The sequence below is a fragment of the Elgaria multicarinata genome, chromosome 11, assembly GCF_023053635.1.
Source record: "Elgaria multicarinata webbii isolate HBS135686 ecotype San Diego chromosome 11, rElgMul1.1.pri, whole genome shotgun sequence".
In the NCBI taxonomy this organism is placed as follows: Eukaryota; Metazoa; Chordata; class Lepidosauria; order Squamata; family Anguidae; genus Elgaria; species Elgaria multicarinata.
The window spans coordinates 44496676-44776755 of record NC_086181.1 but is presented as its reverse complement, the minus strand read 5'-3'; the positions used below and the strand labels follow the sequence as shown (position 1 = coordinate 44776755).

At 46.4% G+C, this 280080-nt stretch overlaps 19 protein-coding genes and 15 non-coding genes across 41 annotated transcripts; 20 read left to right on the top strand and 14 right to left on the bottom strand.

The window, feature by feature from the left end:
- Positions 1–10503: 10503 nt before the first annotated feature.
- LOC134406119 (transcription factor HES-7.1-A-like) lies at positions 10504–16499 on the top strand. The gene is made up of 4 exons (XM_063137391.1): positions 10504–10585; positions 11690–11785; positions 11957–12035; positions 15625–16499. The coding sequence occupies exons 1-4, from the start codon at positions 10541–10543 to the stop codon at positions 16104–16106; spliced, it is 702 nt and encodes a 233-aa protein (XP_062993461.1). The 5' UTR covers positions 10504–10540; the 3' UTR covers positions 16107–16499.
- A 1462-nt stretch (positions 16500–17961) lies between these two features.
- TRNAG-GCC (transfer RNA glycine (anticodon GCC)) lies at positions 17962–18032 on the top strand. The gene has a single exon. It is a non-coding gene; the product is annotated as a tRNA-Gly (tRNA).
- A 616-nt stretch (positions 18033–18648) lies between these two features.
- TRNAT-AGU (transfer RNA threonine (anticodon AGU)) lies at positions 18649–18722 on the bottom strand. The gene has a single exon. It is a non-coding gene; the product is annotated as a tRNA-Thr (tRNA).
- Positions 18723–20057: 1335 nt separating this feature from the next.
- Positions 20058–20129, top strand: TRNAA-CGC (transfer RNA alanine (anticodon CGC)). Its single transcript has one exon. It is a non-coding gene; the product is annotated as a tRNA-Ala (tRNA).
- Positions 20130–20701: 572 nt separating this feature from the next.
- TRNAS-UGA (transfer RNA serine (anticodon UGA)) lies at positions 20702–20783 on the bottom strand. The gene has a single exon. It is a non-coding gene; the product is annotated as a tRNA-Ser (tRNA).
- A 491-nt stretch (positions 20784–21274) lies between these two features.
- TMEM107 (transmembrane protein 107) lies at positions 21275–28467 on the top strand. Of its 3 annotated transcripts, none has more exons than XM_063137305.1 (6): positions 21275–21326; positions 23518–23634; positions 25106–25173; positions 26514–26614; positions 27036–27132; positions 27776–28466. In XM_063137305.1, exons 2-6 carry the CDS (start codon positions 23548–23550, stop codon positions 27843–27845), a joined length of 423 nt encoding a protein of 140 aa, XP_062993375.1. In that variant the 5' UTR covers positions 21275–21326; positions 23518–23547; the 3' UTR covers positions 27846–28466. The 3 variants fall into 3 exon arrangements, with proteins under 3 accessions (XP_062993375.1, XP_062993374.1, XP_062993373.1); XM_063137304.1 differs by lacking the exon at positions 27036–27132 and adding an exon at positions 27522–27618 and having other exon boundaries at positions 21295–21359; positions 27776–28467; XM_063137303.1 differs by having other exon boundaries at positions 21295–21359.
- Positions 28468–30774: 2307 nt separating this feature from the next.
- LOC134407081 (U8 small nucleolar RNA) lies at positions 30775–30905 on the top strand. The gene has a single exon (XR_010026007.1). It is a non-coding gene; the product is annotated as a U8 small nucleolar RNA (small nucleolar RNA).
- An 8565-nt stretch (positions 30906–39470) lies between these two features.
- On the top strand, positions 39471–52059 carry AURKB (aurora kinase B). Its single transcript, XM_063138803.1, has 8 exons — positions 39471–39655; positions 42193–42346; positions 43259–43322; positions 43741–43938; positions 45699–45837; positions 48348–48496; positions 48627–48801; positions 51442–52059. The coding sequence occupies exons 1-8, from the start codon at positions 39608–39610 to the stop codon at positions 51616–51618; spliced, it is 1104 nt and encodes a 367-aa protein (XP_062994873.1). The 5' UTR covers positions 39471–39607; the 3' UTR covers positions 51619–52059.
- Positions 52060–56019: 3960 nt separating this feature from the next.
- Positions 56020–78029, top strand: VAMP2 (vesicle associated membrane protein 2). Its single transcript, XM_063137398.1, has 5 exons — positions 56020–56138; positions 69519–69639; positions 73022–73180; positions 73635–73686; positions 75362–78029. Coding segments are annotated over exons 1-5 (351 nt in total). The 5' UTR covers positions 56020–56136; the 3' UTR covers positions 75379–78029.
- Positions 78030–86226: 8197 nt separating this feature from the next.
- PER1 (period circadian regulator 1) lies at positions 86227–120862 on the top strand. 6 transcript variants are annotated; one of them, XM_063138393.1, is made up of 25 exons: positions 86280–86309; positions 98709–98889; positions 101655–101726; positions 104018–104464; positions 104847–104945; positions 105443–105597; positions 105726–105847; positions 106510–106711; positions 107159–107204; positions 107688–107830; positions 108450–108528; positions 108916–109022; positions 109288–109441; positions 109709–109817; positions 109929–110060; positions 110231–110339; positions 110468–110609; positions 110902–111029; positions 111487–111687; positions 114122–114370; positions 114498–115222; positions 116126–116300; positions 117386–117578; positions 118227–118377; positions 119010–120861. In XM_063138393.1, exons 4-25 carry the CDS (start codon positions 104211–104213, stop codon positions 119253–119255), a joined length of 3921 nt encoding a protein of 1306 aa, XP_062994463.1. In that variant the 5' UTR covers positions 86280–86309; positions 98709–98889; positions 101655–101726; positions 104018–104210; the 3' UTR covers positions 119256–120861. The 6 variants fall into 6 exon arrangements, with proteins under 6 accessions (XP_062994464.1, XP_062994462.1, XP_062994463.1 ...); XM_063138392.1 differs by lacking the exon at positions 98709–98889 and having other exon boundaries at positions 86259–86309; XM_063138390.1 differs by lacking the exon at positions 86280–86309 and having other exon boundaries at positions 98572–98889.
- A 7840-nt stretch (positions 120863–128702) lies between these two features.
- Positions 128703–129531, top strand: LOC134406064 (histone H1-like). The gene has a single exon (XM_063137313.1). It carries the CDS (start codon positions 128738–128740, stop codon positions 129407–129409), a length of 672 nt encoding a protein of 223 aa, XP_062993383.1. The 5' UTR covers positions 128703–128737; the 3' UTR covers positions 129410–129531.
- A 431-nt stretch (positions 129532–129962) lies between these two features.
- Positions 129963–130423, bottom strand: LOC134406807 (histone H3). Its single transcript, XM_063138399.1, has one exon. The coding sequence runs from the start codon at positions 130409–130411 to the stop codon at positions 130001–130003; it is 411 nt and encodes a 136-aa protein (XP_062994469.1). The 5' UTR covers positions 130412–130423; the 3' UTR covers positions 129963–130000.
- A 365-nt stretch (positions 130424–130788) lies between these two features.
- On the top strand, positions 130789–131278 carry LOC134406812 (histone H4). Its single transcript, XM_063138405.1, has one exon. The coding sequence runs from the start codon at positions 130789–130791 to the stop codon at positions 131098–131100; it is 312 nt and encodes a 103-aa protein (XP_062994475.1). The 3' UTR covers positions 131101–131278.
- Positions 131279–131486: 208 nt separating this feature from the next.
- LOC134406808 (histone H2A type 2-C-like) lies at positions 131487–132271 on the bottom strand. The gene has a single exon (XM_063138401.1). The coding sequence runs from the start codon at positions 132236–132238 to the stop codon at positions 131849–131851; it is 390 nt and encodes a 129-aa protein (XP_062994471.1). The 5' UTR covers positions 132239–132271; the 3' UTR covers positions 131487–131848.
- Positions 132272–138022: 5751 nt separating this feature from the next.
- Positions 138023–138367, top strand: LOC134406811 (histone H4). The gene has a single exon (XM_063138404.1). It carries the CDS (start codon positions 138041–138043, stop codon positions 138350–138352), a length of 312 nt encoding a protein of 103 aa, XP_062994474.1. The 5' UTR covers positions 138023–138040; the 3' UTR covers positions 138353–138367.
- A 1295-nt stretch (positions 138368–139662) lies between these two features.
- On the bottom strand, positions 139663–140067 carry LOC134406814 (histone H2A type 2-C-like). The gene has a single exon (XM_063138407.1). The coding sequence runs from the start codon at positions 140050–140052 to the stop codon at positions 139663–139665; it is 390 nt and encodes a 129-aa protein (XP_062994477.1). The 5' UTR covers positions 140053–140067.
- Positions 140068–158968: 18901 nt separating this feature from the next.
- Positions 158969–159039, bottom strand: TRNAG-GCC (transfer RNA glycine (anticodon GCC)). The gene has a single exon. It is a non-coding gene; the product is annotated as a tRNA-Gly (tRNA).
- A 123-nt stretch (positions 159040–159162) lies between these two features.
- TRNAG-GCC (transfer RNA glycine (anticodon GCC)) lies at positions 159163–159233 on the top strand. Its single transcript has one exon. It is a non-coding gene; the product is annotated as a tRNA-Gly (tRNA).
- Positions 159234–162247: 3014 nt separating this feature from the next.
- On the top strand, positions 162248–177644 carry LOC134406803 (transcription initiation factor TFIID subunit 9-like). Its single transcript, XM_063138396.1, has 7 exons — positions 162248–162321; positions 163639–163720; positions 165262–165398; positions 166601–166735; positions 169316–169397; positions 170363–170476; positions 176463–177644. Exons 1-7 carry the CDS (start codon positions 162262–162264, stop codon positions 176624–176626), a joined length of 774 nt encoding a protein of 257 aa, XP_062994466.1. The 5' UTR covers positions 162248–162261; the 3' UTR covers positions 176627–177644.
- Positions 177645–179316: 1672 nt separating this feature from the next.
- On the bottom strand, positions 179317–211173 carry KIF4A (kinesin family member 4A). The gene is made up of 30 exons (XM_063138409.1): positions 211051–211173; positions 210761–210875; positions 209547–209737; positions 208125–208217; positions 206906–207072; positions 206650–206744; positions 206177–206296; positions 205873–206048; positions 204524–204585; positions 203092–203224; positions 201301–201359; positions 200388–200493; positions 200037–200090; positions 198653–198838; positions 198289–198392; positions 198029–198173; positions 197062–197172; positions 195875–195958; positions 194727–194840; positions 193417–193572; positions 191761–191846; positions 190219–190348; positions 189472–189642; positions 188237–188344; positions 185934–186011; positions 185740–185841; positions 184201–184347; positions 183226–183345; positions 180610–180735; positions 179317–179662 (listed from the first exon to the last, which is right to left on the bottom strand). Exons 1-30 carry the CDS (start codon positions 211171–211173, stop codon positions 179471–179473), a joined length of 3654 nt encoding a protein of 1217 aa, XP_062994479.1. The 3' UTR covers positions 179317–179470.
- Positions 211174–217348: 6175 nt separating this feature from the next.
- PDZD11 (PDZ domain containing 11) lies at positions 217349–225241 on the top strand. The gene is made up of 7 exons (XM_063138398.1): positions 217349–217429; positions 219851–220010; positions 220457–220540; positions 221504–221560; positions 223497–223595; positions 223867–223927; positions 224439–225241. The coding sequence occupies exons 2-7, from the start codon at positions 219912–219914 to the stop codon at positions 224471–224473; spliced, it is 435 nt and encodes a 144-aa protein (XP_062994468.1). The 5' UTR covers positions 217349–217429; positions 219851–219911; the 3' UTR covers positions 224474–225241.
- A 2729-nt stretch (positions 225242–227970) lies between these two features.
- Positions 227971–228042, top strand: TRNAQ-UUG (transfer RNA glutamine (anticodon UUG)). The gene has a single exon. It is a non-coding gene; the product is annotated as a tRNA-Gln (tRNA).
- Positions 228043–228707: 665 nt separating this feature from the next.
- On the top strand, positions 228708–228778 carry TRNAG-GCC (transfer RNA glycine (anticodon GCC)). The gene has a single exon. It is a non-coding gene; the product is annotated as a tRNA-Gly (tRNA).
- A 191-nt stretch (positions 228779–228969) lies between these two features.
- On the top strand, positions 228970–229042 carry TRNAF-GAA (transfer RNA phenylalanine (anticodon GAA)). The gene has a single exon. It is a non-coding gene; the product is annotated as a tRNA-Phe (tRNA).
- Positions 229043–229764: 722 nt separating this feature from the next.
- TRNAS-GCU (transfer RNA serine (anticodon GCU)) lies at positions 229765–229846 on the top strand. The gene has a single exon. It is a non-coding gene; the product is annotated as a tRNA-Ser (tRNA).
- Positions 229847–230190: 344 nt separating this feature from the next.
- TRNAL-AAG (transfer RNA leucine (anticodon AAG)) lies at positions 230191–230272 on the bottom strand. The gene has a single exon. It is a non-coding gene; the product is annotated as a tRNA-Leu (tRNA).
- Positions 230273–230458: 186 nt separating this feature from the next.
- LOC134406805 (histone H1-like) lies at positions 230459–231096 on the bottom strand. The gene has a single exon (XM_063138397.1). It carries the CDS (start codon positions 231089–231091, stop codon positions 230459–230461), a length of 633 nt encoding a protein of 210 aa, XP_062994467.1. The 5' UTR covers positions 231092–231096.
- Positions 231097–234666: 3570 nt separating this feature from the next.
- TRNAD-GUC (transfer RNA aspartic acid (anticodon GUC)) lies at positions 234667–234738 on the top strand. Its single transcript has one exon. It is a non-coding gene; the product is annotated as a tRNA-Asp (tRNA).
- Positions 234739–235331: 593 nt separating this feature from the next.
- TRNAL-AAG (transfer RNA leucine (anticodon AAG)) lies at positions 235332–235413 on the bottom strand. Its single transcript has one exon. It is a non-coding gene; the product is annotated as a tRNA-Leu (tRNA).
- Positions 235414–236203: 790 nt separating this feature from the next.
- LOC134406813 (histone H3) lies at positions 236204–236617 on the top strand. The gene has a single exon (XM_063138406.1). The coding sequence runs from the start codon at positions 236207–236209 to the stop codon at positions 236615–236617; it is 411 nt and encodes a 136-aa protein (XP_062994476.1). The 5' UTR covers positions 236204–236206.
- A 922-nt stretch (positions 236618–237539) lies between these two features.
- On the bottom strand, positions 237540–237943 carry LOC134406809 (histone H2B 1/2/3/4/6-like). The gene has a single exon (XM_063138402.1). The coding sequence runs from the start codon at positions 237918–237920 to the stop codon at positions 237540–237542; it is 381 nt and encodes a 126-aa protein (XP_062994472.1). The 5' UTR covers positions 237921–237943.
- Positions 237944–239190: 1247 nt separating this feature from the next.
- Positions 239191–239262, bottom strand: TRNAA-UGC (transfer RNA alanine (anticodon UGC)). The gene has a single exon. It is a non-coding gene; the product is annotated as a tRNA-Ala (tRNA).
- A 310-nt stretch (positions 239263–239572) lies between these two features.
- Positions 239573–239909, bottom strand: LOC134406810 (histone H4). The gene has a single exon (XM_063138403.1). It carries the CDS (start codon positions 239891–239893, stop codon positions 239582–239584), a length of 312 nt encoding a protein of 103 aa, XP_062994473.1. The 5' UTR covers positions 239894–239909; the 3' UTR covers positions 239573–239581.
- Positions 239910–243302: 3393 nt separating this feature from the next.
- Positions 243303–243719, bottom strand: LOC134406978 (histone H2B 1/2/3/4/6-like). The gene has a single exon (XM_063138680.1). It carries the CDS (start codon positions 243707–243709, stop codon positions 243329–243331), a length of 381 nt encoding a protein of 126 aa, XP_062994750.1. The 5' UTR covers positions 243710–243719; the 3' UTR covers positions 243303–243328.
- Positions 243720–280080: the final 36361 nt, after the last annotated feature.

Here is a 280080-nt window from a genome sequence, read left to right as displayed (position 1 = left end):
AATATCACTTCTTTGAAATTAAAGTGTGGCCACAGCTAGACCTAAGGTTTATCCTGGGATCATCCAGGGTTCGCCCCTGCCTGAGCACTGGATCCCCTGTGTGTCACCTAGATGAACAGGTTTGATCCCTGGACGATCCAGGGATAAACCATAGGTATAGCTATGGCCTGTGTGTGTGTGCAGGGCCTGGGCAAAGCAGTGCACTGGGCCCTGCCTACACAACCACTCACAGGAATAAAAATGTAACTTGTCAATAAAATAAACTTATATTGATTGGTACGTCCAACAAAATCAGTGTTTTTGACATTAAAAAAAGCATGCTGTACAGCAATGATTAATCAATACAAACGTTTGGACAATGTAACATGAGCCTTGAACTTGAAAAACAAAAATTTCAACATAAAAATGGTACTTAGTTGGTAAATCATACTGACAGAGATGACACAGGCGCACAGTATGAAATTACTATGAATTATTTGTTATTGATCAAGTGTTCAACACAAACATTTGCAAAATTTCTTTGCAGAGAATTCCTTTATAATTGGCTTGAAATCCATGGTCTTCAGGAAATGTTAAAATTAGTGTTAAATTCTGGTCTGGGCATAGATTAGCATGGGGCCTCTATGCTCGTGGGGGGGGGGGCAACTGCCCAGCATGCCCATGCATTAAGATGGCACTGTGTGTGTGTGTGTGTGTGTGTGTAGGGCGGTGGGGGGTGGGGAGGAGGAGAAGGATGTAGGAAAAGGGGAGGCGGAGTGCGGCAAATTGGGCCACGAGCATCCCTTTCCTGGCTTATGGCTCTTTGCAGTCCAAGCTGTTCCCTGGAAAAGGCGAGGCAGGGGTCTCTGCTTTCCCTTGGGAAAAATGCCCCCTTTTCTCTTCCTCCCAGCCTGCTCTTTATGGTGGAATTGCAAAATAAGCCTTTGATCCAGGCTTTTAGCACCTGGCCGTGTGTTTACAAATTGAGACCCCCCCTCCCTTCTCACCTTCTGCTGTCCACGCGACCACAGGGGCACCTGGCAGGAGGACATGTGTGTGTGGGGGGTGGGAGTGCGTCTAGGGGAGGGGGGGCACCCATCTCTTCTTGGTGAATTTCAAAGCAACCCAAAGGCCTGAAAGGCAGGCCCTCCCGCTTTTGTGTTTTCAAAGCAACTGTTTGGTTGAAGCCCTACATGACCCCTTTTATCCCCTGCACAGCGGGCAGGCATTCAACAGATGCAGCCAGTTCCCCTTGGCACAGAGCTGTGGATGAATCCGCCGCCTGGATTTCTGCCTGGGTGCTGCTGGCTCAGGACTCCTCGGGGTGCCCCTCTTCCGCCACGCCCCCCCCCCCCACTGCTGCTGTGCAAAAACACACACAATGTGATTCCAATTATATTTGGAGGCCGGCCATTCCCTGGGAGACAGGGTTGGAAGATCATGGGTGGAGGCTTAAACCCACCACTGAATAGAAGGAGCCAGGGGCCTTTAAGAAATGGATTAGGAAAAGACACTTGGAGGGGCAATCGCTTTAGTGGGATTGTTCCGTTAGTGGCTCCTGCGGATGTCGGGCGTTTGAGGGAGGGGGATTATCCGATTAGTGCTAAATTAAATAGTTCATTCCACGGCCTCCTTTATCCTCAGCGTGTGCAACAAAGCGAAGCAAACAGCAGTTCAGATTTACTTCTTGGGGGCTGGGCGGCGAGGGGGGTGAGATGCCAGGATGCCGTGCTGCATCCCTTTGCACGTACAACGAAAGGTGCTGTTTGGAAATGTGTGGTTTCCAAAACCCCTTTCTCAACAACATGTAAGATTGCAATTTTAAAAAAAACAACCACAGCAACCATCTGGCCCCTCTCTTGTGCTTTTGAGTGCAGCCTCATTTGACCCTGGGCAGGGGACAAGGAAGCGTCTCCTGCTGGACCTCTAACCTGCCAGGCTGCTGTTCAAAAGCACAGGAGCAGGGCCAGGAAAAGAACGGGGAAACTCTGACCAACAGCCTGGTGCACCAACGTTTGAAGAAGAATCTGGTGCGGTTTGAAAGCTTGCACCTTGCCTTTCAAATTCTAGTTGCTCAAAAGAAGAAGAAAAGGTGTTGTCTTGCCTGCCCTTGACTGGGCAGGGTGGGGAGGGGGTGTACCAAGGCCATTTAGGGTGGTCAGATGCAAAACAGACCCAGGAGTTCTGTTCTCTTCTGCGTCTTGTCACCCCCAATACCTAGGGTGACCATATGAAAAGGAGGACAGGGCTCCTGTATCTTTAACAGTTGCATTGGAAAGGGAATTTCAGCAGGTGTCATTTGTACATATGAAGAATCTGGTGAAATTTCCTCTTCATTACAACAGTTAAAGCTGCAGCTGCCCTGCCCTCTTTTAAATCTGGTCACTCTAGTATAGCTCCTGCAGCTTTAACTCCTGTGATGAAGAAGGAATTTCACCAGGTTCCCCATATATACCAATGACACCTGCTGGAATTCCCTTTTCTATGCAACTGTTAAAGATACAGGAGCCCTGTCCTCCTTTTCATATGATCACCCTACCAATGCCATTACTCAGAGTTCAGGCTGCCATAGATTCCTATGTTTTCCATGCATTCAATGGGTGGTGGTGATGGGAAATAAATCTGGAGTTAATTTGAGCTAGACCTGAGCCCAAAAACCTGTTTTCAATAAGAACATCAGAAGAGCCCCGATGATGGATCAGACCAAGGGTCCATCTAGTCCAGCACTCTGTTCACACAGTCTCCAACCAGCTGTCAACTGGGAACTCACAAGCAGGACACGAGTGCAACAGCACCCTCCCACCCATGTTCCCCAGCAACTAGTATATATAGGCACACTGCCTCGGATACTGGAGGGAGCACATAGCCATTCAGACTAGTAGCCCTTGATAGCCTTCTCCTCCTCCAGGAGTTTATCCAACCCCCTTTTAAAGCCGTCCAAATTGGTGACCATCACTACATCCTGTGGTAGTGAGTTCTGGGCTAGATGGACCCTTGGTCTGGTCCAGCATCAGGGCTCTTCCTATGTCCTTAATGGCCTGGTTGTGTGGGAGCTACATGTCTGCAGGGTGTTTCCTTCCTCACTTTCCCTCTTTGGAAGGACCTGCGAGGTTTTGTTTTGTTTTTGCTTTTAAATGCCTTTCCACCCCGGTCCGTCTTTGATTTTACAACCTCTTCTGCTAGAGGCAAGATTGGAGTTGGATGGAGGAGCTGCCAAGACAGATGTTCAGGCCTTTAGACAAAAGGCCACCAAAAGGAGGAGGGCCCCCAACAGGTCACTTCTGCAAGGAGAGGTGCTAATGCCGGAACGCTCAAAGCACCCTGATGGATCAGGCCAAAGGCTCGTCTCCTCCACAATGTGGTTCCCACATTGACCAACCAGATGTAACAGCCCTCTCTTGCTGCCTGCTCTGCAACTGCTCTCCCCAACCTGGTACCCTCCTGATGTGTTGGACTTCACTTCCAATCATCCCCAGAGGGTGATAGGAGCTATAGTTAGACACATCGGGAAGACACCAGACTGGTGAAGGCTGCGCTACAATCATGATCCCGGGTGTCTGACCTAGAAGCCTTTAAGAAACCAAAACACAGGTTCTGTGCCTTTTAATGGCAGCATGACAGGCAGAAATTCAGCTGGTGAAGCTTTTGTCGGTACTGTTGCATCTGTATGGCCTGGCTCTCAAGTTGCTGCTCCCTTCAGGTGATGAAGGGGGGATTTCTGCAGTGAGCCGATTTTCATGGAAAAGGGGGAGTCAGGAATGGAACATAAACATCAGGAAAAACATTGTGGGGGGCGACCTGGGGTGCAAGAGATTACTGAGTAAGGTGACCCTATGAAAAGGAGGACAGGGCGCCTGTATCTTTAACAGTTGTACTGAAAAGGGAATTTCAGCAGGTGTCATTTGTATATATGGAGAACCTGGTGAAATGTCCTCTTCATCTCAACAGTTAAAGCTGCAGGTGCCCTGCCCTCTTTTAAAACTGGTCACTCTAGTATAGCTCCTGCATCTAGGGAAGTTGTGGGCTCTCCCACACTAGAGGCATTCAACCACCTGTCAGGGATGCTTTAGGGTGGATTCCTGCATTGAGCTTGGGGTTGGACTCGATGGCCTTATAGGCCCCTTCCAACTCTACTATTCTATGATTCTATGATTTGGTATTTGGATTGATTGTGGGCATGGGCAGGGGTAAAAGGAAAACCAGGTGAGAGGAGGATGGAATGGAATCTTGTAAACAGGAGGACTCCACAGTATAACGTTTTCTTACACAAGATAGGCATGTTGGGGCCTGTTAAAATGGGTTGCAGTACAAAAAGAGGTCGAGTGTGGTTTTAATCTGCTTGGAATCACAGGCACTTTCCACTGACAGTCGTCAGACGGGTGGGACAGTAGGAATTCTGTAGAACCTGCTAGCTCCCTTGATGCTGCTCGTAACCTACTCCCACCCCAAACCCCCGGTAAGAATTGGTTGGATCAGACCAGATCAGACAAAGGTCCATCTAGGCTAGTGATCCACTCCCAACAGTAGCCAAACCAGCTACCTCCAAGACACAAGGGTTAAAGAAAGCAGACCTGTGCCACTGGTCGTCCCCTGGTAACAGATTTTAACCACAGGTATACTGCCCCTGAATGTGGAGGCCTAGCCATAGCAAATAGCTGCTGGTTTATTTACCTAATTGTTTTAGTCTGCCACCCCGGCACAGCTGTCTAACTTAGCAGCCAGCACAATGTCTTGTGACAGCAACTTCCAAAATTGCTTTCTTTTTGTCTGTCCTGAACCTTTCTTTTTGTCTGTCCTGAATCAAGTTCATCAAAGGACCCTGAAGTCTGGTATTTAAGAAAGAGAGTGAAACATCTCTCTCTCTCTCTCTCTCTCTCTCTCTCTCTCTCTCTCTCTCTCTCTCTCTCTCTCTCTCTCTCTCTCTCTCTCTCTCTCTCTCTCTCTCTCTGTGTGTGTGTGTGTGTGTGTGTGTGTGTGTCCCATTCATCATTTTTGTAAAGCTCTGGCATGTCCCTCACCCCACCTCCAAATTCACGGCTTGGGGCGGACCCCATCTTCTTTGCTTGTGGGAAAATTCTCGTCTTTTGATTCCAGGGTGTGTTTTCAACTTCTGGTTCTTCCTCTGGATTATGGGGTGTTGGGGGTGGGGAACGGGACACCGGTCGCTTCTGACACCTCCACTTTTATGGCAGTGAGAATCATTGTTGGCTGCAGTTTCCCACAAGCTGCTCACCATCTTAGGGCCACAATAAAAGCTCATAAAATGCCTGATGTTCTGCAAGGCCCTTAACATCTCCCCTGGCTGCGTTCAATGGCCAGGCTGGCGCGCATACGCTGGAAACGAGAATGTGTGTGGGTGCGGGATCCTCAAAACAATAGTTCTCATCTGAAGAGCTTCACGAGAATGAAAATGTTCATTGTTGTTTTTACTGCCGTTCATATAATGCAGCCTTCTCCAACCTGGTGCTTTCCAGATGTGTCAGACTACAGAGCCCAGGATCCCCAGCCAGCTGACTGAGGATGCTGGGAGCTGTAGTGTGACACATCTGGAGAGCGCCAGGTTAGGGGAGGCTTATATAGTGCAATCAATGAGCACAATGCTTTTTATAGAGTAACAACAAGAGGGTAGGTCCCTGCTGCTGCATAGAGTTTATAAAATAAAATTCGACAAGGAGGAAACCAGAGGAAGCAGAGAGAAACAGAGGCAGGGGACGGCAGATGTATGAATTTTTGGGGGGGGGTTTGGGGGGACACACACGACTGTCCCAAGGTATAAAAGTGTCCATCTCAGCAAGACAGATTTAAGCACTGCCTTTAAAAAACTTCAACAAAGCTTGGAATGTGATTTCTTTAAGATGAATTTTCTTTTTCCAAAAGCAAATTTCGAATGCCGTCGAATGCAACTAATAAAATCAAATAAAAGGGCCTGTTCTGAATTCTGAACGAATGTCCGGGTTCACAGTTTCCAAAGTCTTGGGTTCAAATCTCATCTCTCTCTCCCTCTCGCTGACCAGATTTGGACATCACCGTGGTAATTCCTGGATTGTTTAACCCAGGAATTGCGGTGATGGATGGAGCACACCAGCTATGTGCTAGTCATTTCCACTTTGAATCCGGGCTTGTTTTGTGACGTGCGAACCAAGAAACGCTGAGTTGTTTATAAATTAACAGAGTTAACCCAACAAGCCCATGGTTTGGTGTTGGGTTAATTCTGGGTTGTTTAAACCACAAACAACCCACAGTTTGCAGATTTAATATCACGAAACAACCCAGGAACGGGGCATTTCAGGGTTGTTGAGCATGCAAGCTCATCCCCACAATTTTTGGAATTACCGCCATGAAATCTGAACTGGTTCACTCTCCCCAACTTTAGTTGTTTCTCCAGGACTATATCCATAGAACGGCATCGGTGGCCAACTTGCCAGGGTGGATGGCAAGTGGGGACTGGCATTCATGGCACATCTGGCTATATTCAGGCCAGCCTGTGCGTTCCTGTTTGCCTCTCCAGGGCTGCACTTGGTCTCCTTTCCCCCTGTTCAACAGACTAGAGGCAAATCTATCACCATTTGGGCACAATATCTCATTTTTGGGACTCGTCCCAGCCTTAAGTCCAGATGGGCCTGAGATTCCCATGATAAGAACTTAAGAGGAGCCCTGCTGAATCAGACCAAGGGTCTGTCTAATCCAACATCCTGCTGGCAATGAAAAACCCACAAGCAGGACATGACTGCAACAGCACCCATGTTCCCCAGCAACTGGAGGGAGCACAGAGCCATCAGGACTAGTAGCTGATGTTAGCCTTGCTGCCACCATATAAAACCATGCTGCTTGCTTAAGGCATCAGTTAATCCAGAATAATTCCTTTCCTATTTGTTCCCTCAACGTGGACTTCCTTCTCTTTTTCTTAAAATCCTGGCAAGGCCCTTGCACCTGGGTAAGTTGTGCCCCCCCCCAAATGTTTTGGCCTACAGCTGCCACCAGCCCTAGCCAGCATAGCCAATGGTGAGGCATGATAGGAGTTGTAGGCCAAAACGTCGGGAGGACCACAAGTTGCCCACCCCTGCTAGTGACCACGTGTCAGGCAGGATCCCATACAGCCGGGATAGGGAACATGTGGCAATCCAGATGTTGGACTGCAACTCCCATCATCCCTCACTATTGGTTATGCTGGCTTGATCTTATGGCAGTTGCAGTCCAACAACACTTGGAGGGACATAGATTCCTCATCTCTACCATACAGGAATAAATAAAAAAGTATCTGCTGTTTTGCCATTTTTAAAATTTTCTGTTAAAATAATCCTTTCGTCGTGGTTCCCCACCCTGAAATCCAAATAGGATGAAGGATGGTACATAAATGTTTGAATAAATAATAAATATATGACTCTGTCTGGGAAAGGTTTGCCCATCCGGCATCTCCATGCTGGGGAAAGCTGTACCTGTTGAATCACAGAATAGCAGAGTTGGAAGGGGCCTACAAGTAGGGTGACCATATGAAAAGGAGGACCGGGCTCCTTTATCTTTAACAGTTGCATAGAAAAGGGAATTGCAGCAGGTGTCATTTGTATATATGGAGAACCTGGTGAAATTCCCTCTTCATCACAACAGTTATGATGACAAGTTCCCCATGATGACAAGTTCCATATGGGCGAACTTCATCCTGAAGGTAGCAATCTGTACCTTTCCTCAACCTGGTACCCTCCCAATGGCTTGGATGACAACTTCCATCGTCCACAGCCAGCCCAGGGTGGCCCAGTTTGGGGAAGGCTGGTTGTTGACCAAGATCAGTAGGATTCAGAGCAAGAATCCAACTGATTCCCCCCACCTCCCAACTCATTCCTTTGATGCTGGGTTGGGGGAAAGAATAAAATATGCAAGAACGTGGTGGGTTTGATGGGCTCTTTGTTTCCCAAATGAGAGTAAGGAAGCCTCTAGAAATTAGATAGGAAAGCCTGCATAATCCCTTCAGTAATTGAGGCCTGGACATTAGTAAGTGAATGAACTTTCCCCTAGAGGTTAGCTAAATTAAAAAAGCAGAGGAGGGGGATTGTTTCATTGATCTAAACTGACTCATGCACTCTGGATGCCTGATGCATTGTTCCCAGTGGGCTTAAATTAACATTGCTGCAAAATAACTCTTTGGGCTCCAGGAAAGAGCATTGATGTCTTTGCTTCAATCCCAGTTTCGAAAATTCTTTGTTCTAATTGAGGATTGCCAACTGACTGAGAAGGACTGGACCCTAGCCTGCTCTTGTGCCTTTCGGTAGAAATCAGCAAGTGTTTATTTTCATTTTATTAAGGCACCAGAGCAGAAGCAGAGGGGGGGAAATTGGCAACCTTTTCTCAGCCCATTCTCTTTAAAGCAAGTCCTACTGATTTCAGCCCACCCTACTGAAAAAAGGTTAGAAGAACAAGAAGCTAGAAATAAAATTAGAAAGGAAATGTAAATATTAAAAACATCCCAGCGCGCGCATACACACACGTACACAAACACAGGCACAAGTCATTATAACTGAGTTAAGGAACCTTTTCAAATATTACAAATGCAAAAACACTAAACATCAAAACGTTGTTGGTGGAATTTTATTTTCAGGTCTGTTCATGCGCCCCTAAGAAAAATTCTGTGCCTTGGGAGCTGGTCTCTATCACCACCATTTGCTCAATATTGTCAATTGCTCCCTTCTGTTAAAGAGCCTATATAGATTTGTCCAATGTACCATGGGTTATGTAGTCTTGAAGTTGCATGAACACTCAGTCCTGATGCATTTCGGTCATCCTGTATCATGGATTGTTTAGTCTTAAAAGAGCTTTGGGATTGAGTGAGCTAGGTTGGCAAAATATAGGTAAAATAGAATTATAGAATAGTAGAGTTGGAAGGTGCCTAAAAGATCATCAAGTCCAACCCCCTGCTCAATGCAGGAATCCACCTTAAAGCATCCCTGACAGATGGTTGTCCAGCTGCCTCTTAAAGGCCCCTAGTGTGGGAGAGCCCACCACCTCCCTAGGTCACTGGTTCCATTGTCATATTGCTCTAACAGTCAGGAAGTTTTCCTGATGTCCTGACTGTTAGAGCACAACATAGTACAGCATAAGAACACCAGGTGATCCCTGCTGGATCAGACCAAAGGCTGAGTTTAGCATCCTGTCTAGTTTAGCATCCTGTTTTGCTCAGTGGCCAATCAGAGGCTCCTGAGAAACCCACAAGGTGGACCTGAGGGCAAGAGCTTTTTTCCACTGTTGTTCCCCAGCAATGCATATTAACAGATAGACTCCCCTTGGACATGGTGGCTCCATTTAGCCATCATGGCTATTGACCATCAATATTCCATAAACCCATCTAATTCCCCTTTAAAGTCATCTGACCTTGCAGCCACATCTTGTGGCAGTGAGTTCCATACATTTTAATATGTGTGACGAAGGACACTCTTTTGACTGTGCTGAAGAACCATAGGATGAGCCCGGGTTCTAGAATTATGAGAGAGAGAGAAAACATAATTGCTTTCTTCTTTTTCCCACCAGACAGCAGTTCAACAAAGGAATCAGACAATGACCTGGAGGGGTGGTGGGCTCTCCCTCGCTCAAGGTTTTCAAACAGAGCTACCTGCTGAGCATGCTCAGGCTCTGGGTTTCTTGTGTTGAGCAAAGGGGTGGGCTAGATGGCCTTGGAGGAACCCCGCCAGCTCTATGAGTCTGTGATTCTGTATTGCAGCTTTCCCTGACTTGGCGCACTCCAGATCTGTTAGAGTGCAACTCCCACTACCCCCAGCCAGCACATGCTTACTGGGGATGATGGGAGTTGCAATCTCACACATCCGGGGGGCACCAGGTTGAGGAAGCTGGTGAAATTTATATATTGTCCAAATACACAAAGCTTGTTGACATAAGCAGCACAAAAATGAAGACAGATGCAAGAGGAATGGAGAAAGATTGACTGATAGCCTGGTGATAAGAGTAGTGAGAAATGGTCCCAGTTCTGTCCCTGTCATAACCTCCTGGTGCAATAATGTAGCCCCCCTCCCCACCATGTGTGGGACTGCAACCCCCATCTTTCCCAGACAGCATGGCCAATAGCTGGGGATGATGGAACTTGCAGTCCCTCTCACGTGGAAGGCACCAGGCCTGGAGGAAGGCCGCATGAAGGTGATAACATTAAAATATAAACCGTCCCCCAGAAGCAGGATTTGAGAATCAAATCAGAGAAGCCCCGATCCAGTGCGGCGTTCGAGAGATAGCTAAAGGTGGTGAGGAGGCTGAGCCCGTAGAGGGGAACTCCACCTTCCCTTTGGTCTGAGCCGGCTGAGCTGCAAGTGTGTGTGACACACTCCATCTCCCAGGATGGAGAAGGAGGATCAAAGCCGGCAGGGAGGAGGTGTGAACTTTTCTTTAAGGAGGTTGAATTGGGGTGGGTGGGTTAGGGATGGCGGTGGAAGACAAGGCCTGGGCAGGGGAGAGGGGGTATAAAAGGGCCCCCCGTGCCTTTGAAGAAGAGCTTTGTCCCCAGACAAGAAGAGCCAGCCAGCCAGCTAGCCTCCTGTCATCCCTCCGTCTTCTTGGCTCTCCAGTTATGAAGATGACAAGCCAGAAATGGGACAGCAAAGAGGAGAAGAAGGTAACCGTCGCCCACTGGGCAAGGCCGAGGGGAAGCCGGCCTGGGAGGATTCTGCTCTCAGCTTCACCTGTGGAGGGAACAAACCCCAAGGGGTCCTCCAGATGTTGGAGCTCAGAGCAGAACCAGCCCCTGCCCGGCCAGGAAAGTCGCCTTGCTGTTGCAAAAGCTCTCCCTGCGCTCAGCCCTGGATTCACCTTTCAGCAATAGAAGCGTGCGCTCAGGGCACCAAGGGAAGTACTGGGTACCATAGCTGTAGCCATCTAGTTTTAAGGCATCCCAGATTCATGGCGGCATAGTCTAAGAGCGGCACATTTTTATTATTTGTGCTTTATTTTATTACACCCAACCAACCAGGCGTTGATTTCTTGTTGATCGTTTCAACCTGGCGTGGGGGTGGCCTTGAAGGAAACAGAGTTTTTAATGTCTTGTTTCGCCTTCAGCACTCATGTCTTGCCGGCTAAGCTAATTCAAAGTGCTGGTATTAACATTTAAAGCCCTAAACGGAACGCCTCCTCCTGTATGTACCTGCCCGGACCCTAAGGTCATCCTCAGGGGTCCTTCTCCGCGAGCCCCTGCCAAAGGAAGTGAGGCAGGTGGCTACCAGGAGGAGCAGGGCCTTCTCTGCTGTGGCACCCCGGCTGTGGAATGAGCTCCCTAAGGAGGTTCGCTTGGCACCTACATTATATGCTTTTAGATGCCAGGTGAAGACCTTTTTATTCTCCCAGCATTTTAACAGTCTATAAATAAATTTTAACTCGGTGTTTTAAATTTGTAATTTTGCATTGCTGCTGTTTTTACCTGGTTGAGCTTTTATATTGTATTTTATATTATGGTTTTATACTTTTGTTTTATACTTTGAATGTTTTTCATTTTTGTGAACCGCCCAGAGAGCTCCGGCTATTGGGCGGTATAGAAATGCTAATAAACACATACATAAATAAATAAGCGATGGAAGGGCCAAGGGGGCACCGTTAGGGGGCTGTGCTTCGGGCATCAGCTGGCCTTAATCCGGTCCTGCCTTCGCTTCCCTCTTGGCCGCTCCCATTTCCCCTCTTGCTCTCTGCCCACCCCTCTCCATCCCGGCCTTTCCATCTCTTCCTCCAGCTGCTGAAGCCCTTGATGGAGAAGCGGCGGAGGGACCGGATGAACCAGAGCCTGGACCGCCTCCGCGTCTTGCTCCTCGAAGCCACGCAGGACGAGGTAAGAGAACCGCCTTGCCCCGCGCTTCTCTTTCTCCCATATCTAGAGAGACCAAAACCTCCCCTCCCTCCCCGAAAGCAAATCATACAAAGAATATTTTATTTTCATTCCTCCTTCCCCCCTTTTTCTTCTCTCCCCCTCTTCTTTTGTCTTGTTTTTTTTTCTCCGCAGAGACTTAAAAACCCTAAAGTTGAAAAGGCAGAAATTTTACAAAAAACAGTTCAGTTTTTGAAGACGCAGCCTTTATCAGGTATACGTTTTTTGGTATCCTTTTATTTCTTTTTCTTTAAAAAACAACAACACACCTTTGAAACGCAAAGGGGAGGTGTGAGGACATAGGCCAGGGAGGAATAGTCACCCAAAGTTTTGAGACGGCTTCAGCATCCTAGAAATGAATTTGCCCTGGGCCAGTGGTGGCCAAACTCTCTAAATGGCTGGTTGGCCACTGTGTGAACAGGCTGCTGGACTAGATGGACCCTTGGTCTGAGCCAGCATCAGGGCGCTTCTGATGTTCTTAAACTCACTTCACTTCACTTCACTTCACTTCACTCCTGCATGTCTGGAATCGCATCTCTGTACATTGCAGAGGATTCTGGGAAGTGTTCTGGGGCGCGTGCCATTGATGTGGCTCACTGGCTAGGCCTGTTGCGTCCTGCTGTCCTCAGTCATTTCTGATATCACTGGGCAAAATCTCTTTCTATAATTGCAAGCAAATATTCTGAGCCTATACTGTTTGGGGATTTGTTCAATGAGAAGCGATGTATAAATTTTGCTGCTGGTTCGGCGGGAGGGGGGAGGAAAGGAAATTACTTCTCCATGCAGTGCTTCAATAACTTCTGAAATACATCGCCATAAAAAGTTGAGGCATTCATTAAGCTTTTAAAAAAACTGGAATAGGTTCCTTCACAGAGGATTGGTGGTGGTTAGTCCTGACACCTCAATGGAACCTCCATCTTCAAGCACAGTGTATCTCCGAGTCCTTGCCAGTAGATGGTGCTCTAAAACAATTATGTTCAGAATGGTTAAACGCTGATCTTAATCCACACCATGATTGATTATTATTATGTTGTGAGGGGACTAATCCCTAGACAGTGTGGTATAGTGGCTAAGGTGTTGGACTGAGAGTCAGTAGATCGGGGTTCTAGTCCACACCCCACCATGGAACTGCACTGGGTGACTTTGGGCCAGTCACATACTCTCAGCACAACCTACCTCACAGGGTTGTTGTTGTGAGGATAAAATGAAGAGGAGGAGGAGGAGGATTATGTATGCCGCCTTGGGTTCCTTGCAGGGAAAACAAGGCAGGATATAAATGTAATAAATAAATACATGAAGCTCTCTGTCATGTGCAATTACATCCCTTTGGTGTAGGCAAAGGCTAAAAGACAAATAGAAATCAGCAGGTGACGATGGGTAAACGCTTCACCTGTTGAATTCATCCCCCTGTTGTGCAGCTGTGAAGAGCAGGGATAATGCCATCTTCGTAGCAATGAATGGGGAAACCCTTAACAGGACAAAGGGCATCAGTTGCATCCAAACTGATAACTATAACACTCACCATCTCCCATCCAGCATGCTGATTGGGGGATGATGGGAGTTGTAATCCAACACATCTGGAGAGTGCCAGGTTGTGGGGAAGGCTGCTATATATATTGTTATCTGAGTGTAATCCCCATTCAATTCAATTCTCAACTTCTGAGCAGACACGTAGTAGTAGGATTGTGCTTAACATTAGTTGCGCTTAGGTCTCATTGAAGTTAACGGGATGCATTACTCATGACTAAAGTTCCATTGATTTCAATGGGATTTAAGTGCAACTAACTTAGCCTGGATCCAACCCTATATATATCCATCAGTGTGCAAATGGGATGTTGGACTGGTTGTGTACGTGTGTGTGTGTGTGTGTGTGTGTGTGTGTGTGCAAGAGAGAGAGAGAATGTGTGTGTGCAAACAACGCCCTCCCAACCTATCCATTGCTCCTTGTATTATCAATAGGCAGCTGGACAGCCATCTGTCAGGGATGCTGTAGGGTGGATTCCTGCACTGAGCGGGTGGGTGGGTTAGACTCGATGGCCTTATAGGCCCCTTCCAACTCTACTATTCTAGGATTCTAGGATTCCATTAAAAACAACAACAACTCCCATCTCCCTTTATCCTATTTAGGCTTATTCTTGCTTTCAATACGGAAGTGAAAAGTTACTTTCTTGCATGATTTATTTTGTTTATATGCCCTTTGCATGGATTTCAAGAAAATGCTTTCCTTTTTGTTTCTAGTTCTAGGCCCCCGTTTTCTTTAATAGCTGCACAACAGATAAGAATTCGCCAAGGAAATGGTTTTTTCCTCCCGGCTTGGAGATGTAATAACAGGAAACCAATACCTTCTGAACTCTTCCTTGTCACACAGCAATTAGTAACATGCACAGCAGCCCTACTAGAAAAGAAGACAACAGTCCTCGCCAATAAATATTTATCCCTCGCTCCAGCATAGCATTACATTCACCAGCAAATGCTCATCTATGTATTTTTTTCTCCTCTCCCGATGCCTTCCCCTCCCACAAACCAGGTTTTCTTAAATCTCACCTCAAATGTTTTGCATTGCAGGGTAAGTGAAATTAGAGCTGGGCTGTGTGTGTGTTTGGTGGCTGTTTTCATTCATTCATTCATTCATTCATTCATTCATTCATTTCTATACCGCCCAATAGCCGAAGCACTCTGGGCGGTTCACAATAATTAACACAAGAAAGTGCAACACAATAAAATACAATCTAAACGTTTAAAAATGTAAAACTACAATATAAAATAATTAAAAACAGAAATAAAACCTAGCAGCAGTGCAAAGATTTAATGTACAGTAACAGGTTGAAAACGCCTGGGAAAATAAGGTTTTTACCTGGAGCCTAAAGGAGCACAGTGTGGGTGCCAGGTGAGTCCCCCTGGGAAGGGAATTCCATAACCAGGATGCCACAATAGAGTGGCGGTGGTGTTCCCTTTCAATTCGTGTGACTGAAATTAAAAGGAAATTAAAAATGTATTAGATGTGTTAGTTTAATATGTTTTAATTAATTATATGTATTTTATGTTTTGCATTTGTGTTGTACCCCGCCTCGATCCAGAGGGAGAGGCGGGTAATAAATAGATTTATTATTATTATTATTATTATTATTATTATTATTATTATTATTATTATTAGGTCAGACTTCCCCAAACTGGTGGTCACCAGCTGTGTTGGAGTCCAACTCCCAGTATGCCCCAGCCAGCCATCAGAAGGATGGCAGATTGAGGAAGGCTGAAAAAATTCAGACGTACAGTTGGTTGCAAACAGGTTTTTGCCTCCCCTGCTGGCAGGTTCCTAGGCCTTTAACTACAGTGTGATGAGCAGCAGGAGAATGTTTTCCTAGTATAGCAATTGTACTGTGTCCTTGCGGCATTTCTGCTTCTTCCTATAGCTTCTGTTAAAGGCGCTTTCCTCCTGCCAGGAGGAAAAACATACAACACCCCCCCACACACAAACAACAGGAAAAAACCCATTGGAAATTTTTATTATTGTGTATTGATGGATTTCTGAACCTCCCTTTGACATCGGGTAGAATAGCGGACAATGCTTTGACAATGCTTTGACATTGAGCAGGGGGTTGGACTCGATGGCCTTGTAGGCCCCTTCCAACTCTGCTATTCTATGATTCTATGATTCTAACCAGTCTGGCCTGGTGGCCTTTGCTATTCCAGGATCCAGAGAGATGTATGTTTCCAAGTTGCCAACTGGAACGCTAAACTGCTGTTTTCTCTCTTGTGTTTTCCTGTGCTTTGATTTTGGGTCGTCCTTGTTGACTACACCACAGAGACTAAGCATAAAGAAGACGCCCTTCTGCAAAGGTACCACAGTGGCTACCGGGAGTGTCTCACCCAAGCGACCCACTTCCTCCGAGCAAGCCCGGGCATTTGCACGGGCAAAAAGGCCTACCTGATGGAGCACATCTGCCACTGCATGGAGAAGATAACGGCGAGCCCCCGGGGGCAGCTCCATCACCGCCCCCTTCCAGCGCCCTCCAACCCAAGCTACGACCTGCCACAGCGCTGCGGCCCAGATGTGTTTGCTGGGTGCAGCCCTCCACTCGGGGGTGCTGCGTATGTCCTGCACCCGCCTCCTCCCAGTTACCCCTCCAGGCCAGGACTGCCGGCCCGTGTCACCAGCCCAGCCCAGCCAGACGTCGGCTGCAGTAGCACCACCAGCAGCAGACCACAACAGAGCAAATTCTCGGAAACACGGAACTCCACGGCACAATCTCCACAGGCACTGAATGTCTGGAGACCATGGCCTTGAAGCATGGCCCATTCTCCCCCTGCAGCTCCCTTGTAAATGTATATTAAATTCTCTATATATTGTATATTATGGGGTTTATGTTGCCAAAGATTTGGGGTCTCTTTTCTGGGGTGGTGGTGGAATTCGTTTTGTTTTTCCTGTACTTCTTGGCAAAAAGACTGTTTTTCTTTACTTTTTTTTTCCTCCAAAAAAATAATCATCTCCCTTTGACATCTTGTAATTAGGCCTAATCGAGTGCACCTAGACTATAAATATGGAACCATTAATCATGAAGAAGCCTAATTCAACAATGGGATGTTATGGGGAAAATGGGCATGTGTGCATGTTTTGATTTCATTGTGATTTTCTCGCCCGCTGAGTATACACATATTTCCTAGGATGGAGGACTTTCTTTCTTTTTTTTTAACAAAAACATTGCTGAATGCTTCTAGATCCTGGTTTGATTTTAAATAAATGATTAATGGTTTAACAACAACAAAAAAGTGTGTGAAATAGAATCCTCATTTTGTGTGTTTACATTTCTTAAAACTGACATCTCAGTTCTATGGGCTGCAATCACACAGACTTGCAAATGGTCCGACCACAGATTATGGCACCATGAATCATCTCAACCTAGGGAAGTTGTGGGCTCTCCCACACTAGAGGCCTTCAAGAGGCAGCTGGACAACCATCTGTCAGGGATGCTTTAGGGTGGATTCCTGCATTGAGCAGGGGGTTGGACTCCATGGCCTTGTAGGCCCCTTCCAACTCTGCTTTTCTATGATTCAAGCAAAGTGCTTTTCGAAGGACTCAGCTCACATATCCAACTACTAGTCATTAAGGATGCAGAAATCAAGCCTTGAAGAGGCATGCGTTGACTAGTGGCAAAGAGCTTCATATTTTACACTCCTGTTTGGGGGGTTAATTATGCTCTTACGATGGGTTTAATTATACAGCTCTCTTGCCAGATTGTGTGCATGTGTGTGATGTCTGACCCATAGCGCAGTTTCCCCAAGCCTGGCACTTTCCAGATGTTTGGGACTTCAACTCCCATCACCCCCAGCCAGCATGGCCAGTGCTGGGAGTTGTAATGCAAAACATCTGGAGAGTACCACATTGGGGAAGCTGCTATATTGGATTGCGCTTAATTAATGTTGTGACTTCTCCTGCCCATCTCACCTCGCCACTCACTGTTAATCTGGGACGCGCATCGTTAAACTATGGCATTCACTTCCACAAGGTGTAGTGATGGCCACCGATTTGGATGGCTTTAAAAGTGGGGTGGTGGTGGATAAATCCCTGGAGTAGAAGGCCCTCAATGGCTACTAGTCCTGATGGCTATGTGCTACCTCCACCATCAGAGGCAGTAAGCCTATGTGGACCAGTTGCTGGGTAACATATCCAGCAGGGCTCTTCTTATATCCCAATTGCACCAACATCCAGGGGGTTGTTGTTATGCTGAACTAGGAGGACAAGGAATAACTAATGATGTTTCACCAGTGCAAAAGACACTTAAAATGTATTTTTAAATTATTAATTTTCCAAATACAAGTGCCTGGCTATAGACTGGGTGGCAACTCCAAGGGAGAGTGGGTGGGGGGAAACCAGATTAGTCTCTTGTTGCAAAAGATTCCCTGGGGTATTTTATTTTAAATATGATTATGATTATTATGGTCCATAAGAGAAAACACGCATCCAAAATGCACAATTGGGTGGGCAATACGTTTAATAGGACGAAGCACCCCCACACACACACAAATAGTGTGCAAGGTACTAGTAGAAAAAAAGAAGAAGGAAATATAGATTATTTTTGCAAAACCATTCCTTGTGGTGGAGTCATCTTATGGGTTCTTCGAGCAAAGCCTTCACCAAGAGCGCATTGGTGGTTCAGTGGTAGAATTCTCGCCTGCCACGCGGGAGGCCCGGGTTCGATTCCCGGCCAATGCAATCCCTGCTTTTTTCATCCCCTTATTTATATCGCGCTTGTTCGCTCCCCCGTCATCCCTTTTCCTAAAATATTTTCCAGCAACCCCAATCCCAGTGTTATATTCTTCCCCTCACTGAGAAACACTAGGCAAGGCATGCATTGCAAGCAATTCACTGCAGGCCCTTTTCTTCTCCTCCTCCTCCTCCTCCACCTCCCAGCCTTGAAATTAAATCCTGGATGTAATTCCATTCCTAGGCAACAGCTGCCTTGGCTGGATGGGTGCAGACTTACAGCAGGAGCCTTGCAGAAATATGACGCTGTGTGTGTGTGAGTCAGCTTGCAGGAAGCGTCTTGGTGACAGCTGGTGATGGATCTGTGCTACGGGGGGGGGGGGGGGATGGGCTTTTGCTTCCGGTCCTTAAATTCTCCTCTTGCCTCAATCGATGCTCAAAGGCTGCGGTAGGGCTGAGATACACACCACCCAAACGTCATATAGAAAGCAATGAGAAGGAAAGCCGCCCTTTGAAGAATAGTGGGATGTCGGTGTACAGTTGCAAAGATGCTTTTAAAAGTTTTGCGGGTTGAAAGCAAAATTACAGGCTAATTTGGGACCGTTTTGATGAGATGGGGGGAAAAAGGCACCGCTGGGATTCGAACCCAGGATCTCCTGTTTACTAGACAGGCGCTTTAACCAACTAAGCCACGGCGCCACTTGGCAAACGGATCTGCCGCACTGTAATCTCAGTATGTATACATGCAAAAAAACATACACCACCCAAATAAAACCACAAGTTATTGTTTTCTCCACCCCTCCTTCCATTGTTCCAGCTATGCATCCCTGGTGAATGGCCGGAAAACCCTCAAAAGCGGGGAGGGAGAAACAAATAAACAAACACTGAAAACTACAAGCATGCACGGAAGCAGCAGCAGCAGCGAAGGCGCAACGCACGTGTCTGTGCAAAGAAATGGTCGTGCCATTTTGCCAGCGCTCTTCCAGGGCTAGTGGGGCGGAGGGCAGGCCAGGGGGGAGGGAGAGGGTCGCCGCCCCATTTCCCCCAAATACAGAGCTGCCTCTGCATTTTGCCCAAGTTGTTGTATAGGTTATAATCCCATGGAGGCACTCTGTACTTCCTCAGAGGCTGCCTCTTTATTGCTACGCCGTGTGTACCCGGGGGGAGAACCGTGGACTTCAAAGCAGGCAGAGATTTCTAAACGTAAAGGGCTAAACTTGCTTGATTGTGGGAGGCACATGATGCACCTCGCATGCTTGCGACTAGGTAGTGGCAATGCTGCAACATGTGTTGCAGTTCTAGATCTCCCTCAATACTAGAACCCAAGGGTGCCCTCCCATGAAGCTGATTGGTGGGAGATTCAGGATAGATCAAAGGAAGGACTTCTTCACACAGGGCAGAGGTCAACTATGGAATTCGTTACCATAAGATATAGTGATGGGCTACGAAGCTGGATGGCTTTACTGATGGCTCTGTGCTACCTACCTCCAGTATCAGAGGCAGTGGGTCGGTTTTGCTGGGGAACATGGGTGGGAGGGTTCTGTTACACTCCTGCCCTGCTTGTGGATCCCTGGCTGACAGCTGGTTGTCCACTGTATGAACAGTGGAATAACGGGGTGAAGTGACAGGAAGCCAGATTCCAGCTGGATATCAGGAAAAAGTTCCTGACTGTTAGAGCAGTACGACAATGGAATCAGTTCCCTAGGGAGGTTGTGGGCTCTCCCACACTGGAGGCCTTGAAGAGGCAGCTGTACAACCATCTGTCAGGGCTGCTTTAGGGTGGATTCCTGCTTTGAGCAGGGGGTTGGACTCGATGGCCTTGTAGGCCCCTTCCAACTCTGCTATTCTATGATTCTATGACTTGACTAGATGGACCTTTGGTGTGATCCAACCTCAGGGCTCGTCTTATGCTCTTATTAAAGATCTAAAAGCACCCTGTCTCATTCATAGAAATCAGCAGGGACGAAAGCGGAAGTGCAATCCCGAGGTGTGTTGAAATAAATAGGCGCATACAAGCCTTCCTGTCCCAGGGAGGGGGATGTAGCTCAGTGGTAGAGCGCATGCTTCGCATGTATGAGGCCCCGGGTTCAATCCCCGGCATCTCCAGGTGTTTTTGGTTCCCGTCGTGGCATTTCCACTAGAACCGCTCCAGGTTGTACTTGCTAAACTAAAACTCTCTCCGCAAAACGTACTTTTTAAATTTCTTCCCCGTGGCAAAGCACCGTTTGGGAACCGCATTCCTCTCGCTGTGGCAGCGGTGGTCTTGCATAAACCAAAGTATTGCAATCATCTGGAATTGCTGGGTAGAAATTTAGCAACCAATGGCAGCTTTAGGGTTGTTTCTAAAACAAACCCTTTGTTCCTTTATTTTTTGCAATGTGCACAGGGCATTTTTTACAATGTGTGCATAGCTGCCAGGGCATTTTGCAGAATCTTAGGGCACTGTGGTCCTTATATTACAAAAACCAACAACGTGCAATGAAATGTAAGGGTGGGGGTGGCCGCCCTTTACGACCACCCGCGAAAGTAAGACCCAAAGCGTGGTTAGTGCATTTTTTTACAGGGGTAATTCGCATTGACTTGGCATGCGTAGTAAAGCACCAGATGTCATTCGCCTGCTAAAGCGAGGTAAATTGGCAGGGTAGGATTTACTGGGGAAAATACGCGCAAAACAGATACGCTGTGAGCAGGATTCGAACCTACGCAGGGAGTCCCCATTGGATTTCAAGTCCAACGCCTTAACCACTCGGCCATCACAGCTCCGCATCACTCGCTATGTTACCATTTGCAAAAGTAGATAGTCTGTTACCTGTCCAGGAAGTAACATCTCTCCCCTGCCTTCCTTGGGTCAAATATTCCAATGGAAAAATGAAGAGCCATAGCTTGTAAAATGCCTGAATAAAAATGATAATTATCATGTGTGTGGTGTTTTATTTTTAATCCAATGTTGCCATTTTGTTGTTGTTATCTCCTTGGGCCACTGAGACGGGAGGGGGTGGGGAGAAATCCTGCAGTACAACCATACCTCGTACTTAATCCCATTTTTGTCCCAGAGATAGATAACTGTGAGGGTTTTAAATATCCTGACGGAATCCCTCACATATATTTGTGGTGGTGGTGGCGGGGACAAAAGGCTGATAATAACAACGGAGCGGCAACTAAGAGGTTAAGGGGAATGGGCGGTTGCCCACAACTAAGATGGCCGACTCACTCTCATTCTTTCAAATTCTCGCGATGCTGCATGCATGAGAAGCGTTCTTAGATTAGCGGGCTCCCCTGCCGACGCGGTTGTTAGGGGCAACGGTGAGGCCTAGTGGAGAAGTCCTAAGCCTGAGGGTAAGGTAAAAGCGCGTATCAATACTCACGCCAAAAACGGAGTGGGGGCAGAGGGGTAATGGGGCAGGGAGTTAGGTCGCGCAATTGGTGGTGATTATTATTATTAATAATAATAGTTATTATTATAGTTGGGAGTACCTAAACATTGATGGGATTTGAGCGGGAGCTGTCTTTCCACCCGTCATTTAACCCCAATTAGTCTTGTGGGGGAACGTGAGGGGTTTTTGGGGATATCTCTGTGTAGATCACCCTCTTGAAGGGGAAATGTGAATTTGTGTGTGTGTTGGGAAAGTGCCCAGCTCTTTTGCTAAGCTGAGTTGCTAACGAAGTCTTGCAGAATTGAAATGTTTAAGAAGCCATTCCTAGATTTATTATTTATTTTATTTATTTATTAACATTTCTAGACCACCCAATAGCCGGAGCTCTCTGGGTGGTTCACAAAAATTAAAAACATTCGAAGTATAAAACAACAGTATAAAACCATAATATAAAATACAATATAAAAGCTCAACCAGATAAAAACAGCAGCAATGCAAAATTACAAATTTTTAAAACACCCAAGTTAAAATTTATTTATAGACTGTTAAAATGCTGGGAGGATAAAAAGGTCTTCACCTGGCGTCTAAAAGCATATAATGTAGGTGCCAAGCGAACCTCCTTAGGGAGCTCGTTCCACAGCCGGGGTGCCACAGCGGAGAAGGCCCTGCTCCTGGTAGCCACCTGCCTCACTTCCTTTGGCAGGGGCTCACAGAGAAGGACCCCTGAGGATGACCTTGGATACCTCAAAGACATCTGCAGTGGGTCATAGTGACTTATTGCTTTTATGGCGGACACCTTGATAATTATTAGAATCATAGAATCATAGAATAGCAGAGTTGGAAGGGGCCTACAAGGCCATCGAGTCCAACCACAAGGTCATGGAGTCCAACATTAAAACATGCCTTCTACTTTCTCAGTTCAATACTTTCTCCCTACCTTCATTGTTATTAAAGGTACAATGGTATACTATAGGATAACCAAAAGAACAGTGAGTACTTCTCTCTTTTAGTAAATGCTTGCCAAAAGAGCAGAGACCATGTACTTCCTTTCCACAGCTAGAAATTTCCTGTTAGACGGTGCCTACGTATGTAGCACCAGAGAAGATAATGTATAAAATACCTATCTACCTCTCCTGCGAGGTAGGCACATGCTTTGCAGCAATTTACTCCAGTGCCTTTTTATTCTGCAGAATAAACGTTGTTTGACCCATACTTCATCTCCTCTCTTCCTTGTGTGCTGAATTGGACTTGGTACACCAGGGAACGAGCTATTTTTGCAACTTGTATTGCGGGGGAAAGCGAATGTATGCCATCAACAAAGGAGTGCAAAATGTGTTATCTATATGGTCAATGTGACCAACATCTGGTACTTTCCCCCCATTCACTTTGGGAGACTTCAAATTGTGTGTAAAATGTGCAATTTTTATATTATAGCTTTATAATAAATCAATCATCCTTCCTTGCACTCACCTCTCTTATATTTTTAGACTAATGCCATTTTAGGCACTTTACAAAAGACATCTGGAACTTAGAAAAAGGGAGTCAGTGGAAGAACTACTTTTGTATCATACTGATGAGGGAAAAAAAATAGCTTTACACAGCACCATAACTGACCCATATTTTATTGGCCCCGTTCAGAAGACATATTAAACCATGGCTTTAACCACGGTGGTTAAAGCCAGAAAGCCGGGCTGTGTTCAGAAGACACCTTAAACCATGTCTTTAACCATGATGAATAAAGCAAAAAGCCTTATTCACCATGGTTAAAGCCATAGTTTAATATGTCTTCTGAACGCAGCCTGGCTTTCTGGCTTAACCACTGTTGTTAAAGCCATGGTTTAAAGTGTCTTCTGAACAGGCCCATTAAGTCCTTTGTTAAGAGTGAGCACCCTGCCTTCCCTTGGACGTATGTTTCCTGCAATTGGCATGTTTTATATTCTACTTTGTGCCATTGCAATTTGCAAATGTTAATATTGAATATTTGCTTGTGTTTCTTCATGAATTGGCATCCTGAATTACTAAACAGTGGAGGCCAAGCAACGAGAGATGTCTGTCTTCATCTTTCTACATGCACTAAATCTTTGGTGATTTGCTCTTGTGTCTCTTGGCCTGGCTGGCAGGATTTCATCACCTTTCGTTGCCTGGCGAGAATGCCTTTGGTCACTGGATTGGTTCCCTCGCGATTCCTGACCCTCACGGCCCATTTGGTCATTGTCATCACCATCTTCTGGTCTAGGGTGAGAGACCTATTTTCACCTTCAAAACGCCATCCACACTCCTAAGCTTTCCAGTTGTTCTTACTGTTTTTAAAGGGATGCTACTTAATGCCTTGCGCAGAAGAATTCGCACCACTCAGAAGCAAACGTCAACAAAAATAGCACTCTTATTTCGACGACAGGCAGATTGCCTAGCATTGTTGAATGCTGCCTTTTAGCTTGGTCCAAGGAGAACAAAATTGAAGGAAGGATTTTTATTTGAGACTTAGGGGATGGGATTGAGCAATGCATCATGGAGCATTGGCAGGAGAGGTGGGGTGCCTTAGTCATAGAATCATAGAATAGTAGAGACGGAAGGGGCCCACAAGGCCATCGAGTCCAACCCCCTGCTCAATGCAGGAATCCACCTCAAAGCATCCCTGACAGATGGCAGTCCAGCTGCCTCTTGAAGGCCTCTAGTGTGGGAGAGCCCACAACCTCCCTAGGTAACTGGTTCCGTTGTCATACTGCTCTAACAGTCAAGATTTTTTTTCTGATGTCCATCCGGAATCTGGCTTCCTGTAACTTGAGCCCCTTATTCCGTGTTTTGTGTTGGTCCAGTTGAGACACATACTGGGGCGGAAGGGGGCGGAGAAGAGTTTATTCTTCCCTTGGCAGCTCTGGACCCTTCCCATGTGAAGAACCATTACTCTAGATATGAGACAGTAAGAGTAAAGGATTCTGGGAAGCAAGAAACCTGGATCTCTTCCCAAGAACCGAGAGGGAATGGAGTTGTCAACTGCTGTCACATGTTCTGAACATTCACGCAGCACAAATAGTGTGTGACAAGCTGTACGGAACAGTCTAGCAATTGGAAGAAGGGTTTTCTCGCAGAGTGTTTCTGCCAAGCTATGACTTCCCTCTCTTATTTTGGTTTTTTCACACACCCTAATTGCTTGTGGTTCCACGGCCATTGCTTTATGTCTTTCAGGGGAATTTTGCTGAGAAAGAATGGGCTGAAACCAGAGCATAATGGAGTAGTGGCTACTATTACCTTGCCCCTTGTAACCAGTCAATACTGGGGACTCCAATGTTGTGCCCTTGGGCACCAATGTGACTGTAGCACCTCTCTCGGGACTCAACAGGTTCCTCGCCCTTCCTGATTTTTATTGTATTTCCTACATTTTTTAAAATCTCCAGCGCCATCTTTATTTGGATTCCAAAGCATGCTTCTGTGTTTTGGAGCTGAGACTTTACTCCTTCTTTCATTTAGATTCCTGGGCAAGCTTTCTTTTAGTCTCACTAGTTTGCCCTCTGGGAAATGAATATTTCATGACTGAACCATGCCTACTCTGGTAGCTATTTTCTGAATGAGCAAGCTCTCTCTCATGCAGCCATTTTGTGAGAGCACCCGCAGTACTCTCTCAAAACTCCAAATGTGTCCGCTGACCCAAAATATTTGGGGACTTCTGGGTTAATGCCTTGCCAACAGGCTGATCTCTCTTTCTTCCAGGAGAGCAATGTCCGGGCTTCCCTACCTCTCCAGTCCACCCAGGAAGAGTATGAAAACAAAGACACAGAGTAAGTTCTCTGCTTGAGACTGTCCCTGCTGCAGCTGACTCTGCAGCACTTCTGTAACTTCGTTAAAAGTAGATGTCTCCAGAATTGCCTCTTCCCCATTCTACTTCATTCCCAAGAACATTCTACTTCACTCCACCCAAAGTTAACCCAACAATCACCCATGGTTTGTTGGGTTAACTTTGGATTGTTTAACCCCTAAACAACCCAGAGTTCCAGGTTCAGATGTTACAAGTTCCTGGGATGCCTGTGGGAAGTCCGTAAGCATGGCATGAGGGCAATAGCCTTCCCCTCAGATGTTCCCAGCTACTGGCATTAAAAGGCATACTGCTTCTCATACTGGAAATAATGGAAAGTCACCATGACTAGAAGCTTTTCATAGTGTTATTCTCCATGAATTTATCCAACCCCCTTTTAAAGCCATCTTGGTGGTCATCCCCACATCTTGTGGCAATGAATTCCATAGTTTAATTATGGAATTCATTGTGACGAAGCCTTCCTTTTGTGAAGAAGCCATGTTAAGAAGACCTTCCTTTTGTGTCCCAAATCAGTTCTAGTGTAATGAGAGGGAGAAAAAACTTTACTTTCTCCAAACCATACATGATTTTATTCACCTCTATCATGCCCCCCCTTCCTCATCTTTTTGTTTTTCTAAATTGCTCCAAGTGAGGTAGTCTTTCCTTGTAGGGAAGTTAAGTCACCCCCCTGATAATTTTGATTGCCCTTTTCTTTACCTTGCTCCATTTCTACAATATTCTTTTTTGAGGTTTCAGAGTATTGTGGATGTGAGAGGCCTAAAGCAGACATTAATTTCTTGGGAGGTGGGGGACACACATAATTAGACACCATAAATGTTACATAGCACAGAGCCATGTGCAGATTAAACTTTTCTTTGTACAGAGACTTAGGGTGCATTCTATGCATGTTTAGACAGAAAAAACGTCCTACAACTCCCAGCATACCCCTGTCATCCATACACCCTTGGTGAACTAGTTTTGCTTGTGCTGTGCATGTGTATGCATGTGTGAATGCAATGGAGGATGGGAGCAACAGAGTGGGTCGGTTCAGATGACACACTAAGCCATGGTTAGGCTGCTAACCCTTTTGCAGCAAATGGTTAGCAAGCATGTTTAAACCATGGTTATGTAGCCACCATGGTTAGGAATGGTTCACATGACATGCTAAGCCATATTGTTTAGCTCCAAAATGCTTACCCACTGTGGCTTAGCGTGTTGTCTGAACAGGTTCCTAGAGACTGATAAGTATAACTGGGGTCAGGAAGGAATTTCAGGTTTGTCGAAGAGATACTAGACATCTTCCTTCGTGTGGCTCCCTCTTTCCAGGCTGGTGGTGGCGCTGTCGGTTACCCTTGGACTGTTTGCTGTGGAGTTGGCTGGCTTCCTCTCTGGGGTGTCCATGTTCAACAATGTGCAAAGCCTCCTCTGTATCCTTTACAAATGCAAGAGGGATAGGCCCAGATTGAATGTAGGTTATGAGGCGGGAGAACCCATCAATGGAGCAACTGAGGTGCGCTCATCAAATCACCTGCAGAGTGGGAGAGCTAAACCCAAGAGCAAAGGAGCGGCATTAAAGCCAGTTTTAGATGTATGTTTACTCGCATCCAGGTGCGCAGAAGGAGATCAAAGCCAAGCTGGTCATGGGATCTGCCACATGTGCAGGTGAACGTCATGAGGTGGTAGGGCTCTGTGGCTTCCTCACTTCGTTACGCCTGGCCGTACTCTTCTGGTAGCCTTGGCCAACCAGCTCTGCTGTGTAGGCTACCCACAGTGGCTCCATCAGGGCTTGGGTGGTTGCAGCCTTTCGACTGTTGTGGCTCCCTGACTGAGCATCCTTCTCTACTCCAGCCACTGGGGCTCACGCTTCTGCTGCTGTCGCATTGCTCTTCTTCCTCTTTGAACAGTGGGACGGCAGCCTGTACTGGTGGATCTTTGCCTTCTGCAGGTCAGTTGTGTGACGATGGCCAGGACCTCGGGAGGAATAGCCTTGCGAGGCACAGGACCCCTTCCTCGATCACCTGGTGTGGTGGGAGGGGGAGCAACTGTAGGAAATGTGGAGGTTGAGGCTCTGCTCCCTGGGAATTGTCTACATGTCTTAAGTTGTGGGAGGAAAGGACGTTGCTGGGGCAAAACGGAGAACGATATCTTGGAACACTGTCCTGCCTTTTGGGGCCAGGAAAGCTGGGGGCCTGTTCTCCCCACCCCCTCCCAGCTCAAAAGGCTGGAAACACAGCAGGTGGGTGGGGAGGTCTGAGTAGCTTGGGGTCCCTCAGAGCTGCTGATCGTGCCGGCATCGTTCCTAGAATGACCGTTTCCCTGACTGCTCGCCATTAGCTTTGACTGCTCACTGCAGTGCTTCCATCTGCCTCTCCTTTTTCGTCTTCGAGCGCTGGGAGACGGTCACTTACTGGTACATCATGGGCTTCTGCAGGTAGATTCTCAGCTCTGTGTGTTCGTGTGTGAGTGTACATGTGAGAGGCACCACTGCTGAGGCTTGTGTGCTTTTCTCCAAGGGAGGGGGAAGCCCATCTCCATGTTACTCATCCCGCTTTTCTCTGTCTGTGTCGCCCCCCCCCCCCCCAAACCAGTGCCTTGCCTGCTGCTGTCGAGGTCATACTTTTCATCTCCGTCTTTGGACTGAAGAAGAAGCCTCTGTGAAGGACGAAGCACCAGCACGAGGAGCACCCGCTGCCCCCCACCCCAGAAGAGACATTTCTTGGGATCACACCCCAGGAGGGAAGTTCCTGGTAAACCGTAAAAGGGTCGTCAAACTGTTCTTGAACAGATCATGACGGCTGACTGCAGTCCAAGAAAAGTCATACGAGGAGCATGCCTTCTTAGGGTGCAAAACAGTGACCTCTGACTGTCCTGATTTTCATCTTCTGCCTTGCTCTTTGTCTCCACCAGCGTTGTCTACAGCTCCAGCTGAGCAGGGGTGTCCTGCGGTGCGCTGTCTCCTTCCAGTGGGAGCCCTGTGGTATTGCATCCTGTCACATGCTAGCGCGCTTAACCCACACATTTTTCGGTCTCCAGTTGTACATTTGGAGTGCCAAAGTCTCCCCTGGGAAGAGACTGAAAGGTTGTGGCTTGTAGCCTGCAGGTCCTCTGTGAAAGAACAAAGATGTCCAGGTGAAAAAGCAGCACAAGCCTGTGTCTATATTTTATTCTGGACAGGGAATGGTAGATGGCGTTTGAGAATAAACTCACTTTTTTATATATAAACCTTAAATAAAACGGCACCCTTCTTATAAATGTGCAAGGACTGTTGCTGTTTGGATAGCCCCTGTTAAAGCAGAGATGATACATTATTTTGGTTTAGATAGATTAATAGTGTTCACCTCCTTGCATTCATTGCTGTTGCTGTATTAACTGTTACATGTTAAACAAGTATTTGAAACTAGAGCTCTTCTCTCGATGAGCTGGCTCAATCGTTTAAATTAATAATGCAAATTTCAGTGTTGGTGACTCCAGATAATCTAAAGGACTGCATTTCATCTGCCCCTTTTACAAAGCTTTTTCCATCATGAATTCAGTAGCAACAGGAGACTCCTGTGAAGTAGTGATCCACCTCCATTCTCTGCCAACCAGTTTAACTCATCCCACATGTCTTGTCTTAAATCAGATTAGAAAACCCAGTGGAAGAACTGTGAAGGGGCTCTGTTGGAGGCATTTACTGGCCATGCTGACATCCCATAATTACATGCTACAAAAAGGTGCTTGCCCAAGGTCATGAAATGCACCAGATGTGTTTGACTACATCTCCCATCATTCCGGGCCTACATGGGGATGGTGGGAGTTGTATTCCAATACATCTGGAAGGCATCTAGTTGGGGGAAAGCAGTGATACTGATTTTCTGAAGTCCTGCTATTAGAACTTGTTTCAGGCATTCCCCAATGAAATGCATATATATCTGCCACTAAACTACAAGAAAATGTACAAATCTTTGGAAGGAAAATCATTTCCCAAGCTGTGTAAAAGGCAGAGAAATTAGTCACCTTAATCCTTGTGTGTCTCAGCTGACCTCAGTCAAGGAGATATAATTCAGAAACATTTCCCCCCAGAGGCCAGAGTGGTCTTCATTGCCTAAGGTGACCCTATGAAAAGGAGGACCGGGCTCAGTTGTATTGAAAAGGGAATTTCAGCAGGTGTCATTTGTCTATATGGAGAACCTGGTGAAATTTCCTCTTCATCACAGCAGTTAAAGGTGCAGGAGCTATACTAGAGTGACCAGATTTAAAAGAGGGCAGGGCTCCTGCAGCTTTAACTGTTGTGATGAAGAGGGAATTTCACCAGGTTCTCCATATATACAAATGACACCTGCTGAAATTGCCTTTTCAATACAGGAGCCCTCTCCTCCTTTTCATATGGTCACCCTATCGTTGCCATACCTCCAATGCTTTTCTTACCAAGAGAGTAAGTAAAGCCAGACATGTGACTTCTCTACCTCCTTGTATTAATTAAGCACTGGACAAAGCCAGGCCCTAAACCATCTCCTATCCACAAAGCATCTAACCCAGGAATATTTGGCAAATATGTAACTAGGGAATTCCTTCAGCATTAAATTGGTTTTCCAAGCGTCTGTGAGAGAAAACGCTTGTAACTCTGTAAAAACAAGAGTCTTGTGGCATCATGAAGATGAACACATGTATTATGTGCAATCTGATGAAGTGGACAGTGTCTAGCAAAGCTGATGCCATAATATGATCGTTGGTCTTTAAGGTCACATAAGACCTGTTTTTGTTGCAACAGGCAGAGCAACACAGCAACCTTTCTGGAAATTTATTTATAATAATAATAATAATAATAATAATAATAATAATAATGATGTATTTATTTCTTACCCGCCTCTCCCTTTGGATCGAGGCGGGGAACAACATTAGAACAGGAATCAATACATATTAAAAAAATTCTTGATTTTACATTGATCTGGATAGGCCTGCCGGAAAAGCTGCCTTTAAAGCTGCCTTAAAATCACACAGAGAGTTAATTTTACGAATCTCCTCCGGCAGGCCATTCCACAATTTGGGGGCGACGGAAGAAAAGGTCCTCTGGGAAACTGATGTCAGCCTAGTTTTAGCTGACCTGAGTGTGTGGGGCGGACTATATGGGAGAAGGCGATCCCGCAGGTAACCTGGACCCAAACCATTTATGTTCCTCTGGAGTTCCCTCCCCCCACAAAAATGCCCCTATCTGGAACAATATGAGCTAGGATGGCACCATAAATGCTTGCAGATCTTCGATCTCCGCACTCTACATTCCATGTGGCCTTTTCGTCGCACAGCCCAGCTGCCAACCAAGCCTGCCCCCGTTTTATAGTAAATACGGTGTTGCTTTCCGAGCGAGACGTCAGCTTTATGCAAATGAGCGGCGCATAGTTCTCTGGGAATGCAGATAATCCGCTGCCGGGGACGTCGATGCGCCTCTCATACAAGAAGTCCGGGTGAGAGCTAGCCTTGGAAACGATGCGGCAGAAGAAAAGAAGCTGTAGAGGAGACAGGGAGGATGCTCTAAGGTTTCATTTTGCGTCGCCGTGACCTGGGTGTCTGTGTCCAAAATGGCGGCGCCGGCGCCTCGGCGTGTCCAGTATCGTCAGTGAGGTACATCCTTACCTGTTCCTCCTTATGGAGAACAGCACATGATGAATGGAGAGCGCATGAGACATGATTAGAGTCTCCGCTGGCCGGGGATTGCAACACCCCGGCTTGCTCCTTTCTGATTCTCCTGACGATCTCTTTTCAATTAAAAAAAAGACAGAATCAACCCAGGAAACTGTTCTTAGCCCAACCCAAGCAAGCGGGGTCTGGCTTTCTTATCTTCTTCTTCTATAGTCCTCATTGTCTCTAGCTACTATAATGGCTGTTTTACCTAGGGAAGATGGGAGTTGTAGTCGTTCTAGGGTGACCCTATGAAAAGGAGCACAGGGCTCCTGTATGTTTAACAGCTGCATAGAAAAGGGAGTTTCAGCAGGTGTCATTTGTATATATGGAGAACCTGGTGAAATTCCCTCTTCATCACACCAGTTAAAGCTGCAGGTGCCCTTCCCTCTTTTAAATCTGGTCACTCTAGTATAGCTCCTGCACCTTTAACTGCTGTGATGAAGAGGGAATTTCACCAGGTTCTCCATATAGACAAATGACACCTGCTGAAATTCCTTTTCAATACAACTATTAAAGATACAGGAGCCCTGTCCTCCTTTTCATAGGGTCACCCTAAGTAGTTCACCCATTGTAAATGCGGAAATCACTCTTGCGTTCTTCAAATTAACTGGCTCTCCTCCTCACAACAGCCCTGTGAGGTAGGTTAAAAAGCGGTGTGGCGGCTTGACCGATGCTGTGAGTGCACGCTGGCTCTTTCCTTTGTAATTGGTCAATCCTAACGTCCATCAGTTTTGCCATACCTATCGCCCACGTGTCTGGTTGGCCGCCTATCCCCTGGCAGGAGACGCCAGTTTGTTGCGATTAGCTGCCCTTTCTACGCCTTAATTGGCTTATTCCCTCCACACACCCGCCCCTTCCCGGCTCGTTGCTAAGGCTCTCTCTCTCTCTCTCCCCCACCAGCCTGGCTCGACGTTTGCGTGCCGGGCAGACACCCTCCTTTCCTTCCATCCAGGTTCTCCAATGCCTCACTTGGCATCTCACAAAATGGCCGGCGTACTCGCCTATATTGACCTTTTCTGCCTTCTGATTGGCTGATCTTAATGAGACTGACAAGGCACCGCTTTGAAAAAAACCAACATCAAATTTGCGCGCGGCCTTCTAACATTTAGCCAATCGGGATCTAGCTTCCATTCCGTCTTCCAGAATCAGCCAATCAATAAGCACCCTTTCTAAATCCAGCCCTTTCTCTTCTTTCCGCTTCTTCCCTCAGCATCCGTTGAGCCTCTTGATAGACGAAAACGGTTGGCCAATGGGAGAGCAGCACCGTCTCGCCAGGGGTGGGGTAGAAGCGGGGAGGTGGGCGGCTCGACCAACAGCCAACCAATGAGAAAACGAAAGACTGGCGCGCGGGGAAGGGGAGGGCGATTTCGGACACCAATCAGGAGGCGCGTTTACCGACGTTGCGGCAGCCAATAGGGCTTCGGGAGGGTAGATTTGAAAGGCGAAGGCGATGAGTCTGTGAGGTGATGCTGACGGGGCCGCCTGCAGGTAAAGCCGCCGCCGCCTGCAGGTAAAGCGCGGGGTGGCGGAGAGGCGGGAGGGGGAGTTCGAGCCCCCCACCCACGTTCGCGGGTCTTTGAGTTCCCCCAAGAGACCGGTGGGAACACCAGATGTGTGGGAGGGGAGGGGCTGGAACTCCAGATGTGTGGGAGGGGAGGGCTGGAACTCCAGACGTGTGGGACTGCAACACCCATCACTCCCAGCCACTGCAGCCTTCCCCAGCCCAGCGCCCTCCAGATCGTGAGACTGCAATTCCCATCTGGAATGATGGGAAGTGTAATACAACACATCTGGCAGGCCCCTTGTTGGGGAAAGGTGATGCATACCTTGCTTTGATCAGTTGATTGGGCTCATTTTCAGAACAGAATCAGGACACAAAAAAGGGGCCGTTGATTGAGGTCGAGGCCCTTTGCCCATCTCTCCTGGGGTTGCCTATTCTAGGGGTAAGCAAAGTGGTACGTTCCAGATGTTTTGGGATACAGTGCCTAAAAGCTTCAGCCAGCATGGCTGGTAGTTAGGGGTTGTTGTTATTATTATTAATATATTTATTTGTATCCCGCCTTTTGCCCAAGCCTTACAAAGTTTAAAACATACATTGGGGGGGGGGGAACAAAACCATAAACATTTAAAATACACAACAAAATTATAAGATATTAACATAGATGGAGGGCCAAATTATTCTCCAAAGGCCTGCTGGAACAAACAAGTTTTAGCCTGCTTCCAAAAGCCCATCAAGGAGGGAGCCAGCCTAGCTTCCCCGGGAAGAGAGTTCCAGAGCACTGGAGCAGCCACCGAGAAGGCCCTCTCCCATGTTCCCACCAAGCGTGCCTGTGAAGATGGTGGGACTGAAAGAAGGGCCTCTCCAGAAGACATCAAAGCACGGGCAGGCTCATAAGGGAGAATACGGTCTTTCAAATAACCTGGACTTGAGCCATATAGGGCTTTATGGGAGTCATGGTTCCATACACCTGGAGAGCACCTGGTTCCTTTCACCTGGCCTGCTGTTGACCGGCAGTGGTTCTCTCTGGTCCCTGGCAGACAGAGCTGCTGAGGCCTTTCACACCAACCTGGGCTATCTGAGATCCTATTTGTGACTGAGACCTTCTGCATGCAAATCAGATGCTCAGCTACTGCGCTATGTTCTCTCCAAGAAGGTTTCAAAAACACACAAAATGCTAGGGATAAATACAATGACCGACAATGCAACCCTCCTAAACGTAACACAAGCCTTGGGGCAAGCTAGTTAATGTAGGTGTTCCACGTGGTAGTGATCAAAAAATAAAGAATAATAGTTAATGCCTCTATAGCGCTTTCAGGTGTTCAACATGTTTCACGTGCATTCTCTAGATGTAATGTTTAATGCCCTGCAAGGTAAGTCAGTGTTATTATCTGAAGCACCCACACATTCCCTTGGACACTGTCTGGATCTTGTCCTCACCCGGAACTGCTCTGTCCTGGACTTTTCTACTGTTGACTTTCCTCTGTCAGATCATCATCTAGTCTCTTTCAATATTACTCACAATCCCCCTCCTTCACGTCCTGCTTCACGCCCTTGTCGTGACCTGCATTCTATCAACTATGAGGCTTTCTCTCAGTCTCTAGCCTCCTCTCTTCCTTCTGTCTTCACAGCCGTCTCCTTGGACTCAGCCGTCTCCTCCTTTAACTCCACATTGTCTTCAACTCTTGATAATCTTGCTCCATCTACAACTCGGATAATTCGCCCCTCTCAACCCCAACCGTGGCTCACCTCTTTCCTCCGCTACCTTCGCTCTTGCTCCCGGGCAGCCGAACGCCTGTGGCGTAAGACCAGGGACTTGGCGGACTTTGTCCACTACAAATTTGTTCTCTCCTCCTTCTCTTCTGCCATTTCACTGGCCAAACAGCAGCACTACTCAACGCTGATCCAGTCAAATGCTAGACACCCTCAGCGGCTCTTCAAGTCCTTCAATTCTCTCCTGAAACCTAATCCACCATCTCTCCCCGCCTCTCTGTCTGCCAATGACTTTGCCTCTTTCTTCAATGCTAAAATCCAAACTATTCGCTCCGATCTGGCCAGCTCTGCTCCGCTCCCAGCTCCTGTGCCTCACCTGTCAGTTCCTCCTGCAACTCTCTCGGCGTTCCCCTCAGTCTCAGCTGATGAACTGTCTAAAATACTGCGCTCGTCGAAGCCTTCCACTTGTTCCCGTGATCCAATTCCCTCTCGCGTCTTTATTAATCTTATCCCCGCTATCCTCCCGTCCTTGCTTCACATCATTAATTCTTCCCTGTCCTCTGGCTCATTTCCCTCTGCTTTTAAACATGCTACTGTCTCTCCCATTCTCAAAAAACCCACTCTTGATCGACTTTCTCTGTCTAACTACCGACCTGTCTCTCTGTTGCCCCTTGTCTCAAAGATTCTGGAACGTGTGGTCTACTCTCGCTGTCTTGACTTTCTCTCTAGTAACTCTGCTCTGGATCCCTTTCAATCTGGATTCCGTCCTCTGCATTCCACTGAAACAGCCCTTACCAAGATCACCAATGATCTTCTCACTGCCAAGTCTAAGGGCCATTATTCCGTCCTTATTCTCCTTGATCTAACTGCAGCCTTTGACACGGTTGATCACGATCTTCTCTTAGATTCCCTCCATGACCTTGGACTCTGTGGCTCTGTCTATAACTGGTTCGCCTCCTATCTAGAGGGTCGCTCTTTCAGCGTGTCGGCTAACGGCAGCTCGTCCTCCTCCTTTCCCCTTTCAGTAGGGGTTCCGCAAGGCTCGGTGCTTGGCCCGCTGCTGTTTTCTCTATACATGCTGCCCTTGGGTAAACTTATTCAATCTCATGGCCTCCAATATCACCTGTATGCCGATGACACACAACTATACCTCTCATCTCCGGAACTTTCTCCTGATGTTCACGATCGTATCTCGGCATGTCTTTCAGATATCTCAGCTTGGCTGCTTCATCGTCGCTTGAAGCTTAACATGGCAAAAACTGAACTGCTTGTTTTCCCTCCTAAACCTTCTCCTCACCTCTCATTCTCTCTTACTGTCAACGATGTCACGCTTACTCCGGTCAAGGAAACTCGTAGCCTTGGCTTTATATTTGATTCCTCGCTCTCCTTTATTCCTCATATCGAGGCAGTAGCTAAATCTTGTCGTTTCTTCCTGTATAATATTGCCAGGATTCGACCATTTTTGTCTGTCTCTTCTGCCAAGACTCTCGTTCACGCACTGGTTATCTCTCGGTTGGACTACTGCAACCTCCTCCTCTCTGGCCTCCCCTCGTCTCACATCAGTCCGCTGGTCTCTGTCCACCACTCTGCCGCTAAGATCATCTTCCTGGCCCGCCGCTCTGACCATGTCACTCCGCTTCTGAAATCTCTTCATTGGCTCCCAATTCATTCCAGAATCCAATATAAACTTCTCCTGTTGACCTTCAAAGCTCTTCACGGTCTAGCTCCTGCCTATCTCTCCTCTCTCATCTCACACTATTGCCCCGCTCGTGCTCTTCGCTCCTCTGATGCCATGCTTCTTGCCTGCCCAAGGGTCTCTACTTCCCTTGCTCGGCTTCGTCCATTTTCCTCTGCTGCCCCTCATGCCTGGAATGCTCTTCCAGAACACCTGAGAACTACCAACTCAATCACAGCTTTTAAAACACAGCTAAAAACTTTTCTTTTCCCTATAGCTTTTAAACTTTGAGTTTGTTCTGACTCTATACTGTTAGCTTCACCCTTCCCGGTGCCTGTTTACACTTCCCTGTGCCTGTTTGCATTCTCTTTCCCTTCTTATTGTTTACTACAACTTTACTAGATTGTAAGCCTATGCGGCAGGGTCTTGCTATTTACTGTGTTATCTGTACAGCACCATGTACATCGATGGTGCTATATAAATAAATAATAATAATAATAATAATAATAGAGTGGCTTGCTATGGGATGCCTAGCATGTTCATGACATAGGTGACATTCAAAGCGTGGATTTCCTGATTGGAAGGTCTGTTATTTAGCTACAGTGTTACATCGTTGTTTGTTGCTAGAAAGAAGAGAAACATGTCCTCAGGATGCAAAATAGTTTATCTGTACGAAGCCCGACACGTTGGAAACAAGCTGGGCTTCCTGCAAATAAACTATTTTGTATCCTGAGAACATGTTTCTCTTCTTTCTGACCTGCCTTAGATGCTTATCTCCTTCTGTGTTTTTGTTTTTCGTTCGTTGCTAACAACATCAATACCTCAATTACAAGGGGATGGCTCTTCCTCTCAGGGGGTCTTCAAGAAGAGAATGGACACTGTTGGGGAGGCCAGGATTCAAGTCCCCACTCTGCCATGAAGCTCACTGAGTGACTTTCAACCACTCAGTGACTCGGCCTAACCTCTACCTCACAGGGTTGTTGTGAGGATAAAATGGGGAGGAGGATCGTGTACTTCAGGGGTCCCCAACCCCCAGTGGAACCTGTTAGGAACCGGGCCGCACAAGTGAGCTGCTTTCACCCACCCACCCCAGCGTACCTGGGTGCAGGGCGCCATCTCGCCTGCCCAGCCGAAGTGAAGCCAGGATGCTGGGGTGGGGGTGGGCGGCTTCGGAATGGTGCGCCCGGCCGGAAGCTGCTCTGGGAGAGCGACTTCCGGGCGTGCCGTTCCAAAGCCACCTGCCCGCCCCAGCGTCCTGGCTTCACTTCGGCTGGGCGCCCACCCAGCTGAAGCGAAGCCAGGATGCTGGAGTGGGGGGGTGGGGTGGGGCTTCCCAAAACCATCCCCTCAACCCCCACCCCGCCCCCAGTTCGTGGAAGAATTGTCTTCCACGAAACCGGTCCCTGGTGCCAAAAAGGTTGGGGACCGCTGTACTTGGTTTCGGGCTCCTTGGAGGATAGACATGATATAAATGTAATAAATAAGTACTCTATCTCTGACTGCTTTGTTTGAGCCAAAGATCATGGCTTGTGTCCCTTACAAGCCAGGAATTGTAAGCTAAGGACAAATCCTGGCTTGTGATGCTGACTTGTGTGGGACACAGCGAGGTAGGATCCCCAGTTCAGATGACAAGCTAACGAAACCATTCCTGGTTTGTTTAGGACTCCTGGGATGGGCCAAGCTGGGCGCAGACAGACTGCGTGCATCTAATTCTCGATAAATCAAGATTCTGTCTAATTGTTCTGTGTGAATATGGCCAGTGGGTTAATTGGTAACAGTTATGCAGGGCTGGAAAAGTAATCTGAAATACCTAGAAGCCAGTAAAGAGAAAATGTTCTTACTTTTGGCAGGCCTATCAATGTTTGACCTTTTCGTCTTCATTGTTTTTTGTCCTGAACTCGGATAGAAGTGATTGTGATGGACAACCCAAGACACAGCAGGAGTACCTTTCTAGAAATCTCTACATCTGTGCAGAAGATTCTTTTCCATAGTAGCTAGGCTGCCAACCTATTTTCCTGAATGCATAAGAATAGGCCCTTTTACTTTGTCCATCACCAGTAGACAGGGCAATATTCCTCAGTTTTACATTTCTTCTCCCTCCCACCCCATCCGAGTTTTCTGCCTTAGAAAGTATAAATTCCCTGCCAGCTGAGCCCCAATCTTTGCTAACTCCTGATTGGTAGAATTCCATCAATAATTCCCTCAGTTGACTCATAAGTTAAAACCAGGGTGCCTTTCAGATGCTTTGTCTTTCTGTTGAGGAGAGACCCATGCTGTTGGGCATGGAATTTCCCTAGTTTTATAGTGAAGTGTTGTAATTTAGGTTTAGTTTGTTTTAGTCTTGTATTGTACTTATTTCTCTCTGTTCCCCTTTAATACAATTTCCTTTAACTGGCTTCTGGGGCTGGCTGCTTATTTTATACCCCCAAAGGTGCTTGGTTTTGTATTACTTGCATTGAATGGGACAGAAAGGAAGAGGGGCCGACCAAGGGCAAGATGGATGGATGATATTCTGGAGGTGACAGTCTTGACCTTGGGGGAGCTGGGGGTGGCGACAGCCGACAGAAAGCTCTGGCGTGGGCTGGTCCATGAAGTCACGAAGAGTCGGAAGCAACTGAACGAATAAACAACAAAAAGTGGGAAAAAGAGCTGAAACTCTCCCAGCGGATCACCTGACCAAATGAAACAATCCTTAGGTTGTGGGAGCTCCCTGCAGCCCACAAGAATGAAATAAAGTCTCTGTGGTGGTGATGACAAGGCCCTAAACAACTTGGGACCAGGATACCTGAGAGAGCGCCTTCTCCCTTACCAACCTGCCCAGTCACTGAGGTCATCCGAGGGCCTGCTCCTGGTGGTTCCACATAGATCCATCCTCCGATTGGAATCCACCAGGGGAAGAGCCTTCAGCGTGGTGGCCCCCCTCCTGTGGAACTCCCTGCCTCTGGAGGTCAGGCAGGCGCCAAACTTGTACTCCTTTCGGTGTCTCCTGAAAACATCTTTATTCCAAGAAGCCTTTCCTTAATATGCAGCCTTGAATCTCTGTTTTTGCTTCTTTTAAATTTTGTTTTAACTGTTTTATTCTGTTTTTTATTTTCATTTTATCTTGTACACTGCTCCGAAATTTTTCAATGGGGAGCGGTATATAAATATCCTAAATAAATAAATAATAAAATAATAAATAAAAGAGTTTTCAGGGTAGACTGCCACTTCATAGTGCTCTTGTATGCAAGGGCTCTTTACAGGGATTTACAAATGGCTAAATATTTGTAGGCACTAGTCTGCAGTGCTTATAATTTATATAGAATTTATGTGATCAAAGTGCTCCACATACCTGCATAGTCTCTTGGTACAGGAGACTCCTATAATCTCTAAAGGCTACCTTTAGGACTGCTTCTCCCATGAGTCTATGCAGACTTCTGGAGTATCCTTGGAGATCCTTCTGCATGTTCGTGCCCACAATCTGAAATATTTTGGGGTGGCGCTGGCAGATATGACCTGTTCTATAGCAGCACCAAGGTTAAAAAAAAAATCCAAGTGGGCCCCCTCCCTCCTGGTCTATCAGACATAAAGGGAAGATGGTGTTTTTTCAGAGAGCCTTCAGACTGAAATGCTGGGTTTTTTGCCTGTTGCTGGAATATCTGGTGGGAATAGATTTTTGTTGTTGTTCAATCCACAGATTTTGAGACGTTGCCTGGTGGTAGACTGACTTTCTAGGCCCTCATATAAGAACTGCAGTAATCCTGAGAACCGTCTTTCCAGCTTGGTGCTGGACACCAGGGCTGCTCTCTCTCTCTCCACCCCCGTGGGCTTTGTGGTCTGAAAGTTTCCCGAGTGTGTCAGAAAGAAAGAGACGCATCATTATCGTTGTTATCTGAGATGGCAAATAAGGAAAATATGAGCAGTACCTACAGCAGCCTTTCCAAAGTAAGTTGCTCTCTGCAGGGAACGGACTGTGGGGTGGGAATGGATCTACTCTGTGTGGGGCAGGGGGTGATGGGTGGTGATGATGGGCTCTTTATTTAGAGTGGGCTTTTAAATGGCTGGTGCTTTAAACTGAGCGTAGGCAACAGACAACTTTTCTGTGTTCTAACAAAGAATTCCCCATTTATTTGTCTTATTACAATATTTATATTCTGCTCAAATACCAAAGCATTTTACAAACGAATAAAAGCAAACAACACCAACACTCACCCCCACAAGTAGTATCGTGAGGTTGGTACAGAGATAACTCATGGCAGGGGGAAAGCCAAAGCAAAGAGATAACGTTTTCAGTAAATACCTAAAACACGCCAGCGTTGAGGCCCAGCCTACCTGAGAAGCAACAACCATCCACAGCATAGGTGCCACCACAGAGAAGGCCCATCTCTGTGTCGCTACCAAATGGAAATTAATTTCTGTGTGGAGTTCTGAATTGTGGCCTTTATGACCATCACATCTCTCAGCGAGGACTCCAATAAAGGCAGGTAATGTGTCGGTGTCTAGAAAAATAATGGCCCAGTTAAAAAATAAAGAACCTCATTTGTGTATTTAGAAGAGTGTGGGCTGCCCCAGGGCCAGTAGGGGGAAGGCCCATGTTTGCATGTGAATGGAGGCGCACATACTGTGGTTGTCACACAGAGGTTGTCACACAGAAGAGGGCCAGGATCTCTTCTCGATCCTCCCAGAGTGCAGGACACGGAATAACGGGCTCAAGTTAAAGGAAGCCAGATTCCAGCTGGACATCAGGAAAAACTTCCTGACTGTTAGAGCAGTATGACAATGGAATCAGTTGCCTGGTGAGGTTGTGGGCTCTCCCACACTAGAGGCCTTCAAGAGGCAGCTGGACAACCATCTGTCAGGGATGCTTTAGGGTGGATTCCTGCATTGAGCAGGGGGTTGGACTCGATGGCCTTGTAGGCCCCTTCCAACTCTGCTATTCTATGATTCTATGAGACTCCAGTGCGAAAGAACCGTTCAACTTTTGGTAAAGTGACAAGGCTATGATAAAGCTGAAGGTGAGATCTTCATTTCCTAGTAGTTGACGGCCTATTGCAAGTCTGGGTTGTTCATTGCTGATGGTGGTTGCCACATGCCCCCCAACCCCCAAGTATGACACGAACAAAATTACCTTACTGCACCGTTTTGAAGTGTAGAGAACTTGCGAGTATTATTATTATTATTTTTAAAAAGCTGGGTAGAATGTCAGGCTAGACTCTCTCGCCAAGCCACATTGGTTCAGTGAGAGGCAGTTCTCCCTGCTGGAGGTGAGCTCCTGGGGTCCAGTGAAAAAAGCCGCTGTTCCTTTGTGATAGAAGCATTCTCACCAAATGCCTTGCCAGGCTTGGAAGTCAAATTGGGAGTGGGGGGGTTGATGTTCTTCTGGGTGCTTTCTTCGCACTTTCCTTGCATTTTTCTAGCCAGCGCGTTAGAAAAGCACCAACTTGGTGCACTTTATTTTTTCTCCCTGTTCAAAATGGTCAGAGCTAGGATGGTGTGCATGCTATGCCAACGTTACCTGGAAGGAAGATTGTGTAACATGAACCTATTATGCACACATAGGAAGCTGCCTTATACTGAGTCAAACATGTGGTCCACCTAGTGCAGTGTTGTTGATGAGGATGGGCTGCAGTGGCTTTTCGGGATTTCAAGCAGGAGCTTTTCCTGCCCTACCGTAAAACTTTCCCATGCAAAACAGCCTGTAGCGTTGACATACAGCCTCTCCATGTAGCATTTGCTTAATTTGGTTTCTATTAGACTAGGTGTGTAGGTAAGACCTTTTGCAGAGACTGAAGCCGTGTTTTACGCCTATTGGAAATCATGCATCTCCCCCGTCCCAACTTATTTATTTATTTACTTATTTATTAACATTTCTAGACCGCCCAATAGCCGGAGCTCTCTGGGCGGTTCACAAAAATTAAAAACATTCAAAGTATAAAACAACAGTATAAAACCATAACATAAAATACAATATAAAAGCTCAACCAGATAAAAACAGCAGCAATGCAAAATTACAAATTTAAAACACCAAGTTAAAATTCATTTATAGACTGTTAAAATCCTGGGAGAATAAAAAGGCGTCTAAAAGCATATAATGTAGGTGCCAAAGCGAACCTCCTCAGGGAGCTCATTCCACAGCCGGGGTGCCACAACAGAGAAGACCCTGCTCCTGGTAGCCACCTGCCTCACTTCCTTTGGCAGGGGCTTGCGGAGAAGGACCCCTGAGGATGACCTTAGGGTCTGGGCAGGTAGATATGGGAGGAGGCGTTCCTTCAGATAACCTGGCCCCAAGCAGTTTAGGGCTTTAAATGTTAATACCAGCACTTTGAATCGGGCCCGGACCTGGACTGGCAGCCAATGAAGGCTTTACTCAGATATCCCTACTTCTCTCAACCTTCCTTGAAGCTATTAGGTTTAGATGCTTCATTTTAGAAGCAGAAACAGTCTCCTGTTTATTTTATTTATGTTATGTCCCTTTCCCGCAGTACCGCTTCAACAGCCAGGCAGGCCCTCACCGGGTTGTCTATAAGGATACCAGCACCCCTTCTAGCACCCCTTCCGGATCGCTTTTGGTGCAAAGAGCAATCACCAACAGTGCAAAGCATGGTCCGAAGGCTTCTTCTACAACCCAGAACCCGGGTAAGTCGAGCTTGTCCGCTTGACGGAGTTATGGGGCTTTTCAGAACGGCGCTCAATCGTGAGAATAAAACGGCCAGTATCCTACTGCCTTTATACAAGTCTATGGTGCCACCACAGTTAGAAGATCAGTTCTGGACACCGCACCTAAAAAAAATATATCACGGAGCTGGAAAAAGTTGCAGAGAGGAGGGGCAACTAAAATGATCAAGGGGCTGGAGCATCTGCCCTATGAGGGAAGGTTACAGCAGCTGGCATTGTTCAGCTTGGGGGAAAAAGGCGAAGGAGACCTGATAGAGGTGTACAAAATCATACATGGTGTGGAGAATGTGGATGGGGAGACATTTTTCTCCCTCTCTCATAATACTAGAACCCAAAAGGGTCATACCATGAAGCTGATTGGTGGAAGATTCAGGAGAGAGAAAAGGAAGTATTTCTTCACACAGTGCATAGTTAAACTATGATATTCACTACCACAAGATGTGATGGACACCAATTTGGATGGCTTTCAAAGGGGGTTAGATAAATTCCTGGAGGAGAAGGCTATCCATGGCTCCTAGTCCTGATGGCTATGTGCTACCTCTAGTATCAGAGGCAGTAAGCCTATATACACTAGTTGCTGGGGAAGATGGGTGAGGGGGTGCTGTTGCACCCATGTCCTGCTTGTGGGTCCCTGGTCGACAGCTGGTTGGCTACTGTGTGAACAGAGTGCTGGACTAGATGGACCCTTGGCCTGGTTCAGCGTGGCTCTTACGTTCTTATGATGGCGAAATGGCCTCAAACGCCCTCTCATCGCAACAGGTGCTGGTGGAGTACTCATGGCAAAGAATGCCAGGCCTTATGGGCCCCTATAGCCTCTCTTGGGTTTTGTGTCGTGTTATCGCTGTGCCCTGACTTTGTCTTCTGTCTCCACAGCTATCCCAGGCAGGGTCCCTGTGGAGTCCAGTTCCATTGCTTCGCCAGTGCCGGAAGGCCCTGAGTGAGTTTCTTTCTGGGGATTTCAGCAAGGATTGCATGGCAGTGGTGGGCGGTGGGCAGAGGGTGGGGGAGGGATTTGATGTTCAGGGGGCTTGGGTAGGGCTCTGCATGTCCTGGGTCCCAATGGGATATTCAGTGCACCCATCCTGTTTCGCAGTGTGTCGAATGTTTCTGTTTTAAATGGATATTGCTGTTTTTATTTTATTTATTTATTTATTTATTACATTTCTATACCGCCCAATAGCCGAAGCGCTCTGGGCGGTTCACAAAAATGTTTTAAAACATTATGTTTTTAAATGTTTTCTAGATTTGTTTTTAATGTTCGTTGTTTTTAACTTGTAAACCGCCCAGAGAGCTTCGGCTATGGGGTGGTATATAAATGTCACAAAATAAATAAATAAATAAATTCTGGATTGCAGGGCAACACGAGTCTTCACCATTGATGACTTTGAGATCGGCCGGCCTCTGGGCAAAGGGAAGTTTGGGAACGTCTACCTGGCCCGGTTGAAAGAGTCCAGATTCATCGTGGCTCTTAAGGTACTCTTCAAATCCCACATGGAGAAGGAGGGCGTGGAGCACCAGTTGCGGCGTGAGATTGAGATCCAGTGTCATCTCAGGTACTGTAGAGATCAAGGGCTGGGCCTCAAGCTGTAGAGTTGGATTGCAGGGGTGGTAAAGCTTTTTTTTTTTTTAAGTCATGGTTTAAAGTTTTTTCTCTCTCCCACCTGCTCTGGCAACAGATAAGGGCAAGCCAAGATTGCAGGAATCCTATTGGGGTCTATTGGAGCACAAGCTACACAGATGTACAGCACATCTGCACCTAATTTGGAAAAGATCTTGAAAGATAGCTTTGTATCCAAAGCCAGCAGATAACGGAGGTAGACTGTGACTTTTAACAGCTAGGATCACATTGGCCGTGCTCACTCAATCCCAACGTGAATGTTTCCAATCTAAATCTTCTACAATATGGATGGGACTTGAAATAGTTTCTTGAGCCATTTTTGTCAGTCGTGTGTGCATCCACGCACGCAATAAGATGTGGTCTTATTGTCCTGGAGCTTATGGAAAGGCACGCAATAAAGTTGTGTTTGGTTTTTGTTGAATATTCTGAGCCAGTTCACAGCTCAGAGAACTTGTACTCTACTGTTCAGGAATTTCAAAAAGGCAGCTTTTCTGATGTCCCTGAATACTGAAATGCCAAGGCTAAAGCTAGATAAGTCATCAGTTTGAAAATCTGGAATTATTTTGAGGACGCATTTAAGTTTGGAACCCTCTCAATGTGGTGTACAAAATAAAAACCCTACAAAATATAAAAAAATGTTTCAAAAAAACCAGTAAAAACAGACTGCCAATTAAAACCAATGACCCCGATTTAAGGGGAGGCCAGTGGAAATAAGTGTGTCTTCAGAGTTTTCCTGAAGGCCTGCACAGAAGGGGCTTGACAACCTCCCTGGTGGATGGCCCTGGTTGAAAACTGGGCAAAATTAAGAAAAGAATAATAAAAAAGGTCAATATCATACTGCCCTTATACAAATCTATGGTGTGGACAGGATGCACTCCTGTCCTGCTTATGGGTTTTCCATGGGCAGCTGGTTGGCCACTGTGAACAGAATGCTAGGCTAAATGGACCATGGTCTGATCCAGCAGGGCTCTTGTTACGTTCTTAAAAGATTGCTCGTGGTGTTCTAAACTTGGGGTATAGTCCTCAGTCTGCTTTTCACTTTCGTTACAAGCTTCTCTCACAAAAGCGGTCGAGAAAGAACGGATCTGGAAGGGAATCCGTTTGGGAGTGGAAGTTATTGTATCTTAAAATCTCGACGGTTTTGGAAAATTGTCTTTTCAAGCAGCCACACTAACTCTCAGAGATGGAATGATCATTTCCCACCCCCCAGCCCCAGCCCGTGTCAGTTTTGCACGTGTTCATAAGTCTGTTTGTCCTGTTTCCGCACTAATGTTAGATTCTTTTAAAAAAATAATCTGCGTGATATTTAAAAGCACATTTTTGAACATGTTTCCTCGCAATATCCTTTTCTGAATGCGTTTTATCCTAAAATACGCCGCCTTCTATGCGACCTGGTTTGTTTTTGAGCTGAGAACTGCGTCAGAAAATGTGGAGAAACGTGATCTTTGAAGGATAACTCTGCTCTGATCTTCACATTAGTGCAAGAGGTGCAGATCTGGTTAGTTTGCTTCGAAAGATGGGCCGTACGAAACCCTCAGACACATAGCAATTGCGTGACTCTGTGAATCTGTCGCCTTTGTGAAAAATCTTCCTACTTGTAGTTTTGCCCAATATTATGAACCTTCTTTCCCATAAAGGCCTGTCTTTCTGCTGCCCTCTGGTGGTGGATCCTAATGTGCCTCCCTTTTTCTCCAGTCACCCCAATATCCTGCGCCTCTACAACTACTTCCACGACCGGAAGCGTGTGTACCTCATCCTCGAGTACGCCCCTCGTGGGGAACTCTACAAAGAACTGCAGAAGTATCAGCGTTTTGATGAGCGGAGGACTGCCACGGTGAGCCACATCACACAGATGGAGACCTTGAACTCTTCCAATATCTCGTCCTTTGATGAGAAAGGCAGGAAGATGTGGTCTCCTCTTCCTCCTGCTGCTTTGTGAGGTTGTAGTTGAGTTGATGCCTGGGAGGCTCTTCCTTTTTGGTGCCTGATGTACTTGGCTTTCAAGTGTAGGATGTGGTTTGGGGACAGGTCTCTCCCATTCCTTGGTGCACCAAAAGAGCCATGTGGGTGGTTTAAGTCTCTCTTGGGTAGTGAGGTTTGTAACGGATGTCAGGGTCCACCTGACAACCCTGCAAGGTAGGCTCCTGGACCAAACGTCCTGAACTCCCAGCAACCCACCTCCCGAACCTTGTCTACAACCGGGACGAGTCAGAGATTCAGGGAATAACACACAAACTCACATTTAGGGACCAAAGCAATTTTATTGCAATCACGAAAACTCACACGTAAGGTCTTGATCAGTAAAACAGCCTCTTAAAGGAACAGGTTTGAAGGAACAGGTTCGTAGGTTGGGGGTTCTTTTAGATCCATCATTGTCACTTGAGGCTCAGGTGACCTCGTTGGCACAGAGTGCCTTTTACAAACTCCGGTTGGCGGCCCAGCTACGCCCCTATCTGGACAGGGATAACCTGGCTTCAGTTGTCCATGCTTTGGTAACCTCCAAGTTAGATTACTGCAATGCGCTCTACGTGGGGCTGCCTTTGAAGACGGTTCGGAGGCTGCAGCTCGTGCAAAATGCAGTGGCCAGATTGATTTTGGGAACCAGAAGGTTTGACCATATAACACCTGTTCTGGTCCGCTTGCACTGGCTGCCTGTATGTTTCCGAGCCCAATTCAAGGTGCTGGTTTTGACCTATAAAGCCTTACATGGCTTGGGACCACAATACCTGACGGAACGCCTCTCCCGACGTGAATATACCCAGTCACTACATTCAACATCTAAGGTCCTCCTCTGGGTGCCTACTCCGAGAGAGGCTCGGAGTGTGGCAACGAGGGACAGGGCCTTTTCGATGGTGGCCCCCAGACTCTGGAACGATCTTCCTGATGAGGCTCGCCTGGCGCCAACGCTGCTATCTTTCCGGGGCCAGGTTAAGACTGTCCTCTTTGCCCTGGCATATGGCAGCACATCTTAATCACCCACATGTTTAGTTTTTTAACAGTTTTTAATGCTTTATGTGTGTATGTTCTGTGTTTTAAAATTTTAAATTTTGTATACTTGTTTTTATCTCAATTTTAGAATTTCTGTAAACCGCCCAGAGAGCTCTGGCTACGGGGGTGGTATATAAGTGTAATAAATAAAATAAATTAAAAAAGAGAAAGGGAAGAAAGGGGGAGTGAGGAAAAGTGAGCAAAAGCTCTAGTCTCTAGCCATTACCCCAGGAAACAATCATACGTCCCCACACCCAGCCGAAACGGCGGCTGGCCTTCTCCAGAATACCCACGCACGTTTAAAACATTAAAAAAAAACACCTTTCTCACTCCGAGTAACCCTCTCCTGGTTACCTCGGACCTGATCTTCCCATTTGACATACGTGCACACCTCCAAGGAAGATGGAGGGCTTTCTTCATAGAGCTTTTCATCTCTTTTTGGGACCCTCGGTCCCATGACCCTAGCAAACCAACCCGTGCCCTTCCCGGACTTTTGCCCACCCCCTCCCATAGGGGCCAGGCCCCCTCTTTTTCCCACAACTGAGTCCCGTTAGCTTGTCCACCGCCCTGATCATCTCCAGGTGCTGGTGGGAGTTAGACTGGTTCGAGGCAGGGATGACCTTGGCTGGCAGCCACCAACTTTTCTTTCTTTCTTTCTTTATTACATTTCTATACCGCCCAATAGCCGAAGCTCTCTGGGCGGTTCACAAAAATTAAAACCATAATAAAACAACCAACAGGTTAAAAGCACAAATACAAAATACAGTATCAAAAGCACGACCAGGATAAAAAAACCACGCAGCAAAAATTGATATAACATTAAAATACAGAGTTAAAACAGTAAAATTTAAATTTAAGTTGAAATTAAGTGTTAAAATACTGAGAGAATAAAAAGGTCTTCAGCTGGCGATGAAAGGAATAGCGTAGGCGCCAGGCGGACCTCTCTGGGGCGCTTATTCCACAACCGGGATGCCACAGCGGAGAAGGCCCTCCTAGTAGCCACCTGCCTCACTTCCTTTGGCAGGGGCTCAAGGAGAAGGGCTCCTGTAGATGATCGTAAGGTCCGGGCAGGTACATATGGGAGGAGGCATTCCTTCAAATAACCTGGCTCCAAGCCATTTAGGGCTTTAAATGTCAATACCAGCACTTTGAATCGGGCCTGATTCAATCGGGAAAACTTTCGCCTTCCCCGGCCAAGCCTGGCACAGCCAATTTGAAGCAATAGGCCATAAATCACACATAGGGGCAGATTTTACCACCCCATAGCAACAACAGGTTTAGAGGCACTCCTGTCCGTCACAAGGTGTTGGTATCCCGAGCTCCTAAATCCAGCCCCTCCTTGCCTTGCCTCTGCAGTTCATGGAAGAGTTGGCGGATGCCCTCATGTACTGTCACAGCAAAAAGGTGATCCACCGTGACATCAAGCCAGAGAACTTGCTCATGGGGCTGAAAGGGGAGCTGAAGATTGCTGACTTCGGCTGGTCTGTGCACGCCCCCTCGCTCAGGTAAGCAGCACCCTTGGCGTGGAAGTGGGGTGGGTTTGGTGACGCGGAAGGCAGCAGTCCGGCCTTCTGGGATTGCGGTCTTCCGTCGATCCCTTCCAGCTTTCGCTCCCGTTCCTCTCCCCTGCCTCAGGAGAAAGACCATGTGTGGTACTCTGGACTACTTGCCCCCTGAGATGGTCGAAGGCAAAGCGCACAATGAGAAGGTTGACCTCTGGTGCATCGGGATCCTGTGCTATGAGTTCCTGGTGGGGCACCCGCCCTTTGAGAGTGCCTCCCACTCGGAGACGTACCGCCGCATTGTTTCGGTGAGCCTGCTTGTTCCCAACGTGTGCTTGGAGCGGGGGGCGCTCTCCTGCCTGCTTTGCCCGTGGCCCAGTGCATGCCTCCAGGGTAGGGTTGCTGGATTGCGGTGATCAGGGGTCTGGAAACAAAGCCCTATGAAGAGAGACTGAAAGAACTGGGCATGTTTAGCTTGGAGAAGAGAAGATTGAGGGGAGACATGAGAGCACTCCTCAAATACGTAAAAGGTTGTCACACAGAGGAGGGCCAGGATCTCTTCTCGATCCTCCCAGAGTGCAGGACACGGAATAACGGGCTCAAGTTAAAGGAAGCCAGATTCCAGCTGGACATCAGGAAAAACTTCCTGACTGTTAGAGCAGTACGACAACAGAACCAGTTACCTAGGGAGGTCATGGGCTCTCTCACATTGGAGGCCTTCAAGAGGCAGCTGGACAGCCATCTGTCAGGGATGCTTTAGGGTGGATTCCTGCTTTGAGCAGGGGGTTGGACGCGATGGCCTTAAGAGGACCCTTCCAACTCTGCTATTCTATGATTCTATGAAGCCAGGCTTTGCTTGCCTCAAGGAGATGGGACTGTGGGTCCTAGCCCCAAAGGGATCCCAACAAAAGGGACGGGGAAGCGAGAAGACCTGGGAATGATGGAGTTGTAGTCCGACACATCTAGAGGCCATCAGGTGGGGAATGTTGCATCACACAGTCAATCCGAATTCCCTCTTGCCTGGGAATAAATCCCGCTGGCCCTGTTCAGAGGACACCTTTCACCTTGGCTCTCCTCTGAACCCCCTCCAGCTTGTCTGTGGTTTAAGGTGTCTTCTGAACAGGGCCGCTGAGTTCTGGAAGGCTTTACTTCTGAGTAGGCTTGTTTAGCATTATACTATAAAACAGAACGACTCTTCAGAGAACTTCAAAACCCCTCTCTGAAGCCTGGCAGAACTGTTTCTTCCCAGCCTCTCCACTGTTGTTATTGTAGGGTCTACTGCTTTGTCCCTCAGCAACTCTCTTGACTCCTCTCCCTGAGGTCTCTGCCGTTCCCACTTACCCACCTGCAGTCTTGCTTTCTTTTTCTTTGTTTCTCACTTTTTTTAACCACCCCTTTTCTGGCGCAGTTTTTCAAAGTCCTGCGCCCCCCCCCCCAGTCTTTCTGAAGCTGCAATCCTATGCACAGTTACATTCGACTAAGCTCCATTAAGTACTCTGGAACTTGTTCCTGAATCAATAAGCGTAGGCTTGTGCTGTCAGTGGGACCTGTTTGTTCATATAGTGCTCAGGTTTGAACTGCCGGGCTGCAAACTTACATGCAAGTATAGCTTCCAAATCACATAAGGTCCTGGTTCTCTATTCAGCCCTGGTTAGGCCTCATCTTGAGTATTGCGTCCAGTTCTGGGCTCCACAATTCAAGAAGGACACAGACAAGCTGGAGCGTGTTCAGAGGAGGGCAACCAGGATGATCAGGGGTCTGGAAACAAAGACTTAAAGAACTGGGACTTAAAGAACTGGGCGTGTTTAGCCTGGAGAAGAGAAGATTGAGGGAAGGCAGGATAGCACTCTTCAAATACTTGAAAGGTTGTCACACAGAGGAGGGCCAGGATCTCTTCTCGATCCTCCCAGAGTGCAGGACACGGAATAACGGGCTCAAATGACAGGAAGCCTGGACATCAGGAAAAACTTCCTGACTGTTAGAGCAGTATGACAATAGAACAAATGACCTAGGGAGGCAGTGGGCTCTCCTACACTAGAGGCCTTCAAGAGGCAGCTGGATGGCCATCTGTCAGGGATGCTTTAGGGTGAATTCCTGCACTGAGAAGGGAGTTAGACTTAATGGCATCATAGGCCCCTTCCAACTCTACTATTCTATGATTCTCTTGAGATGGGGGAAAACAAGGGAGGTGTGTGTTGGGGGAGCAAGTTTACTTAAGAGGGGGAGAAGTTAGATAAGGATAGGGACTTGGGGCGAAGCCAGGTCCTAAGTTGGTGAGCAGATGAGAGCAGTGGCTGCAGCAATTGTGGAAAGAGTGGCTGATGGGTATGTGGAGGGGGCAGGGTTGCTTAAACCATATGGAAGGAACATCTAGGCCAGGGGTAGAGGGGCAAGATCAGTGTGGGATGCTGGGGCGACCGCTGCTTCACCTTGAGAAGGCCACTTCCTTCCTCTTAAGTGGTGGAGAAAGGAGAAGGGAAACTGGAAGGAAGTGCGTGCCGCTCTCTTAGCTGCCCCAGTGCGTGCCTTTTATCTCTGATGTGAAAGGGCGGGGAGGTGCAGCGGGGGATTGCTGCCTACCCTGCCGCTCCTCCTCCCTGGATGCAGGCAGCTTGGGCAGCAGCGGAGAATTGCTCAGTGGCAGTGAGCAAAACAGCAGCCATCTGCATTGTGTCTGTGTGTGAAGTGTGCCTAATGGGAGTGCTGGGCCTGCATAAACATGTACGTGTTACACGGAAACTATGTGGTTCCTGTCCAGAAATGTTAACAGTGCAGGATCCAGAGAAGTATTTGGGGGGGGGGGGAGAGGTACAGGGGGACATCTGCTTTCCGGTGGCAAGGCGGTCTTTGAACCTTGTTCAAACTACTAGATCCTTCTTTTCTGCCTGTCTCCTAAGTTATGGTGGCATCCTGACCTTGGCTCTGCTCTCCCCTTCTCCCCACAACAGGTAGACCTCAAGTTCCCCCCATTTGTGACGGAAGGTGCCCGGGACTTGATTACGAAGCTGCTGCGCCACAACCCATCTGACCGGCTACCGCTGCAGGCTGTGATGGAGCATCCTTGGGTGAAAGCCAACTCAAAGCGCGTGCTTCCCCCAGTCTTTAACCCTGTGCCCATGAACTAGCTCTTCGCAGAGATCCACGAGGAGAAACTGGGCACAGCTGAGCAAGGGCCCAACTGGAATTTTCAGCTTAGTTTCATGCGTTTTAAATGGGACGAAGCAGGCCGTTTGCCCTGCAGGATCTTAGTCGCTCCCAGAGGTCCTCGCTGGAAGAGCTGCTTCAGGCCTGTCGTTTAGATCTGCCTGCCAGGGATATGTTGTGCTCGTTCCTTGTAATAAGCCTCTGGAGGGGTTATCTTCCTCGAGTGCTTTGGCACCATTAATTCCTCTCACTGTACTTGATGACGTGCTTTTTAATGTCCATATTGAAAACAACAGGGGCGTCTTTTAGGTCTTGAGGCTGCACACCAAGAAAAGCCCTTTATTCCTTTAAGCAGGAGTTGCTGAAACCGTTTTAAGATTTTGGTCTTGGTATAATATTTGTGTACATACATATATTTCCTACTGTGATTTTTAATAAACTTTGTCTATTGATTTGTTTGGCTGTATTTCCTGCTTCTCTGTCCCGATATACTTCATCCTTGAATTCAAGGCACGCCAGAAACAGATGGGTGTCTTTGGCCCTTGGCACAAAGCGTGAATTCTTAATACAGGAATTCTGGGGGTAGCAACTGTCTCTTTGCCAGTCTGGCTGTATGTGTATGAGGTGCAGTGTAAATTCTGCACAGATGCTCACCTCACTGCCAGATCCTTTCTAAAGTTCATAGAATCGTAGAGTTGGAAGGGGCCTCTAAGGCCATCGAGTCCATCCCCCTGCTCCATGCAGGAATCCACCCTAAAGCATCCCTGACAGATGGCTCTTCAGCTGCCTCTTGAAGGCCTCTAGTGTAGTTCTTTCTACAACCGCTCTGGATAATTGGCTAGAAGGGGTGTGTGGGGGGGGTGGTGGGGTATTTTTGGCTTTTGTAGGAGATGCTACAGTGTCTGTCTTGGGCAGATAAGTCCAGATTAATTCTTATTGAGGACAGCACTACATATTGGTTGTAGTGCCCCATTGTCTTTTAAAAAATGACGTCAAGAAGTCTGTAATTTGAAGCAGAGGAACAGAAGGGCGGCTCTGTTCCCTTCAGGCCATTGTAATGTTGAAAATTGCACGCACATTGTGCCTAGGATGTGTGTGATTTGGAGGGCCCTTGGGCAAAACTGAATCTACATCCTCATTCCTTCTTTCTCATCACTGTTACCACTTGCTCGGCTGGCAGACAGAGAGCCGGGGATCAGGGAGGCAGTAGCACCTACTGCTCTTTCTCAACACCACCAATTTCTGGGCCAGAGCGAAAGGCAGCTGGACAAGCAGGTTGCAATGGTGAAGACGAGGAGCAACCTTTTGTTAGTGGGCCCTTGCTGGGGTGTGGTGCCAGCAAGGGCCCACTACCTACCCTTGGTGCCAGTCCTCCAGCCCCCTCTCAATTACGGGAGAAGAGGGGAAGGCCCCACCTCCTGCTTGGTGTGGGTGGGTATTCAGCACCGCCCCCCCCCAAAATGCATGAGAGCAGGTTATTCCCTCCATCAAATTAGCTTGAAAGCTATACTGTGTTTTAAAAGGTAGGTGGAGAAACTGTTTTGAACTGTCAAGAGTGCTGTGCCATTTCAGGATACAGATATGGGCTCACAGGGTTGAAGCTGTTTTACTAAATTATCCCACCTGTATACCATTGTTGGTATCCAAGCTAGTGAAAGGGAGAGACAAAGTCCCAGGGTAAAAAAAATAACATTTTATTCCTCAGAGTAGTTTTCAGTCTTAAAATTCACTCTCATTCCTTTCTTAGAAGTTTTTTTTTAAAAAAATTGACTAAGGGGTTCTTGTACCAAACCTGATGTCTTTTAGAGTGATTTCGATTTTGATTTTATTTTTTAAAAAAAAGTTACCAAGGGGGCGGGGGGACGACCCTGCTTTTTATTCCTAATTTACAAAGATTTTCTATATATATTTTCAGAGCCCTGAAAATTTTCCACATGTGGATTTTTTTTTACAGAGGCATTGGATGTCATAAGTCACATCATTGGTCTTGCAAATAGTAAATGGTCTTAAGAAAGCTTCTATGATAGCTAAATAGAACCTCCATCTCCAGAGGCACTATAGCTCCAAATACCAGTTGCTGGAGTCAGTTAATAGAGACACCATGCTCAAGAGCAGTATACTTATAATTTAGTTGGGTGGCAATTGCCTTGAAGCTGCCTGTGGGTTTCCCAGAACCAGCTGGCTGGCCCTTCTGTTCTGCAAGAAACAGGTTCTTGAATGAAAAAGACCCTCTTCCTAGAGAGCTTTCTTTGTTTTTAAGCCATTTTAAGGGCTCAATTCTATGCATGTTTAGATAGAAAAAAAGTCTGGGGAATGTTGGGAGTTGTAGGTCTTTTTCTGTCTTAACATGCATAGGATTGTGCCTGAAATATATCTTTAGACTATGGGGTTAGAGTCTCATGGATGGTTTTGTCCGGGTTGTGAGGAATGGAGGTTATGATGGGCTGTAGAACCAGTGGTGCATATTGCCCAGCCAGCATAGCTAAAGCAAGTGTTTCCTTAAGACCAAGGGTGGGCAACTTCTGGCCCTCCACATAGTTTGGTGTATAAGTCCCATCACCATTGGCTATGCTGGAGTTGTAAGTCAAAACATCTGGAGGGCCATAAATTAACATCCTTTTGAGAAATAAAGACTGCACTGGGAGAGAGGGAAGTTGACAGCTGTTCGGCCACTGTGTGAACAGAGTGCTGGACTAGATGGACCCTTGGTCTGATCCAGCATCAGGGCTCCTCTGATGTTCTTAAGTAGGGATGCGAAGAACACAACTGGAGAAAAATGATCTCGCAAGGCATTAACAGCTGTGTGTTGAGCAGTGGAAGCTCCGATTCCTCTTTGGGTAGAAAGAGGTAGAAACACAGAAAGGATTTTAGGTACCACACAAAAAAATTATAGGTAGCCGTTCAAATCTTTCAGGGACCTTACAGTAGGCTGAGGGACGCATGAGATCTTGTATGAAAGAGCCACTGTTAAATAGTGAAATCTCACTTCCAACCTTGCCAGCTATAAAAATACAAGCAGGAGAAAGCCGTGTGGCCCGTGTTGGTTAGTCATGACTGAAGTAGTAAACTTGGGCCTTGGTGTACTGCTTCAGACCACTTCTAGGGGTCAAGCTCCACAATTAATTGATAGAGGTATCAATTAAGGTATGCCTCTAGTTATACTCTAAGATATAGTGCCTCTGGAGATGGAGGTTTTATTCAGCTATCACAGAACATCATCCTTTTAAAGGAGAGCCACGTTAGCTCGGAGCAAGGACCCATCCAGTCCACCATCTTGTTTCCATCTTTGGCCTGCCAGATGTTTCTGGAAAGCCTCACAATAATGTGAAAGGGGCGGCAGCCATTAAAGCATAGCTAGATTTGAAGTGCTGCTCGTTTAGAAGCCTTTGGAAGGAGGGATTAGAGTCAGTCATGAAAGACATGGCTGTTACTCTGGATAGAAAACTATTTTACCTCAGGTTCGGAGGCTACCCAAGGTTAGGGTGACCCTATGGAAAGGTGGACTGGGCTCCTGTATCTTTGACAGTTGTATTGAAAAGGTAATTTCAGCAGGTGCCATTTGTACGCATGCAGCACCTGGTGAAATTCCTTCTTCACAACAGCTCAAGCTGCAGGAATAGAATCATAGAATCATAGAATAGCAGAGTTGGAAGGGGCCTACAAGGCCATCGAGTCCAACCCCCTGCTCAATGCAGGAATCCACCCTAAAGCATATATGTTGTGCTTTTTATACTGTATTTTGTATTTGTGCTTTTAACCTGTTGGTTGTTTGATTATGGTTTTAATTTTTGTGAACCGCCCAGAGAGCTTCAGCTATTGAGCGGTATAAAAATGTAATAAATAAATAAATAAATAAATACAGCTAGAGTGACTAGATAGATAAGAGGGCAGGGCTCCTGCAGCTTTAGTTTTTGTGAACCGCCCAGGGAGCTTTGGCTATTGGGTGGTATAAAAATGCAAATAATAATAATAATAATAATAATAATGAAAAGGGAATTTCACCTGGTGCTGCATGCATATAAAGGACACCAGCTGAAACTCCCTTTTCTATTCAACCGTTAAAGGTGTATGAGCCCTGTCCTCCTTTTCATATGGTCACCCTATATGTGTTTTTGTGTGGGGTCCCCCCCACTTGTATATTTCATTCCCCACCCTTTCTCTGAGGGGTTCTCTAGCTTTTCCCCCTCCCTCCCTTCTCTTCAATGAAGAAGAGGATGGGAGTCACTTGAGGAGAAAAACAACCATGAGGCTTGGAAAAAGGCAAGCCAACATGGCGGCCGCGAGAGCCTTTTTCTCCCCCCCCCTTCTCGCCCCGCCCCCTCTTTTCCCTCTGACATTCCCTCCTCCCGCTCCCTTCCCCAAGTGCCCGGATGTGAGCAGCCCGGCCGCCATCTTCCCGCCTCAGCCGAAGCGATCCGCACCATTCGGTGAGCGCGAGCCCAGCAGCAGCTGCAGCAGCGCCGACCGCCAGCCTCGAACAGCATCCCCACCTCCCCGAGATGTAAGTAGCGCTCGATGCAAAGCGCCGGGCGGCGTGCAATGGTCCTCCGGCTGCATTAAGGCGGATGCATGCCAGCGCTTCGGGCTGCCTTGCAGCGAGAAAGGGCTTAAGCCACCCACGCAAGGGGTCCAGCAAGCGATTTGGGGTCGGTGGGTGGGTTAGAAAAGAGGGGCTCATTGCAAATCGATCGATAGCGTGCAATGACCCTGGGGTTGCATTAGTGTTTGTGCATATGGGGTTGGGTTCTCCGCGCCTTCCTTGCGGGGGAGGCGAGGGGGTCACGGCCACCCGCTTTTGTGTGTGTGTGTGTGTGCGTGCGCCAAAACAGGTTTAGACTCGGCGAGGGGGGGACGAAATGGCCACAGTGTCTTGTCTTTCTCCCCATCACTCCGCCGCTTATCCTTTCCTTTTGTGTGTGTGTGTGTCTGTTCCCGTTCCCCCACCCACACATCAGCCTAAGGCGATCTCAGGGATCTCAGAGATCTAAGGAGATCAGGGCAAGGACGTGAGGCGGCTGGAGGAGACCTAGGGGAGGCGACGAGCCCCCGATTCCTTCCTCCAACCTGAAAAAAACAAGGCGAGGGTGCGGGGGGGGGATTCTTTTAAACTCCCCCCCCCCCAATCGCCATTTTCTTACCCAAACCACATAAATCTATGCAGGGAAATCAACATGCATCAAATATCACCAAAGATGTTGCATCTCTTCTCCAGCTGCCTCCCACCTCCCCATTAAAAAAAAAAAATCTAAATAATTGAGGAACAGGGCAGTTGTATCTTGAGGACTAGAAAATTGAGGTCTCGCAGGCAAAACAAATAGGGAGAGAAATAAATGGCTCCTAATGTTTTGCTTTCGTTAATGTTTGCCAGGAATAAATGAGGTCATCGTGTATGATCCTTCTCACCCCGTGTCTGTATATATGTGAGAATCGACCCCCCCCCCCCAATCATATTGAGGGAATCAAGGTCTAAAGAGGGCGATATTGTCTCTTTTTATTTTTATTTTTTTGTGGGGGAAACAATTTTCATCAGTAAAGCTAGTATTAAATATATTTTAAATCTGCAATCTAATAATAAGTATTTTTTTGTATGGGAGTGTCAGCTTCCCCCCCCCCCCATTATCTTCCACCTTTGTTGTTTTTGGCTCCCATCTGTAAAAATACCTGTGGGCGATTTACTGTTTCCGGTACTTCTGTAAGAAACGGGTACTGAAAAACAAAACAAAAATAGAAACATTTTCTTGGGGTCAGAATCTTCCCCATCCTACTGTGTGTACAGGTGGAAGGGGGTGTACAAAAAAGGAGGGGTGTTGTTGTTGTTTTTAAAAAAATGTCCTCCCCGCATCTGGCTATGAATGTCAAATGCTCTGACAGTTGAAATTGACTAAAGCCACAGAGTTTTTTTTCTTTTTTAGTAAGGCATTAGAAACAACCCTGCTGTGTCTGAAATGAGAAAGTTTGGAGGAATGTGGGTTGGGGGCATAGAATCATAGAGTTGGAAGGGGCCTCTAAGGCCATCAAGTCCAACCCCCTGCTCAATGCAGGAATCCAGCATACCTGACAGATGGTTGTCCAGCTGGGCCTCAGGGTGGGAGAGCCCACCACCTCCCTAGGTAACTGGTGCCATTTAAGGCAGATGCGCCCTTCCCCCGTTTACCCTTTTGAGTATTTTTAGATTTCGCAGGCAGGCAGATGGATGACGCTAAAAATACCTCCTTTTTTCCTTCAAGCAGTGACACTTGCCTTGATTTCCATTCAACCTTTTGTAGCTCCGATTTTTGTGGGGGGGGGGGATTGTGTTGGTGGAACGCACCCTGTTTTTTGTATTTTTTTCTGTACCTAAGCTACTACAATTGGTGCTTGTGTGATGACTCCCCTTGTGCTGCAATAAATAAATAAATAAAAATACAGTGGTTATAGAGATTGACCCCCCTCCTCCATTTTGTGGTATATTTTTTGGAGCTTCTGTAGGGGGAAAAAACATAAGGAGGTGGGAAAAAGGTGTGGTAGGATTTTGAAGTGGGGTTATGGACTGGGAGTTTATATGGGTAAATAGAGAAAAACAGATGGGCAGGTCAGTGGCAGAGAACAGAGTACAGAAGGATTGAAAAAACAGGATTTTGGAGCTGCCTATGTGAAGCAACATGGAATAGAGTGAGCATCGTTTGGGCTCTACTGTGGCTTGTATAGCTGAGAAACACAGGGTGTGGAAGAAGGTGGAACATCCTATAAGGACTGATAAACGATATGGTGCTCTCCAGATATTTTGGATTATAATTCCTCAAACTCCTGACTATTGGACATGCTGGATGGGGTTGATGGGAGTTATTGTCCAAAACATCTGGAGAACACCAGGTTGTCTACCTGTGTTTGAAGATGTGAATGGGGGAAAATAGCAGGCAGGAGGACGTGTACGTAGAGAGGCTAATAGTGTAAATGTTTTGCTGGCTGTGTGGTTGATGAGAAAGCAAAAGCAGGGGAGGTGAATTTGGATGCTTTTGACTCGCCAAGTGCAGAAATGCTGTGCTAGGCTTGATGACAAATGGCATGCATTCTGCGTGTGCTCAGTGGAGTTAGCTTTTCTAGAATTAGTTAAAGGGTGAAAGATGCTTAAGGCGACTGGTGGGCGAACTGGTATTTTGCTCCTGAAGTTTGGATTTTTCTTGTGAAGGTTGGCTAGTCTTGGGTCAGAACAATCTAAGAATACAGCTGTCTTTGGTGCCTTGTGGAAAAGTCACACATGTGTATGTAGAGAATATTGTGGAGAAAGTTGTGGAGCACATGTGAATGTAGAGAATCTCTCCCTATTGTAGAGAATATTGTGACCTTGGGCAGAGAAAGCAGAATAGATGCTAAATTATGATAATTTTATAATGAAGATGGGAGCGGGGTGGAATCAGCAGGTGTTAAAGTTATAAACTTGTATAATTCATATTACGGCCATGTTTGACTCTGCATAATTTTTCATATGAGTATGAATAAAGCTTATACTCCAAAGACATGTAGTGATATTTTATCCATTAAAATCCACAAAAATGCTATCGCTTAACCAGTAATAATCCAGAGGGTGTTTTTTTGGGGGGGGGGGGTTGGGTTAAATTTACGACTGCCCTGACTTGCATTCTTAACTAAATGATTGCTTAATAACTTTGTACATCTAGACCAGCCTTCTGACCTGCTGAACTACAACTCCTATCATTCCAAATCAGCCTGGCCCTTGGGCATGGTGTCTGGGGATGCTGGTAGTCCAACACACCTGGACGATGCCAGATTGGAGAAGGCTTGGCCTAGCGTGTGGATTTGGAGATTAAAAAATCACGTATAAATGAAATCAGTTGCCTGCGCCACCGTTTAAACTGTAAAGGCCAACAGCATTTGCTGAAAATCCATATAAGATTTTTGGGCATGCAAAGGTGATTATGCCCAGCAATATTTCCATACCTCACTGGTCCACGTCCTGCTCCCTTCCTTCCACGTAGAGGGAGAGAACACAATTAAATTGCGCGATCTGATATTCCTTTCTTCCAAAATGTGCATTCCGTTACTTTTTTAAAAATATGATCTTGCTCCCTATCCTTTTTCTGAAGTGTTGGTCTGCCCTGGATCTGGTATGCATCAATCGTTCTTTCTTCATCTGCCTCCCACTCAACCCTTCATAGCATAACCCTCTGTTATGATTGCAATTCTCCCTCTTAAAAGAGATTATTATTATTAATATTTAAAACACACACACAAAACCCTCTTTCCAAATCTTAGAAGGAGTAGCCTTGTGAATTACCCTGGGTCTCTCCTTGAGATATTAAATCAAAGAGGAGAATTCCTCCACCCATCCCAATTTGCTTGAATCAGTCTTTGGGCTATTCTAGCAATGAGCAGTTTGGGAGAAGGGCGTTGTGTTCCAGGAGGTGCAAAGTTAAGAGTGAAGATTGCAAGGTTGTTCTTACTTATTTATGCCACATAAACATTGCCCCCATCCCATAAATAAGCCTGACAAAGAGAGGATGCCACAAAAATGTTTGCTGTCTTTCCTGTGTTAGTCATTTGTTGTCTGTTTGGGAGGGGGGCAGGGGCAGAGATTTATGTAATTGTTCCCTGCTTGGTTACCTGGTGGCAATCATCAATGACCGCTCCCAAGGCCCCAAGAATGTGCATTAAATATGCAGCGTCCGCAGATTGCTTGGCTGAAAAGAAGAAAAGGGGGAAAGGCCCAGCAAAACGTGGAACAAACAAAACCCATTGTCCTGAGCAACTGGTAAACAATCAGAGCACCAGCTTCATTCTCTTTTCCTCCTCCAAATCGTTTTTATGTGACCTTGTTGCATTTTAAACAAAGGGGTAGTCGGAAGATGACACAAGTCACATTCTTAGTCGCGTAAAATCGTGTTTGGAAAGCTAATCGCTTCAGCCTTGCAGATAAACCTCCAGAAGAGTTAATACTAGCTCATAGATAAATTTGCTCGCCTAGAGGAATTAATTGCTTGCCCTAGGGGAGCCTTTATTTAACAGCTCTGGATTACTCTTAGCTTGCCATCCTTGATTCCCACCTTTACCAAATTTGCATACCCTTTTCCAACTTGTGCTCTCCAGATGTGCTGGACTACAACTCACCCTCCCCTGCCAACAGGCCCATCATCCCCAGACTTGACAGAATAAGCCTGTTATTTAGCCAGAGTTTACATCAGGTAGCTTTAATTCTGTCTGTATAAATTTCTCTGTTGGGGAATGAATTCCTTCCTCTTAAGCCATTTCAGTATTACTATTATTTTTGGCTCTTGACAATGCCATACCTGTTAGAACACATTTCTTGACAAAATAGCTGTCTTGTGCCGTCTTACCCGGTCAAATTATTTTTTCATCTAGCCCAGAAGGATGGGGTCCCCTCCCTGTAATCTGCCACCTGATCCTTTTTAAATGGAGGGGCTCTACCAGTGAGCCATGGCCCCTCTTCAAGTTCTCATAGAATCATAGAATAGTAGAGTTGGAAGGGGCCTATAAGGCCATCAAGTCCAACCCCCTGCTTCATGCAGGAATCCACCCTAAAGCATCCCTGACAGATGGTTGTCCAGCTGCCTCTTGAAGGCCTCTAGTGTGGGAGAGCCCACCACCTCCCTAGGTAACTGGTTCCATTGTCGTACTGCTCTAACAGTCAGGAAATTTTTCCTGATGTCTCTGCCCGAGCTGGGTAGTGGGGTGACTACTTTTGGTCTTTCTTTACCCCGTAAAATAATGACTGGCATGCAAAAGGAGAGAGACCAGTAGGAGAGGTACATTTGACTTGTAGCTTTTTAAGGTGTGATGTTTTGGGATTTTTTTAACATTTTAAATTTAAAGCTGCATGGAATGCTTCGTTGATACCCAAAATGTAGATGTAGGATTGTATCCAGTGTTAGTCCTACTTAGCTAGACCCATTGAAATGTTTGGGACTTGTCCCATTCACTTCAGTGGGTCTTCTCTAAGAAGGACTGAAACCCAATCCCCCGTTTGCACAAACACACAGTGCCCCTCTGATTTGCATAATTAACCTTGCCAGGCGCAGCTTCTTTTATCACCTGAACCCAATGAAGGTGGCTTGTTAGTTGGTTAACAAAGAACCCAGAACCCATGGCCTGTTGTGGGGTGATTTGTTAACTATTCTAACAGGCCACCTGCACCAGGTTCGGATGATGTGGGGACATGGATTGGTGTTTTGGAACCCATGGACACCACAACCCACCATATGGTTACTAAGCCATGATGGACTGTGGTGATCGCGTGAACCTGATCCCTGTCTTAAAGTTACCTGCTTTAAGTTACCTGTGAATTTTGAGCTAGCCAACACTTCTTCCTGTGTTTGTTTCTTGATTGTGAGGACTGGTAACTTCAGCCCAAGAAAGCAAGCCAAGATCGTGTGCTAATATGGAAGGGCACCTCCCAGTCCCTGGTCTCATTAGCAACCACCACTATCGTCCTTCCCAGTGTAAAAAATTGCACTGACAGGTCTGTTTCAGTGGCAACATCTCACATCCAGAATTAGTCATTCATAATATTGCAATTGGAATCAAGGGGACTTAAGTTAATCAGGTCTGACTTGTCCCATTGATTTCAGTGGGTCTACTCTAGGCGTGGTTAAGTCTGAATCCAACCACTTATTTTTTTGAGATACTTGTTCAAACAAGCTCCAAGCGACATATGGAATAGCCTGACTTTGTGATAGATATTTACGGCAGAATTTGAGACAGTTCTGCATTATCCATAGGAGGTGGCTGTAATGAATGATTCTTGGGGAACTCTCCCTAAATCCCATTGCTTTTTTCCCCTTTTCTTTTGTGTATTGGCCAGCGCTAGGCATTTTTCATAAAGTCGTCAGGGTCCTGCAATCCCATCATTAGTTTTTGTGCTTCCAGAAAGACACAGTGTTCCTTGGGCAGAAAGGTTACTCAGTTGCTACCTGGAAACTTGGTCAGGAAACTCGTTTTGCATCCGTTTGGGTTCATGGTACATTCCCTCATTCTTGTATCGTGAGGATGTTATTAAACCATATTCCTTGCAAATCCTGCCTTATTGTTGGGGGGTTAATATCAACCAGCTTTCCTCAACCTGGTGCCCTCCAGATGTGTTGGACTACAGCTCCCATCACCCCAGACAGCTGGCTGGGGATGATGGGAGGTCTAGTCTAACACATCTGGAGGGCACCATGTTGGGGAAAGCTGGTTGAAAACAAGAAAAGCTGAGTTTATGAAGAACATACCGAATGTTAGTTTTTCTGAGACGGAAGAGTCTAAAGAAGGTTTTGGATGGTGTTTATAAATTCAACTTTCGTTGTCAGCCAACAACTTGTTAGGGGTGAGTGTGTAAGTATATTAGCTTATTTTGCCTAATTTATTCTCTTACTATTCACTGCAGAGCACTGAACTTTCCATTCCCTCCATCCCTGTCCCCCCCACCCCAGCCAAATATCTACCTGTTCCATTGCACCCAACCACCCCTTCCTTTGCTGCAGAGATTTCACTAGCCCTTGGTCAGACACTTGGGCTTTTTCCCCATTCAGGCAGGTTGACGACATTGGGATTGTACTACTTCAGACTGCAGGTGTGGGTCTCATGTGGTTGAACGTTTTTGCAAAGGAAAAGTAAATTCCCTGCTCCTAGAGAGCTAGCAGGTCAGGGAGAAGGATTCTAGGGTGATCATCCTTATGTGCTAGATATCCGTGGGTAGGGTATTTCGGCTGGGTGGGAGGAACAGAGGAGAATTCCGCCATGTGAGCTCCACTTAAGTCCCAAGTGGTCCAGATGTGAATAAATCCCCTGAGTGAGTGTGAAGCCTGTCTGGGGTCCCAGCCCAGCTTTCTGGGGTTCCCAGGTGGGCCCACCCCATTTTCCTTGGTCACCAATCCCTGGGTGTTTTCCTGGTTTTTGTACTCTTTTTTTCCCTCCCTTCCCAGAGGTTTGAAATGCCTTTCCTAAGGCTGACTTACTGGCAAGAAGGGTCTTAAGCTACAAGAAAGGCAAATGCTATTTGGGCTACATTAATAGAAGTATAGCTTCCAGATCATGTGAGGTACTGGTTCCTCTCTATTCGGCCCTGGTTAGGCCTCATCTAGAGTATTGCATCCAGTTCTGGGCTCCACAATTCAAGAAGGACGCAGACAAGCTGGAGCATGTTCAGAGGAGGGCAACCAGGATGATCGGGGGTCTGGAAACAAAGCCCTATGAAGAGAGACTGAAAGAACTGGGCATGTTTAGCCTGGAGAAGAGAAGATGGAGGGGAGACATGATAGCACTCTTCAAATACTTAAAAGGTTGTCACACAGAGGAGGGCCAGGATCTCTTCTCGATCCTCCCAGAGTGCAGGACACGGAATAAGGGGCTCAAGTTAAAGGAAGCCAGATTCCGGCTGGACATCAGGAAAAACTTCTTGACTGTTAGAGCAGTACGACAATGGAACCAGTTACCTAGGGAGGTGGTGGGCTCTCCCACACTAGAGGCCTTCAAGAGGCAGCTGGACAACCATCTGTCAGGGATGCTTTAGGGTGGATTCCTGCATTGAGCAGGGGGTTGGACTTGATGGCCTTGTGGGCCCCTTCCAACTCTGCTATTCTATGATTTCTATTTTGCATTTTGGCCTTGCCCCTTTTTGGCCCGCCCGTGTGGCTCCCCAGAGCTGCTCTGAAATGAAATCCGGCCCTTGGGGGAACTGAAAGAGATTCTGCATTCCTCCTTTAAAAGCTTACCTTCACAGAATTAAGCTTTATTTTTTATTTTATTTTTTAAAAGTGTGTTTCCTCAGGATTTCTGTGGCATCCCTCCTCCTTTTTGCACAACAATGACAATATTATCTGAGCATAGCGTTAATTATGTTATTCTTCTATTCTGGACCTGGCAGGCGGATACGGTACGGCTTTTGATTGAGTCTCAAGATTTCCCTTAAAAGCAACATACGTGCTTCTTTCCCTCTGGAGAATACATCTGAAAATGTATGGCACGCCTCCGTTACTGACTGGAAGTGTTCTTTCCCAAGGGAAACAGACGTTCATCTCCACCTTTTTCTTATCCTCCCCTGCATAATTCATGGTCCCCATCAGCTGGGATTTTCCTCTTTATGAATAAAGATCTGTCCATTTGTTAATTCTCCACCATCTAAAGCTTTCCCTGTTTCTGTAGCAGTTTTTTCTTTCTGATCTCAGCACGTTGCTTGGTATCACTTGACCTCCCTCCCTGTAGAGCGTGACAATTCTGTCGGAGCGAGGGGTGACGTCACTGTCTGAAAATAGGAGGCTCTTGGCACTGTGGCCTTTGGGGGACAAGGGGAGTGATTTCGTGGTCTTGTTTCTGAACATTTAAGTCATCCATCTTCTGTTGCTTATTTCTTCTTCCGTGTGTGTGTGTGTGTTATTTTATATATTTTTTGTAGTAAAGAATTGTTTGGTGCAAACAAAGATTCCAGAGCCCAGCCCTGGAAAAATTCTGGACTCCTGGAAATTGGATGCTGCCATTTAGGAATTTGAAGTGTTTTGCTTAACCCTTGCCTGTGTAACCAGTCTGCCTAATCCTGGATTGGGGATGGGCATACCTCTGGAGTTCCCATCCTAAACCTGGCCATGCCTCACTCACTCACACATACAATATAAAGAAGCATTTGCTATCCCCAAAATGCATAACAGCATCAGTTCTACTTCGAAAATTCAGATCCTGTGGGTTGCAGGATCCTGGAATTCTGTCCATCCCAGCCGACTAGAGTCTTTTCATCGCACCTTGTAAAACCGTTTGAAATTTATTTATTTATTTATTTATTTATTACATTTTTATACCGCCCAATAGCCGAAGCTCTCTGGGCGGTTCACAAAAATTAAATGTGTAGTTTTGTATCTAATCTTGGTTTGTATGACACTGTCCAGGTCTCCCTTTCCATGGATTAAATATAGAGCCCTTGGCTCTTAATCCTCCCTCGAATTACACAGCCCCTTATCTTACACCACCAGGGTATTAATAGCATAGCCCCCCTACACCCAGCTGGGCCTGAACGAAGGCAGCTCCTCTCATGTTTGGCCTTTAAAACAACAAAAAGGAAGGGAATTGGAATTTGGCTCTTAAAAATAGCAGATGCAAGGGTTTTTTCGTTTGTTTTGGATGGGCGGTGCAGTTAACACCTAAGGGATGTTTCATTCTAAACACAACACTTGTTCAGGTTTTCTTACGTTTAAATAAAATTGGCAGCGACGGATAGGAACGTGACAGGCACTGTCTTAAGTGATGGGCCCTGGGAAGCTGTAGGTGGGATTGTAAACGCCCTGTGCTTAAAAGTATTCATTTATTCCAGCGGTCCCCAACCTTTTTGGCACCAGGGAGCAGTTTCATGGAAGACTATTTTTCCACGGCTGGGTGTGTGTGTGTTGAGGGGATGGTTTTGGGAAGCCACGCCTGCTGCCCCCACCCCAGCATCCAGGCTTTGCTTCGGCTGGGCAGGCGAGATGGCGCCCTGCGTCCAGGTACACTGGGATGGGGGGGGTGAAAGCAGCTCACCTGCGCGGCCCGGTTCCTAACAGGCTACAGACCAGGAGCGGTCCGTGGCCCAGGGGTTGGGGACCCCTGATTTATTCTATTTGCATCCTTCCTTCCATGGGGCTTTTGGGTGCGTTTCCCACTTGGGCACCGAATAGATCTAGTGTTATTTAGCAGAGTGGCTGCATCGGTGCAGACCCGGGGTCCGATTTTAACATTTCCGTAGCGGTGTAAACTAAATTCCATATCAAGAGAAGGTGAATCTGGTGTTCTTTGCATGCATATTAGGTATGATTCTACTTTTCTTAACGGCACTGGAAGCCCCGTACTCTGGCTTGCTTAGAAGGACCCTGCTAGGAACAATAGAATCAAAGAATCACAGAACAGCAGAGTTGGAAGGGGCCTACAAGGCCATCGAGTCCAACCCCCTGCTCAATGCAGGAATCCACCCTAAAGCATCCTTGACAGATGCTTGTCCAGCTGCCTCTTGAAGGCCTCTAGGGTGGGAGAGCCCACAACCTCCCTAGGTCACTGGTTCCATTGTCTTACTGCTCTAACAGTCAGGAAGTTTTTCCTGATGTCCAGCTGGGATCTGGCTTCCTTTAACTTGAGCCCGTTATTCCGTGTCCTGCACTCTGGGAGGATCGAGAAGAGATCCTGGCCCTCCTCTGTGTGACAACCTTTTAAGTATTTGAAGAGTGCTCTCATGTCTCCCCTGCCTTATACAGAGTCAGACCCTGGGTCCATCTAGCCTGGTGTCGTCGACACTGCCTGGTGTCTGTCTGCCTGGTGTCATCGACACTGCCTGGTGGCAGAGGCTGTCCAGGGTTTTGGACAGGAATTTTTCCAGCCTAGAGATGTCAGGGTCCAGGGATTGAACTTGAGACCTTCTGGATGCAAAGCAGACGCTCTGCCACTAAGCTACAGCCCCCACCCCCAACGCTTTACCAGAATACAGCCACTATGTTGGTTGGAAATGTAACCATGGAGCCCAGCAGAAGAAGTAGATGTAATCTGAATGAAGAAATAATGTACTTTGATCACTAAGGAGAAAACAACAGCAACACCGTGTATCAGTCAGGATGCTTTCTTAGTTGCCTGTGGCAATTATAAATGTCTGCATGACAAAAGCATTGACTTTTTTTTACGTTGTTGGTGTAATAAGTGACTGGACACACTTACATAGGAAGATGGCTTCTTTTGGGAACTTAAGTGCAAAGATAATAATAATAATAATAATAATAATAATAATAATAATAATAATAACAACAACAACAACAACAACAACAACAACAGCAGCAGCAACCCACTTTTCTGCTTATTGGACACTAAGAGTGGCTTACATTGGTTAGAGAATACAATGCAGTTCAAAAACCAGGAACTCATAGAATCATAGAATAGCAGAGTTGGAAGCGGCCTACAAGGCCATCGAGTCCAACCCCCTGCTCAATGCAGGAATCCACCCTAAAGCATCCCTGACTGATGGTTGTCCAGCTGCCTCTTGAATGACTCTAGGGTGGGAGAGCCCACGACCTCACCAGGCAACTGATTCCATTGTCGTACTGCTCTAACATTCAGGAAGTTTTTCCTGATGTCCAGCCGGAATCTGGCTTCCTTTAACTTGAGCCCGTTATTCCGTGTCCTGCACTCTGGGAGGATCATATCATGATAATACAGAATCTAACTACAGGAATCAAATTAAATCTTTTTCAACCAGCAGTATCCTATATTTTGAAAGCCTGTCAGAATAAGAATGCTTTGTAATGGAAAACAAAGAAGGGAGCCCCGAATGAATCTCCATGGAGAAGGAATTCGTATTCCAGAGCCATGGCACCACCACGGAGAAGGCCGTGCTTCAGAGCCAGGCCGCTGAGGCAGATTTAAAGCAGTCTCTCTTGAACCTTCCTTTGCCCTTTGCTGTCCTGTGATAGGCAGGCAGGCCTTTGGCACGGAAGCTGGTCTGCCGCTAAAGCGTTTTTTAATTGGTTGGGTGCTGTTAACTTCTTTTAATGTGTTTTTAATTTATTTTGTATATTGTATTTTAATTAAGATTAGGTTTTAAATCAGTATTTCATTACTGATAGCCGCTTTGAGTGCCATTTTTGGTGGAAAGGCAAGATATACGTTTAATAAATAAATACAATTTAAATCTAAATCATTTGGCTAATTGTTACAGCTTTGTTTGTTCCATTGTTATCCAACTCTTTATTCGAGGGGAATTACCCCATAGAGTTTTATGTTTCCGACCCCAATTCAAGGTGCTGGTTTTGACCTATAAAGCCTTACACGGCTTGGGACCACAATACCTGATGGAACGCCTCTCCTGACGTGAATATACCCGGTCACTACATTCAACATCTAAGGTCCTCCTCCGGGTGTCTACTTTGAGAGAGGCTCGGAGTGTGGCAACGAGGGACAGAGCATTTTTGGTGGTGATCCCCAGACTATGGAATGATCTCCATAGGCTCGCCTGGTGCCAACGCTGCTATCTTTCTGGCGCCAGGTTAAGACTTTCCTCTTTGCCCAGGCTTATGGCAGCACATCTTAATCACCCACATGTTTAGTTTTTTAACAGTTTTTAATGCTTTATGTGTGTATGTTCTGTGTTTTAAAATTTTAAATTTTGTATACTTGTTTTTATCTCAATTTTAGAATTTCTGTAAACCGCCCAGAGAGCTCTGGCTATGGGGCGGTATATAAGTGTAATAAATAAATAAATAAATTTTATCCCATTTTATCCTCCCCTGAGAGGTAGCTTAAAATGACTAGTCCAAGATTGCTTGTGGCTGACCAGGGATTTGAACTCAGGTTTTCCTGGACCAAATTCCATACTGTATTCTAACCTTCACTAGCCTAGTGCCCTCCAGATGTGTTGGACTGCAATTCCCATCGTTCCGAGCGAGCTTGTTGCAGCAGGCTGAGGAAGGCTGCTGTGTTCACAATAAAGAAATACTTTTGACATGCCTGCAGATTATGGGATAGATGGGGGTGGGTGGGTGGGTGGGCACTCCTGTCTGTTTTCCATCCCTTGAAACCCATTGCCAGTTTGGTGCTGTGCGTTGGCTGAGTTGTGAGAGAGTCTCAAACCTCTAGCAAGACATGAGCTTCCCACGATGGGGTAAACATGACTTTGCTGCTCTCTTCCCTTTGAGCACTGCTGTGATGACAAAATGAGGCATGGCTGTGTGCCATCCCACCTGGAGCCCGAGATGGCTTTCGCCATCTAGCAGTTGTGCTGGATTGGGCTGAAAGATGAAAGCTCAATGGTTGCTTTACTGCCGCGCAGCGGTCTTCTTTTGCATGCAGGTTGTCTTTAGAAAGCGCTAAAATATGCAGGGGAACTATTTTTAGAAGCAAAAAAAGAAGGCAGGCTGAATAATCCTCCTTTTCTCTCTCTTGCTTTCAGGTCGGCTTCTGCCCCAGCTGCTGCCCCTCCTGCTGGAGGAGAGGGGGTCGGACCTCCTCCCCCACCCCCCAACCTCACCAGTAACAGAAGGCTCCAGCAAACACAGGCTCAAGTCGATGAGGTGAGAAGTGGTGTCTGCATTTATACCCGTTTGCAGCTGGGGAATTTGGGAGAGAAAAATTCTCTCTCCTCCCCTTTATTGCGGGAGGAGTAACTTCCCTATGATTTAGGTTGTAAAAATACGGGATCACTATCCCACCTACATGCACTCTCCCTCCTTCCTTCCCTCCTTCTGTCTTGGGAATACACAGAAGCGTAGAGTTTTGGCATGGGAAAGGGCCTATGAAGTCATCTAGTCCCATCCCTCCTGGTCGATGCAGGATCTGCAAGGCAGAAATCGGCGGTTGCTGCATCCTCCACTGACGGCCGTTCCACTTCTGCTTAAATCCCTCCCTCCAGCAAAGAGAGCTCCCCACCTACCCAGTCAAGCAGTTTTTACCATTAGGAAGTTTTCCTAATGTATAGCTGGAATCCGCTTCCCTGTAATTTATTTATTTATTTATTACATTTATATACCGCCCCACAGCCAACGCTCTCTGGGCGGTTTGCAACAATTAATGGTAAACATTAAAAGTATACAAAATTTAAAAACCATCATAAAAACAGTATAAAAACAACAGTATCCATTTAAAAACAACAATTCTGGGGTCCATTAAAAACAAACTTAACGTTGTTAAATGCTGTTAAAATGCCTGGGAGAAGAGAAAAGACTTGACCTGGCGCCGACAAGATAACAATGTTGGCGCCAGGCGATCCTCATCGGGGAGATCATTCCACAGTCGGGGGGCCACCACTGAGAAGGCCCTCTCCCTTGTTGCCATCCTCCAAGCTTCCCTCGGAGGAGGACCTTAGATGTTGAGCACAGTGTACAGGGAGGTTCATGTCAGGAGAGGCGTTCCGTCAGGTATTGCGGTCCCAAGCCATGTAGGGCTTTATAGGTTAAAACCAGCACCTTGAATTGGGCTCAGAAACATATAGGCAGCCAATGCAAGCGGGCCAGAATTGGTGTTATATGCTCAGACCTAATCCTGCCCTCTGGAGGAACAGAGACCAAGGCTGCCCTGTCATCTGCCTGACCAGCCCTTCATGCAAAGTGAGGGCTAAGGGCTGATGCCCAAGAGGTGTGTTCTGGGAGTAGGGAGTTAAAGGAAGTGGGAGGGGGGCATTCTTGGAGGTCTTCTGAGAGGCAGTTCGAGGCATCAGGAGCAGCAAGGGAGAAAAGGCCATCTTTTGAAGGAAATGGGAGACCTTGGGGTGGTGGGACTGGAAGAGGAAAGGTCACAGGCAAGCATGTATCCAGCATAAAGAGCACAGAGGTGAGGCGAGGAAGGCTGTGGAGGATTTTGATGGTAAGGATGAGACGCGTGTGCTGGTTCTAGGAGTGGACAGGTAGCCGGCAGAGTGATTGAACAGAGGGGCAAGAGAGGTAGATAAGTTTGGCATTAAAGTGTTGAAAAAGAGAAGACTGAAATGAGGGGGGAAGCAACAAAATATTTGACGGGACAGAGTTACAGTAATCAAGGTGAGAGATGGGGAGGGAGTGAACCAACGTTTTTTTGCCCCCAGGGACGGAAAGCAAGGACTGTGTTTTTCTAGTGTTACAAAGGGAAATGTGATAAGACTTGGCTGTGGGATGAATACGGGCAAGAGAGAAGAGAGAAGGAGGCAAAGATAAAGGTGAGGCCTTGTGTCTTGGAGACAGTGACGTGTCTAAAGTTACCTAGTGAGCTTCAGGGCTGAGTGCGAGGGTTTCCCTGGGAATAATAATAAAAATTAATAATAAATGTATTTATTTCTTACCCGCCTCTCCCTCTGGATCAAGGCAGGGAACAACAACAAATATAAAAATGCTATAAAATATATAAAACTGATTAAAAACATATCCAACTACTACATTATTAAAATAACAGCCAAACATTTAAAAAATGATAATGGCCTACCTCGCAGGGCTTGTGTACAAGCAAACACGATAAAGACACTTTGTGGATTAAAAATACTGGGCAATTAATATGGGGTAGGTGGGTTCTGTGAGTATGTATTTTGCAGATAATTGATTATATTGTACAAATTGGGCTCTATGCATTATCCAGCCATTATTGGCAGACACTGCTGAATTTACACATCCCTGATTTTTCTGACAGCTTGGAGGAGGGTCAGGATAGGTCCCTCGCTTTGGCCAGATTTTGGAGACAATCAGAAATTACGCCAGTCTCTCTTCTTTAATAAAATCCCCACTCGCAATACACAATACACATTTTTCTAACATATGTGCTCAAAACGGCTTATAATATGAGAGTATTAAACAGTAAGAACATAAGAACCCCTAACCCTGTCCAAATTGTCATCTGGATACTAATGGTCAACAGCGCCCTGTCTTGGATTGTAGATCCCAATTTTTCTCCTTTGCCATAACTCCGAAATGTCAGGACACTTCATAGGGAGTGGGGTGTGTTGAGCACGTACCTTCCTGGTGCAGGGAACGCTTATCAAATTTGCAGATGACACAAAATTGGGTGGGATAGCGAATACCCTGGAAGACAGAAACAAACGTCAAAGTGATCTTGATAGGCTGGAGTGCTGGGCTGAAAACAACAGGATGAAATTTAATAGGGATAAATGCCAAGTTCTACATCTAGGAAATAGAAACCAAAGGCACAGTTACAAGATGGGGGATACTTGGCTCAGAAATACTACAAACGAGAAGGATCTTGGAATTGTTGTAGATCACGAGCTGAATATGAGCCAACAGTGCGATATGACTGCAAGAAAGGCAAATGCTATTTTGGGCTGCATTAATAGAAGTATAGCTTCCAAATTGCATGAGGTACTGGTTCCTCTCTATTCGGCCCTGGTTAAGCCTCATCTAGAGTATTGCGTCCAATTCTGGGCTCCACAATTCAAGGATGCAGACAAGCTGGAGCGTGTTCAGAGGAGGGCAACCAGGATGATCAGGGGTCTGGAAACAAAGCCCTATGAAGAGAGACTGAAACAACTGGGCATGTTTAGCCTGGAGAAGAGAAGATTGAGGGGAGACATGAGAGCACTCTTCAAATACGTAAAAGGTTGTCACACAGAGGAGGGCCAGGGTCTCTTCTCGATCCTCCCAGAGTGCAGGACACAGAATAATGGGCTCAAGTTAAAAGAAGCCAGATTCCAGCTGGACATCAGGAAAAACTTCCTGACTGTTAGAGCAGTATGACAATGGAATCAGTTCCTTAGGGAGGTTGTGGGCTCTCCCACACTAGAGGCCTTCAAGAGGCAGCTGGACAACCATCTGTCAGGGATGCTTTAGGGTGGATTCCTGCATTGAGCAGGGGGTTGGACTTGATGGCCTTGTAGGCCCCTTCCAACTCTGCTATTCTATGAAGTCGTCCTTGGCGCTGCACTTGAGGGGCCCATGTATAGAACTCTTTTCTCTGCTTCTCTTTCCCCTCCCTGCCCAGGTAGTGGATATCATGCGAGTGAACGTGGACAAAGTGCTGGAGAGGGACCAGAAACTCTCGGAGCTGGACGACCGCGCCGACGCCCTGCAGGCCGGCGCGTCCCAGTTTGAAACCAGTGCAGCCAAGCTCAAACGCAAGTACTGGTGGAAGAATCTAAAGGTAATGTCAAATAAGGGATATCCACCTCCCTGCCCGCACACACGCACTCTTACCCCTTACCGGGGAAACGGCGCCCTTTTAACGTGGCGTGAAAAGTCCTTGCCTCCCATTGCCTTGTCGAAATGGTCACCTGGGTCTTAATTGGAATGAGAGGTTGAGAAAGGCTCCACCCTGGAAGTCCGTGTTTAATCTCAATCTTGTCCTTGGGAAACGTGAGCCAAAGAGTGCAGATGCCTCATTACTGACTCAAATGCTGGGAACTGAGGTTTCGGGACCAGGCCATAGCTTTTAAGCAGGGCCTAAGCCCCTAGTGCCGCCCTCAAACATGTTTTATCTGGTATTTGGCTCTTTCTGCCCGTTCCTCGTTCATAGAGACTAGTGATATCTCACCGCTGTCTGCATCCATTCATGCTCTTGCTCTTTGCCCCCACCCTTTCTTTCCTTCCAATTGCAGATGATGATAATTCTGGGGGTGATATGCGCCATTGTCTTGATCGTTATCATTGGTGAGTTCCATCTGTTGTAGTGTGGCAAATGGGGGCATGGTGTGAGAGGAGGCTGCCTGCCCTGCCCTGGTTTAGCCTTACTCTGGGTTCAAGTCCCATTTCTGCAGTGAATTCGGCCACACGGCCGTGGCAAATTTCATTTATTTTAAAGCATTTATATTCCACTTTTCCATTTTAAAATGCTCAAATGGCTGCATTTTCTGTAGACCAGCCTTCCCCAACATGGCGCCCGCCCAATGCCCGCCCCATTTCCCATCATTCCCAGGCAGCGTGACCATTAGCAACTCCCGGGTACCAGGGTGCAGCTGCGAATGCTGAGATCAAGCAGTCAGGCTTTCAAGACAGGCTTAACTCTGGAAAGATTTCGGTAGGAGGGGCATACACATTTTGCCCAGCCCCTTCACAGTGCAGCCGACGTATTCCTTCATTGCAAGGACTTCTCGTGTGTCCTTGTGGGCGTGTCTCATAAATTTGGAAGAGGCGATGTTAAGACCTATAGAAGGGTTTGCGTTTGGGCTGTGAGTGTAGTAGTGAATTCTTGGGATCAGTCTACTTCTGGGGTTGTAGTAGCTGAGGAAGCCTGTTTCCTTCAAGCCCTGTTTGTGGGCTGCTCAGAGACATTCTCGATCCTCCCAGACTACAGGACACGGAATAACGGGCTCAAGTTAAAGGAAGCCAGATTCCGGCTGGACATCAGGAAAAACTTCCTGACTGTTAGAGCAGTATGACAATGGAACCAGTTACCTAGGGAGGTGGTGGGCTCTCCCACACTAGAGGCACTCAAGAGGCAGCTTGACAGCCATCTGTCAGGGATGCTGTAGCGTGGATTCCTGCATTGAGCAGGGGGTTGGACTTGATGGCCTTGTAGGTCCCTTCCAACTCTGCTAGTCTATGATTTCCTGGGTACCGTAGAAATCTGGATTGTGGACTGAAGGGGAGCCTTTGGTGTGATGCAGCAGGGCTCTTCAGGTCTGTTCAGGCTGGAATCCTGTACCATACATTAGGAGTGCTGACCGCCTTTTAGCCCAAGGGACAAATTCAATTTCAGAGCAGTTCTTGGGCCAGGCATGGGGTGGGCCAAAGGCAAAAGCGGGCAGGGCCAACATATCCCCCCTCCCTCCAGACATATTTCAGCTCAAAGCCTTAGTCTCAGTAACAGAGTCTTAGGTGAAGGCATTTCAGCCTTTTTGAATGGGCCTAGGGAAGGGGCCATGGCCTTATGTGGAACCAGGAGGAATGGATCTGGCCCTCAAGTATTAGGCCTGAGATCCAATACTCCCTTAATCCAGGAGTCCTATCGATCTCACAGTACTTTACGTCTGAGTGAGGGTTCGTAGGATTGCACTGTCAAAGGGTTCATGGTTCTGTGACCCACCGTAGCTGATGCCACTGATTCCAAGAGACATCAGCAGTCAGAATGCATCCTGGGAACTTGATAGGGAAGAATTTGCTGCCACTTAAGGAGAGTTAGGGAACAGACTGCGTTTCCCCTGCAGCCATGGCCCTCCTCCTCGGGGCAGGCCTGGCACACACATTTCGTACTTGGCGCTTTTGAATTGATGTTTCATCGCAAGAGAGGGGAAAACCCTCTGAGATGATTAATAATCCTTTTATCTCTCTCTCTCTCTCTCTCTCTCTCTCTCTCCCTCTCTCTCCCCCTGCGTCCTGATTGCAGTTTACTTCAGCACCTAGTAGAATTTACGGAGCCATTTCCCATCCAGGAGCAGCGGCCGGGAGAGGTGTGAGGGGGCGAAGTGTTCCCCCTCCCTCCTCTAATTCTCAGCCATATCTTCCAGCCCCGCCTCCCCCCTCCATACACCCCTTATCCCCTCTCCCCCCAATTCCCCCCCTGTGTGTGTGTGTGTGTGTGTGTGTGCATTGCGTGTGGGTGTCTTGTAAATAGCCTGATTTGTTATTTATACATATATATATATATATAATATAATATTATATTTTGTCTGTTTGTAGATTTATTACTAGACTTTCCATGTGTCATGGAATCTCCCTTATTCCTGCCAACCCCTAAATTTCTCTCTCTGACAGTGTTTTTTCAATGTCTTGATTTTTAACTAAACCTTTGAGGACCAATAATTCCCCACGATCGCCTTTCCTCTTCTCCCACTTAGGTTGGCTCTTAACCACCCCTAACCCTTTCCAAATTGTCCTCTGGATACTAATGGTCAACAGTGCCCTGTCTTGGATTGTAGATCCCTATTTTTCTTCTTTGCCATAACTCCGAAATGTCAGGACACTTCATAGGAAGTGGGGTGTGTTGAGCACGCACCTTCCTGGAATCGGGGCAAAATCCTTGCTGCCCGTAACTGACGTGACTTCTGACTAGACTATGGTGATGGGTGTTATGAATTCCTTTGCCCACTCTACCTTTTATCACTGCCCCTTCCTCCTGCGGGGGGAAGAATCTATACCCTTTGTGATCTTCTGTAACATTCCTGGAGTTGTGCTGTGTTGCTGTGTCTTGAAAGTAATCAACACTACACCTTATAACCCCTCAGATTTGGGAGGGGGCAGCGCTGTATGAAAACCCTGCAACAGCCCACTCCTTGCAGCTGACGTCCTGCCATAAATATCCTGTGTGGAAACTGCCTCTTGATTTTTTAAAATAAATAAATAAATGACAAGGTAATAATATCTACATTCCACACCTCTTCCATAAAGGAGGCAAGGTTATTTAAGGTTGGGAGGAGTTCCCTACACTTTCCAGAATAACTCCCAGTACCTTCTCTTCTTGCAATCACTGCCTATTTGTCAGGAATTGGGGTGTGTGTGAATGTGTGTCCGGCGTGACAGCAAAAAAAAGGGGGAATTGAGGCTTCAGTTCCTTTCAGAAGTGACAGGGTGGTTATGTTGCAATTATGGTTAACTTTAACAGATTTGATGTCAAGTAATATAGGAACTGGGTGAGGGAGGGATTTAAAATTGTGTGCTGAGGTGAGAATTGCTGTTCAATCCACAGGGCAAGGAAAGGTCTCCTGCTCTGGTCCTGGGAATTAAATTTAGGTAGGCACATTGTATCTTTGTGTCGTTGCCATATAGTGAAATAATGATGTTTGTGTGCCGTCTCCAACTTCTGAATGGAACTGCTGACAAGGGGAAAGGATGTTTGTGTCTGTGTGGATGGGGAGACAGGGTAGAGGGGGAGACCAGTATGGATACTGGCTGTTTGGGGGAGGGGGTGGATGGACCCTTTTCTCTGCCCCCACGTCTCCATCCTTGTCCCAGATCAACAAGTTCAGCTTTGCAAACTTTGTAATTGTGATATTGTGGTGAGTGACTCCTCTCCGGATCCCTGTTTAGCACAAACTGCCATCTTTCTTGGCCTGTTTATAATGTCCGTGTGACTTTTTTATTATTTTTTTGGTACATCTTCTCCCCACCCCACCCCACCCCATCTCTCCTCCCCCTCCCCCCACAACTTTCTCCCAAGGAGGGGAAAAGATTCTCCCTATCAACTCTCTGTGTACCGATCGCTCTCGGAGGCCAAGGAATTTCTAGAGGAACAAGAAGCAGCGTGACTTTTTGTTGGCATCTATGGCAAAGACGGTTGGGCGCCCTTGCCAGTTTAGAGGGAAAACTTGGCACAGGGGGTCTCACTGGCAGTGTTGGGGGACAATATTTGTTGTCTGTGTCTGGGGGTGGACAGGGCTGGAGTGGGGAGGAAGCCGGAAGCCCGTCGAAGTCCTGGCTCCCGATACGGAGGGACAAGGGAGCCAGGAGATTTGATGATGGAGGCTCTCCCAACCCCCGGCCAAGAATGTTGTGGATGCACTCTTTGGTGGGTACTTTTGATTGTGAACTGCTGGGGAAAAGGTTCAAGGTGGAGATGCTGTTGATTCTAGTGTGCACGGGGGAAGCTTGAGTAGCTTCTTGAGTGACAGGTAGCTATGGAGGTATTTGACACATCGTCTTCCATACCTAGTGGAGCAGGGTGTGTGTCTTGGGGTGGGGCAGAGAAGGGGCTGCATTTCTCTAGCTGGACTGCAGATGTCACTGCTGCTCTCCAGCTGTTGGACACAGTTCCTCTAGTTCACTGAAAGAGGGAAATTAAGATTTTTAAAAAGGGTAGAGTTTACACCAGAAGGATAGGCCTGTGTGCCCTGAAAGCAGGTCTGATAGATTAGGGGGTGAGGAAGGCTCTTCTGCTTTGCATCTCCTGTCTCCTTTTCCTTCTCCCTCTTCCTCAGCAGGCCTGGGTTATGCAGGAAGGGGTGGAACCCAGTAGGGACAGAATTCAGAGTGATTATGCTGTGAAAAAAATAATACTGAAATTTGGAAGAGGAAAAAAAAAGAAGAAGTTCAATAAATGTCCTGTGGAGAAAGCCCAACTTTTTTGTCTTGCTTCTGTCTCTTACAAGTTGACCTGGCTTCTACCAAAGTATTATTTGTTTAAAGAATTTATATCCCATTCTTCAGACAGGCTCCCAGAGAGTGGCCGACAGGTGGATGAAAAAAGGGGATTCTAAATAGAATACCGCCTTTGTTCTAAACGTTTCAGACGTGATATAGCTGCTCGGAGCCAAAAATGTGCATTTAGAAATGGGATGAAAAGATTAATTACTAACAGAACACTAGGCAGTGCCCAACATGTGGGAATAGATATCAAATTTGCAGGTTTCCCCCTTTCACCTCACCCCCGCCCCCCGGAGATATAAATTGAAATGGGGGGCGGATTTGAAATCTATGCAATCATTTTCTTTTCAGTTCTAAACTTACCACTTAAGGACATGATACATTAACACATATGATTGCACTGTTTCCTATATTTATTAAATGTTAAAGGATAAAGTACCCAGTGTTAGAGATGGATTATCATTCTTCCCCCGACTTCACGCCCTCCAGATGTCTTGGACAACAAATCCCAGAATCCCCTAGCCAGCAAGGTTAGGAAAGGCTGCTTCAGGGTCCCAAACACATCTTGGGTTTTGCCAGTTGGGAAAAGGAGAAGAGTTTGAAACAAACTATTCAGTATTGTGGTACACAAAAGGAAGTTTTTATTATTATTTAGAGTTTGGAAACAGTTGAGAAGGATGCCCCCCCCCCCTTGGGGGGCACAGGTCTTCACATCTCTGCATACAAGGATTTGTGGTTTGGGACATTACATTAAAATACAATGTATAAATGAAAAGATAACCTCAGCTAAAATTAAGAATAATATAGGGGAGGGTCCAGATTGCTTCTTTAGTTGTTTATGAGTTCAATAGCTCTATTCTAAATATGAATAAGTCAGGATCCAATCCATTATTATTATTATTATTTTAAAAAACCTATTTTCTAGCAATGCAAGCCTACAGCAATTATTTCAGAAACTTGACAGAGGGGTCCATCTGTCAGTACAAGAGAGGAACAAACATTTATCTTTAGGAACAAGCCCATTTGTTCATTGCTGTAATTTCCAAGACCTTTGTTAACCATTCCTCTTCTATTTTTTGTACACGGCGTGTAATTTACAATGGTTTACAAGTACAATTATGGCTGCAAGTAAAAATTGCTTCAGGCAACTTTTGCAAACTAATAAAATTCTTTGGGGATCTAAGTTAGGGCCTTCCCAGGTTGACCTGGTATGTCTTGCCCAGTAACTGGAACCAATATACTCTATAATAAGGTTGTAAAATACAAATGTACGTACATTCTTATTCTGGATGTCTTAACGTCTCACTCCAAGGTGGGCTTGTTAACGTTTCTGCTTTGATATAATTTACTTTTGCTCATGGACCTGCCAAACAACACCTTTGCATTTTCCAGGAAATGATGCAAAACATATTTATTCCTGTTGACTTCATGGTCAAGGATAGGTAGAATAATTAGGATATTGGGTTGGATCCAATGTTAGTCTAACTTAAGTCCCATTTATTTCAGTGGGTCTACTCTTAATGGGATTAACATTGATTACAACCCATCCTGAGTAGTTATTACTATTGTGCATTCTGTGCATGGGGCTTCACAATCTAAAATTTGACACCGAAGGGGAACAGAGGCAGGGGTAAACAAATAATTCAGCTACATGTGATGAAGGCAGTTCAGAGTATACTGGGCAATATATCCAAATAAAATGATCCAAACCAGGATGAGTTACCAACAGAGAATGGATGCAAAATGGGTCTTTTTACTCAGATCTGTGGACTGAATCAAGCCATAAAGGAGAAAATGTCCATTAGAATCATAGAATAGTAGAGTTGGAAGGGGCCTAAAAGGCCATCGAGTCCAACCCCCTGCTCAATGCAGGAATCCACGCTAAAGCATCCCTGACAGATGGTTGTCCAGGTCTTACCAGTTACGGAACATCAGTCTTGTAGCACCATAAATACGAACATACTTATTTTAGTGGACTTCTGTAGAGTCACAAGAACATTTCATTTTTTGCCAGATCTACTAGCTCCTGGCAATTCTTAATTGTATTCACTGGGCAAGCCTTGTCCAACCCCAAGCTAAACATTTTTAGATGCTGTTCCACACATGCCTGTCCATCTCTTGCTGATGGTAACATTGAGCTTCCATATAGCCCAATATTGCCTCAAACACTAATCCGAGAAAGGGAAAAGATGCACCAACACTCCATAGGTTGAGCGCACAAAATATAGGGAACCCAATGTGCTGAGCATATACAAAACCCTTAACACGATTTATCCTAGCCAGCAGTCATATAATGAATGTCAATGGACGTTTAGCAAACATTTAATAAACCGCGAAGTTGCTGTTGATTAACAAAGACAAAAACATGTCACAAACATGAAAGAATACAAACAAAGGAAAACTTATAAATACTCCGGATTGAATGCACCATTTCCACCTTTGTCAGTAATGCACATTTTCTATTTTCAAAAGTTAAGCATTCATCCTAATATAAACATATATGCTTGGCATGTTGGCTTTAGGTTCTAACCCCCATGGTAGACTGCTGAAATACAGACAAATAAATGGACATTGGTAAACATTGATCTCCACTATGAATCCCATGGGCTGTACCCTTTATAGTAATTGGTAAGCAAACCTTTGGAAAGGAATGGTAATGGTTACCTTCCTGAAGAGAGATGTTGGACCCTGTGTCCCAAATTGTAGTAAAGATTTCTAATCTGCAGGAATAAAAGTAAGTACAGAATTATTGTTCACATTTTATATCAGAGACTAACAAACCATACAATTCAGTAGGAATTGAATACCTGTAATTAACAACTCTTACGAGCAGTTAACTTAGGAGCGCTCAACTTCAGGAGCGTTGCTGGATCTTTTCCCTTTCTTTGCAGTCTCACAGTGAGGGTTCCTCTCTCTTTTTGCTTTCAAACACTAATCAAGCATAGAAAAAATTGAGTGCTTTTGCTGAACTCTCCCAGTGAAATCAATAAGATGTACACACTTGTAATAAAACCTGGAGTGTGGCACGGCGCTCAATATCAGCAACGTCAACTTGTGACTGCTTTAAAATGCTTAACCAACTTGTATTACCAGCGGTTGCAGAGAAACCGTAAAGTCTATATTCAAGAGCAAAACAACTAGTGTAAGAGATCTCTAGCGCACTGGCAATAGCGCTAGCTTGCGCAACAGGTTTTCTGGACATCTCACTGTGCAAGCCAGTACTATTGATGTACTAGAGTTCTCTTACGCTAGTGCAATGTAATTTGCATTGATGCAACGGGACCATTGGCTGCTGCCCCCCCACATGTCCACAGAAAACCATTGTGCGGCTTTCTGAGCACTGATGTGATCCCCCAGCAATCAAACTGCCCGTAGGCCCCCTGTGATGTGCTTGCAGGCTCTGAGAAGTGTTCAAGGACAGACCTGCTTATGGGGAGGGAACTGCCTGATTATTTTGAGGGGGGTGTTGCGCTTTTGTCTTCACCCAAAGCATGTGGCTTGGGGCTTTTTTAAAAAAATGAGTTTATAAATCATTGCTTTGGTACATCAAACCAAAAACATACACACTAGCAAACACCTCTGGCTTTGCCCAGCTTGGAAAGAGCCCGTAGTTTGATACGACAAAGTCTTTCACACCTGTCTGAGTTGAAGACATTGTGACTGGGCCATCTGAGTGAAGCTATGTCACTGGCACCCCCTACGCATGGCCTCTGCCATTGAGTTACCTGTGTGTTGTATTTATTTTGCTTTTCAGCCTATTTTATTCATTTACTAATTGCTATTTTATAGTACTTTTTGTATGATTAAAACTTGTTGCAGTGCTGAATCGTCATGCAAAGTTTGGTTGAAATCGATCAAATGGGATTGAAGCTACAAATGTATTGATAAATATGGGGCAGTTTACATTCGGTTATAGTATAAGCAGAAAAGAAAGAGGGGAAATGTGCAGAAAGCTCCAAATCTCGATCAAGAAAGAATCTGAGGGAAGAGGATGAAACGGGCTGTGGCAGGGGCAGAATGGAATAAAGGGTAAAGTTAGCATCAATTGGGCAAGCCTGTTAGTGAATAGGAGCTGAGGCAGATGTTTGGTTAGAAGAGAGGGAATTAGTTGAGTAGAGGTTGCAAGTGACCGGGATAGCAGTTAGTGAGATCACAAAAGTTAGGCTATTAGAAGAACCATCTCTCTATATAAGAACATAAGAAGAGCCCTGATGCTGGATCAGACCAAGGGTCCATCTTGTCCAGCACTTTGTTCACACGGGCCAACCAGCCGTCAACCATGGACCAACAAAGCAGGACATGGTGCAACAGCCCCCTCCAACCCATGTTCCCCAGCACCTGGTGCACCCAGGCTTACTGCCTCAAATACTGGAGATACTAGCACACAACCATCAGGCCTAGTAACCATTGATAGCCCTCGCCACCAGGAACTCTATAAAACACGAAGGTGGTGCATGACACGAAACTTTGAACTCTGGAGGTTCCGAGCTATAAGAAGAACTTTGTTTGCTGGAGGTTCTGAGCTATGAGAAGAACTTTGTATGCTGGAGGTTCCGAGCTATGAAAAGAACTTTGTGTTGCTAAGCAACAGGATATATAAACAGCTGATTCAGCTAGCATTGAAACATCATTGCAGAACCAGTGGAGGGGGAAGCAGCTGGGGGCGGTGGGGAAATGCCAATGTATTCCCAGTAGGCCTTGCAGCTTGCCAGCATGCGAGGAGGCCTCAGGTAAGTTCCGTAGGTTGGCAGGTAAGGGGGTTGAGCAGTAGCTGGGAGGGAGGGGGGAGGAGTGACTTGGATGGGAGGGAGCCCAGAGAATCGGCTACTGAGCAATAAAGTACTAGGTCTGCGTGAGTCAAGCAATTTTCTTATTCTTTACCTGATGACTTGTTTTGGGTGTAGTTTGATAAAGCAAAACCTTTAAGCATAGTTGCACAGATGAACACATTACCCCTGCCCTGCCCTCGGCAGATCCCCTGCTATGGTGACCCCCATAGCCCCTTGAGGGAGGGGTCTCCTTCATTCCTCTGGGGCAGTGGGGGGGGGGCACACAGCAGAAGAAGGGAGGGGACAGCCCCATAACTCTCCCTCACACTATTTCCTCCTGGCTTCAGACTGTCTGAACTGCAGAACTATGTCTCGGTTAGGAAATTCTGCCATGCACTGCCTGAATAATATGATACTGCAGAATCTGTCTGATGAATGAAGCGTTGCTCCCGCTTGGCATATATGCATGTAGAACAGGGAAGAGTCATTGTAGCTCCCTCCAATTGCAGGATCGGGAAAGCTGCTTTTCTAGTTGGTGTGGGTGGCAGAGAACAGCTAGGCCCTGAAGCTTGGCTATAAATAATGACAGTCAGACAGGAACAAAATGTACTCACCTCATGACCCATCTTTCTGTGTTGTGATTTCTCTGGCCCCACAAGCAGGGCGACGTTCCCTATGGCAGGCATAAGCCTGCCTCTAAACTGGAGATGGCATGTAGCAGTCTAAATGCCTCCTGTCATGGGGAATTGGGAGGGGTTCAACGTGCTTTATGATGAAGCTAAGGACCTGATCACAGCCAGGCTGGAGTGCTGTGCGGGAAAGGAAGCTGCAAAACCTGCAGGGAAATGGGGTGGAGGAAGGAACCAAAGTAAAAAGAACAGAAAAGGGGAATTCATGCGGCTTTTTCCATTTATCCTATCAACATCCCAGGCGTGCCTGATGGATATGCAGGACAGGGCCTTCTCGGTGGATGCTCCAAGGCTCTGGAACTCCCTTCCCAGGGAGGCTAGGCTGGCTCCCTTTGATCTACAGTTTTGGAGGCAAGCAAAAGCTTTTTTGTTTCAGCGGGCTTTTGGAACTATACTGGACCTGTGTTAATGTTTTGGATTCTCCTCCCCCCCCCCCCCATTTTAACCTGTTATAGTTTTTTTTAAAAAATTAATGTTTTTAATTTTACTGTAGGTTTAATTCTATTTTAACTTTTGTAATTTATATTTATATGTTTTAATTTGTACATGTTTTAATCTTGTAAACCGCCTTGAGTCCCAGTACTGGGGAAAAGGTGGGATATAAATAAATATAGTAATAATAAGTCTTGCTACCTCTTACAGATAGGACTGACCTCAATTATAAACAGTTATTTCTGGGTCTCTGGTAGTGCATAAATTCTAATTATTCAAATGCTGCTTCATAAGGACTAGGAACGTTTTTCTTCAATCGCAGCTTTTAAAGCTCAACTAAAAACTTTTCTTTTTCCTAAAGCTTTTAAAACTTGATGTTGTGCAGACTTTATACTATTAGTTTTACCCTACCCTGTGCCTGCTTACCCTACCCTGTGCCTGTTTGCATTCTCTTCCCCTCCTTATTGTTTTACTATGATTTTATTAGATTGTAAGCCTACGCGGCAGGGTCTTGCTATTTACTGTTTTACTCTGTACAGCACCATGTACATTGATGGTGCTATATAAATAAATAAATAAATCAATAATAATAATAATAATAATAATTAAACATAAAATGGTGAGATTCGCATGAAGGATTAAACATTTGAACGAACCCCACCGGGTATCAATATGCAGAACTATGAGCTCATGAATTACTGAAGAAAAGAAGGAAATTATGAAGTCTCCTTGGAACATTGCATATAGTAGGAAATATGGATTTCAGATAGTGCTTTGCATATTCGTATCATGTGAGGAACTTTGATCTGAGAACTGGTTTCAACTTTCATCTTTGAAGACCCCTATTTTTTCCATAAAGGAACAGAAAACTACAAAGATATGACAGATCTCTGGAGTCCAACACACACCTATCTCATATCATGTTAGACTAAGAGGCATTCTCTCCTTGCCATCTGCAGTTTTTATAAATACTGGTATTAAAAGTTAAATTCTGTTTTAAAACCTTTGCTACCTGTTTAAGCAGGGGTACTTTTTTTAGTTGATTAGAAGGGGTTTTAATTGATGGAGCCAACTGATTTATTGATAAAGCATTGTAGCCATAATGACAACATAGGTCCAAGTGTTAAGTGGAAATGTTTGATTTCTACCAAGAAAAATGGCACTCAGGGTGGCTTACGTTCATAAAAGAACTTAAGATAACTAAACGCATTAAACACAATTAAAAACTCAGGCAGTAACAGCATCCAGCCCAAAGGACTGAATACAAAGATCTTTGGTGGCAGAAGAACAGCAGAGAGGGCTTCCCTCAGCGGGGAGATCCGCAGCCACCAAGAAGCGCAAACCTGTACGTGCTTACTCAGGAGTAAAAAAAAACCCTTGAACTCAATGGGGCTTACTTCTGAATAGTTGTATAGAATGACGCTGTGCATCTGTCAGCATTTAAAGTGTCACACAAGTCTCTTCGTTGCTTATGGCTGCAACGGACTTACTGTAATATATGTGTGTGTATTGTCTGTATTTTATGCTTTGTATGGTTTTAAGTTTTGTATATTTGGTTTTAATGTTCAGGTTTTTTTGTAACCCGCCCAGAGAGCTTCGGCTATGGGGCAATATATAAATGTAATAAATAATAGTAATAATGGAGTAGTTGTATATAATTTTAAAACGAAAACAACAGGGGATCTCTACAGTATACTGAGGTAACCCCGTCAGGTTTTTATTTCCCATTTCTAAGTAAAGATATTTCCCTCATATCTAGAAAATATTCCTATCCCAGCATTTTTCCCTCAGCCGTTTCATCAACGGCAATCCACTCGAAGCCCCGCCCCCGTTCTCGCCCCGCCCCTCAGTCCCCACAAAGTGTAAACATCCACAGCAGCAGCGGCCGCGTGATCTTCTCCGCACGTGTACTCCCTTTGGCTGCAGGCTGGGTCCGGGCGAACCAATGGGGAGCGGGCCTGGCGGGCGCGGCCAATAAGAGCCCGGAGAGGGCGCGGCCAAGGCACGCGGACTCTTGCATGCTGCTGCGGAACAACCCAATCGGCGGCGAAGAGGGGCGGGGAAACACGGAACGCTCGCTCCAGCGGAGGTGCCCCGCCCGGTTCGGCCTCGGCCGGTTGTCACGCGGCCCCTTGCATGTTGCGGCGGTGGCCGACCAATGAACGGTCTGCCGGAGGAAGACGTCAAGGGAGGAGAGGCCAATGAGGGGCGGGCAGAGCGGCTGCCATTGGAAGGAGGCGGCGAGGGGGCGTGCCCCGGTGGCGGCAGGCTCACGCGGACGGGTGCATGGTGCTGAAGTCGGGCGCGCGCTGGGCAAGCTCAGTCGGTTGGAAGCCTTAGAAGAGGCGAAGGGAGCTCCGTGGAGGTGAGTGGAGGAAGTGGGTCGGGATGGGGGGCTCGAAGCCAAGGAGCAGGCGCTGGGGGTGGGTAGGGGGGTGGGGGAAGGATTGGGTGGGATTTCAGGGGAGGGGTCAGGCCTGGCATAAGTCACACGGGGTTGGGGCGGGCGAGGATGACGACCTGAGGAGCGGGGAGGGGGGACGGGGAGAGCCGGGGAGTCAAGGCGCTCAGAGCGGGGATGGAGATACAGGGACTGAGGAGGGGGAGGGGAGGATTGTGGAAAAGTGGGCTGGGGGAGGGGAGAGGCAGAGGGTATTGGGAGCCAGTCTGGCAAGGGGGAGAAATTTTGAGGGGGGGCAGAAAGGGAGAGTGTGTGTGGGGGGGGGGCTTCAAAGTGATTTGGGTGGGGGAGGAGGGCAGATCTGGGTTTTGGATAAGGGAGGGGGAGCAGGCAGCAGTGGGGGGGAGACTGCAGTGGGGGAGGAATAAAGGGAGGGGGCTGAGGAAGGGAAAAGGAAAGGAGAACGCAGAAATAGGGTGGGGGAGGATGACGTAGTAATTGGAGGAATCAGCCAGGGGAGAGGTGAACTGAGTGGGAGGGATTGGGGGGGGGTGTGGTTTCCAGGTGGGAAAGGGTTTGGGGAAAATGATGCGCGCAAAGGATTATTTATTTATTTATTATTTTAGGAGAGTGTTGGGGAGTGAAAATCCAGAGAGGTGGAGTTAAGATGGAGCAGAGGGGAGGAGAAAGGAGGACCCGGGGGAAGGAACAGGCAGTGTAATTTGGGCTTTGGAGAAAGAAAGAAGGGGGTAGGGACAAAGAAAGGGAGTCTGATCTGGGGTGGGGGGAGGGGTTGGTGTTTGGGGAGGGGAAGGGGTTGAGGGTCAGAACACAACACAGGTGGTTGGGGTGATCTATGGGCGGGAAAAGGAAGGAGAGTAGGGGAATGAAAGATTTGGGGTAAAGGAATTGGGATGGACATAAAGGATCCCCCCCCCCCCCCCGTTCAGCAGAGGTTGATGGGGTAGAGTTGGAAAAGAAGCAACTATGTAGAGAACTGAGCCTCTGTGTGGAGGGTTGGTGAAGACATCTCCTCCTTCCGTTTCAAAGGTATATAAAATTAATCTGGTGACTAATTGAAGCGACATTCCAGGGCTTGCTGCATGCATGCATATCCGTAATGTCTCTATCATTTCAGCCCAAACAGTTTAGTTTTATGGAACGTTTAATTTGTTTTAAATAAAAATATAAATTAAACAACCCTATTTAATTTGTCTTACACTTCTAGGGCGACAGTTTATGAAGTGAAGAACCGGAATGGAGTGGGTGGGGTTTGCATTGAGGAAACCAGCAGGATAAAAAATTACCGGGCAGAATTTGGGGGGGGGGGGTTTAGAGGAGACAGAAGAAAGAGAATATAGCATACATTTGGGGCTGCCATTGAAAGGCTGTGGATATGTGGGTGTACGGGAAGAGAAAGCCAACTATTGTAGGAGTTGGAAACCCCTTGGGAAACTTGCCCATGGGAAACAAGGAGAGGTCCTCTAGTAAGTATTGTGTTCATGGAGGTATGGGACTGAAGTGGGGAGGGGGAGACTTGTTCAGGAAATGTGTGAGGTTTAATGAAAGACAAATTCTTCAAAGGTAGATAGGAATGGCTTGCCATAAGGCAGGGGTTGGGAACTTGTGGCCCCCATATGTTGTTGGATTCCAACTCCCATCAGCCCCAGCCAGTGATTAGAGATGGCAGGAGTTGTGGTCCAATAACATATGGAGGGTCATAAGTTGCACCAGCCCTGCCATAAGGGATGGAAGGAAATATAAAGGGAGGAGGAACAGGAAACTGCTGAGTAATACAGGGAAACGGAAATAAAATGAGAACATGGTTAAATCAGGACACTTACTCACATCACAGTCTGGTACCTGTGAGAACACACTGCTTAGGTTTAGTGCATTTCCTTGAGTCATCTGTAAAAACTGAAGCAGCATTTGGGATGATTTTCCTGTTTCTTTAGGAGATCTCTAGGGTTGGGGGAACATCCACCACTTGAACTGTGCCTTCATGGTTCCAAAGTTTGCATCAGTAGTTTTTCTGACTTGGCCACTGTTTTATTCAACAGAAAAAAAATCTCTCTAGAAGTCTCCTGTTACTCCGAAATGTTGAAGCTGCTCTAAGTGATTCGCACGGCATCAATTGTAATCCTAAATGTTTTTCCTTTGAGCTGATTGTCTGCTGTGGCTAATTTTCCCCTGAATACCGGGAACTCTGGGAAATAGCTTTATCTTGAGCTGGGCAGGCAGATGTGCCTACGTGCGTCTTTCGTAAGAACTCTGTGATTAGATAACGCTAGCGAATATCCAGTGCTATACAATTCCTCAGCGCCAATTATGTAATAAGCGCTCAGAGGAAAAGAGCGCCTTGCAGAGAGACCTGCTGGGCTGCTTGGGGTTTTGTGTTCATGTAATATTCCTTGGGAGATGACTCTTTATATCATCAAGCTTCACCTGTTTTGCTGCACAGTGTTAATGTTTGTCCAGGACCATGGATTGGAGAGAAGAGATCCATAACGTTCAAGGTGATGGTGGTTGAATATGTCTTGACAAACTTGTCACATGTACACTCAAACAAGCTATCAGTTTATTTATTTTTTCTGTTTATTTTGAAGACATCACATGTGTGCATAAAATTTAAATATAAAATGGTATTTTTATAGGTAAAATCCAAGACAGTGGTATCCAAAGGGAAATACATCTCAGCCTAATAACAGAGGAGGAAAGATACAAGACAGATCCAATTGTTGGGTAACCAAAAGTCTGTCAAAGAAATATAGCCATATATTAAGAAAGTTAAAATTTGCAATAGTTGAGGTCAGATCAATTTTATTAGTGTTTAGTAATATCGTATCTGACTCATTACCCTAAGTTATTCATATTGTGTTCTATTTGTCCCAATGTTTCCATGGACGTCTTAGTGATAACTACCCTCCAAGGGACAAATCAAGTCCATACCTCCTTAGCTGCAGCAATGTTGTTGCTCGGATTCCCCCAAACAATTAAGTGAGCCCAAACTCATGCTTGTTCTTGCTCTGCAGTCACTTGGCACGGTATATGGACCCTATATGGCTCGGGTCCAGGTTATTTGAAAGACCGTATTCTCCCTTATGAGCCTGCCCGTGCTTTAAGATCTTCTGGAGAAGCCCTTCTTTCAGTCCCACCATCTTCACAGGCGTGCTTGGTGGGAACATGGGAGTGGGCCTTCTCGGTGGCTGCTCTGGAACTCTCTTCCCGGGGAAGCTAGGCTGGCTCCCTCCTTGATGGGCTTTCGGAAGCAGGCTAAAACTTGTTTGTTCCAGCAGGCCTTTGGAGAATAATCTGGCCCTCCATCTATGTTAATGTCTTATAATTTTGTTGTGTATTTTAAATGTTTATGGTTTTGTTCCCCCCTCCCCCAATGTATGTTTTAAACTTTGTAAGGCTGCCTTGAGGCCCAGCATTGGGCAAAAGGTGCGATACAAATAAATATAATAATAATAATAATCCCTTTCTCTTGGACCGAAGTATATCCAAGTAGAGCCATGAGTAGTTAGTAAAGAAGAGCTTCCTGGGAATTTGCACGCATCCTCTTGGAATGAGAGTTGCGCAAGGACTCATCGATGGCTCTTGCTTGAGAAAATTTCAAAACTATTTGAGGTGGGGAAAAGTCAGAATCTCCAACTTTCTTTCAAACCTCCTTCAGTGTGGATTTCTCCTCTCTTGTATTACCGCATTTCTTTGATTCTAAGATGCCATCGATTGTAGCACCAACAGAAAAAAAGTGTTGATTCTAAGAAATAATAAACGCACCCGCGATTCTAAGACGCACCCCATTTTTAGAGATGTTTATATGGGGGAAAAAGTGTGTCTTAGAATCGAAGAAATACGGTAATATGTTTCTCTCCCTATTGAAATAGTTGAGGCATTTGCATTCAGTATAGCATAGAACTGAAATAGTTCCTTCTTTGCGTTGAGCCTCCTTGGTTGATCTTAAAAGCCCAAACTAGCAAACCAGCCCACGACAACAAAAAGCAAATGGGGAAAGTCCCTCCCCAGTCACCCTCCCCCAATCCCTCAGAAGGCTCTCCTGTAACGCAGGCGCCTCCCAGCCCATTTTTCGTTCCCTAAGGCTCCTGGTAAAGGCATTGAGTGTTGATCTGTGGTTTCTTTCTCATCTCAAGTACTTTACTGGAAGGAGTTAAACCTCTTTTCCTTCCCCAAAGAGCAGCCTGGCGACGCTTTCTGGAGGAGCAGGAGGGAACCGCATTGTGTGTCTGAATGCTATTTCTCCTGATGTTCCCCCTGCTCCCACCTTTTATTTAAAAGCATGACTGTGAGGTTGCTGGGTGTCCGCCCCCCCTTTGCTGTCATACCCTTTTGCAGTGTTTTTTTCTCCTTTCCTCTTGTTCATTTTCCTGTCGGTTTTTTGGGTCCCACATTCGGGCTTCCATTTCTGGTATCTAGAGATCAACTGTAGTTCCTCATGGTGAAATTCCAGCCAGATTGTGGAGCTTGGGTGCACCCTGAGAAGAACGCCTTTTAAGAAGAAGAAAATTAAGAAAGGAAACGTGTGTGTGTATGTATAGGTATATCTCAGCTTTGTTTTGAATTTGGCCTGAAGTTCTAGCTGCTGATAGGCAGTTGGGGCTCTTCCAAAGCAGAAGCCAAATATGGCTAAATTAATATTTAATTTATATGTGTGTGTATATTCTTCAAAAATCTGCCCCCAAATATATATACATCTGAAGGGACTGGATGACCCAGAAAACATGTCGGATGGTTTGGAGAGACCTGACAAGCGTTGCAATACGTGGTGTGCTACCGGGCCAGGCAGACGGTGGGACAAATTGTGCCACTGTAAAAGAACAGCCGAAGCGAGGCTTAACTTTTGACAGAGATGAGCAGGCTCCAGAGAGCAAAACGACTTCAGGATTATTGCCGAGAACATCCGAGTCCTAGGCATTCCAGCAGGTCAAGGCCCCTTTCGCAGGATCATTTATAATTAACAGCCGCCAGTGCTGGGATTAAACATCAACAGCTCTGCTGCTAATGACTTAACATCCCGGCATGGAAATAGATTTGCTACGTTCACGGGTTCCTGCAGGCGATTGGTTCTTCGAGGCGTGATCCAGATGAAGGTACTTGATTCTCTCTTACCTTTTATCCAGGAACTGAAGTTGTGAGGGTGGAGGGGTAATTGAAGAGACTTCATCTAGGACAAGACGAGACAGTGCTGGAAATTCCAGAGGCATCCTCACAATCAAAAGCAAGAACTGGATGTGAAGGGCAGCATAGCAAAAGCAAATTGCACTATTTGTTCCTGCAGACTTTGTTTAGCAATGTTAACACTAAGGAATCCTGTCTGACGGGGGGGGGGGGGGGGGGGGGAGAAAGCTGTCCTGGACTATATTGTGCATCTGAAAAAGAGGCGGTGTTTTGGGTGGGTGGGATTACTTAAATTACTAGAATTGGGAGCCCTGCAGTTGGATGCATTTCCGCACAGTCCACCTGGCAGAACCATGGAGACTTCGGGCCTTGCCCCTCCGCTTAAACAGCTTTACAGTAGTGCCACAAATACTACTGTGTACAGTAGGGGAAAGGTTATTGGGCATAGTGGGTGGGGCAGCAGTGACTCTGCTCTTGGGTGCTAATGGCTGGGTACTGGCACGGTCCCAGGGCGTGTGTGTTTAGGATGTTGAGCCACGTGCAGAGCCTGATTTCCCAGCGCCTTTGCTACGGGCTGCTTCCTCCCTCCTCCAAGGCGCTGCCCCAGTTACGCTTCGGCCTTCTAGAACACAATGTCCCATACAAATGCGTATGTGGGCGAGGCGCTCTTGCAGAAACACGCTGCCAGGCATACCAGCTTGGGCCAGGCTGGGTGCTTCCAGCAGGGGGCAGCACCTTCTCAGAATGAGAGAAGCCAGAAGAGCAATGCTGAAAGAACGGGGTGGATAGTTTTGGTTTGGAAGCATAAACACACAATAACATCCGAAGCCGGGTGGTATAAAAGGGAGCGGAGGAGGGCTGTGTGCCTTCAGTAACTCAGTCTATGTATAACATCTTACCCCAACTTGGAGGTTTCTCAGGCATTGGCTTATCTGTTCATAAATATTTCTTAACCCCTTCTCTTCCTGCCCCAGCAATGAGTCCTTCAAGGCAGATAGCAATCAAATTTTGGTTAAAAATGCTATTAACAAAAATAAAAGGAATGCTTTTAAGCTTTGAGCATTTCATATGTCGTATGTCATGCCAAGCAGGGATTGATGTTCTGTCCATCCAGATATCCAGCTGTGATCCGTTTAGAAATGGAGGGTGGGGGACACTCCCATCCACTGAGATGGGATGCAAATATTTTGGAACGCGTACCTCGGCAAGCAAGGCCTTCACCAGCCTCCTTGGCTTCCCTGACTAACAGGAAATACTTTGCTCCATTTTGCTCTGCCGTTGCTTCATTATCTTGTCCCTCTTTGTCTGAAGAACAACTTAGCATATTGCTGTGGGAGTGAGTCTGCTGGCAGCCTCCTGAACCAGCAGAGGAAGCCAAAAGAACACAATGTTCTAGTCGGCCTTTCATGGCCACTCCTCTGTTCCTCCAATTTGCTGTGTGGCAATAACTCATGGCTATGCGGCATCGGGAGGCGCTTCTGTAGCTGCTCCTACCCTCTGGCGGCTGCCGTGTGGGAGCGCACAGCCTGTGTCTGTCTGTGCGAGCTTGGCTGGGAAATGTTACATAAGACGCATGGATGAGAGAGGAGCGATAGGGCGACCAGCCTGATCAGATGACCTGGTTATGGAAAGAATTTGGCCCACAGTTACTGGAAGGGAACGCTTGCTCTGATTATGGCTGACAGCATGCCAGGCTGAGGCTGTGAAGGGTGGAGACAGAGTTAGTGTGAAGAGGGAGCGCAAAGCAGAGGGGACAGAGCTCCCAAGTTTCCGGGCTGCCGTTACTACTTCTCATACTGCTTTCTCGCGGGGACGTTGGATTTTAATACTCAGGCTGGGAATCAAAGTTTCTGAAAGTAGGTGTCCTTCCACCTGATGGGAGTCGGAAGATGGGTCCAGGACTTTTGGCCCACTGGCAATATAGTCCTAACCAGAGCTGGTGGAGAAGGAATGGGATCAGCATAGCGGGAGAACTAGAAATTAGTGCAATCTGTTTTTTAACTAGTCTTTCCGGAGTAGTAACTGGAGCAGGGGAGGGACTCAGGAGTGCAGACAGGGTTGGAACAGCACATTTTAAGCTTCCTTTTACATGACTTCTGTTTTAATTCTCACTGAGTAAAGAGATTTTCAAGGAGCCCCTTTTTCTTTCCTCCTGGCTGACTGAAAGCCTTCTTCTAAATCCCCCTTATGCAGAGAATGTTTGGCCACATCAGCAGACTCTGGGAACCTGTGGATTGCCTGGACAGTAATCCCTCCAGTATAAGATGATGTATAAATTAGGCAAAGGAAATGACTTTTTATCAGACAAATTTGTAGTAGGAATGGGATTATGTAGGCTGTTAAATGACACAGAATCTTTCCTGATTAAGAATGCCATGTCATATGGAAGTTTGCATATTATTGTATCAAGTAAATACTGGCCTTTTAAAAAAGAGAGCAAGCAAGCACCTTATATTTATCTCTGGATAGCTAGAAAGGTTTGCCAACTTGGCTGTGGGATCTGATCTGGAGCACGGTGTTTAGAGGATATTTTGTGATAGGAAAGTACATTTTTTTTCTTCTGTCCCCTTCATTTTGTGAATATGTTCTTTCATTGATGTGGCAAAAGTTTTGCTGCTTATTATCTATCTTTTCAGAGGGGGAAAGTAAGCTTCCCTTTTTATCCCAGTATGGAGTGAGGATGATGATGGTAAAAAAAAAAAATACATGGGAGATCAACTGTAGTGGACTTGACTTCGATTAGCTGTTTTGTGCCTCTTAGCAGCAGTTCCTTCCACTAGGTAGGCAACTCTTAAAAGCCATCCATTCCATTCTGCTCATCTGTCATCGTTTTAAGCAGCACAGTTAAACAATAGCTCCGTCTGCTGACAGTGTTGCTTAGTTAATACCAATGACTTTTTAGATGTATCACTGGCACTGTAGAACAGAGTGGAATCTAAAGAAATCTATTTAACCTAGCAAGAATACATTATGTTACTAGTCAACAAAAAATACTAGTCCACCTACTCAAACATATGTGAGTCATTTTGTGGCCTAAAATGGGGGGAGAAGGAGTTAAATTCCCTAATTGATCTCGACCAATTCATACTCCCTGCAGAAGAGTGGCTATTTACAATCCCCGGCTCTCTTATACATGTCTTCAGTGGGGTGAGAGGTCCATTGTCTTTACATCAACCTTAATCTGGCTCCGACCTTTTGACTCATCCCAGAACTAGGCCATTCCATTCTATGCTGCTTTTTTTCAGCTTGGACTTTTGTGGGTGGCTTCGTTTCAAGTAGCTTCCTGTGGTGACATCATTTGTTGATACCCGTTTCCTTTCTGATCAGTACAAAGGTTTTCGGAATCCGTTTCACAAGTGCCTTGTGCAGGCAACTGGATCAGAGGGCGTTGCATTTCTTACTCCGGGTTTCTCTTGCAGAACTATAGTTGTCCCATTTTGGGGACATTTCGCCTAAAATTGCTGTAGGACTTGGTGGGTTTTTTTGTGGGTCAGAAAGGCAGATCTGCCATGACCATATTTATGCTGGCTACAGAGCCTAGGGGTGAAGAATTAACCCCACCTATGCAATTTGTTCATATTATGCTTCTGTTGGATGACAATATGATGAGGTCAGGCTTGTTGCTCTTATGTGGTTCCCTCTGCTTCGCCTGCCTCTCCTGCAATTGATGCACCTGCTTTTGAATTAGTGGCTACGCAGGAAGGCTCTCTGTCCTGCCAGTGAGAAAGGGGTCAGAGAAGGGCTGTCAGCGCTCGTGGGTGCACATTAGAGGACCAATGGAGAACACAATTATTGCTGGCGCTTGACAGCTTGGGCGTAAGGAATGAGAGAATAAAGGCATCGGTGCCCCACTGTTCAGGATGATAAAGGTGTCTACAATGAAAGGCAGAGAGCTTTTGTTAAGAGAGCATAAAGGTGCTTGTGTGCGTGTGTGTCTCTTTATCGTGTGTGTCTCTTTATCGAGGGAAAACTGGAACCATTGGAGGCAGCTTTGCTTCCTTCCTGACCATGTGTCGACGCAAACCTAGATAATTTTGGCTAGACAAAGCCATGTGGAATGCTACTTCCACCGAACCTTTATCTCTCTACTTACAGCTGGACATCTACATTGGTTTCTCAAGCATTTTTTTAAAAAATGTCCATGGCCAGGGCTTCTGGTTTAAATGCCCCCAAGTGACTTGTTCAGAGCTCTAGTAGAAATAGGTAGAATAAATTGTGTAAACTAAGCAACTGGTCACAATAATGTATTATAATGCTTAGGCATGTGTATGGAATTCTAGGCGCCTGTGTCCGTGCACCTGGGGCATGATTCTTGTCTTGAAGAGTTTGTTATCAAAGCGTACTTCCAAAGGGTTATTTTATATATATATTGGTGAATGCAAAGAGATATTGAGGCATGGCAAGGGTGAAGAAGCTTTCCATAGGTTCATGGAATGTAAAATGATTATTAGGGAGGGCTCCGAGTATGAAGTGATGCTTGGAAACAGCCCTCCCATTGTTTGCATGTGCTGAACATGAATTTGCTCCGGGTAATAATCCAAGCACAGGAGTTTTACACATGTTGATTCTTTTTTTTTGTTTCAGTTGCAGATAACTCGGCTTTCTTATGGGTAGCTGGGCTGGTATTTTTATTGACCCACTTTGCATGACTGCACCTCTTGAATTGTCTCTCTCTCATGGAGCTCTGGAAGGTAGAAGCCATGGTAGATCATTGCAAGGCCCAGGGAGTGTGGGTGAATTTGAACCTGGGCTACAGGACATTGCTTGACAATCAGAACAAAAGGCATTGTGGTGATGGGAAGGTTGCCTCTTTGCTTTGGATGACCAAATATTTTAACCGAATATTGATCCCCTCTGACACATTGCATGGAACAGAGAAGGCAGAGTTGCTTTACCACTAAATAATGTGTGATACCCAGATAATGTGTGCGATGTGAGTCAATATTTTGTACCTTTCCTCTTTCCCCCATCTCCCATTGTGATTATATTTACTTGCCTGCCTGTCCGCCCGCCCCCCCATGAATCAGAAAACCCTGGCAGGCTTCTGGTGTTGTGCCCAGCACCACATGTCATCCTGTGTTATTCTTCCTGTGTTGAAGGGCTGTAATATTTGTCATGATCAAAGTCTGCTTGGATGAGCTCTCTGGCCCACGTTTTATTTTCGTTGCTGTTTGTGTGTATTCTTCCCTTTTCCTCATGTTTTTTGAAGTGTGCAGGGGTGGGAAAGTAGAGCCGCCTTTGCCCACTCACTTTTCAGCCCCTTCCCTGCCTGCTTGAAGCACAAACACCTCCAAAGTGAAGTACTTGCATGAAAAGATGTGCTATTGAAGTTTTGCTTTACACCCCACAAGTCAGTTCCCAAATGTATGTCTGCAGTTTGTAAGTCTGTGGGTTTTAGAATGTGGGCCTGAGTGGGCGGAGTGAGAATGTCTGGGGAGGGGGAGAAGGGATATATAAGGGGAGGACTGAGGGGATTGTGGGGGATTTGTTAGGTACTCTTAGAGCAGCCTTTCTCAACCTGGGGCGCTCCAGATGTGTTGGACTGCATCTCCCAGAATGCCCCAGCTGGCTGGGGCATTCTGGGAGATGCAGTCCAACACATCTGGAGTGCCCCAGGTTGAGGAAGGCTGTCTTAGAGTCTTTAGTGCTCTCTGTGTTTAGAGTACTTAAGTTCTGGGAAATTTGAGGGTCAGCGTAGAGAGTGGTGTCTTTGGAGTGTGCTGTGCACATAGTTGATGTATATTAATCAATACTACTAATAAAGAAAGTTCAAGAGTGATTGTGTGAGGGAAAGGAAAGCGTGTATGTGAATGAGGGAAGGGATTGGATGAAAGGTTTCAAAAAGGTTTTTAAATGTTTTATTTGAAACAAAGCTTGTGAACTTTTAAAAATAAATTTTAATTATTTTGTTTTTAACTACCGCAAAAATCCCACATGTCCGTTTGGCATTTATCATCTGAAGTTTACACATTTAACACCCACTCTGACAATCATTCACCTCAGCACATATAACTCACAGTGTTTTATTTTATATATTGAAATCCTTCTCCATTTAAACCCCTTTCTCCACATAGTTTGGAGGAAGGTGGTTTTTGTCCCTTGCCTCAGGTGTATCAAGCGGTGGTGCTTGGCTTGAGCAGGGAGTAGCCGCGGCCGGGCCTGGTGTTCAGAGCCTGTGTCGTGGCAGGGAGGCACGTACTTTAACGCACTCTGTCCTTCTGTGGTTACTGTTTATTGCTGTTTTAATGTCATTCATTGCAGTTTTGTATTTTATTCCATTTTATTTTGTATGTTAGCCTTTTGTTTACCCTACCCCATCTTACCGTAACCGTCAATATTCTATGTGTTTCATGATAGAGTTGTGATACTAATGGGGCTAGACCCAGTTGAACCTCGGCATGAACTAAACCTCTCCATTGCAGGGAATCAGTTGTGAGAACAGAACAAGATAAAAATGGTAGCACCCTTTGAATGTTGGAAGTCCAGTTCAAATGGTTGGCTCATGTTAATGTTCTTTACAATGCTTTTAATTTATTTTTAACGTTTACTCACACTGAACATGTGCTAGGCACTTACGGAAACATTGACGCTGCCCAATGGCCATGCTGGCTGGGAATGATGGGAATTGCTGTCCAATACAGCTGTTCGGTACCAAGTTGGGGGAACTCTGCACTAGACGGGCAGGGTGGGAGGGAAGAGCGAAGGGTCTGGCAATAGGGAAAGGAATGGGCTGGGGCTGGGGAGATGCACACAGTTAAGGCAAGGTGTTTTGGGAAATGCTATTGTGTGGTTTTAAATAGTGCAACAACCAAGCCCATGTGAGCCTGCTCCTGTAACTAGGCTTTCAGTTTCCCAGCTGGCGTTGGGCATCCAGCATCTCACAGTTGCTGTTGGCAGGCGCTGCTGGGTGCTGCCTCCCCGCCTCCCCCCCCCCCTCGGTGCTTTGATGAATGACAAGACTTTGCTGGCTATTATGCATTCAGAATGTCGGCGCCTCATTGGCTCAGCCAGCCAGCCAATGAGGGCCTCCCAGGCCCCGCTGGTGGCAGCACCACGGTACACGTGCGGGTGAGGGGGGTGGAGGGGGAGTGTTGCTGACTTCACTCAGCTCCTGGGCACGGCTGCTCCGCCCTCGGGGTTATACAATGGACTGCTTCTCCGCCTGCTTGGCAAGAGCCAGATGCTGCTGAGAAGGGAAGGCTAACCAGGCTCCGCTGTCCACAGTGCGTGTCACCACCGTGCACCCCGCTCCGCGCTCTCTGGGCGGACCAGCAAGAGGATGTATTTGGTCAGCAAGGGAATCACCACGGGCTGGTCAAGGGGAACCGGAGCGCAGTTCTCCCCGTCCCAGGCGTGTGTCGGCTAATAGCTCCAGAGAGGCAGGACCTTCCCGCTTGCTCCACTGGTGAGTAACTAGGCAGAGGCTTCTCCTTCCACTTGGGATGGGTGGGTGGGTGCGAGAGAAAGCCCCTTAGCCTCTCTGCATTCTTTTCCCCAGGGGTGGGGGTTCCACACTTTCCTTGCACAAGCTGGCAAGTTCCGGCACTGACTGAAGGCTCCGTTGCGGTGGTGCTGGTTCTGCGCTGGTGCCGCCCGCCGCTTCACGTGCATCAGGCTGGGAACGGAATGTTCTCTCTTGAAAGAGGCTTCGTAATCGCCCTTCCCTGGCTGTGGAGGCGGGGAAGGAAAGAGGAAGCTCAGCAGCACCAGTGTGGGGCATGTGCTGCGGGCGCTTGGGGGGGGCGTGTCTCTCTCTCTCTCTGCGAGCAAGGGAAGCGCTGGGCAACGTTTCGGGACGGGGAGGAAGATGGTGCTGCTGGGCGGTGGTGGGGGCCAGCCTGGGTGCCTGCCGTGCTGCTGCGTGTGGTAACTCTGCTGCAGAAAGAGTGACTTGGGGCGGGGATGCCTTTGGACAGCTTTCTAGCTTGCAGCTAAGAAGTGTGTGTGTGTGTGTGTGTGTGTGTGTGTGTGAAAGGAGCCCTTCTGGTGTGCTGGTGGTTCTATCTGCTGCTTTGGCAGCTGATGGAAACTTGTTAGAAATGAGCCATTCCGGTGGTGTGTGCGTATGTGTGTCAAAACGTCAGCCAGCAGCTTGAGTTTCTCTTCTTGCACAGGAGGTAAGGGAGCAGGTGAGAAGGTTTGGGCGTGCTGTGAAGGGGAGCCGGCGAGTGGGTCCTTCTTTGCTAGGCGCAGGATGTTGTGGGGGTGTGTGGGGGACTCTGATTTAATATCTGCATGCTGGAGTAGTCTCCCCCTAATTCTTACCCTCCAGAGGGGTCAGATTGCAAGTCCTATAATCTCCAGACAGCATAGCCAGGGTGGCTGGGGTTGATGGAAGTTGTAGTCCAACACTTCTGGAGGGGGCGTCTACCTATTTCTTTGTATTGGCTGATGAATATTGCTCAAGCCACAGTCTTGGGTCCTTTTGCCTAGTGGTCCTTGAGACTTCGCCAGTATAGGCAGGGTGTGTGGTTTGTTGACATTCTCTACGTAACACGCCCACACAGGCGCACGCGCCCTTGCTTCTAACAAGTTCGTAGCTTTATTTCAGCATGCAAGATCTCTTGCTTTTTAAAATCGTCAATTTGAACAGCATTCACTTTATGTATGAATCCTCTTAAATCAATCTAGCTCTGTATACAGTAAGTTTCATTTTCATTGAATTTGAATGTAATGGCAGTCCACGTGATTCGGGGACTTTGGTGCAAACAAGCCTCGTTTCTCAAAACAGCCTCAAAACAATGGTTTCTGATTTGGGCTTGCCAGACAATTGCAAGCTGCAGGTTGTCAAGTTGGACATCCTGAAAAAAACAGGATGGCTTGATGCGACACCTCAACTGAGCCAGCAATGACCACATGGCCAACATGCTTGCTGACATTACTCTCTTTACCCTTGCTGACATTTCTTTCATTGCTCTCTTTTCGTGTTCAGCCTCGCAAACATCATACATTTGTAGTTGTTGGTGAAGCTGATACTGAAAAGAACAGGCAACTTAGGCCATAGCTAGACCTAAGGTTTATCCCAGGGGTCAAACCTGTTCATCTAGGTGACACACAGGGGATCCAGTGCTCAGGCAGGGGCGATCCCAGGATAAACCTTAGGTCTAGCTGTGGCCTTAGTGCCCTCCAGATGTTTTGGACTACAACAAGTTGTGGTCAAGGGGCAGTATCCACTACTGGTAACCCCCACCCACTCTAAACAAGTTGTGCTAGAGGGAATGACCCCCAACACAGCGGGGGAAACAGCGAAAACTACCACTTCCAGAATGGGACAGGTCAGCATTGCTCCCTTCCTTGAGTTTCTCTGACTTGTCCCATTCTGGTAGTTTCAGTTAGTTTCTGGCTGTGCTAGCTTTTCATTCTTCTAGTGGTTGTTCCTGCATGTAGTCCTTAAGGTGCCACAAGATTCTTGTTACTTTGGTTCAACAGACTTCACTGGGCTCCTTATCTAGAATTGCAAAGCCGTGGTCCAGCCACTTCCACCTCAGTTTAGTAAATTCAAATGCCTTGTCTGTCCAAGGAAATGTGTTCAGCGCTGAAAGAAAACCCAAGTAAACGTTCACATTCCTTTCTAATAAGTATGCTTAAGTTCAAAGTCTGACACACACACACACCTTGTCCCAGGAGGCAAGTATTTGGGGCATGTTCTGGTTGGTGTAGCTGTATGCAAGCTTGTAGATTTCTTATTCGGCAGAAGCAAAGAGCTCTGTGGCTCTCAAAAATTGCATGATTCTAACCTAAGTTGGTCATTTAAAAAAGTCATTTTACCTATGTAATTACGTCTTCTTTGGGAGGGTTGTGGAGACCCAACATAGTTCTTACTTAGTCACCGGGAGTTCTCTTTGTTCTGAAATAGCCTTCCTCAACCTGGGGCGCTCCAGATGTGTTGGACTACAACTCCCAGAATGCCCCAGCCAGCTGGCTGGGGCATTCTGGGAGATGCAGTCCAACACATCTGGAGCGCCCCAGGTTGAGGAAGGCTGTTCTGAAATGTGTAGAATGTACCACTGTGGCTTTAAGCACTGCCACTTAGAACTTAAGAATGCATTTGCTTACCGCAGACTTCATGGATTCCTTTAAAAAAAGTGCCAATGTCTTCAAAAGAGAGAGGTAGCAAGAGCAAACTCCTGATGGGCCTGTTTTGTAACGTTTGCTTTATTCACCCGCTAGGGCCTTGAATCTTGGTTCCTGCGTTTCTCCATGGGGAGCAAAAGCGTTACTCTGGCATGTGGGGTCCTTGTGGTAAGGCAACACAGCATCCCGGTCTCAAGTGCAGAACAGCCCCCTTTTAAGAATGTGGCTTCTTTCTTTCTAAAAGATGCTGACTAAAATGTTGATGCACATGTTATGGGAGATGTTGGACAATGCTGAGTAGAGCCGGCCTTTCAAATAGGATCCCAAGCACAGACCTAAAACACCACCTAACTTGGTGTTTTAAATTTGTAATTGTGCATTGCTGCTGTTTTTATCTGGTTGAGCTTTTATATTGTATTTTATATTACGGTTTTTTATACTGTTGTTTTATACTTTGAATGTTTTTAATTTTTGTGAACCGCCCAGAGAGCTCCGGCTATTGGGCGGTATAGAAATGTAATAAATAAATAAATAAATAAGGTGGTGGGGGCAGAGGAAGGAGAGCGGGGCCCTTTTTTAGCAGCCCAGCTACAGGACGGACGCAGCAGCTTTGCCATAAATGCTTTGTAAACAAGAATCTGTTTGGTTTTTAAGATTAAAAATAGTGTCCACAATTAGAAGAGCTAAATATAGTAAGGCTAAGGTGTATTATCTGGTCTGACAAATGGGCCTTTCTGAGGAATAGAAATCTTGTGTGCGGCCGGGGGGGGGGGGGGAGGGGGGGGAGGAGAAGATGAAGAAATGCACCAGGAATAGACTTCCCTCTTAAATACATTCTCTCTCTCTCTCTCACACACACACACAGGGGATTTAGATGCAATTGAATAACTGCTGCTTACTTGACAGAAAAACCTCTCGCTGCATGGAGAGGAGGGGGGAAAGCAGAGGGAACTGGGCCATGGTTGCTATGCCAACCCATCTTAAATGTTTCCAGGGTAGCAGGATTGTAACTGGATATTCTTCTACCTTAGTAAACTAGCTAAACATTTTTAAAAACCAAAAACCAAAACCAAACCAGTGCTTTTAAATTACTACTTTTTTTTTTAAAAAAAAAAATTGCAACCAATTCCTTCGGATATCAGTGTTTTGGGTTTGGCATATTTTAATTTTATTTTTTGGCAGGGATCCTGTGCCTTGACCTTGGTGGCTGTGAATTCAACAGATGCAGCTTTCTCCCCAGTGTGGAGATGCATTGATGGGGGAAACCTCTTACTGTTGAATTTCAGCCAGCCCTGCACAGTTGATAAGATGCAATATCCTTGTATGTATGTGTATCTATATAATACATCCAAAGACAGCCTGGGTTACTATCTTAACTACAGTGTGTTAGATGGGTGTCTATAACGCTCTTTTATTTCTCCAGTTTCTCTGTGTGTGTGTGTGTGTGTGTGTGTGTGTGTGTGTGAGAGAGAGAGAGAGAGAGAGAGAGAGAAAGATTTGCCTCCCACCACTTTCTAGAAGCAGATATTAATAAAGTAAGTTAAATACAATAAACCTCATTTCCAGACTCTTTTTTATAAAGCTTGGCACTGCTGGAAAAGTTTTGCAAAACAGAGTTAACGTTTGTTTGTTTTCCTTATCTCCTAAGGTAAAATAAAGGATCAGTGTACCCAAAATTCATGAAGGTTGATTAACCCTTCACACGTTTGGTCCACCATTGTTAATCTGGCTGCTATAAAAGGCCACAGTAGAAACCCCAAGTTGTGGCTAGCTTGGGGTTTTCCTTGAAGTTTGCTTTGATCTGCCTTTGTGATTGACGTGTGCTGCAGTGGCGGGTGGGAGAGAAGGAAGAGGGAGAGGAAAGACGCACTTGGTGTCCGAAAGAACAAGGCAAAATCAAACACAGTTGTGGGATTTTCAGAACTTGGATGTGTAACCGTGAGAGAGCCTGGGGTGGATGAATGGAAAGGCTCTTAGGATCTCCTTGCCATCTCTTTATAAACCAGGAATGCCGGCCAGGATGAGAGCCTGTTACATTTTAGATCATCTTCATTCCTTCTGCCCCTGCTCTCGAAGGCATTAGGAGTGCTTCCAGCCACGAAATGCTCACGTATCTAAACCCAAGAGCAAAGCTTCTGATGCTGGGTCAGATAATTGGCCATAAACCCCATTACTTAGTAATGTGCTTTGGTTTCAGGCTGCAACAGCTGACATCTGATGCTTCCTCAGTAACTTGGTGAAGAGATCTTGCTACGGGTTCCGTGTGGAGGACCTGTTACCATGGTTGATCAGTGCAGCTTTTCCATATCAGCCTCCATGCCTAGAAGTGGGCTCCGGCCTCTCCCGCTTTCTATAATGCCGGCCAGCATACTTGACACCCAGCATTTAATCCAGAGTCAGACTTATCTGAATCAGACTTTTCCACGCTATATTTTGTCCCCATCTCTCTCCCCTTGTAGGTATTACCTAAGACGCGCTTGATTCTGTTCAAGTCCTTTCTGCACGACGCCGGCTAAAGAGGGCTCCTCTTCGGCCAACGCGTTTCCCTTTTAAAAAATACTTGTCACTGCTTTAGCAGCTGTGGAAGTCCCCACTTTTTCCGCACCCTTCCTCCCGGTTCCTCAAGGAGGCATCCATGTCCTGGAACCAATCATGAGCACCGGTTGTGAGCCCGGGCAGAACCATTTTGAGAGCGGAGGTGGTGTTGGAAGTGGCAATTCTGGAGCCCCCAGGAGAAGCAGAGTCCAGCGAGGGGCTGAATCCCAGGGCCAAGCCAATGACGACATGGACGTCAACAGTAACGGGTCCAGCGGCAACGAATCGCACGGCGATTCCCATAGCAGTTCCCGCAGCAGCGGCAACGGCAAAGACTCCGCTCTCCTGGAAACCACCGAAAGCAACAAGAGGTATGAATTAGGGTTGCAGGCGTGTGGGGCTGGCCTTCAGGAACTTGGAACTCACCTCTCCCTTGTTGCTGATGACCTGTTAAGCATAGGTCTCAGGACTTCTCTCTTTGTGAGCTGGGTTTTAAAAAAACACCATGTCATTGTAGGGCTGGTTTTTGTACTTAAGCCATGACAGCACAGCTCCTGCTTCCCTTCTGGTGTGAATGACTGTAACTCAGTGGTTGCCACGCTGGTCTCAAAGGACGGGAGCTGTCAGTGCAGGTCAAGTGGGCTCTCGTGGGGCAAACACAGGTGCATTACTACGCAAGCGATCGTGTTCCACCAAGCCGTACTTTGAGCTGCCACGCAGGTGGGCTAAGCAACGTTCTGCATCTCTCCACAGCTCAAACTCCCAAAGTCCTTCTCCTCCCAGCAGCTCCATCGCCTACAGCCTTCTCAGCGCTAGCTCTGAACAAGACAACCCGTCCACCAGTGGCTGCAGGTAAGCAGAGGCTTGGCTAGGGCGGGGCAGGAGAGGGGGCCCCTCCATCATGGGGCCTGGCTTTAGAAGTGGGGGAACAAATTCCAGTAAGTCCTTGAATATAACTGAAACGCTGGGGGTGTGTTGGTGAGGAGGTGGAACTAGGGGGGAAAAAGTCTTTTCAGTGTATATCCATGTCTGAATGCTCCATTCCTTCAGTTTAAGCATACTGAGAGTATACATAAGATGGCTGTTTAGCCCAAACTGGCATTTTTTTTACTTCTTAAAAATAAATAAATCTAGCCAACATACTTTGAGTTGGTTTGATTTCTTTCTGCATCAGGCTCTTGGAAAAGGTGTGTGTGCGTGTGTGTGTGTGTGTAGATGCAAATGAACGGAGGAGCTGGAGAATAGTGGAGGTCGGTTCAGCCAGACTGAGTGGATCCTTCTTAGGGGTCGTAGTCTGCTGTGCAGCTGATGTGACCGGAGGTGTGTGTTTTTTATTTGTGCCACGGTAGCAGTGAGCAGTCCGCACGTGTGAAGACCCAAAAGGAGCTGATGAAGGCGCTGAAGGAGATGAAGATCCGGCTGCCCTCGGAGAAGCGCAGCAAGGGGAAGCCGGGGACTCTGGCCACGCTGCAGTATGCGCTCTCCTGTGTCAGACAGGTCCAAGGTAGGCTCTGTGGCTTTTGGGTGCATCTAGCTTGGGTGTATCTAACCACAGCAGCCCGTGAAGCATCGACAAAAGTGTGGGTCCACACCTCTGGCTTCCCCGTTGATCTGTCCTTCCCCGCTTTTTAGCCAGCCAAGATTACTACCAGCAATGGACCATTGACGACCGCCAGCCCTACAATCTGGACATGTCTACTTACACCATTGAGGAGCTGGAAAACATCACGTCAGAATACACCCTCAAAAACCCTGTGAGTATTCAGTCTTGTCCTTTGTCTCTCCCTCTCCCTCTCCCGCCCCCCCCCCCCCCCCCGCCGGCCAGCCCCGTGTTGCTCTGAGTCTGTACCTGGGCAATCTTGCCTCTTGTTAAAGAGGTGCTCCTGGCTGTGTGCCAACGTGGGGTTCCTGTGCTATCATGCACGCAGGCCTCCTCGATGTTTTCAGCGTGGACATGGCAGGCCAGCTGAGTGCGGTTAACTTAACCGAGTCCCTGGCAAAGCAGTAGGAATGGCCTTGCTGGATCAGACTGTGGCTCACATGTCCCAGCATCCTTTTTAACAAGTGCTGTGCTTAGGCAGTGGCCTTTACCCAATTATTTCCTTCCAATGTCTGCTAATCTCAGAGATAGACTGTTTAGCTATCCTGGCTTGAGGACAAGCTCCAAGGTTTGCTCTTCATTGGTTTTTTGGCCTTAGATCAGGACGGGGAATTAGGGGCTCTTCAGGTTTGGGGGGATGATAGGAGTTGGAGTCCAACAACATCTTGAGGGCCACAGGCTCCCCCCTCCCTTTGCCCTAGGAGATACCAATTTCCACTTAACCTCTCTCAGTGGTCCATATTTCTGGGGTGGGAGGGCTCCCTCTGTAAAACAGCTTCCGTTTCCCAACCTTTCCTGCTCCTTTTACCCTCAAAGGATACATTCTCGGTGGCCGTCTCTTTCATCACCGGGAAAATCGCCTACATCTCAGATCAGGCGGCCTTCATCCTGCGCTGCAAGAAGGACGTCTTCAAGGGGGCCAAGTTTGCGGAATTCCTGGCACCGCAAGATGTCAGCATCTTCTACGGGTCCACAGCGCCGTACCACTTGCCCTCCTGGAGCGCCTGTGCCTCTGCCAGTACGTGTTTTCTCCGTAGATTTACTTTGGGAGGGCAGCAAAAGCCAGCTTGTAGCCAAAGCTGGGCCTCAAATCCCACTTTGGCTTCAACAAGAGTTATAGTCAAGGCTGCCAAGGACCCTTCCCTCCTCTAGCGGTGTCCAGATGTGTTGGACTGTAACACTAGGCTGGGGAAGGCTGCCGTAGAACAATAGTAACCAAAAGCAGCAAAGTTCCTCTGTTTGCTTTCCCCAAAGTGGTTCCTCCGGAAGGGCTGGAAAATTCTGCCTGGCCTCAGTTGTTGTTGTTTTTTTTAAAAAAGCTTGCTTGTCAGTTTCTAAAGCAGCTAAGAATTGGGGATCAAATGAGGAACTGAGGAAAGTGTCAGTTTCAAGTTTGCACCTGTTTGTTACTAACCCTCCAATTGCATTTCTCTCTCTCTCTCTCTCTCTCTCTTGTTTGCTGCAGCTGCCATGGATTACACCCAAGAGAAATCTGTCTTCTGTCGCATCAGGTGAATGTCGTCTTCATAAGGCCCTGTGCATCCATAGCATTTTGAAGATGGCAGGATATGAACTTTGCACACAGCAGAGAGAATCCGGTCTTTCCCATCAGCCATCCTACCAAACACTTAGTCTGGCCAGTCCCCGAACAGTCTGGCTAGCTGGCCAAGGGTTATACGGAATGCTTAAAAGTTTTACAGAAAGGACACCTAAAATCAGTGACATGTGCAGAGAGCAGAGCCCCAGAGCTCACTTTGGTAGAGAGAATCCCTCCCTGCTCATTAGCTGGTGAGAAGGTTGGACAGTGCTGTCTCTCTCTCTCTGTCCCCACCCCAAAATCAGAGAGTATAACTGAGCTGGAGAGGAGGGGTGGAAAGGGTGGGGTGGGGGCACGGCGCCTCCCTGGTCCCCCCTTCCAGTGCCACATCTGTTGCTGTTCTGGTCGTCCTGGTCTCCTCTGGCCTCTGGTCTTATTGCAGGCATTTGTTTCTCAGCGGAGGCCACGAGAGCGGGCGGGAGATGCGCTACCACCCCTTCCGGCTCACCCCTTACTTGACCAAAGTGCGTGACTCAGACAGCGCCGAGGGACAGCCTTGCTGCCTGCTCATCGCCGAGCGCATCCACTCAGGCTATGAAGGTAAGAGAGAGGCAGCGTGTATCTTGGGTGTGTGTTTGTGTGTTAGTGGGGAGGGTGTAAGAGGAGAGCAGTCCGTCATGTAGTCTCTAGCTCCCCATTTCAGCTTGCAAATTTGCAGCGGTGTTTGCGTTGTTGGGAATCCGTTCAGAAATTAAATTTGTACACCGTGCGTGACCAAATCTGACCACAAGATGGCGGGAGAGAGTCGCTTTCTCCAAACCGATGCCCTCCGGGCCTGTTGGAATGCCACTCCTGAGGGATGATGGGAGTTGTAGTCCAACGCCTCCAGAGGGCATCAGGTTGGGGGGGGCGGGTGCGAAGGAAGACCCTGTTAACTCGCAGGTCCAAAGCAGATGCGACGTGCAGTTGTTCGGATATTACTTGTCCTGACGAATACAAGTAGAGGAAAGATTTGAATGGAATGGAGGAACTCGCTGTTGAACACCTTCCTCTGTTGGTCCATTCAGCAGGCTCTTTGTGGATGCCTTAGCATGCAGAGTCAAAACCTAAACGCTTTACAGAAACAAAGGGGGCGATTTTACACATCTGTGGGGGGGGGGGAGTGTTGGTTGCTCTCAGAATGGTTTGCTTTACGTGGGTTGCGTTTTTTCTGCTCCAGCTCCCAGAATCCCTCCTGATAAGAGAATCTTCACCACCAGACATACCCCCAGTTGCTTATTTCAGGATGTGGATGAGAGGTAAGGAACTCTGGGATTCATGAGAGGAGGAGGGTGCGTGTGGGAAGGTGGCTTCAGCTTTCCCTCTTAGCTGTGGAGAAGCTTTGAGTTGACGTTTGTCCCCCCATGACTGTGTCCGGTTGTGGGGCTGCAGCCCTGAGCAAGGACACCCAAGAATCACATAAGGAAACAGAGCACTTGCCCATCCATCACCATGGTGGGCAGGTATTTTGGTGCTTTAGATTAGATCCTTCAGCTTCGCCTTCTATCTGTGTCCATGCCTGTGTTTCTCTTGGGTTACAAGGATAATGGTTCTGCTTCTTTGGAGTCAGATGATCGCTTTAAGGTCCGTAATGCCTGGCCTTCGCACTGCCCCGTCCTGATCACTGTCTGCTCTCTCATTTCCAGAGCTGCCCCTCTGCTAGGCTACCTTCCTCAGGACCTAGTCGGAACCCCCGTCCTCTTCTACTTGCACCCAGAAGACCGGCCTCTTATGCTGGCCATTCACAAGAAGAGTGAGTACAAAATGAAGGGGAGCAGAGGATGGGAGGGTTTTTTGGAATTCTGGTTGAACGTCTTAATTGTCAGATTCACTGACTAAATCTGTAGAAACCTTCAGAGGAGGAGGGTTGATAAAGGGTGCTTGAATTGCCCTTCACCCAAAGATATCCAGGCAAATCCAGTTATGGTCTGTGTGGAGCATCTTTTCAGCCCAAGGGAATTGTGCTTGCAGTGGCTGCTGTGCCCTCTCTCAACCGTCCCTTCCTTCCTCCTGCCTAGTTCTGCAATATGCCGGCCAGCCCTTCGACCACTCGCCCATCCGCTTCTGTGCCCGCAACGGCGAATACGTCACCATCGACACCAGCTGGTCCAGCTTCGTCAACCCCTGGAGCCGCAAAGTCTCTTTCATCATGGGCAGGCACAAAGTGCGGACGTAAGTAGCCAGCGATCACTTCTGGCCTTGGGTACCCGGTGTCTGTGGGAGGAGGGAGCGCCTTATTTCTTGCCCCCTTGAATCTGAATGTCATTTTTTGGAAAACGGAAGGTTTAAGCAGAGAAGGAGTGGAGGGGGCAGCGTCGAGATGTTGGGAACCTGGGAAAAGCCAAATAACTGTGAGGTAGCGCCAAGAGCTGACACCTTCCACCTCTGAGGAAAGCACACGTCACCCTAATCCCAGCCCCACCCCTCTGCTCTCTCCAGGGGCCCCCTCAATGAGGACGTCTTCACAGCCCCCAAAGCACCGAAGGTGAAGCCTGTGGGACTGGACATCCAGGCATTGTCAGAGCAGATCCACCGGCTCCTGCTACAGGTGAGGACTTCCCTTCCCGCCCCTGAGGTTTTTCCTCCCTCTGGCCTCTCCTTCCTCGCATCCCCAGCCCCTCTTCCGTGGCCTCATCCTGCTCTTCCCTCCTCCTGGCAGCCGGTGCACAGCAACGGCTCCATGGGCCTGTGCAGCATGGGGAGCAATGCTTCCCACGAGCAGTTTCTGAGCATCGCCTCGTCCAGTGACAGCAACGGCATCCCCAATGAAGAGGCACAAGCTGTTCGGCCGGTGAGTGCGGAAATGCCGGGGCGTCTGCGGTTCACATGGGAAGGGGCGCTGAGCCTGGGCTCTTGGAGGCTTGGCGCCCACTTTGCATCCACCAGGGCACACCTGGGGGCTTCCCCCTTGGAGTGTGGGGCTTGGGGGCTGCGCTGACTGTTCTTCCCTCTCGATCCCAGATGACTTTCCAGGAGATCTGCAAGGACGTGCACATGGTGAAGAACCAGGGCCAGCAAGTCTTCATCGAATCCCGGGTCAGGCCCCAGCCCACGAAGCATTCCCAGCCAGGTGAGAGAGCTGGCCGTGCCTGACACGGCAGCTGGCATCGGCGTGGCCCGCGAGTGAAGCCTTCCCCTCTCTTGCCTGTTCTGTGGAGCGCAGCGGCTCCGGTCGTAACCCTCCCTCTCTTTCTGTAGCTCTTGAAGCGCCAGTCGGACGCCACGTTCAGCCCACAGTCGCTCAGAGGGAGCTGGACAGGGAACCGGGAAAGGCAGCCGCGTCTGAGGAGCCCTCTAACTATTCCTACCAGCAGATCAACTGCCTGGATGGCATCATCAGGTGGGCACCTTGGAGGAATCAGCCATTAATTTAAAAACGTATCAGTTCCTTAGGGCAGTATCCGCTGTTAGTCCTGCCTAGAGTAGTAGGAGTATGAAAGTAAAGCTACCTCCTATTGTTTGAGGCCAACAGCACAATAGCTTTCTTATTTTGCTTGACTACCCACTGGGAGCAGGAGTGGAGTTCGGTGTAGGGTCCTTTCTGAGTCCTGTTCTCCCCCACCCCAAACCCACAAGTAATATGCCTTCTCTACTAATCTGCCTACTCTGCATTTTCCCCCTCTAAAAACCAGGTATCTAGAGAGCTGCAATATCCCAAGCCGCGTGAAACGAAAATGCGGCTCCTCCTCATATACCACGTCCTCAAATTCTGATGACGACAAACAGAAAGCGGGCGAAGAGGTGGCCTCTCCCAGCAAAGGTGATTTTCCTTCCCTGACCTGTACTTGATAGCGACCTCCAGTTTCCTGCTTGAGGTGTAGCTTTCCCGTCCCGTCCCCCCACACACCCCTTTCCTCTTTCCGCACAACCTCAGCTTTGCTCGCTCTCATTTTGTCTGGACCCTGTATATATTGTTCTGCTGCTGAGGCTGTGTAGACAGCCAGGGGGTGGAGGGGACACTGCAGCTTTTCGGGGGGCCTGTTTTAGGAAACGGGACTTCCCCCTCCTCGTTGGAAGGGCTCTTGATGCTGGCGGTCAGCCAGACGTGCTCCTCCAGGCTCCCTCCGAGCCGCGATCCCTTGTGGCGTTGCCACGCTGATGTCAGGCCGCGCTTCGGCCTCTTGACGCCCTTGCCGTGCCGGTCGGCGCTCTTGAGGGTCTCCGGGTGCCTTGAACCTCCTCCCCCCATGCTAATCCACCCTTGTCTCTTTGAACAGATGCACTGGAGGAAATGCTGCCGACCCCGGAGAGCCAGCCCAAGAGGGAAGAGCCTGGGACGGCAGCAGCTGCCGTGGTGGGAGGCCCACTCACTCCGCTGGCCTTGCCTAGCAAAGCCGAGAGCGTGGTCTCCGTGACCAGTCAGTGTAGCTTCAGCAGTACCATCGTCCACGTGGGAGACAAGAAGCCCCCCGAGTCGGGTATGGGAGGTGGATGCCGTGTTTTTCTGGGGAATCGGGGGAGGGGGCTGGGGGGTTCTGGGAGGAGGAGGGAGGAGCATAGTGTTTGGGGAGGGTGGGAGGGAGGGGAAGGTGGGCACTGGAGAGTCCTTTCACTGCTTCAACTTGGGGTGGGGCTGGTAGGCCAAGAGGCGGGTCCCCTCCATGCACGGCATAGTTGGCTCCTGGAATTCATGGCTAAATGGCCATTGGTGCACCCGGTAGCATCCGCAAGCTTTAAAGCAAGACTCGGAAGACGATCTTCCAAGGCTGGGCAGCGAATACAGGAGTGTTTGTGGACGTGACCCATGGAGGTGGCCCCTTCCATTCAGCTGTGGGAAAAGGTCCTCCTCCCATAGACCCGATTGTGGAGGCAGTTCGCTTGGGCACTTGGGGCGTGGCGAGCTTCTGGCACCTGCCTTCTGCAGCCAGGAGAGGACTTGCTCCATCTTTTTCTTCCCTCCTTTGCCAGTAGCCAGTGGCTCTTTTCACGCCAACCCTTTATTCTCAGTATCAGGTCAGTTGTTGCGGGAGCGTGCAGCATTTCCAGGAGAATTGTAGAAAGCCTTTCTTCGGGGACGCAAAAGCCCCATAAGTTTTCCGCTGCTGCAAGCAACGTCTGGAGCAGTTTGGCGACACGACCGTAGGTGGAACGCCAGGGACCCTTCACATCCAGAATTAGATGCCTTGTTAAGACTCCTGCACCTCCCAGTGCGCGTCCACCTCTGCCAGCATCGTTTTGACTGCCTGTGAATCTTGCTTGCCGTTGCACTTCAGCCTTAGCTGAAGGGATCAGAGAACCAGGCGTTGTCATTTCATCTTGACTTCCCACAAGCAGAGGGAATTCCCCCCCCCCCCCCGCTTCTAATTTTCTATCTCCCCCCTGCCTGCTAGGATACAGGCAGATTCCCAGTGGAACTGGCTCCATTGTTCCCAACTTCCGTTCCTGTTCCACCCCACCCCACCCCACCCCACCCCACTTCATCCCAGCCCTGCTGGCTTTTCTGCACCTTTTGCAGTACATGCATATACAGGTTTGGACTTGGCTTGTCGCTACCTTCATCCTCTTTGCCCACGTCCGACCTCCGGTTGGAATACTGCAGGTTGTGCTAATCCTGGTGATTGTTCCTGTCTTGCTACCTTACTCTGCATGACGGGGAAGCTGGAGAATTGAGCTGGAAGAGGCAGCTCCGATTATTCACCCTGTAGTTTCTTCCCACCATGGAAGACGTTAGCACGATCCACATCCTCCCACGCTCTTTCTTTTGGGATCGATGTTGCTTCTTCTCACCTTTGTGCTCAGAGCAACCTTTGTCTCCCTGGATGACTCAGCCGGCCTTTCCAGACTGACTTAACATCCAGCCCATCTGATATTACGCTAATCTCTAGGTTGGAACCATTCTGCGGATTTGATCTCTTACAGTTAGCTGCTAGAAACAGCCTCTGGATGAGTATTTGGGCATACAGATCTACCATTTGAAGAATTTCAGCCCTAAATATTACGGTGGCCATTCCACTAATTCGCCACAGACTCCTTTCTGAGACTCTGAACAAGAAGCGTAGCTCACATCAGGCAGACCTGTTTATAAGACCAGGCGATGTTCAGCATGTTGCGTGCAAGGTTCCAGGTTGCACAGGGCTCTCCTTCAGGCACTGGTGTTCAAACTGAGATCTTTTTTTTCCCCTTAATAGTAGTATGCATAATTATAGATATATAGATATATATGTCATGTCTGCATAGATAGATAAAGTTGTTACCTGCCTCAGCTGGCTGGTAAAGCTATGAGGCGTTTAAACTTGAGGTTTAAACAAGAACTGTGACCTAACCAGCCTTTCCCCTCCCATAACGCAATTTTCTCCTCAATTTTTTTTTTTTTTTTTTGGAAACGTCAGTTCCTGAGAACGACATTTGTGGCTGCTTTTTTTACTTTCTCCCATGCTGTTGTTTGGATGCTTCAGGGAATGGCTGGCAGCTAGGTTCTGGGCTCTATGAGATCTCCAGGATCTGCTAGAGCTGGATTTAACCTCGAAGAAGATTCTAACCCCCCCTCCCCTATTTGTTTCCTTAACTAGCAACAAGTTCATATGCGTGAGATCTTATTAATACGGCAATGACTGTGACCAGGAGGCATTGGTTGGCTGCTGCAGCGTGCTTAGAACCCAGGCTGGGGCTGACTAAAAGAAGCAGAGGGGCAAACCTATCCCTGGCATGCAGTGGGGCTGGCAGTAAAAGAGTGTGTGTGTGTGTGTGTGTGTGTGTGTGTGTGTGTGTGTGTGTGTTACAAAGAAGCGTGGGTTATAAATGCTGAAAATGAAATGCCATGAGTTGCTAGGGGGGAATACAACGACCCTGCATTCAGGAGAAGGCCATTGCTTTGGTTAACCTTTCCCCTCTTGTTTGTCTCTTCCCTTACAGATATTGTAATGATGGAGGAGGCGGCGCCCAGCGCAACCCCTCCAGCCCCTCTGCCCAGCGTGACCCCAGACCGGGAGCAGCAGTATCGCAAGGTGGGGCTGACGAAGGAAGTGCTCTCCGTCCACACCCAGAAGGAGGAGCACGCCTTCCTCACGCGCTTCAAGGACCTCAGCCAGCTGCACGTCTTCAACTCCCCCTCGGGGCGGAGCTGGCAGGAGCGGCACCACGCCAGGCCCCATGCCGAGCGAGGTAAGCCTGGTCTGGCGACAGGCAGGAGGGAGGGGGGGATTGAGGTGGAACTGGGCCGAACCGGGGGCGGGGGGCTTCCCTCATACTCATTCTGCCTCCTTTTTCTTCTTCCCTTTGGGTTCCTCAGGACACAAAGGCCTGCGCCAGGGCGCCCGAGGAGGCCCAGGTTGTCGCGGGCGGAGCAGGAAGTCTAAAGCCAAACGCATCAAGCAGCAGAACAAGTTGTCGGACAGCACCAGCTCCCCCGCCCCCTCTGCCTCCCCGCCCCAGCTCCTGTGTGCCCCGGGCTCTTCCTCTTGGCCTCCTTCGGGCAACTCCCAGGCCAGCCTGCCCAACCTGCCTTACCCGACCGTCATGCCCACTTACCCTATCCCAGTCTTCCCCCCACGAGCCGCCGCCCCCTCTCAGAACCCACTGCCTGCCCCACAGTTCCCCACTTCGCTAGTCACCCCCATGGTGGCGCTCGTCCTGCCCAACTACGTTTTCCCCCAGCTGAACAGCCCTCTCCCCCCGTCCTACTTCCCCGGCGCGCCCGTCTTCCCCTTCGGCCCTCAGCCAGGGAGCGCGCCAGCTCCTGGGCCCGCGGCGGCCACGCAGGTGCTTTCCCGGCCCTCCACCCCGCACTCGATGAGCCAGCCCGAGCGGGCCGAGTCGCCGCTCTTTGAGTCGCGTTGCAGCTCCCCCCTCCAGCTCAACCTGCTGCAGATGGAGGAGATGCCCAAGCCTTGCGACCGCCAAGAAGCCGTCGCCAGCAGCCAGGCCAGGCCAACGGGGCCCGCCGCGGACTGGGCGGCCGTTAATGGCGGGCAGGGCCTGGCGAACGAGCTCAGCGCTCAGAAAGAGACGTGCATGGTAAGACCCGTCAGCCCCCCGCCGTGTGCTCTCCCCCTGCCTTGGCGCGCAGTAAACGGGGGGCACTCCTTGTTTGGAAAGAGGGTCGGGGGCAGCTTGGGATTCATCCTGCCTTTAGCAAAGAACTGGGTGCTTGTCAGCTCTGTCCTGAAGAGGTTGGAAAACTAGTTTGCTCTTGTTCCACTCTCAGTTTAACTCGGATCTTTAACCGACGTTAAACTTTTGAGGTTCAGGTGGTGGTTTCTTTTAACCAAATCTGGAAGTTTTGTTTCCTAAAGGAGGAAGATGGGAGAGTAGCGCACAAAGGACACGGGGATTGGGACCCCAGGGCAGGAATAGGAGCTATGTAAGAATGGGGAGACTCAGCAGCAGGGAAGAGGCGCTCTGGGAGGGCTTCAGCTGCCCTTTCGCTCAGAAGGCAGGGCCCAAGACGGGCTCCCCGCCTCTGCTCTGGTCTTCTGGGAGAAAAGTAAACTTTTGCCCCTCCCAAATAGGATGGGGCTGGGGAAGGAAGCGTGAGGCCCTAGATCTCTGCAGCACTCTCCCAGATGGCAGGCCCACTCCTCTCCTCTCGCCAGGGGGCTGCCCCCACCCCTCAGTTGGTAGATCAGAGGGGAGGCTTGATTCACCCAGGCAGGCTGTGGGTCGCTTCAAACTCCCCGGTTGCTCCGAGTTCAGTGGCCAGCCAGACGCTCCCAAATGTGGGCACGATGGTGATAGCCGCTCGTTTGGTTTGGTTCTGGTGCCCAGCGCTGTGTGTGTTCAGAGATGCGGGCTCCCTCTGTTGTTGTAGCTAAGAGGGCTGTGAGCTTGAACGGGCCGCGAGGACCCTCCTTGCGAAGGGCGGCCGCTGAGTTGGGCCGGCTCTCACCCACTTCCCCCCACCCTTCTGCCCCCTCGCAGGCGGAAGCCCACGACTCCTCCAACAACGACGCTCTGTCCAGTTCCAGCGACCTCCTGGATCTGCTCCTGCAGGAGGACTCGCGCTCCGGCACAGGTTCAGCCGCCTCCGGCTCAGCCGCCTCGGGCTTCATGGGCTCTGGCTCCAACGGGGACAGCACTTCCGCCAGCGGCACCAGTAAGTCCACCTCCCTCAACGGGTGCGGCGTGAGCTTCCAGCGGCCGCGTTTCTGAAGAGCGTGAACAAAAGAGGGGCGGGCTGATGGGAGTTGCAGTCCAAACACATTCAGACGGTGCCAAGTTAGGCGGAACTCCAGGGGTGCGAAGGCGGCTGGTTCTCCTTGTTTGAGTTCCTGAGGTTTCTGCCACCGAGTGCCTGTTGCAGCCCTGTTGCCAGGCGGTTATGAGCTCTGGGGGTGGGGCTGCCTGCGCAGAGGCCGGAAATAACTAGGAGGTTCTTCTTATTGCCAATGCCTCAGGGCGATTGAGAGCCCAGGCAGCACAAGCTCTAACATTTCCTGCCGTTCCATGGGTTTGACCCTGACCTGAGTCTTTTTGCAGGCTCTCCCTGGCCCGTCTGCTTATTATGGTGGGGATGATTGCCTTTGTTTTGTTTTAAACCGACACTTCAATTTAAACACATTCTTAAGGTTGCCCTACAACCGATCTGTGAAGTGAATTTTAAATATAAAGTAAAAAGTACAGTTGAGCACAGATCTCTGTGATACAGTATGGCATGAAAGGCAATGATACAACCAAAACGCCAGGACAAATAAAGCATTATTCCACTGGTGCTGGGCAGACAGAACGCTCAGCACCAGGGCAGAAGGCAGGGGTGCTTTGTGGAGGAGGAGGAGGAAGGCAGTGCTTTAGCCTGCCCAGGGCCCAAGCCGCCCGGGGCTTTAAAACTTTGAATTGCCCTTGGACGTGGACCAGTAAAACAGTTGAATGTCTGTGGTGATGTTAACAGTTAGCACAGCCTTCCCTGAAGGCTGGTGCCCTCCAGAAGCGTCGGACTGCAATTCTCATCATTCCCAGCCAGCTTGGCCAAATCAAATCTTCGAAAGCAGCCCTACGTACAGTGTAACTGCATTGGGTTGCAGAGGCCTTGTGTGGATGTCCACAGTGCATGGATGGTGGGTGGGGGGATGCAGAGAGGGCAGACCTAGAGAAAGCCCCTTTCTTATAACCCCAGTCTGCCCGGAGACTCCCTTTTGGTGTCCTCATGAGTGTCTTCGTTTGCTTGCTTTCCCATCCGTCCAGCGAGCAGCAAGAGCAGCAATACCAGCAAATACTTTGGCAGCATCGACTCCTCGGAGAACGACCTGCGAGGCAAGAAGCGCTCCGAGGTGGAGGACAACGCGCACTTCATCAAGTACGTCCTGCAGGACCCCATCTGGCTGCTGATGGCCAACACCGACGACAAGGTCATGATGACCTACCAGCTCCCTGCCAGGTGAGGGGGCCAAAACGGGGCTGCGATTCCTGCGTGATCCACCTTGCGTGGAGGGCGGTGGGTGGCCTTCGCTTCTCCCAGGCAGACCCCTTCCAGCCCCCCGGGGCCCTTCTCCCACTGCTCATTGTCTCTTGACTTGGAATCCCTTAATCCCAGCTGTGAGGTGACTCAGTCGGGAGGGTTACTACCTGCATCAGGTAGTCCCAGGTTTGATTTGCCGTGAAGGTTGCTCACAGGGCCGCTCTCACAGGCAGGCTAACCAGAACTGGGTTGAGTTAATTTACAAACCGTCTGAGCTGCATTGCAAAGTGCATGTCGGGAGAAACTGGATTTAAAATGTGCAAACAGAGAGAACAAGAGCTGAAACAAAGGCACCTGCTGCTTTTGCTGTTACCATAACTTAGGAATACGGTCTGAACAAATGCCAATAAAAGTGCTAGCTTTTGGCTTTGTTGCCATGGTGGATTGAATAGCTGGCAAGGAGGGGCAACTTGAGAGAGGCAGAATTTTTATTGTTTTCCAAAACTGTCAGTGGGGTCATTTCTTTTGGTTCTGGCATCACACCATGGCAGGTTCTCATTCTTTTGACACGGACATCTCTTTCTGTGTCAGTTTCCTGACCCATTTGCCCACCTATATTCCCCGCAGGGACATGGAGAAGGTGCTTCAGGAAGATCGGGAAAAGCTGAAGCAGATGCAGAAACGGCAGCCACGATTCACAGACGAGCAGAAGAAGGAGTTGGCCGAAGTGCACTCCTGGGTCCCTAAGGGGATCTTGCCCAAAGCGATCAATATCACGGTAAGGAGTAGAATGGTGCGTTCTGGGTGAGGAGGCAGCAGGACGCTGTAGGAGCTGGAACAGTCTGTCTGCCGCTCAGGGAGTGTGGATGTTCTTCAAGGGCTTGTTACGTCCGTCTTTGCTCGTGTGAATATTTGCTTAAATGAAAGCAAGGGGGTCATATTTCTGCATTGCTCTATATTTCGTGTAATAATTGTGTCCGTGGGCTCATCTACACCAAGCAGGATATTCCACTATGAAAGCGGTCTATAAAAGGCAGGAGCCACAGCAAGCAGCATATAGCAGTATGAGAGCAGTATATAGTATGTCTCAATGGGCCCAAACCGTCGTTAGTGCACTATAAAGCAGCAGTGTGGCTCCTGCCTTTTATATATCGCTTTCATAGTGGAATATCCTTCTTGGTGTCGATGAGCCCCATGTTGGTCTAAGCAGAACATCCTGTCTGAGAGCTCTGAAATCCGCAGGGGAAACCTTGGCTTTTCAGACTGGACAGAGAGAACAGGGTGTCTCGGCTTGGTGTGCAGGACAGAGAGAGCTGAATCATCACTTGTCAGCCGTTGAACCCGGAGGCAATAACCAACCCCACTCACCATGTCTCCCCCTTCTCTTGTTTTGTTTCCCCCGTGCCGCAGGCCTGTGTGGACTGCGGAAGCAACCCATCCTCTAAAGTAGCCCCTCTGTACGATGTGGAGATCCAGGACATGGACCTGAACGGCATGTTGGAGCCAATGGAGGAGGGCAACGGGGCGCAGGCCTCCCTGCCGTCCTTGCCCCCCGAAATGGCCATGGAGGAGGAGGAGGCTGGCGTGGAGGCGGGAGAGCAGACACCTCCAGCGCAGGCGGCGGTGAAGGACTCGACCTCAGCACCCAGGCACTGAACTGCGTAGATCCCTTTCCCAAAGCCGGGATGGCTTCGATTTGCTCTGAGCCCGGGACGCTGCTGAGCAGTGGGGCCCAGGCGCAGAAACGTGCCCCAGCTCCTTCGAGCGGCCGCTGCCCCGCCACCTCCTGTGGCCATCATATGACTGCAGGGAAGAGGCAGGCGACGCACGTTGTGGGTGTTTGGGGGCCTGCGTGGCCCCCATGTCTACAGGAGAGAACCGCATAGGAGCACCAGCTTGGTTCTAACGTGGAACCCCAGGCTGGCCTGGCTCCAATGGTACAGAACGCCCCTCCTGACCTTTCTCTACTTCAGCTGGACCAGCCGCCCCAAACCTTACTTGCCTTACTGAGGATTTGGACCCAGACAGCCCATGACATTGGGGCAGGGGGACCCGGGTTTTTATGTATTTATTTTTTGCAGAATTGTCATATGTTGTTGTTACTTTTTTTTACCGATCTGCAGCTGTGCTCTTTGAAGGGGCCGGTTTGCAACACTGATGATGATGATAATAATAAAAAAAAGAGTAAAGTGAGGCTGGCCTACGGACAATGATCTTGACACACCCTTTCTGTGTCCCCCCCCCTTTTTGGTACTACCCCTTTACCTTGAGATATCACCAGAGAAGGAAGCTTTTTGTCTCACTAGTTGTGAACATCCTTCAGTAGCTAACTTAAGCTCGCTCTCGGCCTGGAACCAGATTTGGAGACAGTGGAGTGAGATGGGCAGAAATCGTTAGAGGGCCCTAAAACGTTATCACCTCTCCATTGAGACTGGCGCCTCTCCAAGGGACAACACCGCTACGTACACCCCACTTTTATAGCTCATATTGTCAGCGCTCCCTGTAACCTTGCCTGGAAAAACAAACAAACCTTGCAGCTACACCCCCCCTTTTAAAGAAATGTTTTACCGAGAAGACCAAAGAGCTTTTTTCTTCCTGTGACTGCAAAAAGGAACAGCCCTGAATCCACCTGTTCAGAGTAGCTGACCTCCCACTACTTTTCTCTTCTACCTACTATTTATTTGAACCATTTATATTTTCCTTTTTTTAAGAATAAAAAAACAGAATGTCTGTCGGGCAGGTTGCTAGTCAGGAATTTAGGCTCAACGGGATGCGGTTTTTGGTTAGGTCTCTGAATATTGAGGTGTGAAGAACCATCAACTTCCCCTGCTTTTCGGGGACATGTCACCCACCCACCCTGTTCCTGTGTTGCTCCTTGTCTTGCACCATAAGTTGAAGCTCTGTTCACACCGTCCCGTGATGTGGGGGTGTTTGGCTTTCAATTCCTAACGTTCAACCATCCTTTGAAATTTTCAGTTTACATCAATGCCTGACATTCCACCTGTGGTCGACTCCTTTTCCCTCGTCTTCCTTGAAGAAACAGGTTGCAGCAATGCACGGACTCCTTTTTCTGTGCAGAGCTTGACAGCACATTAAGGAATTGACATTCAGTGGGTCTGCCTTTTTAATCTATCGATGAATTAAATTAATCCTACCTACGGCAAAGGCTTGATGAAGTTGCCCCTTGCAAGGGGCCCAAAACAGCTGCGTTTCTAAGCACGGTAATGTAGTGTTTGCTCACCTCTAGTTGATGACACCATGAGGAATTTTAAAGCCTTTTACCTCAGCCTTCATCAACCTGGGGCGCTCCAGATGTGTTGGACTGCATCTCCCAGAATGCCCCAGCTGGCTGGGGCATTCTGGGAGTTGTAGTCCAACACATCTGGAGTGCCCCAGGTTGAGGAAGGCTGCTTTAAACCTGATTGCAGAATTCCTCAACTCCATCCCCTCCCCAAGCCAAAGTATCTTTTATGCCGCAGTTTACCCTTCTCTGGTCTGGTGCCCTCCAGAGGAGTTAGATTACAAGTCCTATCATACCCATATCATGGTTGCAACACATCTGGAGAGAGCACCATTGGCGAAAGCGGATTTTTAGGATTGCACTGAAGGCTATTTATGCTTATTACCTGTGACTTTTACACCAGCAGTTCTTTCAAAAGTACTTTTAAAAGACATTCAATCAACCTTTCTCTTCTGCCTCCTCACCCATCTGCGCACTGTTAACAAGGACAATGTTCAACGATTCAGAAGAACATACACGGGTCAATCATTTTTCCTCCACAAACAGTCTGACAATATTCCTTCTGCGTTGGGATGGGCTGCACTGCGTAACATGCTCTGAAGCCCAGCCCTAAATTATCATGGGCTGAGCGGCGTATTTGCTGTGGGCCCCTGAAGTGTGGTGACCAAAAAACCTGTCGGCGACCCAGAGTTTGAGAACTGTTTGTCTGAATCCACCCCTGGACATCCTTCATGCTATCTTTGCAATGTCCCTTTAAACCTATTTTCTCTCTCACCACTAAATCATCTTCCAGATCTGAGCACCCAAAAGTGGTTTGTGTGTATTTTGTGATGGCTGAAAAAAATTAGCAACTGGCAGCTCATGTGAACCATTTTTCCCCCTTTTCTGTAATAAGCAGTGTCTGCTTTTTCCTGGAGTAAGAATTGCACTACTAAAGTCAATGTTAGTTGGACAGGGAAATACACAATCACACAGCCTCTCTAGCATATCTTAGAGCAACAAGCGAGTGCTCTGGAACAAATGGCCACCTGCCCCTGGATTGGCTCTCGGAGGGTGGAGGGGGGCTTCGACTTACCAAATATATTGCTCCTTTTTATGTAACTTCAAATACAAATCCAGGCAGAAGCGCATGTACTTGTTTTAATCAGAGCCTGTCTGTTAAGGATTGCATGCATTCATTTGAGCAAGGACCACTTCTTTACAGTAAAGGGTGTGATTATTTGCAAAGTATATTGTTTCCTTCACCTCTTCCTCCAAGAGAAATTTCTGCCGATGGACCCTCAAAACCAGTTCTCATTGCTAGAATTGTCCCACAACACTTGACAGAGACAGGAACCTTATCCAAACCTGGCTGATCTTACATTTCTTGGTTTAGAGCTTTAATTCCCCCTTGTCTTTTTTTTCTAAATTTGGTGGGGGGCACTTGGTGGATGTATATTGGTACATGTGCCTTACAGCAAGTTGCTAGAGGAGCATTGAATTTAAAACATCCTTACTTTCTGGATTTGGTCTGTCACCTTTTCCTGCTTCTGAAACAGTGGGAGACTGACTACCCTTAATGGGATTTTAGCTTATCACTTGAAAGACATTAATTGTAAATAACATGGTTTCCCTGTCCTCACTTTTGCCCCACTGAAGAAAGTGTACATAATCTACATCAGGGGTGTTTTGCACAGAGCTTTCGCATAATTTGCCACCTCTTCTTTTCCCTGGAATGATTCAACCCACCCACCCTCAAAATACCCATTATTGTTGGCACTGTTCGGTGCTGACAACAGTGGAGCAGGAAGGCCAAAAGAAATGTGTTTACAATGTGTATTTTTTCTTTGTCGATAGATTTTATTTTTGTATAAACCCACAGAGTTCCCTCTCCCCCTCACTTTCGAGGTGTGTGTGTGCACGCATGCACGCATATGTGGAAATCTCTGTACCCTCATTTGTGGTGCAATTTCTGTGAACCTGATCTGTACCCGAATAAAGGCGCTTTTGTCTTTTCATTCACTGCGTCCAGGGCATGCTTTGGAGAAGGGGAAATAGGCACGGAAGAGCACGGTGAAAGGGCGTGGATCAGTGATAATATCCCAGTGCTTTCAGATGCTCTACTCAAGAGGAGCCCCTCTTTTGACACTTGGGGAATTATCTCCCCTAGCATGAATACTAACATGCTAGTATTTGTGAACCGCCCAGAGAGCTTCGGCTATTGGGCGGTATAGAAATGTAATAAATAAATAATAAATACCATTTATACCACACTTTTTGGGGGATGTTGATTATAATAGTTGCAATGACAGAAAAGCAATGAATTTCCCAGGAAACGGCCTTAGTCCATCTACGCCAGTGTTGTCAACACTGACTAGCAGTAGTTGTCTCACCAGGGCTTCAAGCAGGAATTTTTCCAGCCCTACCTGAAGATACTGGGAATTGAACTTTTACATCCAAAGAAGGCTCCACCACTCAGCTATAGCTCTTCCTGCAGTAGTGCAGGACTATGCAGCAGCTGTTTATTTATTACATTTCTATACCGCCCAATACCCGGAGCTCTCTGGGCGGTTCCTCTGCTCCTTCCCCTGTGCCGTTGTACATGTAGATTGCATCCAGAAAGCGGATCTTCATGGACTAGGGGGCGGGATACCTTCTACAGCATTCCCCAACCTGGTGCCCTCTTATTATCAATCCATCTATGAATTTATGATTTGATTTGTACCCCACATTCTAAGAAAACTGGTATTCAAGGCAGCTTACAATAATAAATAAACTTGATTAAAATAAATCCATTAAAGCAACTAAAAACACAACCCTAACCCTAATAAAAACAGCATCCAACCCAAGGCCTGCCACATCAATAGGTCTTTGCCTGCTGCCAAAAGGACAGCAGAGGGGGGTAAAAAAAGTAACCTCTCTCGGAAGGGATTTCCAACAGCCTGGCAGCTGTGGATGTACTGACTACAATTCCCATCATTCCCAGCCAGCAGGTGGATAGAAAAGTAGACCGGGATCTATGGATAGATATCACAGTAGAGTAGCCAGGGATATTGCTTAGCAATACCAGAGAAAGCTGGGCGTCTGTGTCGTTCTCACACCATTGCCCAATTAAGCTGCAGGGAGGGAATCAGGGTTGACTTTGTGTGAGAAGGAACTCCAAGCCCAGGTCTGGTACTAAAGCCCAATTCTTGCCCTGAATGTGCATTCAGAAGCAGCCAGATCCTTAGAATCAATTTATAAGTGTATGCTCTACTCACGTTCCATTAACGATTGGTGTGTGCGTTGGGTGGGTAGTCAGAAAGCTGACAGCTTCTAGATCTGTTCCAAGGGAGGGAATTTGGTAGCATCTACTATTTATCCTTATTTATTTAGTATGTTTTATCCCATCGTTTGTCCACTCCATATTATTTATTTTATTTATTAAAACATTTATATCCCGCCCTATATAACTAAGGATAGTGTGTCTCCTCTGAATGAAGGCTTGGAGGCGGCAATGGGCTGGATGAGGAAACACAAACTGAAGCTGAATCCAGACAAGACGGAGGTGCTTGCTGTCAAGGGCTCTGACCTAGGTTTGGAGGTGTGTCAGCCAGTTCTGGATGGGGCTACACTCCCCCTGAAAGACTGTGTTCGCAGTTTGGGGGGGCTCCTGGATCCGTCGCTCCAAATGACAGCCCAGATGGATGCGACGGCCAGGAGTGCCTACTATCAGCTTCGGCTGATACGCCAGCTGCGCCCCTTCTTAGAGTCAGAAGACCTAAAGACAGTAGTGCACGGCTTGACTTCTGCAATGCGCTCTACATAGGGCTACCATTATACCTAGTTCGGAAACTTCAACTAGTTCAAAATATGGCAGCCAGGTTGGTCACCGGTACATCTAGGGGTGAGCATATTACCCCAACATTAAAATCACTCCACTGGCTGCCGATTAGTTTCCGGGCAAAGTACAAAGTGTTGGTCATTACCTTTAAAGCCCTAAATGGTTTGGGTCCAGGTTACCTGTGGGATCGCCTTCTCCCATACAGTCCGCCCCACACACTCAGGTTCTCTGGGGTGAACTGACTTCAGTCAGCTAAAACTAGGCTGACATCAGTTTCCCAGAGGACCTTTTCTTCTGTCGCCCCCAGATTGTGGAACGGCCTGCCGGAGGAGATTCGTAAAATTAACTCTCTGTGTGATTTTAAGGCAGCTTTAAAGACTAGCCTTTTCCGGCAGGCCTATCCAGATCAATGTGAAATCAAGAATTTTTAAGATGTATTGATTCCTGTTCCAATGTTGTTCCCCGCCTCGATCCAAAGGGAGAGGCGGGTAAGAAATAAATATATTATTATATCTCAAGGATCTCAGGGTGGTGTACAGGTAAAATCATACACATAAAATAGAACACTAAGTATACAATTCCAAAAACAAATTAAACCATTAATATGTTAAATCCAATATGAAATTGTAAAACAGTAACATCCAATTAACCTCACAACAACCCTGTAAGGTGGGCTAGAGAAGCCTTTCTTAACCTGGAGCTCTCCAGATGTGTTTCAATATAACACCCATGATTTCCAGCCAGCCTGGCATTGCACTCAAACACATCTGGAACGAGGGCATTAAGGTTAGGGAAAGGTGGGTTACAGAGTCATTATTGAGCTTCATGGTGCAGTGGAGGTTTGAACCTGGGTCTTTCTTCTCTAACTATTTCACCACAGTGTCAGAATTAAGGTGACCATATGAATAGGAGGACAGGGCTCCTGTATCTTTAACAGTTGTATAGAAAAGCTGCAGGAATATAGCTAGAATGACCAGATACAAAAGAGGACAGGGCTCTTGCAGCTTTAACAGTTGTGATGAAGAGGGAATTTCAACAGGTGCTGCATACAAATGACACCTGCTGAAATTCCCTTTTCTATACAACTGTTAAAGATACAGGAGCCCTGTCCGCCTTTCCATATGGTCATCCTAGTCAAAATACTGTACATCTCTAAAGTCTAGATTAGGGGTGGGCAACTCACGACCTTCCATCATCCCTCATCATCAGCTATATGCTGGCTGGGGTTGATGGGAGTTGCTGTCCAAGAACATCTGGCTGGCCACATATTGCCCACTCTTGATCTGGTGTGAAGTTCTAAACGCCCTAGGAAATAATTCAGTCTAAGTTTCTCCAGTCCCTTTTAGTCTATAAGTCTCCCGCTAACTGTGTTACAGGCCAAAGAAAGGCTACCGTCACTTAGCATTTGGATATATAACTTGCTGATTTATTGAGTGAAACTCTAAAAGATTTCACTCAACAGCTGTTTAAAGTAGAACAAACCCTTAAACACAGTTACTTAATGGATTTTTCCTTAGAAACATAAAAGCAAGACTGGAGCAGACCAAAAACCACTCTAGTCCAACGTTCTGTTTCTACAGCTGCCAACTAGATACTCCAACAGGACGCCGACAAGCAGGACAGCCGTGCAATTGTCTTCTCCTGTTCATGTCCATCATGACAAGTAGCCACTCATCTCCCTTTAAAGCCATCTGAACTGGTGGCCAGTTCCATAGTTTAACTATACACTCTGTGAAGTAATATATTTCCTGTTATCTGTCTCCTACCACTGAGCTTCATGGGAGAACTCCAGCTTCTAATATTTATTTTTGCATTTATATCCAGCCTGTCTTCCTCCAAGGCGGCATACATAATCCTCTTCCTCCTCTCCATTTTATCCTCACAACAACAACCCTGTGAGGTAGGTTGGGCTGAGAGTCTGTGACTGGCCCAAAGTCACCCAGTGGGTTTCCATGGCCAAGTGGGGACTAGAACCCGGATCTCCCAATTCCCAGTCTGACACTTTTGCCACTACACCACACTGGTTATTAATATTATGAGAAAAGGAGAAAAACTGTCTCTTTATCCATTTTCTTCACACCATGCATCATTTTATACTCGTCTCTCATGTCTTCCCTCACTCATCTGTTTTTTCTAAGCTAAACAGACCCCTCCTTGATCAATATCCTTTTTGAGGTGCAATGATCAGAACTACACAGTGTCTCAAGTGTATACAAAGCCAACACTGTAGGTTTGTATAAGGATAGTATTATTATTATTTATTTATATAGCACCATCAGTGTACACGGTGTTGTACAGAGTAAAACAATAAAATAGCAAAACCCTGCCGCATAGGCTTACATTCTAATATGATATAAACTGTTTTGTTATCAATTCTTTCCTAATGGCAGCTTCATGCATATTAATCACCACTTGGGCTTGTAGGTCAGTGAGTGATAGGTCACCCAAAGCACATATTAACCCAGCCTGGGCTTGCCCAGTGATTCCATAGGTGAGATGGGATTTGGAATGGGGTTTCTCCCACTTTTAAACACACCAGCCTGTCCACTGAAGACCATCCTGGCACCAGATACAAACACCGCATGGACTCAACACTTTCAAAGAGACAGTTTTGCATCTCTAGAGCACTAAACTAGAGTAGTTGAAATGTTTAGAACAGGCAAACAACAAAAGGAGATCATGAGCAAATGACCTTTGTCCAAAGTGAAAACGTCTTTTGTCCTTGTTTAACAGTCTGCAAGGTTACATTCTTCTGTCCATTTAAAGGTGTGGCAGATGGAATTAACCATCCTTAGCACAACTCACTCCAGAGGGGTAGGCCTGTTAATCCTATACACACTTTCAGGTAAGTCCCATTGAACTTAATGGGACTCTTGTCCGTGTAGGCATGAATTGTACTGATTTATTCTTCAGAACCTTACATACAAGAGTCACAGTCCATTACTTTGCTTTTCATGGACTTTTTGGTCCAATTGATTACATTTTTTTTTAAAAAATGTATCTAAATTTGCTGAGGATAGCACTAATGCCACAACATCACTGTTAGTTTTAAAGCTGCTATTAAATTCTTCGTTGCATACACATAATACAACATATTGTATTGTATACACATAATAAAAAGCTACATTATATGTAAACATGCAGATGGGACTTGATTGCTACTAACTTGCAATGGTTTGCACAAATTAATGCTAGATTAAGCAAAACCATACTCTTCCTTCAACTGGAAAAACGACTTATATTGAAGTTTTATAAATTAATTTTAAACTAATTTTAAAAGACGAATGAATAATCATCTAACTATATTTAATCAGTTATCAGCCCTAGAAGACTTTGCCTGGTTGTATAAGCTGTTCCTAGGGACAAAAGCAGACCTTTCCATAGGCTCCAGGACTTTGCAAACAAGCCCGATTTTTAACATCTGTATGATTTTTTCATCGATCAGCTGAAACCGGGCTACTTAAAATAATAAAAATCCCCCTACATTACTGTGTCGATCATTTTGTGGGGCCAACATAGCAATAATGCCTTCAATCAACTTAGTCCGAAGCTCCTTCTCAGATGTGTTACTTGACTCAGTTACAGAAGCGATTGCCTTAAAATTAACAGCCGAAAAATCTCCCTTTCTTCACCGCCGAGGTACAAACCCTCCAGGGTTTTGTATTCGGGACCTTCCATACGAATTTATTAAAAGGAGCATTTGCTATTTTCAGAGAAAAGCAAAAGTTTACAAATTTGCAGGCTGTTGGAGCAGGCAGAGGCTGAGTTCTCCCTTCTTTTGCACACCCGTCTCGCTTCCCCTGTGCTTGAAAACCAGGTCCCCGAAAGCCCACATTCTCCCCATCGATCCCGCTTGGAACGGGAGCGATCCGTGGAAGGGATTTTGATTAATTGGCTGTTTTGTGCCGATTAAGAAACACAAAGTTGCAAGGACCAGGAGCCGGCTCTGGCCGCCCGAGAGCCTTGCCTGAAACGCACCAATCAGAGCGCGGCTCCTCCCCTATAAATAGGAGGCAGCGCCTCGGCCGCGTCTATTCGGCTCCTGCTTTAGTGACTTGACTCGAAGGGGAACATTGGTTAGCTGAGCGCGACGACATGACTGAAGAGGTCCCGGCTGCGCCCGTCGCCGCCTTGCCGGCGGTGAAGGCCCCCGCCAAGAAAGCCAAGAAGGCGGCCCCCAAGCCCCGCAAGGCCTCCGGGCCCAGCGTGACGGAGCTGCTGACCCAGGCGGTGTCGGCCTCCAAGGAGCGCAGCGGGGTCTCCTTGGCCGCCCTCAAGAAGTCTCTGGCCGCTTCTGGCTACGACGTGGAGAAGAACAACAGCCGCATCAAGCTGGGCCTCAAGAGCCTGGTGACCAAAGGGACGCTGCTGCAGACCAAAGGCACGGGCGCCTCGGGATCCTTCAAGATCAACAAGAAGCAGGCCGACACCAAGGACAAGGCGGCGGCGGCCACGGGGGCCAAGAAGAGGCAGCCCGCCGCGGCGAAGGCCAAGAAGCCCGTCGCCAAGAGGCCCGCCGCCAAGAAAGTGAAGAAGGCGGTGGGGGCCAAGAGAAGCGTGAAGAAGGTGGCCAAGAAGCCCGCCGCGGCTGCCGGAGGGGCCAAGAAGGCGGCCAAGAGCCCCAAGAAGCCTAAAGCAGCTGCCGCGAAAGCCAAGAAAGCGGCCAAGAGCCCCGCCAAGGCGAAAGCGGCCAAGCCCAAACCGAAGCCCAAGACTCCCAAGGCCAAAGTAGCCAAGGCCAAGAAGGCGGCGCCCAAGAAGAAGTGAAGAAAAAGCTCTTAGGCGGGACACGTTCCTTTAAACCCCAAAGGCTCTTTTAAGAGCCACCCACAAGTTCCGGAAAAGTGCTGAACTCCCACAAATTTAGGGAAATGTTATGAAGGAAGGAGGCGTGTGTTCAATGTGTGAACCGCCCAGAGAGCTACGGTTATTGGGCGGCATAAAAATGAAATAAATGATGAGGTGTCTCCCCCTGCATGTCGCTTTGGCATTGGTTCAGTTCAGGAGAACTTCCGGTTTACTACGCAGAATAATTGTGCAAAAACATCTCCTGCTATGCCTTCACGTACATTCACATACCAGTTTCATTTCACCCGTATCGTTGCAAGCCTAAGCTTCAGCACTGCGACAGCACCCTTCCACCTACGTTCCCCAGCAGCTGGTGCACACATGGTTACTGTCTTTCATTTAACTAGCTTCAACCCGGGGGGGGGGGGGGAAGACAGCATACGGATATAACACCTAGACTTTAGCCCCCATCTCTCAAATTGTAACATCAGCGCTCTTAGGGAGATGTTGTGGCTCTTAAAAGAGCCTTTGGGTTTCTAAAGTAGGAGCGCCCTACTGCGGTAATGACTTTTAAGCCCTCTCTCCGCGGATGCGGCGAGCCAACTGGATGTCCTTGGGCATGATGGTGACCCGCTTGGCGTGAATGGCGCACAGGTTGGTGTCCTCGAAAAGGCCAACCAAGTAGGCCTCGCTCGCCTCTTGCAAGGCCATCACAGCCGAGCTCTGGAAACGCAGGTCGGTCTTGAAATCCTGCGCGATCTCTCGCACCAAGCGCTGGAAAGGCAGCTTGCGGATGAGCAGCTCCGTGGACTTCTGGTAGCGGCGGATCTCCCGGAGGGCGACCGTCCCAGGGCGGTAGCGGTGAGGCTTCTTGACGCCCCCGGTGGCCGGCGCGCTCTTCCGAGCGGCCTTGGTAGCCAGCTGCTTGCGAGGCGCCTTCCCGCCGGTGGACTTGCGAGCTGTCTGCTTGGTACGAGCCATCCTTCCACTCAGCAGAAATTCTCGATAAATGAGGAAGAGAAGCAGTTTGCTGGGTATTTATAGACGGCTCTCACAGTCCTGATTGGCTGAAGGCTATGAGGTGTCCGTTAAAAAAGTTTGAATTTCCTGGGCTGAACAACTATTGGCTAGATAAGACCGCGCTTTGTCGAACGAAGAGGGGCGGGACGAAGAGTTCTTATTGGGTAGCTGTAAATACGTTCTATTTGATTGGCGCAATCTAGCTTTAGCACCTCAATGCAGAAGGCGTGCTTCAGTTTTCCGTCTGGTCGGACCTTTGTCTATATAAACGCTGGCAAGGTAGGCCGAATAATTTCGTGTTGTTTTGCTTGAGCAGTGGAAAAACAGGTTTGTGAAAAATGTCTGGTCGTGGTAAGGGCGGCAAAGGGTTGGGCAAGGGAGGCGCCAAGAGACACCGGAAGGTGCTTCGTGATAATATTCAAGGCATCACTAAACCGGCCATCCGCCGTTTGGCTCGCCGTGGTGGCGTGAAGCGTATTTCGGGGCTGATTTACGAAGAGACCCGCGGCGTGTTGAAGGTTTTTCTGGAGAACGTTATCCGCGATGCTGTAACTTACACCGAACACGCGAAGAGGAAGACTGTGACTGCCATGGACGTGGTCTATGCCCTGAAGCGCCAAGGGCGCACTTTGTACGGCTTTGGGGGTTAGTCTTACCAACAACGGTAGTAGAATAGCCTCAAAAAGGCCCTTTTAAGGGCCACCCACTTTTTCATGAAAGGAGTTGTGTTTACATAGTAAAAGTTAAGGAAGTCACTGGGTGACTTTGGGTCAGTCATTGACTGTCAGCCTAGCCCAACTCACAGGGTTGTTGTAGGGATAAAATCAAGAGGACTGTTTCTTGCAAGAGGGAATAGGTGGGTTATAATTGTAATATCAATATTTATTCATTGCATTTTTAAACTGATAACAAGTGTAGAATACATTAAAAACACAGGTGGTGTTAATGGGTGGTACATTAAGAACATATGAGTACAAACATTAGAAAATTAGAGTTTTAGCGGTGAAATTCTGTTTTGAGGGTGTTGCAATAAAACTTGTAGAAACACATTTATTCTGGTCCGGTTTTGTGGCATATACATGATGTATAAATGAATTTATAGCAGGAAGTGACAACGATCAGAAAACATACAATCTTGAGGAAGTGGGCTAAGTTTTAACTTTTGTATATATATTTTAATGTTGATGTTTTAGATTTTGTAATGTCGCCTTGTCTTTCCTGGATCTCAAATGTAGAAAAGCCCACCCAATTCTATACACTTAAACTGCATTTAATTAGCGCCTAAGATAGGAGAAATGTTTACAATAGATACAGAAAATCAGCACTTTTGTAGATAGTGTGGGCGGCTCTGAAAAGAGCCTTTGGGTTGTGGCGAAGCCTCGTGGCGCGTCCTCGGCTTTACTTGGCCTTGGCTTTGTGGCTCTCGGTCTTCTTGGGCAGCAGGACGGCCTGGATGTTGGGCAGGACGCCGCCCTGGGCGATGGTGACTTTGCCCAGCAGCTTGTTGAGCTCCTCGTCGTTGCGGATGGCGAGTTGCAAATGCCGCGGGATGATGCGCGTCTTCTTGTTGTCGCGCGCCGCGTTGCCGGCCAGCTCCAGGATCTCGGCGGTCAGGTACTCCAGCACGGCCGCCATGTAGACGGGCGCCCCGGCCCCGACGCGCTCGGCGTAGTTGCCTTTGCGCAGCAGGCGGTGCACGCGGCCCACGGGGAACTGCAGGCCTGCCCGGGACGAGCGAGTCTTTGCCTTGGCTCTGGCTTTGCCGCCCTGCTTTCCACGACCAGACATTGTAGAAGATGCTTCTCCTGTAACCACGAGTCCAAAGAAGAAAACAGGAGACTATTCAACACAAGCGTCAGTGCTGCGTATTTATTTACTCCTGGAGATTCTAATTTGCAATTCTCATTGGCTGATTGATAGGCTGTGTACTCATTATCCAATGAGCGTGTAGCTTCTTCAAGCCAATCAGAAGAATCAGAAGGTTAATTTTAGATGAACCAATGGCGTCGTTTATTTTTTGCATCATCCAATAGAAATGCTCCATTTGGAGGCTTCAAGGTTGCATTTCCCGCTTTCAGAAACTGCTTTGTGTTGTTGCAATTGTGACACAGAAAGATAGTAGTGAGCGTGTTAGAGGAAATTCCATTTACACCAACAACAGACTGGATTCCTTTAAAGTGGAAGGGCTGATATTTTTCTGGTGGGTTTTATTACTCAATTACAGTGCGATTTTAAAACTTTTCATTAAAGGTAAAAACAAAACAAAGAACACTTTCTTTCCATACAGAAAAGCAAGGTTTTTGGGGTGCGTGAGTGGGATATATTCCTAGCTTTGTTTCTACATTGCAGGGTAGGAATCTTTTTATTCTCTTGTTATTTTCTCTGGCCATCTTTCACTTTACCCCAAGAGAGAAAGAAAGTAGAGATTTATGGCAGCCCTTTAATGAGAAGTAGTAGCCTATGAAAAACCCTACAATGCACTCCACCGTTAATGGTGCATGTTACATTGAAGAGTGTTTTGCAACACCCTTGCAATGTAGTCTTGAACTAATCCCCTATGTTGGCTGGGAGGAATACTTTTATGACAACCCTTCAATGCGGTCCACTTTTAAAAAATAAAAATCTAACGTTATATCTTCTGGTTTACAACTGGTTGGCCACTGAACAGAGTGCTGGACTAGTTGAACCCTTAGTCCGATCCAGCAGGGGTCTTCCTATGTTCTTTGGAGTTGCTAGTCTATTGTAGCAAAACCAGCAAAGAATTTTATATCACAAATCTATTCTGGCATATGTTTCGTGGGCACTGTATTACAGATGACTAGAGCCGTGTGCTAGTCATCTTTTTGGACAGCATTTGGGGTTGTGAGTTAACAAGTCATTACTTCCCCCCCTCTTACTTCCTGTCTGTGGCAGAACTGGGCTCTTTTCCAACACCTACGTTTTTAATGTATTCTACACTTCAGTTATCAGTTTAAAAGTACAGTGAATAAATACTGATATTACAATTATAACCCACCTATTCCCTCTTGCAAGGAACACAGTCCTCTTGATTTTATCCCTACAACAACCCTGTGAGACAGGTTAGGTGGACAGTCAGTGACTGGCCCAAAGTCACCCAGTGAGCTTCATGGCCAAATGGGGACTAGAACCCAGATTGCCAGAGTCCAACACTAATTACTACACTGGTTCTCTCATGTTCATCAATCTCAGGCAGACATGTGAATTTTCTTTCACCATATAAAATAGCGATTCCCAAGCAAACTGGAAGATGGTTGGTGCAACTCAAGTCTTTCAGTCCACTCAGGGTTCCCAAGAGGGAATCCAAGAAGGCAACACACAGGGCATATCTACACCAGCCCTAAATCCCGGGATCATTCCTGTGCATCCAGATGCCACATGGGATCCCGGGAGCAGGCAGGGACGATCCCTCCATTTTCCTGGGATAACCCAGGAAAGGGCCACAGACAAAGGGAGACATGAAGAACAGGAAGGAGAGCTACTCCATCTGTGTCTACAAGGTGCTGAAGCAGGTCCACCTGGACACCGGCATCTCCTCCAAGGCCATGAGCACCATGAACTCCTTTGTGAACAACACTTTTGAACACATCACTGTTGAGGCTTCCTGCCTGGCCCATAACAACAAATGCTCAACCATCACCTCTGGGTAGATCCAGGGTGCTGTGCATCTTCTCTTGCTACCAGGGGACTTAGCCAAGCAAGTTGTGTCTAAAGTCACCAAGGTTGTGACCAAGGACACCTCAAAGTGATGTCTCCAAAACACACCAATGGCACAAATGTCCTTTTGAGAGCCATCTGCTTATTTTTAGACAATGTGCAAAATCACTTCTTGATATAAGATTTTATAATATTAATTTAGCATCCCTATTCATATTAATTTAACACATCTCTAAGAATGATGGGATGCATGTTGCAAGGAACGGTGTTATCCCACAAAAGTTAAATGATTTGAGTCACTGGGAGAATGAATGCTTCACCCATGAGTACTCAGAAGTACCTCTGAATCTTTGCGGTTTGCTGCCAAGTAATCATATATATTGTAAATCCCTTCCACTAAAATAAGCAGAGCTTTTTTGGAGTGTTCATCTTTTCCTCCTGCCTTTGGTATTTTTCACATTTAAACTGCTGTCCTCCATTTTATATTGCGAGCGGCCTTAAGTTAATGTAGAGCCCCAAATTACTGGAGCTCGCTTAAATATCATACTGCCACCAAAGCTGAAAACTCTACAGGCTTGCTAAAAAGCCAACCACATTTCTATAGAAATGCACACGATGTTAGACTTTAATGCTATGTGCCGTTGTTGTAACATCAGTGGAGGCTGGTGGTTCTGATGAATCTGCTCCGGTTTTTTATTGCATTCCTATACCGCCCAATAGCCGGAGCTCTCTGGGCGGTTCACAAAAATTAAAACCATTCAAAGTATAAAACAACAGTATAAAACCATAATATAAAATACAGTATAAAAGCTCAACCAGATAAAAACAGCAGCAATGCAAAATTAAAAATTTAAAACCATGTTATTTAAAATTTATAGATTGTTAAAATGTTGGGAGAATAAAAAGGTCTTCACTTGGCGTCTAAAAGCATATAATGTAGGTGCCAAGAGAACCTCCTTAGGGAGCTCATTCCACAGCCGGGGTGCCACAGCAGAGAAGGCCCTCCTCCTGGTAGCCACCTGCCTCACTTCCTTTGGCAGGGGCTCACGGAGAAGGACCCCTGAAGATGACCTTAGGGTCCGGGCAGGTACATATGGGAGGAGGCGTTCCTTCAGATAGCCTGGCCCCAAGCTGTTTAGGGCTTTAAATGTTAATACCAGCACTTTGAATTGGGCCCGGACCTGGACTGGCAGCCAATGAAGCTGGAAAAGGACTGGCGTAATGTGGTCTCGTCGGCCAGTCCCTGTTAGTAAGCGTGATGCCCTGTTTTGCACCAGTTGAAGTTTCTGGACCGTTTTCAAAGGCAGCCCCACGTATAACGCATTGCAGTAATCCAAACGAGAGGTTATCAGAGCATGGATAACTGTAGCTAAGCAATCTCTGTCCAGATAAGGGCGCAGCTGGTATATCAACCTGAGCTGATAAAAGGTGCTCTTTGCCACTGAGTTCACCTGTGCCTCAAGTGACAGTTCTGGATCCAAGAGCACCCCCAAACTACGGACCCGATCCTTTAGGGGTAGTGCAACCCCGTCCAGGACAGGGCAAACATCACCTCGCCGGACAGAAGAACCACACGCTAACAGTACCTCCGTCTTGTCTGGATTGAGTTTCAGTTTATTAGCCCTCATCCAGTCCATTACCGTGCCCAGGCACTGGTTCAGAACAGCCACTGCCTCACCTGGGTTTGATGAAAAGGAAATGTAGAGCTGGGTATCATCCGCATATTGATGACACCTCAGTCCACATCTCCGGATAACCTCCAGCGGCTTCATGTATATGTTAAACAACATAGGGGATAAAATAGAGCCCTGTGGAACCCCATGGCTTAGGTGCCACGGCACAGAGCAATAATCCCCCAGCACCACCTTCTGGAATCGGCCATCCAAGTAGGAGCGGAACCACTGCAACGCAGTACCTCCAACTCCCAGCTCAGACAACCTATCCAGAAGGATACCATGGTCGATGGTATCGAAGGCCGCTGAGAGGTCTAGGAGAACCAACAGGGTCGCACTCCCCGTCTCTCTCCCGACAGAGGTCATCCCACAGGGCGACCAAGGCAGTTTCCGTTCCAAAACCAGGCCTGAAACCCGATTGAAATGGATCTAGATAATCCGTTTCATTCAAGAGTGCCTGGAGTTGTCCTGCAACCACCCGCTCAAGCACCTTGCCCAGAAAAGGGATATTAGCCACCGGCCTGTAGTTGTTAACATCCTCCGGGTCCAGGTTAGGCTTCTTCAGGAGTGGTCTAATTGCCGCCTCTTTTAAAGAGGCCGGCACCACTCCCTCTCTCAAGGAGGCATTTACAACCTCCTGGACCCAGCCGGCGATCCCCTCCTTATTTGATGTAATGAGCCAAGAGGGGCAAGGGTCAAGCACACAGGTGGTCGACCGGACTTGGCCAAGCACCTTGTCCACATCCTCGGGCCTCAATAACTGAAACTCATCCAATCTGCTCCAGGTTTCAGTCAGAACTCTAAAAAAAGTTGTGCAAGGTATTTTGCTTGAGTAGCTGTTTTAGAGTTCTGACTGCAACCTGGAGCAGATTCAGTGACCCACTGATATCGGAGCCATCAGTCACCACTGGGTAGAATTATAAGCTTTCATGGGCTGGAGTCTACCTTGTCAGATGCAAAGAAGGAAAAGCAAACCATTCTCTTTCATGCTGAGGACTCAAACACAATTACTCATTTAGGTGAACATTTCATGCACCTGAAGCAATGAATCTGTTAAGTCTTTGACACCCCAAGATTTTTTATTGCATTTACTACAACAAACTAACACTCCTCCTCTGAAATGCCTATGATATAAATATGTTTTCTCCTCTTCAGTTTTCTATTGTGTAAGGAGAATTTTAAAAGGTCTGCTGGTTTTACGATAACAAATCCTGCCGCCCTTCAGAACTAGTATCATTCTCATTTTGGCTCTTATCAAGGTATCTTGTGACCACTGCCTTCATTCCCGTTCTGAGTTTACATCCTATTACCATGCAGAATTACAGCTTTATAAAATACGGAATATGTCTAAAAACTATAGTTGTTTATATCATCCCACAACCACCAGGAGGCAAGATTCAAAATAATTCGGTTTCTTTCTTTGTATTATTTGGCCGATTACTGCAGACGCTGACTGCAGCCAGGAAATCAGAAGACGTTTACTTCTTGGGAGGAGAGCAATGACAAATCTTGATAAAATAGTTAAGAGCAGAGACACCACACTGACAACAAAGGTCCGCATAGTTAAAGCAATGCTATTCCCCGTAGTAACCTATGGCTGCGAGAGCTGGACCATAAGGAAAGCTGAGCGAAAGAAGATAGATGCTTTTGAACTGTGGTGTTGGAGGAAAATTCTGAGAGTGCCTTGGACTGCAAGAAGATCAAACCAGTCCAGACTCCAGGAAATAAAGCCAGACTGCTCACTTGAGGGAATGGTATTAAAGGCAAAACTGAAGTACTTTGGCCACATAATGAGAAGACAGGATACCCTGGAGAAGAGGCTGATGCTAGGGAAAGTGGAAGGCAAAAGGAAGAGGGGCCGACCAAGGGCAAGATGGAGGGATGATATTCTGGAGGTGACAGACTTGACCTTGGGGGAGCTGGGGGTGGCAACGGCCGACAGAAAGCTCTGGCGTGGGCTGGTCCATGAAGTCACGAAGTGTCGGAAACGACTGAAGGAATAAACAACAACAAAGGATGGGGTTCCGGTTTCAGAAATTTAAACAACTTCAAAGTCTGATTGGTGAAAAGCACGGCCTATGGGGTTATAGCTTTTGGAAAGTGGGCGGTACTCAGCAAGAAAGGTGAATTTCCCCTACAGTTTTCCCTGTGGTCGGACTCATCTCTATAAAAAGCGTCGCTGCCGCTCTCTGTTGTTTTTCTCTCTGGTGCTTGGCATAGGCAGAGCAGTGGTTTAGAAGTCATGTCTGGCCGTGGCAAGGGCGGTAAAGGCTTGGGTAAAGGAGGCGCTAAGAGACACCGGAAGGTGCTTCGTGATAACATTCAAGGCATCACTAAGCCTGCGATTCGCCGTCTGGCTCGCCGTGGTGGCGTGAAGCGTATTTCGGGGCTAATCTATGAAGAAACCCGAGGCGTGTTGAAGGTTTTTCTGGAGAACGTTATCCGCGATGCTGTAACTTACACCGAACACGCGAAGAGGAAGACCGTGACTGCCATGGACGTGGTCTATGCCCTGAAACGCCAAGGGCGCACTTTGTACGGCTTCGGCGGTTAATATCCTAAAAGACTTGGAACAACCTCAAAAAGGCCCTTTTAAGGGCCACCCACTTTTTCATGAAAAGCGCTGTTTTTCATCCCTAGAACAAACATTAAATGAGCTATTTAAGATGTCACATACCAGCGTGGTGATTGAGCTGATGTGCATGACGGGTGACTTGTTAACTCATTCTGCTTTGACTTACTTTACAGCCGAATCATTAGGTATTACTGGTACCTAAATTCCATGTGCTTTTTAGCATACTGACCCGTTTTCACATTACAGGGGCCAGGCAGGCTTTCAGGTTTTGCTGGATGACGCAGAAGTTTCTCCCTCCCGCTCCACTTCTACATTTCCTGTTTATTATGCGGACCCTAGTGCCACTTTCTACACCAAATAAGGACTGGAGAAAGTTTCGGTCACAATTGACCAGATACTATATATAACTGGCGCAGCGCAACCCCCACCCCACTCTTCGTTCTCCCACATTGCATTTTACTTAAACCAAGCTTTGTTGTGTAACCCTAAAAGGGTGCAGTTCTGTGCACTTTTAGAGAAAGTCCTACGACTCCCACTGTTAGAAAAATGCCTGTCCTATAAGCCTTCCAAGATCTTGTGTGCATATTCCTATCATATAAGGAATGTGTAATGTTAAGATTTGATTCACATACAGCCTACGTTTTGTATTTGTTAAGCCCCTACGCGCTGCGACCTTTAAGATTGTACTGATCAAGTGAACGATTGATGCGCTTCTGCCTTGAAAATGTAAGATGTATTGCTAAATGTATGCACCTGTTGATTGACTAATCATGAGCCAAGTAATTGGAAAAGTGACTAACTTAGTGTGCCGGTAAACAACCTCCTGAAGGAACTGGGTGGAAGCAGCAAATTGCTACAGCTGCCGGAACAAAGAACGGAGAAAAGTATAAAAGAACGGACTAAATGTTAGCTGGTTGTCCAGCACCGTTTGGCATGAGCCTCGGTTCTGTACCACTCTGCAGAATATTCCTTTCCGGAACTCACTCTCTCTGCTTCCCTTTCTAACGTCTGATAGGTTGAAACCTAACAGGCAATTTTTGCATCACCACCGTTGGAACTTGTAGGACTTTTGCGCGCTAAGTCACCTTGCTCCTTCCCCAGATCTGATCCCAAGCCATAGTAACTATTATAATATGAACTCCTTACGAGTTAGCGGACAGGTGTCAAAGGAGCGAGGCCCTATCCGCTACAGACGGCCTTGCAAGCGTAGTGAACTCTTTTAGGAACTGGTGAGTGGCTCTGAAAAGAGCCTTTGGGTTGTGGCGAAGCCTCGTGGCGCGTCCTCGGCTTTACTTGGCCTTGGCTTTGTGGCTCTCGGTCTTCTTGGGCAGCAGAACGGCCTGGATGTTGGGCAGGACGCCGCCCTGGGCGATGGTGACTTTGCCCAGCAGCTTGTTGAGCTCCTCGTCGTTGCGGATGGCGAGTTGCAAATGCCGCGGGATGATGCGCGTCTTCTTGTTGTCGCGCGCCGCGTTGCCGGCCAGCTCCAGGATCTCGGCGGTCAGGTACTCCAGCACGGCCGCCATGTAGACGGGCGCCCCGGCCCCGACGCGCTCGGCGTAGTTGCCTTTGCGCAGCAGGCGGTGCACGCGGCCCACGGGGAACTGCAGGCCTGCCCGGGACGAGCGAGTCTTCGCCTTGGCTCTGGCTTTGCCGCCCTGCTTTCCACGACCAGACATGACGACGGCTTCGATGGAGCTCCGCGGCGCTGCAGCCTCTCCACGCAGAACAAAAAAATGAATGAAGCACTGCAGCCGCCGCCGCCTTTTTTATTTTCACCTCCGGATTCTGAGCGACGACTCGGATTGGATGAGAGTGAAACGACCGTCCAATGAAAACGCGGGCTCGTAGCACGAGCCTATCAGAACATGGATTGTGAAAGTCACCAATAAGGATACGGTCCGAATAGCTTTTATAAGCGTCTAATTAGGGGAAATCCCTGATGGCTTTTGGGCGCCTTTTTCTGGGGAGGTGGGGGGGGGAGCTTCCTCTCTCCCGGTGGCGGAAGTGACAGCTGCCCATAGGTGGCAATGGAGAAATTTTAGATTTTAGGCTCGATGTGATTGGACAAAATTTGTCCTCCTTCCAAAAAAGGTAGCCGGCAAGGGAGGCGTTAATGCACTTTATAACTCAGGTCTGATTTGACGTGTGTTAAAAGGAAAACAGGCCCGTTTTAAAGCAGTGTATAGTTGTTATTCTAATTAATAATAAATTAAAAGCATGTTTTTAAATAAAACATTTACAGCACTGTCCTACTTTCAGAAGTAAATTCCATTGCTTTCTGTTTGTGGGTTTCTCCTTGCGTTGTTCTGCATTTCCTGCTTGTGGGTTTCCCATGGGCATGTGGTTGGCCACTGTGTGAACCAGAGTGCTGGACTAGATGGACCCTTGGTGTGATCCAGTGTCAAGGCTCTTCTGATGTTCTCATGTACCCTTAGTCCCAGGTAAGTCTGCATAGAAGTGCAGCCAGTGGAGGCTGGTGGTTCTTATTTTGCTGGGGCCGTGTATCCATTTATTATTATTATTATTATTAATTTATATAGCACCATCAATGTACATGGTGCTGTACAGAGTAAAACAGTAAATAGCAAGACCCTGCCGCTTAGGCTTACATTCTAATTAAATCATGGTAAAACAATAAGGAGGGGAAGAGAATGCAAACAGGCACAGGGTAGGGTAAACAGGCCAGCTAGAATTCTAGAGGAGCTATCCAAGGTTCTGAAACCAATTTGGGGTTAAGTTTCAGTACCTTTAATAGCTCCTTTAACGTTCTAGCTGGTTTTGAATGAAACCTAGAATGGGTTGCCCCACCGAAATCGGAGCCATCAGCCTCCACTGATTGCAGCCTTAAACGCACGAGGGTTTCCACCTGCAATGAAACATAATCTTGTATCTGATGAGGTGGACATTCCAGAATACATTTCTTAGTCTTTAATGTTTGGTTTTGCTGCAACATTCTGGAACTCGGGAGATCCGGGTTCTGGTCCCTACTTGGCTATGAAGCCCACTGGGTGACTTTGGGCCAGTCACTGACTCCCATCCTAGCCCACCTCACAGGATTGGTGGGGGCAGTGGAGGCTGGTGGCTCCGATGTCAGTGAGGTGAAGAATATGCTCCAGGATTCCATCAGCACTCTAAAGGATTGGGCAAAAGGCGGGATACAAATGATGATGATGATGATGATTCTGACTGGTCCTGATGTTATACAAGTTCTTCACCCCAGGGACGGGATCCAATCAGCTCCTAAGCACGACTCCACACTTCAGCGACAGAGGGTTCAAAAGCGCTTTTATTGATTAATCAAGGTCTGGTCTCTTGAAAGCGAGCAGTCAGACAAAAGAAGAAGGGAATTCGGTAAAGCATTTGTAGCCTGCAAAGGGCAGAGCCTACTAACAGCATGAACCAATCAGAACGTAACACTGGTGCATAATGGTCTTCCTAATCTTTGCTAAACAACCCCGCTGTTCAACTGTAAACTAACCTTCGTGCTGGAGCCAGAGGCTCTTGTTTTTGGTAGATAAGACAGACACAAGGAGACACCCCTGGGTACGTGGCGCCTCGCTTGCTGCATAATGGCTGCTTCACAGTTTCCTTTTTAAAATGGAGTCACTTATGCTAACACTGAGGGAAACCTGAAGTGGATTCACTGTCCCACTGACGTCAGAGCCACCATCCTCCACTGATTGTGGGGATTAAAATGCAGAGGAGTTCCTTGGAAGGGGGAAAAAGGTGGGACAGCAAATAACATTTTAAAATAAGCGGCTACTGTAAGCCACACCCACTAAACCGCGGACTCCTCCCTCCGTCTTCAGATAATAGGATAATGAATAATTTTAAAAACATCTTTTAATTTTTTTTAATTTGGCTTTTAAAACAATTGCTTTGGTTTTACTCATGACTTTGTTTATGGTTATTGTTTCTGGTTTTCGGGTTTTTGTTTAAACCGCCTTGGTTGGTTCCAGGAAGGCGGTGTACAAATAGGAGCAGGGCCTTCTCTGCTGTGGCACCCGGGTTGTGGAACGAGCTCCCCAGAGAGGTTCGCTTGGCACCTACATTGTTTTCTTTCCGTCGCCAGCTGAAGACCTTTTTATTTTCTCAGTATATTTTAACACCTAATTTAACTTAATTTAAACTTTGCTGTTTTAATGTCATATTTTAACTTGTATTAATTTTTGCTGTTTGGTTTTAGTCTGGTTGTGCTTTTTATATTGTATTTTGTATGTGTGTTTTAAATCTGTTGGTTGTTTTTACGCTCTTCATGGTTTTAATTTTTGTGAACCGCCCAGAGAGCTTCGGCTATTGGGCGGTATAAAAATGTAATAAATAAATAAATATAAATAAAATAAAATGATGCTTTAGGGTGGCTTCCTGCATTGAATAAAATAAAATAAAAAAAAATAAAAATATATAAATAAAATAAAATGATGCTTTAGGGTGGCTTCCTGCATTGAGCAGGGGGTTGGACTCGATGGCCTTGTAGGTCCCTTCCAACTCTGCTATTCTCTGATTCTCTGAATGAGTTAATGAAGTTTTGCGCTCTGGACAATGGAATGGTATTTCCAATCACGGCGATACGGAAGATCCCCTACTTGGGAAGACCACCTCGGCTCTTTTTCAGTTCTCCTATTCGCCCATCCTACACGTCATGTCCTTCTGATCTTCTCTGCCTCCTGGCCAATGAACCAAAGAGCAGTTTTCGTTCTGCAGCTGGCCCCTTCTTCTGGGCGCCCACGCGCACAAGGCACTGCCGCTTTCGGTTTCGCCGGACGCGACTTTTCTTTTATTCTGGGGCGGTGCTGGGACGAGCTTCGGCGCTGGGACCGCCTTCCGATCGTCCCCCCGGAGAGGCTTTTCGGAAAAAGTAGGAAAGCGGGTCTTTAACGAACCAGGGGATGGACAGCGGCGGCGCGTCCCCTTCGACCGGCGCGCCATCCTTTCCGCAGACGAACTGGGCGGGGGATTTCTAACTGGAAGTAGTTTGGCGGTACCATCGCTCCTCCTCCACAGGCGCCGAGAGGGAGAGGGAGACGCGGCGGTGAGTGCAAAGCAACTGCCTTTCTGACTGTTTCTCCTACGGGATCCCTTCCACCCCTCTGGCACCCTCCAAGGAGACCTCCTGGGGCGAAGCGCTGCCTGACCGAGAAGGGACGTCTGCAACCTAGATTCCTTCCCTTGAAAAGACCCCCGCCCCGGTGGCAAGCCATGTGGAGGACTAAAATAGACGGGGCCACCTCCTTCGAAGAGTTTGAGCAGGTCATCCAAGACTTCACCCGAGGGTGCCTCTCGAAACCCTGGGCTTGGCGCCACTGGGCTGCTCCAGGAGCCCCCTGTAATCCCAAGGAAGCCCAGCGGCGCATCCGAAGCTTGTACCACAACGACAAAGCCAAAGCGTTGCAAGAAATCATCGTGGACCGCAGCCCCTCCCCAGTTTGCGAGATCCCGGCTGAAGTACTCAAGGCTTACTTCAAAGGAATGTTTGATCTCCGGGACCCACCGACTGCCCCGCGTCCGGCCGACCTGCCTTCGCTTCCCAGGATTGAGTCACAGTTTGACCTGAAGGAAGACTTCACCCTTCAAGAAGTCAGGGAGATGCTCCAAAGCATCAGAAACAAGAAAAAGAAGAAGGACCGTGTCCTCCAGAGACTGCAGGAGGAAGGCGACCACGGGTGTCAGCTGCTCGCTGCCATCTTCAACCGGTGCCTGCACTCAGGGCGCATCCCCTCCGCCTGGAAGGAAGCAACCACCGCCCTAATTTTCAAGAATGGGCCCTGCAAAGACCCAAGCAACTGGAGGCCCATCTTCCTCTGCGACAGCCTCTACAAGATGTTCGCCAGGTGCATCGGCCGCCGCATCAAGGATTGGGCCAGGACAGGCAAGGCCATTAGCCCTCAGCAAAAGGGTTTCTCTTCCTTCCAGGGCCAGCATGAACACAGTTTCCTCCTGCAGTCGGTGCTTGACAACGCCTGGCACGCTCGGCGCGAGTGCGCGGTGGCCAAGCTCGACCTGGCCAACGCCTTTGGCTCAGTCTGGCACCGCCACGTCTTTGGCGCGCTCTCAGAGCTGGGCATGCCTGAACAATCCTGCAACCTGCTCCGTGAACTGTATGACAGATGCACCACGGCTGTGCGCACCAAGGGCGGGAAAACCGCAGCAATCAGGCTCCGGGTAGGCGTGAAGCAAGGGTGTCCACTTAGCAGCATCATTTTCCTCCTGACCATGGAGCCGTTCCTCAGATACATCATCAATGGCCCGGGAGGCTTCGATCTGTATGGCCAGAAGGTCAGCGTTTTGGCTTATGTCGATGACCTGGTGCTGATTGCCGAGAACAAAGAAGGACTCCAAGGCATGCTGGATCGGGCCTCCGAGGCCGCCGCCTGGATGGGGTTGCGTTTCAAAGAGAAGAAGTGCACTTCGCTCCACGTCAGCAGAGAGCGCCGCGTCCTGCCCTCGAAGTTCACCATCCAAGAAGCGGAACTGAGGCGCCTTATAGAAAGCCCAACTTTTGAGTTCCTAGGAACACCCATGTGCTTCCCCCCTCATGCCCACCAGTCCTTCAAGAACTCGTTTAGCGAGAAGATGGAAGAAGCAAAAAGGATCGATGAATCCCTGCTGACCCCGCTGCAGAAGATGGACGCGCTCAAATCGTCCCTGTTGCCCAAAATCTCAAACATCTTGAGAGAGATGCATGTTCAAAAGCAGGTCCTTGAAGAAGCTGACTGCACCATCAGAAGAATGGTGACGGGGTGGTTGGTCCACCCCACTGACATCTGCCGTATGTCCAAAAAGGATGGCGCCTGTGAGGTACTGCCGATGGGAGACCTGTCTGACACCGCAGTGGTGGCCCATGCTTTCTGTATGTTGACCTGCCTGGACAACACAGTGGCAGAGAGAAGTCGGCGGAGGAAAGGGGCAACCTGGCTGGGGTCCGGCACATTGTCCTGGTGCTGTCGGGGAAAGGAGGCGTAGGGAAGAGCACCATTTCGACAGAGCTGGCGTTGGCGTTGCGTCACGCTGGTAAAAAGGTAGGCGCCCTTTCATCCCGGTGCGGTAGAGCGGTTAGACTTAGGCCAGCTTCACCTCCCTGCTCAATCAGTAAATAAAACACAGCAGTGATACCTGTCTGTTTCTCCCCCACATTTATAATTCTGTGGCTGGAGTTTTCCATCTATCTATCGCATTTATATCCCACCTTTTTTCCGCCAAGGAAGCCAAGGCGGCGTACGTAATCTCCCTCCTCCTCTCCATTTCTATCCTCACAACAACAACCCTGTGAGGTAGGTTGGGCTAAGAGTCTGTGACTGCCACCCAGTGAGCTTCTGTGTCTGAGCAGGACCTCGAACCTGGATCTCCCAACTCCTAGTCCAACACTCTAACCGCTACACCACGCTGGCTTGATGTTTTTTCTTTCTTTCTTTCTTTCTTTGAGATACTTTTCATCCTGTTCTGCAGCCCAAATGGTTCTCAAAGTGGCTTACATGTAATCAGTAGAACAAGGCAGTCCATGGGCAGCATGCCTGTATATACCAGTTGCTGGGGAACATGGGTGGGAGGGTGCTGTTGTACCATGTCCTGCTAGTAGGTCCCTGGCCAACAGCTGATTAGCCAGAGTGCTGGACTAGATGGACCCTCGGTCTGATCCAGGAGGGCTCTTCTTGCATTCTCCGATAGGGTAGTATCCGGCCAGATTGATAGCTGGAACAGGGAGGTTTAAGCATATAACACCGATTCTGGCCCGCTTGCATTGGCTGCCTATATGTTTCCAAACCCAATTCAAGGTGCTGGTTTTAACCGATAAAGCCCTACGTGGCTTGGGACCACAATACCTGACGGAACGCCTCTCCCGACATGAACCTACCCGTACACTGCGGTCAACATCTAAGGTCCTCCTCCGAGTGCCTACTCCGAGGGAAGCTCGGAGGGTGGCAACAAGAGAGAGGGCCTTTTCGGTGGTGGCCCCCAATTGTGGAATGATCTTCCCGATGAGGCTCGCCTGGCACCAACACTGTTATCTTTCAGGCGCCAGGTCAAGACTTTTCTCTTCTCCCAGGCATTTAACAGCATTTAACAATGCTGTTTGTTTTCTAACGGACCCCAGAACTGTTGTTTTAAATGGATACTGTTGTTTTTATATTGTTGTTTTATGTTTCTGATGATTCTTAAATTTTGTATACTTTTTAAATGTTTACTGTTTTAACTTTTGTAAACCGCCCAGAGAGCTTCGGTTATGGGGCGGTATATAAATGTAATAAATAAAAAAAAAAAAAAAAAAAAAAAAAAAAATAGGTTGCGCATGGAGCCCTTCAAGACACTGTCCAGAAGAAACTGAAGAAGACCACAACGCCCACCTGGAAAGAGCTGGTCGACTACCTGAATGGCAAATTTGGCTGCGATAGAGACTTTTCCACTCTCTGGAGCCGTGCCAGAAATGCCACTTGTTGCCTCACCAAACGCATCACCTGCATGTGGCTCTATGATGAACAACGTGGGTTTGGCATGAGAATTGGCCAACACGCCTTCCGTCCCAGAGAAGTGTGGCAGTCCCAAGGACAGAGAAAGGAAACACCAGAGGGTATTCTTAAGGAAACGCTCCGTAAGATGTATGCGTGCCACCGTGAATGAAAGCTGCATCAGGGCAAAGTGACCGAGGCCTCCTCCTCGCGCAACTCCTGAGGTTACACAGGTTGGTGATTTGTACACTGTGCTTGGGGGAGAAATGGTGATGATCCTGAATTTGGAAACCAGCTCAAGAAAACCAGCTGTTGCTGCAGCCATCCCAACGAAACCCTCCCACATCTGCTCTGCTGCCTGCCTGCCAGCCCTTGTTTGAAGTGCCAGAATGCCAAGATGTGTTTTGCCAAGGCAATCGTGGCTTCGAAAGGCGCTGTCTCCTTGAACCTTCCTTGTGCCTGGATCAAGAAACCAGCTCAGACCAGACTAAAGAGTGGAAGAAGATCGCCACCGTTGATGACACCACAATCCCGTTTAGCAACCTGCTGGAGCCCAGGGAGGACCAATGTTGTGTGAATGCCCCACTAGCAGAGGGCCAGAGAAAGGTGGGTGGAGGGTGGATACAAAATTGCAACTTCATTTATTACATTTGTATAACGCCCCATAGCCAAGGCTCTTTGGGTGGTTTATATAGGATAAAAACCTTGCTCACGAGGGCCTGAATGTCTAGGAGGCTTTCTCCAACCTAGGGTCCTCCAGATGTGTTGGATGGTAAGTTCCACCCTTGGGAATTGGAAAGACTAAAACATCTGGCCTTTTTATTTTAACCAGTGCCCATGCTGGCTGTGGCATGCTGGGAGTTGCAGTCCAACAATCTGGAGGACACCAGGGTTGGAAAAGCTGAGTTAGGACTAATGCAGGGCGGGTGGGTGGAGGGCATCATAGAAGCTTATGGTGCAATCCTATGTGTGCTAAGCTAGATAAATGTCCTACAACTCCCAGCATGCTGGGAACTATAGGACTTTTTTTTCTGGCTAAACACACACAGGATTCCCACTCTTATACAATTATGTAAGATCTGGAGAAACTGGATAGAGGGAAGTCAGACATTCCTCTCCTTGTCCCATAACATTAAAAAGTGAAGACTCACCCAATGAAATTTATTCCCAATTGGGTGGTGGTGGTGGGAAACCCTCAAAAGAAGGAACTTTTTCATGCAATGCTCCTTTCAACGGTGGTTCGGTGGTTCTGGAATTATTCCCCGGGGAAGTTTGCCTGGTTCTGAGTCTGATATCTTTTCAGCAACACTTAAAAAATATCCTAGACTTTACTTTGCAGATCTCTTGATTTTAACTCTGCTCTTTGCCGGTATGCTGTTTTGTTGTCTTTTTAATTTCCTATTGCTGTATTCCTCTTACTGCTGTGGATTTAAACTTTTGCTGTAAGCCTCTCCAAATATCCTTTTGAATTGAACAAAGGGCTATAATAAAGACCACAAATAAATAAATTGTGGCATTCATTGCTACAAGATGTGGTCAAGACTGTTAGTGTTACCTGCTACTAATAATGTAGATAACACTTACAACTCATACAGGAAAACACATACATATTTTACACTTCATATTTTAGACTCTGCAATTCTGTCTACCATCATTTTTACTTTTAGGTAACTGTTTTTGTGTGGGTGTGGGTGACTGCTGTTTGCATTACTAAACTATAATCTGAAGTATTCTTTAATAAAAGTATGTTGGAAAATCTGTTTAGAATGGCTGAGTCAGCGAAATTCACTTGGATGAGAAAAGGGGCTGAAAGAAGGAGAGTTTCTCTTGTCTTTTGTCTACGAGAGGCTGAAGCAATTTCATTCTCCAAAAGTATTTCGGATCTGCCTTTTTGAAAGACGCCCTTCGAGACTGATTCAATGCAAAAGACATAAGCAGCACTTCTCAAAATATCCTTCCTGCAGTGTGCTCGTTGCCGTCAAACATCCTGTGTCTGAGAGCACCAACTGCATGCCAGTTTCATGAGAAACCAAAACCTCTCCCTACCTAGAACTGTTAAACCATGTTTAGAGCCACCCATTTTGTTGGTGAAGGGGCGAGGCTGTCTTCCATTCAAAGTGCAGCACCCTTAACACACCCTTCCCTAACCTGGGGCCTTCCAGATGTGTTGGCTTGCAATTTCTGTTATCCCTAACTAGCACGGCCGCGAGATTTGCAGCCCCACACATCTGGAGGGCCCCAGGTTGGGGAAGGGTGTGTTAAGCTATTTGAAGGTAATGTCTGAGAGAGAGATTTGGTCTGCAGTATTCTCATCAAAGTAACAACACAATTCTGTTTATCCACATCTACTCAGAAATAAGGATTATACCCACTTGGGAATAAGCTCCACTGAACTCAAATCAGACTTGTTTCTGAGTAGATGTGGGTAGGACTGCGTTTTGAGTTACTCAGTTATGGAAGCTGGATGACTAAATCTTAATTTGTTATACAGATGGGCTCACATTTTGGAGAGGATGAATGCAGTGGACTCTTGAAAACCAAATACATAAATAGATAATGTTAGCCCTAGATTTAAGATATAATGTAAGGTGGACAGTCTTTCCTTTCTATATTTTTTTTTGTTGTTGTTGTCTTTCAGCTTACTTTGAACGCACATACTTTTTTTTTATAGTGCTTGAAGCCCTGAACATGAGTTTTTCTGCTAGGTCCTGAGAAGCCGCTGCAACATTTTGTTGCAGAATATCCCACCTGTTAAGTTATAATTTCAAAAGAGATCTTGGCTTGCTGTGACTCAGTAGCCATGTTGATTAAAATGCTCAAGCAGGCAACTTGGTACGAGAGAAGGGCAGCTCAATGCTGGCTGAAATAAGCAGTTGAAATACTTAATTCTTCATAGCTGATTTTTCTCAGAAGTAGCCGTTGTCTAGGTTCCGTGGAGTAATGCAAGGGCCACATGATATGATGCGGCTTGGAGTCCAATTGCCTGCATGCCTGTAGAGAGGCTAGTGGCTCTTATTTTGGTGGGGCTGTGAAGCCATTCTGGGTTTTAGTCAGAACTAGCCAGAACTCTAAAGGACCTATCCAAGAGGTGGAACCTATTTTGGGGATAGGATTTGGCCCCTTATATAAGTCCTTTAGAGTTCTGGATGAATGGTTCTGCATGCACATATGCAAACATGCACCCTTCAGGGATCCTGATAAAGACCACTCTTCGCTTGCTGCTGCTACAAGTGAGGAAAGAGTATTCTGTATCAGGATTGCTGGTGAAGGGAATTTGGTTGTAGCTGGGGATTGGGGCCACAAGTCAGGGCTGTGGGTGGGTGGGTGGGTGCACGCAGCCTCTAGACCATGAGATATCATCCCCCTAAGCCATGGGTTGGCCTAATTATTAGCACTCTGGACTTTTAGTCCAGTGATCTGAGTTCAAATCTCAGTGGAACCTGTGGCTTTTTGGTGGTGAACTTGTTTCTCTTTTTCTTTATTTACTGCTGTTGACCGAGCCCGCAACATTTGAGTTGAGGTATTCCTGCTCTTTCAACCAGGCCTACACAGCAAATAAATAATAAATAAATAAAAATCCTGTAGGCTGATGGTGGCCTTTTTTCTCTCTGTCTGCACCTTCCCTGCCTAAGGGAATTCCAAAGACACAAGAGTTTGTAGCCCTGTGACTGTAGGAAGTAAAAAGGGGAACTGAAAGGGAGTTTAGAAACAGACAGGCAGAGAGAGACCCTAATGAGTTCACAGTGGCCTTTGGTGTTGCAGATAGATCTGTGGTATGGAAAAAGTGACCTAGAAATTATTATTATTCATTCAATTTATATCCTGCCAATATACAAAATACCCTAGGTGGCATACAAAGTTAATATTGACTTTATCACTAAAGCCTGAATCTTAATTAATTCCCCCAAGTTCCTTTCTTCTTCCAAATTCCCCAACTATTCCACATGCCAGGTAACATGGACAGGAGGGTGCTGTCGCACTTGTGCCTTGGTTGTGGGTCCCTGGTGAACAGCTGGTTGTCCACTGTGTGAACATAGTGCTGGACTAGATGGACCCTTGGTCTGATCTAGCATCAAGGCCCTTCTGATGTTCTTAAGAACCAGGAATATTTCAATGATATTTAAAATAGTTTACTAAAACAGACCAGGAGCACAATCTTATGTATGCTTAGACAGAAAAGAGTCCTACAACTCCCAGCATAGTTGTTAAGACACTTTCTCTCTCTAAACCTGCATTAGAATCATAGAATAGTAGAGTTGGAAGGGGCCTACAAGGCCATCAAGTCCAACTCTCCACCCAATGCAGGAATCCATCTTAAAGCATCCCTGACAGGTGGTTGTCCAGCTGCCTCTTGAATGCCTCTAGTGTGGGAGAGCCTACAACCTCCCTAGGTAACTGGTTCCAGTGTCGTACTGCTCTAACAGTCAGGAAGTTTTTCCTGATGTCCAGGAAAAACTTAATTAACTAAATCAGCTATATAGTAACAGAATTTAGAGTGATTTTTGTGTTTGTGAGAGACTGAGAAAAGTGTGTTGAAGAAACTGGAATAACGTTAGCTTAAGAGGCATTAACTACAATCACAGAATTACATCTCCTTTCCTAAGAATGACAAAGACAATATTAAAACAAATCATTTTCATTTTCACTGGCCAGTTCAAGATCCTTGAATTACTGTGCGGGTGTTGATGCTGAAGGCCTTGAAGAGGCTGATAAGAAAAACTAACTACCATGACACAAATGAAGCCATTGCTCTGAGACTGGGTGAAATAGAATCATAAAATCATAGAACCTTTTAAGTATTTGAAGAGTGCTATCATGTCTCCCCTCCATCTTCTCTTCTCCAGGCTAAACATGCCCAGTTCTTTCAGTCTTTCTTCACAGGGCTTTGTTTCCAGACCCCTGATCATCCTGGTTGCCCTCCTCTGAACACGCTCCAGCTTGTCTGCGTCCTTCTTGAATTGTGGAGCCCAGAACGACGCAATACTCTAGATGAGGCCTAACCAGGCCTCATCTAACCATCCATTTTAATGAGAAATGGGGGTGGACCAGATGTTGCACAAAGAAAGGAGGAGTATAAAATATTTATAGAGTGTTGTATTAGGACCAGGAAGACCTGGGTTCTAGTCCTCACTTGGCGAGCCAGTGTGGTGTAGTAGTTAGAGTGCTGGATTGGGATTCAGGAGATCCGGGTTCTACCGTATTTCTTCGATTGTAAGACGCCATCGATTGTAAGGCACACACTAATTTCAGTACCACCAGCAGAAAAAAAAAAACTAAGACACACCCGCCATTCTAAGACGCACCCCATTTTTAGAGATGTTTATATGGGGAAAAAAGTATGTCTTAGAGTCGAAGAAATAGGGTAGTCCCCACTTGGCTATGGAAGCTCACTGGGTGACTTTGGGCAGTCACAGCCTCTCAGCCCAACCTACCTCACATGGTTGTTGTGAGGATAAAATGGAAGGAAGTGAGGCAGGTGGCTACCACGAGCAGGGCCTTCTCTGCTGTGGCACCCCAGCTGTGGAATGAGCTCCCTAAGGAGGTTCACTTGGCACCTACATTATATGCTTTTAGACGCCAAATGAAGACCTTTTATTCTCCCAGCATTTTAACAGTCTACAAATAAATTTTGTAATTTTCCATTGCTGCTGTTTTTATCTGGTTGAGCTTTTATATTGTATTTTATATTATGGTTTTAAACTGTTGTTTTATACTTTGAAAGTTTTTAATTTTTGTGAACCGCCCAGAGAGCTTTGGATATTGGGCGGTATAGAAATGTAATAAATAAATAAATAAATAATGGAGAGGGGGGGTGATTATGTATGCCGCCTTGGGTTCCTTGGAGGAAAAAAGGCAAGAAATAACAATAATAATAATAATAATAATAATAATAATAATAATAATAAAAAATTCAGTAGGAGACTTTGGACCAGTCACTGACTCTCAGCCTAATCTGTCACAGAGGGTGTTGTTGTAGTAGTAGTAGTAGTAGTAGTTGCTGTGAGGATAAAATGCAGAGGACTCTGTATTAGGCACCTTGGAGGAAAAAAAGGTGGGATATAAATGTAACAAACAAATAAATAACTATATAGATGTGTTTGACTGCAGCTGCAGTGTGGCCAGCATGGCCAGGCTGGTGAGGATTATGGGAGGAATGATATTAAAGGCAAAACTGAAGTACTTTGGCCACATAATGAGAAGACAGGATACCCTGGAGAAGAGGCTGATGCTAGGGAAAGTGGAAGGCAAAAGGAAGAGGGGCCGACCAAGGGCAAGATGGATGGATGGAGGGATGATATTCTGGAGGTGACAGACTTGACCTTGGGGGAGCTAGGGGTGGCAACGGCCGACAGAAAGCTCTGGCGTGGGCTGGTCCATGAAGTCACGAAGAGTCGGAAGCAACTGAACGAATAAACAAGTCCAGGTTGGGTATGGCTGGCCCAGGATGTGGCATAAACTGTGACAAGTTGCTGGTTTTCTTTCGATATGAGTCCCCCATTCTCACCCCTGTACTAAGAAACTGAAACTCCCTCACCTCCCTCCAGCCCTGCCACATAACCCACGTTGCTCCCAGAAACCACGTGGCCTGCGACAGCTGCTGTGGTGGCTGCATCACCAAGAGATATTTGCTTGCAAAAGATCATGAGGGAATCCGCAAAAGTGGGACAGCAGAGATGGTGTATGTAGAAAGGAGGAGATGTGGGGAGCGAGAAATGAAGCAAAGACAAAGCAGAGATGGTGAGGCTAGAGCGTCGGTTGAGGAAAAAGATGGGTTGCAAATGTACTAAAAAAATATTAAGTGGGTCGGTGTCACATTTGTCATATAAAGACCCTGTAGGGCAGCCTTTCTCAACCTGGGGCGCTCCTGGGGCATTCTGGGAGTTGTAGTCCAACACATCTGGAGCACCCGAGGTTGAGGAAGGCTGCTGTAGGTTTTTTGAGGGAAAGTTGCAAAGGAAGAAACTTCTCCGGACGGATTCCGATTCAAAGGCTTTATTCATAGAATCATAGAATCATAGAATAGCAGAGTTGGAAGGGGCCTACAAGGCCATCGAGTCCAACCCCCTGCTCCATGCAGGAATCCACCCTAAAGCATCCCTGACAGATGGTTGTCCAGCTGCCTCTTGAAGGCCTCTAGGGTGTGAGAGCCCACAACCTCCCTAGGTAACTGATTCCACCGTCCCACTGCTCTAACAGTCAGGAAGTTTTTCCTGATGTCCAGCTGGAATCTGGCTTCCTTTAACTTGAGCCCGTTATTCCGTGTCCTGCACTCTGGGAGGATCGAGAAGAGATCCTGGCCCTCCTCTGTGTGACAACCTTTCAAGTATTTGAAGAGTGCTCTCATGTCTCCCCTCCATCTTCTCTTCTCCAGGCTAAACATGCCCAGTTCTTTCAGTCTCTCTTCATAGGGCTTTGTTTCCAGACCCCTGATCATCCGGGTTGCCCTCCTCTGAACACTCTCCAGCTTGTCTGCATCCTTCTTGAATTGTGGAGGCCAGAACTGGACGCAATACTCTAGATGAGGCCTAACCAGGGCCGAATAGAGAGGAACCAGGACCTCACGTGATTTTGATAATTCCAATTACTACATGTGTAGGAGGGAGGCACAGCTCCCTGGTTGCCTGGAGACTGGGCTCTCTGACTTGCTTCAACATTAGGTAAACCTTTGTACAGTTTCAAACACAATTCATGACCCTTCCTCCTTTGCACTCCCTTTCCTAGATTACATTCTATGAAAGCTGCGAGCCAAACTATACAACATTCTCTTTCCTAAGGTCACAGAAATAACTCGAGTGCCAATATCCTTTTGTCCTGAGACAACAGCAATCCAGGATAGTTGTACATATCAAACAGTAATCTAGGGTGACCCTATGAAAAGGAGGACAGGGCTCCTGTATGTTTAACAGTTGCATAGAAAAGGGAATGTTCAGCAGGTGTCATTTGTATATATGGGGAACCTGGTGAAATCCACTCTTCATCACCACAGTTAAAGCTGCAGGAGCTATACTAGAGTGACCAGGTACAAAAGAGCGCAGGGCTCCTGCAGCTTTAACTGTGGTGATGAAGAGGAAATTTCACCAGGTTCCTCATATATACAAATGACACCTGCTGACATTCCCTTTTCTATGCAACTGTTAAAGATACAGGAGCCCTGTCCTCCTTTTCATAGGGTCACCCTACTGTATGGCCTAGGTATATTCCAGTGTTTAACGTTGCTTCTTTGTGCTTTGTCTCTTATTTTCTTTATCTGGGTGAATGGTTCAGAGAGAGGAGTTACCAGAAGAAAGGCTGAAGGACGAAGAAGATCCCACAAGTGTGTGTCTGTGGGATGCTGACTAGGGAACAGAGATAAAGTGAGCAGGGAATGTGGATACAGTGTTAGTAGAGAATGCCAGACACCTAGCAAGATAGAGCCAATTAATGTGAGTAATGACTTCTACTGTTACTTTATACTGTTAGTTTTACCCTACCCTGTGCCTGCTTACCCTACCCTGTACCTGTTTGCATTCTCTTCCCCTCCTTATTGTTTTACTATGATTTTATTAGAATGTAAGCCTATGCGGCAGGGTCTTGCTATTTACTGTTTTACTCTGTACAGCACCATGTACACTGATGGTGCTATATAAATAAATAAATAAATAATAATAATAATAATAATAATAATGATTGAACACTCCAGGCACGATGCCCAAATTTGAGATCTCTTACGCATCCAACAAAAGACTAAAAAAAAGGTAAATCTGGTTCCATGAGCTTCCAAGTTTTTATTTTATTAGGATTTTAATTTATTATTATTATTATTATTATTATTATTATTGTTGTTGTTGTTGTTGTTGTTGTTATTCAGACACTGGTATGCTACAATGGGAAGGGCTGCCCTCCAGTATCAATGTCATGGACAGAATTCTCCTGTTACTTTCTTTTGAGGTTTTATTGCTCTCTCTCTCTCTCTCTCTCTCTCTCTCTCTCTCTCTCTCGTAACTTTCTGCTCCTCATCATTTGGACAAAGGCAATATCTGTTTTGGAACACTGTATTCACTATGTTTTATTTCTCTTTTGGAGCAAGACCTTGAGGGGAGACGGAAAGAACTGGGCACATTTAGCCTGGAGAAGAGAAGATTGAGGGGAGACGTGATAGCACTCTTCAAATACTTGAAAGGTTGTCAAACAGAGGAGGGCCAGGATCTCTTCTCGATCCTCCCAGAGTGCAGGACATGGGATAATGGGCTCAAGTGACAGGAAGCCAGATTCTGGCTGGACATCAGGAAAAACTTCCTGACTGTTAGATCAGTACGACAATGGAATCAGTTACCGAGGGAGGTTGTGGGCTCTCCCACACTAGAGGCCTTCAAGAGACAGCTGGACAGTCATCTGTCAGGGATGCTTTAAGGTGGATTCCTTCACTGAGCAGGGGGTTGGACTTGATCGCCTTAGGGGCCCCTTCTAACTCTACTATTCTATGAATACACCTGCATAAACATGATTTGTAGCATTAAAAGATAGATAATTAAAGACAACTTTTAGTATAGTTGGATGTAATACCCAGAATCTTTTGCATGCAACCTTGGAAATGTAGCGGAATATGGAATCGGGTGCTTATGTGCCAAGTGCCCTCTTGAACTTTCTTCTCCCTTGTTTGTTGTTTATTCGTTCAGTCACTTCTGTCGGCTGTCGCCACCCCTAGCTCCCCCAAGGTCAAGTCTGTCACCTCCAGAATATCATCCATCCATCTTGCCCTTGGTCGGCTCCTCTTCCTTTTGCCTTCCACAAAGACATTATCTTATTGCTTTTGAAATGTTAAGCTGTGCTGGTCACATGGGGTAATGGCCTCCTGTAAACAGAACCTTGATCGCCAAGTGTGAAATCCTCCTGTAAACACAATCACTTGTTTTCTTTGTGTATTGGAAACGTAGAAGGAAATGAGTCCTTGCTGCTATCTATCCATCTATTTATTTACACGCATTCCTCTAGAGATATATGGTCTTCAGGGTGATCAGAGCTGTGCACATTTGTGAGTCATACACTCACACTCAAGTGGAAACTGAAACCATGGCCATTTCTACACCTTCCTTCCCCCACCTACCCCCGATCATCCCGGGAGCAGGCAGGGATGATTTTGCAATTTTCCTGGGATAACCCTTATTATTATTATTATTATTATTATTTATTTATTTATTTATTTATTTATTTATTTATTTATATAGCACCATCAATGTACATGGTGCTGTACAGAGTAAAATAGTAAATAGCAAGACCCTGCCACATAGGCTTACATTCTAATAAAATCATAATAAAAATAAGGAGGGGAAGAGAATGCAAACAGGCACAGGGTAGGGTAAACAGGCACTGGGTAGGGTAAAACTAACAGTATAAAGTCAGAACAAAATCAAGTTTTAAAAGCTAAAAGTTTTAAAGGCTAAACCCCTTTCCCCACCATAAGAGGAGCTGATCCCAGTAAGGAGAAGCTAAACCTCCTTCCCCCAACTGAAGCTATCCTGGGGGGAAGGAGACGGAGGCCCCCCAGCAGCACAAACCAAGGTAAGGAAAAGGACCCTGGGAGACCCAAGCTACTGATCACCTCTTAGAAGCACAGGCCCTTCTAGGGAGATTTTTCTTTTAGAGGAAGGCAGGCAATGCCATCACCAGCGTCAGCCAAATTTTTTTCCAAGGATTTACCTTGTCTGTGGGTTCTATGTCGATCTCAATCTCTTTCCCAGTTAGCGTCTGAAACTTAGGTGTAGAAAGGGCCCATGCCTTTTCCAGGGAATACCACCATGCCAAAACTTGAAGGCAGCCATATGGGGAATGTTGTTGTGGTTGATTATCCTCCACTTCCTCTTCCTCTTCTTCCTCCTCCTCCTAATTTAAGCATTTGATGTCCTATGCCATGGATTTTCCATGGAAGACAGGATGGGTTATTTGCTGAAGCCTGCAGTGATCACCTGGTCTGGGATCAAGAGATACACAAGAGCAAGGCTGGCACGATGGGAGTGACACGGGCTGATTTTCCATCTTCTACATAGATATTAAAGGTGTAGGAACCGCTGCCCACTTTTCACATCTGGCCACTGTAAGAACACTGATGAATGCAAGCATACCGCATGGCTATTCTGAGCTAAAATTATTTTGATGCTAAGGAACCAGAGACTCCAATGCCTGTTCTTGGAATCTGTTTATTAGACAAAATTCTAAGCCTGTACAGTGGAGAGAGATAAGGGGCTGGGAGAGCTCAGGGGCTGGGCGTGAAGAAATCGGTGCACGTTATCTCTCAAGTCTGGTTGTTTCTTTCAAAGGAGTTTCAAGCCTTTGCTTTGAATTAGCGTTTGTGTGTGTGTCCCACAATCCAAGTGTTAAGGAGCAGACTAGAAATACTTCTGTGTTGTTGTAAAACAAGAAAGGAGGAGGAGGGGAGGGAGGGAGGTGCAACAGGGAATGGTTAAAAATAACACTGGGTTGGATGCAGACTGAGGCCATAGCTAGACCTAAGGTTTATCCCTGGATCGTCCAGGGGTCAAACCTGTTCATCTAGGTGACACACAGGGGATCCAGTGCTCAGGCAGGGGCGAACCCTGGATGATCCCAGGATAAACCTTAGGTCTAGCTGTGGTCTTAGTCCTGGTTGGAATGGACCAGCCTGTTTCAATATGTTCCTCTCCAGATCACAGCATCCATAACCAGCATGGCCAATGGTCAGAGGGATGATGGGAGTTGGTCATGCTGGCTGGTGGCAATGAGAGTTGTAGTCTCAACAGATCTGGAGGGGACCAGGTTGGGGAATGCTGGAATCAATGGGGCTTAAGTTGGTGGCTAAGTCCCATTGATTTCCATGGGTCTGCAGTAAGCACGACTAAAGCTGGAGTTGAAATTGTAACAAAAGCATATTCATGTGACCTCTTGAGTGAGCAGAACTATAGAAGTGACCCTTGGGGGTAATTTTAGTTGAGCACTTCGGAGCTTAAACACACTCCTACACAACTGCAAAGCCGGATCATGTTTTGGGGAGAGGAAAATACCATGCCTGAGAGTGAACAAAGCCAAAAAAAAAAAAACAGCTATGCTAAGTCATAAAGCAAAGCATGAGCTATATAGATGGAATTGTAATCTCTTCCCCTCCCTGCTTAATTAATATTAGACAAAAAAGAAAGTTTGCATTGGCCGGGAATCGAACCCGGGCCTCCCGCGTGGCAGGCGAGAATTCTACCACTGAACCACCAATGCAAGAACTGAAGGGTGCTCCACAGCAGTTTCTTTAATCACTGTAATTAAAAACATTTAGATTTAATCTAATTTTAGTAGTACAAGGAGTACAAAGGGACGTCTACAGGCCTTGCTTCTATATGAGCATTGGTGGTTCAGTGGTAGAATTCTCGCCTGCCACGCGGGAGGCCCGGGTTCGATTCCCGGCCAATGCAAAGTTCCTTTTCCCCCACTTTTGCACCCTTTGATTTCACTTGAACCCTGCATTCCCAGGAGCTGCTAGCAAGTGGACTGTCGGAGAACCTCTCCTTATACTCCCCCCCCACATCAGTTTCCAGCTCCTGGTATAACCATCCTTTGCATTGGCGCAGCGCCATCCCATGCGTGTTTACTCAGAAGTAAAGTGCCATAGTGCTCAATGGGGCTTCCTGCCACGTAAGTGCGCCTTGCACAGGGCTGCAGCCGCCTATCGTGCATCTGTTTCTTCTCTCCCAGCCCACTTCATTCACTGGCTGCAGTGCCTCCTTTTTGCAACGCTTCGCTAATCTTTGCGCAAAAGGATCCGACTTCTCTTATCGGGTCCCGAATAGACTGGACTGATTAAAAAGCAATCCTATCAGTGTCGGCTGGTGGCTCCGGTTTCGGTGGGGCTGTGAATCCATTCTGGGTTGCAAACAGAACCAGCTAGAACTCTAAAGAAACTATCCAAGGTGCTGAACTATTTGGGGGATAGAGTTTGGCACCTTGAATAGCTCCTTTGGAGTTCCGACTGCTTCTGACTGTAATCCAGAATGGAGTCACAGCCCCACCGAAATCTGAGTCACCAGACTCCATTGGTACAACCCTATGCATGTTTTGACAGGAAAAAAGTCCTGCAATTCCCAGCATTGCTGGGAGTTGTAGGACTTTTTTTTTAATTCTCTCTGAACATGGTTGGATTTCCCCTTTATTCTGGCATAAGCTTTCTTTACTGTCCGTTAGATTCATGAAATCTTAACCTCATAGAATCATAGAATAGTAGAGTTGGAAGGGGCCAAAAAGGCCATCGAGTCCAACCCCTGCTCAAGTTGGTAGGCAGGAAAGAAGTAAATTGAATTGTCAGAGGGCGCTGAAATGCAGGAAATGCAGACAGCAAAGATTATCAGTTTGCCATTCACACACAAAAATGTTGGGTGATTAGTACACACACCTGATTGCAAAGGGGAGCCAATTAAGATAAGCAATGATAACACACACACACACACACACACATCAAAAACAAATAAAACATCGCTGTCCTTATTCAAACCACAGGAAACAAGAGCTGATCCTCAACAAAACCCAGAAGTCAATTAACAACTAATAAGAACCAATGGTAAGGCTAAAACAACCAGACAAATGCAAATATAAAAATCAATAGCAAATCTAAAGCTATTTCCATTCCACAGCCCAGTAAAAAACCCTGGGAAGAAGGTCAAGGATAGAGGTCTGTAGATCATCTAAAGGACTGCAAAGATGGGGCCATAGATAGAGTGCAGTCCTATACTTACTCTCCTGGGAGAAAATACCATTGAATACAGTGGGGCTTACTTCTGAGTAGACACATTACAGATTGCCCTGTTAATTTGCGTTGTCCAAAAAAAGTGGTTGTGGGACAGTGTTCCTTAGGGTGACCATATGAAAAGTAGGACAGGGCTCCTGTATCTTTAACAGTTGCATAGAAACAGTTAAAGCTGCCGGTGCCCTGCCCTCTTTTAAATCTGGTCACTCTAGTATAGCTCCTGCACTTTAACTGTGGTGACAAAGAGGGGATTTCACCAGGTTCTCCATATATACAAATGACACCTGCTGAAATCCCCTTTTCTATACAACTGTTAAAGATACAGAAGCCCTGTCCTCCTTTTCATATGGTCACCCTGGTGTTCTTGAGTACATGACACTGGATAAAAGGCATTATCACAGAGGTAGTTAGCTGTGTTAGCATGTTGCAGCAAAACAAACAAACAACGAAGAGTCTTGTGGTACTTTAAAGCCCAATATATTTATTATAACACAAGCTTTCAGTACAATACACTGCAGGGCTATTGTAATTTTAATGGTAGACTACGTTAAAAGTTTGTCATAAACCACTGCCTTAGCCCTCTCTACTCCATAGTTACACGTTTGGTATAGCAAGGATGGACTACATTGCAGGGCTGTTGTGGTGTAACATTCTTTTACAGCTGTTGTCAGCCACTATCTTTCAGCACTCACAAACTGCATTATGGGAATCATAATTATGGGCTATATTTGCATGGACTTTTTTTTTTTAAAAAAAATATGTTTAAAAATAAGCCCCCAAACAATTTCCATACTAAAGGAAACCTGAGTCAGAAAAACGTGAACTCCTGTTTTCACTTCTGCAGCTGAACTTATTTATTTATTTATTTAAGGATTTTTATGCCGCCATTCAGCCAAAAAAGGCTCTCAGGGCGGCTTACAAAAGTATTTCTTGACAGTCCCTGCCCACAGGCTTACAATCTAAAAGACATGACACAAAAGGAAAGGGGATTGGGAGGGAGGAGGAGGGGGGGGGAAAGGAAAGCAAATTCAGGCACTACAATCTTAGTTGGAAAGTTCAGCAGTGACAGTTGACAGCAGGAGGGAGGGGGCTCTCAGCTGGAGCTGGACCCAGGCATGGTGGAGAGGTGCCTGGCTGCTGCTTCCTCCCTCACTGGTGGCCTCTGCAGAGACAGTTGGTAGCAGGAGGGAGGGGGCTCTCAGCTGGAGAACTTGTTTTGCATTTGGGGAAAACGTGCTATTTCCCAAATCACAACTATATGGCTTCAACATCACCCCCTTCTCTTTTTGTTTTGTTTACCATCTGCCTGACGAGGAGTTCTGGAGAACTCAAAAGCTTGCACATTATTTCGTTTCTTTTGAATTGGCCTAATAAAGGGCATTACTCTAATATAGAAACTACAATCTTAGATTTCTCTACTGTCTCCTAAAGGCAATCGTCCCAGTTATCCTGCAGGCGAGACTGGGAAGCCGTCAATGGGAACGAGAAATCTCAGCCTCCAGGCAAAAGAACTGTCCTTTTAAAACAGATTTCAATGAATGAACCACGTGGGAGCAGTCAAAGGAAGGGAAAGGGCAATGGCGGCTACTTCTGCTTCGATTTCTCTACTGCACATGCGTCAAGGCATTTCCGCCTGGGCAAGGCGGGCGCGCATGCGCTGTGGGCTGTAGTTGCTTTTTCTCTCCTGACTTCACTCGAAAGCGATGGCAGCGATGGAAGCAGGCAAAATGGCGTCTCCCAAGAGCGCCCCTAAAGATGCTCAGGTGGGCTTGGATTAGAGGGGAGGGGAGTAATGTGAGAGGGGGGAGAGAGGAAGAGGGCTGGGGGTACCTCCCATAGAGGCTGCGCTAGCAGAGCCCCACAGAACAGCCTGGTGCAGAGTTCTGTGCCACTCTGAAGCTAGCACAGTTTGTCTTGCAGTCCCAGATGCAAGGGCTGTTGACTGCTTCTTCCTAGACTCAGGAGAGAGGCTATAGATCAGCCTTCCCCAACCTGGTGCGCTCCAGAGGTGTTGGACTACAGCTCCCAGCATCCCGCCCCAGCCAGCATGCTGTGAGTTGTAGTCCCAACACCTCTGGAGGGCACCAAGTTGGAGAAGAATGGTTTGTAGATTTTGACTCTTTAAAAACTTTCCCCAGAATTTTAAGGTTTTCGTGTGTTTTTCATTGCTGCAAAACATAAGGCGTTCAGCAATTAAAACTCTCTCCACCCCATCTATGCATTTTCCCCGTTGGGAAGGCTGCTCCTGTTGAATTTCTGCCTGTTTTGCAGCATATTAAAGGTATTGGGGCAACTTTTGTGTGTGTGCGTGGAGGGGCACGCTAGCAACTCTAATTCTTTCCCTCCCACTGCTTTGTGTCTCTGATGATGGTGACAGTGGTAATTTAGTTGTGGTTCATTTCACCTTAAATGGTGTTCTTAAATGTTTTATTTCTTCCTGGAATGGGTCTATTGCCAGTTGCAGAAAGATGAGCTTGCTTGGGTGAATGAATCTATGTTGCATTGCTTTTTTAATTTTATTTTAACAATTGCATCAGAGAGCATCTTTGTACATTGCTTAGACTCTAAGCCTTAAAGTATTTGTGTTTACCAGAAAAACGAGTCGCAGAAAATTTCATATGAAAGTGAATAAGCAATGGTGCAAGGGGAGTTGTGCATCTGTCCAACATCTAGAAATGTTGGACTGCAATTCCCAGTATCCCCAGCCAGCTATGGTGGCTGGGGGATAATAGGAGTTGTAGTCCAACACATCTGAACTGCACCACGCCAGAGATGGCTGATTTAAAGCCTTTCAAATACATCACCCTGTAAGAATTCAACCTTTCTTTGTATTATAGGAGGAGTCTAGACTAGAAAATACAGGCAGAAAAGAATGAATAAAGTCTTAAGTCTATTGGAGTGAGGAGGAGGGGGGGGCTTCAGAATTAAAGGAACTGCTCTAGATTTACCTAGTTTTAAATTTTCAAGAGCTGTGAAGTACGTAGATGCTTAGTAAAAGATCTTGGTCTGCTGGTGACACCCTAATGAACCTCATGCATGCTAGATGCAAATGTTTATTTTTCTTTCGTTGGATTGGACAGGTTATGGCCCAGATCCTGAAAGATATGGGGATAACTGAGTACGAGCCACGGGTTATAAACCAAATGCTGGAGTTTGCATATAGTAAGTTTCTCTTTCCTTTTTTGTGTTTGGATGTCCAGCTTGCCTTCACACTAAGTGTTTGGATGCATGGTTTTTTGACGTGGGCCTCTTCAGCAGACAATAATTGTCTGAAATGCGGAGTTAAAAAATGCAGTTAAATAAATAATAACAAATGCCCCTTTAAAAGGATATTGGAGATGCTAAACTCTTTTCCTTGATTGGTTTAATCCTGGCCACTAAATGCAAAACTGTCAGACTTGGTGAGGGGGAGAGGTATGCTAGAGGTACATTAGTCTTGGTTGTTGTTGAGCTCAGATTAAAGTTGCAGCCATCATGGAGCTGAAGGTGTGGCAGCTTCAAGTAATCTACTCATCTGTGAGGCTCACTGGGTGATCTTGGCCCGATAACTTTCTCTTGCCAGCTTGTTGTGAAGTTAAAAGTAAGGCTAAATCAACACAACTGGAGTTAAGGACTCCCTTCTCCAATACTGACCCATTTTGGGATTTAAGATCAGCCAGGGAACCTTTGCTTGTGGTGCCCTTTGAGAAATGGGGCTTGTGGGGCTATCATAGAATAGTAGAGTTTGAAGGGGCCTCTAAGGCCATCAAGTCCAACCCCCTGCTCAATGCAGTAATCCACCTTAAAGCATCCCTGACAGATGGTTGTCCAGCTGCCTCTTGAATGCCCCTAGTGTGGGAGAGCCCACAACCTCCCTAGGGAACTGGTTCTATTGTCGCACTGCTCTAACGGTCAGGAAGTTTTTCCTGATGTTCAGCCGGAATCTGGCTTCCTGTAACTTGAGCCCCTTATTCCGTGTCCTGCACTCTGGGAGGATCGAGAAGAGATCCTGGCCCTCCTCTGTGTGACAACCTTTCAAGTATTTGAAGAGTGCTCTCATGTCTCCCCTCAGCCTTCTCTTCTCCAGGCTAAACATGCCCAGTTCTTTCAGTCTCTCTTCATAGTTCTTTGTTTCCAGACCCCTGATCATCCTACTTCCTCATGGACTAGTCCAGGCTTCCCCAACCTGGTGTCCTCCAGATGTGTTGGACTACAACTCCCAGCATCCCTGACTATTGGCCGTACTGGCAGGGCCTGATGGAAGTTGGAGTCTAAAACATCTGGAGCACACCCAATGGAGGGGAAGGTTGGACTAAGGGTATTTGGGGGCCCTGCTGATGTCATCGGTGGTTTCGGTTACATCTGTTTGTCTTATCGCATCAGCAGATGTTCCTCCGCTGATAAAGGCTGTGTGCGCAAAAGGCACTTGCTAGAGAGGAAGCCCCTTCCTCCTCTGTCTTCCATGGAGGTCTCGGCCTTCCAACAGACAGCACAGCAGTGGAGGCTGGTGGCTCCGATGTCCGTGGGTCAGTGAATCCACTCCGGGTTTCAGTCAGAACCAGTCAGAATTCCAACGGAGCTCTCTCCAAGGTGCTTCCGCTCCTTGAGAGTTCTGACTGGTTCTGACTGAAACCCGGAGTGGATTCACTGCCCCCCTGACATCGGAGCTTCCACTGCAACAGCAGGTCCCCCTCCTGACCTCTTTGGCTTTTGTTCCCTGCCAGGATACGTGACCACTATCTTGGAAGATGCTAAAATTTATTCCAGCCACGCGAAGAAGTCGAGCGTCGATGCAGACGACGTGAGGTTGGCTATCCAGTGCCGGACGGACCAGGCGTTCACCTCTCCTCCTCCCAGAGATGTAGGTTTTTAGATCTTTCTAAGCCTTATATTATGGGAAGGCAAGAATTCTTATTATTTATGCAAGGCTATTCATGAACGTAGTTCTGTAAAGACTAACAGGAGCTGAATAGGCTGTTCTCTGCCCTGATGAGCTTGAAGTCTGAATTGCAACAGTGAGGAGAAGGACGGTGCTTTTGCTCCGTATCCTGCTGTGTGGGTCCCTGGGTGACAGCTTTTTGGCCAGTGTGTGAACAGCGTGCTGGACTGGATGGACCCTTGGTCTGATCCAGAATCAGGGCTCTTCTTATGCGCAGGGAAAGAGAGAGCTGGGAGAAAGATGGGTGGAAGCTTCTGCACAGATAAAAGGAAGGACTTCTTCACACAGCGCATAAACTGTGGAACTCACTGCCACAGGATGTAGTGATGGCCACCAAATTGGATGGCTTTAAAAGGGGGTCAGATAAATTCCTGGAGGAGAAGGCAATCAATGGCTACTAGCCCTGATGGCTATGTGCTACTTCCAGTAGTAGAACCAGTAAGCCTGTATACATTAGTTGCTGGGGAGGATGCTGTTGCACCTGTGTCCTGCTTGTGGGTTCCTGGTTGATAACTGGTTGGCCACTGTGTGAACAGAACGCTGGACTAGATGGACCCTTGGTCTGATCCAGCATGAATCTTTAGAGGTAGGAGAGGCTGAGGTGCATAGGACTTTGGCTTTGTTTAAGTTTGGATTGTGCCCAGGACTGATAATGTGGGCATTGAGGAACGATTTGAAAGGGGGAGAGAGAGAGATGTTCATGACATCTCTGGTTGTCCTCCTCTAATGAGGTGAGGCAGCTGGGTGCTAAGCAGAGTCGTGGCCTTTTCAGTCGTGGCCACCTGGTTGTAGAAGGGCCCTCCTCAGAGTGGCACCCTCATTCTGTTCTTTTTGATGCCAAGTGGAAGACGTTTATATGTTCCTGGACTTTTTAGTCCTTCATTTTTATTTTTAAATGTTTTTAGATCATTACACTGCTGCTGTCTTTTACTCTGGTTTTATTCTGTTGTAAACGTTTAAACGCTTTCTAATTTGTCATGTTGTATTTTGAGGGTTCAGCATTTTGTGAACCACACGGAGGGCTTTGGCTGTTGGGCGGTATAGAACTTTAGTGAATGAATAAAAAGTAAATAAGCTGAGTCAAATGTCTCTCACCCCCCCCTCCCCTTTTTCTTCTTAAAAAGTTTTTGCTAGATATCGCAAGACAAAAGAACCAGACGCCGTTGCCGCTGATTAAACCCTACTCTGGGCCAAGGCTGCCACCAGATAGATACTGCCTCACAGCGCCAAATTACAGGCTGAAGTCTTTGCAGAAAAAGGTAGGCTGTCTACCAAAATCGATACTCTGTGTGTGTGTGTTTGTGCGCCTCTCCTCAATCAAAGGAGTTCTGTGAAAGGTAGCTTTTCTTGGCAGGAGTAGAAAGTACCAGCTGAAACCGTGACTTGCTTCTTTGTTCTCAACCTGCTGATGTGATTGAGGTGCTTGGGCTGCTCAGCTCTGCTCTGATTTCAGGTTTTTGAGGATCCTAGGGCAAATGCCCTCCATGGGCCTCCTCCCTAGAGATGTAAAATTTCCGGAAATTTTGGAGCTATGGAAAAACCTGTTTTCCCCGTTTTTGTGTGGGTGGGAAATGGAAATTTTTGGAAATAGTGAAATAATGCAATATTAGCATTTTTTACACAGTGAAAGTGACTTCGTTACTTTAGGAACATAAAATGTAATTACGTCCAAGTTGGTTTGGCATAAAATTATTACATTTGGTATATTAAACGTAGCGTATTCAAGCTATTATTACAAATTTAATTTACTTTTTTTACATTTTTTTTGTAACAAATGGAGCTATAAGCTCCTGAACTGTAAGGAACCTCTTTGGTTTTGCCAGTTTATGAGGAGCAGGCAAAAAAAAAAATTAAATGAAACAACAATTGAAGAAACCACCAATATTAGTAACAAAGAAAATTATTTATGTCTCCACTAGTCCTCCAGTGTCAAGACATAAAGCCCCCATTCCCATAAAAAGAACTGAGAAAAATGGGGCGGGGGGACGGACCAAGATTCGATGAATTGCGCATGAAATTTAATCAGACTCATTTAATCAGCCTATCGCTACTCGTTTCAGTCCCTGCTTCCATGGCAGTGCTGCCCCCTAGAGGCAGAAATGCATCTTCCTCTTGCATTTGAGAGTTGTAGTCTCCGTTTGCAACCTAGGACTTGCTTGTCCTTGGTGCACAGACATTGTAATAATCTGATCCTGTACAGTTTTTTAAAATCATTTGGAGAAGTAAATATCTGAACACCTTGTCTTAAACATTTTATTCATCATGCTAAAATAAAACATCCCGTAATCCGTTTTTTCATCATTTTTTTCAATTTTTCCAATTTTTCGGGGAAAAACGGGAGAAAAACCGGTTTCTCCCCCGAATTTTCCCGAGTTTTTTCCAGGCCTTCACATCTCTACTCCTCCCCCAGGGAGTCTACCTTCTCACCACTATGGTCCCTAGCTGCCCTTGCTTCTCATCCACTTGCTTAACAGGTACAGAGCCAGGGAGCAAGTATCTGCTCCGCCTTGTTCCTCACCACCTTCATTCTCTGGGCCAGAGTCAGAGGCAGCTGAATAAGCAGATTGCAATGGTGAACAGGAGGAGCAACCCCAGGACACCCTGGCGTGGTTGAGGGCCCTTGCTGTGTGTCTGACATGTCTACCCTACATACCAGCCCTGATAATAGTGATATTCTTAGCACAACATTCCAGAAAACTGGCAACAGCATCTAAAGGCCAACATTCTTGGGGGAGGAAAAAATAAATTAATTCCTGCCCTGTTGGAATTACTTGTGCGATGCCTGCTTAGGGGGCTATACAACCGGGGCTATCTAATTTCCAGACATCTACACCTGCATGGTACAAGCACAGAACTTGGCAATCTGCCTTCCGGGTTTTGCATAACTCCCTGCCTTGGTTCAGGACTATCAGAAGAAAAAGGAGTTATGCAAAATGGGCTAGTAGATAACACGTAGAACCTTCAAGAGGCAGCTGGGCAGCCATCTGTCAGGGATGCTTTAAGGTGGATTCCCGCATTGAGCAGGGGGTTGGACTTGATGGCCTTATAGGCCCCTTCCAACTCTACTAGGATTCTATGAAAGGGGAGAAATGCGTCGTCTTAGTATGGAATGTAGTTTATCTCGCACAGAATTTTATTTATTTATTTATAAATAATACTTACATGCCACTGAATATAGTAAAGCCCCTGAGTGGTTTACATACAAATGACTGAAAAACACACACAGTCATAACACATATAGAATTCAGCATAACAATAAACAGTTTAAACTTTCAACAGCAGCAGCAACAACAAAAATAGGACCTGTAAAACAAGACCAGTGTCATGATCAAGCCAGGAAAAGGTATTAGCATTCAAAGCCCTAAACAGTTTGGGCCCAGGTTCTCTGAAGGATCACCTCCTCCCCTATGTACCTGCCCGGACCCTAAGACCATCCTAGTCTTTTAGCTCTGCTGTTTTAAATCTGTAATTTTAAACCTCTGCATTGCTGCCAGGTTTTGTTCAGGTTGTACTTTTATATTGTGCTTTTAAGCTTTCTGCATTTTGTATTTTATGCTGTGCCTTGTGGTTTTAATTTCTGTGAACCGCCCACAGAGCTCCAGCTTTTGGGTGGCGTAGAAATGAAATGAAAGAAAGCGTGTAATGGTCAAAACTACTACAACTTGATTGCTTAGTTTGAGGAATAGTCATGGTCCTATGCAACACAACACACACACACCCGGCAAGAGTCCAGCTCTGCCCTGCCCCAGTGTTGTTGAACGTCCGGCTCTCCTTTTATTAAAATAGTCTTGTCTTCTGAATCAGTGCGCCAACCAATTTGCTTCTTTGCGTCTTTCCAGGTATCCTCCTCGGGTGGAAGGATCACCGTGCCGCGACTGAGCGTCGGCGCCGTCACCAGCAGGCCGAGCACGCCCACCCTAGGCAAGCAGCACCTCCGGTTTCATTGGGTTGCGTTTCGGGCTGCTCCTATCGCCCCTTCTCATAGGGCTACCATTGTACCTAGTTCGGAAACTTCAACTAGTTCAAAATATGGCAGCCAGGTTGGTCACCGGTACATCTAGGGGTGAGCATATTACCCCAACATTAAAATCGCTCCACTGGCTGCCGATTAGTTTCCGGGCAAAGTACAAAGTGTTGGTCATTACCTTTAAAGCCCTACATGGTTTGGGTCCAGGTTACCTGTGGGATCGCCTTCTCCCATACAGTGCGCCCCGCACACTCAGGTCCTCTGGGGTGAACTGACTTCAGTCAGCTAAAACTAGGCTGACATCAGTTTCCCAGAGGAGCTTTTCTTCCGTCGCCCCCAGATTGTGGAATGGCCTGCCGGAGGAGATTCATAAAATTAATGCTCTGTGTGATTTTAAGGCAGCTTTAAAGACTAGCCTTTTCCGGCAGGCCTATCCAGATCAATGTAAAATCAAGAATTTTTAAGATGTATTGATTCCTGTTCTAATGTTGTTCTCCGCCTCGATCCAAAGGGAGAGGCGGGTAAGAAATATATTATTATTATTATTATTATTATTATTATTATTATTATTATTATTATTACATTAGAACCCCCATTAGCAGACGCCCCTGAGATGAGAGATGCTTTTTGGTAGAGGCAGACGCCTCTTTGCAACACGATGCTTCCTTGAAGAAGTCCATCGCTACTGGGCTTTGACGCAGCCTGCTCCAGATGTGATGGACTACTGGGAGTGGTAGTCCAACACATCTGGAACGACAGCAGGTTCGGGAAGGTTGCGATGGTATATGTTGTGGTTCTGGGTGTACACATCTGCAACTTTTTGCATTGTATCCTTCTCACCATCTCACACCCGTGTTGCCTGCAGTTCTACTATATCCAGGGCTCCTGTTCAACTTAAATCTGGTGATCTGAATTTCAGGAACTCCTTCGGCACAAGGGATGTCTGTTTCGGCTAAAGTTGGGACTCCCGTGTCGCTGGCGGGCCAAAGGTTCACCGTGCAAATCCCCACATCTCAGACGTCGGTAAAATCAGGTGAGAGCAAGCAATGCCCCCCCGCCCCGTCCTGCCCCCTCCCCAGGTTTAAATGGGTAAAGTTTTCCCAAACTGCAGGACCGCAGCCGTTTTTCCGGAACAAAGTCTAAACAGGGTGAGCAAACTAGGCGGTGGCTTCCATCCCTTACCTTTCCTTGTGCGTTCCATCCCTTAACTTTTGTAAACCATCCCTCTGCCTGCTTTCTTCTCTTAAATCCTACGGCAGAGGAGTTACTCTGATCAGGGCTTTCTGGTTCTGGTTGTGAACAAGGGTCAGGCTTGCATCCCTTTCTTGGCTGGAGAAAGAAAGGGACACATCTGTGCAGCCTGCACAGAACCCAGAGGCTGCCTAAAGAAGTCACTCATCCTCTCTTTCTTCTGGTTTACATCAGAAGAGCCCTGATGCTGGATCAGACCAAGGGTCCATCTAGTCCAGCGTTCTGTTCACACAGTGGCCCACCAGCTGTTGACCAGGGACCCACAAGCAGGACATGAGTGCAACAGCACTCTCCCACCCATGTTCCCCAGCAACTGGGGCACACAGGCTTACTGCTTCTGATACTGGAAGTAGCATATAGCCATCAAACCTAATTGCCATGGATAGCCTTCTCCTCCAGGAATTTACCTAACCCCCTTTTAAAGCCACCCAAATTGGTGACCACCACTACAGCTTGTGGTAGTGAGTTCCGTAGTTTAGCTCTGTGCTGTGTGAAGAAGTCCTACTTTTTATCTGCCATGAATCTCCCACCCATCAGCATCATGGGATGACTCCCACTGGGTTCTAGTATTATGCGAGAGAATTTTATTTTATTTACTAATTACATTTCTATACCGCCCAATAGCTGGAGCTCTATGAACAGTTCACAGCAATTAAAACCGTAAAATACAACATGATAATATACAATACAAAAGCTTAAAACTACAGTACAAAATAAATATAAAAACAAAAATAAAACCTAGCAGCGGTGCAAAGATTCATAATACCGTAACAGATTTAAAACAACAGGAACCGAAAGACTAAAATTTATGGGAAAATGTAGCGTGTAATGTAGTTTGTGACATGTTTCTATAATTCAGTAATTTAACGTTGGAAGAGAGGAGACTGGAGGCCTGTCTACACTTGGGCAATATCCCAGGGATTGTCCCTGTGCATCCACATGACGCACAGGGGATCCCGGGAGCAGGGTGCGATGATACTTAGATTTTCCTGGGATCATAGAATCATAGAATAGCAGAATTGGAAGGGGCCTACAAAGCCATTGAGTCCAACCCCTGCTCAATGCAGGAATCCACCCTAAAGCATTCCCGACAGATGCTTGTCCAGCTGCCTCTTGAAGGCCTCTAGTGTGGGAGAGCCCACAACCTCCCTAGGTAACTGATTCCATTGTCGCACTGCTCTAACAGTCAGGAAGTTTTTCCTGATGTTCAGCTGGAATCTGGCTTCCTTTAACTTGAGCCTGTTATTCCGTGTCCTGCACTCTGGGAGGATCGAGAAGAGATCCTGGCCCTTCTCTGTGGGACAACCTTTCAAGTATTTGAAGAGTGCTATCCTGTCTCCCCTCAACCTTCTCTTCTCCAGGCTAAACATGCCCAGTTCTTTCAGTTTCTCTTCATAGGGCTTTGTTTCTACCTCTGATCATCCTGGTTGCCCTCCTCTGAACACGGATATCGCTATACCCCTTTTTCTCGGGTCCCCCCCCTCCCCGGGATGATCCCAAGGGCCATGGGTGTTGTGGCTGGCTGTCCCAGCTTCTTCCCTCTTCCCCGTGAGTAGCAGGGGTCGTACGAGGGAAAGAGCCGGGATGGGAAGAGTCCAGGGCCATCGGGGGCCACTGTCGCCATATGTTGAAATAACAATCTTTTTTCTTTAAATTGATCATCCCTGAGTCCAAGCAAAAACAAGTCTGGTTTCATTTCTGTTTATCTTTAATTTTTTTTTTGCATTAATACATGTATTTTAACCCAATATGCTTTTGCTCTTTTACAAGACCACCACATATGATAAAAGGTTCCTTCTTGTTTTTCACATTTCCAACAGTCCCCCCCCAAACAACCACTATACATTTTCGCTAATTTTGATGGAGACATATACAGCTCCTGTATTCTTATTTAAAAAATGGCAGGCATGACGTCCTCGTCCTCCTTCCTCCCTGGATGTTCCTCCCTGTTGATGTTCCCCCATAGAAGTAGGCTGTGCATGGGGGCTGTGTTTGGCAGAAGTAAGCTGTGCATGATGGTGGGTGGAGACCAGGCTGCTGGAATGCCCAAGGAGAGGAGCAGAGGGTCTCAGATCCTTATTGCACTCTCATAAGCTCTTGCCAGCAGACCCAATGACTAGGAATGCTGGGAGTTGAAGTCCAAAACATCTGGAGATCTACCTTTCGCCCGTAGCTGGCCTAGTGTGTCGCTACACTGAACAGTAGCAGTCTCTGCAACATAGGAAGCCAGATTCCAGCTGGACATCAGGAAAAACTTCCTGACTGTTAGAGCAGTACGACAATGGAACCAGTGACCTAGGGAGGTGGTGGGCTCTCCCACACTAGAGGCCTTCAAGAGGCAGCTGGACAAGCATCTGTCGGGGATGCTTTAGGGTGGATTCCTGCATTGAGCAGGGGGTTGGACTCGATGGCCTTGTAGGCCCCTTCCAACTCTGCTATTCTATGATTCTATGATAACACACACACCATGCTGAGAGGACAGGATCACTCTGCAAACCAAGGGGTTTTTCTTTTTTTAAAAAAAATAGTTCAATTTCTTATTTAGTGTAAATACGTTTTTAAAAATAGTTTCCCCTGTTCAACAACAACAAAAATGAAGCTACATGTCATATGGAACTGTTTACTACAAATTTTGGGTTTTGTGTGTGTGTGTTTTTTAAAAAGAATAACATCCAAATCTCAAGCTGATTCCATATAGGCCGCTGTGGAATGCCTGTTGCACTGATCCAAGCCCATCAGAGGGTCCATAATTTATGAACCGAACCCTTCCAGGACATACCCTAAGGAACATAAAGGACATGAGCTATTCTTCACTTAGCTTCATTTTCTTAAGCTTATTTATTATCCTCGTCCATCACTCTGCTACACTTCTTCTCATGTTCATTTGCTTAACGTTTTACTGTTTCCTTAGTGTCTGTAAAACAATCCAACAGGGGGAAAAAAACTTTGTGTGAATGCAGGGGGAGGATCTCACAATCAGCATATCGTGAGATCCTCCCCCACCTCCCTCCCGGATCACCGGGAGGTGTAGACATCCCCTGGGACAAGGTAGGGAGGAATTAATCCAACAACATCCAGAGAGCCACTGATTTCACAGCCCCGGATTAGGGTTAGACCTAGGTTCAGAGCACCACTCAGCCTGAAAGACCAGGCTCTCTCTTTTCTTTCTCCGTGCCTAATCTACATCGTTAGCTTGTTATGTGGATACCCCAAAAGGACAGAGAGAGAGAGAGAGAGAGAGAGAGCCCTTAGGAGGCACAGACTTTATTAGTAGAAAGCCCAGCACATTATGGCCTCTTTAATTCTCAGGCCTTCTTCAGAGGATTATAAAAACACCTGCAGACATTCTTATAACTAAATATTAATTACAGTTGCGAGTGAATTACAGCAGATTTTTGCCTATAAGAATTTCTGCAAATGATTTTATAACCCTCTGAAAAAGGCCTGAAAATAAATACCGTATTTCTTCGATTGTAAGACGCTCACTAATTTCAGTACCACCAACAGAAAAAACAACCCTCAGACACACCCGCGATTCTAAGACGCACCCCATTTTTAGAGATGTTTATATGGGGGGAAAAGTGTGTGTTAGAATCGAAGAAATAGGGTAAGAGCCCAAAATGTTTTGGGCTTCCTGCTTATAAACTCTTTGCATTCTGAGATGTTTCCCTCCTTTTGGGGGTCCACTTGGATGCTTACCTGCGTTTGCATCGTTATTGTGAGGATAAACATGAGATCATGCTGCCTTGCTTCTTTGCAGGAATGGTAGGATGGTAATAATAATGATACTAATCAGATCTACACATTTTTTTGAATCTTTTGAACAGCCATCATAAAGGGTGCTCGTGCGACAGGTATTATGAAATTAAATAGGAGTCTCAGGTGATCCGTCTGAAGCTCCCAGGCCATAATAGAGGTGGAATTGAAAGAACACAGCAGTTTTACATTTAACGCTTTAGTTATCAAGACAGTCGATGGGATGGGAATGAAACCTAACCCCCAAAAGGAAATGTAGTAGCAACGCTTAACCTTCATATTCACACAGCAGTCCTGGGTTCTGCTGTATTCTTCGACTTGCTTCTTTTGTTCTGGGGTTCTTATACCCCTTTTGGGTCTGCATGGGGCAAATCCTTTGAGCCTCTCATTCGGTTCCTCAAGAGTGCCCGGACTGCAGCTGGCCAGAACTGCTTCGTGGGAGTTGTTGTCTTTTGCATTTTATAGCCTCCAGAGCCTCTGCGTTATCTAGGTCAGTTTGGGCTGGAGAGATGCATCCTGTTATTTTTACAGTACACTTCTTGCCCTTTGAGTGGCTCTCTTCATCTTAAGTTCCTCTCTTCCTGTCTTAGGACTTGATTGATGTCTTCACGCACCTCGCTCTAGGCACTGGGCCTCATGGACCTATTCTCACGTTACAGTTGATCAAAGGCAATAGCATCTTCAAAGGTTAAGCACAATTAGCTAGGCAACGGCAACGTAATACAAAAGAAAAGTCACGTGTTGCCCATTCTGCTTTTAAAAATAAGAATGATAAAATTGAAATTCTTTATCAAGGTTAATCCAAGTATTGTGAAATACATACAGGGTTGAATCCATATTTATTCACATTTCCAGTAGACCCTTTAAAATCAGTGGGACTTCAGTTCATCTTGTTGTAAGTCCTGTGGATTTTCAAGGGGTCTACTCTTATGAATAAATCTGGATCAAGCTCATTGCTATGTATTAGCTCTTTTCCAATATAATTTATTCTTCTAGCCACAAGGAGTCCTATGTAGAGCCCTGAGTCCTGCCTGCCCTCTCTGGTTTTAGGAAGTTGTTGATCACATACTTTCAAGTGTATCTTTTACAGCCAGTATATTTTATTAAATAAATAAAAATCTTATCCTGCTTTAATAATGCTTAAGGCAGCATTTAGATGGATTTCCAGTCCTGCTGCTGAATAGCTCTAGACAGCCTTAATTTCAGCAAGGTTGTTTTGTCGTGAGCCTTCAGATCATAGCCGTGGTTTAACATGAGGGCTAGAAACATTGCCTTCGTTATTTAAATAAATAAATAAAATATGAAATGAGCTTGCTGGAATCTGTGGCAGATACCAAATCCGGTGGGTGTAGATCGGGGTGGGCAACCTGTGGCCCTCCAGATGTTTTGGACTAGAAACCCCATCACCCCCCGCCAGCATGGCCAATGGCATGGAATTATGGGAGTTGTAATCCAAAGCATCTAGAGGGCAGCAAGCTGCCTGCCCCTGGTGTAAATGCATGGAAACGCAATGAAAAGCAGTAATGCAGCGAACCTGAGTTTATTTATGTTTTACCCTTCTCCTCAGGGCAAATCCTGTGCTTCATTGTAGGCAAAGTAGAAATGAAATCTTTTTAAACTTTGCCTTTTATTTCATCATACATACAGTGGTTCTCAAATAGTCAGTTTGAGAACCACTGAATCAGTTACGTCAGATTCCACATTTCCTTAAAAATAATGATCAAAGAATGGCATCGTATAAGCTTATAGAGGCAAGTTATTTATTGCGAACGATAATGAGCACAACCCACCAAACGATTCTTCTCTGCTGGACGTGTCCTGAGTGTTTACGCAGAACTAAACGGGGGAACACACCAATTAGTGTTTTGCATTTACTTTTACTGGCATTTGAAAGGTTTATCAAGGCGATCTAAGTGGCTCGTTAATTAATCTGTTAGAAAAATATTCAGTTAAGCTAAAGGGTAGTTAATTGAAATCTTTTCCCTCCCTTTCCCCCCCCCCCCCCCAAACAGCTCCAACCACCCCGACAGTTCAGAACGTCCTGATCAATCCCTCCCTCATTGGGTCCAAAAATATCCTCATCACCACCAATATGGTGTCCTCGCAGAGCGCCTCGGGCGAGTCGAACCCCTTGAAAAGGAAACACGAGGAAGATGATGACTACGACAACTTGTGAGCGGTGGTTGCTGGCCGGGCTCCGTGGCCCGGACACCTTTTTACCTTCGGACTGAAATGGGCGTGTGCCTTTGAAGACGCATTTGTGCAAGGAGGCCACTGCATTAAAGCCACGTTAATGGTGGGATGTACAGGCTGTGTCGTCTCACTCTTTGCCACCACTTCTTCCCGTTTCTCCCCAAAGCACGGAGGGAATTTCAGCTCTTGGAAGGCCTATTAGCCATTTTGCCTCTGGGTAGGAGTAGCTAGCTGTCTGTCCCCTCCTTGAGTGGGCTATTCCTCTGTGATGTCCCCTAGAACTAAAGTAGAGGAGTCCCAAACCCTGCAGTGCACCTGTGCCGTCCCATTTGAAACTGCTGAGGGGGAATGTTTTGAATTAACCTACAGGGGAGAGAGTACAGCTTTTTGGGTCATATACTGTGGGTTAATTCCAGATTTAGTCAGAGTAAGCCCACTGAAATCAATAGGACAAGTTAGTCGTGGCTAAGTTCGCCTGCTGATGTGTGTGTTCATTGGGGTAAAGAATTAGTCGGGAGGGGAAGACTCATGAAATGCATTGAACATGACCACAATCTATGACCAGGAAGGGTGTTGCATTCATGCCTTTCTTTCCATGAATTCATGCATTCACTGTGGGTACTCAGAAGCTGCACTCAGCTGTACATCCTACCCAAAGAAAGGCATGAAGACAGTTTGGTTACGTGTGTGTAACGTCGGGGAAGCACCTGATGACCAAGCTGTGCTAAAGCTTAAAAGACGACCCTGGCCTTCAACCTTTTGCAAAATATTGTGGAAGAATAACTATTCTTGGTTTTCAACTTCTTAGGTTTTTGTAATCCAATTGTGAAATGGTAGCTGCATGGAGTTTTGTTTTGGTATGCCTCATGCTAGGATATATTTGGAAGGGGAAAAAAATCCCCTCGTTTTGTGGATTACATCTTGTTACTTTCTGAACTGTTATATATGGAAGTATCCCTTGAGAACTATGTTCTAATTAAAAAAAAGTTTCTTAAAACTGCTTTACTTGTCCTGTTTTCATGGGTGATGGGGTAAAAAAAATCCAAAGTGGACCGTTCCATACCAGTGAATAAAAACCAGCTGCTGCTTCATCCGGCAACGAGTAATTCCTAAAGAATGACAGTAGAACATTGCAATTGTAGTTTCTTCTGAATATATATAGGATTGTGCTCTAGCTTCCTTTTCTACAGTGGATGGAACATAGGGCTATAATTGTAATAGTCCCTGCCTTCAGGCTTACAATTTACTATCTTGTTTAATCGATTATGTGTTAAGACACCTCGAGTCTTTTTGGGTGAGAAGCAACATGCAAATGCTTCAGAAAACAAATAAATTGGGAGAGAGCTTCCTCCATAAGGGATGGGGTATACATAATATAACGTTATATAATATACGTAATATAACCTGGCTTGGGGCCAGGTTATCTGAAGGAACGCCTCCCATATGTACCTGCCCGGACCCTAAGGTCATCCTCAGAGGTCCTTCTCCATGAGCCCCTGCCAAAGGAAGTGAGGCAGGTGGCTACCAGGAGGAGCAGGGCCTTCTCTGCTGTGGCATCCCGGCTGTGGAATGAGCTCCCTAAGGAGGTTCACTTGGCACCTACATTATATGCTTTTAGATGCCAGGTGAAGACCTTTTTATTCTCCCAGCATTTTAACAGTCTATAAATAAATTTTAACTTGGTGTTTTAAATTTGTAATTTTGCATTGCTGCTGTTTTTATTTGGTTGAGCTTTTATATTGTATTTTATATTATGGTTTTATACTGTTGTTTTATACTTTGAATGTTTTTAATTCTTGTGAACCGCCCTGAGAGCTCCGGCTATTGGGCAGTATAGAAATGTAATAAATAAATAAATAAATAGTTTTGACCCCTGCCTTTTGGAGTGAGTAGGAGCAACCCAGGCAAAGATACCTTCCTGTTGTAGGAAACAGGGTTTAAATTAGCTGCAAGTGACAACCCAAGGTCAGTGCTATTCTCTTATGGAATCAGTCAAAAATTTCAAAGACACCCATGAAAAAGTATTAAGGTATACTTACTACACAAAAATGCAGAAACACCTCTAAAATTCATCATTTCCTTTTATTAATCAAATAAGTACTATTAACAATAACCAGCAGGTAACGATAGGTCTCGCACTGCTGGCTACACGAAAACTGTTCATTGCACTATGACAGATTCCATCCAGTGTATATGGAAGTCAATTTTCCACATAGCAAGATTGTGTAAGGGGAGTTAAGATTTTGATGCAAGAACAAAAAGAGAAGAAAAAAGCAACAGACACAGAAGGGAAGTTGTGTAAACATTACTAACGTCGAGGTCATACGACTTTTGCGCGTTGAAGAAAGAATGTGGGTCCGCAAGGGTGGAATAAAGAGGATCAGGCTGTACGTTTGCAACATTGGCTAAAAACACAGGATCTAACATAGCCATTAATTTAATGACAGATTAACACTGGTTATCCTTGAGGTTTTAGATCAGCCTTCCTCAACCTGGGGTGCTCCAGATGTGTTGGACCAGAATTCTGGGAGATGCAGTCCAACACATCTGGAGCACCCCAGGTTGAGGAAGGCTGTTTTAGACAGATTCCCTCCTACAACGTGAAAGATACAGCGGCCCTTGGTAGAATAAATGTGCCATTCCCCACTCTTTGATTCTTCTCTTTCGTAAGATCTGTGAATCATGTAGAGCCATCAGGTCAGCACATTGCTAGCCTTCAAGTTTATTTATTAAAAAAAATATCTATGCACTAAAACTAACAGAATGCTTGTCTACAGCACCAAGTCAGGTCTAGCGTAGGCTACGTTTGTTGACGTTCCCAGCCTTGCTAACCATCCACAAAGTCCTCTTTAATAGGAGTGCAGCCAGAGAAGAAGCCGCTGGTGCTGTTCAAGATTCGCTTCCTCCTCTTCTTCACGGCTGGCTGTGGGTTCTCGCCAGCCCCCAAGTTATCCAGGGCAAAGAACGAGGTTGCGTTGTTCTTGGGAGGCACATTCTCTTGCTCAGTTTCCTCCAGGACCTAAGTTGTTGTGAAACGAGGCATTAGTCACATAGGCTGAGCGACAATGCGCACGCAGACACCTCTGCACAGCGACTTTATCAGAAGCGGGAGGGACAGTGGCGAGGGACATCTGTCAGGGAGGCTTTAGGGTGGATTTCTGCATTGAGCAGGGGGTTGGACTCGATGGCCTTGTAGGCCCCTTCCAACTCTCGATTCTATGATTCCCCACGAGCATCCGAAACCGAAATAAGCCTTGAGTCTAAAGGAGGGGCCATGAGTAAGGTTGCTTCCTAAATATCCAATTGTGCCTGTCTCAGGACTATGCATGGCAATTAGATCTTGCAGAATTTAAGATTGGAAGGAAATGCCAAATGGCCGCAAGGCAGGCAGAATCAAGGAATTCAGGAGCGCAAAAAATCAGCCCGTGGAGGGGGCATCGGTTGGTACATTTGCACATTGTTGCCATGACATCAGCTCAGAAGTATTTCTTTGCAGGTGTCAAGCTGGTGTTGAACGATGAACTGCGTAGGTGGCAGAGTACACCATTTTATTTCAGCCTTTTTCAGAAATTAGGGGACTGGAAGTGACCATTTACCAAATAGTGACACGTGTGTGTGTGTGTAAAACCATGTGGAATGAATGTATTGTATTTCTCCACAGGAAGTGCTACACATTCATCTCTTCTCCCCATGAATGTTATTTCAAAGACACGCGTTGTGGATAAAGTCAGAGCCACTTGGCTAGTTTACCAAGTTGCTATTCACACACCACCCTGCCTATTGTCAGCTACCATTGGGTAAACGGCTGACTCTACTCACCCATTTGTTACCCCCGTACCCAAGACAGGTGACTGTGATTCTCAACAACCGCCCCACACGAGCCCCGGCCCCAATCCCTCCCCTCCCTCAAAGCTAAACCAGAACCCGCTATTTCGGCTCCGCCTGCATTTCTGCGGTCCCTCATACCTTCCTGGTAGGAGTGATAGCTGGAGGCTCAAAGAAAGTGTCTCCTCCGGTCACCAGAGTGGGATCTTCAAGATTGAAAGCGCTCTCCTTGAGGCTTCCCATTTGCTCATCAAGGAGTGTCCCCTCCTAAGGGGGGAAAGGCAGGGTGTACGTTCAGCCTGGATTGTGCTTGCTTGACCCAATCCAATTCATGGCAGCTGCGCCAACATTTATTTTACTCGTTCCCACACACGTATTCCGCCCACTCAACCTAGTCCAGGGGGCAGTTGATAAAACTGTAAGTATGAACAGTAAAACTGTCTTTCGCTCCTGCCAACCTGCCCTGTTCACTGAGGTCATCAGAGGGCATGGTCCTAGGGCTTCCACGTGGACCTCTGGCCACACTGAAGTCCACCAAGAGAAGGGCCTTTCGTGTGGTGGCCCCTTCTCTTCAGTTTCCTGCCCTTGGAGGTCAGGCAGGTGCTAACACTATGTTGCTTCCGGCACCTCCTGAAAACAACTCTTTTCAAGGAAGCATTCCTCACCTGACCCACCTTATTGGTTCTTCCTTTTAAATTGATCAATTTTAATTTGCTGTTTTAATTTTTTTTAAAAAAACCCAAAATAAAACTTTTTACTGTTTTATTCCTTGGGTCACCGCTCCGGAATCTATTCCAGATATGGAGTGGTATATAAATATTGTAAATAATATAATAAATAAAACCCAGTCGTCAAATAGATTAAAAACCCCACCATCGCACAAACTAAACAAACAAATAAAACAAGTGAAGCCATACAAGATGGGGCACTAGAGTCCTGGCACACACAGCATTCTCAGTGGCTGTCCCGTGACACCCCAAATGCCCTTCCCCCAGAGTCTGGCCAAAGGCACCACAACTATGAAGAAGTGCTGAAGAAACTCTCTTTGGGCTGGACTTGCCCCAGGTGGGGGACTTAAGGCGTGCCATGATTTTACCTGATTTAATTTTCAAACTAAATCAGATTCAAAGAGGACATGCCTAAAGGCCCAAACTCCAATCAGGGCAAGTCTCGATTAATAGTCTCTGATAACCTCTTGTTTGGATTACTGCATTGCGTTATACGTGGGGCTGCCTTTGAAAACGGTCCGGAAACTTCAGCTAGTACAAAACAGGGCAGCCCATTTAATAACAGGGACTGACCGGCGAGACATCACGCCAGTCCTTTTACAACTTCATTGGCTGCCAGTCCAGGTCCAGGCCCAATTCAAAGTGCTGGTATTAACATTCAAAGCCCTAAACGGTTTGGGGACAGGTTATTTGAAGCACGCCTCCTCCCATATGTACCTGCCCGGACCTTAAGATCATCTACAGGGCCCCTCTCCGTGAGCCCCTGCCAAAGGAAGTGAGGCAGGTGGCTACTAGGAGCAGGGCCTTCTCCGCTGGGGCACCCCGGTTGTGGAATGAGCTCCCAGAGAGGTCCGCCTGGCGCCTACACTGTACTCCTTTTGTCGCCAGCTGAAGACCTTTTTATTCTCAGTATTTTAACACTTAATTTTAACTTAAATTTAATTTTTTCTGTTCTAACTCTGTATTTTAATCTTATATCAATTTCTGCTGCATGGTTTTATCCTGGTTGTGCTTTTTATACTGTATTTTGTATTTGTGTTTTTAGACTGTTGGTTGTTTTATTATGGTTTTAATTTCTGTGAACTGCCCAGAGAGCTTCGGCTATTGGGCGGTGTAAAAATGTGATAAAATAAATAGATAAATAAATAAACAGTCTATCTCAAAGAGAGTTCATCTACAACAGCCTTCCTCAACCTGGAGCGCTCCAGATGTGTTGGACTACAACTCCCAGAATGCCCCAGCCAGCAGAGCTGGCTGGGGCACTCTGGGAGGTGCAGTCCAACACATCTGGAGCGCCCCAGGTTGAGGAAGGCTGATCTACAACCTTCGGAGATATAGGATACTCCCAAACACAGAATTGGAAGGAGAAGAATTGGTAAAACTTGCAGAAGTCAGGTCACAGCAGGCAACTGCTATGCCCTGCTGAGAGGAGTGAGCAGAGCAAGAAAACCCAGGTGACAAATATGGATGAGGGAAAGAACGCTTGCAGAAACATGAGGGGTCCTGCCGCTTTCTCATCCACGTACACGGGCAACACGATTTAAAACATGTAACTGTTCTAAAAAGAACACAGACGGCAGAAAAGACGTTCCTTTATCATCCCCACGCCGCCTCCTGCAACACACACGTACCATCCTACAACACAGGTTTGCTCCCTCGGTTCAAGACTTTTGATTTAATCCTATGCAAATAGGCGGCGGCGTCCAATCAATCCATTGGACTAATCTGATTAATCAGCTAAGATTTCTTTAAAGCTCATTTCAACAACGGCGTCCCTCAGAAGGAGGCAGGGCGTCAATCTGGAGTTCTACCAGCTCAGAGCCTTTGGGTAGAACCTTCTGCCGGTTTTCTCTGGTACCTTTGTAACTCCTGCAAAGGACCTTACTTGGGGGTGGGGGTGGGGGGAGGGAGGCGCTCCCCTTAATTCAATTGATCGTGCCAACTGGAAGAGGGACAGGCAGGCTGTTCCAGGTCGCCTGCTACCCTGCAGAGGAGAAGAGGAAAAGGCGCACTGCCGGGAGCCACTCACCAAGATGTAGTTGTCCCGGTTTCGACACTTCTCAGACTCACAGCGACAGTCCTCCGAGCAGGCCAATTTTTGCTTCCGGCAGCCACACTGCTTGTTCCCACAGCGGCCTTTGCAGGTGCACTATGAAAGGAGAGCTCCATGAGAAGACCAAAGGGGGAGGGGAGAGAACCCTACAAAGAGGAGCAGGAGTGCTGTGCACCATCAGCATGGATTACCTGCACCGTCTGTTCGCTTCTAGGACTCAACCAATAAATACCACAGAATGAAGATCTGGAGCTATCTGGCACAGAACTGGGTTTACACACAAACCCAAGAGTCAGGAAAGCGATGGCGCTGGAGACAAATCCAAGACCATCTCTGAGGACCGAATTCTCCAAAGGGCAAGTGCAACTGGGCCTGGGTTCTTCCCAACTGCCGGAGCCGATTATCCTGCAGGGGCCCATCAAGGCCTTCAGGTTACGAACACACCTTGCTCAGTCTCCATTGAACCTTTCGTATTTTCCCACTTAATCCTGGCAATCCAGGGAGTCGCGCCAGAAGGGGAGGGGGATTTGCAGGAGAAGTCCATTCGAGATGCTCAGATGAATTTGGTCTGTATTTTATGTTGGAATTTCCCAACGTAAATTACAGTGATGATCAATGAGAGGCTTTTCAAATTAAGGAGATTAGGCAAACTCATGAAGCAGGAGATCAATGGCTATCTGCCTTGATAGATACCTAGAACCTCCATGTCCAGGAGCAGTCTAGCTCTGAACACCACTTGCTGGGGGAGGGGGCAAAGGCAGAAGAGGACTGCTGCCTTCATGCCCTACTTGGGAGCTCTCACAGGCATCTGACTAAGCCCTGATGGAAACGGGATACTGAAACCAGGCACACTTTGGCCTGGTCCAAAGCCATGCCTGCATGGCTCCTGCTGAGCAGATTTCAGGGAGGGAGCTTTATGGAATGCCAGTTGCTTCCCCACTGCAATCGTACCCCCAAAATGTTCTTCTTGATTCCTTTGGCGGTTCTGCCCGGCACCCATTCAGCGTCTTCCGTTTCTCCTCCCGACTCATCCGATTCAGACGACGGGTCGTCCATCTCAGAGGCAGGCCTCGCTGTTGTTTGCCTGCGGGGCTTTGGCTGAAGACGGAAAATAAATGTAGGAAGGGAAGCCACAGGAATTTACGGGGTTTGCACTTTTAGGGCAATTAGTCCAGCCTCACAAGGTGGGGAATGCAGACAGAGAGAAGGGCGCAGCTTACTCAAGGCCAAAAACATGAACAATCATAGAATCATAGAATAGTAGAGTTGGAAAGGGCCTCTTACGGCCATTGAGTCCAACCCCCTGCTCAATGCAGGAATCCACCCTAAAGCATCCCTGACAGAGGGTTGTCCAGCTGCCTCTTGAAGGCCTCTAGTGTGGGAGAGCCCACAACCTCCCTAGGGAACTGATTCCATTGTTGTACTGCTCTAACAGTCAGGAAGTTTTTCCTGATGTCCAGCTGGAATCTGGCTTCCTGTCACTTGAGCCCATTATTCCGTGTCCTGCACTCTGGGAGGATCGAGAAGAGATCCTGGCCCTCCTCTGTGTGACAACCTTTCAAGTATTTGAAGAGCGCTATCATGTCTCCCCTCCATCTTCTCTTCTCCAGGCTAAACATGCCCAGTTCTTTCAGTCTCTCTTCATAGGGCTTTGTTTCCAGACCCCTGATCATCCTGGTTGCCCTCCTCTGAACACGCTCCAGCTTGTCTATGTCCTTCTTGAATTGTGGAGCCCAGAACTGGACGCAATACTCTAGATGAGGCCTAACCAGGGCCGAATAGAGAGGAACCAGTACCTCACGCGATTTGGAAGCTATACTTCTATTAATGCAGCCCAAAATAGCATTGGCCTTTCTTGCAGCCATAGCGCAAGTTGGGAATTTTAATCCACATCTGCCAGGTCTGAATCTCCTTATATATGCCTGCCCGAGACCTTAGATCTGTTGGAGGAGCCCTTCTCTGCATCCCACCAATGCAACATATACGTTATGATGGGACAAGGGAGAGGGCTTTCTCTGTGGTGGCCCCCCAACTGTGGAATGCCCTCCCCTTGGAGGCCCGATTGGCGCCAACATTGATTGCATTTCGACGCCAAGTAACAACATGGCTTTTTAACAAAGCCTTTGATGGTTAAACTCACTGGCACATTGTTTTAACTGTATCTATTGCTTTTCAATTATATATTGTTTTAACTTGGATCATGGTTTAATTTGTTTTTAACTGTGTATATTTATTGTTTTATACTGTATGTTTTTATCTGTACAATATTTGTACAGCGGGACAGAAATATTTTAAATAAATAAATAAATAATCCAGCTCTCTAGCAACGTAAAACCTCCCCAGCTTAGGCGAGCATTTCGCGAACAGGGATCAGCATTCTTTACATGTCATAAGACCACTCATGATGTGAAGTGTTTTATTCGACTTTAGGTTTGGGTCAATGGGGTGGTCTAACCATGCAAGCCACGACCCGCCCCACAGAACACGCACCTTGGGTGGAACGTAATCGAAGGGAGAGTCCGGGGTATCTGTGGGTGCCGGCTGAACGTCGCGGATCTTCTGGCCACTGGCAGCTTGAAGAATCCTCAGTTTCTGGCAGGGAGGAAGACGGACCATGAGCTGCGCACCACGACAGGAGCCACGCGCCTGCTCCCCTGAGAAGGGCAGCCACCCTCGGGCCTTACCTGTTTGACGGCTTCAAGTTCTTCACAGAGCTCTTGGTTCTTCTCAAAGACCTCCTTCGTCTTTGCCAGCTCTTCATCCTGCTCGCAGAAGAGGAGTCGAGTGTCATTAAGTTTTGAGACAGAGGAATCCCAGGGGCCAGGTTGCCCATGCATCCAGGATTCCTGCAATACCTGGGCCCTAGGTATGCAATGTGAGTGTACGCTATCCCAGATCTGGACTCTTTTTTTTCTGGCCTCAAGTCCCAGTGCTTGGAGGTTACCAATTTGTTGTGGTTTTTTAACATAATTTTTATTTTCTAAACTTTCAAACAATACAAACAATACACTCCATAATACACAATAATGCATACTAAACAATTTAATAAACATATATTTTAACTTAATTTCATTTAATCTAATCATTGATTAATATTAACGTGCTCCCCCACCCCCAGGGTCTTATTCTAATTTCCAAAGTCTCATTACTTCCTCTGGAGGTGTTTTCCCTCTCCCCTTTAATAATACAAAATCTAAAAACTGTTTCCATATTTCTTCAAAATCATTCGTTTTTATCATTCCTCTTCTAACTCTCATATTGCATGTTAATTTATCATTAATAGCAATATCCCATATTTCTTTATACCACTCTTCTATATCAGCCTTCCTCAACCTGGGGCGCTCCAGATGTGTTGGACTGCATCTCCCAGAATTGTAGTATTGTAATTGTAATTCTGGGAGTTGTAGTCCAACATATCTGGAGCGCCCCAGGTTGAGGAAGGCTGTTCTATATGATAAAACCCTTGACCCTCCAGTGCCTGGATATCATTAATCTTGCAGCTGTTAACAAATTCGTTATCAATTCTTTTGTCTCTCGATTACAATTCAGTTCTCCACACACTGATAACAATGCCATAGTTGGCGTCTCTTCTATCTCCATTCCTATAATTTCTTTGATCTCATTAAACACCATTTCCCATAATTTTTGTACAAATTCACATTCCCACCACATATGTAGATACGATCCTTTCTCTTGACAACCTCTCCAGCATAATGCTGAGTTCGTCTTATTTATTATATTTAATTTCACTGGGGTTAGGTGGAGGTTACCAATTTGTGACCCATAGGCTGCACCTGTTGCTTCAAGGGAAATTATGCGGGAACACGACTCCGGGTCTGGTAATTTCCCAACAACCTGTTGTGGCGTTCACCCCACAAGTCAGTCCCCAAATGTATGTCTGCAGTTTGTAAGTCTGGGGTGAGTTTAGAATGTGGGCCTGAGGGGGCAGAGTGAGAATGCCTGGGGAGGGTGAGGAGGGATATATAAGGGGAGGACTGAGGGGATTGTGGGGGACTTTTTAGATCCTCTTAGAGCAGCCTTCCTCAACCTGGGGCGCTCCAGATGTGTTGGACTGCATCTCCCAGAATGCCAATTCTGGGAGTTGTAGTCCAACATGTCTGGAGCACCCCAGGTTGAGGAAGGCTGTCTTAGAGTCTTCAGTGCTCTCTGTGTTTAGAGTACTTAAGTTCTGGGAAATCTGAGGTTCAGGGTAGAGAGTGGTGACTTTGGAGTGTGGTGTGCACGTAGTTGATGTATATTAATCAATACTGATAATAAAGAAAGTTCAAGAGTGATTGTGTGAGAAAAAGGAAAGCGTGTATGTGAATGAGGGAAAGGATTGGATGAAAGGTTTCAAAAAGGTTTTAAAGGTTTTATTTGAAACAAAGCTTGTGAACGTTTTAAAATAAATTTCAATTATTTTGTTTTTAACTACCACAAAAATCCCACGTGTCTGTTTGGCATTTATCATCTGAAGTTTACACATTTAGCACCCGCTCTGACAATCATTCACCTCAGCACATATAACTCACAGTGTTTTATTTTATATATTGAAATCCTTCTCCATTTTAAACCCCTTTCTCCACATAGTTTGGAGGAAGGTGGTTTTTATCCCTCGCCTCAGGCGTATCAAGCGGTGGGGCTTGGCTTGAGCAGGGAGTAGCCGCGGCCGGGCCTGGTGTTCAGAGCCTGTGTCGTGGCACCTGTTCTCCCCCATTCCTCTCTATCCTACCCTAATTCCACCTTCCCTCTGAAAAATAGGGATCGAAGTCCAGCTTCCCAACTGGTTGACTTGTTACCTCCTCCCCCAGAAAGCCAAGCAGTCTTCTCCAAAGAGGAATCATTAGCATACAAAAGCCTGCCCTTTGCTCTTTTAGGACAGGCTCCCTCCCACTGGAATGGAGGGTGGGGTGGGGTGGGTGGGCAGGTTATGCTGAAATCCAGCGGCAGGACCCAGCACACTTTAAGATGCCCAGCTGCTTTTTACCTGGAACTTGAGGCGTTCGAAGAGTTGCTGCTCCCGTTCCGAAATGGAGGTCTCGAGCCTCTTCTCTGCTTCTTCTTTATGCTGAATCTGGCTGAGTAGATAGAGAACCTAAAAAGGGGGAAAGGAAGAGACAACACGGTAGAGCTGACGAAGTTTGGAGAGAGGAGATTGTACTGGGCGGGCATAGGAAATATTTACCCAATAAATGAACACAAGCAGTGCTCCTCCGTCTCCCCCACCCCGACAGCTCCATACAGCTGAACTTCATCAGCAAGTCAGCAAAAGAGACATCCAACAGCACTTCTTGAAGAGACTCTGGATTTAAGATAGGGGACTTCTTTACAGCACTATTGTCTTTACTAGGGACAGAGGCGGCAACTTCAATATATCTTCCGGCGGTTTTCGTTCACCTCTGTCTTCCTCCCCTTGCCAAGTTTTAGATTGTCACCTCCGTGGGACAGGAACCTCGTTGTTATGCATACTGATGACACTAGATAAACAATTCCTGGTCAGGCCAGTTTAGGACGCAGGATACTGGGCTCCGTTGGAATCAGACCCAGAACGAAAAACGGGAACAAGACTTTAGCATCAGCCTCCGATCGCTTATCTTCAAGGGCAGCCCTTAAGTAGCTTGCGTGGCAACGGACCAAACCTCAGGTTGGCTAAGCCACAAACAGGAGCCACAAAGCCTGAAGCAGGCACAGAGACTCACAGCGTCTTATTAAGAAGGCTGCAGTTGAGAGAAACCTCTTGGTTCCCACGCCCAGCTATTACTACGGAGATCTAAGCAACAACGGATCCAGAAACATCCCAAGTCTACAGACCTGCCAAAGGCAGCTGAACCAACTTTCGGGGCTGCAAACTTGCACAGCTATGGAGAACTGCATGCAAGTTGTCTAAAAGGGCAACGCCAATGAGTTCAGAGCTCCTTCTAACAGCAGGAGATTGCGCCAAGCTGTGGTTTGTGGGCACAGACAAAAGCTAGCCAGGGGAAGTTAAAAGTGCCACCAACCGGCTCCGAAGGGTAAGGGTTGTGGCCGTTGGTTCCACCAAGCGCAGCCTTCCTCAACCTGGGGCGCTCCAGATGTGTTGGACTACAACTCCCAGAATACCCCAGCCAGCTGGCTGGGGCATTCTGGGAGTTGTAGTCCAACACATCTGGAGCGCCCCAGGTTGAGGAAGGCTGACCAAGCGGCTTTTCAAGACACTGCAGCTTTCAACGGCAGGTAAATTACCTTCTCTTGATGTTCTTGCTCCAACTGGACCAGCCGGCTCTCGTGCTCCGCGCCCGTTTCAGCGGCCGCTTTCCGCTCTTCCAGGAGCATTTTATGCATGCCAGCACAGGTGGATTTGCTCTGCTGAAGGCGGTTCTCCAGTTTCCCACCCTCTACTTTGGAGGAGACCAGCTTCAAACAAACAAACAAACTCAATGAAGGGTGATATTTAAAAAAAAAAAGTTCCGCCAAAGAATTTGCATTTTGCCCACGGGCATTTTGCTCAGCGCACAAAACAGGAATGAACCCCGAACACTGACTTAAGATATATGCGGGGGGCGTCAATAAGTGCCAGAGACGAGGAGTGAAATCTCCAGCTTGCTAACCTCATCCTCTTAAGTCATGGGAACCAAAGAAGCCGCCATGTAGCCAGTGTTGTCGACACTGACTGGCAGCAATGGCTCTCCATTGAGGGGTCCCTCAATGAACCCTCTATGAACCAAGCAGGGTTTCCTTCCCGGTCTTACCTGGAGATGCCGCCGGGCATTGAACCCGGGACCTTCTGCATGGAAAGCAGGGGATCTTCCATTGAGCCACGGCCCCTCCCTGGGTACCAGGCCGCCACACATCTGGGGCAAGCCGTCCAAACGTAGCATTGCCCTCTCCTCCTCCGTCCCTTACTCTAAGAACTCAAGCCCCTGTTCCCACTTCAGAGCCGTCTTCCCACCTCCCTCACATCCCTCTTTTCCTGCTGCTGCTCAGGCTTACTTCGCCGATCAGGTACTTGATGGCGCACTTGGCTTCCGGAATGGTGGCGATGCTTTCCCAGCGCTGCTTGGTGCGGTCGCCGGTGTCTGCGTCCAGCAGCTTCTGCTGCAGGTCGGCAATCTGGGCGCTCCTTTGGGAGAAGCAATCACATCAGTCCACGGGATAGTTCTCAGCAGAACAGACAAGGCCATCGAGTCCAACCCCCTGCTCCGTGCAGGAATCCACCCTAAAGCATCCCTGACAGAGGGTTGTCCAGCTGCCTCTTGAAGGCCTCTAGTGTGGGAGAGCCCACAACCTCCCTAGGGAACTGGTTCCATTGTCGTACTGCTCTAACAGTCAGGAAGTTTTTCCTGATGTCCAGCTGGAATCTGGCTTCCTTTCTTTCTACTCTGCCGGAGAATTCCAGGTGTCAGATAGATTCCTGCTCTAATTTTCCCCTATATTTTTTGCCCCTCTAACCAGGGCTGAAAACTTCCTGACTGTTAGAGCAGTACAACAATGGAATCAGTTGCCTGGTGAGGTTGTGGCCTCTCCCACACTAGAGGCCTTCAAGAGGCAGCTGGACAACCATCTGTCAGGGATGCTTGAGGGTGGATTCCTGCATGGAGCAGGGGGTTGGACTCGATGGCCTTGTAGGCCCCTTCCAACTCTGCTATTCTATGAAAAAGACCGTTTGGGGAATAAGGTGGCTGCCTGCTCCCGGTTTGTTTGAGGAGATGAAGCATCAGCGTGCGCTAGGTTCTCCCTTTCCCTATTGACTAGGGAAGTTGCCTCTCCGAAATGTTCTCTTGTTATCACGGAGGACACATGGAACAGCTACTAATGGCTCAGCAAGGATGCTTGTTGTACGGGGGTGTTTTTACAGCCTTGAAGACCCGGAAATGGACCAACGACAAGAGGAAAGGAATCAACAACTTCTGTCAGGAACGCCAAGCTTCTTGTAAATACTTTTAAGCGCACAGAAGGCCCTTGTCACTGGTTTTCCAGGTTACAAATTGCTACTGTGGGGTCCTCACACTTTTTAAAGGTTCGAAGCACAACATTGACATGACTTCGCCTAAACAAGTCCCATTCAGATCAATGGCTTCGGCACCAGAGCATGGGATGGCTCAGTATTATTAGCCCCCCCACAAAAGGCCCATCACACGCCACATGTCGTCCCAAGACCACGTTGCTCCCTCTGCCTCTTCCCAGCATGAAGGTGAAACGGGACGTTGCTATCTCTCCCCGCCTCCCGCTGCCGCCGAAATAGCTACAGCCAGAGCTTCCATGTAAGTGTTTTAGAACAAGCAGGCGAATAGCGTCAAAGATAAAAATCCACAGAATTCCCTTACAACCAAAGTGGATTTTTATCTTTGACAATCGTATGCAGCAAGGATGGAATCTGCTACCAAAAGATGCCAGTGACTTAGAAGGCTATAAAAGGGGATTAGACAAAAATCATGAACTCGACGGGTCTTAAGAGGCCTGCTGGATCAGATGCTAGCGACGTTCTTAACCCTCTGGCTTTACTCTTCTGAAAGTCCAGCGAAACGGCCTTACCTGAGCTCCATCTCTGTTTCCAGGCTCTCGATTTGCTTGGTGATGGAATGGGTGGTTTCCACAGCTTTGTGTGAGAATGTGCGCCTCTGAGAGGAACGGGAGGAGGAGGGAAGAGAAGAAAAATCGGGAGTAAGAACAGACGCTCCCCCAAGAGGAAGGAGTCAGCCCCAATGCATCCATGATCGTCTCCAGGGAGAAAAATCCATGACTTCCCCCTCTTGGCAAACTGAAAGGGGATTATTTTAATTTTTCTTTAGTTCTGGTTACATAGGTCAAGTATTACATCATACATATACATTCAGTTTCGATACAGATTCCCACCTGGATTTAATATTATTTAACGTTAACTTATTTACGATACTTAGTTTCCTTACCACCGCCACCACCACCACCACCCACCTATATTTTTCATAACTATATATGCCGATGGAGGCATTCTCCCATCTTCTTCTTTATTCAAGAAATCAATAAATTTCCTCCACACTCCATCAAATTTGCCTTCGCTTAGTTGTCCTTGCACTGTCCTTAGTTTCTGAGTCAATTTTTCTAAGAGAGCCACCCGCCCTACCCTCTGGTACCAGTTGTCAATATGGAGCCCTTGGCCATCTTTCCAATGCTTGGCTATCAACCATCTAGCCACCAACAGTAAATAGCTGACTAATTTCTTATTTAACAAGTTACTATCTAGTCCTCTCTATAAATTTAACAATGCTAGATGAGAAGACGGGTGAACCCATTGCCCAGTTATTGAGCTAATCTCTTGGAAAACCAATTTCCAGGAAGATATTTGCCTTAGGGTAAGACCACCACATCTGTATATATGTTCCTGTGCCTGAGAGTCCCCTCCAAGGTTCTAGGGATGTTCCTGGGCTCATCATCTATCTATCTATATAAAACGCTTAGGTATATTTCCGTATAGGCTTCAGCTGATACAGGTTGCTAAGCAACAGTAACAGCACGTAACGTCAGCTGCTACAGATTGCTAAGACCCTCGCCTGACTCCTCTGGGCTTTCCAAGGTAATCCTACCCCCTTTCTGCCTCTTCGCTCCCCCCACCCCACAAAGGGGGCAACGCCACGGTCCGGAGCATGAGCGAGGCACAGCCGGGGCCCTTGGTGGCTGGCCGCTTGCCTGCTGCGAGCTGAGGCCCCGGCCTAATCTCATGAGAACTGGGCGGGCGGCCCAAGGCTAACAGGAACCCCGGGGAGAGGGTCCAGATCATGAGGCACGACCAGGGCCCTTGGCGGCTGGGTGGGAGGCCGCTCGCCTGCTGCGAGCTGAGGCCCCGGCCTAATCTCATGCAAGCTGGGCGGGCGGCCCAAGGCTGACAGGAACCCCGGGGAGAGGGGGACACCTGCTCCCCCTCCCCCCGACCTCCCTGCCCCCCAGGTCTGCCAGACGGCGGTGTATCGGCAGCCTCCAAGCAGCCCCTGCGATATTTAATTCACAAACTTTAAGATATGCTGCAACGCCGGGTACAGCTACTTGACATTAATCATGGCGGGGAGACCAGACGAGCCTCTGGAAATCCTGCCTTCAGAGACGGAGGGGAGAAGTCACCCATCCTTTTCTCCTCAAAGGAAGAAAAGCCCAGCCCTGGATGAGAACACAAGCCCTCCTCCTTCGCCTCAGGACTGCATCTGAGCAGGTGCTCACCTTATATTTCGAGGGAAGGTTCTCCCCAGCATCTCGCTTCTCTTTGAGTGACGAGATCTCCTGCGCCAAGGTTTTTCGGTCCTCCAGGAGGTCGTTGAGGTGGCGCCGAGCTTCCTCTATGCTAACGAGAACCTCGACTTCGTTCACCAGCCAGCTCTGGGCAAGGAGGGAAACCAGTTACAGCAAAGGGTCTTCAGGAGGCAGCCAGGTTCCTCCCCCACATGCCCTCCGAAGCCACCTGGGACTGGAGATGTAACATTTCCAGGAATTTTGAACCTAGGGGGGGAAACATTTCCCCCCCCCCGTTTTTTTCCAAGGGAAAATGGAAATTTTGGGGGGGAAATGAAAAAGCACACATGTAATATTAGCACTTTTTACAGATTGAAAGTCACTTTGCTACTTTAGGGACATAAAATGTAATTACGTCCAAATGGGTTTGGCATAAAATTATTACATTTGGTATATTAAAAGTACAGTGTGTATTCAAATAATTGTTACAAATTGAATTTACTTCTTTAAATTTTTTACTTTTGGGGGGTAACAAATGGAGCTACAAGCTCCTGAACTGTTGGGAACACCTGAACTGTGAGGAACCTCTTTGGTTTTGCCAGTTTATGAGGAGCAGGCAAAAAAAATCAATTTAAAAAAACAACAGAAGAACCAACCAACATTAGTAACAAAGAAAATTATGTTTCCACTACTCCTCCAGTGTCAAGACATAAAGTAGCCATGCCCATAAAAAGAACTGAGGAAAAAGGGGGAACCAAGATTCAATAAATATGCATGAAATTTAATCAGACTCATTTTTTGAGCTTATAGCTATCACTATCAGTTTCAATCTCCGCTTCCATGGCAGTGCTGCCCCCTAGAGGCAGAAATGCATCTTGCTCTTGCATTTGAGAGTTATAGTCTCAGTTTGCAACCTAGGACTCGCTTGTCCTCAGTGCACAGAAATTGTAATAATCTGATACTGAACATAGTTTTTAGAAATCATTTGGAGAAGTAAATATCTGAATACCTTGTCTTAAGCATTTTATTCATCAGGCTAAAATAAAACATCCCATAATCCAATTTTTTCTTCATTTTTTTTTCAATTTTTTCGGAAAAAAAATCAAAAAAAGGGCTCTGTGGAGTTTTGGGTTGCGTATTTTTCTGGGCCTTCACTTCTCTACCTGGGACACACCCAGAAAGATGCCATGTATTAACGCGGCCTGCTCCTGCCCCTCCCTCCGCTCCCAGGATAAGGCGGCGATACCGCTGTGAATCTCTTTGCTGCCTACACAGGAACAAGGTTAGAAATAAGCTCCCACCTTCACTCGAGCAGCAATTCCTTCGATGCCGCGGTTTTGGTTCTCTTTCCGTTTGTCAGCAACTTCTCGCTGTTTCTGTAGAGCGTCCTTCAAGCGCTTATTAGCAGCCGCCGCCTAAAAAAGTAGTGTCGAGGTTGGAGTCATAGAATCATAGAATAGCAGAGTTGGAAGGGGCCTACAAGGCCATCAAGTCCAGCCCCCTGCTCAATGCAGGAATCCACCCTAAAGCATCCCTGACAGGTGGTTGTCCAGCTGCCTCTTGAAGGCCTCTAGTGTGGGAGAGCCCACAACCTCCCTAGGTCACTGATTCCATTGTCGTGCTGCTCTAACAATCAGGAAGTTTTTCTTGATGTCCAGCTGGAATCTGGCTTCCTTTAACTTGAGCCCATTATTCCGTGTCCTGCACTCTGAGAGGATTGAGAAGAGATCCTGGCCCTCCTCTGTGTGACAACCTTTTAAGTATTTGAAGAATGCTCTCATGTCTCCCCTCAATCTTCTCTTCTCCAGGCTAAACATGCCCAGTTCGTTCAGTCTCTGAAAGACTGAACGAGAGCTCTCTTCCTCTACGGGCTCTCCCATTGATCTGCAAACTATACAAGACCTTCCTGCAAAGTTAATCATAGAATCATAGAACAGCAGAGTTGGAAGGGGCCTACAAGGCCATCGAGTCCAACCCCCTGCTCAATGCAGGAATCCACCCTACAGCATTCCCTTCCCTAAACCTTGGAAGCACAGGAAGCTGCCTTATACTGAGTCAGAACACTGGTCTATCTAGGACAGTATTGTCAGTACTGGTTGGCAGCAGCTCTCCAGAGTTTCAGACAGGATTTCCCCTCCAGTCCTACTTGGAGATGCCGGGGGTTGAACCTGGGACCTTCTACATGCAAAGCCAGGGCTCTACCACTGAGCTACGGCCCCTTCCCTCAAAATGAAGCCAAGCAAACTCTGTTCAACATAGGTGAATAGATGCACGGAGTTGGAATCTTTGACACAACCCAGCCCACCTTCCACACATCTCTGATTTTCACAACCGCCAGATTCTGATCTTGGAATCCATTCCCTATCTCCGCCCAAAGCATTCCAGGACTCTAATCCCTGGAGACCCCAGAAGGGGGAAGGGAAAGGAAGCCTTGCCCGTGACTCCTCACCTCCTCTGCTTTCCGCCGGAGGACCGTGGCTTGCTTCTGGAAGTCTTGCTCCAGCTTGACCAGTTCGTATTGCCGCTTGCGGTCCTGAAAACGAGACAAGAACAGTAGCGTCTCTCCTTCTCAACACCTTGCCTTCTTCAGCTTGCGTTCGACAAGCAAGATAAAGGTTTCTGTCTAACCATCGCAAGGAGCTGCTGCTGCCTGCACTCAAACCTGGCAAGGCCTGTGATGCACTTTGGTAAAGAGAGGGATAAAATACAAATTATCGGTATTCCAGAAACCTCACCTGGTCATTTGAAATGCTTCGAAAGCAGAATTCATACGATCCAAGTTCAAGGGATCGCTGGAGAATATTCAAGACCAGATGACAATCAAACTCAGTATTTGCCATTCATGGTCCTACTGTACTGTTATTTATTTATTGCATTTTTATACCGCCCAATAGCCAAAGCTCTCTGGGCAGTTCACAAAAATTAAGTAGAAAAGAACTCAGGGGTAGCAAGTGTCATTTCACACTTAATCCTCAAACTGCATTTTTTTTGGGGGGGGGGGAGGGGGTAGAATACCAAGAACACAGGGGGACTCAGGATGGGGGAGCTGTTCCTTCTGAAAAGGAAACCCTGAGATTGAGAAGTGAGTGCAAGGAGCTACCTTATTTCGATTCTAAGACGCACTTTTCCCCCCATATAAACATCTTTAAAAACGGGGTGCGTCTTAGAATCGCAGGTGTGTCTTAGGTGGGTTTTTTTTCTGTTGGTGGTACTGAAATTAGTGTGCGTCTTACAATCGAAGAAATACGGTAGTTTTTTGCATGGCGCAGGCCACAATACGGAGAACCTCTTGAGCTGTGGACACAACAGGCCATCTTGGTTCTCCTTTGACACCAGCTTCTCAATGACAACGCAAAGCCATTTTAGAAACTCCCTCTGGTTTCAAAACCCACCAGTCTTGAAGAATGGCAAAATAAAAAAAGGGGGAACAGCCCCCAAAAGTAGAGCAAACAAAGAAGAAGAAATCTTTCCTGAGCTCTGGAACAGTTTGATCAAAATTAACCTGGCGCATTCCTGGCACAAACCTCTTACTCAGGGGGCACTGTAAAGAATTCAACGTAAGTAATCAACATTTGCGTAAGGTGAGAGAACTTGGTTCCTTGGATCTCAAAGATGCTCTTCTGAAGCTAAACTCACCCGTTCCTTCAGCTGAATAACTTCCTTGTCCTTCTGCAGCTTCCACTGCCTGAATTTCTCAGCATCATCTTTCATCTGACGTATAAGCTGAACACGCTGGCTTTTCATTGCCTATAAGAGCAGTAAAAGAAAAAGAGGAACGGGGTAAGAATTTGCACAGCGTATGGTCTGAACAAACGCTGAGATAAAGACTCTAAGAAGCTCCGTTGTCCCTGTGAAAATATGAAGAATGCCGGGACACAAGTTCAAGTTTTGAGGACTTCAGGAAGTCATCTCTATTTCTAAAGGTTTTGGTGAGAACAGGGGAACTTGAAGGTTTACAGCCCTCCAAATTCTTCAAAAGACTTCTGGCACAGCTTTTGGGAGCCTATTATAGTCTCATTAAAATGCAGATGTTTTAATGAGGCCATTGGGGGCTAGAAATATTTCTAAGCTCTGACAACTGAAGGAGCAAATTTGCAGAATTCCCAATTGTTTTACACAGCAGTTAAGAAACATTAGCCCCATTCAGAAGGCACCTTAAACCAGCCTTCCTCAACCTGGGGTGCTCCAGATGTGCTGGCTGGGGCATTCTGGGAGATGCAGCCCAACACATCTGGAGCGCCCCAGGTTGAGGAAGGCTGCCTTAAACCATGGCTTTAACCATGGTGAAGAAGGCTTTCTGGCTTAACCACCATGGTTAAAGGCATGGTTTAAAGTGTCTTCTGAACACAGCCCAGCTTACTGGCTTAACTGCCGTGGTTAAAGCCGTGGTTTAAGGTGTCTTCTGAATGGGGCCATTATGGTGGACAGAAGCGGAATTCATTGCTTTCCTACTATGTCAAGATTCTTTTTAAAATGCACAGGTGAATGACACGGCTACCGTTAGCCACCAACGCAAGCCCAAACAACGCCAGTCCTGGAAAAGCTTTGACTCTTCCTCCCCTTCCTCCATGATCTCTTTCACTGAAACTCTGGCGTTCTATACCCGGATCTCATGGTTCAGTTTGCACACGGTCTGCGCGCTGGATTCTTTCATCTTCAGAAGCTTCGACTGCTCCTTCAGTTTCTTCTTCAGATCTGTCATTTCCCCCTCCAGCTCCTGGAGCCGCTTCCTACGGCGTTCGCTCAGCCTGGAAGGACACGGTAGCTCCGTCACCAGAAGCTCAAGAGGCCTTCCGGACCAACGGCCTCTTCTCTTTCCCGCAAGCCACTCTCCCGGGCTCCCCGCGAATATGTGCCTCTTACTTTGCTTGGCTGACGTCCTTCTTTGTCAAATGAAGCGCAAGGATCAGGTCTTCTTTCTCCTTCTGCAGTTGGGAAACCTCCCCTTCTAGATCCTTGATGCTGGTCTTGATTTGAAAAACAGAAACACTCACACACAGAGACATTTCTCAGCATCCTTTCATCTGTACTGAAGTTTCGAAACAGGCTGCTAAAAAGCTGTAGCCGGAGGAAATGCCGTTTCATTCCTCAAGGCTGCCTTTCTTCTAACAAAAAGCAGTATGTGGATCCACCCCACCCCACCCCACCCCCCGGATTGCAAAGCACTTGATGTGGCAGCCCACTGTGTGTAACCGTACACCCCTCCCTGGTCAGCAGCCCATTATACCTTGTATTGGCACTGTATGGGCTCCAGCTGGCTGTCGTTCTGGGACATTTTCTTAGCCAGGGCCTCCTTCAGAGCCAGGGCTTCGTTGAGCTCCAGCAACTCTTTCGACATCTGGGCCTGGTGGAGCGCGTGCTGCGTGGCGTATTCCTCAGAGGATCGCTGCGCATCCAGGTCCCCTTCTGAAGCCTGGAAGAGAGTGAACTGTTAACGCAGCCAAGAAACCACGGTCGGGACGGGAGAGGGCGCGCTGCAACTAAAACGAGACCCTGCAGCCGACACAGCAGAAGTCCGTGGTGGCTTTTTCGGCAGCTTCTTCGCTGGACCAAAGGTAGCCAGGTATTCACTGCTTGTCTACTGTTGCCTCCACAGAGCAGGGGTGCACAAGCTTTGGGGCCCCAAGGGCAACATGTGATGCAGGGCTTGGGGATCAAGCACATACACCACCACCGACCCCAGTGTTCCTGTTAAATGTATAAAGCTTAGGCAAGCATTTACAGCCCTCCGTTTTCAAACTATGCCTACAGCTGTGACGGGTGGCAGGTATCAGCGCACCCCTTTGACCCCAATTTGTGGGGCCCCAGAAATTGAGGAGCTGCCTCATTATTTGCTCTTCTGTTCTTTATACGCTGAACCAAGGACCAAATTTTTGGAATCTATTCTGTATCAACTACACTTCAATACCACTTCAGAAAAGATTTTCTATCTCCTGTCTGACACTGACTCTAGGGTAACGCACAAAGTTATCTCTTTTTGCCCTGGCAGCAATGAAAATTCAGGCAAGATTTATTACTGAGATTGCAGTTGACTGTGCTGGAGATGCTGTTATTTAACTACAAATTTTATATTCAAATTATGCTTTTAACTGTATTGAATTTTTTTCTTTTATTATGTATGATCTGTTTGTGATTATATGTAGTATTTTTATATTGTTGTTTCTTCATGGTGTTATCTATTCTGTATGCGAATGGCCTATGGCCTAAGCATTAATAAATGACTACTACTACTGTTAAATGTAATGGGGATGGGTTTAACAGATGTGGTGTATTTGGGTAACGCTGGAGGTGGAACCAGAATTGGACCTCTGCCTCCCTGCAGAACTTGCTATGCGGACCTCTGTACCTAATGCCTACCACAGTAGTTCCAGCAGAAAGACACTCCTCCCTGCAAATCTTATACATCCGTATCTGTTATCTGTAAAGTCCCTTGAAGTTAAAAAGCGGTCTACGCTCCAACAACCCTGTAAGATGTGCTGCTATATTAAGTCCTTGCTGCAAGCGGGGGGAAAGGGCCAAAAGAAAGCTGCTTATCCCAGGTTTGCCAAGGTAAACATAGAGGTAGGACTTGAACCCGGATCCAACCGTTCGCCAAGAGGCCTCTTACTTACAGCACTAGAATCCTGATCAGATGTGTCCATGTCAACACCAGCAGCGTTTTCATTCTGCAGAGGGAACAAGGTTTAGCCTGGCATCATAAAAAGTTCCGGCAACCAGGGGAATCGCTCTTCGCTATTAGAAACCTCACGTATTGCGAACAACCGGCAAGATTTGGCCCAGGATGAAATAGGCTGTTTTCGCCATTCTGAAGCTCTCCAGGAGCCGCTTCAAAGGCGATGACAAGGCACAATGTTTCCAGGAGCCCCCTTCCCCCCCACCCCACCCCAGAAAGTGGGAGAGCAGCAAAGGCAACGGAGCCTGTTAGAGACAGGAACACCCACACTCCCCAAGAAAGCTCTTACGGGCAAATGGGCGATGACTTGCTGCAGGTGGCAAAACAGTTCCACGTGCTCTTTCAACTCCTGGTCCTCCAGAGCATCAAGCAGCCTCTGAAGATCGAGTTTCAAGCTGAAATTCAGTCACACAAGAATGCATTTGTAAGTCTTTTTTTATGCCGTGCAAATCCTTGATTGAGAAAGGGCTCATCGACACCTAAGGGGTCCTTGGGGTTGTCCCGGGACTGCGGAAAAACCGGGAAATCCCGGGTTTCAGTTATCCCAGGAAAAGCCTCTGGTGGTGGCCGGTTGACCCCGGGATCCCCTGTGCGTCATATTTCGAAGCACAGGGACGACCCCGGGATATAGGCATGGTGTGCAAGCGCGTGAGTCATTGCTGACTCCTAGAGGGACGCCTGCTTTCGCTGACATTTTCTTGGCAGACTTTGTAGCGGGGTGGTTCGCCGTTCCCTTCCCCAGTCGCGGTTACCTTTCCCCCAGCAAGCTGGGTACTCATCATTTTACTGATCTGGGAAGGATGGAAGGCTGAGTCGACCTGAGAACCAGCTTCCGCTGGGATCGAACTCAGGCCGTGGGGAGAGTTTCGGCTGCAGTAACTGCCGCTTAACACTCTGCGCCACACGAGACTATAACATGTAGACACGCCCAAAGTCTCATCCTGCCTGACTCCCACTTACAATTACTTATTCCCTCCTCCCCTGCGGACTGTCTTCCTCTGACAGAGCAATGAGGAGCAGCAGAGGCAGCGAGCGATAGGTGGCTATCAGCCACATCATGCAACAAGGCTTGCTTTTTAGCTTATGCTGCCCATTCTCCTGCCCGAGAAAGAGTCCCAAGCAACTCCCGCTCCCGCTCCCCTGTTTTAGATGGATGGCTCCCGCATTTTCAATAGTGAAGCCCGCGCAGCGCAGGTACTCACGCAGCGTGTTGCCGAAGCTCCTCAAGCTTCACGTTGATCTTTTCGTGCTGCTGCTCTCTCTACAGAAAGTGGGTTTATGAAAGATGAGAGCATTTCAGTGGTGCGTTGACAGCAGCGCATGACAAAGCCGCTTTGAGTGCACCTCGAGGGCTGCCTTGCCTAGGAGGTGGCCAAGTGGTAGATTTGGATGCAGCGGGTTCTAGATCAGCCTTCAATACACTCTGCTAAACACCAAGGACTAGCAGCGCGCCTGGCGCCACAAAGCAGACAGAAGCATCTGCACCCGACAGTGTGTGTGGACTCGGAACAAAAAGCCGAAGGAAAAGGTCTCGATAAAGAAGCAGAAGAATCACAGAATCATAGAATAGCAGAGTTGGAAGGGGCCTACAAGGCCATCGAGTCCAACCCCCTGCTCAATGCAGGAATCCACCCTAAAGCATCCCTGACAGAGGGTTGTCCAGCTGCCTCTTGAAGGCCTCTAGTGTGGGAGAGCTCACAACCTCACCAGGCAACTGATTCCATGGTCGTACTGCTCTAACAGTCAGGAAGTTTTTCCTGATGTCCAGCCGGAATCTGGCTTCCTGTAACTTGAGCCCGTTATTCCGTGTCCTGCACTCTGGGAGGATTGAGAAGAGCTCCTGGCCCTCCTCTGGGTGACAACCTTTTAAGTATTTGAAGAGTGCTCTCATGTCTCCCCTCAATCTTCTCTTCTCCAGGCTAAACATGCCCAGTTCTTTCAGTCTCTCTTCATAGGGCTTTGTTTCCAGACCCCTGATCATCCTGGTTGCCCTCCTCTGAACACGCTCCAGCTTGTCTGCGTCCTTCTTGAATTGTGGAGCCCAGAACTGGACGCAATACTCTAGATGAGGCCTAACCAGGGCCGAATAGAGAGGAACCAGGACCTCCCGTGATTTGGAAGCTATACTTCCATGAATGCAGCCCAAAATAGCATTTGCCTTTCTTACAGCCAATTCCCTTTTTATGTGCTTGACATTACCAGGCTTCTATCTTCGCTGCTTCTTTATCGAGGCACTGGTAGGTGAAGGGAATTGGCACCAGTAAGGAGGTAGAAGAAAGAGAGGCAAGCTCTGGCGCGGTGTGTGAATAAACAATGGACGTTTTATTTTTGTAACGATATAAAAACACTCGACGTTTCGGATTCAGAGGAATCCTTCCTCAGGAGCTGTAATAAGAAAGAAGGCGGGCACGCTGCAATACTGCAAACACGGTTCGCTTGATGGAAAAGCCTCGCACAACCCAGAATTTTTTTTTAGTTCTGATAGCAGGAAATACAACAAACGCTGAGGCTTTTCCACCAAGCGAACTGTGTTTGCAGTATTGCAGCTTTTTTCTTATTACAGCTCCTGAGGAAGGATTCTTCTGATTCCGAAACGTCGAGCGTTTTTATATCATTACAAAAATAAAACGTCCTTTGTTTATTCACACACCGCGCCAGAGCTCGCCTCTCTTTCTTCTACCTCGTTGCTGGTGCCAATTCCCTTCACCTACCAGTGCCTCGATAAAGACGCAGCGACGACAGAAACCTGGCAATGTCCAGCACATAAAAAACAGCGAGGAAACTTAATATTTCCCCCCTGAATCCATGAACAAGGCTAACCCCTAAAAATACATATTCCTCTGTAAAAAGATGATTTAGAAAAGACAGAAGTTTGTGACGCTGGCTGCGTTTTTGGCAACAGAACAGCCCCCTCCTGCTTTAGCTGTCAACTGGCAGGAAGGAAGTCATGCCAAAGCCCGGATAGATGGCTTTTCCCCTATCTGTGGTCTTACCACAATGATCCTTTCCAGCATCTGGGCGATCTGACCCGCTGCTTCGCTCAGGCTGCGGCTTAGCTTCTCATTCTCCTCCTTGAGGGAGTAGTTTCTCTCCATCAGAGACTGCAAGTTATTCGAAGGCTCACCACTGAAATTAAGCAGAAAGCGTATTTGTTAGAAGTTGCCCTCATCCACACGAAAATTGATCAGTGACTCTAGAACAAAGAATGAAGCTGGATTCCTGAAAGAAGATCCTGGGAAGCGGGAAAGATGCTACTAGTTCTCTCCCTTATTCTCCTAACTATAGGGTACCCTACTAACTATAGAATATATGCAAGGCAGGACTCCTGTGGGATCTACAGTAACCAGCAAGCACAATCTTTTAGCCTGGGCAAGAGGCCCTGCTCTCCTCCCAACTTCAAAAGGAAGGAATGGGCTCTCCCTGAGCCTCAGACACACCAGGAAAGTGGCAAATCATCTTCCTGCTTTCTGAGTCTCTCCAAAGGGCAAGACGCTCGCTCCTGTACCCAGTCCAGAACTGGAAAGGAGGCTGCCACCTTTGTCCAGTGTGCACTGGGCCTTGGAAGCATTGGGATTGCCTCCAAAGGTCGGCGTAACATCAGAGAAAAGAGTCCCACCCCGTTCTTTCTGCATAGAGAAGGTCTTAAAACACTTGTGCAAATTCCAGCTGTCTACCAAGGCAGCTCTGGACTATTCCTTTCTGCTTAGCACTCTTTATGAAGAGAGAAAGCTCCTGCATGGAGTGTGGATAATCTGAACCACACTGATAGGACAGCAATGACGGCAGAAGACAGAATCAGATGCAGGCCACTGAAATGAGTGGGTCAGCTTACAAGGAGCTACAGAAGAAGGGAAGCCGCCACGGCTCAAGCAGAGAACAACAGGTGTGGGTCTTTGAAGCAGGTGTTGTTGTTTTAGTGAATGGGAACTTGGCAAAAGGCAAGACACAAACAAATACAAAGTAGCAGGCCAGAAGCAAGAGAAGCTTGAAAAAATGCAAGCCATGAGTAGCGTGGCATCATTGGGACTATTTCTACCCAGAGGTGGCTATCATTTAGATTTACGAGTTTGGGATCTACATCCCGCTGACAAAATTCAAACTCAAGCAGCATTTGGATGTTTATCTTGACCTTCGGGAATATTTAAAACAAGTTCCTGTCCTATTTAGGACTCTGTTTTCTAATAACACCCTCTCAGTACAAACCCTGAGGGCCAAACGAAGCCTTTTACATTCTAGTCTGCACTGGCTACAACCTTGTAGAGAATTTTGCTGCAAATCTGGCCAATGTAAGTATTGGTGCAATCAAGTTCACAGAAAGGAAAGAGAACAGGACTTCTTCTTTTTTAAAACACCACTGAAAAGGTAACATCACAGCCCAAAAAGCCACCCCCAAGCCAAGAGGTGTTGTTGACTGGCATCCCTCACCCAATAGACACTGGAAGCGTCCCTCCGTGAGCCTGCAGCAATAAGACCTGTAGCTCTTGGACCTGGGAGAGAGAGAAAGTGGTTACTTTTAATTTTGTGTCTTGCTGTTTCTAAAAAGTCTAAGGAAATTAAGTGTGTGATTCTGTGGCAGCTGTTTCAGTAAGCATCTAGGGCAGTGGTTCTCAACCTTTTTTGCTCCATTCCCCCCCTTTCACCATTGTTCAGAATATAATTCCCCCCTTCCCAAGATAGTCTAACTCAAAAGGTGCATTCCAAATAATATGCATATAATATTGAAAATCTTTTATTTTTCTATATTAGTCCCATTTAAAGGGGCGACGCAAAGCATGGCCCCTTTTACATTCTCAGCTCCCATGCTTTGCGTCGTCCCTTTAAATGGGAAGCTTGAAACTTCTAGGATTGCGAGGGAGGGAGGGAAAAGAGAGCAAAGGCCTGGCTTTTGCAGACGTCATGACACTTTTCTGGGACGTTTTTAATAACTTGTGTAGGAAGACATAATCTACAGGACATCATACTTTGCTGAATAGTCGTCCCAATTCCCCCCCCCCCCCGCCCGGAACCCTAAAATTTCCCCCTTGTTCAGAACCCATGGCCTAGGGCAGAGCTTTCCAAACTGTGTGTCGCGACGCGTTAATGTGTCAGCTGCCGTGTGTAGGTGTGTCACACGAACGTAACGAGAAACCTCTGAGCCTATGTGAAATAAGCAATACCAACTTGCATGCATTTTTACGCAGCAAAGGTGCCGATTAGTATGGTGCACTAGTATATTCCCCTTCCGCCGTATCCGTGCATGCACACCACGGTCGAGGGATCATACAGGTACTACGCATGCGCAGTATGCATAATCGGGTCGAAACAGCTGATTCCGCATCACTTCCAGTGACGCGGCTACACCTGAAGTGATGCATTTGAGAAATTCCATGGGTCCAGTTTTTTGATAGAACACCGTCTCAACCGCCGCTCGACAAAATTGGTTCAATGTGAAAAGTCTTGGAAATGTATGTTATTATCTTGCACATCATATATTTTTAAAAATATAAATGAAAGGTTTTCATGAGATATGTTGGGTCCCCATACATTTCGTTATTACAATTTATGTACCGGTATGTGTCCGCATCTCTCATAAGGGGTTAGTTTAACCTCCGGTTTGCTAGTAAAACTGAATTACTGTGTCGCGAAATGATGCATGTCTAAAAAGCATGTCACCCACATGGAACGTTTGGAAAGCTCTGGCCTAGGGTAATGATCAGATACTGAAGCCAGGCACATCCCTACAGCCTGGTCTTCTGCCCCACCCCCCGCCCAGGGACACGCTGAGCATTGAGTACCTGCAGCCTTAACCGGCTGATTTCTGCAGCCTGGGGGTCAATATTCACGATCGGTTTGTTCTTTATCTTCCTGGCCCTGTCGGCATAGCGAAGGGTGTTCAAAGTCTCTTCAAGGTTGGAATCTGCTGGGCTCACGCAGGCAATCATAAGGGTGTGGCTATTGCCCCCCAAAGAATCTGAAGAATGAAACAAAAGAAGGACACCCCTGTTCAGGCTAGGAAAAGAGAGAAACACTTCGTAACATTGGAGCGGGTTTTCAGAGGCACTAGATGGTCTCCAGTGGGCTTCGTGTTCCGCTCTTTACCTTGCAAGAGGCGCGTCAGCTTGGAGTCCCTATAAGGAACAAAGTTGCCCTTTTTGGTTTCGTCCCCAAGCGCGCTGATGACATTTCCCAGGCAGAGGAGTCCTTTGTTGATGTTGATCCCTACACACACAATCAAATAGATGGAAGGGGGAGAAATAGAAGATTTCAGGCAAAACGACTTCGCTTTTCATCATCAGAAAACAAAAGCCTGGAGAAAAACGCAGTGAAATATTCAACCCCCAAAAGAAGCAGCACTGGACATTCACAAAAGCACTTCCGCTAAATGCTAGGAGGGCCATGTAAACAGCCTTAGGCACACCACCTGAACAGCTGTTTTCGTGGCTATGAGTCAAAAACAAGGACTATTCCTCTGTAGAAGTTAGGCCTTCCAAAACTCAAGAGCTAACTGTCCCCAGAAGTTCCACTATCAAGACAACAAATCCATGTTGTTTTCTGAAATGAATTCCAGTTACCTTCCCGGAGACGATCACCTTCTGCTTTGGTCTTCTTTTGCCTTTCAGAACCAGCAAGGTCTACGAGATGCAATTTGGAATGAAAGCTGGTGTTCCTAAACCAGAAATAAGAGTTTCATTCACAATACTGTGAATATAAAAGGTTGAGGCTGTATAACAATAACCATTCTCTTCCCCCAAGCAGTTCGGTCTAAAGGTGCTTAAACACACACACACACACACACTCCAGATCAGGGAACTGAACTCTTTGGCTTACATGTCACTTTTGCTTTTCTGTTCAATGGACATGGTGAAGATTGCATGAGAGCGTGACGACTGGGTGTTCATCGCTGTAGCAGCCACCGTTCGGGAGTTGTTCCCCTGCTCCAGGCAGAAGACAGTTTCTTGGGCGCTAACCACCACATGTTCCGTTAGCCCCACAATCTGGATTAAGTGAAGAGGAGAGGAGAGAGGTTTACCTTCCCTTGAGACTCACTGTTCCTTTACTGAACCTCTTAAAATCCTCCCAGGCTTATAGTTTGTCCAAGTCCTTGGATAGCTGTTTCTCTGTACAAATGTAAGCAAGACCGCCTGGATGAATCCTACAGCCTTACTAGTCTGCTTTAAAGCTCCTGGTGTCGGTAGCCAGGTTTAGAGAAATGCTTCCCCACACTAGTCATCATATGGCGGGTTTCCTTTGAGATGGAGGCAGAAGAGGGAAACATTTTTCTTCCTCTCTCAGAATACTAGAACCCAGGGTCATCCCAAGAAGCTGATTGGTGGGAGATCCAGGACAAATAAAAGGAAGGTCTTCTTCACACAGCGCGCAGTTAAATTATGGAACTTGCTACCACAAGATGTAGTGATGGCCACCCATTTGGATGGCTTTAAAAGGGGTTGGATAAATTCCTGGAGGCGAAGGCTATCCATGGCTACTAGCCCTGATGGTTGTGTGCTATCTCCAGTATTCGAGGCAGTAAGCCTGTGTGCACCAGTGGCTGGGGAACATGGGTGGGAGGGTGCTGTTGCACCATGTCCTGCTTTGTTGGTCCCTGGCCGACGGCTGGTTGGCCCCTGTGTGAACAGAATGTTGGTCTAGATGGACCCTTGGTCTGTTTCAGCATCAGGGCTCTTTTGATGTTCTTAAGAGTGTCTAGGTTAATTTAGCTGTTCAATCTGCCCAGCAATGCAGGAAACCGAAGGAGAGACCCTTCTCTATAGGGAGAAGAGCAAGGTAGCTAAGATGAAATCTAGCCAGCTCAGCAGTCAACCTGGTCCCTCTATTCCCACTTCATGAGTTTCTTGGGCCAAAACAAAGGACATACATTTTTAAACAAGTATTTTAAACAGATTCCTTTCGTTATGAAACCTCCTACCCCCGCAAACCAGTTGGAGGATAGCATCACAGAATGAGGCAAATTCATTTAACACCGCCAGCCTTACTTCTATGACATGCTGCAACCTATTCCCCAAGAAGAGCAAACAGAGAAATCCACCTTTATGCCTTCCTTGGGGTCTTCGCGGATGCTGATCTGAGATGTCCGCTCTTTGGCTGGTGCCAAGAGGTCCAAGATGTCCTCATTGTAGATCTGACGATATCGGAAGAGAAACATAGATCACAAAAATCCAAACAACAAAAGAGGCAGCGTACAAAGAACAAGAGAAGGATAACGGTTAGGCTGAACTAAAATAACAACAACAACAACAACATAAAAAACCTGCCCAAAAGGAAGGCTGTAAACTTACACACACTCATATGATTACCTAGTTACCTAGGTAACTAGGTAATCATACTAGGTAATCTATCAGTTACCTAGGGAGGTTGTGGGCTCTCCCACACTAGAGGCCTTCAAGAGGCAGCTGGACAACCACCTGTCAGGGATGCTTTAGGGTGGATTCCTGCATTGAGCAGGGGGTTGGACTCGATGGCCTTGTAGGCCCCTTCCAACTCTACTATTCTTTGATTCTCTGAGAGCAAAGCCCCACTGAGGACAATGGGGTTTATTTCTAAGCTAACAGGCATAGGGCGAGTGCAGAAGCCTCTTTGACAGTCCTGCCCTAAAGCACCTAGAAGTTGTAGCTTTGCAATGGGGATCAGAACGCAGTGGGGCTCAGCATCCCAACCTATAGGGAGCTGGGAAAACTAACCACTCAGCACTGTCACTTTATGCGCCCCGAGGGGAAAACCCAGAAACATTCCTTCAGCAATGTATTACGCTGATATAGAGCGTACATTAAAGCTTTTAAGTGTAGCCCAAAAGTACGGTTGGCACACTGGCCATTTGCCTGCCTGCTTAACACAATCCCCTTTAAAAATTGACTTTAAATAATATAATGCTGTTACTTTGCTTCGATTTAATTAATTATTCACCATCTTTTTAAGTGTAAGCTCCCTTGGTGCTCCAGCATAAAAGCAAAAGAGAACCAGCTGCATTGATAGAAATCTTACCTAATAGTAAAATGTATGGGTTTTTTTTTTAAAAAAAATCCTTGTTTCAGAGTAACAGTTAACTAGTCTGCTTTGGTAATTAGGATAAGTGCCAAAGTACTTTTGTTCTGTTCTAATAAAGGCAATGCTTTAAAAATACTTGACTAGTCTATTGATCTAATCTTTTGGGATTGCTTCAAACGGCCAACACGACCCAGAGGCACCTGACCTCAGCCATAACCAAACTCCTACCAATTATGACCCTATAGCAGGGGTGGGGAACGTGAGGCCCTCCAAATGTTGTTGGACTACAACTCCCATCAGCCTTAACATAGCCAACAGTGAGGGATGATGGGAGTCTCAGTCCAAGAACATCCTCAGGGCCATGTGTTCCCCACCTCTGGATTTCAAAGTGCTGAATAACCAGATTCCTGACTCAATACAGCAACCGTTCTCTTACAGGATTATTGAGGGCATAAACAGGTCCTACCTCTAAATAGGAGACTGTCAAGGAAAACTGCCACTCCATCTTCTCCTTCATTTCTTCGAAGAGAAGATTTATCACCCGGGGGATGACGCCGACGGCGGGATCATTCTCTTGGTCAGCTGTGTAGGCCCCACCCATGGAATACGTCTTCCCGGACCCCGTCTGCCCATAGGCCAAAACGGTAGCATTGTACCCTAGGCAATTAAGACCAAGCAAGCGTCATCTGTATGAGTGTAACTGCTCCTGAAAACCACATACGTGAGCAAGGACAAGCAAGAGGAGAATGCCCGTTCTCACAGTGATCAATTTTAGATGCACCAGTCCCAATTGGTATATTGCCAGAACCACAGTATTGGCACCTTGCTAACATATTGCTAATTTTATATTTGGAGGGAAAGAAAGGCTATCTTTATTTTTTATTCCCTGCTACAACAAGCAGGAGGTCTTCATAATCCCAAGGCATGTGCTCCAAAGGCCCAAGAAACACCAACCCTCTGTGTGTGTGTGTGTGTGTGTGTGTGTGTGTGCGCGCGCATGTGAAGCAGGTTTGGGTTTAAATGCCTGGCTGGGAAACCGCCTGGGGGGCCACCACCCCCTCTATATACGCTTTGAGTTCCATGATGAAAGAAAAATGGGATGTTAAAGAACTAAGCAGGGCTGCAAAGTAAAAAGTACTAACAGTTAGATATAAAATAAATATCTAAAACGATGCCCTGAATTAATAGGGCAGTAATTACTATTATTTTATGATTAAGTTATGATTTAGAAACATAATTTTAAACTGCACCATCTAAAGGGGGCATTCTTCTTTTTCTCTCACAAATAAGGGCATGCCACTTCTTAAAAGATGCCTCAGAAAACAAATACCTGGAGCACCTAAAAATAGTTTGCTAAAGAACTGATTCTTTTTTAACCATAAAAGGCAAATTTACTCAACCAAGTAGCTGATTAAAAATCCCTTTAATTCACATTTGCATCCCAAGTGTGCACGAAAACTGACCCCTAGTAACTCAGTAGTTCTACAGTAGTCTTCCCCAAACGACTGTCCTCCAGGTGTGCTGGAAATAGCTTCAGCCCACAGCATCTGAAGGGCATCGGGCTGAGGAAGGCGGAGAGAGCTAATTTCAAGCAAGCAGGACCTCTTGAAATAGGGAAACTGAGCCATCCACCTACTGAAAATGCCCCCCGCCAAACGTTCCGCCTCTACAGACTCTCACCTTTGAAAACGCCCCTTACAAGGGGAGCAACGCAGGAATTGAACACCTCTTCTTGCTCTGCTGAGGGGTCGAAAACGTAATCGTACGTGAACGGTTTGTCCTTTCCTAGAACTACCTGTGAGACAGGAGGGAGGGAAGGAAGGAGGGCTACTGCTTTGCCTTTTGCATCAACAACTCTTCAGGCGTCTCATTTGTAGCCGTGTGAATCTCCCGTAACTACAAGGCTAGCCACCTTATTTCAGAGCGAGTTAAAGCACACAGAAGCTCCCCAGATGCAAAAGGAGGCTCACCTGCTGTTCCCCAGGGACAAAAGACAAGCACATCTGGCAGCCCTCGGCACGTTCTTTGGGAACAAGCGGGCGGCACCTCAGTGCCACCCTCACAGGGATTACCCTGGTGTCTTCTTTCGACATTATATATCACTGTCTTCCTAAAAGGAAAAAAAGGAAGTCACGGAACATTATTTCATGGGAAAACACCACCAGCCACATTCTGCAGCAAGCGTCAGCTTCTAAACCCAGCATAACCATCAGTCAGCCATACAACTGGGAAAACATCTCTGGCTTCAATCGTATGAGCTACCATGCCCAAGGAACTTTGGTGACTGCTAACAGGGTTTTTCATGATACAAACAACAGATTAAAATAACAAACTAGTGTTGTGTAACTGGGCCTTCTTATAAGCAATACTGAGCCACATTGGAACAAAAAAAGAGAGCAAAATACGGATTAGTAGCCAAGACTGCTATCACACGCATAGGTACTTGTTTAGGAATACGTCTTATTGAACTCAGTGGGTCTTAACATAAGAACAGACCAAGGGCCCATCGGCTCATGGGTTCTGTTCACAGTGGCCAACCAGCTGCCTCTGGGGGAAGCTCAGAAGTAGGATGTGAGTGCAATAGGACTCCTGCTCCCACAAACTGGTGTGCAGAGGCACAGTGCCTCTGACACTGGAGGTAGCATATAGCCATCAGGACTAGTAGCCATGGATATAGCCGTCTCCTCTAGAAATCTGTCTAATCTCCTTTTAAATCCATCCATTCCTTTTATCCTTCCTGAATCTCCCACCCACCCGCTTCATGGGATGACCCTGGGTTCTAGTATTATGAGAGAGAGAGAAAAATGTTTCCCTGTCCACTTTCTCCCACACCATGCATAATTGCATGTGAACCAACTCTGGGGCAGTCCCCCATTGAAGACGCAGTGGGAGAAGAGACACAATGGTCTAGAGAAAGATGAAGCCATCTTGGGCAGGTGAAGCCTGTGATGAAATGATAAATGGCGTTATTCTTTATAGGTGGATATTTAAGTGTTTGGTTCAGGTTTGGATTTGCTGTGGCCAATTCTTTTATTTTCAGGAAATGGTAAGTAAGTGGGAGGGGGGAGTTAGAATGGTGAGCAGTGTGAATGGTGTCGTCTGATTGGTTGGTTGATTTCAATGGAGAGAGAGGACAAGGAGAGGACAGTTTGTTAAAATCAGGGAGTTAAAGTGGGAGTTAGAGGAGTCAGGGTTAAGGAGTTAGTAAGCGTAGGAGTGAGTGAGGTTAAGTAGAAGCTTGTTTCAAGATAGTATTAAGAAAGTGGGATTATAGGATTTGGAGGTGGTTAGGATTCCCTGGGAGGCTGAGGGAGGTAAATGTATGTGGGGATAAAGTAGAATTTTAAAGTGTCATTTAAAATCTTTTCCTATATAAATAAACTTTGTTCTTATTTTGTTTAACAACCACGTCTGAACGGTCATTTGCCTTACTTCAGGTAGGCAATATGTATGCACACTCACATACAAAAGGTTTATTATTCCCTCATTCTTTTAGAAAATAAAGAATAGGGTGGTGGCAGCGAAAGATTGGTTTGATAATAGATGTCACTGAGGTTAGTGGCGACACAAAGCCGTCTTGCCCAATCCAGCCAAGACCTTTATGGGCTGAATGTCCCCTAACAGAACTTGGCTGGAGTAGGGAAGATGGCTTCACAGACTCAAGGATTGTGGTATTTGTGCCTCTTCCCCATGAACATGGAACATGTGGGGTTGACGGGTACTGCCTGCTCCCCCATCATCCCAACCTAATTTTGAAAGAAGAGCTGCTACTTCTTTCCTATGTATGGTTTTCATAAGGAGTCAGATGTATCCTGTTCCTTTCTTCCCAATGGCATTATTATTATTAATATATTATTAATATTAATTACATTTATATACCACCCTCCACCCCCATAGCCGAAGCTCTCTGGGCGGTTTACAAAAGTTGAAAACAGTGAACATTAAAAACAAATATACAAAATTTAAAACCATAAAAAGCATAAAATACAAACAAAAACAGACAATATCAGTTTAAACGGATACACTAGAGTCCCAATCTACAGATCCTTGAATGCAGCAACCAACCGGCAGTATGAACTCAACTATGCATAAGGATCTTTGCACAGTCACATGTGAATTGGGGGTGGGCAGAGAATAAAACCTCTTCACACTTCATTGGCTTCCAATTCACTCCAGAATCCAATATAAACTTCTCCTGCTGACCTTCAAAGCTCTTCACGGTCTAGCTCCTGCCTATCTCTCCTCTCTCATCTCACACTATCGCCCCGCTCGTGTTCTCCGCTCCTCTGATGCCATGCTTCTCGCCTGCCCAAGGACCTCCACTTCCCTTACTCGGCTTCGTCCTTTTTCTTCTGCTGCCCCTTACGCCTGGAACGCTCTTCCAGAACACTTGAGAACTACAAACTCAATCACTGCTTTTAAAACTCAGCTAAAAACTTTTCTTTTCCCTATAGCCTTCAAATATTGAGTTTGTTCTGACTCTATACTGTTAGCTTCACCCTACCCGGTGCCTGTTTACACTTCCCTGTGCCTGTTTGCATTCTCCTTCCCTCTTTATTGTTTACTACAACTTATTAGATTGTAAGCCTATGCGGCAGGGTCTTGCTATTTACTGTGTTATCTGTACAGCACCATGTACATTGATGGTGCTATATAAATAAATAATAATAATAGTGACACCTGACAGTTCCATACAATAGTCAGTTACAGCTCATGACAATACAACTGTTATTGACAAGCGCCTCTGTTACTGACATGCAATTTAGCCTTTGATGGCTGAATTCACCAAGCTTGCACATTGTTTGAACTGTTTTAATTGGTTTTTACTGCTTTTAAATTCTATACTGGTTAATGGTTTCATTTGTTTTTAGCTGTGTGTATTTATTTATTTATTATATTGTTTGTATAATGTTATCTGTACGCCGCCCTGAGATCCTAGAGATACAAATATTTTAATAAATAAATAATTTGAAAGCGCTAATAAAGACAATGGAAATGAACATGCAGCATTAAGAACTAGAGCGACATTCTGGAAAATGCTTAAAAATTCTTTGAATTAGATCTTAGTCAGACTTAGAGTAAACCCACTCATATAAATGGGACTTAAGCAACATAAAACATATATAAGCAACAATTTGTATTGAAACAATCAACAAACGAATTCAGTAGCAACAAGACTTAGAAAGAAATCATAAAACAGTAGTAGTTTTATTAGTGTTTATACAGGACTGGGTTCAGACACAGTTATGCTTGGAGTAGACCCACTGAAAGCCTCATTAAGTCTGGATCCAGCCCTATATAAATAAGGGTAGTATCCAGTGTCAGTCCTACTTAGAACAGACCTATTGAAATAAATGGGACTCGTTAGTTGTGACTAACATAAGCCTAATTTATTTCAGTGGGTCTACTCTATATAGGATTAATGTTGGATACTATCCTAATAACACTAATATTAAACATGCAACTTTTAACTGGGACGACAGTAACCACCTCCCAGCCTGAACCTACACCACAGGGTTGTTAGGATAAAACAACTCAAATCCCTACTCCAATCCTGAAGCAAATTGGATGGACCTCTTGAAGCTAGGCATCACTATGTCCTCAGACGAAGCCTACCTCACAAGGTTGTGGTCAGGATAAAATGGGGGAGAGGGAGAAGAAACTTGCCCCAGACTCTTTGTAGAAAGGGCAAGCTATAAAAGTAGTAGTAGTAGTACATTGGGCTGTATCCAATTTTAGTCAGCGTAGACTCATTTGAAATGAATGGGACAACAACAACAATATTTCATTTCTATACCACCCCATAGCTGAAGTCCTCTGGTCAATTTACAGTAATTCATGAAAATGCAGCAGCTGAGAAAGTAGAAGTTGTTGCTAAAAAAATTAACACAGGAAAATTAAAGCATTGTAAACAGCTAAACACACCTGTTAAAGAACAGCATAGATGCCCCATCATACACCATTAAATGCCTGGGAGTAGACAGTGGTCTTTACCTTATGTTAGACTCCCCTTAGATACAAGCCATTTATTATGACTATATCATTATTAATTATTGCTGTTATTAATAATAATACAATAACAACGGCTTGTGGGCAAAATAATACGAGCCATTATCATATTATATGATTATGTTATTAACAGCTTGCGTTATTTTGCCCACAAGCCGTTGTGATGAATCATTGAAACAACGTTGAGTTGGAAGGGGCCTATAAGGCTATATTCCTATTAATCATATTAACGGCAATTAATAATAACAACACAGTCAGAATAATGGCTTGTATGGAAGGGGAGTCCGACATTAATAACAATATGGTAACAACAACGGCTTGTATGCAAACCATTCATAATATAATTTAATATTTTAATAATAATATAATAATAATAATAATAATAATAATAATAATGACTTTCCGCTCCCACGGAAGGGGAGGTTTTTTAAAAATAAAACATTGAGGCGCTTTAAGTTTTGGGGAGGCCCAGAATAGAATAGGGGCGGAGGGGGGGGGGGAGAACCGAAAGTCAGCCCCTCCCCCTCCCCCTCCCTAATTCCAAAATATCCCCCCCCGGGGGGAAACCCCCCCCCCGCGCCCGTTGCTCCCTCACCGACCCATCGATCGAGCGCTCGGCCAGCTTCCCCTCCTCGGCCTTCCTGCCTGCCTGCCTGCCTGCCTGCCAAGCGCCTCGCGCCGCCGCCGCCGCCGCCGCTCTTGCCGCCGCCCCTTTCCCCAACTTACAACATTCAAACGCCGCGCGCCCAATCGCGGCAACGCGAGGTAAACGGCGAGAAGACAGACGCCGGGCCCACGTCGGAAGTGACGTCATGACGCCCCTTCCCTCACCATAGATATGTGTTAGGGTAGCGTCGCAGAGGTTTAGGAATGCCGGGAATTGGAGGAGTCAGGGATGGGATGGGATGGGATGGAGGAGGAGGGGGGAGGAGGAGGGAATGGAAGACGAGGGGATGGAGGAGGGGAGGGGATGGAAGAGGAGGAGGAGGGGAGAGGAGGAGGATGGAGGAGGAGGGGAGAGGTGGAGGAGGGGGGAGGGGATGGGGAGGAGGAGGGAATGGAAGAGGAGGGGATGGAGGAGGGGAGGGGATGGAAGAGGAGGAGGAGGGGAAAGGAGGGGATGGAGGAGGGGAGGGGATGGAAGAGGAGGAGGAGGAGGGGAAAGGAGGGGATGGAGGAGGAGGAGGGGGGAGAGGGGATGGGGAAGAGGAGGGAATGGAAGAGGAGGGGAGGGGATAGAGGAGGAGGAGGAGGAGGAGGGGATGGAAGAGGGGAGGGGGGAGGGAATGGCAGAGGAGGGGATGGAGGAGGAGGAGGGGAGGGGATAGAGGAGGAGGAGGAGGAGGTGAAAGCCCCGAGGTGGGAAGAAGGGAGGCTGGGAGGGAAGGTCATTTCTGTTCCAAGGTGCTTGATGAACCGCCGCCATAAATAATAATTTCTTACCCACCTCTCCATTTGATCAGGGCATGGAACAACAGTAAATATAAAATACATAAAACTGAATTAAGTACATAATATACATTGTTAAAACATCCTTTTGTAAACCGCCCAGAGAGCTTTGGCTATGGGGTGGTATATAAATGCAATAAGTACATAAATAAATAAATAATAAAAAGCATTCTAAATAAAATAAAATAAAGCCTCTTATGTATTTCATGTGTTAAGAACATAAGGACATCAGAAGAGCCCTGATGCTGGATCAGACCAAGGGTCCACCTAGTCCAGCACTCTGTTCACACAGGGGCCAACCAGCCATCGGCCAGGGACCAACAAGGCAGGACATGGTGCAACAGCACCCTCCCACCCATGTTCCCCAGCAACTAGTGTATATACACTTACTGCCTCGGATAGTAAGCTGCCATTCATTTTACCCAAACGAACAGGCTTAGAGTACTTTGTATACAGGCGGGTTATAAATTGAATAAATAACTACAAAAACTGAGCTACTACAATTGGTTCGGTCTCTTAGTGCTTTTTTAACAAAAAAATTTTTTTTAAAAAAAGCAGTGGTTAATAATAGGCGTTACATTCAGACGTGCCTATATACACACGTGTCATAAAGGCTGTTACATATGCGTGCGTTACGTGCTTCGTTGCGTGTGTCAGCCTCTCATTTCCCCGCCTTCTTATAATTTCATCCAATCCATGAGCGTCCTTCGCTAACTGGCAGCGAGATTCGCCTACCAGGAGTAGAGTACTGACGCCCTGGCTTTGGATTGGGTGCCGAGTGGGCAGGGCCTTCCTGGATTGGAGCAGGAAAAGGGAGGTGGGCGGTGCTTGAGTGGCTTTGCCCGCAGCCCAGCTGCTGAGCAGAAGGAGAAAGGCCGGTTTTCCCAGCAGGTAAGTAGCTGAGATCAAAAGCAAGGAGTTCTAGGGGTACAGCCCAAGCCTACTCTCAAGTAGACCCCACTGAGCTCAAGGGGGCTTCTTCCCTGGAAGTGGGACCAGGGCTGCATCCCTGCCCTGCCCATGTCTACTCAGAAGTAAGCCCCATTCAGTTCAATGGGCCTACTGCTGAGTAAACACGGGTAGGTTTGCACGATGCACGTCTACTGGGAAGTAAGTCCCATGCAGTTCAATGGGGCTTACTCCCAGGTAAGTGTGTACGCTCGCCTCCCCCCCCCCGCCAAAAAAAACCCTGGGGCTCTCCAGATGTGTTGGACTGTAACTCCCAGCATCCCCCCAGCCAGCCTTTGTGGGGTGTTGCAGTCCAACACATCTGGAGAGCACCAGGTTGTGAGAGGCGGGTGTGCAGGATTGTAGCATTCAGTCACCAAGATTGGGTGTGTAGGAGTGGCAGGGAAGTGGTGTTTCTCTGTGTTAGCAGGAAGTGGGTGGATGAGGTCTCCTGATTCTTGTGTTCATTGTGGGGGTCAACGGATGGATGAAGGAGCAGGATTATGCTTGCAGTGGACGCTGGTACAGGTGTTCGGAGGCCTTGGAACACCCATAAAACAATTCAAAATTGTACGGAGGGGGTAACGCTAGAATCAGAGATGTACAGTTTTGGGAGGCATTCTGAAATCACAGACGGGAATATCCCACCCATCTCCCCTAAACATACCCACCCACACCTTTTCACCTTACTGTTTTTAAATTTATTTTACCATATTTTGATATTGCCCAATAGCCAAGGCTCTCTGGGCAGTTCACAATTTTTCTCATGACGCGACTCCCTGGTCTCCTTGCCCTCCTATAGCTATGGCAAAGTATGTGCAATCGCAATAATGGTATATTCTTCCACAGTTTATCCTTTCTCTATTTTTCCTCTCTTTTCTTCATTTTCTTGCTGGTTTTTAGATTGTAAGCTCCTTGAAGGCAGGGACCTGCCAACCACCTTTTTTGTAAAGTACCATGTAGAGATGGCACTGTCTGGTAAAAATGGTATGTTCTGCTGAGCTTAGATTTTGGGAGTGTTCCCCTGTCTAAATGTAGTACCTCCGTTTTATCAGTTTCGTTTTAGTGTTGTTTATGTAATTGAATTTTATTGCTCTTATCGCATGATTGTAAACCGCTCTGACCACTCTTTGAGTGGAGGGGCGATCCAGAAATATATTGTGTTGAATCCAGGATCTGCCTTTTGTGGACGGAAGGGCTCCATAAATGAAAGGTGATTCCATGTGATTTTTAGGGACGCCCTCCGTCTTAGCTTACCCCATTCAGTAGGATCCATGCAGCATTTTCAGGCAGCTGGAGGGGCTGTCATGAGGATGTGGTGGGGAAATGTTTGCTTCCACCAACTCAGTTGCATGTGCCTGAATCTGTATCTATCCCATTCAATAATTAAAAAAGAAGAAGAAGAAGGGACGGGGAAGGCATAGGTTACAAAAAGTTGGGTCAGGATAGGTTGTAACAGAACCATGTGACCTATATGTATGGCTTCTGTAAAAGGCATAAGCAATTGTATGTATTTAATCCCAAATGGGATCTGAGAAATGAGACCTGAGTTGAAATTGCTTTCCCCCAAACATCAAGCCGTTGCACTTTTAACAGCCACATGACAGACGTAGATTCAACTGGCGTATCTTTTCCCATTCGGAAAACAGTATACATTTTATACTGTCTTATATTAGTTTCCTTAAAGCCTTTTGTTTTTCGGATTGATTTTGGTTTAAGATAACACTTATTGGCGTATCTTTTCGCATTACCACAACTTTGCGCTAGGGGTAGAAAACTGTATTTTGGGGACGGGAGTAGTTAAACTAATCACTCAGATGTTTGAAGTGCAAGAATTTATCTGAAAACGTGGCAAACAGGGAGATTCATATTTAGACAGTCACTAACGGGAAATTAATGTAGTCAAATCTTCTGTGCCTTCAGATCACTTATTGGGAAAAGTCTGGGGGGTGGCATTTTTATAGTTAATTTTCCCCTGCCATGAAGAATATTTGACATTGAGGGAGGAAAGGGAGAGGGCCTTTTCAGTGGTGGCACCCCAATTATGGAATGATCTCCCCAACGAGGTTCGCTTGGTGCCAACATTGTTATCTTTTCGGCGCCAGGTTAAGACTTTTCTCCCAGCCAGTTAACAACATATGCTGAGTTTTTTAAAAACTGATCTCAGAATAAGTTGTTTTAAATGGATATTGCTGTTTTTATGCTTTTGATGCTTTTAAATTTCTATATATTTGTTTTTAACTATCACCGTTTTTAACTTTTGTAAACCGCCCAGAGAGCTTCGGCTATGGGACGGCATATAAATGTAATAAATAAAATAAATATATAAAGGGCCAACTTACATGTGCTTCCTTCTCTCCCTAGACTTGACATCTCATCCCAGGGAAGATCATCCGTGCTTTCAGAGCTGTGCCCTGCCCCCAAAATGGATATGGGAGTGGGTGGTCGTATCTCCTACGATGACTACCCTGTGGTGTTCCTGCCTCCCTATGAGAGCCCCCCTGCCTGGATAGCTCCCCACGAGGTGCGTAGCTGCAGATCTCATGCTAGTCATGGAGGTGACCTAGTGGTCCCCGCAGCTTAAGAATGCATGGTCTGAGTTGTTGCTCAGATCTTACACGGTGCTGAGGTTTGGTGGTAAGGTTTTAAATACAGATCTAAGTCGCTTAAAATGTACACTTTCAGCAGTTCAAAACATAGCCATCATGACTAGTAGCCATTGGTATCCTTATCTTCCATGAATTTGTCCAATCCCCTTTTGAAGATGTCCAAGTTGGTAGCCTTCACTACCTCTTGTGGTAGTGAATTGGCTAGTTTTAATTATGCGCAGTAAGGAAGAAATATTTTCCTTCTCGATGCAGAAGTCAGGAATGACACAATGCGGTGATCTCCCCATCTCAAAATGAAAGTTTTAAGTTTTCCGGAATGGAATTCACCATGCCATTTTGCGTCTGTTTTCATTTCCCCTAGAGAATTTACCATTCCGATTACAACAACGAGCTGACCCAATTCCTGCCTCGTACCATTGTGCTGAAAAAGCCTCCAGGTGCTCAGGTGAGACTTGACCCACTCTTGAGGGTGCTGGGGCAAAGGGCGAATGAATGCTTTGGTAGGATTACAGCTTTCTTAACTGTGTTCCTCTGCAGAAGCTATTGCTATTATTTATGTATTTATTTCATTTCTATACCGCCCAATAGCCGGAGCTCTCTGGGCGGTTCACAAAAATTAAAACCATTCAAAGTATAAAACAACAGTATAAAACCATAATATAAAATACAATATAAAAGCTCAACCAGATAAAAACAGCAGCAATGCAAAATTACAAATTTAAAACACCAAGTTAAAATTTATTTATAGACAGTTAAAATGCTGGGAGAATAAAAAGGTCTTCACCTGGCGTCTAAAAGCATATAACGTAGGTGCCAAGTGAACCTCCTTAGGGAGCTCATTCCACAGCCGGGGTGCCACAGCAGAGAAGGCCCTCCTCCTGATAGCCACCTGCCTCACTTCCTTTGGCAGGGGCTCGTGGAGAAGAACACCTGAGGATGACCTTAGGGGCCAGGCAGGTACATACGGGAGGAGGGGTTCCTTCAGATAGCCTGGCCCCAAGCCGTTTAGGGCTATAAATGTTAATACCAGCACTTTGAATCGGGCCGGACCTGCTAGCCTTGAAGGGAATTCTCCTCTCCTTCCAGAGCTACCAAACTGGCATCAAAGGCCTTCAGGGACCTACATTTGTCAATATTACTAATTTTGATCAGAGGGCAAACTCTTTCTGGTGCAGGCTGAATTAGTTGGCTGGACTGTTTCCTATTAAGGCAGAGGTCATTATGGGGATATAAGGGAGGCAGGTGGTCACCAGAACATCTGAGTATTCTGCAAGAGGCACAGACTCCATCTAATGAGTAGACATAGCTAGGTTTGCACTATAAGTCTAGATGCAACACAATATATTTTGAACAGCGAAATACCCATCATTCCTTCTGAATACCTTCATCCATTCTTTTTCCTCCCTAGCTGGGCTTTAATATCCGAGGAGGAAAAGCATCACAGCTGGGGATCTTCATCTCCAAGGTGAGTTCATTTCTCATCTCTTCCTAGTTCAGCCATCTACTTGTCAAGTTAATTAATTCCATTTATTGATATTGTATTTATCAGATGGCCCACAGCTTGATCATCTGCATGTTTCTTTCTAATTCTGTCATTTAAGTTACCAAAACACAAACAACCTCAAAAACAAATACAAGAGATTACAAGAGACAAATTCCTATCTAATATGTCCAAGTGCTGATTCCAATAAAGAATCAGACATGTCAGTTTGTTTGCCAAATTACTTGATTGATGAGATCCAATTCTTTTAGAATAGCAGCTGTCAGCTCCTATGCATGTTTACTCAGAACCTACTCAAATGCTACTTGGTTCAATGAGGCTTACTCACAAGTAAACATGCATGGATTGCAGCATTAAATCTAACATAAGGCCCATGACAAATAAGAATTGTTTTGGATTTTTTTAAAAACCAAATGTAATTTTTTCCAGTGTAGATGTTATGAGCATATTATAGGTTTTTAAAATAAAACCATTTCTGTACCTTAGTCCTAATCCCTTCACTTCTGCTATTCCATTATTTTGGACATGGAAATCATAGAATCATAGAATAGCAGAGTTGGAAGGGGCCTACAAGGCCATCGAGTCCACCCCCCTGCTCAATGCAGGAATCCACCCTAAAGCATCCCTGACAAATGGTTGTCCAGCTGCCTCTTGAAGGCCTCAAGTGTGGGAGAGCCCACCACCTCCCTAGGTAACTGGTTCCACTGTCGTACTGCTCTAACAGTCAGGAAGTTTTTCCTGATGTCCAGCCGGAATCTGACTTCCTGTAATTTTAGCCCGTTATTCCGTGTCCTGCACTCTGGGATGATCGAGAAGAGATCCTGGCCCTCCTCTGTTTGCCAACGTTTTAAGTATTTGAAGAGTGCTATCATGTCTCCCCTCAATCTTCTCTTCTCCAGGCTAAACATGCCCAGTTGTTTCAGCCTCTCTTCATAAGGCTTTGTTTCCAGACCCCTGATCATCCTGGTTGCCCAAGCAATAGCTCAAGCTCAGTTTTGTCAGCAAGCTGCTGTTAAGGAAAAATTGAGGTATCCTAACATGAACCCCTTCTGTCTGATGTGGAAAAGTACAAAAGCACCCACTTCCCTGACACATCACCCCTCCCTTTCTGTGTATTAATAAAGAGTCATCAAAAACCTTTCTGCCACACCACCAAGGTTACCCTGAACTCTATGCCTGGGCCCAGGCTCCTAATCAGTGACGCTCAAATGTTGCAACTTCCTATAGTACAGCCGCTGAGCCTTGCATTCCCGAACCAAGTTCCCATGTCACCCAGAGAGTAAGGTGCACTTTCTCCTCGTTATCACCTCTAGCCCCCTCCTAACTGGACAGCAAAGTCTGCTTCGCATGCCCTTGGAAGGGGGGCTTCTCAGAAACAAAAGTTACACGTACGGGATGTAGTTGTCATGATATTAATATTGTTTACCTGTAGAATAGTTTCATTTATGGAAAATGTATAAGTTGATAATCAATAAGGTATGGGAGGAGGGAGGAGTCATGAGCTCCTCAGGAGGGACGTGGTATGTTATAAAAGGTATGTTATAAAAGGTTATAAAAGGTATGTTGTGGATGATGGGTAGAGAATCCTGCTCAGTTTGCTGAGGTGAGTGTTTCTCTCCTACATGTGTAGAAAACAAAGATCTTTGTATCTGGACATGCCTGGTTCCTTTCCCCTCCCTCTGGATGGGGAAGAAATTCCCTGACACTGACACTCAGTGGGGTTTAAGCCTCGAGTAAGTATCCATCACATTGACGTTTTAGAAGTGGCAAAACAGAGGGCAGCAAGTTGTGTGACAGGTTGGGACCAGATGGCCAAGGTACAAAGGGAAATTGGTGGCATGCTGGCATGTGAAGTCCCTGGCCTTGGTTTGACTGGCACTGCCACCTCTCCTCTACCCAGGTGATCCCGGATTCAGACGCACATCGAGCTGGATTGCAGGAGGGAGACCAGGTGCTGGCTGTTAATGATGTGGACTTCCAGGATATTGAGCATAGCAAGGTGAGATGTCTTCCCCATGGTGGGGGCTGTTACCAGTCACGCTGAAATGCACAATTGCGTCCTTATACAAAGCATGCTAACGTTATGGTCTGAAGGCAAATGAAGCTAAGCAGGTTTGGGGCTAGTCAGTGCCTGGATGGGAGACTTCGTCAGAATTCAAACATGTGCCACTTTCAGCTTCAAGGAAATGCAGAATTAAAATAAATAACCCTGCCCAGTTTGATGTCCTTCAGAGTCCAGCAAGTCCCTTCTTGTTGTTTTCCGCCCCCAGGCTGTGGAGATCTTGAAAACCGCTCGGGAGATCATTATGAGAGTCCGATTCTTCCCTTACAGTAAGTTGCTTGCTGCTACTTTGAGCAAAAAATCTGTAGCCCTTTTGGGAAGTGAAATATTTTAGTGTGTTTTGCAATTTTAATTTTCTCTTTGCCCTCACAACAACCCTGTGATCTGTGAGTTGAATTCGTTCCCATTTTTAAAGTCCAGGAAACTGAGGCTTCATGAGGCGATACCATAAATCCATGACAAAGAAGAGAAAACACATTATCTATTAGATGGATCTTCAATGAATAATAATAATATTGAGCAAGGCTGTTCTCTAGCCTGGTGCCCTCCGGATTTTAGACTGCAAGCAATGGCCATGCCGGCTGGAAATAATGGAATTTGCAGTCCAACACATCGAGATGTTACCAGGTTGGGAGAAGCTGTTTTAGAGTTTGGTTGCACTTCTGTGTAGAAAAAGAGCTGCGCCCCGAGGCATCTTTTTGGCCACTGAATGAGAAATAAGATCCAGCAGGGCTCTTTGTATGTTGTAGAGATCACTCTGTTTCTTCCTTTTCCTTCCAGATTACCAGAGGCAGAAGGAGAGAACTGTTCACTAGAAATCTCTTCCCAGCCACAACCTTCCCTTTGCAAAGAGTTCAGTGACATCCAGCCAAACTTCTTTTCCCCCCTTCTTTTTGGTAAAATAAATGCCAGGCACCCTGTGCGGTTCCTCTGGGAGCATCTGCTGTGGGGGCCAGAAATGGTGATCGTAGTACAGAATTTCCTTCCAGGTGGAGGCTAAAGTTGAGTGCCTGCCGACGAGGAGACTTTTAATGTTTGTTTTATTTCTTCTTTGGGCTGTGGAATAAGGGACACGGGACTGGACATTTTGCTTCAATCCATTCTCTGAGTAGGAAAAGGATATAGATCTGCTGATGATGCCAATCCCAAATGCATCTGTAGGCCTAGAGTTTTTAATCCCTCAGACTGCTTCTTTCAGAACGGTTTTCTTTTTTTCTCAAAAAAAGAGGAGGAATAACAAGCGTAGGGCACAAAATGAGCAACTTGAGGGCCTTTAACCCAAAACCTCTTTTTAAATAGGTGTGGTGGTCCTTTCAGGTGCAATTCACTGCAAACATCTGCATTAAGCCATATTCAGATGCACTGAAACTTGTGTATGGGGGAAAAACCCTTCCACATGGTGTATGCCTTTTTTCCCTGTTCTCTGAAGAATCAGGCATTTAGGAAACTACATGACTGCATGTCCTGGATCATGGCCTTGGTAGCAGAATTAATAGCTCCCATTGAATCCCTGGAGAAGGTTGTTTTGATTTGTAAAGCATGTGCCTAGTCCTCATGCATAAAGAACAAGTGGGTTATTTTCTTCTATAAATGTAAACTCAGGGGGTTGTTTTTTGGTGGATGGGTGGGGGTGAGGAAGAAGGCAGGTTAATTAACATAAGCTTCAGTCTTTTAGGAGAGGATGGAAGAGAATAGCATACAAAATCCCAAAAGAAACCAGCCCAGAAAACTTGCTGCACCAATTTCATTAACTTCCAGCTTTGATCCATCTGAATGAGGGGAAGAGGGAAGGCCTGCTGAAAGGGAGACCAGAGACAAGCCTGATCTTTCAACTCACGAAACTTGTTCTAGAATAGCCTTGTTGGCTGGGAGTGACGGGTGTTTCAGCTCAACACATTTGGAAGGAACCAGGTTGGGGAAGGCTGTGCTAGAAGAATAGGATTTTAAGCCTCTGGGGTGCACTTCGTCTAATATGTGCTTTTTGGGGCCTATTTTATTCAAATTAGGGTTGTTATGGAAGCAATATTCTGTTCTCTTCCTGCGCTTGATTTTTCTACCGCAGCCTGTTTTTGGAAAAGACTGTGTTTAATAAAAAAATGTTACTGTCGCAATATAGTTGATGTGTTACTCAACCCAGGATGGTCCTAGTCTTCTTAGGGACCCCATTTTACTGCCCCCCCCCACACTGCTTGGTACCAGCTCTGCCCTTTTTCTGTGAGCGTTGCAAGCCAGGGGTGGTGTTTAAGGGGCATTTTGACTCAGTGTGGGAGACCTTGTCTAGTGCGTTCTTCCGCAAACTGTGTTCTCTTAAGTGCATTGCACTGCAATTCCCATAATTCCCAGCTAGCATGGCCAACGGCCAGGAATTCTGGAAGTTGTATTCTAAAACTTCTGGACGGCACTAGGTATCTTAGAGCGTCCTCAAAGTGAATACATTTCCTTGCAGAACTAGGCCCTGGTCTATCAATGTTGGGGGAAAAAATACTAGTATGTACCTGCTGTCATCTCCATGGGAGAAAGAAAATTAGATGTCTCACTCAGAAATTGATGTTGGATGACCTAAGAACCAAGGAACAGAGCTTCCTTATTCAGAGGCAGTATATCTGTTAACTAATGGATGATTCACATATACAGTAAGAAGACTATAACTTTCTTGTCCAGCTTGTAAACTTTCTAGGAATAGGACCATAGAGCAGAATAATTGGTCTGAATCAGCACGCCCAGAGAAAACACATACCGTACTACTACTACATTTATTTCTTACTAATGAGTGAAGAGCGTCTAGCAAAGAAGACTATTTCATGCCCAGATGTTTTCTTTCTTCTGCTTTTAATATTTATTTGTTTACATTTTGTATTTCCACGATGGACAGTTAACCAAGCAGTTCACCGTAAAACAACCTATGGTGAAATTACAGAGTAATCAAAATACAGCACTGCATTTCAAAGTAATTACTTAACAATTCATTTCAAAACGTATCAAGCTCAAATAAGACCCACACTCAGCAGCTCAATGTGCCAATCAAAACGTATTCTAAATTAAGCATCACAAATATCCTAGTTACTTTGAGCCAGACTCCCCCAACCTGGTCCTCTCCAGGTAGTTTGGACTTCAGTTCCCACCAGCTCCAGCCAGCATGACCAATGGTTTGGAATGCTGGGAGTTGTAGTTCAAAACACCCAGAGGGTACCAGGGGAAAGTGTTAACATGGTGGCTGGGGATGATAGGAAATGTAATCCAATAGGTTGTCTCCAATGCTAGAATTAGTTTCCGGGCAAAGTATAAAGTGTTGGTTATCACCTTTAAAGCCCTACATGTTTTGGGTCCAGGCTACCTGCGGGATCACCTTCTCCCGTACAATCCGCCCCGCACGCTCAGGTCCTCTGGGAAGAATTTACTCCAGCTAACAAAAACAAGGCTGACAACCCTTACCTAGAGGACCTTTTCTTCTGCTGCTCCCAGATTATGGAATGGCTTGCCGGGAGAGATTCGTCAACTTAACAGCCTTCCAGAATTGAAGAAAGCCATAAAGACTGATCTCTTCTGGCAGGCCTACCTAGCTGAATTTGAAGATGCCTTTTTTTTAATGGTGTGCTGCTTTTAATGATGCACTGGTTTTAAACGTTTGAATTAGTTGTATGTATTTTATGGTGTTTTTGTGTTGTACCCTTTGGATCGAGGCGGGTAACAAATACATTATTATTATTTATTTATTATTATTATTATTATTTTATTATTATTTTAAATCCCCTTCATTTCATCAGGTCTACTCAAAGCAGGACCAACTTTGTAGTTACAATAATCGCGTATTCTTGCCCTGTTTACCCCCAACGATGCTTTCCAGCCCTTCCGCCCCGCCCTCTCTACACAGAGAGAGAGAGAGAGATTGTAAGCCCCTCGGGGCAGGGAGCTGCCAAACCTGTTCTTTTGTCCAGGGCCGTGTCCATCGATGGTGCTATGGGTCTGGCGATTGCCAGGGAGTGGTTAATCAAAACAGGCATGGATGGATACGTTTGCTGCTGTGTGACCCCAGACCTCCCCCCCCCCCCAGCAACCTGCGTTAAACTTTCTGTGAAATGGGTGTCCTCCTACCGCCGCAGATCCTGGGTAACAAAAACAACACGAAGAAGACGACCAGCAAAATAACTTTAAAAGTGCTACAAGTTTCAAAGAGTGCCTGATTACTCCCTTTCTCCTAATACGTTCCCCTTATTTCGATACCGTAAGGAGGGAAAGAGATAATAATGGTCAGAAACTAAGTGTATAATTAATTCAGAACAAAATAAAAAGATGACAGCAGCTTTACGTGGCAGGTTCCATGGTGTAATGGTTAGCACTCTGGACTTTGAATCCAGCGATCCGAGTTCAAATCTCGGTGGAACCTCGTTTTTTTTCTTTTCCTTTTTAAACAAATATTAAGAGTTTGTGGGTAGGAGTCCTTCTCCCTTTCCACCGCCTCCTCCAAATGCACACGACCGCACAAATTTCCAGCTTTGCGTCTCCCCTGGATAAAGTTGCTCAACCTGTTTCCTTTTTAATAGACAGCCATGACAGCCTCTCAGTTCTCGAGAGGACCTGTGGGGAAAAAAAGCAGGCGGCATTGCAAACTTTGGTGCAAGATGTGTGTTGCAATTTGGAAGTGTGATGCCATAGTAAACAAACAAACCCAGCACTTTTAAGCATGTGCAGAATGCCTGATCGCTTTCCTGCATCTGTTCCTAAAGTTTGGGGGTGCAACTCAAAAAGTGACACAGCGAGCACCCTTCCGATGTCCCATTTCCAAACGAGGCTTGGAGAAAGATTTAGAAATCTTATCTACAATATTTTTTTAAAAAAGGCACCGCCTTAAATCGAGGATAAGGACCTGGCCTTTTATTCCTGGGCTCTGGATTTTTATTCTTAGAAAGTAGCGGGATAAGCAACAAAATAAAAACGAACGGGAATACCAAGGGCAGAAATGAAAGTTGAAAATCTGGAGAAATCGTTAAATGCAACTTTGCAAATGAATAGATCTATATAAACAGTCAAGACAAACAACAAAACGCGAATGCATTGGTGGTTCAGTGGTAGAATTCTCGCCTGCCACGCGGGAGGCCCGGGTTCGATTCCCGGCCAATGCAAAGACATTTTTTTACTTTGCTTTAAAGGATTTCTGTAAATTTTCCATGTCTAATGATCACAAAATAAATCATTTCCGATTTCAGAAAAGGCGAACTTTTGTAGTTTCTCAACAGCCGGATATATAACTGATTACCCAAAGGGAAATGTATTTCTTTCATTACACTTTACATCAAAGTAGCTGCCATCAGTTGCCGAAATAGCTCAGTTGGGAGAGCGTTAGACTGAAGATCTAAAGGTCCCTGGTTCGATCCCGGGTTTCGGCAAATAGTGTTTTTTCTTCCACTTATTACAGGACTCTTTATACGGATCGGTTGTGCAAAAGCTGCTACTTATTTAGTACGCAGGTCAATGTTCTTAGTAGCTCCATTTTGCAACACAAAGCAGGATTAACTTTGCCTGGAATGGAACATATTTGAAAATACGCCATGCAAAAATGGAAGGCGAGTGAAAGTCTGTTGTTGTTTTAAAGTATAACCGTGTTAGCCTTCTGTTTACAAATTCAAGGGTTAAAGTGTAGCACAGCTACAGACTGTTTGAACAACTAAAACAGTTAATCTATAGGCGTGACACGTCTTACTTAAGTGTAAGCCGCTCCGAGAGCCTTTTTTGGCTGAGGAGCGGGGTATAAGTATGATAAATAAATAAATAAATAAAACCTTGAATATGTTTTGCAATTACAGAAAAAGGGAACAAACCGATATGAGACACAAACCATGGTCTGATACAGCATGGCGCTTGTGGTCTGCATGTATATCCATGCAATTTTTAAAGCAGCATCGCCATTCTCATGTTTTGTATGTCTGAATAAACTTTCAAGACCGGTATCAGTGCAGCACTGGAGAAAAGAAAGGAGCGTCAGGAGAAAATGGAGCAGAATAAGTAACAGCCCTCTAGGGTCTTTTTGATTTAATCTAGCTATAGGATTGCAAATTTCCCCGCGCAGGTAAACTTGGCCAGGAGAAAAGTAAGACATAGTCTTTCATACGACGAGGTGGCCGAGTGGTTAAGGCGATGGACTGCTAATCCATTGTGCTCTGCACGCGTGGGTTCGAATCCCATCCTCGTCGGTTAAAATTAGGAAATTTTAAGTTTAAAAACTATTTTAATGTTATGGTGTATTTGCAAATGGACTCACTGCAAATAAGTGGACTTTAAACACCAAAGCTGTGACAGGCCATGTTGGCAATTATTTTTTGCCACTGCTATGCCAGGCCTGGCTCTATTGACATTTTGCCTTGGAATATTTTGGGCAGAAGGCTTTTCCATTAAAAAAGGCGCTTTAATGAAAATTTAGGAAAACCAGAGGTCAATGAAGTTGCATGAATTAGCACCATTTGCTGGAAAAACCGAACACTCAGTTTGATAAACCCCATAGGTTTAAAACTGGCAATAAACACAAAAACTTGTGGGCTGGCAGCGGTGGGATTCGAACCCACGCCCCCGAAGAGACTGGAGCCTTAATCCAGCGCCTTAGACCGCTCGGCCACGCTACCTCGCGTTAGAAGCGTTGGGAAACTTATTTAAAAGTCAAATCTAATAAAAACAAAGTAACCGGTTTTGACTGCCCCAAAGTCCAACTTTTGAGGGCAAGTACAGCGATTTCATTCTTTCAGCGAGGATATGGGTGGCTCTTAAAAGAGCCGTTGTGTTAATAAGCTGCGCCGAAGAAAGCAGCACCTTCACTTCTTTTTAGGGGCGACCTTCCCCTTGGAGGGCTTAGGCTTGGCTTTAGCCTTAGGCTTCAGGGTTTTGGTGGGGCTCTTGGTTGTTTTCTTGGGCTTGGTGACCTTCGATTTCTTGGGGCTCTTGGCCAACTTCTTGGCCCCTCCGGCAACCGAGGCGGGCTTCTTGGCCACCTTCTTCACGCTTTTCTTGGCCCCCACCGCCTTCTTCACTTTCTTGGCCGCGGGCCTCTTGGCGACGGGCTTCTTGGCCTTAGCCGCGGCGGGCTGCCTCTTCTTGACCCCTGTGGCCGCCGCCTTGTCCTTGGTGTCAGCCTGCTTCTTGTTGATCTTGAAGGAGCCCGAAGCTCCCGTGCCTTTGGTCTGCAGCAGCGTCCCTTTGGTCACCAAGCTCTTGAGGCCCAGCTTGATGCGGCTGTTGTTCTTCTCCACGTCGTAGCCAGAAGCGGCCAGAGACTTCTTGAGGGCGGCCAAGGAGACCCCGCTGCGCTCCTTGGAGGCCGACACCGCCTGGGTCAGCAGCTCCGTCACGCTGGGCCCGGAGGCCTTGCGGGGCTTGGGGGCGCCCACCGCTGCCTTCTTAGCCGGAGCCTTCGCAGCTGGCGCAGCCACCGGCGGTACTTCAGTCATTTTTCAATCGATGCTTCCTCTTCCCAGTCACTCTGGAATCTGAACGCGCAGGAAAGAGCCTGCTATTTATAGGGGAGGAGCCGCGCTCTGATTGGTGCGCTTCAGGCAGGGCTCTCGGGCGGCCAGAGCCGGCTTCTGGTCCTTGCAACTTTGTGTTTCTTAATCGGAACAAAACAGCCAATTAATCAAAATCCCCTCCACGAATCGCTCCCGTTCCAAGCGGGACCGATGACGAGAATGTGGGCTTTCGGGGACCTGGTTTTCACGCTCAGGGGAAGCAAGACGGGTGTGCAAAAGAGGGGGGAACTCAGCCTCCGCTTGCTCCTCCAGCCTACAAATTTGTAAATTTTTGTTTTTCTCTGAAAATATCAAATACTCCTTTTAATAAGTTCTTATGGCAAGTCTTGAATAAGATACCCTGGAGGGTTTGTACCTCGGCAGAGAAGTAAGGGAGATTTTTCGGCTGATAAATTTATGGCAATCGCTTCCTTAATTGAGTTAAGTAACACACCTGATAACGAGTTTCTTACTTGTTGATGAAAATCTATAAGGATATTGGACATTTTTTAAGCCATCGATTTCTGGATTTCAAGGAAGGAAAACAAATACGTTGAATAAGAGACATGAACCTGTCAAAGTTTTTCTGTGAAAACTTTGGCTTTGGAAACTTCAGATTTTCACAAAATGTATGGTTGTTTTCCTTCCGAAATACTCAGGCTGAATTTCTGGGTAGTCTGGACATTTGATGTATAGTAAATACATGTATTTATTACCTGCATTTCTCTACTACCAAATAGCAGACACTCTCTGGGCGTTTCTCAATTAAAGTTGAGCATGGAATCATCATCATCATCCAATGTAAATTATTAGTGTGATCCAATATGTGTTTACAAAAGACTTAATTCCCACTGAATGCAGTGGGATTCATTCCCAGGTAGATGTGCATAGGATTGCAGCCTAAACCAGGCACAGAATGAAACCAAAGTAAAACTACTACAAGGATCTAAACACAATTAAAAGCAAAGGAAAACTGAAAGACTAAAAAGCAAAGAAGAATAAAAAGTGTTCATCTAGTGCAGAAAAGACCACAGTATAGAATCATAGAATAATAGAGTTGGAAGGGGCCTATAAGGCCATTGAGTCCAACCCCCAGCTCAATGCCAGGTGAGCCCCACTGGGCAAAACAGAGGTGCCACCACTGAAAAGGCCCTTTCTGTAGTAGTCATATACCTCACCTCATTCAATGGTGGTGTCAGAAGCTTTAAGGTCCTGGACAGCCCAACTAGTTATATAGTGGAGAAGAATCCCCTTCAGGTAACCTGGCATCCAGCCAAACTGGCCATTCATTTTTCTCAGAAAAATAACTTTTCAGCAGATTTATTTTGAATGGAAGACACTAACACAGACCTAAAAGGTATCTGTAGTAATAGAAAAAGAGGATGAGGTTTGTGCATCTTGGGAGAGTAACAAAATTGTCTGCTAAAATTGTTTTGGCAAGTTTATAGAAAAAAAACAGAAGATGGTGACCATCCAAAGCAGGACACAAAGAAAAGAAAAATGTTGTCATGATACAAAATTGCCTGACATATTTCAGTCTGTTTCTTATTTTGAGGCCTTCTTCAGAGGGCTGTAACATTAATAATAAAATACAAATGAGACAACACATATGATAAAACATTTTCAAAATAGATTAAACAAACAAATTGCCCTGAGGGCCCGTGTTACTCTCCTTTGACATTTGGCAAGTTTATAGACTACAGTCTGTTGTTATGATTGCCTCCAAAAAACTGTGCGGACCACAGAGGGCAAACCATAGATGCTTTTGGTTATCCTATAGTGCAGTCCTATGCATGCCTACTCAGAAGTAAATTCAACGGGGCTTCCTCCCAGATAAGTGGATATAGGATTGCAGCCATAGGGCTCAATTATATGCATGAAAAAAAAGTCTTACAACTCCCAGCATTCCATGCTGGCTGGGCCCTTGCCCTCTAAAGGATGTGTTTTGGATGATGATTTCTATATTTGAAATACCGTATTCTCCCTTATGAGCCTGCTCATACTTTGAGATCTTCTGGAGAAGCCCTTCTTTCAGTCCCACCATCTTCCCAGGCAGCTTGGTGGGAACATGGGAGAGGGCCTTCTCTGTGGCTGTTCCAGTGCTCTGGAACTCTCTTCCCGGGGAAGCTAGACTGGCTATGTCCTTGATGGGCTTTCAGAAGCAGGCTAAAACTTGTTTCTTCCAGCAGGCCTTTGGAGAATAATCTGGTCCTCCTTCTGTGTTAATGACGTATAATTTTGTCATGTATTTTAAACGTTTATGTTATATATATATATATATATATATATATTGTACATTTCTTTTCCTAGGTTTTACAATATATGTTTTAAACTTTGTAAGACCGCCTTGAGGCCCAGTATTGGGCAAAAGGCGGGATTCAAGTAAATATAATAATAATAATAATAATAATAATAATAATATATTGCCCCAAACACAAAGCTCTCTAGGTGGTTTACAAAGATTTTCTCTGCCTAATATGAATGTGTGTTGGTCATAAAAATATAGGTCCAAATTTCTACTTAGCCATGGAGGCGGCCTAACTTACTTCAAAGGAGTTTTTATCAGAATAAAGATAGAAAAAACAGCATTGTATAGTAGTTTGACTTTGGTGAAATAGGCTTGGGAAGATCAGTGTTCAAATATCTACTCAATGAGTAACCTTAGACCAATATTTTTTTTTCAAGCCTAATCTACCCTGCAAGAGAATAACACTGCACCTGAGTGATAAACACATAACAAACATACTATAAATAATAGAATAAATAATATGGCAAACAAACAAGCAAACCCTGCAATGAAGTGAAATCAACAGTTAATTCAGTGGCAATATACCACACCAAAGCACAGTGTCATACAATGACTCATGCAACAGAATGGCCCAACGTAATTATCCAATCAAAGAGGCAAAAATGCAGTAAAACGCAGAAAGCAATAATTCTAGAGTGACGATATGGAAAGGAGGACAGGGCTCCTGTATCTTTAACAGTTGTATTGAAAGGTGAATTTCAACAGGTGTCCTTTGTATGCATGCAGCCCCTGGTGAAATTCCCTCTTTATCACAACAGTGAAAGCTGCAGGAGCCCTGCCCTCTGTTGTATCTGGCCACTGTAGTATAGCTCCTGCAGCTTTCACTGTTGTGAGGAAGAGGGAATTTCACCAGGTGCTGTAAGCATACAAAGGACCCCTGATGGAATTCCCTTTTCTATACACTAGATACTCTATCTATACACTCCAATACTCGTAGGTTGCCATAGAATTAAAGCTCCAGGTTGGTGCCAAAGTTAGTTTTTAAGATGATTTACAGAGCCTTCCTATTTATGTTTACTCGGAAGTAAGCCCCACTACTTTTAGTGAGTAATTGTGCAGGGAATTGAGCCCTGTCTACCAGAATTGTGATGTGCTATTTTACAGATTGGAGGCTTTAGCTAGACTGGACTGGACTTGAACAATACATCCTTAGCAATGATTAATCGATTGGAAGTAAAACCTCAGCCAGGTATACTTCTCTATAGCAATTTCCTCGTTAGTATAGTGGTAAGTATCCCCGCCTGTCACGCGGGAGACCGGGGTTCGATTCCCCGACGGGGAGATAGATATGTTTTGTGGGGGAAAGAAGAATTGTTTATTTTAAAAGTCATATTTAAAGAATCTACACAGAAGCACATTATGGACAATAGCAGAAAAGGTCGACTTCATGAGGATTGGAGAATCTTTTCTGCTAGGCGTGGTGAAGACGCCAAAGGAGCGAGGACGCATGGTAGAGATTTATATATAAAAAATGTCTTGTGTGAAGGGAATGGATAGGGTGATATTTTTCACTTTGTCTCATGATACTCCAGAACTCGGGTATGAAACCAAATGACAGTACTTCCCGAAGACACAAAGAAAATAGCGGCTCACATAATGCGCAATTAATTTCTGGCATTTCTCTCCCACAGAATATGGTGATGGCAATTAATTTAGATGGCTTTAAAAAGGGATTAAGAAATTAGAGTTTTGTAGAGTGACATTAGCCAAGATAGTGAAATGGAAACTCAGTGGCAGTGTACCTTTAAATGGATATTGCTGGAGCTGGGGGCAAACAACAGGGCAAGACTGTTGCCCATTTATGAGAAACAAGTTTCTGGGAGAAAAGGTTCCCCCCCCCCCCCCCCCAGGTTATAAAATTTATGTAGAAAACTTTGGCAGCGGTGGGATTCGAACCCACGCCCCCGAAGAGACTGGAGCCTTAATCCAGCGCCTTAGACCGCTCGGCCACGCTACCCACAATACTAACCTCTCTTTCTTTATTTTTTATTTTCAAGATTGCTTTTCTGTTTTGTTTTGTTTTTGTTGATCCACCAACACAACATACGTGAAGCTGCGCCTTTCTCCTAACATTTACTCTACGGCTTAGTCGCCTCACGCTATATGCGTTTAGATGATACTGTGTTCTGATTGGATGAAAGAAAAGGTAGTTCATTATTGACCAATCGTATTCCAGCGCGGGGATTTTAAAACTCCTTTGTTTTCTGCATAGGCAATTGTTCACGAATTAATACTATGATGATTTCGAGACCACAGCCCAATGTACTGCATACTAGCAGATCGGCTATGTAATTTAATACACGCATCTTGCAGTCTCGTGCTACGATTTTATTGGGAATTGGATTTTACGTGCTTAGAATCGGAGAGTTTAATTAAGGGACTTTCAGCTCTTGCATATTCATGATGAACCCTTTGCTCCAAAAGGAAATTGTATTCTGGCGGAGCTGTGCTTCATAAACAGGTTATAAAATATCTACAGGAGAAGCACAGGGAAAACCTAAGAGAAAGATTTGAGATATTGGTTCTGCAAACCTCGTCCAATCCCTGCACAGCGCTCTGCAAATCATGGCCAATCACCGCACAGCGCGGAAGATTTAAATCGAGTAAATGATTGGTTGCTGTTTTCAGCCAATCAAAATCGCGGAAGTAGAGTATAAATAAGGCGCCAGTCACTCATCTCGTTTAACTGTTCTTGGCTGTTTCACGAAAGAGGGAGTCCTGATAGTTTTGAGTCTCTTCGAAGCTTGACTATGGCTCGTACCAAGCAGACGGCTCGCAAGTCCACCGGCGGGAAGGCGCCTCGGAAGCAGCTGGCTACCAAGGCCGCTCGGAAGAGCGCGCCGGCCACCGGGGGCGTCAAGAAGCCTCACCGCTACCGCCCTGGGACGGTCGCTCTCCGGGAGATCCGCCGCTACCAGAAGTCCACAGAGCTGCTCATCCGCAAGCTGCCTTTCCAGCGCTTGGTGCGAGAGATCGCGCAAGATTTCAAGACCGACCTGCGTTTCCAGAGCTCGGCTGTGATGGCCTTGCAAGAGGCCAGCGAGGCCTACTTAGTTGGCCTTTTTGAGGACACCAACCTGTGCGCCATTCACGCCAAGCGAGTCACTATCATGCCCAAGGACATCCAGTTGGCTCGCCGCATCCGCGGAGAGAGGGCTTAATGTGCTAAACTCGTTTCCTAACTTACAAACCCAAAGGCTCTTTTAAGAGCCACCACGTAGTCACAAAAGCGCTGGGAATCTGCTATTTCTTACGGCTATTGCAAGTGTCAGCTATAAAAAGTGGGCATAATAGAGGTGTATAAAATGCCACAAGATTTGTTTTCACAGCTTTTGGCCTATTTGATAATACCTCACTAGATAAAACGTGGTAAACTAGTATTTACCACAGAAATCCTAAGTGGCACGAAGTCATTTTGTGCTTGGTGCACAATAGGTTTAACTTTGAAATGAACATAGTTGGTAAACTTCAGGTGATTCAGTTAAGGCTGATCTCTGTACAGATACAGAGTTAGAAGTTGTAGGGAAAATGTAGAAACTAAAGCCACGCTTAGTTAATGGTTGGGAGGCAGCTACCAAAAGGTTTTTCAGTGCTACTGTGCTGGAGAGCGCTAGTAAGATTTTAAACTTAATTTACTGGAGATATCCAGCCTAGACTTTCTTTAAAGAGCAGCTTCCTAGAGAGCTTTCATATAGTTGCTAATAATAACTTATTTCTTACTAGCCTCTCCCTCTGGATCGAGGCAGGGAAGTGGATTTTGCTTTTAACAGCTAAAGAAATAACTTAAATGTTTTCCTTACTCCTTACCTTAGGATATAAAAAGCCAGGTTCTTCTAATTTTGTATTAAAATTGTACCTCACTGTTAATAATGTACTTAACACACCAGTCTTCCATAGGAAAATCTTTTCGACTAAAACGAAAACAGTTGGAAGCAAATAAGGATTAAGGCCCCTACTAAAATTCATATTCAATTATATCCATACAGATTTCCAAGTACATACTGCTCTTTTAAAGAGAATGTGGGTGGCTCTTAAAAGAGCCTTTGGGTCTTGAAAAACGTATCACTTCCTCTCAGGGAAAAATTACTTGGAGCTGGTGTATTTGGTCACAGCTTTGGTGCCTTCGGACACGGCGTGCTTGGCCAGCTCCCCGGGCAAGAGAAGGCGCACAGCGGTCTGGATCTCCCGGGAGGTGATGGTGGAGCGCTTGTTGTAGTGGGCCAGGCGGGAAGCCTCGGCGGCGATGCGCTCGAAGATGTCGTTCACGAAGGAGTTCATGATGCTCATGGCCTTGGAGGAGATGCCGGTGTCCGGGTGGACCTGTTTGAGCACCTTGTAGACGTAGATGGAGTAGCTCTCCTTCCTACTCTTCTTGCGCTTCTTGTCCCCCTTCTTCTGGGTCTTGGTGATGGCTTTCTTCGACCCCTTCTTGGGAATGGGCGCGGACTTGGCGGGCTCAGGCATCCTGAACAATCACTTCCTCGCTCCACAGCGCAGAGAAAGCTATGATTGCGATGACCGACCTGTGGCCTCTTCTATTTATGCCCAGTTTTATGCAAATGAGCTACTCCAGCCTCTTCCTTGCCTATTGGCTCTTGAAACATCCAAACAAAGGAAATTTGAAATGCTGCATTTCTATTGGTCAGAAAAACCCATCTACGTTATTGGTTTAAGGGTTAAACTTCCTATCGGTTATATTTGGAATTCACAATCTTATTGGTCACCGGGGAAGTGTACTGCTTATCCAATCACACTTGACAATTTGAAGCCACAGACGAAATTAAGCAAATTATTGCAGGGAAGCGTATCGGTGCGTTAAAGAGAGAGAGAAATGGAGTCACCAGTTTTCAACTAGCGATAGTTTTAAAGTACATTTTATCAGTTATTACTCGGGTAAGTAAAAACTACCAGGATTTATTTTTCTGTTTTGATAAATGAGGAAATCTCAAATGAAAAGCGTCCCCCCGCTCTGCTAATAAAGTTCCTGACCAGTTTGTTCTTCCTTAGGGTGAGTCTTTGCCTTTTTTATTGCACTAAAAAAAAATGGAAGATTGCACATTTCGGTGGGGAACGCTTCGCTCTGATCTCCTTTCACACATTGGTTTGCGTTTGTCCACAAAACCTCTGCTCAACTATATATTTTTTTAAAGAGCCTTTCTCTGAGTTTTGTTTTTGAAGGCTGAGAGGAAAGGAGTTGGAAGGCGCCCAGCAGCCTCTTTATGGGTGGGGGGGATTCAATCTTAAAGTGCACAGTGCAACTTTCTATCACAAATGAACGAACCCCTAGCTTCCCCCCCTCACTTTGAGAAACATATCCACCGTACAATATACTATGTGTCTATTAAACAAGTAAGCGGCATTGGTTTCAATGGGAGTTACCCCCAGGATCGTATCTAAGGGACTTTGGAGAAGTGTGTGCGTGTGATGTACACACGCACGCTCATTGCAGCGATCGTCCTAACAAGGGAAACAGACTTATTTTTCCCTCTTGCCGAATTACAAGTTCAGGCATGTTTTGCAGGAGGGTGGCGATGCTGAATATGTACCGCCAGGAATCTGTGATACTAATGCTAATACGTTTGGTAAGTGTTTAAGATGTTAACAAGAATGACAGGTTGTTTATCTGTAACTGTGGTTCTTCAAGTGGTCGTCTGTGATGCAGAGACCACGAAGAATCTGTAACTTTTATTTAGGTTTAGTAATTCCGTCTCCTACGGAGGAAAACGAAAATTAATGGAGATGCCGGGGATCGAACCCGGGGCCTCATACATGCAAAGCATGCGCTCTACCACTGAGCTACATCCCCACCTCTGTCGAGCGGAGGACACACAACCTATTTAAGAAAATAGCCCGGGGGGGAACCAATTAAAATTCTAGGTTAATAACAATTGCTAGGCAGCACTGAAGTCTCAGGAAGGGGTGGATGGAAACCTGGGAAAGTTTCCTTCTTAAATCCGGTTAACGGGACAGCCCCAACTCCTTAATATTTGTAGCTCTCTTAAATTGAAAACATACTTTTAAAAATGTTATTTGAAAATTATAAGTCATTTAACAGCTCCTTCTACGAGGATGTGGGTGGCCCTTAAAAGGGCCTTTGTTACACTCCCCGCAAAGAAAACGAAAATTTAGCCGCCAAATCCGTACAAAGTGCGGCCTTGGCGTTTCAGGGCATAGACCACGTCCATGGCAGTCACGGTCTTCCTCTTGGCGTGCTCGGTGTAAGTTACAGCGTCACGGATGACATTCTCGAGGAAAACTTTAAGGACGCCACGGGTCTCCTCGTAGATGAGCCCAGAAATACGCTTCACGCCCCCGCGGCGAGCAAGACGACGGATAGCAGGTTTAGTAATCCCCTGGATGTTATCACGAAGCACCTTCCGGTGTCTCTTGGCGCCGCCTTTCCCCAGCCCCTTCCCGCCTTTGCCGCGACCAGACATCCTCGAGACCCAACAGCTACAAGAACTTTTCGAAAAACACGATGCGCCTCCTGCGGTTGGATTTTTATAGCTCGGAATCCGACCAGAGGGAAGCCTACAGTAGTATCGGTTCGCGCCTTTTCTTACTAGCTAAACGGGGAAATCGCCTCTTGGTCTTCATAACGTGTCGTCTGAGCGTCTTTTTTATTTTTTGGACCGAAGAACAGCAGACAAATTCTTTTCTTCCAATAACATTCACCCCAATTCCCTAGAAATTGAATTGCTGGGAATTTATATTCAGTCATTCCTTTCGAAAAAATGGAATAAATGTTGTTACGTTGCGCAGGAGGCTGTACACCACTTAATATTTAAATTTACCAGTCAAATTAGGGCGCAAGGATTAGAATGCTAGTTTATTTTATATATTTTTAGTATTTTATTTTAGTATTTTAAGGTGAAACCTTCACAAAGTGGCATATATAAAACCTTAAAAGAGCTATATATGTCATCATAACTTCCGATGACACAATAAACTAACCATGTTTTAATCTTTTGTAAACTGCCCAGAGAGATTTGGCTATGGAGTGTTATAGAAATGTAATAATAATAATAATAATAATAATAATAATAATAATAATAATAATAATAATAATAATTTCCACTACTGCTACAAATACAAGGATTCCAAAATCCACAGTAGGGCAATACCTTTCTTAGGATCATTATTATAATAAATATAATAATAGGATCAATCAAAATATGAGAAAGTAGTGATCAAGCTTTAAAGTTCTCCAGAATTAAGGCAGGAAGTTAAACAAAGCAGTGGTGAAAGCAGGGTGGAGGATTCTAATTACACTTCAGGATACTGGGACAAAGAAACTCAGGCAATGGCCAATTCACAAATTAAAATAATATATAAAATCCAACAGTTATCAGGAACTGCCTCCAGCTTTAATAAAAACACAACAGTTCCTTGTCAGGTAGAGAAATATAGCGGGGGTTTTGGTGTAAATATTAGCGAAGTTGGAAGTTAATCTGAGGTAATGCACTAGGTAAAAAAATAAAAGTTGAAAGGAACCAAATTGGGTAGCATTACCTGGTAGTTGAAGGAACTTTATGATTTGAAGTACCCACATCTGGAAAGATGGATCTAGTTTAGAGTTATGATCAGAGGTAATTATCTTCATGTAATCTACACTTTTCAACACATTTTATGTTTGGAAGGGCATCTTCTTTTATTCACTGCGTTCCTGCTTATTATAGTGGTTTAGTATCCTTTGCCTGACATGTAAAAAATGGGTTTGATTCCTTTTGCGTGGTGGGGTGAAGGGTTGCTTTCTTTTAAAAGATGAATTTTCTCCTTTAAGGAACTTTTAAAATATTCTTAATCGAGATAAGATGCTTATTGAGAAATTCGCTCAATAGGCCTCTGGCAATAACAGATGAATCAAACTGCTTTCCCAGCAACTATTTTGTTTTTGCAACGGTTGTAAAGAAAATCACCAACCTGCCAAGATTTTACTGTTCAGATACAAAGCAGAAAGCTCTGGATTCAGTCCTATGTTAGAAATTAGAAACAGGAGGAAAAGACAAGTGAATTACTAGGATAGAATTTTGTGGCACTTTAAAAGACTTAGGGCACAATCCTATGCATGTTGGAGGACTTTTCGGTCTAAACGTACATAGGATTGCACCCTAATAAATTTATTAAGACATTTGCTTACTCTTTCAGGTGCTGCTAAACCAGGGCCGGATTTAAATTTGTTGTGGCCCTAAACTATAACATGAGTGAGGCCTTTCCCTCGTCAAAATAATAAAATTAAATTCAAAATATGGGCTGTACAATAAAATGGAATTTGATAGTCGGGTAATATAGATATTAAAAATGCAAGTTACATGTGTGCACATTCTTTTATTGTTCTAACTCTGTATTTTAATCTTATATCAATTTTTGCTGCATGGTTTTATCCTGGTTGTGCTTTTTATACTGTATTTTGTATTTGTGTTTTTAACCTGTTGGTTGTTTTATTATGGTTTTAATTTTTGTGAACCGCCCAGAGAGCTTCGGCTATTGGGCGGTATAAAAATGTAATAAATAAATAAATAAAATTTAAGAGCTTGTCAAATACATAACACTATACCCCCTTCTGAAGAGGTCTTTAATTTGTATGATATTTATGGTTTTACGGCGGCAATGTTGTAAACATATATTTTTCTTTCTAACACAAGGCCCCTCATAATGTGGTATACTCACATTATGTGAGGCCCTAAACTGTAGCTCATTTAGCTTATACGCAAATCCGGCCCTGTACTAAATGCTCTGTAGTATAATAGTGTTTCCAATCACTACCCACGTACTAAGGGAGAGAAAGCGGGATTAATAAGAATTAGAATCTGCACTGAATGTAGATGATAGATTTTCTATAGCAAGGGACTGAATTAGCTGATCAGAAAATGGGATTAACAATATCTCTAGAGCCATGGTGGGAGGGGAATCACAAGTACACAGTTAAAATGAAGTGGTTACAAGATTTGGTAATTAATCTATTAAAAAGAAAATTTGTCCTGTATGGAATGAAAGGAGGAGGATGCAGTTGCAGGATCTACTGACATTTGAACACAGATCACTGGATTCAGAGTCCAGCATTACACCATAGAGCCTTGCAAAAGTTTCTCAGTACATGTGTGGTCAGGCCTAATATTACAGGAAAGTATGTCACAAATAATTAAAACATGCATTTGAAGTTACTCACTGTGATATCTGGCAAAAGGCTGGGGTTTCCAGTGTTTATCATCGTAAGATTGGTTTGCCACTACTGTAGCTAAATGCCCTATGCTAGTTTTTTTTGCCATCAAAGAAGTGAGCCTAATAACACTGACAAGGAAGAAAACATTAACATGTTATTTTTGAACAAGTTTATCTACTAGTAACCATCAGTGAGACCGCTGCGTAAAAAGAGAATTGCAGTTATTTGTTGTAATTTATTTGCCGATTTTTAAACACCCTATTTCTTCCATTGTAAGACGCACCTTTTTCCCCATATAAACATTTCTAAAAATGGGGTGCGTCTTAGAATCAATTGCAGGTGTCTTAGGGTTGTTTTTTCTGTTGGTGGTACTTACATAAATTAGTGTCTTACAATTGAAGAAATAACATTTCTCATGGAAGTTTCCCCAATTTTAAACTTATTCCACCCCCTTTATAGGCATTTCCTTAATCTCTTGTTAATTCTAAAGCAGTGAACTATATTCCTAATGAAATGGTTTTTAATTCTTGTGGCAGTGTTGGTACCTTTTATTATACATTATAAGGCATTTTTAGGTACATTTGCAAGTAAGGGAGATTAAAACTTGGAACACAAAATAATGTAGTGATTCATGTCTGTTAAAGGAAGAAGTGTGCGGCTCTTAAAAGAGCCATTGGGTTCAAGCTAAGTTGTCTTCTCTCCTTCCAAGTTACTTGGAGCTGGTGTACTTGGTGACGGCCTTGGTGCCTTCGGACACGGCGTGCTTGGCCAGCTCCCCGGGCAAGAGAAGGCGCACAGCGGTCTGGATCTCCCGGGAGGTGATGGTGGAGCGCTTGTTGTAGTGGGCCAGGCGGGAAGCCTCGGCAGCGATGCGCTCGAAGATGTCGTTAACGAAGGAGTTCATGATGCTCATGGCCTTGGAGGAGATGCCGGTGTCCGGGTGGACCTGTTTGAGCACCTTGTAGACATAGATAGAGTAGCTCTCCTTCCTACTCTTCTTACGCTTCTTGTCCCCCTTCTTCTGGGTCTTGGTGATGGCTTTCTTCGACCCCTTCTTGGGAATAGGCGCGGACTTGGCAGGCTCAGGCATCCTGAACAACCTCGCTTAGAGGGCTACCAAGCAAGAACTGAAAGCGTTACTTGCTGCCTCTCGTATTTATAGGAGCCTTATGCATATGAGCGCCTCAAATCCCCACGTTTCTATTGGTCGGTAGAACCAGAGAGGTGACGTTGTATGCAAATAACAGCATTGGAAAACTTTGCTTGCCATTGAAGCGCTGTCAGAAGCTTATTTCTTATTGGTTAGACTGAGGTTTCGCTGTCATTGGTCCGTTTGCTACCATCGTCCAATCAGAACGGCAATTTACGATCCGAAAGATGAATCCGGCAAAGTAGCTACACTGCTTTAAGATGTGCTTAGGTTTGTCGGCTGAAATGGTGCTGTCTTGGTTGCTGATTCTTAAAACAGCTCTGCAGTAGATGCATTGATGTTACACAACCGTGAAGTGCAGCTCACTGTTACAACCCCACTGTAGATTGGCGGGCTGTAAAGAGAAAGAGTAGGTTACGGCAACCCTGTAATGTAGGCCAGTGTTAATATCACGGGTGGGAGGCGAGGAGGCGGCGACTAGTTGGGATCCCAGTCAAAAATCCCTTATACCAGTGGTTCCCAATTAGCTAAGTACTGCGGACCCCTTGTTTTTCAAATGCCAAGCCATGGACCCCCTACTTTAGGAAAAAATGTATCTCTATGGTAGTTACCTGTGCGAAGCAATTTTTTGGAGAAAATATGCATACAAATTGTATGCTACATGCATACAAATGACCCCTGCTGAAATTCCCTTTTCTATGCAACTGTTAAAGATACAGGAGCCCAGTCCTGCTTTTCATGTTGTCACCCTACCTTTGACACAAAAGAACTGATGTCATAACCAGTGTGATACTTCAGCTCAAGACTTGCAAAACTGGGTTAAGTGTTGGAAGTGGCTGTGCTTACTCCAGAATCAAAGACAAGACAGTTCTTTTTGTATAAGCATTTTTATAACGTGTGTTTGTGTGTGCTTTGTGGAGATGGTTATCTCAGTTATGCATATTGAGAATATCTTTTCATGACATCCATGGCATATTGCACATCATGGACCATATCCTGCAGAAAAATCACACAGCGTATAAGGTGTACATGATATTTTGCTTGATTTTACCCCCTCTTTGTGCTTTAGGACATGCACACCTCAAAGTCCGATTAAAATCTGATGGCTCCTTATCTAGTCTTGCGTACTTGACATAGCTGTTGAGAATTATTCCTTTGTGTTGTTCACACCTCGCTGAGCTTGGAGGTGAAAGGCACTGAGTTTACAGTTCTCTAGCCAAGTTGGGGTCTGTTTGGTTCAACTCAAAAACCAAGCTACTTCCTAACAGGATGTTTGGTAAGACTGGCCTTCTTTAGTGGAGCGCATGCAATCAATCGCTTTGCCGCTTTAGTTTCTCACCTCCAGACCTTTGGTTTTCTTAAGAACTTTGGTTAGAAAAAAAGGGCAGCAGACAGCACAGGAAGGACGGATGAGGTTAGCTGCCCTGAACACCTCTAATGCAACCTCTGGTGCACCCAAGGCCTATAAGCTGAGCCATGTCCTTGGCTAGAGGCGTGGGTGATATGTGCTTGGGGAGAAAGGAGTGGTGGTGGTGGATTTCTTGTGAAAGGATAGAGTTTTGCTGTGAGAGGATAGAGTTGGGTGGGGAAACACTTCTTCATCTCTCTTTGGACAGATAATTAGACTGTGTTGAAGCTGAGCACCCAGCCTCCTTGAAGGGATGCTGACCGAGCATGGAGTTTCAGGCTTTGTTGACAGGTTTGGTACCACACTCTCTCTCTTCTTTCTTCCCAGATGAGAAACTCACCATCCACCTTTTTCTTCCCCTTCTAGATTTCTCATTGCCTTTCTCTCCTTTTCTTTCCTTCCAGTCTTTTTGGGTATCCTCTTCTGGCAATTTTATTTATTTATTTATTTATTTATTACATTTCTATACCACCCAATAGCCGAAGCTCTCTGGGTGGTTCACAAAAATTAAAACCATAGTAAGACAACCAACAGATTAAAAGCACAAATACAAAATACAATATAAAAAGCACAACCAGAATAGAAACCACGCAGCAAAATTGATATAAAATTAAAATAGAGTTAAAACAGTAAAATTTAAATTTAAGTTAAAATTAAGTGTTAAAATACTGAGAGAATAAAAAGGTCTTCAGCTGGCGACGAAAGGAGTACAGTGTAGGCGCCAGGCGGACCTCTCTGGGGAGCTCATTCCACAACCGGGGTGCCACAGCAGAGAAAGCTCTCCTCCTAGTAGCCACCTGCCTCACTGCAATCAGCCTATGCAGGTAAAGTTGTCTTCTGTTCTTGGCTTACACATTATTGATTTGGGCCACTTTTCTAAGGGGTGCAGCTAGGGCATCTAGCAAGCCGAGCGTAACTAGAGACAAAAGAGGGCAGGGCTCCTGCAGCTTGAACTGTTGTGATGGAGGGGGAATTTCACCAGGTGCTGCAAGCATACAAATGACCCCTGCTGAAATTCCCTTTTCAATACAACTGTTAAAGATCCAGGAGCCCTGTGCTCCTTTCCATATCGTCACCCTAGTTATCACCTCCATGGGAACTTAGCAGAGGTATCTTACCAGAGGTATCTTTCCAGCTTTCTAGCCTTTCATTTGCTCATTGTCTCTCTATATGCACCATTCCCAGGGTTCCTTGACAGTACACTACGAGAGCTAAGCCCTATTGCATTTGTAAGCATGTTATAAAACAAGGGAGAAAGCCATCCTTCACAATGGTCTCCTTAAGAGCCAAGCTTGGTTTAACACAGGGGTGGATCATTTGTCCCCCGCCCCCATGTTGCTGGATTACAACTTCCCTCATCCCTGACCACTGGCTATTCTGGTTAGGACTCATTGTTGTGGATCACAAGCTGAATAGGAGCCAACAGTGCGATATGGCTGCAAGAAAGGCCAATGCTATTTTGGGCTGCATTCATAGAAGTATAGCTTCCAAATCGCGTGAGGTACTGGTTCCTCTCTATTCGGCCCTGGTTAGGCCTCATCTAGAGTATTGCATCCAGTTCTGGGCTCCACAATTCAAGAAGGACACAGACAAGCTGGAGCGTGTTCAGAGGAGGGCAACCAGGATGATCAGGGGTCTGGAAACAAAGCCCTATGAAGAGAGACTGAAAGAACTGGGCATGTTTAGCCTGGAGAAGAGACGATGGAGGGGAGACATGAGAGCACTCTTCAAATACTTAAAAGGTTGTCACACAGAAGAGGGCTTGGGGCAGGCTGTGGAGCAGTTTAAGAACATAAGAACATGAGAAGAGCCCTGAGGCTGGATCAGACCAATTGTCCATCTAGTCTAGCACTCTGTTCCCACAGTGGCCAACCAGCTGTCAACCAGGGACCAACAAAGCAGGACACGGTGCAACAGCACCATCCTACCCATGTCCCCCAGTAACAGGCTTACTGCCTCGGATACTGGAGGTAGAACAGAACCATCAGGGCTAGTAGCCATTGATAGCTTTCACCTCCAGGAATTTATCCAACCCCCTTTTAAAGCCATCCAAATGGGTGGCCATCACTACATCCTGTGGAAGTGAGCTCCACAGTTTAGCTCTGTGCTGTGTAAAGAAGTCCTTCCTTTTATTTGTCCTGGATCTTCCACCAACCAGCTTCATGGGATGTCCCCTGGTTCTAGTTTGCATGGGGTTAGTTTTGTTGAGGAACGACCAGTAGCTGGGTAGTCCAGCCTTTGGCCAGGAGGTTGGGCAACAGGCGGCCCCTCCATGCTCTAGCATTCTTTGTGCCCTGATAAGTTTGCTTTAACTGGTGTTGTGCCAGTACTTTCAGCTATTGGGCAGGAGGGCATTTGTGGGGTGAAGAGATAAAAAGAAACCACCCACAAAAAAAGGGAACATGGCTGCAAACTTTGGAGAAATCTTCAAAGGTGACATGTGCAGTGGCTTCTTTATTTGTGCTCTATTTCCTTAATGTGGCTGTATGGAATGCATTCTTCCTATTTACAATGTTTCTTTTTTACTACTACTACTACTACTACTAGACTCAGCTTCACACACCAGTCTCTTTGACCCTTCTTGTTATGCCTCCTGGTTCTGATACTCTGCATTACCCCAAGGGTCCTACTTTGTTGTTTCTAGTTTTATTGGAATTGTGGTTTTTAATTTTTAAAATTGTGTGCACTGTTCACAGAACTATTTTTACTGGGCGACAGATAAATGGGATGAGATGAGATGAGATGGGATGGATGGATGGATAAATACTAGGAGATAAAATACTCCTAAAATACTAGGAGATAAAACGGGCAGCCCGTTTACTAACAGGGACTGGCTGGCGAGATCACATTACGCCAGTCCTTTTACAACTTCATTGGCTGCCAGTCCAGGTCCGGGCCCGATTCAAAGTGCTGGTATTGACATTTAAAGCCCTAAACGGTTTGGGGCCAGGTTATTTGAAGGAACGCCTCCTCCCATATGAACCTACCCGGACCTTAAGATCATCTACAGGGGCCCTTCTCCGTGAGCCCCTGCCAAAGGAAGTGAGGCAGGTGGATACTAGGAGGAGGGCTTTCTCCGCTGTGGCACCCCGGTTGTGGAATGAGCTCCCCAGAGAGGTCCGCCTGGCGCCTACACTGTACTCCTTTCGTCGCCAGCTGAAGACCTTTTTATTCACTCAGTATTTTAACACTTAATTTTAACTTAAATTTAAATTATACTGTTCTAACTCTGTATTTTAACCTTATATCAATTTTGCTGCGTGGTTTTATCCTGGTTGTGCTTTTTATATTGTATTTTGTATTTGTATTTTTAACTTGTTGGTTGTTTTATGATGATTTTAATTTTTGTGAACCGCCCAGAGAGCTTCGGCTATTGGGCGGTATAAAAATGTAATAAATAAATAAATAAATAAATAAATAAATAAATAAAATATTAGGAAATATGGGATTTAGTTTTTAAAATGTTCCTGTCTTGATGACAGGGAGTAACCCATGAGGTAAGAGGACATTCAGGCAGAAGAGAACCCAGCTTTAAACAGTCAAAAGGATGACAGCCCTAAGTCAGTCAGCCAGCCAGTAGAGTTGAGCTGGAGTTTCAGGACCTTAGACAGCTCCGGGATGACAATTTGTCTGGAGCATAACTGAGCCCTTTTCTAGGGCTGTGCTCCACTTCTCTTCGGTTCAGAGAAGCAATAGCGAGGCGGCCTGATTCGCCTCTGGAAAAGGTGGAGGCGAAGAGAGTCGGGGGGCTGCTGATTGAGACAAAGAGGATCGCCTCAATCCGGAGCTCCGGATGCAGGTAAGTGGGGGGGGGGGGAGGGGACTCATCTGGTGCTGCCACCGCAGTCCCTGCAGCGATGGCGATGGAGCCAGGTAAGGGGGCAGGGAGGAGGGAGGCTTATCTGCGTCCATCGCAGGCTTCAATTGAGGCCCCGGTTGAAGCCGGAAGTGAAGGCTGAGGCCTCTTCCAGCTTCAAGCTGGGGCCTCAATTGAAGCCCGCGACAACAGACACAGATGAGGGGGTGGGGGGTGGCTTACCTGGCGGTGGCGGCCATGCGGCGGTGGTGGCGAAGCCGGATCTCACTCCATGGAGCAGAGCAGGGAACAGGCGGATCGGCCCAAAGCGGATCAGGCCCGATCCGGATTTTCCAGATTGGGCAACAAAGTGGATCGGGGAGGGTGGTTCCATGCACAGCCCTACCCTTTTCCCTTTTGCCGGGCTGGCTACCTCTCCTCTTTCTCTCCTGTATCCATGCTCTGATCACTGCTGAAAGCCAGGGCCATGACCTAAACCAAACCATGCAGAGGCTGCTTGGTCAAAGGGCTTGGAATTATGCCTTCTTGGAAAACAGCTGCCTTCTGCTTAGTCAGACTGTCCTTCCAGCCCAGTATTCTAGCATCTCTCCAGGGCCTCAGGACTGTGCAACATTATTTAAAAGCTTCCTGCTAGCAGCTTCTGCACATTTTATTTCTTCCTGGGCAGCATGGGTTGTGTGATGAATTGCTCCTTCATTAGTCAGTTTCTATTCTCGGCCAGGGCATGGAGAGAATTGTTGGTTTTGGTAGAACAATCTTGGAGATGCCTGGAGTCTGCACGGGTGGCTTGCAGTCTCTTGCAATTATCTCCAGTTTGGACTAAGAGGAGGATGGCCATGCAGGAAGAAGTCGAGGGGCAGAGAGAGAGAGAGAGAGAGAGAGAGAGAGAGAGAGAGAGAGAGAGAGAGAGAGGCAAACAGATGTCTTGCATCAGCCTTGACAGGCTGAAAACCCAGAAGTCTAGAAAAAGAGACCACAACACTGAACTGATGCTATGGAAAATCCCCTCCCTTTCTCCAACCACACTGGAAGGAAGTACAGGTAGGTGTTGCTGCCCTGTGTCATGGTGATGCTATAGCTGAGGTGACGAGAGGAGCTGATTCCCCAGCAAGGCCTCAAGTAGAGTTCCCAGCATGCCTTGCAGCACCCAGCTGCTTTGCAGAAACTGAGCTGACTGTTCTTAATTGCACAGACAAAGGCAACGGGGTGGGGGGTGAGTGTTGCAAACACACGGAAACCTTCTTCACTGCAGTCTTTTTCACTAAGATGAGCTGCGTTGTTGGGCTTGAATAAATGATTGAATAAATGATTCACATTCTGCTGCTCCTGCGGTAAGAGGAAGACGTGCACCACCAGCTTGTGGTCATTGGTAAATCTCACTTGGCACCCCCCATCATCACCAACACCCTGTCCTTGCAGCATGACCCTGCCTTGGAGACAGTGTTTCATGAGTTTATGCTCCAACTTGCCACTCTGAGACAACTTTCTTGGCACCTGCTGAGCTGTCCTGTGCAGCTTGCTTTTTTTAAAAAAAAAATAACAGTTTTTCCCCACTGGCAGCTGGAATCACTTCAAAGCCAAGTGAGGGTCTCCAACTGGTGACGTCTTGATTTCCCCCAAAAGCCTGAGTGTCCACACCAAAGAAAGGAAGGAAAGGAACTTGAGTCATTGCTGACTCCTAGAGGGACACCTGCTTTCGCTGACGTTTTCTTGGCAGAGTTTGTAGCGGGGTGGTTTGCCGTTGCCTTCCCCAGTCACGGTTACCTTTCCCCCAGCTAGCTGGGTACTTATTTTACCAACCTCGGAAGGATGGAAGGCTGAGTCAACCTGAGCTGGCTGCCTGAGAACCAGCTTCCGCTGGGATCGAACTCAGGTCGTGGGGAGAGTTTTGGCTGCAGTAACTGCCGCTTACCACTCTGCACTACACCAGACTCTCATACCAAAGTGGCTCTGAAATCAAACAGATTGACTTTTGTATTGATGGCAGGTGATCCACCACTGATTTGAGACAAAACATCCAGGGGGGCATTGTTCTTAAATAATATCGTAAATGAAAAACGAGAGAAGAGATAAGAGAAACCAAGAGAGCCATGATATTAGGAAAGGTGAAGCATTGTTTTGAAAATGGAGGGAGCAAGCCTTTGTCTCCTATACAGCATCGGGGGACAGCCTGGAGAAGAGAAGATTGAGGGGAGACATGATAGCACTCTTCAAATACTTAAAAGGTTGTCACACAGAGGAGGGCCAGGATCTCTTCTCGATCCTCCCAGAGTGCAGGACACGGAATAACGGGCTCAAGTTACAGGAAGCCAGATTCCAGCTGGACATTAGGAAAAACTTCCTGACTGTTAGAGCAGTACGATAATGGAACCAATGACCCAGGGAGGTGCTGGGCTCTCCCACACTAGAGGCCTTCAAGAGGCAGCTGGACAACCATCTGTCAGGGATGCTTTAGGGTGGGTTCCTGCATTGAGCAGGGGGTTGGACTCATGGCCTTGTAGGCCCCTTCCAACTCTACTATTCTATGATTCTATGACAGGATTTTTGGGATTCCTGGATCTAAGCCAGAAACAGAACTCCAACCTTCAACCCAGAAGTCCAAGATATGTGTTGACTCCCCCTCCCCCTCACAGCTGGTGTGGGGAGACCTGTATTTGGAACTGGATTTGGGCCAGTTCTGTGGGTGGGGAGGGGAAGGGAGGGGACTGGGGCAGTGGGGATATGAGCTCTCCTCAGCCCTTCCCAGCCTCCTTCCCTCCCACTCCACAGAGCCCCAGCTTGATGGGCAAAATCACCCATCTAGCAAAAATGCAGTGTGAGAGAAATGGGAGGTGTTAATCAGCTCTGTGCTCCTCCTGCTCTGTACAGGAGGATCATAAGCCTCCAAGTTCTGGGGCTTACAGTCATCAAAGGATTGTGCCCTAAATGTGGCGGAGAGTCCGTTCTAGTCCAATTTGATGCTTCGTCATTTTCTAGTTGTCTGAGAGTTTGGAGTTGAACCATCCAGAAACACAGACTCGCACAGTTCTCCATCTTGTGAACTTTGACCATTTCTCCTTCTGAAGGGGGTAGAACTTTACTCCATGAAAATGTAGCTCTGAGATTAGGCTGAAGACACAAAGTTCAGGACTCATAGTGTGTGTCCTATGAATCTTCTCTAAATGAGTGATTCATAGTGCACTTATGATTGGTCACTCATGGAAGCCTGTGGGTCCATTACATGACATCAGTAACAGCCAGGACATCTCCCACACTATTCCCTGGAAATCGCGCATTTTAAAAAGACAACAACAGAGGTAATGTGTTAATATCTGTTTAAAGCGGGATCTCTCCACCACTGTCTCATTAAAACACATTGGGGCATTTCTGAGAAGGGAATACATCATATGGCTGTGTGTGAAGGAGTGTGTCATGATGGCAGGATTACTGTGAGAAGGAAAGCCATGGTAAAGCCTGAGATTTATTCCTGTGTGTGGAGCAACTCACAGAATGACAGAGCAGGGAGAGCCCCAAAGGCAATCTCTGGCCAAACCATCTGGTCAAGGACTGTACCATCCAACCTATCTAAACCAGTCAACCTATGCAATCTAATCCATAGCATGGATGAAGTAGTGGTTAAATGCACTGCAGACAGATGCTGTGGAGATCAGGAATCAGAGGTGGGGTTCAGGGACCCCAGAAGAACCCCCCAACTCTTCCTTTAGTCATCTGCTGCCAGCACCAGGCCACTCAGGACATCAAGAGCCATAAATACCCATGGGGCATCCATTCCACAGTCTCTTCAAAAAAAGAAACAAAGAACCTCCTTTGGAGAAAGCTGATAATGTACCATTGTGGTCGAGTGGAGTGTAAATTGAGTGTCCAACATAGAGAACATAAGAAGAGCCCTGCTGGATCAGACCAAGGGTCCATCTAGTCCAGCACTCTCTTCACACAGTGGTTGACCAGCTGTCGACCAGGAAGCCGCCACCAGGACATGAGTGCAACAACACCCTCCCACCCATGTTCCGCAGCAACTGGTGCACACAGGCTTACTGCCTCTGATACTGGAGGTTGCACAGCAACAGTCAACAATTTAAAAAGAAGTCAGGTTTATTTAAGGTAATCAACAGTTTAATAGCTGCTCAAGATGGGAATGGGGGATCAATCCATTATTTATTTCATGTATTTAAAAAAATGTCTTACTCATTTTTCATTTTATAATGAAATGGATGCCAAAAAAGGCTTCTGCCCCATCCCCCCAGTTGTAAATACCAGTATAAATATTTAATCCCGTTAAAAACAAACAAAATATTTGTAATCAAATTCATTGAAAAGAGGCCTAGTAGCTTTCAACAGGTACCGCTTAGGATTTCCAAGGCCTAATCTACACCAAGCAAGAAATTGCACGCTGAAAGTGGTATATAAAAGGCAGGAGCTACACTACTGCTTTACAGTGGTATTGAAGTGCACAGACAACTGTTGGGGCCCATTGATTCATAGGCCCTTTCTACACCTAAGGGTTATCCCAGGAAAATGGAGGGATCATCCCTGCCTGCTCCTGGGATCTCTTGTGTGTCATTTGGATGCACAGGGATAATCCTGGGGGAAAAGGCAGGTGTAGAAATGGCCATCCTGGTCATGGCTAGACCAGGCCTATATCCTGGGATTGTCCCGGGATCATCCCTGTGCATCCAAATGACACACAGGGGATCCCGGGAGCAGGCGACCCCTCCATTTGCCTGGGATAATCGTAAGGTCTAGCTAAGGCCCAAGTAAATTTTCCCACTAGGTTTAATCCACCCTGAACTGGGGATGAATAAATCGGTCAGTTTCGCTTTAATCCCTGCATTCAGATGTTTTAAAATCTCAAGTCGATTCTGTCCTGAATATGAACAACTTGGTGATGTCTGATAAATTCTTGTCAAAAACAAAACAAACAGAACTCTAACCCATCACATCCCTGAAGCAGTAGGATGTACAATTCAAGGTTAATCTGGGATCATGGCACATCCCTCCCCAAAATCTTGGTCATCTCCATGTTCTCTTTAGGGTCCTACTCTAGCCTTGGTTTGCCCTGGGATATTCTCGTACAACTCCTCTTCCATTTGGGGCTCAGGTCCATTCTCCATCTTCAATTGCGATGGGGGCTGCGGCAGAGCTGGAGAAGTGAAGGTCGCAAGCGATGTCCGACCCCTGGGAAAGCAAAGGGAAATCGAGGGCAACATTAAACCATGGATGGCTCAGGACAGGAGCCTATTGAATAGAAGCCTAGTTTTGGAGAACATTGTTGATTAGCTTAGCTCCCGTTAACAGCTGGGTGCAGTTTAGTTCTTTTATTGTTCTTTTTAATTGTGTTTCTAATTTACTTGTTTGTTTTTTCTATGGCCTCATCTACACCTGCAGGATATTGCACTTTGAATGCAGTATATAAAAGGCAGGAGCCACACCAAGCAGGATATAGTGTTATGAAAGTGGTATATGGTATGTGTCAGTTGTCAGAGCACTTCGATACCGCTATAAAGCAGTCGTGTGGCTCCTGCCTTTTATATACCACTTTCATGCCACTTTCATAGTGGAATATCCTGCTTGGTGTAGATGAGGCCTATGTTATGTTTTTTATCAAGACTTTGACAGGATCTATACTACTGGTTTAAAACAGTTTATAACAGTAGTGAGTACTGTTGGGGCCCAGGACACACTCCATATTCAGTTTTCAAAACCATCTCCAAAGTGTCACATCCTGCTTGGTGTAGACCTGGCCTTTGTTTTTAATCTCTATTTTATTGTTAACAACCTTGAGCACCATTTTTTTTTGGTGGAAAGTTGGAGTATAAATTAAACCCACCCACCCACCAACCAGCCAATCAATGGTGTACTCTCAAGGTGTACTCTCAAGGTACTCTCATAAACAGCAAAATAATTGCCAGAATCCCTTGAGAAATAGGAGGTTCCCTGCTGGATCCAATTAAGTGTTCCCAGTTTTCTCATTTAACAGCAGACAGAAAGATCCCCCTGGGAAGCTCACCAGAAGCCCAGGAAGACGATAACCTCTGTTTACCTTCAGAGGAATCCTGGTAATTCAGAGGTAAACTGCTTCTACCCATGGAAGGTCCATTGAGCTGTCATGGTTAATAGATATTCATTAATCTATCCTCAGTGAATTATTGTCTAATCTTTTTTAAAGCCACCCACATTTTATAATAGGAAATTTCATCAGGACAATTGTGTACTTGTTTCCATATCTATAAATACAAACTGGAGAGGCAAGGGGAATAAATTGCTACAATTTCTAAGGTGTCTTGGAGGAAGTTTTCATGATGCTTAAACTGGTTTAAATGGGAAGTGTGGGTGAATCATCCAATTCCCTTCCATGGATGGAGAGAAAATCACACATGAATCATAGAATCATAGAATCATAGAATAGCAGAGTTGGAAGGGGCCTACAAGGCCATCGAGTCCAACCCCCTGCTCAATGCAGGATTCAATGCAGGGTTGTTCAGCTGCCTCTTGAAGGCCTCTAGTGTGGGAGAGCCCACAACCTTCGTAGGTAACTGATTCCATTGTCGTACTGCTCTAACAGTCACGAAATTTTTCCTGATGTCCAGCTGGAATCTGGCTTCCTTTAACTTGAGCCCGTTATTCCGTGTCCTGCACTCTGGGAGGATTGAGAAGAGATCCTGGCCCTCCTCTGTGTGACAACCTTTTAAGTATTTGAAGAGTGCTATCATGTCTCCCCTCCATCTTCTCTTCTCCAGGCTAAACCTGCCCAGTTCTTTCAGTCTCTCTTCATAGGGCTTTGTTTCCAGACCCCTGATCATCCTGGCTGCCCTCCTCTGAACACGCTCCAGCTTGTCTGCGTCCTTCTTGAATTGTGGAGCCCAGAACTGGACGCAATACTCTAGATGAGGCCTAACCAGGGCCAAATAGAGAGGAACAAGTACCTCACGTGTATCTCACACAAAATGACAAACCACAAATAGCAACCAAACAATAAAATAATAGGGTTTTTTAAAATAAATAAATAAATCCTGCAGTTGTTTTATTACACTAGCACTAACTGTTACCTGTAACCAAGGTGAAAAGCTGGGCTTTCCATTTCAAGATACACAAAATCTGTTTGCGCTTCCTGTCTTCTCAGTTGCTGGCATTTTGATGCTTTCAAAATGTAATTAGACAGAGGGAAAGAAGAGAATAAGTGGAAATGGGTTATTATGCGGCATCACCTTTGTTATCAATTGTCTTGCCTAACTTTCCCTAACCTGGTGACCTCCAGAAGTTTTGGACTACATGCAGGTTTGGGGAATTTGGTCTTGTCCAAGTCAGAGAAGAAGGTGGTTTCTTGACAGACTGGTGACCTGGCAACTCCACTGCCCATTACTGATTTATTTCCTAAGCTAATTCATACCCCATTCTCCTGTTGCAATGTCAATACCTATTGCTGTTTATAATATAGTCATTTCAGATCAATTCAACAGTGTCAATAAAACAGTGCCACATTAAACAGGGATGTATGCAGCAGAGAGTTTTTTTAAAAAAATAACACAACAAAAATCAGTCCATTGAAATGTATTTTATGAATTGTTGTAAACTACCCAGAAAGCTTCAGCTTTTGGGCAGTATAAAAATCAATAAATAAAATAAAATAAAATAAAAATCTCCACCAACAGAGCAAAAATCTGCTAAAACAAAATACCTTCGATATATGATGGATGAGCTAAGCAAGTGAGTAAATGAGCATAAGAACATAAGAAGAGCCCCGCTGGATCAGACCAAGGGTCCATCTAGTCCAGCACTCTGTTCACAGAGTGGCGAACTAGCTGTCAACCAGGAACTCAGAAGCAGGACATGAGAGCTAAGGAAGTCAAGAGAGAGGGCTTATAAATGGTGGATTGTCAAGAGAGATGGCTAAGCAAACCTCCTGAGGGAGGGAGTTCCACAGTCCGAGAGCATCCTCAGAAAAGGCCCGCCCTCAAGTCCCAAGGAATCATGCTCCTCCCATAGTCAGAAGTACACAGTGACGAGCCTTTCAGGCAGATCTTAAGGCTTGTATCAGTCTAAGGCAGCCTTCCTCAACCTGGGGCACTCCAGATGTGTTGGACTACAACTCCCAGAATGCCCCAGCCAGCTCGCTGGGGCATTCTGGGAGATGCAGTCCAACACATCTAGAGTGCCCCAGGTTGAGGAAGGCTGGTCTAAGGGCTCATCTACACCAAGCAGGATATTCCACTTTGAAAGTGGTATATAAAAGACAGGAGCTACACCAAGCAGGATATAGCAGCATGAAAGTGGTATATGGTATGTGTCAATGGGCCCCAACAGTCGTCAGTGCACTTCAATACGCCTACCAAGCAGTCGTGTGGCTCCTGCCTTTTATATACCGTTTTCATACCACTTTCACAGTGCAATAAGCTGCTTAGAGTAGATGAGGCCTAAGAAATGACAGGAATTGCCCACGGGCCCCATCACATACCACTCTTCTTCCTCCCATAACAATAAGCAAGTGGGACCATCAGGATCAGAAGTGGAATCGCTGCTGAGAGTGCATAAAACACTGACGGACCAAACAGATTTGGTGACCAAACTGTAAAAAGAGAAGAAGGCGTTGGAGTTCTTTATTTTTAGTTCTGACATTTCCTCCTCATGAAGGAACTGAAAGCAATTTCTAAGAATAGGGGAAGTTAATTTTAGTATATAATTAATTAATTAATTCCCCTTTAAAATACCCATTTAAAAATTTCATTTCTAAGCATAACATGTTTGCTCAAAAGAAAAGGGAAGAAAAGGCTCTTTCATCATTTCCAGAAGTGGGTCAGATATTCTGGGGCAGACTTTTCTCAAAAAGTTCTGGAGGAAGGAATTTGCAGCTGGGAGCACCATAAAACAATGGCCATAGAATCATAGAATAGCAGAGTTGGAAGGGGCCTACAAGGCCATCGAGTCCAACCCCCTGCTCAATGCAGGAATTTGCCCTAAAGCATCCCTGACAGATGGTTGTCCAGCTGCCTCTTGAAGGCCTCTAGTGTGGGAAAGCCCACCACCTCCCTAGGTCATTGGTTCCATTGCCGTACTGCTCTAACAGTCAGGAAGTTCTTCCTGATGTCCAGCCGGAATCTGACTTCCAGTCACTTGAGCCCGTTATTCCGTGTCCTGCACTCTGGGAGGATCGAGAAGAGATCCTGGCCCTCCTCTGTGGGACAACCTTTTAAGTCTTTGAAGAGTGCTCTCATGTCTCCCCTCAATCTTCTCTTCTCCAGGCTAAACATGCCCAGTTCTTTCAGTCTCTCTTCATAGCTAGACCTAGGCTAAGGTTTATCCCTGGATTGTCCAGGGGTCAAACCTGTTCATCTAGGTGACACACAGAGGATCCAGTGCTCAGGCAGGGGCGAACCCTGGATGATTCCATGATAAACCTTAGGTCTAGCTGTGGCCTAGGTCTTTGTCTTCCTCTCACTTCCCTTCCATTTCTTCTGTATGCGTCAGCTGATTATTTATTTATTTATTTATTTATTTATTACATTTTTATACCGCCCAATAGCCGAAGCTCTCTGGGCGGTTCACAAAAATTAAGACCATAATAAAACAACCAACAGGTTAAAGGCACAAATACAAAATACAGTATAAAGTATTACAAAGGGCCTGTTCACCTGCTGACCATAGCAGGTGAGAAAAAGACATGGGAAGAGATGGTCAATGCTCTTTAAGGAACTTGAAGGGGAACCAGAGTATTTTTACTACTCTGTAAACAAGCTTTCTCCAACCTCCAGGTATGTTGGACTGCAAGGCCCATCATTCCTAGCTAGCATGTTGGAGTCCAACCCATTTGGAGTCCACCTGGTTGTAGAAGGCTGCTGTAAGGCTTTAACCTTAAAGGCCACATAAAAATAATTTTAAATAAATAGATAAGTAACCTACCTGCTTAGAATTCAAGCACTGCTAAAGCAGGTTCTAACACTTGATGCAGCCACCATCACAAAATGACTCACCTGTGAGGAACACCTTCTGGCTCCAGGGAGACATGACCCACCGGCCGCTGCTTCTTTCCTCATATCTACAAGCAAACTCCCCAGTGTGGTTGAGCTTGGCCTGTGGGATGCTTACAGAAGCATCTGAGGAGGCATTCTCAGCTTCTCTGGAGACCTTTTGAGTATCTTCATTGCTGGAGGCCATCTCCACCCCATCCTTGTAGAAATGGAACCTTTTCTTAGCGTAACTCCTATTGGCCAAGCAAGTGATGAGCAGGGTGTCCCCTTTATTCACTACCCTGGATGGAGGATCCACTTTCAGCAGCGGACGAGGAGGGGGATCTGGAGGAGACATGCACGAAGAAAAGGGGATCAGCGAGGACCATGATATATAGCGGAGTGGTTACGTTTCCCTTTAGTGCACTGTCTTTTAACAGGAAACCCTGTCAATGTCAGACCCATTTATAGGAATTAAGGGTCTGAAATGGGCATTATCTTTGTAAGGCTGGATAGTTCCTTTGCGTTGGAAATTCCATGCTGAAATATGGAGAACGCCTATTTCCTACATCGGAAATTGGAACACAGACTGTCAAAAACAGTTATTAAAACAAGCAGTACAACAGGAATAGATTAAGATAAGACCCCTGATCATCCTGGAGGGCAACCAGGATGATCAGGGGTCTGGAAACAAAGCCCTATGAACAGAGACTGAAAGAACTGGGCATGTTTAGCCTGGAGAAGAGGAAATTGAGGGGAGACATGATAGCACTCTTCAAATACTTAAAAGGTTGTCCCACAGAGGAGGGCCAGGATCTCTTCTCGATCCTTCCAGAGTGCAGGACACAGAATAACGGGCTCAAGTTAAAGGAAGCCGGATTCCGATTGGAGATCAGGACAAACTTCCTGACTGTTAGAGCAGTATGACAATGGAACCAGTGACCTAGGGAGGTCGTGGGCTCTCCCACACTAGAGGCCTTCAAGAGGCAGCTGGACAACCATCTGTCGGGGATGCTTTAGGGTGGATTCCTGCATTGAGCAGGGGGTTGGATTCGATGGCCTTGTAGGCCCTTTCCAACTCTGCTTTTCTATGATTCTATGATTCTATAAGATAGCTAAAATAAATTGAACAAAATATAATAAAACTAATCATAAAAAGTTAATAAAAAACAAAACATATGCACACATAACATAAAATCAGCAATGAGCTTTGCATTATAACCATACTGAACAACACACTTAAATAAAATATTCTTAAAGCTAAATTATCAAGGTAGATGTTCATTAAGGTGGGTCAGGGCTACCTGATATTTTACCCCGCTTGCTGAGCAAAGTCTACGGTTGAGTGGCCAAGTACAAACAATTATTTGCTTGCAGTTCAGCTGGAAGAGTTAAAGAATATAGAAGTAGCTGCAAAAAACCCTAAAGGATATTTCAGACAGAGTCCATGCTTGTACTGTTATAGCTCCCGTGCTGGTGTGTAAAAAGGACTTAGAGCAGGAAAGCAGAGAAACAACATTGTATATTGAGCAAGTAGGATATGAGAAGGGACCTCTCTCATGGGTTGTGAATGGCTATGTATAATAATAATAATAATAATAATAATAATAATAATAATAATAATAATAATATCTTTTTATTATGAATTCAACAGGACAAAATATAACAAAAATCATGATGTCAAAAACAAAAAAGAACAAGAAATTACATATATAGAAATACCAATATCCCATTAAGTACAACATTCTTTAAAAAAAGGGGAGGAGATTATGCATAAGTTTCAAGAAAAGTTGACCAATTATCACTATATTTACCCACTCGCAAGTAGCGCCCATATACCACCCATGCAAATGTTGATGGCATTGTTAAGTACTCCAATGTTTATCCTTCCAATGTTGTAATATCAGTCTTTTGGCTGTCATAAGGGCTCGGGAAATCTATTTGCGCTGATCATACGTTAAACTTCCAAGAAATTGGTAATAGTTTAAGGGAAATTGCTGTGCTCTTGCACCTTAAAATTCCTCCAAAACAGAACTCTGAATCCTTATTTATAAGCAACTCCATATCAAGCACTGCACAACTGCAAAACCATTACAATCTTGCTGTGATAACATTAGCATGGGAGGCACTGAAGGTATTTAGCAAAATTTGCAAATGTCTGCACATTTGGGACAAAAAGAACGACATTTTTAGAGAATGTGAATGTGGGGGGAAAGCAAAACTGACAGATTAATCCATTTGTTACATCTCCAACTCTATCTGCATTTGTTCACACTCCTTCCTTCTTATCTGTACTTCTCCCCGCCATGACATTTTGTTCTCACACATGCTATCAAAATGTAAATCCCACCGTCTTTAGGGCAGCAACCTGTATTTGCTTTTTTAAAAGTTACCCTTGAAGGCACCACCATATATATATTGATGGCACTAAAGGTAAATGACAACAAGAAAAGAAGTATGTGAAAATACAACTGATCTGAAAAGACAAAAACAAGAACCCAAAAACGTATTTTTCACTACGTATTTGAATTCTGCTAACCTGTTCTGCCCCATGTTCCTTCCCCGTCCAAATCATCCAAATTCAGCTCAGCCTCCCAAAGGCCCTTCCAGAGACATGTATGGAAAACAAAGCCTCACCCATCACGGTAATACTGATGAAGTCGCTCTCATGGGATCTGTTCTGCTGTCGGGATTCCTCAACGAAGTATGCGCAGGAGAACTCTCCGCTGTCTTCTGGAGACAGGTGCAGAGAGCGGGTGAAGGAGTTTACAGAGGACTGAGGAATAAGGAAATGCAGCCACCACTTCCTGTTGGTAAACTGACTCCTTGACATGGGCTGGTTTTCAGGAGCTGAGCAGGTGAGGTTGACCAGTTGCCCACTTGTGTAGATGTCTTGTTTTGGGGACACAAAGAAGTTTGCTTTGGGGAGTAGATGAGTTTGCTCTGAGTGAGAAGCAAAGTAGAAGAGTATGGGGCAGGGGTGGGGCAGGAAAAATAAAACCTTATTAACAAAACTATTAAGCACGTCCATGTTCCAGGAATGTAGATCATACTCATAGAACAGTGTTAAATTCACTGGGGGCTTCCAGGTTCAGTGAGATGGTGAGTCCATTCTGGGTTATAGGCCATAGCTAGACCTAAGGTTTATCCCTGGATCGTCCAGGGGTCAAACCTGTTCATCTAGGTCAGCCTTCCTCAACCTGGGGCGCTCCAGATGTGTTGGACTGCACCTCCCAGAATGCCCCGGCCAGCTGGCTGGGGCATTCTGGGAGTTGTAGTCCAACACATCTGGAGCACCCCAGGTTGAGAAAGGCTGATCTAGGTGACACACAGGGGATCCAGTGCTCAGGCAGGGGCGAACCCTGGATGATCCCAGGATAAACCTTAGGTCTAGCTGTGGCCTAAGTCAGAACCAGCCAGAAGTCTAAGGTGATGAATCTATTTGGGGGCTAGGGCCTCACCTACACCAAGCAGGATATTCCACTATGAAAGTGGTATGTAAACAGCAGGAGCCACACTACTACTTTATAGCGGTATTGAAGTGCACTGCAGGATCTACACTACTGCTTTAAAGTGGTACTGAATGCACTGACGACTGTTGGGGCCCATTGACACATCTACACAAAGCAGGGTATAACACTATGAAAGTGGTATGAAAGTGGTATACGGTTTGTGTCAATGAGCCCCAACAGTTGTCAGTGCACTTCAATACCACTATCAAGCAATAGTGTGGCTCCTGCCATTTATATACCGCTTTCATAGTGGAACATCCTGCTTGGTGTAGTTGAGCCCTAGGATTCAGCACTTTGGATAGCTTGTTCTGGCTTGTTCTGACTGAAACCCAAAATGGATTCACAGCCCCACCAAAATTGGAGCCAACAGCCTCTGCTGCTTAAATTGGAACAAAAATAACCCCTCTCCCTTGGTTATGTGTTGTTCTGGGTAGTGTCAGGACCTCATTCTGGAATTAGAAGACAGCGTAGGCTTGTAACTGCTTAAGGACTTCCAGATTGGTCATGGTAAGGATTTGGAAGCACTAGAATGCATCTCATTATTTTGACACTGATACACACATCAGAACAAGTGGGTTCTGGCGCACAGATGCTGACGCCACAATAAACATGTTAGTTTTTCAATTTATTTATGTATTTATGTATTTATTACATTTCTATACCGCCCAATAGCCGGAGCTCTCTGGGCGGTTCACAAAAATTAAAAACCTTCAAAGTATAAAACAACAGTATAAAACCATAATATAAAATACAATATAAAAGCTCAACCAGATAAAAACAGCAGCAATGCAAAATTACAAATTTAAAACACCAAGTTAAAATTTATTTAGAGACTGTTAAAATGCTGGGAGAATAAAAAGGTCTTCACCTGGTGTCTAAAAGCATATAATGTAGGTGCCAAGCGAACCTCCTTAGGGAGCTCATTCCACAGCTGAGAAGGCCCTCCTCCTGGTAGCCACCTGCCTCACTTCCTTTGGCAGGGGCTCATGAAGAAGGACCCCTGAAGATGACCTTAGGGTCCGGGCAGGTACATATGGGAGGAGGCGTTCCTTCAGATAGCCTGGCCCCAAGCTGTTTAGGGCTTTAAATGTTAATACCAGCACTTTGAATCGGGCCCGGACCTGGACTGGCAGCCAATGAAGCTGGAAAGGGTACCACAAAGTACTACAAAGCTCCTTATTTAGTTTCACTTCATCCTCCCAAAATTCAGTGATTATCAAGTCAAAAGTATTCAGTGGAAGCAATTTGAAAACCAACATTCCAAACTCATGCTGCATTTATTTATTTCCTTCACATCCTTTTACTGGATTATTTTATCCTTTTGATTCATGGTCCCTACTGCGCAGACTGATGTGGTTGTGAATGTATATTGCTTATTTATTTATTTATTTATTAATGATAAGTCAGTCACTTCTTTAGTCTCTTCTATGTAAAGTTGAGTCAATTAAACTTTACAAGATCATTCAAATTTAATGGTGTTACACTGGGGCAAGGGGAAATGTGTGAAGAAAATGCAAAGCACTCTAGACTTGGTATGTCAACGGAATCTTTTTGGGGCTTGGAACTTGGAGAATTTTCATTGACTTAGCCCCAAGGACTCCATTCTGTCTCCCCATCACCTGCCCCGACTCAGTGAGTAACAAGTTGGGCCAGCTGGAAGATCTTTTTATAACTAACCATTTGTGCCAAAATGCAGCTGTGAATAGTGGAGATTACACCATTTACAGCCGCAACTTTGCACACCTTGTGCTATTTACTAGGGATGTGCTCCGCTTCTCCTCAGACCGGAGAAGCAGGCGCGGATCGGGGGGCTTTGCCTCCGCTTAAGGCAACTGCGGCCTGTTCTTCCTGGTTGAGGCCTCAGGCTCCGTTGAAGCAGCCGCGGGTCTGCAGATGGATGGAGGTAAGCGAGAGGAGGGAGGGGTTTTTTACCTGGCCCTGCCGCCACCGCCACCTGTGCAGCGATGGTGGCAGAGCCAGGTAAGGGGGAGGGGGTCTTACCTGCGTCCGTCGTGGCCCATCCCAGCTTCACTAGAGCCCGCGGCTCAACCAGGAAGTGTAGGCCGTAATCCGGGCCTACAGTTCCTGGTTGAGCCGCGGGCTCTAGTGAAGCTGGGACGAGCCGCGACGGACACAGGTAAGGGGGAGGAGGGAGGGGGCCTTACCTGGTGCCACTCCCCACCACTGCGGAGCTCCGATTCAGAGCCAGAGCTCCGCAGTGGAGTGGAGCGGCCCCTAGGCGGATCGAGGCAGGGCGGAGCAGGCCCGATCCTGCACTCTGAGGGTCCGTGCACATCCCTACTATTTACTTCTGCATTTTTGCACAAATGACTATTTGCGTATTTTTTAATGAAGTTCCTGGATTTTGTGAACTTACCCACGAGCTGAATCAGGGGTGTCTCGAGGATCTGTAACCCCCCCCCCAAAGGAGCAGATTTCCCCATGATGAACATCCCTACTCTAGACCAGGGGGCTCAAGTTCCCCCCTTACAATAGCTTTAGATGCTGTTTCCCATGGTATGTCCTCCTGCCATCCATCTAGAACAAGTCTTCAAATTTTTAAGTCCTGCATATATGGATGTTGGAGAATTCCGCAAAAGATTCAAATGAACTGCCAATTCCAGAGCAGAGTGGCTTTTCCCAAGTCACACAGATTCTGTGGACTTGTGGACCAGTTTTTGTGTGTGTGTTTTTAAACTTTGGGGAGGATTTGTACTTGCGCACATTCGCAAATGGAATGAAATTCTCATACATCCCTGAAAAAAATCTGATTCCATCAATGAGCAGAGAACACAACAAAAGATACTTGGCAATGCACAAAACACAGATGTAATAGATTAAACAAAATCCATACAACCTTACCCGTGTATAAGGTGGAAAGCAGGGCTCCTGCTTTTTATTACTAAAAAGGAAATGTAAAATTAATTTAAATAATAAACCTGCAGCCTACTCTGTGCCCGCCTTTTCTCTCAGCTCATACTGCCTGTCCCTCTTTTCTGCCTACTGGTGTCTTTGACAGCAGGCATGTTTTATTCAGAAATAAAGGCAAGGAATGATCCTGGAACAACATGAGAATCCAATATTTGGTGTTCCTCTTAGCCTGGATGCAATAAATCTGCTGCTACCAAAGTTGCTCCCTTATTCTGGGTAAGATTCCTCTGCCTTTAACAATTGAATAACAACTAAGGATCTGCCTGGGGAAAGTAAACTTATCAACATGCAGAGCTACTGAATGCACAACGGTGCAAACAATTAAAAATTGACACTCCTAGTCACTAGAACTGGCTGAAATCAATAATATTTGAGCAAGAACAGAAGTCAACTTTACCTGCACAGGCTGATCGCCAGAGGAGGAGTTGGAGAGAGACTGGAAGGAAGGAACAGAGGGGAAAAGCAGTGAGAAATTGGAGAGGGAGCGTGATAGAACGATGGTGAGTTTCCCATCTGGGGTGGGTAGACAGAAGAGAGAGGCCACAAACCTGTCACCAAAGCAAAAGGCTTCATGACCAGACAGGATGCCTTGACCGTCATGACTGACTCCTCAGGTCCACCACCGTCCCGCTGTCTTTCAAAGGAAGGTTACAAACTTGGTCTGCCCCTCTGTTGTCTCACAACACAAAGTCCAAGGAAGGAAGCACAACATCTCTTCCACACGCCCCTGCCAAGCACACCACTCCGCAAATGGGCTTTTGGCATCACAATAGGTGTCAGTTAAACCTGTCAAGGGTTACTAACCACATCCGTCTTAATGCGGCTTCTCCCCACCTCTTGCCCCTAAAGCCTCTTAAGAAAACCAAAGAACTGTAATGTGGGCTGGAGGTGAGAAAGCAGAGGTACAAAGCAACTGTGCGCAGCCGACTTGAAAAGAGCAGCTTTTCAAAACCTCTGTCCAACTTGCACCATAATTTTGCAGCTTGACATTGGCAGGAAACTCTGTTTGTAGGGGTAGAAGAGAGCAGAGCAGGCTCTCAGCAGCAGCTCCAATACCCGCCCCACAGACCATGCAAGGGTTTGCCATGCATCAACCCTCCACTTCCACAAATTCAGCCTCATAGGCCATCCATAGTGTTGACTGGTGAATTCAGGCTTCACAGCTCCTGGTAACATAATGTTGTTGTTTATTTGTTCAGTAGCTTCCGACTCTTCGTGACGTCATCGACCAGCCCACGCCGGAGCTTTCTGTCGGCCGTCGCCACCCCTAGCTCCCCGAAGGTCGAGTCCGTCACCTCCAGAATATCACCCATCCATCTTGCCCTTGGTCGGCCCCTCTTCCTTTTGCCTTCCACTTTCCCTAGCATCAGCCTCTTCTCCAGGGTATCCTGTCTTCTCATTATGTGGCCAAAGTACTTCAGCTTTGCCTTTAATTTCATTCCCTCAAGTGAGCAGTCTGGCTTTATTTCCTGGAGTATGGACTGGTTTGATCTTCTTGCGGTCCAAGGCACTCTCAGGATTTTCCTCCAAGACCTCAGTTCAAAAGCGTCTCTCTTCCTTCGCTCAGCCTTCCTTATGGTCCAGCTCTCACAGACTATGGGGAATACCATTGCTTTAACTATGCGGACCTTTGTTGTCAGTGTGGTGTCTCGCTCTTAACCATTTTATCGAGATTTGTCATTGCTCTCCTCCCAAGAAGTAAACTTCTTCTGATTTCCTGGCTGCAGTCAGCGTCTGCAGTAAACATAATAGGTTTATTGTTAAAAGGGTTCTCTCACTCTTTCTTTCTCTTTCAGGGCAGGACTTTTAGTTTGCTTTCAGGTGCTTTTTGGATCCTGGGCCCTCTGAAACCCTAAAGAAGAAAGCAAGAGCAACAGAGGAGCAACTGGAGCCTTTGTGTGACTGAGACCATAGCTAGACAGGGTGATATCCCAGGGCGATCCCCGGGACCGTCCCTGTGCTTTCACATGACGCACAGGGGATCCTAGGATCAGGGATCTTGCCCTCCCCCTTAGCCCCGGTTTTTCCGCGGAACGTGTGGCCGAGCGCCGCTGGTAGACCCGGCTCCACACGATTCCTCGCAAGAAGCCAGGAGGAGCGCTGCGCCCATCGGGGGTAGGGTGGGGGGGAGCGGGGGAAATAATTTAAATTTTAAAAATTACTTACCTTTTGCGCACAAGCGTTCGTGCGCTGCTGGCCCTTTAATTAAAAAAATAGCAGGCACAACACCTCTCCTTCTGAGGTCATCACACATCGTGTGTAAACAGAGGAGGGATCTCCCGATAATCACATCGCAAGATCTTCGCTCCTCCGTCGTGTGCTAACAGGTAGGTCTAGCTAAGGCCTGAGTTCCCCCCACCCCTGTTAACTGCCCTTTCACCCTCAATCTTTAACCAATCTTCCTGAAATTTTCAGGTTATGTAAAATAGATATTTCTTTCTGGCATGTGTAATTCTCAGGAAGATTGGTGAAAACCATTTTAATTTTATTAAGGTTAGAACAACCCAACCTCCTGATTTCCATTTAACCTTACAGAAACTGTATTTGACTGATCCCTTTGTCTATTGCAGCCACAACTAGGAAGAAATCTACACTAGTCTAGTTAGAACGTGTCTTACCAGTTTTAAGTGTGCTTTTTGTAGTATTACACCACATGACGTTCAGGTTTTGACATTTTATTGAGGTCTTTTCTCCGGTTTTTATTTTGAACTTTTCTGAAATAGCTCATTGTATTTGTTATGATGTGGCCGGTTTCGCCGTATTAATTAGCTTTAGAAGCAGTTTCTGCAGCTGAAACTCTCCCCATCGCCTGAGTTCGATCCCAGCGGAAGCTGGTTTCAGGCAGCTGGCTCGGGTCGACTCAGCCTTCCATCCTCCCGAGGTCGGTAAAATGAGTCCCCAGTTAGCTGGGGGAAAGGTAATAACGGCCGGGGAAGGCAACGGCAAACCACCCCGCTATAAGGCCTGCCAAGAAAACGTCAGTGAAAGCTGGTGTCCCTCCAAGAGTCAGTAATGACTCAGTGCTTGCACGAGAGGTTCCTTTCCTTTCCTTCCATCTTAATTAGCCAATCGCATTCCTGGGGGGCGTGTTTATTTAATTTTCACGCCCAAAGTTGGAGCTGGTTTTTTCCTGCGAAGCCTTGGACTTCAACTCCTATCAGCCCTACCTAGCAGAGCCAACGGTGAGGAATGCTGGGATTTGTGGTCCAAAAGATCAGGAAGGCACAAGGTTGGGGAAGGCTTGTGCTGTTTTCGCGCGCTCTCTTTCTCTCCCCGTTCACGAGTCAGTGTCTGTGGTGCACTGCCGGGAGTTGCTCGCTTAGCCACTTCTCCGCTCTCCCTACCTCTCCTCTACCCCACCTCGCTCTCCTCCTTCCTTCCCTCCCTCCATCCTGCTCTCTCTCGCGTGCGCTCTCCCTCACTCACTAGCGTTCTCTCTCTCTCTCTCTCTCTCTCTCTCTCTCACTCACACACACACACACACACACACACGTGCACAAACACACACACACATGCAGAAAACGCAAGTAAATGTTTTAAAACCAGCTACGTTTTAAATCGGTCATAAATAAAACGTTCAAAGCCTGTGAAAACAACGTTTCATATACTACTGTAGATCCCCTCTAGGACTCCAACAACCACTCTATCATCTCCCCGCTAGGATTTTGCCACTGCTTATATCACTATTCCCCAAGAGTGTCCTCCAGATGTGCATTACCATGGCTGAGGAACGATAGCAGTTGTCGTTCAACACATCTGCAGGGCAGCAGTTGGGGAAGACTGGTTTATATATTATTTTCTATACTCTTTATGCAAATACAATGGAATAGGAGCAGAGGATTTCATTGTTTTAACTGTGCACATCACATCTTTCGAGTTTTCAAATAGTAAGTATTCTAATGATCTATGAAATTTCCCCCACCCCAATCTGTAGATTATTCTAAACTTTGAGAATTCTTTTTCTTCATCATCTTTTAAAAAAAGAGATGTGAGGAGAAATTGGGGCCATTCCACCAGTCCTGCTGAAGACCTGCCTCATGAAGGCGCTTCCTCCCACAATTCTCACCACCAGCAGCCATTTCAGCAGACTCATCTACACCAAGCAGGATATTCCACTATGAAAGTGGTGTGAAAACAGTATATAAAAGGCAGGACTGCTTTATAGTGGTATTGAAGTGCCCTGACAACTGTTGGGGCCCATTGACACGTACCATATACCGCTTTCATAGTGCTATATCCTGCTTGGTGTAGATGTGTCGTGGGCCCCAACGGTTTGCACTTCAGTACCACTATAAAGCAGTAGTGTAGATTCTGCCTTTTATATAGCGCTTTCATACCACTTCCATAGTGCTATATCCTGCCTGGTGTAGATGTGTCATGGGCCCCAACAGTTGTCAGTGCACTTCAGTAGCGCTATAAAGCAGTAGTGTAGATTCTGCCTTTTATATACTGCTTTCATACCACTTTCATAGTAGGATATCCTGCTTGGTGTAGATGAGCCTTGAGTTTAGGGAGTTGAGAGGGGGAGCCGGGCCATTCCACCAGCCCTGCTGGAAGACTGAACTTTTCATTCTCCCTGGCCTTTTCCCTGGACAAGCAGTTACAGGATTGGAAGGAGGAATATAGTGCTATATTTGAATCGTGTGGAGGGAGGGGGGATACAAAATGGTGGTGGAGGAGAGCCCTTAGGTGGGCGCTGGCTTCCTTAGGTGGAGAAATTCTGCCTTAGGACAATATTGCGCCACCTTGTTGGCCTGTCTTTAACCCGCCCCCCCCCAACCCACCCCCTCAAGCCCAGAAGGCAGCGCCGAGTTTTCAAAAACCTCGCCGGTGTCCATCTCCCTCCTCTTCCTCCTTGCTCTTGGATGGGCAGAGACCAAAGAGATGCAATTCTGTAATAGTTCTTTTAAATGGATATTGTCTGTTTTTGTTTGTATTTCATGCTTTTTATGGTTTTAAATTTTGTATATTTCTTTTTAATATTCACTGTTTTTAACTTTTGTAAACCGCGCAGAGAGCTTCAGCTGTGGGGCGGTATATTATTAATAATAATAATAATAATAATAATAATAATAATAATGTGTAGTGTATGGAACTCGAATGATCTTATTCCGTTTCCTCTCATTTTGTAAGAGCAACATCTCAGCAATGTTAAAGGAGCTTAGTTGGGGTGGGGGGGGACAATTTTCTGTGAAGTTTCATCAAGAAGGCACAACCGCCCCCTTCCCCAGGCAATCTCTAGCCCAACCAAAGTGGGCCAAGGTAGATTTCCACTCCCCACCTACTCTGCTCAGCCCAGGCAATCCTGTCCACTCATGCCCCCAAACAGAGCACAGATGCACCCCACTGAGACACATCCCAAGCAAAGAACTACAGACAATTTGAGCAAGTAAGCCAAGCCACATGCTGAAGGGGAACAGCAAAAACAAACAAACAAGAATTTGTATTTCTTTAAAGTTTTGGGTTTATTTTCCAATGTTAATATATCATTTTAAAAAACAAACAAAATGGCTTTCAAAGAGGTGCACATTAATACAATCAGATGTATAGGGAGATGGTATTTCCCCCCTCACAGTAAAAGACACAGAATACCAGAAGCCATCTATGCTATTGAGCATCAATATCATATGAGTCCTGGTAAGTGGTGGTGAAAGATGATCTCAAGGGTTCTCATCACAGTCCATATGCATATTCACTAAATCTTGGTCCCTCCTTTTTCTCAGTTCTTTTTATGTGCTTTATGTCTACTCGACACGGTGGAGGACTAGCAGAGACACAAATAATTTTCTTTGTTACTAATGTTGGTTTCTTCTGTTGTTGCTTATGAACTGGCAAAACCAAAGAGGTTCCTTACAGTTTAGGTGTTTATAACAGTTCAGGAGCTTGTAGGCGCCGGGATACAAATCAATTCAATTTGTAATAATTGTTTGAATACACTGAACTTTTAATATACCAAATGTAATAATTTTATGCCAAACCAACTTGGGCATAGTTACATTTTATGTTCCTAGAGTAACAAAGTGACTTTCAATCTGTAAAAGGTGCTGCCCTATTTCTTCGATTCTAAGACGCACTTTTCCCCCCATATAAACATCTCTAAAAATGGGGTGCATCTTAGAATCATGGGTGTGTCCTAGGTGTGTTGGTGGTACTAAAATTAGTGTGCGTCTTCTTACAATCGAAGAAATACGGTAATATTGCATTATTTCAATTTTTCTGAAAATTTCCATTTTTTTCCAGACACACACACACACACACCCCGGCGCATCAGAAAAAACATGGTTTTTTTCCATGGCTTTTAAATTTCCAGAAATTTTACATATCTAAACCTGACCCAACCTGGGCCCTGCTCACAACCCGATCCACACAAGAACCCTGCATCCAAGAGACATCACACAGCAGCATCAAAAACTACAACCTAAAATGGTACACTTTAGTTGGGGGTTATTCCCCAACTGTCCCCATATTCATCTGACCCTCACTGTGCTCACCTGAGAAGAAACCAGTAGGTGTGGGAAAGGGCAGAGGGTCCGTAAAAACCCGATGGGCGAGATTCAAGACAAATGAAGGAAGCACTTCTTCATACGGTTCAAAATTAAACTGCAGTTCAATCCCTTAACATGTAGTGATGGCCACCAAGTTAGACAGCTTTGAGGGGGATTAGTCAAACAAATGGAGGATAAAGCTATCAATAGCCACTAAGGAACTTAATTAGGATGGCATTATGGCTTTTCATTGGGGCAGCTGGTTGACCACTGTGGGAACAGAATACTGAATTAGATAAGCCTCTGGTTTGATCCCACATGGCACTTATGTTCTTAACTCACTCACCTGTGACAACTATGGAGATGAAGTTGCTTTCCGGGGACTGGATTGGATTCCTTTCTTGTAAAGAGATCCAATATGTGCAGCTGTACTTGCCAGCAGTATCTTCGCCCACACGGAATATTTTATAGGGCTGTTCTTGAGCCCATCCTTGTCGTTCCTTGTAGAATGTGTATTGTGTGATTTTAAAGCCCTCAGGAGTTGAACATTTCAGGGTTACCTCTTCTCCTTTGATGTAAACGGGGTGTTGAGTGAGGATGCAGAGAGAAAGTTGGAGGTGGTGCGGACTCTGAGGTCCCAGGGAAGAAGAAGAAGAAGAAGAAGAAGAAGAAGAAGAAGAAGAAGAAGAAGAAGAGGAGGAGGAGGAGGAGGAGGAGGAGGAGGAGGAGGAGGAGGAGGAGGAGGAGGAGGAGGAGGAGGAGGAAACAATCCAGACAGTCAAGAAATAAACTCTTGAAATGTCAGTAAATATACCCTCGACATCCACCCCCCACTGCCCCTAACTGAAATCTCAAAACTTGCTGGTTTTAGTTGCTGGTTTTAGTTGACATTTTGAATTTAGGCATGCCATGTAATCATAACTTCTATATCAGAGGATGGGAGAATGACCAATGTAACACCGTTTTTGAAAAAGGGAAATGGGCCGGCGGGATCCGGGACATTAAAGGTTGGTTAGCTTAACATCTATTCCAGGTAAACTGGTTGAAAGCTGTATTAAAGATAAGTTTAGTAAACCTATAGAAAGACAACATGGCTTCCACCAAAGTAAGTCTTGTCCAATTAACCTTTTAGAGTTCTTTGACAGTGTCAGTACACAGGTGGACAGGGGTGCTCTGGCAGAGTGCTTTTGACAAGGTCCCTCACCAAACATTCCTGAGTAAACTTAGCAGTCATGGAATAAGAGGAGAGGTCCACTTATGGGCCAATCATATCACGGCCATCATGTTTCCACACACACTAAAGCATGAGAGACTTTCTTGCACTTTCCTCGAGTATTTTCCTAAAACAAAAGAGCAGGCTCTCACTTTGCAATCCGTTCATCATTTGGGCAGTGTTTTCTCAATGGTGATATCAGGGAGGGCTATGGAGAAACTGCCCCAGCCCCCCTCCCAGCCCCCCTTTATCCAGTAAAACTTTAAACTTTATTTTTGTCTGCCTCTTTTGGGGGAGCTTAGCATACCATCACTCCAAGGATTTACTGCTAGAAGTGAAATAACAACAGCTGTAATAAACCAGTATGGATTCCAGAATATCTCCTATTATTTGGGTGAATTATTTTTAACTACTGGTGTTTACGGGATGCCAGAGCCTGCAGTATCTTCACAACCACTAAGGCTAGAATTTTCCTGTGCTTCAGTCATTCTGGATTTTTTTAGTTTCGCTTTTCTGTGTCACACGATAGAAGGTGTTGTCTCTCCTTCATCTCTACTGAGGATCCCATTTCAGTACAACTTGACCGCTGGCTACAAGGATGAATTAGTTTCTATCTTACCTGCAATGGCTGCCATCCGGGAGTGTGCTAAGAATGAGACTGAAAGTGAAAAGGGAGAGTGGGTGTAAGAAACAATGAAAGGACACGGGTCACTCAGATCTGAGCCAGGATGGTTTCAGCTCTCTTAAGTCAATTTCCAAGGTGGAAAATAGGAAAGAAGGAAGGAGGGAAGGAAGGAAGGAAAGTAAACATTTTAAAAGATATTTGAGAAGAATGTTGATGAGACTCAGGCTGTGGAAAGGAGGTATTTTCTCTGGACTGCTAGGAGTGTACCCCCGGCCTGCAGAAAAATCAACCACTTGATTTCTGCTTCTTGCCCAGCTCCGATATGCAGAAGAGTCTGTCCAAATCATAATTTTAAAAGTGACAATCCCCAACTGTGCTCCATAGAAGTTCGGCCCAAATCAGTAACATTGAAGTAAGAACAGCACTCATGTTTACTTGCATGGGGTAATCAGCTGGGAAGGATCTAGATAAGAAAAGGGTCAGAGAGAAAAGCAGTGAGATACTGGGGTGCAGGAGGGGAGATGGACAGTGAGATTCAGAGCTGAGAGGGGTAAAGAGAAGAGAAAGGATACCAAACCTGCCACCAAAGCCACTAACTCCATCCTCAGATAGGATGCTTCGAAAGTTGCACAGCCTGTTCTCAGCTCCACCACTCTGTTGCTTTCTTTGCCAAGAGAGAGTACAGGACTGCACCCCCCCCTCTCAACACTGTTCTCTCATTGCACAGAAGAAGGCAGGAACTGCAGCATGAACCCCCACACTTCCTGAAACATATCACCAATGCTTCATTTGAAGGTGTCAAGGGCAGGTAACCACATCCCTCCGGGTTGTGACTCCTTTGGTCCCCTCTTCTTCATAAAGTGCTTAAGAATAGCCGAGAGCAGTAATATGTGGCTAGAGGTGAGAAAACCAGAAGTAGCCAATCGTGCTCATCACGGTGCATCAATCTTGAGATCCCATAATGGCTCTTTATTCCTTGGCTTAACAGACCCAAGAGGAGGTCATCTTCACCCGTTCCAATGCCCACCCCAAAGCCAGTGTCCTCCATCAGGGAGCCAAGTGAGAATTTGCACCCAGGAAGGCAAACGCAGCCCTAAAGTCTGAGCACAACTTAAACTGTCCCATTGAATTCAATGCAAGCCTTCAAAGATGACATTTTAAGAACAAAATCACACTTATTGGAAGTTATCCATACCGATGTAAATGGAAGCTGCTCATGATCTCAACACAATAGGACCACAGCCTTAATTCCTTCAGAAGCAAGGGGTCATTGTCTGTTTCCACATTGGGTTAATGATATGGGCTGCTTCATCCCCTAATGCCAAAGCCACATTCTTCTCCGAGGTCTCTTTCATTTGCTTTTATGTTAATGAGCTGAAAAGTAGGGCTGTGCTCCACTTCTCTTCAGATCAGGGAAGCAGAAGTGGATCGGGGTGCTTCGCCTCCCATTAAGGTGGAGGCGAAGAGGATCGGGGGAGCAGCAGAGCGGAGCAGAGCAGAGCAGAGCAGATCGAGATGAAGGCGGATCCTTCACCTCGATTCGGAGCTCTGCAAAAATGGTAAGAGGGGGTTACTTGGCCCTGCCGCTGCGGCCTGTGCGGCGACGGCGGCAGAGCCAGGTAAGGGGGGAGGGGGGTCTTACTTGGTCCGTCACGGCCCGTCGTCGGCTTCACTAGAGCCCGCAGCCGCGGGCTCTAGTGAAGCCAGCGACAGACCGGGACGGATGCAGGTAAGGAGGGAGGAGGGAGGGGGTTTACCTGGCCCTGCCGCTGCCACCTGTGCGGTGACGGCAGCAGAGCCAGGTAAGGGGGCGAGGGGGAGGGGGGTCTTACCTGCATCCATCTGCATTCCAGCGGCTGCTTCAACTGAGCCCGAGGACTCAAACACACACAAACACTGCACCCACATCCCCTGCCAAGCCTACCACTCAGCTCGTGTGTCTTTGATATTGCAATAGGTGCTATTTAAAGTTGTCAAAGGGAGCGAACCACATCTGTCTAGCCCTGTCTTCTCCTACCCCGTCTCACCACAAAAGCTTCTTAAGAAAACCAAAGACTTGCAATGTGGGCCTGGAGCTGAGAAAGGAGGTTAACAACGCAACTGCATACAGTCAACTTGATACGATCATAACTTCCATCCATTGCATGCTATGATTTGCAACGGGACACTGGCAGGAAATTCTGTTTGTAGGGGTGGGAAAGAGCAGAGAAGGCTGTCAGCAGCAGCTCCAACCCCCACCCCACAGACCATGCAAGAGGTTTCCATCAAACCTCCACTTTCACAAAGTCAACCACATAGACCATCATGGTTGCTGAATGCAGGCTTCACAGCTTCCGACAACACAGTATATTAACAGGATTCTGTGTGTGTGTGTGTGTGTGTGTGTGTTTGACATGGCTTTTAGTGGAGATCTGCTTCCAGGTTTCTCCTGCATCCTAGCCCCAGGGCCCACTGAAGCCCTAGAGCAACCATTGAAGCAGCTGGGAGCAGGAGGAGAAGCTTCATAAGCCATTCTGAAAACAGCCATCCTGAATAACCCAACAACAAGCCATAGGGTTTCAGTGTGGTTTGTCCATGGTTAACAACCCATGCTTAAGCCACCATCCTGGGTTTGGAGGACCTGCCAACCCACAATGAAATGAACAAGGCTGACAAACCACAGCGAACTGTCATGTCATGCGAACCAGGTTCTTGAGTCCACCCTAGCAGTCACTTAGAGGACTGTGAGGGTGCAACCTAGAAAAGCAAGTACCGACCTGGAAATGAATTAATATGCCTTTTTTTGTGGTGGGAGTAAAATAGGGATGTGCTCTGCTTCTCCTCGGACCGGAGAAGCAGAAGCGGATCGGGGGGCTTCGCTTCCCCTTAAGGCGGAGGCGAAGAGGATCGGGGAAGCAGCGGAGTGTTGCGGAACGGATCAAGGTGAAGGCGGATCCTTCGCCTCGATCCGGAGCTCTGCAAAAAAGGTAAGGGGGGTTTACTTGGCCCTGCCGCTGTCGCTGCCACCCATGTGGCGACGGCGGCAGAGGCAGGTAAGGGGGCAAGGGGGAGGAGGATCTTACCTGCATCCGTCCGCGGTCCTGTGGCTGCTTCAACTGAGCCCGAGGACTCAAACAGTAAGACTAGGCTGCAACTGCGGCCTGGACTTCCTGTATGAGTCCTCGGGCTCAGTTGAAGCAGCCACAGGTCCGCGGACAGACGCAGGTAAGGGGGAGGAGGGAAGGGGGGTTTACCTGGCCCTGCCGCCGCCGCCGCCCGTGCGGCGATGGTGGCAGAGCCAGGTAAGAGGGAAGGGGGTCTTACTTGCGTCTGTCGTGGCCTGTCGCCAGCTTCACTAGAGCCCGCGGCTCAACCAGGAAGTGTAGGCCGGGGCCTACAGTTCCTGGTTGAGCCGTGGGCTCTAGTGAAGCTGGGAAGGGAAGGGACGGACACAGGTAAGAGGGAGGAGGGAGGGGGCCTTACCTGGCACCACTCCCTGCCGCTGCGGAGCTCCGATCCGGAGCCGGAGCTCCGCAGCGGAGCGGACCCTCGGCGGATCGAGGCAGGGCGGAGCGGGCCCTATCTGCAATTTGTGGATCAGGAGCGAAGAGGATCGGGGGTCCATGCACAGCCCTAGAGTAAAACCTGGAATTCCCCCCTTAGGGAACCTCGTTATTATCTTCATTTAGGCACCACTTCCCAGTTTGTCCTATTTAGTTGAGATTTAATTACCATCTGTGTTTTTTATTGTTATTCCACTGTACTGTATCATGGGCATCATGATTACAAACTCTCCCACCGATGTGAGACAATAAAGATGTTTTGCCGTGCAATCCACAAAGCTTTATTCAATAAATAGACACCCCGTCACACCTGAAGGAAGCGTAAATGCTTGGAGCTATCCTCTAAGCTTAATCGGCCTAACAAAGCAAGGCAGTTGCCTATCAACTAAATGGACAGTTTCCTGCAGTGCCCAACAGGCTTTTACCAAACCCCTCCTTCAGGGAGGGTCTTCAAGTTAGAACCTCTGGTGAGTGGCTAACCTAATAAACTGACTCCCACTTCCTCTCAAATCTGCCCACTTGACCCTGTGGCAAACTCTGGGATCTGTCAATTTCGATGCTCCTTACCCCTCTGACAAAGTCTGACTTCCCAGGGCAGGGAGCATAATATCTGAGCTTGGGGCTCCTGTCCAAAAAATTCCTTGGAAGATTCCTCCTTGACTCTTGGAAAGTCTTGGAGAATTTCCTCCCTTGCTTCCTGTCTTGGCTCTCTTCTTCTTCTTCTTCTTCTTCTTCTTCTTCTTCTTCTTCTTCTTCTTCTTCTTCTTCTTCTTCTTCTTCTCCTCCTCCTCCTCCTCCTCCTCCTCCTCCTCCTCCTCCTCCTCCTTGCTCCAAGTCAGATTTGGGATACACACCAGGGTGTCCAGGCCTGATCCTGACAATGGAGAAGGAATATGCAGGTCTGTGTTGAAGCTCCCCGGAGAGAACCCATGGAGTCTTATTTATATTTGAGAGCTCTCTAGTTCATGTGCCAACTTGTACTGTTGGCCTACTTGGTCACACCATGGGATGGTAATGTTCCCGATCCTTATCAGTGTTTATGAACATCTTCACAGGGGAAATCAGCTGTCCGCCCTCAGTAGATGAGGTCTTCTCTTAGACTTCAAAGTCACACTATCTTGGGAAGCATGCCAAGAAAGCTCACCTGTCTAGAGATAACGTCCTTCTCCTAGACTTCAAAGTCATTGCATCAGCCTAAGCTTGCGGTTGTCAGCCGACATAGATAACTCTGTTGACCTTGTAATACATGGAAATCATATTAAGCATAAGTAAAGGAAAAGGCTTTCTCAAAGGAATTCAGGCTTTGAGGCGGATGGCTGTGTACCAACCTATGCTCCTCGATATACAAGGTCTTCTAGTTTATTTCCCCATAAACCTTTGATACTTGTAAAGTAAGTGCTGAGCACTGTGGTTTTAGGAGAAGAAGAATGCTTTTGTTCAACTTCTTTGTGGGGTTTAAGGTCTGAAAAATCATTTGTGGATGCAACCAAAGGACGGAAGGAAATGGAAGAGGCTGGAACACCCCTTAGGCTATTTCTGAAATATGTTTTTGTTAATGACACCACTGTACAGTATTTCTCTACCTCTGTATATCATCTGCATCTCACAGGGCAGGCCCAGTGCTACCATGAGAGAATATGAAGCAGTCACTTCAGGCAGCAGCTGCCAGTGGGAGCACATTTTTCCTGCCTCAAATTATCATCTCCACGTGTAACAAAATAATCAATCCAATCCACCCCAGGGTGCATAATTTTATTTTATTTCTGCTTCATGAAAATGAAAAAGCAGAAATAAAGTAAACTAAGAGAGTGACAATATTAGCAAATGGCAGGGTTTGAGTTCATAAACCAAACTAAGCAGATAATGAATTATATTCCAATGTGATGCTTTTTTAAAAAAAAATTATTGAGTGGGCCATGGAGCAAGAACATGAGCTGGAGGGGATTTACACTAGTCAAGTTACAACTTGAGGTCAAGTGTGCGTTTGGTAGTATTTCGCCACATGACATTCAGTTTGTGACGTTTTATTGTTGTCTGTTCTCCGGTTTTTATTTTGAACTTCTCTGAAATAAGTCATTCTATTTGGTATGATGTGGCCGATTTCATTGTATTAAATGGGTTTCCTGTAGTTCTTAATTAGCCAATCGCATTCCGGGGGGGGGGGGGGGGTGGGACATGTTTATGTAATTTCTGCGCCCAAAGTTGGAGCCGTTTTTTTTTTCTTTCAAGCCTCTTTTTTGCAGACACTTTTAGTTTCACTTTTGGGAGGCTACTGGATGGATGGTTTGTAAGTGGAGGATTCTCAGAGAGAAGAGGAAGTGGGAGGGGAAATTGGCAGACAGGGGAAAAAGAACAAACGGATTTATTTTCTTAGTGTGGCCAAAAGGAACGCATTCCCACGGAAGGAGAAAAGTAAGTAAACGTTTTAAAAACTGCTACGTTTTAAATCGTTCAAAAAACAAAACGTTCAATGACTGTAAAAACAATGTTTCATATACTAGTGTAGTTCCCCTCCTACTTTCATTCACGGTTTTGTATCAATGGCTTTGCCTCCTCGTCCTGAGGGCTTTGGATTACCAGAAGCAATATGCCTTTCAAACCCAGTTGCTAGAGCAGATAAGCAGGACTGTGCTAGGGTACTCATGACCTTCCTTTCCAGAGACATTTCATTGGCCACTGTGGGTGTTAGAAAGATCCTATACCCCACTTATTAGGAAGCCTATCTCTTCTGCAGTACTGCTTTATTTTGCTGCCCTGTTGATGATAGGTTGAAACAGAATTTCACTATATAATAACACCCCATTTTCTTCCACAGGTGGGCAGCTGTTCTCCATCGT

Coding starts and splice junctions, on each gene's coding strand:
- LOC134406119 (XM_063137391.1), top strand. CDS start 10,541: ATGAAGATGACAAGCCAGAAATGGGACAGCAAAGAGGAGAAGAAG. Junction 10,586..11,689: donor ACAGCAAAGAGGAGAAGAAG/GTAACCGTCGCC, acceptor CTCTTCCTCCAG/CTGCTGAAGCCCTTGATGGA. Junction 11,786..11,956: donor TCGAAGCCACGCAGGACGAG/GTAAGAGAACCG, acceptor TTTTCTCCGCAG/AGACTTAAAAACCCTAAAGT.
- TMEM107 (XM_063137304.1), top strand. CDS start 23,548: ATGCCTTTGGTCACTGGATTGGTTCCCTCGCGATTCCTGACCCTCACG. Junction 25,174..26,513: donor TATGAAAACAAAGACACAGA/GTAAGTTCTCTG, acceptor CCCTCTTTCCAG/GCTGGTGGTGGCGCTGTCGG. Junction 27,619..27,775: donor TACATCATGGGCTTCTGCAG/GTAGATTCTCAG, acceptor CCCCCAAACCAG/TGCCTTGCCTGCTGCTGTCG.
- AURKB (XM_063138803.1), top strand. CDS start 39,608: ATGGCAAATAAGGAAAATATGAGCAGTACCTACAGCAGCCTTTCCAAA. Junction 39,656..42,192: donor CCTACAGCAGCCTTTCCAAA/GTAAGTTGCTCT, acceptor CCTTTCCCGCAG/TACCGCTTCAACAGCCAGGC. Junction 48,802..51,441: donor CGTACCGCCGCATTGTTTCG/GTGAGCCTGCTT, acceptor TCCCCACAACAG/GTAGACCTCAAGTTCCCCCC.
- VAMP2 (XM_063137398.1), top strand. Junction 69,640..73,021: donor CACAGGCTCAAGTCGATGAG/GTGAGAAGTGGT, acceptor CTCCCTGCCCAG/GTAGTGGATATCATGCGAGT. Junction 73,181..73,634: donor ACTGGTGGAAGAATCTAAAG/GTAATGTCAAAT, acceptor TTCCAATTGCAG/ATGATGATAATTCTGGGGGT.
- PER1 (XM_063138394.1), top strand. CDS start 104,211: ATGAGCACCGGTTGTGAGCCCGGGCAGAACCATTTTGAGAGCGGAGGT. Junction 108,529..108,915: donor TTTCAGGATGTGGATGAGAG/GTAAGGAACTCT, acceptor TCTCATTTCCAG/AGCTGCCCCTCTGCTAGGCT. Junction 115,223..116,125: donor CTCAGAAAGAGACGTGCATG/GTAAGACCCGTC, acceptor GCCCCCTCGCAG/GCGGAAGCCCACGACTCCTC.
- LOC134406064 (XM_063137313.1), top strand. CDS start 128,738: ATGACTGAAGAGGTCCCGGCTGCGCCCGTCGCCGCCTTGCCGGCGGTG.
- LOC134406807 (XM_063138399.1), bottom strand. CDS start 130,411: ATGGCTCGTACCAAGCAGACAGCTCGCAAGTCCACCGGCGGGAAGGCG.
- LOC134406812 (XM_063138405.1), top strand. CDS start 130,789: ATGTCTGGTCGTGGTAAGGGCGGCAAAGGGTTGGGCAAGGGAGGCGCC.
- LOC134406808 (XM_063138401.1), bottom strand. CDS start 132,238: ATGTCTGGTCGTGGAAAGCAGGGCGGCAAAGCCAGAGCCAAGGCAAAG.
- LOC134406811 (XM_063138404.1), top strand. CDS start 138,041: ATGTCTGGCCGTGGCAAGGGCGGTAAAGGCTTGGGTAAAGGAGGCGCT.
- LOC134406814 (XM_063138407.1), bottom strand. CDS start 140,052: ATGTCTGGTCGTGGAAAGCAGGGCGGCAAAGCCAGAGCCAAGGCGAAG.
- LOC134406803 (XM_063138396.1), top strand. CDS start 162,262: ATGGCAGCGATGGAAGCAGGCAAAATGGCGTCTCCCAAGAGCGCCCCT. Junction 162,322..163,638: donor GCGCCCCTAAAGATGCTCAG/GTGGGCTTGGAT, acceptor TGGATTGGACAG/GTTATGGCCCAGATCCTGAA. Junction 166,736..169,315: donor TGAAGTCTTTGCAGAAAAAG/GTAGGCTGTCTA, acceptor GCGTCTTTCCAG/GTATCCTCCTCGGGTGGAAG.
- KIF4A (XM_063138409.1), bottom strand. CDS start 211,173: ATGTCGAAAGAAGACACCAGGGTAATCCCTGTGAGGGTGGCACTGAGG. Junction 200,091..200,387: donor AAGTCATCGCCCATTTGCCC/GTAAGAGCTTTC, acceptor TTCCCTCTGCAG/AATGAAAACGCTGCTGGTGT. Junction 189,643..190,218: donor TCAAGTACCTGATCGGCGAA/GTAAGCCTGAGC, acceptor GTTTGTTTGAAG/CTGGTCTCCTCCAAAGTAGA.
- PDZD11 (XM_063138398.1), top strand. CDS start 219,912: ATGGATATGGGAGTGGGTGGTCGTATCTCCTACGATGACTACCCTGTG. Junction 220,541..221,503: donor AAAAGCCTCCAGGTGCTCAG/GTGAGACTTGAC, acceptor TTTCCTCCCTAG/CTGGGCTTTAATATCCGAGG. Junction 223,596..223,866: donor AGGATATTGAGCATAGCAAG/GTGAGATGTCTT, acceptor TTCCGCCCCCAG/GCTGTGGAGATCTTGAAAAC.
- LOC134406805 (XM_063138397.1), bottom strand. CDS start 231,091: ATGACTGAAGTACCGCCGGTGGCTGCGCCAGCTGCGAAGGCTCCGGCT.
- LOC134406813 (XM_063138406.1), top strand. CDS start 236,207: ATGGCTCGTACCAAGCAGACGGCTCGCAAGTCCACCGGCGGGAAGGCG.
- LOC134406809 (XM_063138402.1), bottom strand. CDS start 237,920: ATGCCTGAGCCCGCCAAGTCCGCGCCCATTCCCAAGAAGGGGTCGAAG.
- LOC134406810 (XM_063138403.1), bottom strand. CDS start 239,893: ATGTCTGGTCGCGGCAAAGGCGGGAAGGGGCTGGGGAAAGGCGGCGCC.
- LOC134406978 (XM_063138680.1), bottom strand. CDS start 243,709: ATGCCTGAGCCTGCCAAGTCCGCGCCTATTCCCAAGAAGGGGTCGAAG.